At 42.0% G+C, this 288358-nt stretch overlaps 1 protein-coding gene across 4 annotated transcripts; it reads left to right on the top strand.

Moving 5' to 3' along the window:
- Positions 1–92776: 92776 nt before the first annotated feature.
- TLL1 (tolloid like 1) lies at positions 92777–223995 on the top strand. 4 transcript variants are annotated; one of them, XM_088660070.1, is made up of 23 exons: positions 92777–93047; positions 93298–94059; positions 155968–156078; positions 163035–163115; positions 164857–165009; positions 166950–167067; positions 174889–175067; positions 176800–176905; positions 178994–179118; positions 183320–183435; positions 191839–191941; positions 195326–195442; positions 198059–198204; positions 199843–200038; positions 202480–202605; positions 204384–204544; positions 205060–205240; positions 211653–211772; positions 216008–216133; positions 216855–216982; positions 219708–219921; positions 220434–220684; positions 221977–222237. In XM_088660070.1, exons 2-23 carry the CDS (start codon positions 93906–93908, stop codon positions 222109–222111), a joined length of 3147 nt encoding a protein of 1048 aa, XP_088516196.1. In that variant the 5' UTR covers positions 92777–93047; positions 93298–93905; the 3' UTR covers positions 222112–222237. The 4 variants fall into 4 exon arrangements, with proteins under 4 accessions (XP_088516196.1, XP_034968007.3, XP_088516182.1 ...); XM_035112116.3 differs by lacking the exon at positions 211653–211772 and having other exon boundaries at positions 221977–223995; XM_088660056.1 differs by lacking the exons at positions 92777–93047; positions 166950–167067; positions 211653–211772 and having other exon boundaries at positions 93518–94059; positions 221977–223995.
- The last annotated feature ends 64363 nt before the right edge of the window (positions 223996–288358 follow it).

Here is a 288358-nt window from a genome sequence, read left to right as displayed (position 1 = left end):
GGTTTTTGTTTTTTACTTCAGTGCCCACTGGGAAATAATAAAACCTCTCACAAACTACATAAGAAGAATTGTTCCCATTAATGATATCTACATACTTTATTTTCCCAGTCCTATTTTTTCCAGTTCTGTCCTGGTCCTCACTGGTGGATGCAATACTCGTACTCCCAGTGCAGTTTTTGAAAAAAGGCTTTAATGTAGGTACAGAAATTCGGCTGCCAGGTTGCTCACCGGAGCAAGACAATTTGAGCATTTTACACCAATCCTGGCCCGACTGCACTGGTTGCCAATTAGCTTCTGGGCCCAATTCAAAGAGTTGGTTTTGACCTTAAACAGCTTAGGACCACAGTACCTCAATTAATGTTCTACAACCTTTTGAATGTGCTTGTGGGAGGAGGGCCTTATTGTTTTGTCGTTTTTGTTTTGACTATTTATTTGGGTTTCTGTCTTGCGTTTCTATCTTGTGAATTTCCCTGAGATCTTTGGATGGGGGGGGCGGTATATAAACCTAATTAATAATAATAATAATAATAATAATCTGTTCGCAAAGCATTTAGGTTAGCAAATGTTACTGTGGTTGAAGCTCATGGTTTAGTGTAAGCTGGCATTGTCCCAACACTTGACATCTGCCCCACTCTCCTTTCAAAGACCAGGGGAGGCACAGTCGTTCGGATAGTTGATTGTCATGGGACTGGGCAAGCCAGTGGGCACAATTCTGAGCAGATTAGGTTCGCCAAGTCTGTTTCAGCCAGCGCAGTTATCTGTCCTTGGCGATAGAGACAGAGCCGCTGACTGATCTATCTCAAGGCACCTCCCTTTCTTGTAATTACATGTTCACACTTTTCATCTTCAGATCTGCTCTGTGTTTGCCCATATTTCTGTTTTCAGGTAATACCTCTCCTGTTCTTCCACTAGAACTTTTACTTGTCCCCTTATAGACTGTTTTCTTTATTAGCCTTCATTCTTCCTCTTCATTCTTTTATCTTTCCTGTGCATTGCACAGTCCATTGTTCCATATTATATCCCATGCTTCCCCATTCCTTCTTTCATATTCCTTTGCCCTTATTACCAGATTTGTTCAAAAAAGAAAAAGAAAAAGAAAAGATCCCCTGGTGGTATTTGATCACCACTGGCAGCTATCTCTGCTGTGTCACTGCCGCCTCTGTGCTGATGCTTATCCCACAGATAGTCATACAATTATACAGAGATTATTAATATAATCACCATGGCAACTGGCAAACTTACCAGAAGAGCCATTCAAAAGGATTCCGCTTCTCCCCAATTCTTCATTTGAATTAAATGCCGAATTATGCCAGAAGATTGACAGCAACTTACAAACTTAATAAGTTAAAACAAAAGGAAAATCTAAATAAAAAAACCTCTTTATACTGATTGATATCTATTCTGTATTGAAGCCTCCAAAAATAAATAAAATAGTGCCCTACCTTAACAGCATCATAAGTTTTGCCATTCTGTGTGTATGTTAGGTGTTGTTTTTTTGTGTTTTTTTTTTATAAAAAAAGACTTCATAGAAATGTAGCTGATTAGCTAGAAAATGACTCCCTGGTTGTAAAATGCAATACTATGACATGGTGTTGAACATCAATATAAAACAAGCAACTGGTCCATTTCAGGCTAGCAGATAATTTGGATTTAGTTTATTGTTTAGTGTGTGCTGCAAAAAATAAAATAAAATAAAGAACCCCCCCCCCCCGACCAAACCATGTAAATGGATTTCCTAAAATATACTTTGGGGGGGGGGGAGAGAGAGAGAGAGAGAGACTTTAAGTCCCATTAAAATAACTGGGAGTTTTGCTATTGACTTCACTGGGTTATGGATGGCATCCTATATCAGAACCTGTCAGTCTCAGCTGGACCTCCCTAACCTTTTCTGCAGCCTGCGAGTAATGAGATTGCCCTTTCCCTTCCTGACACAGTTGGATCGCTTGACTCGAGGAGCTAAGCATTTTCAACATGTCCGTATTCTCCAGAGGTGTCATTTTCTGATTAAAACAAATCAGAAAGGTTCAGACTTGACATAGCAGTAGTAAAATTCCTTTCCAGATGTTTCATTCTAATTTTTTTAAATAATAATAATAATAATGGCAATGTATATTTTCCCTCAGTCACAAAAGTTTTCTTTTTCTTTTCATCATCCGTTTCCTACACATGAAGAAGACTGAAAGCAAAGTGGCTCTGCAGTCAAGCCAAACGATCATTATTCACAGAAGGTATGTATCCCCCCCCCAATGTCTCTTGTCTCTCTTGATCCTTTGCCACTCTACTTCTGTTTCGTATCATTATTTATAACCTTCTAGCTAAAGTTCAAGGATGCAATCCAACCCCCTGTGCCGGCAGGCAGTAGGATACAGAATGGCTTCCACAAGGTCCTGTGAAAACTCCTCATCAGCTTCCTCCATACATGATGCACTGCTGATACATGATGCAACTTGGCTGAGCCATCCGGCTGTGGACAACCCAAGTCCCTCCTGTACCTTTCCATTTCACACACCTTGCCGTTCCCCCCCCCCCAGGCCTATGGGTGTCGCTCTACTCTTGACCTTGCTAGAAGTAGCCTGGGTGGGGTCCCGGGGAAAGGCAAGCAACTTAATGCTGATGATAAGACCATAGCTGTCAAGTTTTCCCTTTTCTCGCGAGGAAGCCTATTCAGCATAAGGGAATTTCCCTTTAAAAAAAGGGAGAACTTGACAGCTATGGATAAGACATGGGAGGGCCTCTGATGGAACAGGCCACGATGAGTAAAGTGCTTGGAAGAAAGCAGCAGCATGTTCAAGGCAGCTGGTGAGAGATGGACACATTATTGTTGGGTCCTTAGGAGCCCCTCTGTTCCTGGCAAGAGTGAGGTGCACCCAAAATAAACAGCCAGAAAATAAGCACACATTATGAACTTGTGCTGTTGGTTTCAGTGGGTCCCCGATGAGTATGACTAAGGCTGCCATCCTAAACCCTCTTACCTGGTAGGAAGCCCTATAAAGTCAATGGAACATGGTTAGGATGCTCTATAAGTCGGGATGCAATCCATAGTTTTAAACTCAGATAAAGGCCCAAATTCTCACTTCCATCTTACCTTTAACATTGCTCAAGATATCTCAGTCTAGGAAAATTGCCTTTTTATCTAGGAATGATCTCTTTGTATTGTCCGATAAAAGTGCTCCATATTCCTAGGAACCCATTCCATCTTTTCTATCCTGGGCATTGACCCACTTCACCAGTAATGCTGAGTTTAACCAGGGCTTAGTGCACATAATCAAATATGTGGGTTCCTGGTGTGATAATTGCAGCTGCCACACTGTTCAGGGCTAAGCCATTATTTGACTTAGCATTACATCCAAATCCAGGCTGGCGGCTTATCTTGCTCCAGATTAGGGATGGATGAGTTTGTAAATTATGGTTTCTCTCCGTTTCTCATTGTTTCACTCTTAAATTCAGTTTTCCACATTTCCGTAGCAGTTTGCAATTTTATTTTAATTTTTTTAAAAACTCACCAGAATTTGCTAGCATTTTAATGAGAATTTCTCCTAGCATACACATTGTTGATAAATCTATACATTTCTGCCAGCATTTTCCCATTATATAATGCATTTTTGTCCACTTTGTCCACTTACATGTGTACTTTTAGGTACACTTTATATGCTTTGGTATTACTAGTCTATTGTTTAATGTTGCCTTTGGTTTAATTATATTGTATTGTACACTGCTTAGATATTTTAAAAATAAATAAATGCTTCATATTTAATAGGAAAAAACTTCAGTCCAGGAACTTGTGTGTTTGCTAGTTCATGCTAAGCCATGATTTGGCTTAGTACTACCGGTATGTGTGGTCACTCAATCAGTTAACCTTTTCCTTATGATTTCCCAGATGTTTAATGCATTGCTGTGTGACAGCCAACATTGTTATTATCTTTATTTTTCATTTGAATCTGAAGTTTCAGTTATACAACCTAATTTAAGGGAAGTTTTAAACGACTTAGTTGATTAGAGAATATACTTCTGCCAAGTAAAAAATGATTCCTAAAATTTCAGATTTTCATGGAACCAATAAAGACATTTCAGAGAAGAGCCTGTTAATTTATTTGTTGTCAATTTTGAGAGCAACAGAATATTGCAAAACACATTGTACAATGGAATTGTCCAAGGCTAGGAACATTTGATCTGTAGCCAGTCTTGACGCAGCCAGTGTGACAGCGTATATGCGTCAGAGTGACCTTACTTGTACATTCCAGTTCAGAAAAATAGCAAGAAACACAAAGACACTTTGATGCATTTTAGATAAACAAATGCCATCACATTTTCAGCAAAAATATATATAATACAGTTGACCCTGACCATTTCTGTGGTTCAAGGAAACCAGGTTTTAATGGTTCCAGGCACAATGCCATCAACCATAAACCTCAGAAATGGCCTCTTTTGTAATACTGAATTCAATTTCTTTTGTACAGTTTCTTTTACCATATTTTTTAACCGAAACCATGTGCTCAACTAGTGAATACAATGCATTTCAAATGGTGATCGTTCTCAAACTTGTATCAGCATCAATAGTTCTTCCTCTCTCTCTCTTTTTCAAAAGTCTGCACTCATAGGCAGTTGGCAATTTTCAAGGCAGTTCTAAATTGTGCTTTTAACTTTAAATAACAAATATTGAGGCAATTTGGCAGTTAAAATATTTACCCTGGATTTGACTGATTCTGCGTTGCATTGCGTTGCATACTTGCATATTGTTTAAGTTGTAAATTTTCCACATATGCTGAGTTGAACCACCTGAGCTAGAGTTTCTGTGTCATCCTCTCCACTTCTCACCCGCAATGTAACATATTTGTGCAGACTTCATGGGCCACCACAACCCCAATCCAGCTAATTCTACTCCTGTATAAAACTGGCATGAGATCAGAGGTGAGCATGCTAAGCTCTGCATCCTTGTCACTGTCTTCATCACCCTCCGTGAGTTGGAGAGTGAACTTTTGAAGTGGGGGCCATAGCTGTCAAGTTTTCCCTTTTCTCGCGAGGAAGCCTATTCAGCATAAGGGAATTTCCCTTAAAAAAGGGAGAACTTGGCAGCTATGGTGGGGGCACCTGCACAAGAACAGGAGATTCCCTGCTTCAGAGAGGTTTGGTAACCAGTTTGTGGAGGACTATGGGAGTCGTGTGCTCATTCTTGCTCTCTCCACTCATGTGTTGGTTTTCCATGCAAGTAGGATACAGTGACTTTAGTATGAGGTATGTTGTCCAAGTTACTTGACTATATTTTACAGGCAGTGTGACTTAAGATTATGATTATAGTATATAAATCACTATTATAGTATATACTCAGCTATTTCATTTCCCATGTCTGCACTGCAAAATTGGTAAGGATTTGCATTGTGGGTACCAGAACAAAAGCCCAATGAAGTCAGTTAATAGACAAGGTTCTCATTTGTCAGGCTTCCTCCCCCCTTTGGCAGTAGACGAGCAGAACAAAGGAAAAGGAGTCTTCTTACCAGTTAGAAACTTTGATGACCACAGTGAGAGAACAAATAATCCCTTCCTAGGGATGACGGCACTCCCAATTAAGGGTTCCACCCACTTCCTCCCTAGTCACCCATGTCACTACTGTGTCTTGTAACCTGATCAAGTAACCACTGTGCTTCATGTGCTGCCACCTTATTAGCTCTTCTTGACCTTGGGCTGAGCAGATGGATGCTTTCCAGAGACAATGAATCTGTTAACTCTCTCTCTCCAAGTGCATCTTCTGCTAGCTGTTCCCCATCCAGTATTTCCCAGCTTCTGCCTTCTGAACTATGTTCCTCTGCAAACCCTTGTTCCAAATCTATACTGTCCTCCTGCTCCTGGGAAGATTGACGATCCTGAGCAGGGGGAGGGGGGGCCTCCCACCATTCCTCCTCAGTGCAGCCCTCCTCAGCATGGCCCCTGACACCATGGGATGCTACTCTAGTGCAGCACAGCAGCAAAATGAGCCCATACATTACACTAAACCATATGTCCTATGTGCATTATATACAAACCTAGCCACTGTGTTTTCGCTTAGTACTGCTGTTTTATAGAGTTGTTATGTTAGAGATCCAAACGTGAAGGATTGGCAAACTCCTTTTTTCAAAAGATTGCTCATAAAACTATAACATTTATTGTGCTGTTATAGCAATGCATTGCTTTGTCAAATGCCATATCAAAATTACATTAATGACTCAACAGACACATGAAACAGGCAGTGAAGTGGGTGCATATGAATCTGGATGGGTTAAAAAAGTATAGCAGATACAGGATGGAAATGCAGGTTGATTTTTTCCTCTTTGGGGACCCCAGTTAGCAGGCGAACACAACTTGAACTCTTCCCACCTGGCTCCTTTCTTCCTAGAGCAAAAATGTAGTTTGATTTTTTGACTGCCACACTTTTTGAGCAGGATTCAATAGCAAACCAACCAATTCAGTCTGTGCATTCCAATATTATTTGGATTTCTATTTTTTTAAAAAAAAGATTTTGCAGAATAGACTTCCCAAGCAAATAAATATAACTGCCCAGTTTTTAGTTACAGGTAGGTAGCTGTGTTGGTCTGCCGTAGTTGAAACAAAATAAAAAACAAAAACAAAATAAAAAATTCCTTCCAGTAGCACCTTAGAGACCAACTAAGTTTGTCATTGGTATGAGCTTTCATGTGAATGCACACTTCTTCAGATACATTTATTCAGTATCTAAAGAAGTGTGCATGCACACGAAAGCTCATACCAATAACAAACTAGTTGGTCTCTAAGGTGCTACTGGAAGGAATTTTTTTACCCAATTTTTGGCATGGATGTAGCATTGCTCCTCATTTATTAAAGAGTATTTGAAGTAGTTCATAGCATCTCTAGTGTGCGGAAAGAAGAGACCACAATATAGAAAACAGAATGGATATCATTAGAATTGTAGCAAAACTCTGGTTTCTTCTCCTTTCAGAAACGTCAACTGTGAAACTGTTTAAAAATGAGAATAATCCTGATGATGAGCTGCTCAACACCAAAACTCTATTTGTTTGCAGCAAAATAAAGGGTATCTTTGAATTGTTTCTTCACATGCATTTCTAATTTTCCATCCATTCTTAGAATAACACCAGATCAATATGCATCCAGTGCCCTTGATTGTGCCTCAAAAGGCACAAGCTAATGATGCCGACAGCTATTGAAAAGCTTTCCATTTGGCCCAATGTTGGATAAATTATCCTGGAGAAAATTGTAGAACCTTTTCCAGTAATGCTATTACTGTAATGCAAGACATGCCATCAGCAATATATCTCAGTACTTAATAATACATTATAGGATTTGTTTAAAAAGGGTGGAGATAATGGAGGAGCAATCTTTTTAACTACTGAAAAAAGTATTCCTGATATTTGTTTTGTACTTTCTTCAATTTTTCCTCTCAAAGAAAAGTTAAATTGGTGTTTTTTTTTGGGTGAGGGGGAAGAAAGACTGTCTTTTCTGTGTAGCATTTTAAGAAAAGAGATAGATGCAGAATATCATTTTACTCTTTTGGGAATGTTAAATAACAACTGATCCTTCTGAAATAGTTATGCTAAAGTAGGCTAAGAAACAGTGCTTTGGGTGAGATGGGATGGGAGATACAAAGTATAATAGACATTCCGGCTGCAGTCCTATACAGCAACTGTACCTGGTAGTAATTCTATTGAATTGAGTGGGGCTTGCTTGTCATTAACTTAAACAAAAAAAGGCAGATTTCCAATTATATGTAGGCATCTCATCAGCCTTCCCTTGTGGCTCGTTTGACCATTGTCAATAAACCCTGAATGAGATACAGTACAGTGGTCTGGTCTAGCAGAAATTTTAGGTTCTCTGAAGCAAGTGACTTCTGTTATGCTGATAACTTTTGTTGACAATCTACACTTTTTCTTGGGTTGCTGTATAATTTCTCTACCATTAACTTTTACTAAAAGTTAACCATCAGACTTTATAGGATAATTATTAGTTGGCAGTTTGCTAAAGTACATATGAGATGCTAGCACACTGACTCCAGCAACAAATAATAAAACTAATGTTATTTTAACAACAGCAGTAAGTGCAGCGCTATGCCGTTTTGACACCATATCCTCAGGGCATCAGCTTATCTAGCAAAACCATCGGATAACACTTTGTTTTATCAAGGAAGGTGTGGGCTTAAAGCGAGGTGTAGGCAAATGAATGATCCGTCTGTTACAACAACACGGTTAGAGGAAAGCAGTCATTTTTTTTTTTTTACCAACCAGTTTGAATTAATATATTAAACTACTTTTCTTCTTGGTCTTGAGGTGGTGAAAACACTGTTTAGAAAGTATACCATTTCAACCATTTGTATGAGTCATTCACTTCAGGGCTTATGACAAAAGGCGAACCTGAGAGCTGGTAAACACAAGAAACTCAATGTGGAAATGCCCCTATGAAATAACTTCCTGGTGGTGGGTGAGCCCATTTGGCCATCTTTTAAATATATATATATCACACTTACTAAGTAATTGCTATAATCAAGAGCAACAGCCAGTACTGATCATACTCACTGGATTGATTTCAATTCCAGATATGGGACAAATAAGTGAATGTAATGAACGTCTGTTTTCATCTTTGATGTTATTCTCCAATATCTCTAGTGGAAAAGGGCAGGTTATCCACAGAAATGGTCAGGGTGAAGTATTATGCTAAGCCAGACATCCCCAGACTACGGCCCGAGAGCCGGATATGGCCTGAAGGCCTCTTTTATCCGGCCCACAACACACACACCCCGCTGCCTGCTGCCGCCGCCTGATATTAGCAGCACAGCGCGGCGCGGCTGCCCACTTCCGGGTGAGAAAGGCGCCGGAAATAGCTTGCGCGCATGCGCAAGCATCATTTCTGGAGTACTCCCAGGTCGGAGGAGGCCCGTGCAGATGTGCACACGCTATTTCCGGTGCTCCTCCAACCCGGAAGTGCGCTGGAAATAGCGTGTGCACACGCGTATGGGCGTGCGCTCCCCCACCCTCTGGCCCGCCGTGCGATCAACGCTGCGGGCACCGGCCCGGAGCCGGGTAAGTTTGGGGATCCCTGTGCTAAGCCAAGGACAGGGAACCTGTGGCCCTCTGGATATCCGTGGAGACAACGTTTCTACATTGAATTCTACAATTCTATGATTCTATGCGACATTTTCAAGGCACAAGCAATGCATACATTGGCCCTGAAGTGATCCCTTGGTTTCATGGCTTCGGATCATTCATACGTTGCAGTTTTAGTGGATACATATGACAAATTTTGCATATACCCACAATGTAATGTGGCATGTTGATTTAATACAGTATACACCACAAAACATGCTGCAGGGAAAGGGACATATTCAGTTGCCAAGAATTGTTTGTAATATGAAGGAATTTTAGTGCCAATACTACATTTCAGCAGTTTCTCTCCTCTCCCCCTCCCCATCTTCCTCCCCCCTCCTCTAAATTTATTTTAATATTTTCTAGACTATTATAGATACATCATGACATTGTTCTTTGAATAGCGCTTGCACTTAACTATGTGTGTATATTGTGAACTTGTAATGTCTCCCTAATTTGTCAGTCATTAATATCCTTCTATTTGAACAGTCATTAGAGCTGAGTACACAATAAACTAGCGTTTGGATTTTTATGCTCTTTTACGTCTTCCCATCTTTGAACAGCTTGCTCACTCACACACACACACACACACACACAACTCATCAGGGCAGAGTTGTGAGTCAGTAAGAAGGGTGAAAATATTGGACAATACAGTGGTCCACGCCTATGGGAGCTGTTGCAGTGAGGAGATAATAAGGGAGGAAATGGGTCAAGGAGCATGGGATGGTCATGACTTCTGTCCTGGAAGAGGAAGGAAGAAACAAGGGAGAGTGCAGTTTGACAGAGGAGGAGGAATGAGAACTGGGCAAGCCACGTGACCAGTCCCCAGTCCTCCTAACCTGAGAAAGACAATGAAATTGCTTCAAAAGTGCCTGCGAAAATGTAGGAAAGAGAAACAAATAAGAAGGGGACTCAGTATAGAAAGAGGGAAGAAAATGAGACTACAGTACAGTGAAGGGAATCCTCTGTATAATGAATATTTACTCATTATTTGTTTAAAAAGAAAATTATCCAGTTCTTCAGTAAAAAAAAGGCACCCAGCCCAGCCCACAAATCATTTAAAAAAGGAAGAGACACTCCCTGCTCTCAGGCTTAAAATATAAAAATACATGACACCAAAGGAGAATGGATTGGGAGGGAGGAGGAAATAAGCAAACTCCGGTCCAAGTTCTTAAGTGCAAATCATTCTAATGACTAACCAAGTTGGACAGTAAAAAAGGCACCCATATTGCTGATCTCACAGGTGTGCTGAGAGAGTGGCCCTGCATCCCTTTTATCCTGTGCTACAGCCTGATACAGTGACTGATCCCATGTGAAAGTTGATGGAGGGAGGAGTCTGGCTTCCATCAAAGCTACTGGTGCTGCCACATCCCTCCCTCCCTCCCTCCCTCCCTCCCTCCCTCCCTCCCTCCCTCTAATACAGCCTGCTGTAATTGCAGGACTTTTTTTCAGTCAGAACTCACCAGAACTCAGTTCCCAGGTAGGCTCCATTGCCATTATAAGAGAACGAAGGAGGTGTTCATGGTGAGTTCTGGCACCTCTTTTTCTAGAAAGAATAGCACTGTGTAATTGGATAAATAAGATTGCTTTGGACCCATTAAAAACAATCCAGGTGGTATGTCTCCCTCAGAGGCCACTTGCAAAATATATCCCTCTGCCTCTCACCCACCTCCTCCTGCCACCCCCTTTGCCCAATAAAGAGCAGCGATTGGAAACTACTACAATACTAGCATTTCAAGCTAGTAACACTCATGGATAGCTAAGTCAGCACGGACAAAGGTCTGTGAATATGTTAGAGTTGCAGTGTTGTAAAACTAGTGTTATTCATCTTGGGTTGTTTTCTTCTGCAACATACTCCCTAATCTGTAGTATAGAAGGAAACAGAAAGCTAAGGAGTCTGTATTCAGAGTTTGTCTCAGACACTGGAAGAGTGAGTCATATGCAACTAAGTCTTGCAGGAAAAGTCTTGACACATCAGACTGGGATTGGAAAATAAATATTTGATTACAAACCCCAGCAATATTTATTTATTTTTTTGGGGGGAAAAACAACCCGAGTAATGTTAAAGGTCAGAAGTTAATGTTTGTTTTTTCCAGGTAAAAATTTAGTTGCGGAAATGTTGAGACGTGTTCTGTGAATAACAGAGCTTTAGATTGCATCAAATTATAGTTTCAATGCACTACAGAGATTTATGAAAAGTTTTGCAAAGTGTCACTGGCCTGAAAGTGTTTGAAGAGAAAGGCAGACAGAGTGAAGGCCGCACTCAATAACATACAATTATATTGGATAGGTAGCTCGCCCTTGAGTGCTGCCTCTTGTCTTCTGCTGTCTTGCCTACATCAAACAGCTAGTTGCCTCTAGAAACTCGCAAACAAGGTATAATGAATGAACACAATTCCTTTTTGTGACTGCATGCCCAGGCACATAAGGCCCTCAGAACGGTGAGGGGTCAACCATAGAAATAAAACGTGGGACATTTTGAATTGGGTTGAAAATCAGCCACAGCTTTATTGATTACAGGTTTAAGACGGTTTTGGCGAAGGCATTGGGTATATATCCATCACAAAGCAGCCCGATTGCAAATAAAACAAAAGTAAAACAAAAAACAAATCAGCCCGATTGCTGGTTGATAAGCAAGTGGGGGTTGACCCAGGGTTTGGGGGTCGTCCCTGACATTCCCCAGGTGATACAATCCCACCACAGCCACCATTGGAAAGGGTGCTATGGCCCATCAGCTCCCACATGGACTACTGGACAGACATCCCTTTCTGGAATCCTTTAACAGAATGTCAGCTAAGGCTCCAACCTAATGCCTTATCTGCCAAAGTTGTGACATATTCCCCCCCCCCAACATGAAAGCTGTGTTATGTATAAAGATGCTTTTGTCTCTGCCTTGTACTGTACACTTAAGTTCAAGTCATTCCGGTTACTAAACATGTTTGTGAGGTATGCTAACTTTGCTAGTCAATCTGTGTGGGCTAAATAATCTGCAACTCAAGCTTTTAGTTCAAAAGAAATGCATGTACTCTTTCTCTTAACTCAAATAGTCTTTGCAGCACATGACCCCAGAGGCAACAATTACCTGTGTGAGGTGGAGGTTGTCACAGTTGATTTCTGAACATAAGATATCAAACACTAATTGGAATATATAATTTATTTATTTTTTAAAAAATTGTCCAGTAGCACCTTAGAGACCAACTAAGTTTTTTCTTGGTATAAGCTTTCGTGTGCATGCACACTTCTTCAGGTATCTGAAGAAGTGTGCATGCACATGAAAGCTTATACCAATAATTTTTTAAACATTTTTTATATATTTTGACTGCATCAGACCAACACAGCTACCTACCTGAATCTAAAACACTAATTGGCTTTGAGAATAAAAAAAAGAGCTATCATTTTGTCCATCCCTTTTGCTGTGTTAGATAAGCACTTCATGGAATACTTCAGCTAGCTCTAGCCAAAGGCAGCACCTGTGCATCAGGTGAGCTGTAATAGTCACTCAAAACAAATCCCTGTATGAGCACCTTGCGGTGAACTGTTGCCGTATCTTCCGCTAGCCACCAGAGAGTAGTGTGGTTACAAATGTCAACATTGCATTATACTTGTTGACATCCATCTATCTCATAAGACAATGGAGCACGCTTCTGGGGGGTGAAGTCGAAGTGCACCATTAGGAGCACTGAAGTGACCTCCCCAGGGCTTTAAAAGCGAATGCAATACGTGTGGCACCAGCTGGGCTGCAGGAGTTGCCAGAAGGAGGCGTACGAGGCTGACAAAAGAAAAAAGTTGTAAGAGGTAGTCATCATGCCAGTTAAGGATTACATGCAATAATTATTTTGGGTTTACTTATAAAACTTGCAACCCACTTCATAACCTGCTTCTGGATCATGAGCCACTGGCTTGGAAATGCTGATTCAGAGGACAAACCTTTGTATTGTGGAGGCTACCTGTCTAATTCAGACACCTGGAAGTACACCTTCGAGAATTTTGTTGATGATGATGAGTGCAGTGTAAGACTTGTCCCCTTTCTAACCGCTTACATATTTGTTTTAAAGACAAGTAGAATACCCAAAGAGGGCCCCTTTCTCTCTACTTCAGAGGTGGCGGACCTTTGTGGCTCTACTGGCCAGATCCTTATCTGGATCAGCCTCAAGGACCAAATTTCAAAGGTGGATGGGACCACCTTCCTGTCAATCATCTAACAACACAATGACATTGGGTGAAAGGTCCTTGGAATTCACAAAGTCATGGTTTGGGAAAAATGGCCACCACTCCTCTATACTCATTTCTATATTCAAAGACTCCTAAAGGTTTGGTGGCATAAGACTGTCCTTTGTAAAAACTAGCATGGCCTGCTCATCTGTGTGTTTAATAATTCTGTGTTGAATTATGAATGTTACATGGCCCAGGCAAAAATTGGGACAGAAGTAAGGCTTATGAACACCCAGATATAGCAAAATATGGCTAGCAGACAGGATTTTCACATATTAAGTGGTTTGGGTACACACAGCTTGGACTCTTTTCATGCCTAAACACTGCCGTCCTGGCAAGCTGAGATCTGAACTTGTCTCTGTTAAACATCTGTGCTTGAATTACCAGTGTTGTGTTCCTTTGACCTGGTTTATTTGAACTGTGCTGGAAGTAAGCATTGCAACCACTAAATCTAACTTCAGGGTGTGAACTGTTGCTGGGTGATGATAGCAAATTGGATAATGAGCTCTCCAAGGGGCCATGAGAGCACCGGAGATCCCATGTTCTCAAAGGAAAAAAAACAACAACCCAAAACTCTTCAAATCAGATTGGAAGGGAAAACAGAGAGCAGGGTGTACATTGTGTTTTCGGGCAGCTCTTTTTGTTTTTTTGTTTTTAATGACTCAATGTGTATCTAAATGATCAGTTCAGAACTGTCAGGATAGTTCTGGGAGAAGTAATGGGATAGTAATGGGAGAAGGAGTGAGGCAGAATAGCCTTCTTTCTGGGATGGGAGCTATGCTGTTTTCATCTCTTCACCCCTTGCTTTCATCAGCTGTCCTAACCACTTGCTTTTTATCTTTAGCTGTGTACACATATTTGAAGCACACTTTTTCACAGTGCTCTTCTGTACACCTTTGTGCAGTTTGCACACCTTTGTGCAATAACCTCATCTAAAGCAGCAGCTACTACCCATGTTTTCAAACCAGTGTTTTTGTCACAGACTCTATCTATCTATCTATCTATCTATCTATCTATCTATCTATCATCTATCATCTATCTATCATCCACACACACACACACACACACACACACACACACACACACACACAGTCTTTTGAAAGAGAAGGGCTGGAAATTGGTGTGTTTATGTATTGATGTACAAAAGTTATATATTGGTATACAGAGGGGGCTGAGTTAGTGCTTCCTGTCTTGCCTATTTCATTCATAGACAAGTTAAACATGGCAAGGAAGAGTGGCAACATCTGTAGATCTGCCCCCACAGGAGATAAGCTGAGAAAGCTCTCTCTGTGTATTCAGCAAGTGCACGAGATGTGCCCTTTGGGGCCTAATCAGATTATAACCGTTCCAGCAGAATGCACTTTAGAAAGACAAAAAGTGTAAGACAGAGATGATATCATGTATACAGCACCTCCAAAAGGCGCCAGCATCCAGCATTGAATGCACATTATCATGCAGCGTGTATGCGTCCTAGGTCTTTTCCCTTGCTGGTCTCACTGTTCCGCCCCCCCCCCCATTCTCAGTCCAAGGGAGTTCTTCTCAACAGACACTCCCTACCTGTTTCTCCACCCACCATTCCGTCATGCTCCCCTGATGCTATTCATCCTCCCATTCATTTTTCTTTTACGCTGCTATTATCATTATTTCCTGTTGGATGCCATTCCTAATGGATTGCTCTATGGGGAGAAGGATAGAGGACGAGGAGAAGGTGGATCTTATTTTCATAATGAACGCATGCTAATAAGACTTAAGATGTAGGGGAGAAGGTCACTCTGGGATTCATTCAACAACATTTGTAACCCTGGCATTGATCCCAGAGCACCAGCAGCAAACTGAATAAAATAAACATCGGATTGCTGAATGGGGCTTTCTGAGGAAATTCACATGTGTTTCTGTGTTCCATAGTAAATATTTATGGATCTGTTCTTAGTTAATATTATTGACTCAGACTTAGGAGGAAAAAGGAGACTCAACCCGCACAAAAATTCAGAAGCTTTCCTAAACTATTAGATTATCCCATCTAATGCTCAATAATATCACTTCCCTGTGTATATATTTCTGGAGAAACACCAAGGAGTGTTTGATGTGCTTTCATTAATCCTTGTACATATAATATTACTCATATAAGAAGGGAATATAATTTAACTAACGCCATATTGTAGTCAAACGTCAGAGTTAAAAAAGCAAACAAACGGACCCAACCCTGTAGGGCCTTGGCCAATCATCTTTTGCTGGAGACATGCAACAAAGGATTGGCTGCTGAAGCCATATATTAATTTCCCACAAACGCACAGGCACCCTTGATCTTTGTCCCATTTTCTGTCTACTTATAAGGAGTACATTGGACAAGCCACCCTCACAGGATGCTAACTGTGTGAAGGGGAGAAGTGGGGTGGCATTCACTGGCCTCGCCACCCACAGATTGGAGGTGGTGGGGGATCTGAAACAGGGAGCCTGCTCTATGTAGGATCCCCACATAGTTTAGAAATCTGCATGATCAGGTGCAGAACACTGTAGAACAGCTTCTCTGCATCAGGATTCCCACCCTACATAGGGTGTGCTGATGCGGGTGGGGCAGACACAGTCCCAGCAGACCCAGAACCCGCATGTGGTTCTAGTTGCATCTGAAGGGAGCACTGTGTAGGGAAGTTTTAAATGCATGATTGTGTTTTAAATATTTTGTTGCGAGCTGCCCACAGTGGCTGAGGCTACCCAATATAAATATATATAAATAATAAAAGTATAAATAATAAATATAAATAAAGTATAAATAATAAGTATAAATAATAAAAAGTACAGTTAGTATTATCTTTATAGGCTGCCAATTTTGTTTCCAGGCTTGGTTTAAATGTGCTGGTATTGGCCTTCAAAGTTGCAAATCGGGGGTGGAAAACCTGTGTCCCTCCAGATGTTGCTTGACTACAGCTTCCATCATACCTGACCATTGGACATAGTGGCTGAGGCTGATGGGAGTTGTAGGCCCCAGTGTTGGAAGGGCTGCAGGTTCCCCAGTCCTGCTTTAAGTGGCTTTGTTGCTCAGAGGTCTGCACTGGTGGCCAATCTGCTACTGGTTCAACATTTTGTTTGCTATGAGTATGTAAAGCCCACAACAACTTTGGAGCAGTTTACCTATGAGATTGCCTTACCCAGTACTTATCTTCTAGAAAAACAGGTGCCGGTACTACGTGCCCTTGAGTACACCCAGAAGAAAATAAGGACTGGCCTTACCCTGTATGTGCCCATTCGACTGCTTTAATTGGTGGAATGGGCACATAATACCCAAACTGCATCTGTAAGAGCTTAATCATTTAGTGTGGCAGCACCAACACTCCTTTCCTATTGATATCAGGCAAGTACATTCAAGCGACATGGGTGGTGCTGTGGGTTAAACCACAGAGCCTAGGGCTTGCCGATCAGAAGGTCGGTGGTTCGAATCCCTGCGATGGGGTGAGCTCACTTTGCTCGGTCCCAGCTCCTGCCAACCTAGCAGTTCGAAAGCACGTCAAAGTGCAAGTAGATAAATAGGTGCTGCTCCGGTGATAAACGGCATTTTCGTGCGCTGCTCTGGTTCGCCAGAAGTGGCTTTGTCATGCTGGCCACATAACCTAGAAGCTGTACGCCGGCTCCCTCGGCCAATAACGTGAGATGAGCGCCGCAACCCCAGAGTCATTCACGACTGGACCTAATGATCAGGGGTACCTTTACCTTTACCCTTTACTCAGATGTTTAGGAAGTTTGTATGAGTTTTAATCTGTTTTAGTCTAATCTATTGCAGTTTCAACCTTATGCATGATTTAAATTATGGCTGTAATTGTTATAGTGATATTTTTTATGATTTTAGCTTTTATTGTAAACTGTTTTTAAATCCAGCCCCCCCCCTGTGCAATTTTATGAAATAAAATCAATCAATCAATCAATAATCAATCAATCTGAAGGAGATGTGAAGATCTTGGCTTTCACACGGAGGGGTGCATGTGGATGAGAATCTTCTAGTTATTTGGAATATTGAGGAGAAGGAGAGACAGCTGTCTCTTCCTCCATGTCAGGGACTGGCTAGATGAGGGGAAATGGTGGGAGGCTACAGTGGGGAACCCCCCCAGGGAAGCATCAGATGGGAAGGCCCAGAGCCAGGAGAATGGTGGTGGGATGTTGGAGAAAGGTCAGAGCATGAAGGGGGTGCAGGCGGGTTGGAGGCTGAGCAAGCAACAGGTTTAAGTGAGCCTGAGGCAGCTGAGGTAAGGTTACCAGACGTCCCCGTTTCCCGGGGACAGTCCCCAGATTACACATCAATCCCCATGCAAAATCCATTGAAGTTGAAAAGTCCCCTGATTCATTGAAAAAAATCTGGTAATCTTAAGAGGAGGAGTAGGAGACTGAGGCTGTGGGATTCCCAGCCACCTGCCAGTTCCACTGTTTCCTTCTCCCTTCCTCCTCTGTCCCCAAGAATGAGGAGGGTGTTACCTGTAGCATAACAAAAGGCACAGAGAGCCCCTCCTCAAAGGGAGTTTGAGACGGTTGAGAAGGCAGCTACCTGGGGAGGAGCCTTGGGAGGAAGTGGGAGGCTCAGATCCTCAGTTTGTGAGGCAGGACAGAGAATGACATCTCGGTTTGCCTTGTCCTGTGGTCTTAAAAAGAAGAAGAAGCCTAAGTGATGCCCCCAACCACACACCAAGTCAACCTTCTTAACAGAAGCATCTCGAAAGCACTAGTTTTTTGTTTGATACAGCAGCACCTTCCTTTGCTAGGGGTTAGCTAGGTGCCCAGATGAAAAAGAGGATGTGGCTCATGCATATTCCTGCAGAAGAGGTGCAGCTTGTCAGTCTCTCCCCCCCAAAAAACCCACCATTTTAAATTAGCTGATGAGGTTTCAGCCCGCATTGGCTCTCCTGTTTCCAGGGGGAACATTTTGAGAATTCCCCAATCATTTGCATTCAATGCCAAGACACCAGTGGAAAGGCAACTCTGCCTCCAGACATGGAGCTTTTATAATAGTAAATTTAGGGAAAGGTGGCAAGCCTACTGCTGTCAGTACTGCTTCTCCTAGACCCAAGTGTGTGTGTGTGTGTGTGTGTGTGTGTTTGCAGGGGGAGCTCAGAAAATCTAACTCATTGAGACAAATCTGACCAACTGCAATCTCCCGGGTGTAATGAGTCGTCATGCAGAAGTTAAAGCCTAAATTGTTCTAAAAATCTGCAAATCCTTATTTAACAGAAATAGCCCCTGCCTTCTGGGAGTTCCACTCTCCCTGCCTGCAATGACAGGCCTCAGACATCTATCACTGGGGGGCAGGGAGAGGGGAAGGGTCAGTGACGAATGGTAACTGACGGTAGTTGAATAAGGTGAAGAGGGAAGCACGCTTCCTTATTTTGACAAGCATAGAAATCATGAGCTCAAAAATGGCCAAGCTTTGCCTTTCCCGAGTCATTTTTTCACATTATTGCTCTTCCCAATTGTACTATTAAACTGTTTTCCTGATTATAATGCTAGTGCTTCTATACCTGATTCTAACGTTCCTTTAACTCTGTATTACCTGTTGCATTATGGATCTGTGACTTTTAAAATTGAAAAATGTCACATTAACTTTTAAATGGCGCGAAATAACTATATGCTGGAACACTACCACTAATTTTATCATGTGAAATTGCATCACAAAGCTCCCATTATTTTCTGGTTTAAAAGGGTTGCAAAAGGATGTGTGCGTTTTTTGGAAACAATTAGCCTGGAAATTAGTGCTAAACATCCGCTACATTCCATTAGTTTTATGCTGTGTGAAAGATCACATGAAATTTGGAAATTATCAAGTAAGGAAATGTTGGATAAACAGAATAAAGTATTGTCTGAATGCAGCCATATACAAAAAGGCACTGCATCTAAGAAGCTTCTTTCTAGGGCCTGCCAGCTGCACAGTGGGAACTTGATCTTTATGAAATTGCATATTTGTTAAAGTGTAAACCACTTAGAGGATTTTACAATCCAGAGGTATATAAATGTTGACAAGTAAATTATATATTGAGAACTACATTCTCTCCAGGCAGATACATTAAAATATTAACATTTTGGTCTTCTTACAGTCTTATGAATAGTGACGCGGGTGGCGCTGTGGGTTAAACCACAGAGCCTAGGGCTTCCCAATCAGAAGGTTGGCGGTTCGAATCCCTGCGACGGGGTGAGCTCCCGTTGCTTGTTCCCAGCTCCTACCAACCTAGCAGTTCGAAAGCACGTCAAAGTGCAAGTAGATAAATAGGTTTACAGCGGGAAGGTAAACAGCGTTTCCGTGTGCTGCTCTGGTTCTCCAGAAGCGGCTTAGTCATGCTGGCCACATGACCTGGAAGCTGTACGCTGGCTCCCTTGGCCAATAACGCGAGATGAGCGCCGCAACCCCAGAGTCGGTCACGACTGGACCTAATGGTCAGGGGTCCCTTTACCTTTACAGTCTTATGTAAAGATGCAAGTTATGCATTGTGTTTTCATTTTAATGTTCTGAAAAGCCCGGTGATCTTCAGAAGAAGGGTGGTATACAAATAAATAATAAATAATAAACTGTTTGCATACCAAAAGAGCCCAAAGTGATTTCACTTAGACACATATAAATCACACGAGAGATGCTCACCCCAATTATGCGTAAACAGGTAGCCAACATTTTACATGTGCCCGATTGGTGCACCTAAGGCGTCTGAAAAGGGGCAGGAGCAAAATGGGGTGGGCTTATGCACACTCCACCGATGTACGCAGGGGTCAGGAACGGAACCCCAATGCAAAATAGTCACCACCTGTATATTTTTATGTTACAAAGATATATATATCCCTTCTGGAAAGGTTGTTGTGTTTGTATGCATTACACACACACACACACACACACACACACACACACACACATAAACCCACACCCACCAATGCCTTCATATGGCAAACAATTAATGAAATCAAACAAGCAAACAAACAAAATGAGTTCTAGCACCTATGATTTGATATCTTCTCTTCCCCCCCTTTTGAAATTTAAACTTTGCTTTCCACGAATAAGAAATCCCACTGTGGTTTTTAAGGAGTTAAACTGAAAAGTAGGAGAGTTTGGTCTAGGCCTCCCTTGCATTGTAGTCAGTTCACTCCTCTCAATCCCCATCTGAAAGCAATTGAATAATTGCATAATGGGTTTAGGCTCTCAGCCGTTGAAATAATGCCATTATGAGTAACAGACGGAACGTCCAGGACGAGAGGACAACTTCTAACCCTGTTGAAACGTCCACATTTCTTTGACATTTATTTTCAGTTGAAAAGCCAAGTGTATGTACATGTTGAAAGAAGATCAAGTAAGGTAGAAAGAAAAATGTCATTAATGAGAGAGGCTGTTGCAAAACATTAGCAATCCTTTATGTCATTTTGAAATTCTCTTTGTCTTATCTCACAATCACTGGACTTTGAACAGTCTAAGCAAAGTTTAGGAAGGTACTGTTTTCTTGAAAACACTACAAGTTAGGGCCGCTGCTTCTCAGTGCTATTTTTCTCAGAAAAGAGTTGCCAGAACTCACTATTAACACCTCCCTTGCTCTTAAAATGGCAGTGCCACCCACCTGAGAGATGCCAGAACTGAGTTCTGGTGGATTCCAGCTGAAGAAAAGCCCTGCTACTTCTAGTTTTCCCCCACCAATACCCTTCAGTCACTATATATGGTCATATATATGTCATATTTCAGTGAACAAAGGGCTGCTGTAACAGTGTGTGACATAGCTACAGATTTTATAAAAGGGGCAGATCAGGTACAATTGCTTCAGAAACTCGCGTAACATCTGAGTAGACAGTTGGGGCCTAGAGGAGCAACGGATAATGTGTCTGTTCCTGGATCCTTGAAACATCAAGGACAATGTCAAGACGTAGAGATTCGACTTGCTGTGCCAGCAGGAGGATCACTCGTAGAGGCTCTGCCGGAGGGAGGAGCAAGAGATGCAAGTCAGGTGCAGATATGCCAATTAAAAAAAGGAAAGGTAAATTTCATCTTTGACACGCAATTACATTCCATTAGGTGGGGATCTTATAGTTGTGCTTCAAGCCCTAAAACACCTCCCCAGTAGAAATATAGACAAAGTGACAGAATTGAATTTAAAGGTTATTGGGCAAATTTTGGCCACAACTTTATTGAAAAATTACACATGTGTGACTGGTATTGGCTTAGGCATTGGTATTAAACTATATCTGGCCCCTGACCCAAAGCAGGGAGCCAGGAAGGGTAAACAACCATCAGAGGGAGCTCCATCAATGCGTATTGACTGGGCATCACCCCTGGGGTCCCCAGCTTCTGGTATGGCCCTCACCCCTCTGTTGGGTTTCGGACAAGACCCAGACCCCCGGATTCCTTTAACGGAATACCCTTTAATTGGAGGGGCAGGCGATGGCGACCTTCCCTCGGCGACCTCCCCTCCCCCATATTCCCTTAACCAATGCCTAACTGCCATACCTTACAAAGTTGTGACGATTGCTAAGGAGTAGGCAAAAACCAAGTGGCCACAGCCAATCTGCCACAATGGAAAAAATTCCTACTCGGCCCCTGTTCCAAAACAGACGACCAACCAAAGTCCAAAGCAAGGCCATATATGAGCTAATAATGGGTGGACGGGTGGGTGTTTGGCAGCGCGAAGCAAGATGACTCCCCACGTCATGCTGCCATAAGTATAAACCCCCAACCCCAAATTTGTCAAGCAGCCATTTGCTAATGCCTTTGGCATATTGTGGCTCTACCGGCCCAGACCAGTTGGGGAATAATGTTCTGTGAAGAGGATCCACCTTGCCAATCTTTTGAATAGAATCCAACACCAATTTAATTTGACTGAGTGTTGTGCAGTATTTTTCGAAGAACCATACTTGGTTTAATCATTGGATTTTGTTTTTATGTTTCAGGGTATGTCCGCGTCTGTGCAGTATACTATTACTGGAAAGGAAGAAAATAATTGCCAGTGATTCCCTTTCCATTGCTTAGAAATTCCATCTTCTGCATTGGTGAATCACAACTAGGCATCTCTCATAACATGGAAACCCATCAGATAAGTCATCAATGAGCCAAGGAATGACCACAGGATTCAGGAGTGCTCCTATTACACGAGCAGTGCTAGGCCTCTCTGTCTGTCAGTAAACTCATTAACAAAAACCGTTGTCTTTGGTGTCATCCTAAATATTCCATCACTTTGATCTCTGATGTTTCATGCCACATTTTTTTTGTTTTAATGGATCTATTAAAAATGATGGTGAGATTTGCTGAAGAGGAAAAGCAGAGTAATCAAATTGTGCAAGCCATCTAAGCAAGCAAGATTAGACGACCACAAATCTACATTCCCCATATGCATCACTTTGGAGGCAAAACAAAAGGAGGGGTGAGGTGAAACATACGCAATTATTTCCTGACCTCATAAGATTACAGTCTAAAGACCTGCACACTTTTTCCTTGATGCTCATATAAATCACATTGGATGTGATTCAAGGGATAAACACCGGTGTGATGGACAGAAAGGGGGGTGGAATGGAAGCCCTTCCATGTAGAACACCTATGTCAAACAAAAGAAAGTTGGAGGTCCAACAGCTCACCCATCTGGATGCCCAGATTTTTTTTTTAATCAAAATATCTTGTAAGTTGGAGGAGAAGTGAGCAGAACTAAGATCAGTGCTTTTCTTTTTAAAACATTGCCTGCAGTCCAAGTCAAATGTGACCCCCTACTATGTGTTGCCTCTCAGAATCTATTCCCCAGAGTCACTGCTGCTCCCCTAAGTCCCTCAACCGTGCCCTACACAAGCCTCTAAAATCCAAAAATGTAGTTCTAATACTGACTTGTGATGTGGACCCTGCATATCCTATTTCCATGCCTTGTCCTGATATTTATTTACCTATTCAAGTTATTTATTGGTTGCTTTTGAGACACATTTATTAATGCACACATTTCTGCAAGCGTTTCACCCTAATACAATGCATTTTATATGTTACTTCCCCTAATACGTGCATTGTAATGCACACACTACGCCAGCATGAACATTTGGGTAGACATTTTTTGGTTGAGAAATTGCATCTACAGAAGCACCATCCCTATTATCAAAGTACAGTATTTGAAGGATGGGAAATAAACATCACTCCCTATAAACATGTTTTTTAAAATAATAATAATAGGTGGGGGTACAATATTTTACATTTGTCATTAAAGATTGTTTTCATTTCTCTGTTTTCAAACTTTGCAGAACCAGCACCTACCTTTCACCCAAACATGCATCTGGGGACACATTTCTTAACCTTTTACCATATATTTGCATGTGGGTAGTGCTCCTGTTGTGACACACACACACCCCACCGCCCTGAGGTTCATCTGTTACTCCATTTTATGCAACAAGTTACAAGACCTTTTGATTTGCCTGAGCCTATTTAAAGTTTTTAGCCAACTTTCCTCCCGTTCCTCAGTTTTTTTTATTGTTTCTGATTGCTCCTGTCTGGTTTTATTTCATTTCTTACATTACGTGGGAAATGGCTTTATATTGGGGCGCATATTTGAAAACCATGCGTATGTAAATGTTGAGGTGCAACCCTGCTTGCCTGCCAGCCCTTTCTTTTGCCCTGTCTGAGATGAGCATACTGTTACACGGCAGTAAGGGTCACACACTGTGTTACATCACAAAGGGGGGCATGACATCACGAGCCTTTGTGAGGTGCTGCGCTTGGCTTGATAAATAGGCAGAGACGCCCCCAGCAAATCACCAGCTCTGAAAGGCCCATCAAGGACAGGTGGTGCTCCAGCTGCCAAGAGCTCGGAAAGACAAGATCACCATCAGAATGGCCAGCTTCAGACGCAGCCGGAGCCAGAGCCTAACCCGCCGTAGGAGGCGAAAGGCCAGCCAAGCGAGTGGATCTGGAAGGAGGCGGGGAAGGCGACGTGGAAGGAGGAGAGGTAAGAAAAAAACCCCAAACCCTACACCATACCCATTTAGGACATTTAACGTTATCACTATATACCACAGCTCCAACGAGTTACATTAAATAACTGGTGCTTGTTGTGTTTATTTCCAGGAAAGGGGAAAGGTCGTCGCAGAAGAGGGAGAAGAAGAAGACACTAAGTGCCTCCCTTTCCTGAGTCCTTTGCCCTTGATTCCAGGTCATTCACCTCAGCAAAGCCTCCAATGAAAAACAAAGCCAAACGAAACCACCCCTTGAAACAAGAACAAAAAAACCGAAAGAATGTCCACGAACCAGGGAGCCTGAAACAATTTGAAACTTGCCACCTGTCAATAAATGCTGACATTTCATTTTTTGAGTCTGTTCTTTTTGTGGGAAAAGTTGTACACAGCAAAGCAAAATTACAGGTGTTGATGTTACAGTAATGTTCTTAGAAAACAGCAGTGGGCAACTCAGGTTTTTCCATCCTGGGTGATCTGAAAGCTGTCAGCTTTCCTCCCAGCACACATTTCAAATTCCAATGGTATAAATACCGAGGAAGGGGGTGGGAGGTTTATCTTGTCATTTTCTTATTTACAAATATAATAGCACTTGGAAATAACTCAAAAACACCATCACATCAGTTACTTAACCTCTCAGGGCACACATTCAAGGTGTAAGATGTACAGAAAACTAAAGCAACAACAAGACAAACCCAGAGGTGATGGGCAATGTGAATAGCATTCAGAAGCAACCCATAGGCTTAAAAATGGAGGTTGTGTTAATTAGTGTAGCTTCACTAATCCATGTATAGTTAGACTTTTTTAAAAAAAAAATAACTAAAAAATATCCCAAATGTAAATAATCTTGGAAGCAATCATTTCCCAAATTGTCAAACAATTCCACACATTCATCTACTTTGAGAAATCAGCTTTGTCTAATAAAAATGGCCAAACATGGTTTAACACCCCACATCCTTTTCTTGGTGGCTGTTATGTAAGTGATAACACATTTCAAGTTATCTCCAATACATACTCATGGTGCCAATAGGATTTCCTTTGCTGACAGAACATCTACCTCAAGGTGAAGCTTAAAAATGTTTGAACCTTCAGGCTAGAACATAAGTCTTATGAATATTCTTTGATTCAAATCTCAAGCTTCAGTATTACAATGCTATGGATTATTATGTTTGCTGAAAAGGAAAGAATAGAGTTTGAGACTACCTATTTCAGTTAAAGTGAAAATTGATGCTCTTAGCCACTATCCTACAGCAGACTGCATGATACAGCTATCTTAGCAAGCAAAGCATTAAAGCAAGGAACATGTGGCCCTCCATATATATATTTTTTGAACTATAACTCCCATCATCTCTGACCACTCGTCATGTTAGCTGGAGCTAGAGTTAGAGCCGAACAGCACCTCTACATTAAATAAACACCTCTCCAAGGCTCTAGACAGGGTTGTTCCAGTCCTACCTGGAGATTCCAGGAATTAGATCATTTGGTTGGAAAGTGTGTGATCTACAATTGAGCTGGGGTCCTTCCCCCAAGAGATTGCCTTGGCTCATTTTTTTAATCCTCCAAAGCATGGATTGGCGGGTTGCCTTAACTAATCATAAGAAGACAACCTAGAATATATACTGTATGAATAAAAACATTTCTGAGCTACAAGTCTGTTCCATGTTAGTCCTAAGGTACTCACTTGTAAAACTGCATTATATTAGAGCAATGTAGATGGAATTTGTAAGACTACAAAATGTAACAGGTATGGTAACGTTTAAACTGAGTTCCACAAGTAAAGTTTATGAACATTTATTTTTTGTGTTGGCAAAGTTTTCTTTCTACACAAATGGTCAGATCAGTGAGAGATCTTATGCTCGCAACATATATTCACCAATCACTGCATGCTTTTTGATGATTGGTCAGGACATCTCATACTTTTAAATTAAAACATTTTGTTCCCCAATCAGTGAACATAATTTGGATGTATGCAGAAGTTTTAGTGGGCAGCTGTAGAAAATAAGGATGAATTAATCTGTCAATGTTGGTTTTTGTTCATTTCTTATGTTTCCAGTTCTAAGTTCAATTCTCCACATGTCCACATCAGTTTGTGAAATTTTTCTTAAACCGCTCTCATAAAAAATTCACCAGCATTTTAGAGAAAATGTCTCCTAATATACACACATGTATATGCACTTTTCTTTAATAGACACTTTTTTGCAATGTCCCTTAGTATAATTCAGTTTTACATGTTATTTTCAATTAGTATATGGATTTCTGTACCAAGTTTTTTGGCTGAAGAACTGCATTGCAAAATTTGGAGAAGTGATCATTTCAAAATATGCTTGTGCTTTGATTCACACATTGTGAAGTGTGTGTTTGATAAGTTCACTTTTAAATGAGAACACCATTGAATTTCTCTCTCATCCCTAGAAAGTAGCATGTAATAAGGCATGCAGATCCTTTTGGGGATCAAGGCAGGGGCGTAGGAAGATGGGGCGGTGGGGGCAGGCCGCCCCGAGCAGTGCGATCCCAGGGGCACCATCTCGGCTGCCCGCCCTGCCCCCAAAGCACGTGCCCTGCCCCAAAACGCACACCCTGCCCCTGCGCACGGTGTGCCCTGCCCCCAAAATATGCACCCCCGCCCCGCCCCCAGAACGCGTGCCACGTCCCTGGGGGCAGCGCGCCTGCTCTCCGCCCCCGGTGGCAGAGCATGAAGCTCCGACGCTGGATCAAGGAATGGTATCAAAGACATTGAAAAAGATTCTTAAATATACCTTTCCCAAAAAACCTGAAGCTTTTCTATTAGGACTTATAGGACAGGAGATTGTGAAAGAAGATCAAGTATTATTTATGTATGCGACAACTGCGCCTAGGACTTTGTTAGCCCAAAAATGGAAAACTCAGGAGTTACCGACGATTGAAGAGTGGCAGACAAAAATGATGGACTATGCGGAACTAGCAAGACTGACTAGCAGGATCCGAAACCAGGGAGAGTCAAAGTTCCAAAAGGACTGGAGTAAATTTGTGGATTATATGGAGAAGAACTGTAGAAGTTTAAAGACACTTGCAGGACTGAAATAAATCCTACAAATTGACTTTAGATAGAAGGAATAAGGAAACTGCAAGACAGGAATGGACAAAAAAACCAACTGGGGGGAGGGAGGGAAGTCAAAGCTTGGTAATAATTAGAAGAAAAATTCTGTGTTTATTATGTTTATGTGATGTTGTGTTTGTTGTTGTTTGTTTTGTTATTGTTTAAATGTGTTTAATTGGAAAATTTAATAAAATGTCTTTAATAAAAAAAAGGAATGGTATCAAAGACAGGTGAGTGAATGCTGAAACTGCCTTGCTGGGTAAAATTGGCCACATATACAAACCTGGTTATTGGCTGGCTGCATGCAGAGGTCATCCATTGTATTACATCACAGTTGGGTAACGTGTCATTGGCCATTGTCTTCTGGCTATAAAAAAGCCAGTGATGGCCATCTCCAGCCTTAAGCTCTCAAAGGCCCATCAAGAGCAGGTGGTGCTCCAGCTGCAAAGAGCTTGAAAGACAAAAGACACCATCTGAAATGGCAAGATTCAGACGCAGCCGGAGCAGAAGCCTCAGTCGCCGTCGCCGGAGGAGGCGACATGGTGGCAAAGGTGGAAAGAAACGCGGACGGCGTGGCAGGAGAGGGAAAGGTAGGGGGTTGTTAAGTACACACTTGGAAAAAATATGTAATCATGGCTTTGTAATAATGGCTGCTTGGTACCATAACTGAGGCATAGGAAGTGACAGTGTCTTATTTTCTGTGTCTGTCTAGGTAAAAAGGGAGGTCACAGGAGGAGGAGGAGGAGACATAAGAAGGCGTAAAAAGTCCCTCTTCATCGTCTCTGGCAATCCCTGATTCCCCGCACTACTTGCCTCTGGAGCATCTGCAAAACAAAAAGACACAAACCTTCTCAGAAACACCCAGGATGACTTCCCCACCACCAAGGAGGCTGAAACAATTTGAACAAACCACCTGTCAATAAACATTGGACATTTTATTTGCCTCTTTGTTTCATTCATTAGGGCACAGAGGTCCAGTGGGGGGCAGTAGGTCTGCAATGCTCCCAAATACTGAATAAACAGGGTTGTATCCTAAGGCCACAGTTCTACACCCACTTGGGAGTAAGCTCCCATTGAACACTGTGGAATGTGACTACTGATTGGACACACATAGGATCAGCTTCTTTAATACTTTAATACCTCAAGGAATGGGCAAACTCACAACTGTCTAAACTTTGGTACACTTCACCCCCTGAAAAAATTATCTTTAATAGAATGCAGGTAATACTTTTAAACTTTAGCACTGCCAATATCCTATGGAGCACAGGGGAGGTCGCCACAGCAGTTGAGACTGATGTGGGTGGAATCTACACACATATAAAAAACACTAAAAATGCCTTTAAAAAACTGGAAAAAAAACATTGAATTTGCCATAGCTCACTGTCACAATCTAGTGTCACATTTGTATATTGTATTTTACAACACACTTAAAGCATTTTATTTGCAGCTATATATAGCTGAGTCTGTGGACTGTTGACTGGTAGGGCTGAGCTATGGCATAGAGGGGTTCCATTTGTATCCTGCATTCTGAAATGGAGTGATTTCAAGTTATTGAAGGAAGAGGCAGCAAGATAAAAAAATAAAATCGCAATCTCGGAGAAAGGACACAATGCTAATGAACAGCCAGAAGAACATGGAAGTCTCATCGAAAAAGAAAGTTCACTTTTATTTTCATCATTGTCTTTGGATTTTGTCACTGGTGTATATTACATAAGGTGGTGGTGACGGTGGGAAATAAAAACACAACCTGGGTGGCACTAGAACAAATGTGCACATATTGGGGGACCAGGACATTTAAAATATGCATCTTGTCCATCAGTTGCTTCAGACATCTTGTAAAGACATGTTTTTACCCAAACTTTCCCTCACCCATAAGATCAGTCTTCATTTCTCCAAGTTCCCCTAAATTCTTGCTTTTATATGCTTCTAGGCCACTGTTTTACTGGTTTTTGTGTTGTAATTTTGTTTTAATGGCATTGTTTTAGTGCTTTAGACATTTCTTTTTTTAAAAAAAATGTGGTTTGTAAATGTTTTTAAATATGGGAGACAATTCACATAGTAAGCCCCCCCCTAGATAAAGAAATTCACTTTGCTGAGGTTTCTGGAGTTTTGGTACAATATGAATTAAAATTGGTAAATATATCTGGTATCTGGCTACACTGTGTTTTCTTAAAACTCCGATTTCTTACCACTGTATGTTAAAACATTTTTATCCTGCTTCCTATACAAGATACCCCAAGCATAATATTTTAGCTGAACCCCCACTGCATTGGGATAATACCAGGACATTGTATTAACATGACTTTTTCTGCTGTTGTGTGTAGCAAAAGCCATTACAAAGCAAGACACACATAAAACAAAATACATTACAATTAAAACTGGGTATTGGGTGAAATAAATATTTGCTCCACTGAAGAAATAAACTTGTCATTCCCACAAACCTTTCTCTAGGTGCAACTCTAAAGGCAAAACATCAGGAAAGGAGGGGCGGGAAGTCAAGAAGAAATTTTATGTTGTGAAAGAAATTGTATAGGACAATAAATGTTTTGGAATATTTTTGGAGATTTAATAACAAATGACACAAGGGCAAAACAAGCTACCTTTTCAGAAATGTTAAGGTGACCTGCTCCCTAATAAAAAATTATTCAGGTACCCCATTGATCTGTCACCTGAGATATTTAAATATTTGGGCAAGGCTGTTCATAAGTCCTCATAAATTGGGAAAACAAGTAAATACAGTAGTTGGGTAAATCGTCAGGCATATATGCCTGCATGGGCACTCTCTCTCTTCAGGGGGAATCTGACAATCAGTGGATCCCCCTTTTTCTAATACTGGCACATAAAAGACAGAAAAATTTTCCGCCATGGTTTCACACGTAGTTTTCATATAAAATTCGTTCTGTATTCTGTCACTCATGGGATGGCATTTTAAACAAAATCTCAACATTATTTTTACATCATCACCTTAGTGTACAATTCACATAAATTCATCTTAAATAGAAAAAATGTGGAGTTTTCCCACTTATAAATGTTTCAAGGACTCCATACCTGAGCGTCTCAACTACCTTTTGTGTTAATATCCTTTCAAAACTCCAAAATACAGGTGTAAAGTTCCCTATTTAATGTCAGCTATTAAAATAAGTTATTCTATTCTTTCTATGATTTTCCTGGTGGCGGACAAAAACATATGGAAGGGGCAATATGAGGATTTCAAACCTTTGTGGGTTTTAATATAATATTTAGGATTTCCCCCAGAGGTTTTTGCGAAATCTGCTGAGTTAATGACTCTTTAAGTCAATGATAGTGCTACTGTAATTTCCCTTATATGGTCAATCATGTGGACAGAATACAGATTTCCATATAAGGGTTTGTCCATTGTATTTCATCACAACTGAGTTGACCTGATACATCATCAGCCTTTGTTAGACTTGGTCACTAGTTTCCAGGGGAGGGGCCGTGGAAAGTCAAGTGGTGCCACTACAGTTCACAACCTCTGAAAGGCCCATCAAGGCGGGTGGTGCTCCAGTTGCTAAGAGCTCAAAGGGGAAGCACATTAACAGACATGGGAAAATTCAGACCAATCAGGAGCATGACCCGTTGCCACCGCAGAAAGCCACAAAAGAGGCGTCTTGGAGGTGGATCTGGAGGAAAAAGGAGACAGCCTGGGAAAACAAAGAGAGGTGAAGACTTTTGTGCATCACTTAAACTAGAGGGGTGCTACAGTTTTGTAACAAATGTGGCAGGTGGCAGCCTCCACTCATAAAAATGTGATTTACTGTACTTCTGAAGGAGCATTATTGGGATCAGGTTATTAAGCGTGTTAAGTATTGATGGTGTTTTCTGTCTCTTTTCCAGGTCCCAGGTCCCATGGTCTCAAGAGGCAGAGGAAGAGGAGACACGACTAAATTCCCTATTCATGGTCTTCTCTGTTCTTGATTTGAAAAGCTGACCTTTCTAAAACTTCCACCAAACATGAAATTGAAGCTGATTTCCCATCAAGAGACCCAGGATGTCATCCCAGGAATCAAGGAACAGAAAAACATTTGAGCAAGGCCGCCTGTCAATAAATGCTAGCATTTAATTCCTGTTTCATGTCTTATTCAACTATAGGAGGGTGATGGCGTGATCGAAAGATATTTACACAACTGTTGGTTTTTGACATTTACACTAATAGGTCAACATTCAGTTATCACTTCATGTGCAAATAAAAATGCTCATGTTCTCTTGTATGTTCTGCTCACATAGAAATATATCTACCATATGGCAGCATACTGCAACTTAAGCATTAGTGATCATGATGCGCCATATATTTTACACTGCAACTTATCTGGGGACTATCTGGACAATAAGTAAATAAGTGAATGTGACAAGTATCAGAGGATTTTGGGATGAACTTTCTTTCCTTTTCAATATTGACTGTTCACTATAAAACAGCACCTTTTCTCCATTGCTTGCTTCCCCTAACAGTCTCTGAGGAATATGAACATTCCTTTTGGGTGAATCTCAGAACACTGAGACGTTACTAGGATAACCAACTGCCACTGGCTATTTCCCAACAAAAGAAGACAGCAGCACAAGAGAGAGAAACCTTACACTGCAATTCCCATCTCAAAGCCACATTTCTGATCATATATCTATATCTATATCTATATATCTATATCTATATCTATCTATCTATCTATCTATCTATCTATCTATTGGTTCCATTGCAACTAAAATGCAACTAAAATGCCACAATGGGAGGCAGCCGCAATAAATTTCAATAAAGAATATAATTTTTTTTTTTTTAAGGGAGGCAGCCGCTGACAAATCAGCAAAATGAGTTTTGTTCTCGGATTTTGCAGTAGTTGTGAATCAGCAGCTCCAGAAGACAACTGCAAACAAGGGTACAGTCACTTAGAGCTGACCCAAGATACTTTGTGACTTGAAGTGAAGGTCAAGTTGGTGCCTCGCCCTGTTCCATGTACAAAATCCAACCAGAATGAAATTGTACTTTGACCCTGGGGGCAGGTCAGCATTCTCCATGGCTCCCGAAGATAGCAGACTATCTTGGTGGGTTATGTGGCCATACAGCTGTGTCGTAACAACATAAGAATCGGCTCAATCAGGTCAGAAGTTCTGCCTTATGTTCTTATAGCTGTTGTCCAGATCTGTTGTTTGTTGGGAGAGGAGGGACTTGGGGACATTATGGGTGGGACAGGTGTATGCCCCTGTCTCCACAGCTGCTTTGAGCCGCCAGATGTTCTTTTGAAAGCCTGAAGGTATTTTCTATCTACCCTCCTGTTCTCCAGTATTTTATTTTGGAGCCAATTTGAAATCAGTGCAAGTGCATTTTCTTACACGGGGGATTTTCTCATATCAGCCTCCTTATTTTCTTCACAAGTTCATCTCTTTCCTGCTTCATTTGTTTCTGGCTAGCATTCCTGCCTTCCTGCCTTATTCTATGCAGCTCTTCATGCATGGAGTAACTCTCACTGCCCATGCACAAATAATACTTTGCATGAATAAATGTCTTTTGGGTCTTACCTTTTGAAATATTTGCATTACAATAATTCATAAACACCCACCTCCCAGCAAATTATAAAACATACCATTCCTCTTGTAAATCAAACCAGCCAATTGGTCCATTTCTGCTAATTGAAGACATTTTCATAGCCTTTCTCATCCAGCTGGAATCAGAAACTCTTTCCACTTCTTAAGCCCAAACGACTCTGGCTGCAATCAGCAAGATCTAACCAAAGACTCTTGTTCTTCAGATACTTCTGCCTTGATTCAGTTGAAAATAACCAACATAGTAACTCTCACTTTAATTGTGCGTGAGTACTTTTATTCCTTCTAAAAATTTGTTGTTCAGTGATCAGTTCAGGCCATCTGAATTAAATTACAGGCACTAATTTGGTTACATACTTTAAAACTTTTGCAACTGTCTTCTCCAACTGTTAACAAAGCAAGTTATATTCTGTGACACCATTTTAATTACTAAAATGAAGTGCAGATGGCCTGGGCTTCAATAGTGGCTGGTAGGTGGTGTAGAAGTCTGGAGGAAGCAGAAGCTCCAGTCACCACCAGCCCCATCCATTTACAATTAGGGTTGGAGGAGAAATTTGATTTCATAGAATCATAGAGTTGGAAAGAGACCACAAGGGCCATCCAGTCCAACCCCCTGCCAAGAAGGAAACACCATCAAAGCATTCTTGACATATGCCTGTCAGTGTCAAGCCTCTGCTTAAAGACCTCCAAAGAAGGAGACTCCACCACACTCCTTGGTAGCAAATTCCACTGCCGAACAGCTCTTACTGTCAGGAAGTTCTTCCTAATGTTTAGGTGGAATCTTCTTTCTTGTCAAACAGTGTAACCAAACTGCAGGAGGCAGTGCAAGACAGGAGTGCACGCCAGGCACTCCTGTCTTGCACTGCCTCCCGCAGTTTGGCGTGCCTGGCGTGCTCTGGTCTATGGGGTCACGAAGAGTCGGACACGACTAAACGACTAAACAATCTTTCTTGTAGTTTGAATCCATTGCTCCTTGTCCGCTTCTCTGGAGCAGCAGAAAACAACCTTTCTCCCTCCTCTATATGACATCCTTTTATATATTTGAACATGGCTATCATATCACCCCTTAACCTTCTCTTCTCCAGGCTAAACATACCCAGCTCCCTAAGCCGTTCCTCATAAGGCATCGTTTCCAGGCCTTTGACCATTTTGGTTGCCCTCCTCTGGACACATTCCAGCTTGTCAGTATCCTTCTTGAAGTGTGGTGCCCAGAACTGGACACAGTACTCCAGGTGAGGTCTGACCAGAGCAGAATACAGTGGTACTATTACTTCCCTTGATCTAGATGCTATACTCCTATTGATGCAGCCCAGAATTGCATTGGCTTTTTTAGCTGCTGCATCACACACACATTTCACACACACCCTTTCAATAATAGGTTTACAAATGCCAGCCATCCTCCAGGTCAGGCTTTTGTATCACATGTTAAGGTGAATTTACCCAATTCACAGTTTCTGGAACAACCTGAGAACAGAAACACAGCCATCCTTCCAAAATGGCGCTTCTCTGAATTTTTCAATGCACTTCTCAAACGATGCGTACAGATATACATTTGATGGCGTAAAGTGAGCATAAAAATGGATTGGTGAGAACTACATGCAAAAATGGGTATATTGGGGGAAACTGTATACAAAAACGTATGTATTAGGAGCAACACACTCTAAAATGCTGATGGAGTCCAGACTCCAGAAACAACGGAGGAAAACTTTCATGTATCCAACAGAGGAGAAAAAGAACACTATTGAGATACATACAGTCTATGGACTTGGTTACATCAACATGGGTAATAGTAGACCAAATGTGCAAATGACTAACTGGGCATTCTAATTAAAAAGTGATGCTAGAAGGATCAGATTAGGTAAGGAAACCAAGTGAGGCATGTGGCATTCATTGAGAGGTTTCAGTGTCATAAACAACAAGAAAAATTAAGACTGGCCACTAGCATACATGTATGTAAATCAAGGTTGAGAGATGTCTGTGGCCCTTCAGATGTTGTGAACATGAACTCCCGTAAGCCCCAGTCAGCATAGCCAGTGGTTGGTGCTGATGGGAGGTGGAGTCCAACTAAGTCTGGAGGACCAGAAGTTCCCCAAGCCTAATGTAAAGAAATGATCAAGCTGCAGATTTGTATATGTCAAAAAGGAACACCTGCTCTCATTTCTGAAGTCGGGATTTGTTTGTGCTCTAAAATTATCTGGGTACATTTTATTTACACAAGTTTTGAACTCGGAGTGCTTTGTGCTTTTCAGAAGCTCCGGGTTATTTTCAAACAGACAGTTTGTACAGATTAAAATGAATTTATCAGCCCGATGAATTATGAATAAATCACTGCTCCCTTGCACTAACCAACAATGGCAGCTTGTCATCTCTTAGTATAAATGAAAAAAATCCAGAATATTGAAGGCAGAGGGAGAAAAGGAACGTTCTGTTTTTTAAAAAATGCTTAACAATTAAAAGTAGAAAACTGTGTCCTGTTTTTGAAAGGATATCCCTTGTGCTGACAGTCTTCCATGGCTTGATCTTGTTGGTGTCAAGTCAAGAGAGAGGCAGACAGGCCAAAGAAAACTCTGCGGAGATTGTATTTTAAGCAGGTCACCAAGTTTTTTGATTAAAAGAAAAGCTGTGAAACTAATCCAGATGAGATACCGAATCTTTGTTTATGTTCCATAAAGATAAAACTAAAATCTAACTCTCAGCAATAAGAAAAAGCCAGGAAGGTAAAAACTTCTATATATATATATATATATATATATATATATATATATATATATATAGGTTTTTTGTGTGACAGCTCCCCCCCCCTTTTTTTCTTTTTGACAGTTGCCCGTGGAAAGCTGACGGAAGTGATCCTAACCTTGAGGTAAACTCCCTGGCCAGGATAGGATTGCTTCTAAAGCCCTTTGTCTTGTTGGGGCACCATGCTGTGCCAGCAAGATTAGAAAAATGTGCTGGTGAGGTAATAACTATGCGCCCATGGGAGGTCTGGACTCTGCTCGCCTAAGGGGGAGCATGAAATGGTACTGGGGGGCCTGAGGGGGAAGGTTAAGCCAGAATTCTGTGCTCTCTCAGGGTTCAGCCCTACACCTGATAGTGGTGGATTACATTTGGCTACTAAAATAGGTGGTATTAGTGAAAACTGGATTCAAAGGAAGTCCCAGACAACTGCTGTGTCCTTCCCATAGGGGTCACGACCCCTAGGGGCCATGGATGCTTCGGCCCCCATAATAAAATATTTGAGGGGGCCAGGCCCATGCAAAGTTGATGGGCATTCCCATTCAAATGGGGTGTGTGCGCATTGCGTCATGTGATCGATTATGCGGGGCGGGTCTTACCTGGACCCCCACAATATTTTATTCAAATTGGCACCCGTGCTCCTTACTCTCTATTCACACTGGCGAAATAGAGAATTGCATCCTGACCAGCTCTGCAGCCAGTTATAACACACCTGGAAAGGTATATAGTGTCAACCTCACTATTGATTTTGGGGCATCTTTTAAAGACTTTTATGCCCCTAGGCCTACGCAGCTGCTTTAAGTTAATGATTAGCCAATCATTTTAGTGATTATTTTGTATGGTTCTTATGGTGTTGCATGTCTTACGTTATATCTTGCTGTATACTGCCTTACGGTTTTATATGAATTAGTGATATAGACAGATTTTGTAAACAAACAAACAAATGCCTTGGCCTGGGAAGTGTGCAGGGTCAGCCAGTGACATTTTCTGAGGTGAAGGACAAAATGGTGTCCTCTACTTCTACCATGTACAGAAGTTGTTCAACAGGTAGTTCAACAGGTAGTCCACACCAGAACAAAATGTGGACCCCCCCCCCCTAGTTCAGTGATGTCTGGGACCTTTCTCAGTTTATATGTGTGATTTTCCAAATTTGAAATTTCCAACCATGGGGGGGGCACATTTAAATGGGAGTAAGTCTAGGATAATGTTGAGATGGGAAAGGGCCTCATATGGACCTGTCTACATGAATGGGGAAACAGGCCACAATCACACATTTGTGCCAAGCCACGGTTTGTCTTAGTGTGATGTATAAGCCAGGCCAAAGTTTCTGTAACATGAGTAGTGGTCCCCAAAAACTGCTTTACATTTTCTTTGATTTTTTAAATTATCATTGCAGGAGCAAATTCACCGATCGGTTTAGAGATAACGCCAAACACAGCTGGAAAGAATTCCCTGCTCAATTGGCTTCAGATGAACTCCAAACAGGAGGACTGCAAGCAAGCAGACTTGTGGGTAACACTCTGTCTACCAGGAAACTATAATTTTATGAGAGGAAGCAGTTTCCTTTTGGCTTAGTGTCAAATGACTTGTTCCATTCAAGATGCTAATGATGGCGCTTCCAAGGAAGAGTGTCGCCTGCCTGCCCTCCACCACAACACACCCATTCCTAAAATTCCAGTACTAAGGGCACTTAAATTGATCTAAGATACGTAAGCCACACATACGGCACACAAAGGGCAGATCTGAGACTTGTGCAGGACCTAGTGCAATCAAGAAGGAGGAGCTTCCCAGTGTAGACATCTAGGCTGAAGGCTGGGCAGCCTCTCACCTCCTTTGGTTTGGAGTTATGTGAGGGTGGTGTGTGTGTGTGTGTGTGTGTGTGTGTGTGTGTGTGTGTGTGTACAGAGGCTAATATGGTGGTGTGGCTGATTGCTTGCTGCCTGGCAGGTTACCAGTGGGAAGTGTTGGCTGTGTCTGTGGGTGGTCCTCCTGAGCAGAGCAGCCAGCTTGGGGAAGAGCTGCGAAAGGTACAAAGTAGCTTATGGGAGCCTCCCCTTGATCCTCACTTGTCAGTGCAATTGGCAAGACGAGAGATAAGCATAGCTGCCAAGTTTTCCCTTTTCTCTCGAGGAAGCCTATTCAGCATAAGGGAAAATCCCTTAAAAAAGGGATAACTTGGCAGCTATGGAGATAAGGAGACTGTGAGCCCAGCAGGAGCAGACTTAAGGAGCGTATCTCCCTAAGAGCACCTCTGAATAAACATCTCTGCAAGTCTCCCTCTGCTTTATGTTAAATGATATGCTGATTGCTTCTGTATACTTACCAACCATTACAGAAAAATATTTGGCAGGGCACCTGAGACTGGAATTATGTGTAAGATTTTCTAGCGTTCACATTGGCCTAGTTCTCTGGTAAACTGCTTTCTGGTCTGTACCAGGTCAGGCGGCATGCTTGGAGCTCAAGTGACACTGTGTGTGTGTGTGTGTGTGTGTGTGCGTGTGCGTGTGCGTGTGAGCACACACACACACACACACACACACACACACACACACACACTGTCACACTGCACCTAGCAAATGTGTGAGGAGGCAATGAGAACAGGCCTAGTTCAGTCAGCACCACTTGTTTTTCTCTTCAACCTCCATAGATTGGAGGGTGCTTGATGGTTTGTTCACGTTCACACATTACTCTGAACACAAGCACAAGCTGTCTCTTCATAGGTACAAGTGTTAGTGTGGAAAAGTGTATACTTGTTGATTTCTATAGCTCAGCTACTGCGTACAAAGACTGTACTCTGATTGAATGCTGTGTGTGAGTAACTGTATGAGTGTACAGATCTACAACTTGTTTACACAGATGCCTTGATTGTACTCTCATGGAATGTAACATGTGAACACCCCTTATGTGAAGCAGGGAACCTCCTGTATGCACCTTTTTGAATCTTTTTCCAGAGAGATTTTGGAAATAGCCACTTTCTGCCACTCTTATTTTCTAGCCCTGTTCAAGCATGAAACCCCCATGCAGTTTCAATTGTGTGCAGGAGAGAACGAGAGTGCATTCTCTAGCCCCTCCCTCTCTGTTGGATCCACCTGGTCCCACTTCTCACCTCCTTAGATCTCTATACAATTTAGATCGTGCAGAGTTCTAAATCTCTCACTCTCTCCCGTTCTGCAAATTGCTGGATACTGAAATGGCTTTTACTCTTAAGTGAACAAATTTTGGGGATTTCAAAAGCAATTGTGTACTGATTCGTTTCCACAGCCTTGCCTGCCAAGTTAAAAAAAAACCCCAAAAAGTATGAATAGAATTGCGAGGAAAGGGCGTTGTTGAATTGCAATTATTAGGTTATGGTGGTTATTATTGCAATTATTAGGTTATGGTGGTTCGGGCTGGTAAGCATCTTCATAAAAAGAAGCTATGGGCAATTAAAGAATTGCAAAATCGAAAAAAATCCTTCAGTAGCACCTTGGTCTTTAATGTCTGATGTTAATTATTTTCCGCAAGAGTTAAATGATAACTAATCAGAGGCAGCTGCAGGAGAGCTATGAGATTCAGGTGAGGGACACATGGCTTGTCAATCCGAGCAGGTATATAAGAGGACGACCTGGCCTGCGGCCTGCTCAGGCCTATGTAAAACAGGGGTCAGCAAGGTTTATCTTGCCTGGGCCAGATCTTTCCCACGGAGATCCCTCCGCGGGCTAGATTGCACATGCGCCTGCAATTTCCGGTGCCGCAGAAACGAGTCCCTACGCTGCGCTGCACCAGTTTAGCGCAGCGCGCAAGTCGGCAGCTTGGTTCGGGGGCAGCTCGTAGGCTGGTCAAATGACCTCATGCATGCACTGTGTCCAAAATGTCCGCAGCGCCACAAGTCACTTCTATGCACTTCCGGAAGTGTGTAGAAGCGACTTCTGGCGCCGCTCTGCCCATTTCCAAAATGTCTGCAGCGCATCACTTTCTCCATTTCTTTTGTAGTATTTCATTAGATGCCAAAAGTCCTGTGCCACCTCAGCAGTTGACATAAAATGCCATATGAAGCCTAGGGATCTATCTATGAAAGTGCATGCGCTGATGTGCATCAGTGTTCACCCTGCTCTTTCCTGGCACAGTACAGAACAAATATGTCTTGCTAAGGAAGACTTTTTGTAGCACATTCTCTCTTGAACAAGATTATGATGATATTACCCTGTTTATAAGCAGAGTCAATAGCTAGCAAATTAAGATACTTGAATCATCAGTAGAAAAGCAACTATGTACCCAAATGTGCATATTTACTGTGCTCCAACTGAGGCCGCATGGATAGCTATAAGGATTCACTGTGTGCAGAATTCCTGGTTCAAGAAAGGCTCGTCCAGCAACCACAGCCTGGGTGTGCGCAACACTCAGATTACTGGCAATAACACAAACAATAGATTCAGAGGTAGGAGGGTAGAATGTGGGGAGGGGAGATTGGATTAAAGTTATTTTCCTCCACCCAAACAATGGATTTATGTTACCCATAATCTGTCTTGCACTGCTAGGCATGGTTGTTGCTCAGGCATATGGTTGTAGTGGGACCATTGTTTATCTCTCTGTTAAATAAAGCAGCCCCAAATTCCAGTAACTGTAAGCAATAAATGGCTACATTCATTCTACATGTCTTATCTGGCCAGCTAAGTTGTGAACAGATGATCATGAGACAGTAAGACTAGAAATTATGACTTTTTAGTTCAATCAGTCTTTGACAGAGACCTATTTTGATTTAATAAATGATTGCTGTGAGGCTATATAAACTAGATATTTTGATGATTATGATGATACAGGGGGAATGTGACATAGTGTGCAGAGAACACCAGCTTGGAATGCTCCACACACAGTTTGGCAAGGCTTTCAAAAGGGATTTATTTAAATTAAAAATTAAATTGTGTTGGCATGCTTTCAGATATTAGACAACATTTGAATGTACTTGGCTTCCATGTCAGTGCACTATACTAGGCGGTCTTTAAATATGCTTATTCTATTCTACACATTAAAACCAAGACAGATATTGTTAAAAAATATTTCAGCAGTTGTTCTTAATAGTTCTTCCAGTCATTTTAGAAAGCAGCACACAGAAAGAGAAAGTTGCCATTCTTATTTCCATTATTATTATTATTATTATTATTATTATTGAAAACATTATCTTTGCAATCCATGAGTGAAGATTAAGCAGCGAGAGGACTGACCCTGATCTTCTCTGTATGTTCGTTGCTTAAAGGACATTGGCAGGAAATGGTCAGCCTGAGGACACAATGAAAGGAAACAAACGCAGCAGAAAAAGTTTCACTGATAACATGTGATCGGAGCTGGTGAGCAGCTTCAGTCGGTCATCCAGCTATTCAGGCCAAAGTCTCAAAAGCACAGTGCTGACTCCAACAAGAATGTGTCAGAAAAGCATGTGCAGAGCTGGTGAATGACACCTGACACGGCAGGTGGGCGGGGAGGGAGGGGAAATGCTTTTTGCAAATTACCATATTGTGCAATGCGCTTCTTGTTTAATCAGTCAATGTCCATTTGAGCATGCTTCTTTTGGAATGAATTGAAAGGTGGCCGTGTGTCAAGAGTAATAATATATGCTCTATGAAAGATGGAATCAGAGACACAGTGGGTGCTCAGTTAGCAAAAACAACCATTCATTCCATCTCTTTGTATCTTAGCAATTGAAAATGCACTATGCTAGGAATCAGTTGCTTGCTTGAAGATATCCACACAAACTTTTCACCCTGTATGAGGTGTCCAGTTCTTGTAAGGCTTGCTGAGCGAATCAGAAGAGGTATTAGAATAGAATAAGCAATATTCTCAGTAGCGTGCTCAACCTGGGTCCTTTTCTACAGTAGAGGCCTCACAGAGAGAGGGCGGGAGGGGGAGAGAGAGATAGGAAGAGAGCGCATGATTGTATAGGGACCTCCAGACTAAGCATGAGGAAACTAAGTGGCTTTCTGGATGTTCTTTGACTCCCATCAGCCCCAGCCAGCAGCAAATGGTCAGAGATGATGGAAGTTGCAGTTCAAGGACATCGGAAAGGCCACACGCCTGCTGTCCGACTTGTGGTTCAACAGACAGAAGTGCGCCACCACCTATGACCTGCTCGCTTGAGAAATGTAAGTCCCATAGTTCTTCTAGTGGTATTTTCTTAGCATAAGCAGAAAAGGCCAACATTAAAGTATTTATGCCCCTGTCTTTAGCTGAAGAGACCCCTACAAACATCAGTTGTGGTCTAAGAGCGCATAAAAGACTCGCACTAGATCCCAGGTAAAGCATTGAAAAGCATTCGTGACTTGTATAATTACTATATAAAGAGCCATGTCAGGATATATGTACACAAATCAGGGAGCCAAAATATAAAGACTTTAAACAATGGGAACCAAAGAAGCTAAAGGACAGCACGAAACTTCAAATTTTTCATAACAGACAAGGCCCATAAGGGATAGGGAAAGGGACCTGTGTTACAATTTTTACCTGGCACAGATAAACGATGCTTTGCTAATGGGTATCTGGTACGCCACAGACTAATAGAATGCTCAATGAAATAGATCCAACATCTCATCCAGCTTCCTATTCTGAGGCATGTTCATACATTACATTCAACTGGGTTAGGGGAGAAATTCAATTCAATTCGTATTTAAAGGTGAACTTATTAATTTGCATTTTACAAAACAACACACAAACTGAAAGAAGCAAAATACTGTGCTGCTCTGAAGTTTGCAATGCACTTCTCCAGCCAAAAATAAATAAATAAATCATACAGTGTGGCTGTAAATTCATATATTAGTGAAAATAACACACAAACCCCCATTGTATTAGGGGAAAATGCTTTTCAAAAATGTATATATCAGGATAAATTCCATACGAGAATGTGTAAGGAAATTTGCACTAAAATGCCGATGAACGAAGCTTTAAAAAATGGATTGCAAATTGATGAGGAGAACCTCAGATTGGAAAAATGAGAAATTGTGAGAAGGCAAAATTGACTCCAACATATTCACTCAAACCTACATTCAAAGAATGTACAATGTGTGCCTATGCACACAGTAGATGAGCTGTACAAATTAACAGGTGTAATAATAATAATAATAATACCCCACCCAGCCACTCTGGGCAGCTTACAGCACACATAAAAACATAGTAAAACGTCAAACTTTAAAAACTTCCCAATACACAGCTGCCTTCAGATGTCTTCTAAAAGTTGTGCAGTTCTTTATCTCCTTGATATCTGATGGGAGGGCGTCCTTAAGAGACATTACATGAGTAAGGGTCCAACAAATAGTTTTCTCTCTCTCGTTGAGAGGGAGGGCGTCACTGCAGTAATGATGTGAAATCACTACATATTATTCTTTTGAAGAGCTCTAACTTTTTCTGTTTTTTTCCACCTTTCAAAATGCTGCCAGGGACAACATGCTTTCTAGTTAATACGTAATAAAAAGTACAATGCCTTTCATATAACCATCCAGGAAAAACAGGATTTTGGACAGTTAATTTCAGACAGGCTTCAGTGGCTTTTCCAGCTGGCAACGGCATCAGTATCAAAATGCCTGGCAGAGCTATCACTCTTCAGATGTGATGGTACCTTCAAATCATGGTTCCTTCAAATTATGAAGGAATGAGAGACAACACAGAGAAGTCAATACAGTACTTGATTGCATCCTTCTCATGGTTTGAAAGCTGGATTTCAAATATTCGCACCAAAATGATTTCTGTATCTTGATCACAGTTCTGGCGCTGTTCTTTTTGACTGCCAAACACTCAGGACTCCTCTGTCCTAAAATATTGGAATCATGGAAGGCTGAGCTTCACTTTCAAATATAAACTTAATGGGGCTTTGCCATCATCCTACATAGGGGGTACTACAAAGCAATGGGCAGTTGCTAGGATCCTCCCAAACTAAAGTAATGAATCTGGTCACTGCATTAGTGGATCTAAAATTTACTTTTCCCTGTGTGGTTGTGGCTGGGGTGTGTGTTTATTTGAAAGAAGCCTGCATTTGCAAACCGCCACCTAAATACATTATGAGTAAAGAAGAAAAAGTCCTTCCAGCAGCACCTTAGAGACAATCTAAGTTTGTCATTAGGGACACAGGTGGCTCTGTGGGTGCCAATCAGAAGGTCGACGGTTCAAATACCTGTGATGGGGTGAGCTCCTGTTGCTCGGTCCCAGCTCCTGCCCATCTAGCAGTTTGAAAGCACGTCAAAGTGCAAGTAGATAAGTAGGTACTGCTACAGCGGGAAGGTAAATGGCGTTTCTGTGTGCTGCTCTGGTTCGCCAGAAGCGGCTTAGTCATGCTGGCCACATGACCTGGAAGCTGTACACCGGCTCCCTCGGCCAATAACACAAGATGAGCGCCACAACCCCAGAGTTAGTCACAACTGGACCTAATGGTCAGGGGTCCCTTTACCTTTACCCAAGTTTGTCATTGGTATGAGCTTTCATGTGCATGCACACGAAAGCTCATACCAATTATAAACTTAGTCTCTAAGGTGCTACTGGAAGGAATTTTTTAAATTTTGTTTCGACTATGGTAGACCAACATGGCTACTATGAGTAAAGAGTTTTGCAAAATTTTGGCAAGGTCTGAAGGGTAAAAAGGAAAACCTGGCTTTGGAATTGCGTAGCACAGGCGTAGCTAATGAGAAGCCCTACAGAGGCTGTTTGACTCCAGCTCCCATCAGCCCCAGTCAGCATGGCCAGCAGCTAGGAATGCCAGGAGCTGGAGTCCACCAACATCTGCAGCACCGCATATTGGCTACCTTTGGCTTAGCAAAATAAAAAGAAGGAAACGACACGAAAAGCAATGGAAATACTTCATTTTGGCTGTCAGACTTTGCAACGAGAAGTGGATTTCCAAAACTGGGTCGACATTGGAGATGAACCTCAACGTTTATGTGCTAAGTGTGATAACTCTCAACATATCGAAAGCCAGTTGCTTCTGCTTGGAGGCCAGCATGGGAGACTGTAGCTGTATAAGGGCACTTCACATCTCCTGGCAACCATGTTGTTAAGGGCAGATTACCTTTGTATTAAATTATGAAAGGAGAAAGAGTGAGAAAGCATATTTTAAAAATGTAATTATAAATGAACAGAGGACAGCACTGTCATATTGCACTTTCCTTGTGTACATTGGGTTTTTTTTAGGCTAGGGAGTGCTTCTGACATTACAAAGTGAAATAACAAATTCCCTCTTTTATTGTTTATTGAAAAGAGTCTTGCCTTTCTTTCCCCCTCTGGAACGATACTCCCATGTTCCTTTACTTCAAACATTAACAAGGACACCATGGGCGTAGCCACGATTTTTGTTATGGGGGCAGGTCTTTTGTTTGGGGAGGGGGGCAGAACCTCAGTTAGCTATGTATTTTTCTTGATTTTTCTTGATTTAGGGGGGCAGCTGCCCCTCCCTGCCCCCCATGGCTATGTCCATGAAGGACACTGCATTGACCCACTTGTGGATGGGCTGTAGCTCAGTGGCAGAGCATCGATCTGCATGCTAGAAGGTCCTAGGGAAGAGGTGGTGCCCTGCACCACCTTTATATTTTGAAGAAGATCCATAGCTCAGTGGTAGGGCATTGGCTTTGCATGCAGAAGATCCCAGGAGGTTCAATCCTTACTATATCCAGGTAGGATTGGGAATGTCCTCAGCCTGAATCCTGAAGATTTGGTGCCAGTCCATGTGGACAATACTGAACTAGATTCACCAGTGGGCCTGACTCAGTTTAATGCAGTTTCCTATGTTCCTCTCGAAAGGATTTCTAGGAGACGCTCCACTGTGTTGAAAGATGGGCTTAGTCATCTAGGACATGTTTCATAGGCCTCTAAACATTCCATCTGTGTTCATTGAAAGTTTGTTGGGTGGGCAAGCTGCCTCTTCTGAGCACATGTTGAAGCAAAAACCTCCTTGGCTTTCAGCCTAGTATTCCCATTTACTCCAAAACCTATGAGTTGCAACTGAGTAACAGGCTACTTTTCGGTGAAGAATGAAGGGAAAGAGCTTCCAGGTCGAGTGTGACTTCGCCAGCCCAGCTTCCTTCTGGAATATTTGTTTCCCGTTAGGAATGCTGTGCTGTGGCACTGAAATTCACTCTTTCTCTTCCCCCCTCTGTTGTAATTTTGGCTTTAAAAAAAAATAATGCAGAAAATAATATACATTTCAAGGGAGTTAACTTTGGTCCCCACCCTTTTTCTGCCAAGTCGACCAACCATTGGTAGTTTAGTTGGACTGATAAGTCAGTGGGAAAAGAATGAAAAAGCTTTGAATTCCAAGCTTTGAGACATTTAAACACTGATTTATCAGTACTTCATGTAATGGATGAAGCCATACTGGACAAGGTGAGTGAGGAAATAAGTAGTGGTGGGTGAACTTCCTTTCTTACAGAATTGACTTTGTCAGTATGAGCTTTTTTAGAACATGTCGTGTGCGCGCACCTTTTCATCTTGCCGTCTTGCCTCTCTTCCCAAAACAACAATACCCAGGAACAAAAACCAAATCGAACATTTGTATGAAACAGACAGAAGTGACTCAAATACAGTAGACATTTGCCAAAGAAAAGGCTTTAGTTGGGTGGTCTGGACATGTCAATAACAGCAATCAGTGAATGTTCCACTGAGAAGAATATGAAAGAAATTCTGCAAGCGCACTTACTGGCATTGTAGTTCATATTTCATTTCACAACAATCAGTGAGATTATCGGTGAGGTTAAGGGGTTTAAACTTTTTCACATATGCCTACAAAGCAGCTGGCTTTGGGTGCCGATTGGCAGCATGCCAACTGCACATGCGCAGAATTGCATTCTGCTTTCTTTCCTGACGAAGAAACCTTGTAATTAAAAACATTTGCAGCATTGTTACAAATTAGTGCTAGAAATAGTTATGAGCATACTTCATTTGCACTACAATTCTATACCCACGCACCAGGAATAAGCCCTATTGAATTTAACAGGACTCCTGATTAATATGTAAGATTGCTGTGCTAATACTTAAATTAGATGTTCAAGTTTAAGCTACAGGTTTAACGAACAATGGGTTGGATCCAGTGCAGACCTTTTGTAAGTGGATTCCCACATAAGTGATTCTCCTCCCTGATATGATTCTCCTCCCTGATATCTCATCCTTCCCCTCCCATGCTATTCCACAGAATCCCTCAGCTAGAGCAGAGGGCTACAGAGAGAAGTGGCACCAGAAACTACCACCTCCCCCTGCCCATCCTTCCATGAGTAGATCTTTGGCCCGTCAGTAGATCTAGCGCAAGTGTGTTTGATATAAAAACTTCTAGTATGATAGACAATCAATGGCGGTCAAAAGGCATTGCATTTCTTTCTCTTCTAAAATTTTACATCTGAAATTCAAACAAGATTTTCCTTTAATTTTTTAAGTTACAGCCACTGTCTGAGTTTTTATGGGGTATGAGATCTTACTCAGCCCTCAGTGGAATAGAAGCAGACATTGACTTTATAACTTTTTACAAATGTTTAAAATTCCGTTGTCTTCCATACAAATCCCCCAAAACTAGTCAATTTCAAAGAAAGAGGAAGAGACACCGTCTTCCTATGAGCAAAGGTTTGGATCAGAGGACTTCCTTTTGCTTTCTGACTATTGTCCTCCTATTTCATTCCTTTTTGTCATGAAAACAACATCTTCCTAGATACTTCTTTAGACAGAAAGGAAACATGTTGGAAACATTATTAATGTGACCTAACATAAACTCCTTATTTAAACAGAAAGTCCAAATAAGATTTTACCATAGGGGAGAATTTTCTGATTTAATGTGTTTTTACAAGCACTTGAGAGGAAGAAAAAATAAAAATGATCAAGTAAACAAGATAAAAAGGCTGAGCTTTGGGACATTATCTAAAGGCAGCAAGCAATGTAGAAGACATGTTTGGAAAAATTATCAGAGTTATGTTTTCTTTCTTTATTGGGGGAGGAGGAATGCAGGGAAAAAGAAAAAGAAAAAGCACAACCCAGTAAAATATACAGCCAGAATGAACAATAGTTTGGGACTTGAAAGCAAAAGAAAATGAGATACAAAAATATATAACTATGTTCCATATGGTAAAATTCAGGTAGCATATTACTACAGCTCCCCTTCACTCAAAACGGATGCTATCTCAAACAATTTACAGTAAATAGGCCATTTATAGATTAGGGCTAATTCAAACCAGAATCCCCAAAATTATGTGTTACGGAGAAGTTAAACAAATGACATATATATTTGTGTATGTATGTATTAAAAGCAGTGTCTACTGTAGATTCTACTTAAGAGTTTTCCATCACCTTGCACCAGGAGTCCCAGGATTCTCCTGCCCCATATCTTTTTTTATATAGTTAAATATAATTAAATTAAAAAAGGGGAGGAGATAATGTATACTGTAAATAGTTTATTAAGGATGTAATCTGTCAGTATTCCAGAACACCTTCATTTGCATGATTTGCAAAGCATTGCCATTCATATACATATAAGCACTTGGCTGTTAATTATACTTGTGGAATAGATTTATTCATATTATAGAACGCAATCCTGTTGAGATGTCTGTTCTATAATGTTTATGGATTACTTCCACAAATATAATCCTATACACAAAAAGTGTAATATATGATGGAGGGATTTTTTTTTAGAAGTTCCAATCCCAAAGAGTCCATAGGAGATGCTGTCTTGTGCATGTTGGCCAGATGACAAGCCACACACGTGTGGAAATGATTAATTAGCAAGGGGACATGGGAATCTGATATTGCCCCCATTGGTAGAGACATGTTATGGAAAGGCCTGGGAGTTCTTAATTACAGAGGTAATAGCGCCACCCGCCTGCCCCAGTGGCCGAGGGTCATGGAAAAATGAAGAGATTTTCTCAGGTATACCTTTATTTCACACATTGGTGGCAGTCCCTACAAAAAGAATTAGAAGACCCACATCTAGAAGCATCTGCTGTTCAAATTCTCACTTCTAAATAAACCAGTCATCAAGAGAGTGCTTGTTCAATTGCTTTACAAGGTGGAGGAAGTACATTGCTCAGCCAGAATGATTTTTGCTTTTGCATTTATTTATTTTTTGCCATGGTGGGAACAAAGAGGCAGATACCAATAAATGGGATTTAAACAGGCAGCAGTAAATGGGATTCAAACAGGCTTCATTGAAGGGACACAGCATATATCAGGGGTCGGCAAACTTTTTCAGCAGGGGGCCAGTCCACTGTCCCTAAGACCTTGTGTGGGGCCGGACTATATTTTGAAGAAGAAAAGAAGAAGAACGAATTCCTATGCCCCGTAAATAACCCAGAGATGCATTTTAAATAAAAGCACACATTGTGCTCATGTAAAAACACGCTGATTCCCAGACCATCCGCGGGCCGGATTTAGGAGGCGATTGGGCCAGATCCGGCCCCCGGGTCTTAGTTTGTCTACCCATGGCATATATGCATGGGCGTATGAGCATGAGCACATGGTTCTGACATTGACACTGATTCACAAAGCTTGACATTCTCTTAAGAACATTGCAGTGAAAACTGCTTATTCAAGTATGTTATCCATGCTAGCTCTATTCATTTAAACTGAGTCCAGATTAAGACCCCAGTCCTGTAGTTTACTTAGCTGGGAACAGCACCGTTAAACTAAACAAGATTTGAATGGGATCGCACTGTCAGTCCGCTGAACTTAGTTCCCATTGGAATGAGTGGGACGAGCTATTCATGCCTTAAGTCACATTGGTTTCAGTATAAACTAGATTCGACTAACGGGCTGCAGGTCTAACCCTATTTACGTGTAACCTAGCCACAATGGCTATGTTCTGCCTCTATTGTCAGAGCCAACTTGCCTCTGAATACCAGTTGCTGGGAACCACAGGCAGGGGAAATGCTATTGCAGTCAGGTTCTGCTTGTGACAGCTATGTGAACAGCATGGGGGGCTGGATGGAACCTATTCTATTTTTTTTTTTACCATTCCAATCACTTCTGGAGCGGATCTGGAAATCATTGGGGATTTTGTGTGTGTGTGCGTGTGTGCGTGCTTGAAGAGAAAAAGCCTTCCACTCAAAGAGCCGCTGCTCTTGTTGTGCTTTCTTTATCCAAGGTTGGACAACCTGCTTGGAAACTTGAGCTTCCCCCATTTATCTGACTCTTGCACATGTCAGCTTTATTTACATGTGTTATGGTTATAGCTGCCAAGCAGTGTAATTTTAATCATCCTTTAAACTTGACAGAGAGCAGAAACATTATTCATTCAAATATTCAGATAGAATATTGTTTCATATAAATAAATAGTGTACAGATTCAGGAGGAATATATGGCTAACATATCCTTGAATGCAACAAAACAAAACAAAAAGTTGTGTGTTTATTGTAAATTCTTGATTTTGATCTCTGGCTTTAGCCATTGCTTTGGGGAAAAAACACCATACTATCAGAAGTTTCAGTGCAAAGTTGTGTTACAGAAAATGGAACTATATTGGCCACTTTCAGGCCACGGGAAAAGCGAAATGCTAATTATTTGACCTTTCCTTTGACAAAACAGAAAGGGTACGTTTTATTCAGAGTTAACAAATTGTTGTTGCTGTTTTAGTTTTTGTTGTGATCATTTCATTGTCATTGTCGTCTTCATCTTCTTATGCCTCACTCTTCCTCTCACGAGAGACCAGGATGACTAACCATGAAAATGCAGCTTTAAAAATGAAAGTGGAAAATGCCGTCCCCACTTTATTGGATAATTTTTATTATGGGTGTAGAAACAGACCTGTTCCTTTAAAGGTATACTGGTGTTTCAAGCTTTTAAATGATTTCATTTGCTGTTGGTGAAGCTGTCTCACAGTCAGATATGATTGGTTGGCATAGTGATGTCTCCTAAAAAGGAAAAGGGACCCCTGACCATTAGGTCCAGTCGTGACCGACTCTGGGGTTGCGCGCTCATCTCGCATTATTGGCCGAGGGAGCCGGCGTATAGTTTCCAGGTCATGTGGCCAGCATGACAAAGCCACTTCTGGCGAACCAGAGCAGCACACGGAAACGCCGTTTACCTTCCCGCTGTAGCGGTTCCTATTTATCTACTTGCATTTTGATGTGCTTTCGAACTGCTAGGTTGGCAGGAGAGTGATGTCTCCTAGATCGGTCCAAAAGCCTCAAATAGTTCGGACCACCCTTATGACTAATCCAGTAAAGGTTGTCCTCATTCGCAATTGTCCGTTTGCCCTCAGGGATGTGCCTAAACGGCAGGTGTTGGGGAAACAATGGCACTTAATAGGCTCAAAAAAGTTTGTTATTGAGGCAATATGGAAAATTGTCAGTTATCTTTTCTCCCTGATGTAAAAAGTATCCTAAACAAATTCAGAAGGGTAGAGTACTGACATAAAGTCATAATTAAATACCAGAATCTATATTCAGAAAAAAACAAAAAAATAGAGTTCTGAAAGTAGCATAATGTTAACAACACTTACGTTACATAAATATATGCTTGATCTAAACTGCATTAATTTTTTTCTTAAGTAGCAGTCTGAAACAGCAGCAAACATTTCAATCCACCTGCCACTGCGCGGTTTACAGTGTATTTGGATTTACTAATAGGAAGAGCAGCTTTTCATTTTCTGGATCAAAACCAAATTATGTGTTTGCAAAAAAGATTTTCCCCATGAGAAATGATGAACTAATACCATATATATTACAGTCACTTTCAATGATACCTATCCTCAATTACAGTGCAGCAGAGTACAAACACATGTAAGTCTGTCAAAATAAAACAGGCATAGAAATCCATCACATTGCTCTTTATAATCTCACAGAAATGAACATCCCTGCTTGCTTATACAATAAGTAAAGCACACAAGATTACTGAGATGCATCACAGCGTAAAGGGTGATATATTTTATTTCAATGGGTTGGAGTTGTGCCTGCCCAAATGTCTGCCATAGGGCTTGCATAGGCAGCTCTCTGTGTGGAACTGTGAGCCAACAATATGTGTAGAATTACACAAAGCAGAGCTTGGATTTGTTGGGTATTACTATATCGTTGCAGAGCTCGCACAGACTGTTCAGAAGCAATCAGTTGCAAGCAGGCAGGATGAAGCAGGAACAAAATGCTACCGACTAGTAACTTGGTTTACTACAGAGATTTATTATTTACAGCAGGTACACAAGTTACTATAGTCAGGAGCAGACACGGATCTTAAACTCTCTTGAACAAACTCCAAACAGTAACAACCACTACTCCAACCAACATCCACAGGAGAGTGATGAGTCATCATGCCTTTATAGGTGGACTTCAGCCAATAGCATAGCTGCTTCCAGGGACCATATCTCTAGGCAGAATAACTCCCTCTGCTCAGTCTTTCAGGCCTCCAGCCAACTTGTTAATTGCTTCTGTGGGAAGCTGCAACATCAAAGAGTAAAATCCCAACAGAATTGAGCATTGAATTTAAAGTCCCCCAGCCCCATTTTCCTCCCCAATCCCACCATCATGTTGCCACATAATCTACCAATGATCAAGACAGTACAATCTGAGTCTATTCAGATAGGGTATAAGAACCAGGATAGAGCAGGAACCAACAAAGTTGGTAGGAACTGATTGGACCAGCAAAACATTTCTCAGCAAAATTATTTTATTCCAAGGCTAGGCACAAATTAAGCAATAGGCACTTCTGTTCATAAAAAATAATATTCAGCAAACACCCAGCTGAAAACATCCAGGCAGTTGAAACTATTCTTTATGAAAATGTGGTGGTTTTTTTACCCAGTGATGTCATAATCCTATGTGAGTGGGCCTGTGCATCATAGAAACAACTAATACATGGGGGGGGGGGGAGGCCTACAGCAAATGGGTGAATGTGTGCAAAATCAGGGTGATTTTTGTAAAGAAATAAAAGAAGGCTTTTTATAATGATGGAAGTCTTAGCAATGATGGGGAAGAGGAGCTTCATACATACGAGATTTGCCCAGGCTCACTCTGGGGGAAGTCTTGTCTCTTTTTAATAAGAACTTGATCCCTTTTTCTTTTTTAAAAAAAAGAAAGCAAGCAGCCGGTGGCAGAATAATTTCTTTGCCTGAAAGAAGTCTTTGCCCCCAAGGTTCTTATGAATGTCTTCACCCCACTCAAGATTGGGGGGGGGGGTTCCCTCACCACTTCTCACATGCCATAGCTGTCAAGTTCTTCCTTTTTTTTAAGGGAAATCCCCTCATGCTGAATAGGCTTCCTCGCAAGAAAAGGGAAAACTTGACAGCTATGTCACATGCACACACCCAGCTCTGATGAATATGCTGGGAAAGTTTCTATGGAACATACGACATAGCCCAACCTCTAGACCTTGAGCATGTTGGTGGTTTCTGCATCATTTTTGAGATGCAGCAGCCATAAATGTGCATAGTGTTTTAAATGTGATTTTTCACCATAGACTTGTATACAGGCATTTTGATAGCAACAATTTCATTTGTGATCCCTTTCCTAGCGATCCTTAGCTTGAACTTCATCTTTTCCACAGCTGCTGCTGCTGCACATTGAGTCTGTGTTTCATTGATTTCACTGCCATGACCTCAATATCTCTTTCCTAGTAAGTCACCGCTAGCTTCGTGGTTTGTTTCCCTTGATGTGCATCACTTTACACTGAAGTAGGGATGAAATTTTGTGAAAATCTCTATATTGAGCCCATCCACGTATATTTTCTTCTTCCCATCTTGTTCCATGATCATGAGAGAGATTTTCCTGACAAGTTTTGCTAAAAGGATGATTAATTCTTGCATATAATGGGCATTATAATACTACAACATAATATTATACACATGTACACCATATTTCTTATGGTAACCAGCACATAAACAAATACAACACTGGATATAATGGTATAAAAATACTTATGTATCGATGCTGATAGAATTATGCTGCACGAATATAGTACAGTATGGGGCTTGACTCTTTTCTATGCATTGTATATATAATGTTTTAACTCACCCTGGGACCTTGGGATGAAGGGTAGGTTAATAATAATAATATTCTACACATTTTTGCATCTTAAGTAGTCAGACCAGCAAAACTAGCAATGCACAATCAAGTTGGACCTACTGTAAGTGAAAGTTCAACACGAGAGGCTGTGTGATGTGAGCAAAGCTTGATTGGTTCAGAAACATCAAATTCTGTCTCTTTATCTCTTTAAAACTGATTCCTCCTCTGTCCTTTTTGGTTTCCATTTCCAACAGCATCTGCTATTTTGTTGCCTGCTCACCCAGTTGGGAGAGAACCTTTCAAAGTTATTTGCAATTTATTTTCAATGCCTTGAATAATTTGGAATCATCTGAAAACTTGGCCACTTCACTGCTCTGCTCTTATAATCTACCGTACTAGTGTTGGTACACAAAGCTAGGAAGGGAGGTACTAGATATGAACAGTCAAGAGAGGAGTAGAGGTTGGATAGCCACCTGTCATGGATGCTTTAGCTGAGATTCCTGCATTGCAGGGGGTTGGACTAGATGACCCTTGGGTCCCTCCCAACTCTTAAGATTCTATGATTTTATGAGTAAGTGCTATGAGGCCTGAGCTGCGTACTATTTCTAGGAGACAATTGCAAAAACAAGCTAGAGAAAACTTGCTGCCATTGTATTTTTTAAAGAGCAACTGTTTGATGTAAGGCAAGGCGGCCAGGGACTTGGTCCTCTGCTGTAGAGAGGAACCCAGTGGGTAGAGTCCCGCTTGCTTAATGGGAAGGGGAAGACTAGTTGAAGTTGAACTGTGGGTCTGATCCCAGGCAGCAGAGACCTTTGTCCATCCTGCGAGGATGACACAGCTTCATGTGGTCCAAAGTCATCCAAAACAAAAAACAAAAGGTTGAAGGAAAACAAGGTGGGAAAGAGGACCCCACAACAGAAAACAGTCCACTGGAAAGAGAGGGACTACTTAAGGACTTTCATCATATTGAGGCTGGAAGGCCCTTCTCTCGGATCTTCCTTGAGCTTTCCTTTCGTGAGCTTTGCCATTGCGTCCTGGCCCAGACTTGCAACAGTGTCTGTGGGAAGGGTAGAGAGAAGTGCCTTCCCCTTGGCCATGGCTTGAGCCCTCCGGACTCTCATCCATTCAGCTCTTCCTTCTTCTGCTCCTGCTCCTCCCTCTGCAGTGATTTCTGGTGTTTCTCCTTCTGCTCTTGTAGCTGATGCTGCTGGTGTCTTGCTAATTCTTCTCCTGTCAGGGGAAAGGGAAGATCCATCAAAGAAAGAGATACTCACCATTCGGACATCACATCCACACCCCATATTGAAAACATTCACCACACATTTTCAAGCACATAGTTTTCCCCTCATCCACTAACTCTGTAATTTCCTCTCACAGAGCTTTAATTCCAAGCTTCCTTACCAAATTACGGCTCTCGGGATTCTTTGGGGGGGGGGGTCAAGTGCTTTAAATGTGTGGTGAATTTTGCTTTCTGTGTATCATGTGGGTGAGACCACTGCTTTTTTCTCCCCTGGGCCTTCCCCTTCCCTCTGCCCCATGAAAGGTTTCTCGGAAGAAGGTAAAGGTAAAGGGACCCCCGACCATTAGGTCCAGTCGTGACCGACTCTGGGGTTGCGGCGCTCATCTCGCGTTATTGGCCGAGGGAGCCGGCGTACAGCTTCCAGGTCATGTGGCCAGCATGACAAAGCCGCTTCTGGCAAACCAGAGCAGCACATGGAAACGCCGTTTACCTTCCCGCTGTAGCGGTTCCTATTTATCTACTTGCATTTTGACGTGCTTTCGAACTGCTAGGTTGGCAGGAGCTGGGACCGAGCAACGGGAGCTCACCCCGTTGCAGGGATTCGAACCGCCAACCTTCTGATCGGCAAGCCCTAGGCTCAGTGGTTTAACCACAGTGCCACCTGCGTCCCTTTACAAGAAGACACAACTTACGCAAGCTTCAGACAGCAGTTGCTCAGTAATCTCAAGAGCAGCTTTACCACAAAAATCTTCAATCTCAAACACATCCTTTCTGCTGTCGGAAAGCAGCCCTCCTCAAAATACCCAAAGCAGAGGGAAAATAATGCCTGCCCGCTTCTCGGCTCGTCAGGTCAGGCAGCCATTTTCCAGGCAGATCCTCATAAGTGTCCCAGGCAGGGGAGTGGGTGGACAGAGCAGGTGGACAAACTCGTGCCCCCCTCCCCTGGTTCTTTCCAAAGGCAGTCTCCCCCCCTTGCAGCAATGCCTCTCCCTTGCACCATCTCCTTATAAGGGTCCCAGACAGTGGGGCGGATTGGGAAGAGTAGGAGTGAAAGCTCAGCCCTGAGGGTTTCAAAACATAGGCTCTCCTTTGGAAACTTGGCTTTGGCATGAGCATGGAGAGTAGGGCTTTGCCAAGATGCCCCTGCTCTTTAGGAGAACAGGCAGCATATCTACGCTAGTATCAGATCCTGGATTTAGCACTGACGTGCTGATTCAGTAGCTCAGCACTCGTTAACAATTCTGGAGCAGAAATCTCTCTGGAGGCTGAAGCACCATGTGAGATGTGGCCAGTTCCTTAGTTTTTGAGGGCCATCTGACATATATACAGGACTTTTTTTTTCAGCTGGAACTCACCAGAACTCAGTTCCGGCACCTCTCAGGTGGGCGCCATCAGCGGCAGAGCTTCATGCTCTGGCACTAGGGGGCGGAAAGCAGGCGGGGTGGGGCTGGTGCGCGTCCTGGGGTGGGGCACACCACCTGCAGGGGCGTGGCACACATCCTGGGGGTGGGGCATGCTGCCTGCAGGGGCGTGGCGCCCAGCGCTGGCGGGGCAGCAGCTGCAATGGCACCCTACCGGGATCGCGCTGCTGGGGTCGGTGCGCTCCCCCCCACTCCTCTTCCTCCACCAGTGGGTGCCATTGCCATTCGAAGAGAACAAGGGAGGTGTTCATGGTGAGCCCTGGCACCTCTTTCTCTAGAAAAATAGCACTGCATATCTAGTGAGTAGAACGTACACACTGTTACTTGTAGAGTGCAGCATGAGTGTTCTGCATTTTCCATGAATAGATAGGCTGGGAGGATCCAATTTGTTTTTTAAAATTCCAGAGTAGGATAATTTGATCATTTAGCAGCTGCTCTCATGAACTCATTTCTTTACTCTTGTTCTTCCTACATTAACAGCAAATAATGATTTTAGGGCGCAATCCCATACACATTTACCTGAGAGTCAGTCTCATTGAACTCAACAGAACTTATTTCTGAATAGACATGTATAGGATGGTGTTGTTAGAATCCTAAGTGTTATTCATACATAATGTTCAAACCATAATGCCATCTTATTACCTAGGATGCAAAGCATTGTCTTTGCTTGATTTGGCTTTGTGACATCATTATGTAGTTAAATCTGATTGGTCACAGGGTGGTGTTATCATAATGCCTGTGTGACCCAGTTGACTGGGATTGCTTCAGAAAGAAGCACATGTTTATTTGGTTATGCTTATTTGTTTGCGTGTGAATGCAATCCTATGCACGCTTATCAGTTGCTTTTTACTTCTGAGTGGGTAATTAGGTGCATCCCTACTTGAGAGTAAATCCCATTGGACCCAGTGGGACTTTCATCTGAGTAAACATGTATTGGACTGGGCTGTATGACTGCAATCCTACACATGGTGACCCTGGAATCAGCCCCATTGACTTATTTTACCATAAATATGCTTAGCCTCAAGATGAGATATCTACATTTCTGCAGGAAATGTTAAATATTCCACTCAGTGGATTATATAATGTATTATGCAGCAAGAGGAAAATTAAGGATCAATGTTATCATTTCCCACAGATTTATAAGGATTTAAAAGTAATAGCTCTTTTAGAGCTGGACTGGACCAACAGGTCAAAGGGAAAGGTTACCACTTATTAGAAACCTCACATTGATTCTGCACAAGTTTTTATATGTGCTGTTATGAATAATGTATATGTTACTATAGCTGAGAGCCACATCTTCTCATAAGTGAAAATAAATACACTTGTGAAATATGTTTAAAACATGGACATACTCAAGTCTAAGTGAAGCCTCAGTGGCATGAAATGCCAAAGGCATCCAACAAAACATTTTGTTTCAGGCAAGAGAACAGAATCATAGAAGAGTTGGAAGGTACCCCAAATATCATCTTTCGCTCAACGTGGGACTCGAACCCACAGCCCTGAGATTAAGAGTCTCATGCTCTACTGACTGAGAAATCTGAGCTAAACTGGAGAGAAAGTTCAGCTATACAAACCCGAGAGATGAATAGAAACTGGGAGGGAAAAAGCATGAAAAGGTTCTTGTACAAAGAGTGTGTGTGTGGAGTCAACAGGGCAAGTCCAGCTTTGCTAAGTGGCCATGTCATTTACAGTACCGCACTCTAACCCAGGGTTGTCAACCTTTTTATGCATACTGCCCACTAATGCATCTTTCTTGATAGTAAAATTTCCTTACCACCCACCAGTGCTCGATAGGAGGAGGATTCAGCTTGTGCCGTAGAACCCCCTACCGCCCACCTAGAATCCTGAAATACCCATTAGTGGGCGGGAGGGACCAGGCTGACAACCCCTGCTTTAACCAACTGAACTAACCCTATAACCAAATACTCCACAGTGTTCATGTATTAAACCCTGAAGTAATGGATAGTGCTTTTTGAAATTTAACTCTAATGTGGTATGAATTCGGATTCTATTATTTTAAACCCTCCCTCAAAGTTCTGATTTTTAAATTATGTGGTGTGTTTTTGCATTCACTGTGGAATTATTGCTGGCTCGAGACATACTTGTTAGGGGAATTGACACAGTTTCATTGGTTGTGATGTCACTTCTTTTAAAAATTTGTAAAAGGAATGAGCAGAATTTCTAAATAGATCTTCTGGCATGGAAATTAAAAAAACAACAACACTTATTTGTAAACTGTGAAATAAATTGTGAAAAGTACTTAAAAGGCTTTCCATTTCAATCCTGTATATACACACTGTGAATAATGGAAAATCAAGATGAAAGACAACCCATTATGTCATAACATTTTATCCAATTTTAAATACCCTCAAGCACCTTGTGTGAGTAGTCTCAGTTCAGAAAAACATTTTAAGACCAATATATAAACCCCTCGCAAATACTTTGCAGTGGAAACTCTGACAGATTGCCATGTCCTCACCAATGAACTTTTCTCTGTGTACCACATACTAGTTACACCCATTGGCCGGAGCCATTACTGGCTTATTGCTGAAATTTCAGGCTGATAGAAGAAGGTGCCAATCATAACACAATGGAGTGAAGGGGGAACACAGGAGGAAGGACTTCGTTTCATATACACATGGGCCATTGTTACAATGACCACACTGGGAAACTTTCAGAAAACAACACAAGAGAGCTTAAATCTCTTTGAAATCAATGGAAATGAAATCTATCCTGCGCACGTGGTCACCATTTATTTCAGTTACTGTACACCTATCATGCAGACACACTCATCTTTGTCTTCCTTTACACATAACCCATACATTTGCAGATGGATTAATATATTCCTTACGTGAACTCCTCTTTGCACTGTGTGATGTGTTACAAAATTCTTCCTGCTCGATGTTGTGATCAGGAATGAATGACAAATCCAAAATATTATGCCTTCAACCATTTTGCAAATGCTCCTATAGGTGCCTATACTTGGCAGTGGTTGGCATTTCCTATATCTCAACTATGGTACTATAAAATTGTTTTTATATGTCCTTTAGGTTTGCGCTTTTAGCTCACTTCATTTGCCTGCTCATCTTCACCATAGCTCAGCAAATTAGGGGTCACTTGACTGTGAGAAGACAGTGCAAAAGATGACAGAGGTGAAGTTTGAACAAAGCTGCATATCCAACATTGTATATACTGGAAGACATGTTGGAAAACCAGAGCGTTGCCAGAATCCATGGTGAAGTGAGTTGCAAATCCTCATTTTCACATGAGGCATTAGGGGAATGTGAATGTGTGTTTCTTGTAGCCTTCCTTGCTTACATGGCTGGCACATTTCATTATGTTTAACGGGGCCATTAAACCAAACATACAGAACGATACAACAGAAAACAAAGAGAGTGAAACCAAAGTGCATGTTCATGAGTTTACTGACAAGCAGGCAGGTCTTGCATTGCTGCTGTAATAGGCGGGCTCCTGAATCTTGAAGTCATCCCTCAGCTCATTGGTGGCTCCTTATCATGGAAGATGTCTGGTGGTGAGGTCACTGGTGCCAAACATGGATTTTCTGAACAGGACAGTTGGGGAAGCACTAGAAATTACTTTTTCCCTCCTTTCCAGTAGTAGTATGTGGCACAGACCCGTACGTAACCTTGTCCAAAACAAAACAAAAACCCATTACTCTTTTTGTTTTTAAAGCTTTTTATTGAGTCTTACTATTTAACAATCAATCAAACAATATAATGTGACAATTATCATATAAAGGAGAGGGTTAGGGTTAGGGTCTTCCCTCAGCTTCCCCCTCTGGTTCTTTAAATATTTACTACTTCTACTTAATTGTTATCTTACTTTTGTGATCTTATACCTAAATGCTCTTTAAAAAACAACAACCCATTACCTTGTAAAGCCTAGTTCTTTCATATGGAGAGAGTAACCTACTTTTATCCTCCAATCATTTATTTGGATCAGGCATCCCCAAACTTTGGCCCTCCAGATGTTTTGGACTACAATTCCCATCATCCCTGACCACCGGTCCTGTTAGCTATGGATCATGGGAGTTTTGTAGGCCAAAGCATCTGGAGGGCCGCACTTTGGGGATGCCTGATTTGCCAAACCTTAGATGCCCAGCCATAATAGTATAAAACATAGTAAATGTTCCGTTTACCTTTCTTCTTCTTTAGTGGCTTATCATAGAGAACCCTGCACCTTTTGTTCCTTCTGCTTGGAGGAACTTTTCGTTGAGGCTCCTTGTTGCAACAAGAAGAAGATGAGCTTCTGCGTCTTGACATCTTACTCGTTCTTTCAAGATTCCAGGAGCAGAGACATTATCTCTTGGCTTGTACAGCCAAGATAATTGCTCTGGTGTTTTGCGAGTTTCTGAAGCAATTGTGCTTGAGCTCCTCCTTTTATAACAGCTGTAACAATATCACATAGTGACCCTTTGTCTGCTGAAATGTCATCATATATAGTAACTGCCAGGTACTGATGGGGAAACAATTGTAACTAGCCTTATTTTGTAGTTTTTCAATGAAACAGCATTTCATCAATTTTTGTTTTGACTGTTCAGAGTCCAGTAATTATTAAATAAGGCAAAGATCAGTGGAATTAGGATGGCAAGCTAAAATCTTAAATTTTGACAGATGGTGTTGGAGAGTTTGTATTTAAGAGGCAAATACATTATTTTTCAAGGACAAAGATACTTGTGAGCCTATCAGCATCTGATTTCTTGAATGGTCAATTGAATGGCAAATTCAAAAAGAGTGTTGTGAATATGGTTGTTCTACTTTATTTACTAAGATGTATTCCATATTCTGTTCCATAAATTTCATACAAAACATACTCATTCATACTGAAAACAGTGGCACTGCTGTTTATAATGTTATATAGTTACAGAACCTATATCTGTGGCATTTACAGGTAGGCAATAGACTGTAACAGTAAATTACTTCACTTGTTATGAAAATCCATTCCTCTCCCACTCTTTCTCAGTGATCGAGATTATTTTTGAAATTAGGACCAGAGATTAAGCTACCTGGGATTTCTTTTATGTTATCTGTGAAAAATCTGCTTTGGGAATTCCTGAAATACTGGATATCAATTCAACTGATGATGCTACAACTGAAATACATTTTCATTTTTGAATCACTACTTGATTTTTGAAACATTTCATAGTTCTATTATTTCATAAATTTCATTTTAGAAACCCTCAACGTGGTTATATCCTCTTGCCTGAGAGTAAGCCCCATTGAATTCAGTAGAATTTCTAAGTACACACATGTAGCATTGCATTTTTGGACTGCAATCTTAGACACATGCAGTGAAATATAGAGTGCAATCCTCCTAAGTATGTTCCTTGGAAGTAATTCTCAATGAATTCATTGTGACTTACCCTCCTGTATGTGGGTTTAGAATTGCAGTCTGTCCCCCAAACTACTGTTTCTTCACAGGCTCATGCATTCTATCATACACCCCACTCCTTAACCTGGGTGTGTGTATTCCCATCCAAATAGCCTTTCTTATTCAAAACACTTGAGTGATCTCAGATGACTTCCTAATAAAACAAAGGGGGCAACTACTCTCCACCTTCTTCACCCCACTCTTAAGGAATATTAAACGTTTTGTTAAATTCCAGACTGCGATCAAACTTGGTTAAGGCAAAACTCATACAGTATTAATAAGAACTTAAGAAGTGTCATGCAGAATCAGACCAGAGGTCAATCTAATCTAGCATTCTGTCCCCAGTGGGCAGTCAGATGCTTACAGGAAGCCCACAAAGAGGACACAAGAACAATGACACCATCCCATTCATGTTCCCCAGAAATTGGTATTTAGGAGCACACTGTCTCTGATACTGGAAGGCGCGTATAACCATAATGACTAGAAGCCATTGTTAGCCTTATCCTCCATGACTTGGTCACTAATCTCCTTTCAAAGCCACCCACATTGGTGGTCATTACCATCTTGTAGTAGAAAATTCCATATTTAAACTATGTGTTGTGCAAAGAAGTGCTTCCTTTTGTCCATCTGGAATTTCCCACCCTTCGGTTTAAGTGATCAACACCCATGTTCTAATCTGAGATGGAGGGAATCTCTCTGTCCAGTTTCTCCACACACAATGCATAATTTTATTATCCTGTCACCCCATTCTTTGCCCATTTTTATAAACTCAGAAACCCCAGACACAGTAGTCTTTCCTCATGGAAAAGTTTGATCCAGCACCCTTTTCTGCACCTTTCTCAACATCTCTTTGAATAGTCCCACCTGCAGTAATCCAACACAACCTCACGATAGTATGGTTCATAAAAAGACAAAAAAGAAGCCCAAGTGCCATTCAAATGGTTTATTGAGTGCAGTGCCTGCTTCCAGCAGCCTGGTGCTTCATCCTGGTTTCTGGCACGGTCCTTTTCCTTTGTTTGCAGCAGTTGCCTCACTACAGAAAGTACCTTAGGCTAGGCTGCAGCTGAGGCTTTCCGGTAATGGGACTGGCGTCTGCCTGTAGACAAAAAGAGGGAAAATAAAAACAAATGTGGACAACGGGATCGAACAAAGCTCCAGATTATCTTTATTTCTCCCCATAAAAGACTCGTGCCACCACACCATTAGTTCATTTCCTTTCATAATGATGATATTGTTGCTCCTCAAGTAGTGCCAGCTCAAGAATTGTGGGACTTGCTATGGCTTACAATGTGCCCAATAGAAAACCTCAGCAAGTGATGTGTTGTGGGCTGAATCACATGACCATTCACCAGCTAATGAAGAAGAGATCTATGATGGGTCTCATTTTCTTACATATGGACTCCCCTGCCCTGTCACATCGTGCCAGATCTGGAACTGAGCACCTCTGTTTCCTCCTCAGATGATTAATCCTTAGAGGTTTAGCAAGGTCGTATAAAATACCTTTGAAATGTTACATTGTGAGCAGTTTCAGGGAGGATATCAGTAGAGGCGTAATGGGTATGGGGAGAGAAACTTCATCATGGCAGTCAAAAGCCTGCTCTTGGCAAAACCTAAGCCCTATTGGGTATTCAGTCTCCTCACATGTAAGAAGATATGTCAGGACAAGTGCTGTGTTTGCTTGTGTGTGTGTGTGTGTGTGTGTGTGTGTGTGTGTGTGTGTAGCCCTCAAAGAAGTAGGAAGCCTCTCTACTCATGGAGCCACCCCACACAATTTAAAACTCTGAGTGTGCAGTAGGGAAGCTTGGATGCTCAAATAGAATTAATTTGTGTCCTTCCCATGTGTTTCTTAATGGATACTTTTCATTCATATATATATATATATATATATATATATATATATATATATATATATATATCAAGGACCTGTGATTGCTAATGACCTGTCATAACTAAAGTAGCTGGTTAATTTCAAAGGAGAGAAATTCAACTAACTTAGTTGAATTTCTTCTTTTTATTATATAGTGCTTTGTGCATAACATAAGAAAAGGGTCTCTAAGGTGGATTTTTTTGGGGTGTGTGTGTGTGGCGGCAGATGAATAAAACAAATAAATGGCGTGCTTCTGAGAAATAATTGTGTTTAATGCAAAGTGGCCTAATTGCTTCCTCACTCTCAACAGCTACCTCTGGAGATTTTTAATCCTCAATGTCAATCTTACTGGATGCTTCAGAAAAGTCCAGTTAAGTAATGTTTTAAAAACCTGCTCTCTGCTGCTTCCGGATTCTTCGAGCAGCCTGTTTCCTGGAACGGCGTTGTCTCCTAAGGCGAATCGTTCTTCGCCTATTTCTGCTCTGTTTTTGCCGTGGAATCATGTCTTTTCAGGTTTTCAGCCTTAGGCAGAGCTGCGAATTCAGTTGGTCATCCTCTGTTATGGCGGTTGATGTCACTCTGGCCAAGCAAATAAAATTAATTTCAACAGGCCCTGGGTGGGTGGTCATTCTGCCTTTATAGTATTACTACAATGAATCACAATATATCACATTTTGATCATTGACATGTTCCAGGTAAAATACAGGTAATGGAACCAAGAACTCCCAATTAGCTGCTGTGCTGTAAAGAGTGCCCTATAATTTGGTATCAGTGATATCCATCGCAGGATTCAAACCATTTCCCATTAAGTACAGAAATACAATCCAAACTACCTGACACAGCAGGAAATGGAGGTTGTTTAATGCTTTCTCACTGCATCATTGTTCCGATATTCATTTTCTTTCTATTTGAAGCATTTATAAACCACTTAATAATAAGAAAAATATCTAAGCAGTGATACAAATTACCTATACAAACTGTTATTTACAGGGGAGGGGGAGGGGGGAGGCACATAGGAAGCTGTTTTGCCTGGAAAACAAATGATTACATTCAACTAAAGTCCTAAAAAAGTAGACCCACTGAATTTAATAAACCTAAGTAATGTTGCTTAACTTCAGCTGGTCTACTCTGAGTAGGACTAGCACTGAATGCCAATCAAACAAAATGGCAGGACAGCTGATCATAGCTTTCTCAGTGTCTGTTTTGACCCTCAGATATCTTTCAAAGATATTTGATACTTAAAGCAAGATGTTATTTGATACAGCTTACCTGGACAACAGGTACTGCACAAATGATAACTGAATTGTTGTGTGAGCATCCTGGTGACCGGTTATGCCAGGAAACCAGTGACATCACAAACGATGTACATTGTGACTTCGGTAACCCAGATACAAACCAATTATCCTAAAGAGAGATTTTTACTTTTTATTTTTTGCGTGGGTGAAATGTGCTGTTACAACTGAGTTATTTTAGCGTTTCTAGACTGTATCTATACCACCCTATACCCGAAGGTCTCAGGGCAGTTCACATAAAATATCAAATACATAAAATCAAAACAAAACCAACAACCCAATAAAAAAACCCTAAAGAGCCAGCATTTTTAAAAAGGGTATTGGATGTCAATCAAGTCAGCCAAAGGCCTGATTGAAAAGGAACATTTTTGCGCAGCACCTACAGGTGTATAGTGGAGGCACCAGACAAACCACCCTGGGGAGAGCATTCCACAGACAAGGAGCCACTGCAGAGAAGGCCTGTTCTCATGTTTCCACCCTCCTGACCTCTCGCGGAATGTAAACTGCCACAATGAAACAAGGCTCTAACAATTTAGGTGACAACTCACAACTGCACATAAAAACCCAACTATGTAAAGATACCCTAAATGACACCTGTGGAAGGTAAATATCAAAATCCAAACTCCTTCAGTCAGCATTGAATGCTTTTCTAATGGCTGTCACAATGGGAGATAAACAGAGAGATGGAATATGAAGCCGGTGAAACCACTTTCCAGAGCATGGGTGCCACAGCAAAAAAGAGATTGTCCTCTGCTCTGTAGCAGGTAGGACTCGGGGCAACATCTCCCCTGCAGACTGGAGGAAATGAAATAAAGCTATGGAAGAAGACACCCTTAAAAATCCGAGAGCATAGTGAACCTGTGGCCATTCAGATGTTGTTGGACTCCCCTCATGCTTAACCTTTAGTGATGCTACATGGGGCTGTTGGGAGCTGGGGTCCAGCAGCATCTAGCCCAGGGGTGTCAAACTCAAATTCATCGGGGGCCGCATCAGCAGTTTGGTCACCCTCAAAGGGCCGGTTGTGTCTGTAGGACTATGTGTCCACTCTTTATTATCATAAATTATTGTCACTGCATTCAATTATTACTGTTTTTTGTAATAATGTAAGCTCATTCCCGCCCCCACGTGGATCACATTCCTGCGTCGTGGCGCGTGTGTGGGAGGGGATGTAAACGAGGGAAATTTGAACAAAAGGTGGGGATCGACGGCTTCCGGGGGGGGGGGGCTCAACTAAACCTTCGGCAGGAAGGAGAAAGCCACTGCTGGGATTAAAAACCTGCAGATGGAAAGAGGGCTTCCCTCTCCCGCCCTGCACACACCCAAACCCCGCTAGGCAGGATGCCACACGCTGCAACCCACCCCATGCTTTGGAGAGGGGCAGGAACATGCGGTGCAGCGCCAACTCCCTACTTTGCTTTTGCATCCTCCCTCCTCAGCGCCAGAGTCCCTTCCCCTCGCGCTGAGGGAGGGCAGCGGATTTCCCGAGGAGGAAGGCGGCGGCAGCCCCAGCAGACGTGCATCTTCGCCTCAGAGCTGCTCTTCCCCCCACCCGCGCTGTTGTCGTCTTCGCCACCGCCTCTCCCTACCGGGACTGCAGGCAGAGGAGGCTTGAAAACCTCCCCCCCAAAAAAAATTCCCCTCCCACCTACTCAAACCGCGAGGTGACTCCATCTGGAGCCCTACATCACAAGGGGCTGAGAGGAGGCGGCGGCAGAGCGGGAAGAGCAGGAACCCGTGCCGTCGCCGCCTCCCTCCCGGCCGCCCCCCAGGGAGCAGCTCCGCCGGAACTGAGAAGCCAAAGGGCGGTTCGGGGGTGGGGGGCAGAGCAAAAGCCAGGCACCCTCCCAAGTGTCTATGAGGAGAAAACGGGGGAAGAGGGAAGAGAAACCCGGCTCCATCAAGAGAGCGACTGTTGCGCTTCACCTACTTCCCCCTCAGGCTCACTCCACGTCCCTTTCGCCCGCTCGCCCGCCCACCTCCCGGATGCAGCCGAGGAGAGGAAGGGAAGCGGCGGGCAGCGGCTCCCCAGTGCCGCCTCACTCGCTCTCGGAGACAACAGCAAAGCCCGCCAAAAAAAAAACTAGCGCTGCTCCGTCCCGGCACCAACTTTGCCGGCGGCGCCTGTAGGGCTTTCCTACCTCCTCGGCGGGCTTCCTCCTCCTCCTCCTGTATCTCACTTCCCCATCTGGCCGCTGTGCCACCGCCTCCCTCAGCCTCATTCGAAATTGAAATTCCCTGGCGAAGGCCGTCAGCGCGGCTCCAGCGCCCCGGCCTCTGCCTGCAGCCCCGCCCCCGGTTTTGACCCTCGGCCAATCACAGGCTCCAGAACTACTGTCAGTGGGCATCGTCGGCGGCAGCTACGCGGGCCACATGACGAGGTCTGGCGGGCCGGATTAGGCCCCCGGGCCTTGTGTTTGACACCTGTGATCTAGCCTATTCTTATAAGTAGCCTGTGTGATTGAGCCAAAAGTACGAATAATATTTTCCCTATAGTGCTCTTTTGCTGGAAGGCAAGCTTCTGAATTGCCTTTGAAGGCCACCTAGTGCTTTTTTTTAAAGGGGGTACTCAAGGGTACGCAGTACCGGAATCTGAGGCCACCCCAAATAGTAGTGCATATACAAGCTTAGCTAAGCATGAAAAACCGATGCCAATTCCCTACTGGAGAACAACAGGAGCAATTGACTCACAATCCTAAACTAAGAAGAGGCATCCCCTAGCTGCTGCTACCACCTGAGAATTCGGCAGCAGAGCAGGAGAACCCCAGAATTGCATACCTTGTCCTTTATGCAGATCATACCATTCAGTACAGGTAATGCCAACAGCTTGCCAGATCTAGACTGGCCTAGCATCTTAACCTCCATCTTGTCTAGATTAAACTTCAGCTCCTGTGGATTAAAGTTCAGCTATATTCAGCCCATAACAAGGCATTCATTCAAGGCATGAAGGACACGCCTCACAGCCTTCTAGATCTGTTGAAAATGAAAATAGGACTTGTATCATCAGCTTATTGATGACAGTACCACACTCCAAAGTGATGGCTGATATTTTCCAGAAGTAGGGCCAAGTGGGTGAGAGAGCAGGAAGGGAAGAGGCTAACATATTGGACAATTTTCTGGTAAACTACTGACAGACGATATAAAAGGAAGGGGGTATGCAAAAACCTCCCCAAAAACAAATGAAGGATTCTTCGTGGTAAAAGCCAGCTTTCTGTGGTTGGCTCCCACTCACACACACACACCCCACACACTTCCTGTTAACAATTCAGTTCAGGTCTGTATGTCAAAGATTCTTGTAATGTCACATCGCCAAGGTGCTGATGTAAGAGATCAGGCCTGCTCTTTGCTTCTGACCTTTGCTGTCCAAACAGGTGAGGTGTTTCATCCAAGCCAGGAGGATTATAAAGAATATGTAGTCTACACAGCTGGTTTATATTGTGAAACAGCATATTCTCTTGGGGCAGGTGTGTGTGTGTGTGTGATTTTTCTGTAAGCGCTTCCCATGCTTGAAGTTGTTCCATATAGCAGCAAACCAGGAGTTCAGGAAGTTGTTTTCTAAGTATGATTTAGAACTCCTCCAGATGACCTGTTTTATTAAGAATTCGTCCTGATTTGCTTGCTCAAGCTAATGCTGTGGTAAGTCTTTCTTGAAACAAAATTCTGATTGGTTCATAAACTTTTTATTAAGTTCCTTTTTCTGAGCTGCTCCCACTCAGGATATCCACTTATGGCAACCTAGCAATTCACCCACCAACTTCATTGAGGAGTTGTCACCTATCCCCCAGTTAAGAAATCACATATGAGAAACCACAGGAATGAAATTTTAGCATTTTATTGACAGATGGCATTGTTCAAATTGTTGCAGGCTCCTTGAATCTCAGGAAGTGATCCTGGGTATTCTCATGAAAGATTGCTGTGTTCATTTTGTTAGACAAAGGTTTTGGTGAGTCAGATGGTTGAAATCAAGGGCACAGAACACCATGAAGATGAAAAGAGTTTAGTGTCTTCTTCGCCCTTTCTTGCGACCGCGACCTTTACCGGAAAAGAACAAAGACCACCACCAGTTATTGAATGTAACCAAGTTGAACTGTAGTAAATAGCGATAAAATAAATTTACTCCCTACCAAATGTGTTTGAAGGGTCACAGCCCAAGAGCGCAATCTTATGTGAATATACATAGGAGTCATATGGCATAGAAGTCTTAAATTTAAGCATCTTACCTTTTCTTTTGCCCTGGCGTCTTTTTCTTCTCTTTCCACAGCCACCCGCATGGCTGGCCTTTTGCCGCATTTGACGGAGGCGGGTCAGGCTATCGCTCCGGCTGCGTTTGATTCGGGCCATTTGATGTTTCTTTCTTCTCTCAAGCTCTTAGCAGTGGTGGCATAACCTGCACTTGGGAGCCTGAGGTTCAGGGTGGCGGGCTTTGCCTTTTTATAAGCAGCTTCAAAGCCACAACAAATGATGATCCTGCTTAACGCATCTGTGATGAAATACAGTGGGCAGGAGCCTTGCGTGGTAAGGCTGCTATGCCTTGATTTGTTCATTTAAAACAATTTTAACTCAGCTTCCAAAGCTGGAGAAGAACCTCTAAAGCCAATACAATGGCAATGATATCAAAGGGTGGAAGGGTTAAACATCCCATAAAATCCGGAGTCAAGCAGCTAACCACAAAAGTGTCATTGAAAAACACAACAGACCAGAAATTGATTTTGAACAACTTCAGAATCAAGTAGCAAGAGGGTCACAATTAGAGCCCAAAGAGCTGAGAAGGAAGGTGTTAACACTCCGGTAAAAGACCTTAAGAGAGGGACTAAGGTCAGACGCCCCAAGCAGAGCCACCGAGAAGGATGCTTCCCTGTTCCAGGGATACATGCTTCAGATATGAGTAGAACAGGCAAGAGAGTGTGCACGGGTTATGTTAATGAGCCGGTGGACTTACGTAGGAGGAGGTCCTAAAGCACAGAAGGCTTCAAAGGTCATAACCAGCACTTGAAATTGGGCCCAGAAGCAAAGCATAAGCCAGTGAAGGGGAGTCACATGTTCCCAATGTCCAACTCCAGGTAATCTGCCCACCTCTTCTGAATCACCTGAAATTTCCCAATGTTCCCAATTCAAGGACTGAGTGAATCCAGACATGAAGTCACCAAGGCATATGATATACTTGGAGGGAAGGTAACACCCCACATCATATCCCAATACTATTTTTTTCAAATCTAGCAGAAAAAAGAGTTTTCACCTTTTATAAATGATGGCTTCGTGAAATATAGAATATGAGTTTGCTTCTCCCCGTGGAATTAATTTTGCTAGGCTTCTTAGTTGGCTTACTAACATAAGTAGCTTTCTTCAGAAAGCATTACTTGTCTCACAAACTTTAAGCCTTGTTACATCAAAAGCTAATGGCTGGCAGTGCTCCTGTAAATAGTGCACATGTAGAGTCTTCCATGATTTAACAAGAGGCTCATCCAATGCCATTATGCAAAGATGGAGGAACTGGTGATATTTCTTGAACTAAGACTGGAGATGAACTTTAAGGGCATAGGGTGATAGGAATCGGTCTAAATTTCTCCCCTTCTAATAGGGTGTGTCCACACAGAGTGCACTAGCTTCCTTTCACACACCCACACACCCCATGCATGGCATGATTACCACGATTAATATTCTGTGCAGAAATGAAATGTTTTTTATCAGTTATGCCGGTGAAGTCTGCAAAGAATGGGCCTGCACTGTGAATTTTCACTGCTTGTAGTACTCATTTGTATGCAAAGCGAGACACCCTACCTTGAAATGCTTACTTGAGTGGCAATTAAAAATCAGACATATTTTGCCCTGCTGATAAGCATGTTTTCCCATTCATCACACCAGGCTGCTGCATACTCAGAACCTGAGTACTTAAACTTCTGTGGTTGCTTTCCTGAATTTTAGTCTATGGGGGTCCACTAACAGTGATTCCCACAAAGTCCACTGGGCAGCGATATGAGGGATTAGACCAGGCACCCCCAAACTGCAGCCCTCCAGATGTTTTGGCCTACAACTCCCATTGATCCCTAGCTAAGAGGACCAGTGGTCAGGGATGATGGGAATTGTAGTCCAAAACATCTGGAGGGCCAAAGTTTGGGGGTGCCTGGGTTAGACGGTCCTTGAGGGATCCTGGACCCAAAACCTCAAGGCCTTGTAAGTTAACACAAGAACCTTGAACCTGGCTGTGTGTGTTGGCATTGCCAGGCAATTAGAGCAGGTGTAACTCACATTTTCTGGTTATGCCCTAAAATAAACATATTTTGGGAAAAGGTGATTATCTTTTAGCCAGAGGGCCAGATCTAAAAGTGGCCAACCCTCTGTGGATCACACTGGGCAGTCAGTTACCTGAGATCATATGATTTCAGGCACAGGAAAGGTAAAGCCACAGCTGTAAAGAAACATTTGGAGAGTGTGCTGTTTGCATTTGGCAGCTTTCTCTGCTGTGCTATTTTCAGGAGGGATCAGATCAGAAGGATCGGGAGCTCCTGTATCTGGTCCCTGCCAAAAGCAGCAAAGTGCCAGATTCAAGAAGTGCCAAAGGTACAGCCGTGGATGCAAATGAACCATCAGAAGTGCTCCTGACTACTCAGGACACAGAAAAAGAACAAGTGGAAGTTTGCCAAAAGCAGTGGCCCAAGGTAAGTCGTCAAATTCAAACAGTGCAAAATTCTAGCTGTGGCTGAATTTGTCATTATTTCCAGATGTAGCTTTATGAGTCTTGCATCTGACATCAGGTGATGGTCTGGTGAGCGTGGCTTGGCCTATCACAGACATCGAAGAAATGAACGGTTAGAGGCTTCCATTGGATTTCTCGGTGATCTTGTTTGGAAGTACGAAAGATAAAACCTTGAGGAATGACTAGTGTTTATTATCAGCTGCAACAACCAGTGTTAGTAATAATTGGAAGAAAAGGGGAAACACCAAAATGTTTCAATGGTTATATTAAGCACATGGGTTATATTCAGCATAACAAAAAAAGGTGGTTTTGTTATGGTACAGAAGAACACACTACATTTTTGAAGAACTGAATTTCTTGTGTTCTGGAAAGTGAAACTTCATGCTAGAATGCCAGGCTTATGAGGTGTTGGGTGCAATTTAAGTACAATAAGATGAGTGGGCTGAGAGAATGAATGCATGAGGTAAGGCGATGATGAACCAATAAATTATTATTATTATTATTATTATTATTATTATTATTATTATTATACATGTTGAAGTTTGTTATTAGATGCTGAATTGTGTTATGTGTTTGTTTTAAAGTTAGCTTATTAGCCTGTCCCATATATGGTGATTTCTTAAGACACAGAGGTTGCCATATCAACTATATGAGCTCATCACCACCAGATGCTATAAGTAAAAGTGCAGCAGGTAGCATCATTTCACAAATTCCAGTACCATCTTCGGAGACAGATTGTGCTGGCTTCGTGGAATGACATGCTCCTATTGATCCTCTACTAGACTTTTAACATCACCCAAACCCCAGAAAAATGACGCGATGTGGCTGCAGGCCTCCCTATCGCAGAAGACGTAAAAGAGGGGGGTTGGGAAGTCAGAGAGGAGGAAGAAGGGCAAAGAAAGGGAGACGAGGTAAAGAGATAATCCACATGGCATTGTTAACAAATGACCCCCCCCCAAAGCAATTCTTTGTGGTCTAGGGAAACATGTATTAGAATGAGGGCAGAGCGGCCAGTTTTGGATCCTGTCAATGCCTTGCTTGAGTGCATGTTGTAGATGTTTAAAAAGAAGTGTTTTCAGGTGGGGGGAGAAACTCATACAATATTTTGCACTTTTGTTTCCGCAGTGTCGGTCGCGCACACAGTGTACTACTACAGGAAAGTCAGATAGAGCGCTGAAGCCCTTCCTTTCTACCATGCAGCATTTTCAGAAATGTCAGGCAACACCACCAAGATTTCCGCCTCATGAATGAGCCACAGTTCCAGCAAAGCCAGACCGGCTGATGTTCTGAGATGCTGATGCCCTCCAAAGAGGAGCAATGTGTCATTAAACCTGAAGCTGCAACATCTTTCCTGACTGGCCTGGTTCCTTTGCTCTTCTTGATGAATCTTTTTTTTGGTGGGGGTGGGGCAGCACAGAGGGGAATTGGAAAGAACGTCAATTTCAAAATGACTAATCCTTGGGGAAAGGGTCTGCTGTGGTTTTTCAAATAGCCTCCCAAAATTTGATGTCTGTGTTTATGGTAACTGGTTAAAAATTACTGAGAGCAGACCTACTGAAATTAATGGATCTGCTCTTGAGTATAACTACCATCGAATGCAACTCTACGTATTAATGTTTTAATAAGATCTCTATTTTTGTAATGGCAACTGGTATACATGATGGCTCGTCTAGAGCAGTGCTCCCCAACCTTTTTATCGCCGCGGACCAGTCGACGTTTGATAATTTTACCGCGGCCCGCTGAGGGGGGGGGCGTTGATTGTTTATATTTTATTTAGATTGTTTTGATTTAATAATTTTAATTTAATTGTATTTAAATGTTCCTTGGGCGGCCCAGAATCAATTGATCCACGGACCGGGACCGGTCCGTGGCACGGGGGTTGAAGACCACTGGTCTAGACTATTAAACTTGAGAAGGGTCAGCTCAGTATGCGAAAACAGAAGGAACACATGGCATCTTCTCTTTTACCTGTATATTATTTAATTATGAACAATAGGAATAACTCTTGGTACTGAAAATATGACTGAATGTGACACTGGGCACCCAACAAGCAACCTCCCCCCCCCCCCCGGCCATAGCCGCTGAAGTGGCAGCTTAAATTTACAAGGCCCTGAGGTCCAGTGTTGGTGACCAAATGTCTCAAGAAAATGCCCTAGCGCTGTGATTTCATTAAGCTATTGTGTGTGACACAATGGGAGGTCGTCTGACTCTCTACCTGAACGAGGGTCAAAATGATCATAATTTTTCTGCTGAAAATAATCACCTTTGGTAGGCAACTTCGGTAGATATTCTCCACAAGAAAATTGTGTGTGGTCGGATAGGATAGTAAATGGACTACACCATAGATTTGTAGTCCCCTGTGGCTAGTTTTGCACAAAATAAAAATTAAAAATTAAAATCACATCTGGTTTGATCCCTGGCCCTTTCTTGGTATTGTCTCCATGCTGCTTTATTGTTGTAACACAAATTAATCTATTATCATTGAACTTGGTTTGCAGAGCAATGAAATGCTCTCTCAGTCTGGGCCGACAATGCTGGTCTACATAGACCAATGGGTAAGGTACTGCTGTGGCGGGAAGGTAAATGGTGTTTCCATGCGCTCTGGTTTCTGTCACGGTGTTCCATTGTGCCAGAAGCAGTTTAGTCATGCTAGCCACATGATGCGGAAAGCTGTCTGTGGACAAACGCCTGCTCCCTCAGCCTGAAAGCGAGATGAGCGCCACAACCCCAGAGTCGCCTTTAACTGGACTTAACCGTCCAGGGCTCCTTTACCATTTTACCTTTTACCCTTTACATAGACCAATGTCTGACTTTGGTTTTAGGCACTTTTCTATGCTTATGGATTCAGGAGGGGGAAATGCACTTCATTACCTGCCTTTTCAGTTTTATTTTGTATAGGCTTGGCTATAAATATTCACTTGTCGTCGTCCCCTACAGCCCAAGGGCAAGTCTGCGGTGCAGCCGCAGAGTTCGAGAAAGCTCAGCATTCTCTTGTACCATTAATAGTCCCGAGTACTTTAGACACAACCTAAAAATAAATCCATACAGATCTCAAAATGTTACAGATACTACATTTGTCAGTGAGAGAGGAGAGGAAGAAAGGTTTTTTAAAAAGCACCATCATTTCAAATGAATTGAGATTTTCCCCAAACCAGCCATCATTTTAAGATGGTTTTTTTTTTGGGGGGGGGAGGGATATCCGTGTACTCAGCGTCACAGTGACATCAAAGTCAAACGTGAATTAAAAGAGCTCACTTGAATATATTGGTTTACAGGCAGAATGGATTCTCCTTACCTTTACAACTACAGAATAAAGGATAACTCCAATGCAATCTTAGATCAGCACTGTGATGGATGCTTCAAATGCCTTGCTAGGAGTCTTGCTTCATTCTTTTTATTTACTCCCCACTCTCACCTATGAGATATAGTCAGGACAGGGTCTATCCTTGTTTCTTTGTAACCTCACAATGACCTTTGTTACATTCGGCTGCTTTATACAGTGCTACCCAATGACCTTCATGGGATCTGGAGCTTTGTGTCCTAGATCCACACCATTCTGTCCACTGCATGTCATTGCCTCTCAGTGCATAGACCTCATTAATGCAGTTGCATCCCCCTCACCACAACAAATGCTGCACTGAATAATTCTAGGCATGAATCATGAATCTGCCTTCAAGCTGTTAAGTTCAAATGTGGTCTATTACAAATCTTGCCTGGTGCTACGAAGGACATTTAATATATAATAATAATAATAATAATAATAATAATAATAATAATAATAATAATCTCTCTCTCTCTCTCTCTCTCTCTCTCTCTCTCTATATATATATATATATATATGTAAAAGGGGCATATTTGTAGGTCTCCACTTCTCACCGAAACCGCTTGACCAATTGCGTTCGAATTTGGACACGTCACATGTGATTACGCGAGGAACCACATACCGTTTCCTTAGACAGATGTCACACCTGTGCCACGTAAATTAGGAAAAACGCACTGTTTCATACCTCAATACTCAGAAAGCCAGGGATGCTGGAAGCACAGGAGAGGTTGCAAAACAGTGCCCTCTAGTGGTGGCTACACTGGTACTGCACCTAGGAAAGCTTACCTCTCCACAGCATCTCGGCTCGGCTTTGCAGACTGGGCCAAGTGGGGGCCCGCCTGGGTGGGGGATGGGGGAGGAGGGGGCAGGATAGGTCATGGGTCGGGACAGGGTGTGGCCAGCCCCAGGGATAAGCCAGGGGTGGGGGGAGGGGGCAGCATAACTCATGGGTCGGGACAGGGTGGGGACAAGCACAGGGATGAGCCAGGGGGAGGAGGGAGTGGGATAGCTCATGGGTCGGGACAGGGTGGGGGGAGTCGCAGGGATGAGCCTGTGTAAACAGAACACGCGTAAAACATTTCAAAAAAATGAAGGGGGACTATGAAGGTGAGGGGAGTCTGAAGGGGGACTCTGAGAGTCCATTTAACAGACTGATCCACAGCAACGCGTGACTAGGCCAGCTAGTAGTAGTAGTAGTAGTAATAATAATAATAATAAAATAATAATGGGAAAGGACCCCTGGACGATTAAGTCCAGTCGAAGGTGACTATGGGGTTGCGGCGCCCATCTCGCTTTCAGGCTGAGGGAGCCGGCATTTGTTCACAGACAGCTTTTCCGGGTCATGTGGCCAGAACACCATGCTTCTGGTGCAACAGAACACCATGATGGAAGCCAGAGTGCACAGAAATGCCGTTTACCTTCCCGCCACAGTGGTACCTATTTATCTCCACATTTCATGTACTATCACCTAGTTTGGAAAAGAGGAGACTGAGTGGAGATAAGATAGCCATCTTCAAATATCTAAAGGGCTGTCACGTGGAAGATGGAGCAAGCTTGTTTTCTCCTGCTCCAGAGGGTAGGGCTTGGTCTAATTCAAGTTACAAGAAAGAATGTGGCCAAACACCCAGCAAGAACTTTCTGATAGTAAGAGCTGTTTGACAGTGGGATGGACTCCTTCAAGTGGTTATGGACTCTCCTTCCTTGCAGGTTTTTAAGCAGAGGTAGGATCCCTTATTGCAGGGGGTTAGACTAGATGACCCTCATGATCCCTTCCAACTCTACCAATTCTTTTATTCTATGTTACACAAGGAATTGGATAGCCGTAATGTACCCTGTATGCAAAGTCTGGCCTCTTCTTTGAATTGAACTGCACTGAAATAGAAATACAGCAATATATCCGGCCACATACATATCCCAACAAAGAGCTTCTCAAGAAAGGTTTATACAACAGGGAGTGTAGGCAGTTACCAGTCACTTAGGGGAGAAATAGTAGGCTTTTGTCTGAAAATCACTACCTATGCAGCTTAGACATAACAGGGAAGGGTCATATTAAACAGGTGGAAGGAGATAATTGTAGGCTTGGTAGGTAAGCTAAGCAGCTGTCATCAAACCTTCCATAGTTCTATAACACAAACAGCTAAGCTGTCAGAAGGCCAAGTCATAAGCACTCAGTTTTCTATTTCATGGAGGGGATGGATGGAGAACAAGCAGGGGTCAAGTTCTATGAAGCAGCCATCAAAGATCAGAATGACCAGCAACCAGTAGTCTAATCCAAGGCAGACAGGAGGTCAAGTTCCAAAGGAGAAGGGAACAACAATGAGAGTGATTTAGAGCAAAATACGTGTGACAAATCCAACTGAGGACAGGCCAGAGAACATTCCACAACACAACCCTTAGTGATGATGCTAAGTAGTGACCAGGAAATCTTTCTTCTCCACCATCATTGCATTTGCCGAGTGATGGCCCATGGAGCATTTATGAATGATGAAGAGCACAGCAGGACAACCCTGAAAAGCCTGTTGTGATTAGTTTTCAATCCACTTTGCATTTGCCCCTGTCCAGTTGTGGACAGCGCTGGCTTAAAATACCTTACATTATCTTTTGTCCCACCTTATCAGTTCTTTATGGGTGACTTTCAGCTTGTTCAGCCTGAGGATGTGGACAGGATTCTTGGGATGGCTGTGGCTGATCATGTGCTTGCTTGAGCATTGCTGTTCCTGGCTGATTACGTACCCATCCCACAGAGCTGGTACAAAATGATACCATGGCCAATGGTATCAAAAGCCTCCAAGAAATCAAGATGCATATTATAGTCACACATTCCCTGTCCTGCTCTCAATACAGGTCAACCAACAGGGTGACCAAGGCTGATTCATTGCCAAAAATCTACTTGGTTTTTGCAAATGTTCTCTGAACCTTCTTGTGCTAAGCTAACAGTGAGTGTGTTTAACATTTTATTTTTGGTGAGTAAGTCTCCTTCTCCTAAGCCTGAATCTTATAAAAAAGCACAACTCATTTCATACTGTTACTTTCAATATGACCATTACATATTGTAAATAGTAACCATGTGTATAAAAATAATCAGGGTTATGTGTCTTCTAGGCAAGCATCTTTTGACATTGTTTGTTATGAAGGGGATGTTTTAGTTGTTTCCTCTTTTCCCTACTGATTTACTTTCATTTTCAGATTATCCCTATCCCCTCCCTTTCCCTCTCAGTTACTGGAAATGATGATTTCCCTCTCTTTAACATGATGAATTATTTCTATGCATGCCTGAAACTTGAAGTCCTAACTCATGGAAATCAATATGTTAGAACCTCAAAGTATGGCTGTTTCTTCTTAAGATTACTGATGAACACAGAGAAATGATTTCCCACATATCATTTACTGTGAATATTTCAAAACACTATTCATCCCAATAATTGCAATGCAAAAAAAACCACCCTATTAGTAAAAATTAGAGAATGCTTATCAGTGACATAACTTGTTGATGGGAAAGTGAAATCCAATGTCTTGTTTTGACCTGAAAAAAATATGCATTGCTTAGCATTTCACTGTGTGTCTGAGAACTCACTGAAAAGTCTACAGGAAGGTCTAAGAAGAGCAAGTCTGAACAGGGAGGGGTGCTGCTGCTGTGCTGGCAATCTCTGTTGCTCACTAGGGGTCGCAGGATGTCAAAAAATCAATCAGCCAGAATGAAGCTGCCAAACCCATACATGAACCATTTGCGAACTCAAGAATACTTCCTCAATAAAGCACATGCATTGAGACAACAACTCTCATAAATATTACACCCATTCATTCATGTTTTAATGCCAGCATCTTATTATGAAAAGGAAAGACCACACTCCATAATTCCCTCACACTGAAAGTGAACTATAATTCACTTTCCTTGAGAAAAATCAGGTGGTCTTTGATGAACTTCTAAGATCGCATGAGAGATGAAGAGTAGATGTTGATTATGATTCAGAGGTCTGTGCATAAAGGCTTAGGACTGATTCATGACTCACTACTTTCCTATGTTTATGCACCAGATAAAAAAAGCTACATCAATGAAACCAGAGATTTCAAAGAATACTCTTCCATTTACTATTAATTAACTAAAATGCATTCACATGGAGAAATTTGCAAAGAAGGTATCGTATTACATTTTTCAGAAACCTTCCTCAATTGCACATCATATAATTAAAATCAGGCTTATTTGTAAGTGTATAGCAAGCAAAAGGGAAAATATTGGCATTTAGAAAATATTGGCATTTAGAAACTAAAAAGCCACCACTGAGAGGTATCTAGATGAATCTTTGTTGACTGTTTGCCTACGTGTTTCACTTTTACTAATGTACTTATGAGACAATTCAGGCATTCATAAATGGTTTAAATGACTGTGTGAGGTGGAGAGAGTTTGCATGAGTGCATTAGCACTCTCCCCTGTCCCTGTCACCTTTCATGAGTTGAAGGACAACTGACTGAAACATGGAGCCCTCTGCATTTGTGGGAAGCTCCATGTACACTCTAGAAGTCTGATTTCCCTGGTTTCTTTTTCTTTTATTAAATTAAAACATTCAAAAGTTGCAATACAGCTTTGTCCACAGAATGATCACTCCAATCCTCAATCCCAGATCACTGTCATGTTGGCTCGCCAAATATCCTCAATTAGGAACCAAACTAACGATCTGGTTGGCTAGACATTTCCCCGGTTTTTCTAAAGTGCACTGGGAATCTCTCCAAGTGCAGGAGACTTCAAGCAGTTGCCCTCCAAGTCATAGAGGCTGATGAGAACCTGACAAGGGACACTTGTGCCTGCTCTCTATCCTCTGTATACTCATTTAAGCCTTAAATGAGCTTCTGAATAGGGCTAGTGCTACAATGAAATCAAATATTTTAAATGAGCTATGTGACAGCAGCTAGGCACTGTTATCTGCAGACACAGGGAGGATCGAGACAAAGGATGAACTATGTGAATACTAAATTTAAAAAATCCTTCCAGTAGCACCTTAGAGACCAACTAAGTTTGTCATAGTTATGAGCTTTCGTGTGCATGCACACTTCTTCAGATACATTGAAACAGAAGTCACCAGACTCTTATGTATAGTCAGAGGGTGAGGGTGGGGGTATTACTCAGAAGGGTGGTGGGAATGGGTGATTGGCTGATAGGAGTGGTGAACCTGTAGATGACTGTTAACGACTGTTAACAACTGTAATTGGTCTTGCAGGGAAAAGCAAGGGCTGAGGTGCTAAAGAAAGCTTGATCATGTACAATGAGATAAGAATCCAGTGTCCCTATTCAGACCAGGTCTCTCCATGGTTTTAAGCTTGGTAATGAGCTGCAATCAGCAACTTCTCTTTCCAGTCTGTTTCTGATTTTTTTCTGCAATAAAACATCTTGTATAGAATGTCCTGGGAGACTGAAGTGTTCTCCTACTGGTTTTTCTGTCTTGTGATTCCTGATGTCAGATTTATGTCCATTTATCCTACTACTGGATATATGCTACTGGAAGGAATTTTTTATTTTGTTTTGACTGCGTCAGACCAACACGGCTACCTACCTGTAACTAGTACTATGCGAATACTGTTTGTTTTTTGCGCCATGTCTCTCCGTCTTCCAACCTTGGAACCAGGCTACCTAAATACGTGACCACTGAGTTTTCAACACCATGGTCAGAGGTGCCAAGTTGCCCCAGGGTTGAGGGGGCCTAGCGTGTGGCGCACAGTTTGCTGCCTGGATGGTGTTGTGTTGTCTGGAAGAGGTCAAGCGCTCTGGAAGAGCTGCCCACTGAAGCTGAGCTATGTTCAGCTCTGTGCCTGGCCTCCTCAGCCCCCTCAACACTGAGAAGGTTCAGCCCCCTTCCAACAAATATTGAGGGACCAAGGACACCTTGGCCCGCTAGAGTTGGTGCACCAGGTCATGGTTTTGTGCTCAGCCCAGCCTTGCAGGGACTCCGCATTATCCTTTTTGTAAAAAGCAATAATATGATGGAAGCAAAAATCCTCACTTGGTCATTTCCTCAGAGAGCCAACACTGAGAATGTAGGTTGCTGTTCTGCAAAATATGCAGTCAGAAGATAATTAATTAGTCCACATCTTGTCTGCATTGGAATCAAAGGGAATGGAAATACAAAGAATTGCACAAAAGTGCAAGGTGGGAAGAAATGGAAATAATAATAAGAATGTAAAAAGAGCCCTGGTGGATTAGACAAAAGGCCCATTAGTCCAGCATCCTGTTCTCACAGCAGCCAACTAGATGCCTATGGGAAGCAGGACCTGAGCACAACAACACTTGCTCCACTTGTTATTACCAGGAACTGGTATTCAGAGAACTACAGTATTGCCTCTGACAGTGGAGGCAGAGAACAGCCATTGATATCCTCATCCTCCATGAAATCCCATAAGGGTGACCTTAGTTAGGTCTTGTGACATGTTACTCATGTGAAGCTGGTGTGACACAATTACTGGGAGACAGAGTTCTACTCCTGGCCCTGCCCAGCCAGCAGACATTGAGACTGGCTCTGCCTATAAACACATCCATTCATGGGATTGGTTGTCTGAAGAGAAGATGCTTTGAACCCTGTTCCTCATAGAATCATAGAATTGTAAAGTTGGAAGGGACCACGAGGGGCATTAGCCCTGCAAGGGAGGAATCTTTCACCCAACCTGAGTCTCAAACCCACGACCTTGAGAGTCTCATGCTTTACCTACAGAGCTATCCCGCGGGTCTCAGAAAACGTAGCTATAAAAATTGGTCTAGCATACCAGACAGTAACTAGTGTTCTATTTGTGAGTCATTAAAACAACAACAAAGGCTAGAATTGAAAATAATGTGAAGCTTACTTGTGTTTGCTGGAGAAGGACTATAGCTCTGCTTTGCAAACAGAAAGTCCAGGTAGGGCTGGGAGAAGTCTGGAATCCATAGCTGCCAAGTTTTCCCTTTTCTCGCGAGGAAGCCTATTCAGCATAAGGGAAAATCCCTGTAAAAAAGGGATAACTTGGCAGCTATGCTGGAATCCTAGGTAGTCACTGCTGGTCAGTATAGATGACACAGAGCTGAGTGGATCACTGGTCTGGTTCAGTACAGGACAGTTCCTAACAGTCCCAGTCAGCATGACCAATAGTCAGGGGTGAGGGGAGTTGCAGTTTAGTAACATCTGGTCTCCATCTGTGCAGAACCAAGAGAACTTTCATTTTGGAAATTTTTAAAAAAGCAGCATTGGGAACTAAGAGAAGCAGAGGAAACATATGGGCCCAGAAGCAGGGAGTTGCAGAGAGCAGGGAGTGCATACAAAAATGAAGGGGAAGGAAACACACTCATACTGTAAGTATGAGTCCTATCCAAGAGAATACTGTTAAACTAGACCATGAGTGCTGTATTGGCAGATATATTTTGCGACTATTTCCTAAAGATCAGTCCAATTATCCTCCAAATTTATCCATGGTGTTTAGACTGAGAATAAATACATCACAAGTTGTTGGTTGTGGAGAGAACATATGACACTTTCATGTGCTCACCACAATGACTCACAGCACTTAGAAGCAGCATCCTTAGCACCTTTTTAGACCCAAGAGTAGAATTATTTCTGACATTCTCATCATGATGCATTTAGCTTCTGCCAACTGTGTAGGATTTGGGCTTTCACATTAGATTCTAATCTTCCTTTGGTGATGAGATGATGTCCCTTCCATTTCTGTCTGGTAAAGAGCTGCCAGCAACTCATGCCATTCACCGTGATAAAAACAGTATCCATGGATACATGAGTTGACTTTGAGCTGGATGGATCGGACATGAAGCAAGGTTTTTCCTCCTTTAAACGCTAACAAGTAAAGACAAGAATTTTAAAAAATAATGATGCGCTTCTATAAAGAATATATTTTTCTGCCATATGGTCAAGATAAATAAAGAACATTTTTTTGTATCGGTAAGACCTCACAAAATGACAAAATCCGCACATTGGAATTATGCCCTTTGGTGCAAATTCTCAGCTGTAAATGCTAAATATGTTGAGAGATGCGTGACTGTGGCACTTATGGTGGTAGTAACAACCAGTAGCTGCTGAAGGAGTGTGTGGGTTGCATGCTCTCCTGGCTTCCCAACACTGTTCACTGCTTTTGCTTCCTGGAAGAGGAGAGGCAAGGCAGTGGGGAGCTTGGCAGTGTGCAGGGTTGGCTGCAGCGGCATTGGACTGGATCTGCTGAGCTACCTGCTGCCTTGCTCTTCCTGCTCCTGGTCAGCAAGAGCATTGTGTGGTGTTGGGAAGCCAGGAGAGCAATGCAGCCCCACTCATGGCACTCTGCTGGCCACTACTGGTAACAAACGACAGAATGGATTCTAACTAGGACCAAAGGTCTGTCTAATCCACCACGCATTTATAAGATGATTCGGTCAAGTGCCTTTGGAAAACTCATATGCAGATCATGAAGGCAAAAGCCTCCCTTGCTACATGGGAGCATTTACCTCATCTATTATACATTTTGAGAAGTTGTTTGTTCGCTTTGCATTTGGACACCTCTTTTGATATCTTAACCAAATTTTGTATGCTAGTTCCTGAGATCAAGGAGCAGAGTCTCTCTCCCTCTCCCTCTCCCACTGTGCGTGTCTATGTTTAGACACCATTTTGAATCAAAATGGCAGACTAAAACTTTCCAACCTGCACTGGTTTTTTGGGTTTCTTAGAATTCTCAAGCCATGCTGAGGACAGCACACATTTCACACCGATTATTTCCAGAAACATTACAGTCTTCTTGATTCCTGCAAAAGAGTCCTGAATCTCTGTCAGTCCCAGGAGATCTGACGCTGACAGCCCACACCCCCTCTCCAAACTTCGCACCACACGTATTCATAGAAGCAGCCTCGGGGAATCCACCCTGTCAATGCTATTCAACATAAATAAGGCTTGAAGAATGTCTCCTAGTAAAGCAATGCAATCTTCTGCTTGCTATAAATCAATGATTCTGAAACTTTTTTGAGTCATGGACTCCTGTGAGACTTTGGTGAAAGCTATGGACCCTCCTTCCCCTCGCCTCAATGCACATAAAATACATACACACAAATTTTTGCCAATTTATTATTATTATTATTATGGCACTGGGGGAAAATATGTCCATCCATGGACTTTGTAGGAGTCTGTGGACCACAGGTTAAGAACCCTTGCTATAAATCAGTATTCTTTATGACAAATATTGTCTTGGGATCTTTTGATGAAGAGGAGTATAAATATATATATAGCAGCAGCAACAACAACTGTTGTAATCTGTCTGTCTTGAGAGACAACAGAGTGCACCTCCAGGGGAGAAGTCAAACCACTGCATTGCAGCACCTAAGTGACCTCCCTGAGGCACAAGCCTGGGCAGTGTGTAGGGAGGTCCTGGGCTGCCCAGCCGACATGACCCATATAAAAGGATGTCATATAAAGGAGGGAGAAAGGTTGTTTTCTGCTGCTCCAGAGAAGCGGACACGGAGCAATGGATTCAAACTACAAGAAAGAAAATTCCACCTAAACATTAGGAAGAACTTCCTGACAGTAAGAGCTGTTCGGCAGTGGAATTTGCTGCCAAGGAGTGTGGTGGAGTCTCCTTCTTTGGAGGTCTTTAAGCAGAGGCTTGACAGCCATCTGTCAGGAATGCTTTGATGGTGTTTCCTGCTTGGCAGGGGGTTGGACTGGATGGCCCTTGTGGTCTCTTCCAACTCTATGATTCTATGATTCTATGATTCTATGACCCCCTTCTCAGTCTCGCTGATGTGGTCCAAAGGAAAGCAGAGCAATACGTTTGGCACCAGCTTGCCTGCAGAAGTTGCCAGAAGGAGGCATACAAGGCACCATCCAACCATCTTAGGGATTCCCGAAGACATCCCTCAATGCAGTGGAGGTTTAGGATCGGAGTTTTCCTTCTCTGAGATGGGCTACCTTCCCAGGTTGATGAGCCCCATATGGCCCCCACTTCCCTCTACAGCACGTGCAGAAACCAACTTCTTAACCACTGGACCCACTATTGGTTTCATCCGCTCAATTCGCTACAGCCTGTCTTCTCGTGTGGGGGTGGTCCCTAGCTCACTGAGGATTTGGGACCAATCGGCTACCCTCGCCTAGTTTAGCCGGCCAGTCGAAGCCATTTCCGGGGGTATGGCTGCTGTCACATGCTGGCAGCTTCTAGGAGTCACAGGTGAGAGCTGAGTATGTAATAACTCTCCATTTCTAATTTCTGAAGCATCTGTTCCCAGCCCATTCATGGAAACTGGTGCTATTTATAATAGCTTAATTATGGTAGTAAAACATAATTCCATGGGCTTCAGGGGGAATAAAAGATCTCAAAGTAGCACTTCAGAATATCACATTTTGTGACACATTACTTTTTTATTTACATCTCGCCTTTCTGCAAGAGGGTACCCAAGGCAGCATTTTATTGATTTGGGTGTGCATGCTAATGCAAGGACTTTTGTGTGTTACTGCATACATTGACAGGCCAATGGCAAATGTCAGAGCAATGTCACATAGCATGATGTGATGCTGGCATTGCTATGGCATTATGCTAAAGTCACTGGCAGACACATTGGCACAAATATTTCAGATTAGTTTGTCAGGGACAAACATATTACCCAGTAATAACTTGTTTGCGAATTGTAGTGACAACCCTCTTTTAAAGTACTACTTTGACTAGGGCTGTAAAAGCAGGCAATGGAAAGATTAGAACTTCACTACCGCAGATATAATGTAGTTTTGGTCTATGAGAGAAATAGCTGATATAACCCCAGAGTCCACATTCTACCCACCCCAATAGCTGAGAGGGAAAGGGTTCATGGAAATATTAGCTTTCTGCCCACTGGCATTAATATGGGTGCTGCTGTTTTCTTCTTAAGTATGGTCAATATCTCTAATCCATGGATCCACTGGGTAATTATGCATTGAAACAATCATGCTTTCAGTTGAACTTTTGAGGCTCCTTCATCAGAGATCATCCTTCTTCCATTAGCAGACAAGTTGCTTCCCAAACTCAGGGGGAACTTCATGGGTGGTCTTCAATGCAACAAGAAGTGTGACAAAAAAGAAAAGAAAAGAAAACGAGAGACCCAAACAGGGAAAGGATGCTTTGAAAGTGCCTCTATGTGCAAGACATCCTTGGGTCCCTAACTATGGAAGGCTGATGACCAGAGCATACCTCACTTTATTTGGAAAGTTCACTTATGATCTCTCCCACTCAATAAATTCTATTAATGGGGACTTAACTTTGGGTTTATTTGTGTTCTTAATGGTAAGAAAAAGAAAAAAAGAAAAAGAAAAAAGGAAGGCATGTTAGTGATCAAGTTACTGTGTTTAAAACTAGCCACTGTTGTTAAACTCTTTTAATCCATTTAGCAAATATTTAGTTTTGAAGATTGGATGCTGTCGTTTCAATCTGGCAATCAGGCTCCTCTTTCTAAGGCAGAAGACACAAATGAAACCAATATCTTTCCACAGAGATCAGGGTTTATGCACCCTGTTTATTAAGTAGAAGATGGCAACATCTTGGTAGGAAGTAATGTGAATGTATAATTAACAGCATGATCTGACCTCTTTAACTTTGAATGAGGCTTCCCCAATTAAATTTTCCTGGCCCTCATTTTAAATAGGTATTCACAGCTGTGGACATTTGATTTATTCCTTGATGAGAGGCAGGGATGCTGACCAGCACTAGAAAACAACCGTTTTTAATTTAGATGTCTGTGCTAGATTCTAACCATTGCATCTTTTTAATCATACGTTTTAGTGATCATTTTTCTTTGCCTTTGCATTATTAAAAAAGTCTATTAAAGGATTGCGAGAGGGACTATCTGCGCATGGGAACAATATTTCTCATTTGTTTATATTGTTTCAGACAAGGCATAAAATTTTCATGGGGACCAGAGGAACTGTTGGGTGCCCAACTCCCATACACCCTCAGCTGGAAGTAGGAAGCCTAAGGGCACATCTGCGCCTTCTGCTGAGGCTACTTCATCCCAGCAGGGATCGGGAGACAGTGTGGTGCATGAGAAATTGTAGCAGCACCAGCGGGAACGTAAGGAGTGCAGCAGACAGCCATTACAGTGGTATCTTGGTTTAAGAACAGCTTAGTTTATGAACAACATGGATTAAGAACACTGCAAACCCGGAAGTAGGTGTTTTGGGTGGTGAACTTTGCCTTGGAAGCAGAACATGTTCCGCTTCCTGTTGAGCGTGCTCCATTTGTAAATTGAGTCCCCCGCTGCTATGGGAAAGCACGCCTTGGTTTCAGAATGCTTTGGTTTAAGAACGGACTTCCAGAACGGATTAAGTTCGTAAACCAAGGTACCACTGTATTCCTATACTTCTGCAAGGTTTACAGCAGGCATCCCCAAACTGCGGCCCTCCAGATGTTTTGGCCTACAACTCCCATGATCCCTAGCTAACAGGACCAGTGGTCGGGGAAGATGGGAATTGTAGTCCAAAACATCTGGAGGGCTGAAGTTTGGGGATGCCTGGTTTACAGTGATAATGCATGTACCTCTGTTGCTTTTATCTGCATTGCTAACAAAGTGGCTAATGAAGGCAGCATTGCAGATTTAGGAACAGACTCGGTATAGTATGGGCTGGTATCGTTACCTGCACTTCTTGTCATTTCTTACCATTTTGTGTCCCTTTAGGAATCAGCCTTTTGCGAATCTGGTGACCTCCAGATGTGTTGGACTAAAACTCCCATTAACCTCAGCTGGCGGAGCCATGCTGGCTGTGGCGGATGGGAGTTGTAGTCCGTAACATCTGGAAGGAACCAGGTTGGTGAAGGAAGGTTGGTCTTTCTTTGTCCCTCGTCACCCAGGAGTGCTTTGTTCTTTTCTCATGCTTCGGTTTTAGCTGCTCTATGGATTGAAAGCACATGGCTTCCCCCGAGGAATCCTGGGAACTGTAGTTTGTTAAGGGTGCCAGGAACTGTAGCTCTGTGAGATCCGTAGAATTCTTTGAAGTTTATGTAAAGCTTTAAAGGTGCTTTAAATATATGGTGTGAGTGTGGAATTTCTTTTTGGAATTAGTAGGGTAGTGGCGGGATCCAGACTTTAGATGTAATGTTATACACACTGAAGAGCTCTTGCATACCCACCCACCCCTTGGTACCTGTGTCTGTTACATGATGAAATAGCCAGTTTCTTTCTTCAAAGGGAGTGAGGTCTTGGTGAAAGAAGGAGCTGGTTATTATAAAATCAGATTCATGTATTTTTTTTATTTGGGGGGGGGGTATAAACAAGAATAATGTTATACAAGCAAGTATACCGAGTTTTCTCATGTCATTTGTATATCACAAAAATAGCATAATAAATGTGGGAAAATATCTACAACATATGTTTCATTATTAGTGGTTGATTTTTTTTAAAAAAGGTAGAGGGCTCAGATTGCATAGAAAGTAGGAGGTGACAAAGGCAGAAATGAGAGGGACTGAAAAAAATGTATATCCATGCAAATGAAAGGAATAGCCCAGGAAGGCTCAGGCTACCACTTTCACACTGAGAAAGCCATAAAAGGAAATGCTAATTGGGACAGATGAGGTGTGAACTGCTCGAGCTAACCTCTGGTATTTTCTTGGACAAATCAGGGCAAAATTGGCCTTGTAAACAGAGGACTGAAATGACTGGATGTGAATCTGAGCACAGATGAGGATGATATTGCATCCTTCCTCCAATTAAGCATTTATAAGAGAACAATTCCGAAAACACCTATGGCTAAGTTCAGTTTTGCCAGGTGAGAGGCAACTGTAACACAAAGTAAGACAATGGATCAAAAAATAAGCTGCTGAGCCGGAGGATTCACAGGCATCTTTTTTAAAGTTCCGGCTGGACATCAGTTTTAAAGGTAGGATTCTTCTGCTTCTTTTAAGTCTTTTTTTTTTTGTGTGTGTGTGAAGGACAATACGGACTGTGTTCCTGCTACCCAGTGCCTCAACCCCCAGGAACATCCTCATCAGTGAGCAGGCAGGAACTGCGCCTGTCTGCATGTTGCACATTCAAAAGGCCAGGAACACAATGCCTTGTACCCAAACAGACCACTGATCGATCTGACTCAGTATTCTAGTCTACATGGACTGGCTGTGCTATTCAGAGTTTCAGCTGGGGGTATTCCTAATCCTACCTGGAGATGCTGGGGACTGAACCAGAGACTTTATGCATGCAGAGCAAGCATGGGCGTAGCCAAGGAGGGACAGCTGCCCCCCCAATCAACAAAAATACATAGCTTACTGAGGTTCTGTGCCCCCCCCCAACAGAAGTCCCATCCCACCCAGAAAAATCCTGGCTACTCCCATGAGAGCAGGCGTTCTCCCACCAAGCTATTGGGAGTCTGCCGTCTTGGGTGTGGAGTTGGAAAAGGGACAGAGACTGGACTTGCTCCTTTTGAGAATCCAAAGCAATGGCTTTGGTGTCCCCTCCCAGAGCAGCAGGATCTATTGGAGTGGTGAAATGGACTGTTAATAATCCCGTGAGCCTTTCATTTTATGCTCAACCTGTAGATCTGTTTTTTTAATCTCTTCAGTGCTGGGAGAAGAAGGCTACAGAGAAAGAAAATGAAATATTTGATGCATACCACAAATTATTTCTTTGATTGCTTTGGGGATTTTTTTTTATACCACCCCCACATATTCAGCAGCAATGCAAACATTTAGATGGCTATGTAAATGTAATGAAGATGGGTTTTCCCCTTTTGTTGCCAGGTTGTTGTTGTTTTCCCCCCAAGGGGGGAGCGGTGTGTGTATCCTTCCAGTTATGCAGTCTGTCTCACTGTCTTTGTGTCTGTTACTTGGAAATGGCTGTAGGACAGACTTTGGATGTCTGTGTTGACAGATGGATCCTCAGCATTATATAGAGCAGGTTGGTAGTAGACATTTATGTGTGAAGCAAGAAATAATATATATATATATATATATATATATATATATATATATATATATACTCCTTGTCAGTATAGCATCCTGCACTGAATCATGGGATTGCTCCGCTTTTCATGTATTTACTAAGAAATGGAAACTGGATGTGCAGATTTTGTTTGTTTGTTTGTTTAAGGCATAAGAAGAATATTATTCTACGCTCCTTCTACAAGTGATTCTTCCTTGACTTAGTTGGGCAGCCTTTCCATTGTAGGCCAGCACTGTTGACCTGCTTCTGTATAGCAGCTAGAGCTGTGTCTGAGTCTTTATCTTTGTTAGGGTTCTTCAAGGCCAGCTGTCCTCAAGTCCGCTGGCAGTCAGCACCGCTCTGCTCTGCTGCCACTGGAGAAGCTGAGGTCAGGGGCAGATTGCCGTCTAGAGGCTAAGGGGTGACGTCAGTGAGTAACTTGCTGGGATGGTTAATCTCCTGCTGGAAGGATAGAGTTTAATAATGAACTTACTAGGGAAACCAGCACGCACACACTTGAGACTGCATACTGCATGCTTTCCTTTGGGGAGCGTGACTGGGACTAACCAGTAATCAATACCCTCCTTGCCTGCATGTATGATTCCAATATGTATATTTTATAAATCCCGGACAAGATCTGTTGTACACTTGTGATCTGCAGCAACTGAAAAACCAGCTACTAATTCTGAGGTAGGTATGCTTCTGCATAGAGCTAATGATGGAAAATGGGATTTTGTGGTGAGGATTGCCTTCATTTCAGAACTAAGCAAGTAACAGGCGAGATTTCTCTCCGTGTGTGCCGGATTAATCCCTTCCTTGTTTTCACAAACATCCAAAGGAGTAAGCCTTGGGAGTGCATCTTCATATTTTTATGTTTGATGTTATATTATGTTTTTATGTGTGTTGGAAGCTGCCCAGGGTGGCTGGGGAGACCCAGCCAGATGGGCAGGGCATAAATAATAAAATTATTATAACTATTATTATTAGATAAGGCATTCCACTTGATACTGCATTATACACTAGAAGCTCTTGGATAACAGTGGATTTCTAATACCTCTGTGATTCTAGTCTGGGAAATTCTGTAGATATTTGTGAAAGTAATCAAAAGCCCACGGATACTGTGGTAGAACAGTAGAGTACATGCTTTGTACACAGGTTAAATCTCCCATGTCTCCAAGTAAGACTGGGAATGTTCCCTCGGTAAATACTGGAGAGCTTCTGTGGTCTAACTTGATACATGTAACACAGCTTCCTTTGCTCCCAACATATCAAAATTGGTAGCTGAATCACTTTAACGAAGGTTTTAGCCAATTTTGGGTAAACGATATCTAAGTGAAGACTAGCTATGGGACAAATTACGAGGCTTCTTTAGTTGTGCACCATAAACTGAAGTGCACCATTGTGGTGGTCCTTTTCTTTCCTGTTTTTCTGCCTTTAACCACAGAAGTAACTCCTACGAGGGCAATACAATCTTTTAAAAATATACAAGTTTTGGAGGCAAAAGGCCATTCCGTGAGCAAGCTCAGCTAAGGAGGGCAATGGAAGGGTTTCCCAATAAGAGCAGCATGCGAGTGGCAGGCCTGCATGTTCCACCACCCCCATTTACGAACCAAGGCTGTTCATGCCTACTGGGAAGTTTAATCAATGCTCCGGACAAAGCCCTCTTTCCCTCTCTCTCAGCCTTTCCAGGTTTTTTTTTAATCATCACATCTACCGGTACCAGGCTCCTATTGTGCCTGGGTATCTTCTTTTCCAAACATCCCACCATCCTTCCAGGGCCCTGTAGTCAGCAGCAATTCTGACTGTAGATGTGATGATGAAGCAGTTTCATTGTAGATGTGATGATGAAGCTCGCACATACTTTAACCTCTGGAAGGAAACTCTGTGCCTGGAGATTCCCGGAAGGCAGCATCCCAAGTCTTGATCCGAAAGGCCTTTAGAGCTGCCTGTTTCTTTTCTTTGCTGCCCTCCTGGGAAGGGAAGCCAGGGTCAGTCTGCATGGCATTTGTTACCATCTTGTTGCTCTGTTTGTTGTTGGTGTTGTTTGTGTGTTTTGGTTGACCGGAAGCACCCTGTGTAGCAAGTCCACTTGTAGGGAGATGAGGCCCCGTATTCCGTTCCATCTTTCACCCAGAAGGGGAATAATTCCGAGAAGCTATTAAGATAGAGAGGAGCCTTTGGAGAGCTCTGTTGTATAACAAAGCCAAGAGCAACTTCACAGCGGCCCTTTCAAATGCCTGTTAAATGTGACACCACAATGTCAGCATCAGCGAAACCTGCCAGTTAACTTGTGCCTCTTCCCTCCTCTCCGCCTTCCGAGGAGACTTGTAAAAAAAGAAGGAAAGGCGGGAAGTGTGTTGCTTGTTTTCTGCCTCATTTCTACAGTAAAACTCTCACCTTTTGACAGATTTACACAACTCCGATTTGTCTCTTTGGCGATCCACCCCCTCCGCCCCAGACTCAACGGTGTCATTCCTATCTGGATGTGTTGGTTAGGGTTGATGTTTGTATTGATTTCATATACCTGTGTGTGTGTGTATATATATATATATATATATATATATATATATATATATATATATATATATATATATATATATATATATATATATAATATCCATTTAGGAGAGCTATGCCTTTTCTTCTCCTAGGCTTGGATCTGAGACTTGCCTCGGGGGAAAGAAGAAAAATCCACCTCTCTCTCTCTCGCACTGACTCCGTTTTCCAACTGAACGCCCCGTTTCCAAGGGAAGGAGCCGTAGCTGCGACGGAAACTTTGCTGCGGGAAGAAACAAAAAAACCCTCTCTTAACCTTTCGCATCCGCTGGAAAGCCAGAGCCGAGCTGTCTGCAAAAATAGATAAATAAATAAATAAATTTCTACTGCGCTGTCGGTGCACAACCTGCTTTTCCTTATTTATTTATTTATTTATGTTAATTTGCCTTAACGTATGTGCATACTTTTTTTTTAAAATGTACAGCTGAAACGGCTTTCGTTGGCTGAACTTTGCAGATCAATGGTCCTCTTATACCCTTTTATTTAAACAAACTGTGCTGGGGAAAAAGAGAGAGAAACTTTGCTTCCTTCCCCCTCGCCTTTGCATGCTGGCAGCGGAAAGTGAGCGGCAGCAGCAGCAGCTCTCCTCCTCGAGCGAGCGCGGAAGGCGCTGCACTTCTCCTTCATCGCAGTTCTTGTCGCTGCCGCCGCCGCGCACGCTTCCCTTCTGCCCGCGCCCGGATGCCGGCGACCCCTGGACGGAGCATGGCCTCGCTCTGATCGCCGCCGCCGCCCTCCGCCCTCCCGCCCCGCCAAGCCCTGCTATGCCTCGCTTCTCCGGGCAGACAGCAGCTCTATGGCGAGGGAGGCGCCCCGGGCAGTCGCGCGTGGTGTTTCCCTAAGGCCGTCGAGGGAGCCGAGCAGCAGCAGCAGCAGCAGCCCGGATCCTGACCCGGATTGTATGAATAAGTAAGCAGGATGCTGGCGGCCAGGACGAGAATTAAGAGGAGTGGAGGGAAGAGGAGGAGTGGGGTAGGGGTGGGGGTGGAGGGAAGCCCAGAGAACAACACAAAAGGGGGGGGGAGAAGCCTTGGCACTTTTCCTGGCTCCCTCCAGTGCAAGCGCTTTGCCATCACTGCAGGGCTACGGTGGTGGGAACAGACTTGTGACCCCCCCCCCTTTCTCTCTTCTTCTTCTTCCCTCTCTCTCCTCTCGGCAGCTCGCCGATGTGCAGCCCGACTCCGCCGCCCAGTAGCAGGCGAGCAGGGAGCAGCGACGGGATCCGGAGCGGCGCGACGCGATCGGCGGACCCGAGGATCCCCCGCGCTTGCCTCCGCCGCTGGACAGCCCAGGCGACGAGAGCCCCCGCGCGCAGCCCCGCGCCGCTGCTGTCGCTGCTGCCGCGGCGGCGGCTGTGGCGGGAGAATTTGCAAGAACAGCGGCGGAGGCGGCGGCAGCAGCAGCAGCAGCGAGGAGGAGAAGGAGAACCCGGGAAAGTTTGCTTGGCCTTTGACAGAGGCGAGGAGGGCAGTCAGACGTGGTGAGAGAAGCGGACAAGCGAGCGAGCGCCTCTACGCAGGGGCTCGGCCGAACAGAGAAGCCTTTCCCAGCGCGCGTGTTTTCCATCGCGAGTGGGGAAGCGCCAGATCCGGATCGGACACCCCCAGAGAGGAGCGCGGACGGCGGAGAGCGTCCTTAGCCAAGCAAGCCCCAAACACACACACACACACCACTCTCACACACACAAATACACGCTCCCCCCCTTCCTGACACTCGGCGGCGCCTTCGCTCTCTCTCTCCCCGTCTGGGCTGGGGAGGAGCGTGACCATGCTGGCTTGGAGGGTGGCTCTGTGGCTGGCTGGCGTGACCCTGTGCGGCAAGCTCGCCCGCGGCTCCGGGATCGACTACGACGAATTCGCTTACGAGCTCGACGGAGGGGACGAGGCGGAAGCGATCGATTATAAGGATCCCTGCAAAGCCGGTGAGTTAAGGGGACCTCGTTGGGCTCGCCGCCCAGCCCCCGGTGCTTTCCCGTGCGCTCTTTCCCAAAGTAGGGGCTGTCTGGCTTCCCTTGTTTGGGGAGTTGTGTGTCTGTGTGTGTGCGTGGAGGGGGAGAGAGGAGAGGAGCGGGGGCAGGTCACCTGCTTCCTCCTCCTCCTCCGGATCGGCGTGGGACACTCCAAACAGGCATGGCCAAGAGGAAGCGTGAGAAGCCGGGGCAGGCGCAGTGGGGTTCGCGCTCGTCTTCCTTTTTCTTTGCAATAATGCCGCTGGGGGTAGATTTCGAAGAACCTGCTTTCCTCGGGCTTGCAAGCCTGCTATGTCCCCACGAGTGCATACACTTTTCCTTTGCAGCTGTGCCTGGAATACAAACCTGCTTTCCAGGCACATCAACCACAACAGAGAGAAATCTGGAGTTTGTTTCCCGTGCCGCTTGATGACGGCAGGAATCCCAACTTTCTCCGGGATGATTTCATCCTCTCGATTTCATCCTCTCTCTCTCTCTCTCTCTCTCTCTCTCTCTCTCTCTCTCTCTCTCTCTCTCTCTCTCTCTCTCTCTCTCTCTCTCTCTCGTCTTTCCCCAAATCCCCTTCTCTCCAGATTGAGGCGCTAGTCAAAACAGGTTTCTTCTGCTTGGGGCTACAGAGGAGAGAGAGGATGGGGGAGGGGGGACTGGTAGGGAGCAGAGCAGTCCTATGGCCCTTTCAAGATTTTTAATTCTGAAATGAGAAGGTCAAGGTTGTCTGGAAATCACTCTTCCACCCTCTGCCCCCACTTCATCTCATAGCTTTGCAGCACCAGTTTAATGGGCAATGTAAGGTAATCTGTGAACACATTGTTATTTGGATTGGATCCTGCCTGAACCATGCTCAGAGCAGACCCTCGGAAATCAAAGGGATTTAAGCTAGTCATTATTATTAACACAAGTCTCATTGATTTCAATGGGTTTTCCAACTTGATTTCAGTGGGTCTAAGCATAGCTAAGTCTGGATCCAACACCTCTGTTAGTACATCTCATGCGCCAAGATTGAGAACTTGTGCTGAAATGGGGTCCTGAGGAGCCAGACTCAGTGAACCCTGACTCAGACTGACATACAGCGGTGGGGGTGGGGGCAGAGCTGGACTAGATGACACATGGGATCCCTTCCAGCTATACATGATGGGCATTGCTGGGGTACTGCCACCAACTGCAGAATGGCCAATGGTCAGGAATGACAGAAGCTGGAGGGCCACACAGGTTCTCCATACCTCATGTAGAGGCTGCTACTTATTTTGAATCAATACTTGCTTGGCGAGGGATAGAATCAACTCAGTTGACCTGAGAATTAAATTGTTTCCACTACAGTACATAATCCAACAGCTCTGCAATATGCAGCTGCCCTAGTCTATGCATCTTTACTCAAAACAAACTCCTATACTGAAGCCCGTAACTTCCAGGCAGAGCTTTAGATCATTTTCCACACCTAGCAAGTGTTCCATGTTCTCTCTGTGTGAACATTTGTTAACTTCTTGGTTTTAGAACACAGGAAATGAAGTTGATTGTTCATAATCTTTCCCATGTGGTTTCTGCATTCATACTATATAGACAAAATGTAATCCTAGTTTGAACAAAGATAGATGGTAAAAAATGTCTCTGTCCAGAGCTCTCCTTCCTTTATTTACAGCACAAGGCGATCATTGGATCACCTATGGCAGACACTTCTTCTGAGGGTAGAAAACCCATTCTCTTGCAGGCTTTGCTGAGTCAGTGATTTTCTTAATGGGAATGAGAGGAGGGGGTGTTTGGGATTGCTGGCCCGTAATCATCCTCTGGAACCGGCAGGTGTTATGGCTTCAGCGAAAATGCATGGAGAGAGAGGGTAGCAACAGTAGTAGTAGCAGCAGCAGCAGATTCGGTCTTTAGCTTCCTGTTTAGTGTACTGGTGATGGGAGGATACTGCCCTTAGGGTCAGAGATGGGGGAAAAAGTGCCCTTGAGGTCAGGGATGGGGAACATGTGGCTTTCCAGACGGTGCTCCCATCAACCCCGGCCACTGGGCATGCTGGCTGTGGCTGATGGGATATCTTCAGGGTACAAGTTCCCTATCCCTGCTCTAGGTAAGCCCTTCTTTTGCGTTAAGGAAGAATCCATTCTGCATGGGAAGTGACTTTCCCATGGCAATATCTTACTTCTCCAGACTTTATCACCTCCAGCTGCAAAACAGATAGGAGCTTTCCAGTGCAGTGGAGTTTGGGATCAAGTCCAAGGTGCCAATTCAGTTATAGCATAATTCCTCCACAGAGGAAAACACTTAAGAGGCATGCATGTGGAAGACATTATAGTGGAAGACAAAACACAGGTGGATCTTGTGGGAAATACTCAGGAGTAGTAACTGGAAAGACTCAAGTCTCCTGTTCATGTATCATTGCTGGGTATTCTCTGGAACCCCCCCCCCAACATTCCACATACCTTGGTTTACAACCATAACCCATTCTGGAGGTCTGTTTGTAAACCAAAACAGGTTGTAACCCAAGGTGAGCTTTCACCAATGGGGCCTCCAAAAAAATTCATTCGTAATAATAAAAAAGGTTGTAATCCAAAAAAAAGTTTGCAAACAAGGACACGCACTTCGGGGTTGATGTGTTTTATATCTGAAACGTATGCAAACCAGACTGTTTGTAAACCAAGGTACCACTGTATCACTGTATGAAAAGTGTTACATCAGAGTTGATCCCACAAAAATATATTTTCACAGCAGAAGCCGGTGGAGGTTTACTCTTAAGTAAGTCCTGCTGAATTCAGTTGTGCTTTCCCCAGAGAAAGTGTGTATAGGTTTGCAGCCTGAATCGGACAGTTCACTGGACAGTCACTGAATGGCAGATCTAAAGAGATTAAGGGCACTCTGGATTAGGAAACATGGCAAATTTTGCCTTTCAGATCATGGAACAAGTTTTTTTGAGTCTCCTAAAGTCACCTTGACTGACAGTTAATTTTTGATCCAGGCAAATCAGCAGCAGTGGGTAGGATCAGAACTATGCCACTGGACTTTATTTTTTAAATAACCAAAACTGATTTTAAAAGGATTTTTTTAAAAAAAACAACCCTGCAAAAAGTATGCTATAAAAGTTCCTACCAAGGCTGGTCAATAAATCATCACTGACATAGCAACTTAAGTGTCACTGACTGGAATAAGAAAGAGGAAAGATCAGTTCAGGGCAGATGATTTTACCACCTTTGGACAAGCAAAGTGGATCAGATTCCAACATATGGGCGGTGGCGATGCTCATTCCTCCAACCAAGCTTTTAAATATTTCTCATTTGGGCCAGAAACCCAATATTCAAATGCTTGGCTGGAGTGCGTGGAAGAGCCTTATGCCTCCCACGTGAATTTCTTCCATGCTTAAGGTGAAACCCCTGGATCTATGCCAGTGTTTCTCAACCTTTTTTGGGCCAAGGCACACTTGTTCCATGAAAAAAATCACGAGGCACACCACCATTTAAAAAGTTAAAATTTTTAACTCTGTGCCGCCCTATATTGACTATATAATTATGACTGTAAGAAACACTTGCCAATTGCTGTGTTGGTTGCAATCTCCTGTAATAAGGCTTCACAAGCCGCTGATTTCTCTGCCAGCACAATCCTTTGCTGAGCAAGTTTCAGGTTGAGCTCATCCAGCCAGGTTCTTTAAGTTTGTCTAAAACCACCCTCCCGTGGTGGTGGCTGTTGAGAGCTGCGCTCGCCCCGCGTCGTGACCCGGCCGGCTTCCTTTCTGGTGGGTTAGTGTTGAGTATTGGCGGCCGCCAGGCACGTGACAATGCAAATCGCCCTTCTCGTCGCCGCACGTCGCGGCACACCAGTCAGCGTCTTGCGGCACACTAGTGTGCCGCGGAACAGCGGTTGAGAAACGCTGATCTATGCAACTGTCTCCCCTTGAGGCAAGGAACTCTAAACTGAATTGCATCTAAGAGACGCTCGTCTCACATGTTGGATGAATATGTAAGGCCACGCCCACTAGCCCTGCTTCTGGCTTCTGCTCAATGAACAAAGGTAAGGAGGCCAATTTTGCATGTGTAGCTTGCATGTATGAAGGATCCTCCCTTCAGACTTTCTGTCTGTACATGGGGATGCCAGGAGGCAGAGCTAGTTGGTGCTGATGGGGCTGGTCAGTGCAGCCCTGCTCAAGCGCAGGTGCAGTGTGCGAGAGAGACTTCTGCATAGGGCAATATCAATCTGTGGTTCTTTCAGAAAGCTTTTAATAGTATTAATTGTGTGCTGTATGTTATAGGGGTAGGTAGTAAATCTTAGCAAAGTTTGCTTCCACCCTGTGAATAATGCTTTATATTATTAATTCTGGTGCTTGGGTTTGTGAAGTGTTATCTGGTCAACAGTTATGACGAAATTGAATGTGCCTTAGATAACCTCAAATTCAGTTTTCATTACAGATGAGTTAATATGTAAAAGTTCTCTCTAAATGGAAGACCTGCTTTTCCAGATTTCCATGAAACATCAGCACGATCGCATGTTAGATTTAAAGGCTATTTAAGGGGCTTGAGTGAGTTCATATTGGATCCATTGGATCCCACTCAGTGACTTTCCTGGCATTGGGGGTTATGGTTTTTGAGTCATGGCTTTTGAGCTCACAATGACATATTTTTGTAGTGTGTGTGTATGCCAAATTCATTTTGAAAGAGTACTATAAACAACATTGGTCCATGTGCTGCAGCTGGAGAGTAAAACAAGTGCTTGAGCTTTGTGGTCACTTCTTTTGCATTACTTACTTTGTTCCATGAGACTTAGTTCAGCCAAAGTCAGCGTTCCTTTTGGCCACAATCCTCAATTATTTATTCTTTCCCCAAAGGATGGGATCAAGTGGCTTGAGGTTGGAGGAGTGATGGGTGCACTCCAGAGTAAGCGATTTGAGTAATGGCTGTGTTACTTGGTTGCTTTTAGTCATAATTATTGCGGAGTATGTGTTGACAGTGCCAGATAGGCTCCCTATCGCATGATTCCTTTTCTAATCGTAGAAATATGTATCACCTTGGTATAAATTGCTAAACATTCTTTGCTTGTAGATGAGGAATGTACAACAGCAGAAGTCAAATGAATTTGCATCTGCTCAGCTCACACACAAAAATTAGAGACATTTTGAGCAGAGCTATTTCAAGCTTCTGAGCTCTCCAGTTTTATCTGTTTACTTAGAAGTAAACCCTGCTGAATTCAGCGTGGCTCATTCCCAGCTAGGTATTCCAGCTATTGAACTTTCGGAGGCTGCCCCTGACTGGATTTGCTCAGACATAAGTCCTATTGATGTTGATAGGGCTTACTTCCAAGTTTTGCAGCCAGGTTTGTAGGCTAAGGCTCTGGCAGTTACCTGGCTATGCTCACGTACCTGGTAATAAGTCCCATGGAGCACTGCAGCACTTCTGAATCAATTTGTGCGGGATTGCATTGCCGGTGTTAAATGGGAAAAAATTAATTTGTGCCATATTTTCGTAAGATTTTGAAATAGTTCACACAATGAAATGCTTAAGGTTCTGGTCAATCCCAAGACGCTTACTCTAAAATGTTAGTGGCATGGATATTCTAGAGTAAACAGGAAAGGAAAAGAATGGAAACATATTGGTGATGTCAGATGTTATCTCTATCTCTATCTTTATCTCTATCTCTATCTTTATCTCTATATCTCTATCTATCTATCTGATGCTGAGAACGAATGCATTTGATTTAATATTTCATGCAGAATAAACAGTTTATATAAACAAATATATATTATTTATGATACTGAGAACTTTAAGCGATGCCCTTGCTTCGAGCTGAGTTGTTTACAGATGCCTTTGGTGGAGACACAGAAAGAAAAACACTCAGCCGGGGAGAGATGTGAATTGTGCACTCTGCAACCATTGATATGATCTTGGCTTCCACGGGAGCTGCCTATCCCCTTCACTTTGAGGATACCGTGTGTGTGAAGATGGATTGACCCATTTCCAGGCTTACATTTCTGGCTACCACAACAAATGGCCTCCCTTCCATACAGAGAGTGGTTTCAAATCCCTACAACTTTTGGCCTTACCTTATGTCCTGGCTCACTAGGTTCAGGAAGGCTGATCACTGTGCTCAGAGTTCAGTGCTATTTTTTCTAGAAAAAGAGGTGCCAGAACTCACCATGAATGCCTCCCTTGTTCTCTTATAATGGCAATGGCGCCCACCTGAGAGCTGCCAGAACTGAGTTCCAGTGAGTTCCGGCTGAAAAAAGCTCTGCCAGAGTTTTGAGGGAGAGGAGCAACATGACCCGTTTTTAGATTTTTTCTAGAAATCAGAATGTTGAAGTATGCGAGTGGCAAAGTTTAGTTTTCTTTGAACTGTGGGGCTATTTTGAGATGAAGCAGAATTCCACATTTTCTGGCTTTCGGGTAGTGGGGCTGACTGGGACTCAGATGACTTGAGTCGGGTGTGTATGGCAAAAGAAACTGGCCTTTCTACAGCATTATAGAGGCCCCAGAGAGCCAAGCGGATGTCTTCAAACTAGGTGTACTGGTGAAATGCAAGAGTTACACAGCTTTAGCTTTCTGGGCAAGGAAGTGACCAAGGACATAGCAAGCCCAACTAGACATAGATGGCTCTTTCTGCCCTATCTGTGTTGCAACTATAGCAACTATCATGCTCTTATTTTTAGCTTTCTTTTATGGTTATACCCCCCCATCCTTTGTGAGGAAAGTTAGTCACACTGTCTACATTTACACTTCATTTTGTCTCAACCTCCCATCTGTTCAGTAGTTCTTCAACTGTTGCTCTGAGCAAATTTCCTTGCTGGCTGTGGCAAGCAACCCCATTCGCTTGTTCTTGTCATTTTCTTTGCTTGTGGCGTCCGGTTTCTTAAGGCTCACCGCCTCACATCTGCCACAGCCTTTCTGTCGGGTTAAGCTCTTCCACTGCTTAACCGCTGGCCTTTGTGGCACCCTTTGCTTGTCTCCTGTACATGTGCTTCCTCCCATGTTGCAGAATATGAGGAGTGTGGAGAGCTAGTTTGCTCGTCCTGTCTCAAGGCATAAGGGTTCTCCCAACCCTGCAAAGCTTCTCAGAAATAAGATGGGGGTAGGGAGGGGGAAGAACTGGGTCAGGTGAAATGAAGATTGAAAATGACTTCGCTAGAGAGACAGAGGGTATAATGGGCAGGACTTTGGGGCAGTGGTACCAAGCGAGAGAGCAAGCACAGAGGAGCAAAACTGATTTGCTTCAACCAGTGTTTTGATTCACCAGCATCATGGTCTGTTAGTTGGAAATATGCCTTTTGCAGCACAGCTGAAGAATATGCTGTGAACCCTGGGCCTTGATGAAGTCAGTCTTCAGCTTGAGGTTCATGGTAGGTAATAACTTCATCCATTTATTACAAGTGGGCAATGTGCAGCCTCTAGGTCAGGAGCAGGGCTCCCTTTTCACCCCTAGGGCAACATTTCCTTCTGTGTAACTGTCCAAGGGCCACGTACCAATAGTGAGCAATGCCAGAGGCAAAAGAGGGCAGAGCAATCTATGTAATTTTTACTTTTGTACAGTAAGCCAGTTTCTCTCGCATCCCCACTCTCTATCCTCCTCCAGCAAGTCAAGTCAGAGGCACTATAAGAGTTCAAGGACATATTCCATACAGGCAAAAACACTTGAGGAGGATCGTGTGAAACAGAGCTGCTGAGGGGTGTGGCTTGGAAGAATCCCAAGGGCCTGAGGGAGAGGCATGGAGGCCACATTTGGCCACCGGGCTTCAGATTCCCACCCCCAATCTGCAGGGTATATGCAACAATTTTGTTTTTGTTTTAATCCTGGAAACTCTGTATATACACATATAAAAAATGTAACTTTTGAGTCATTATGGTATGAGAGAGGAAAGTGAATATGTTGTTGGCATCAGTCTGTCTTGAGAAACAATGGGGTGCGCCTCTAGGGATGCAGACAAACCACTGGAGAATCACAGTGCCTGCTGTGGCTGCAGAGACCACTAACCCCTAACTGCTGCCTTCCACGTTGTTTTTGCTGCATTAGCAGCACCAAAGTGACCTCTCCGGGGTGCAAGCCTTGGCAGTGTATATGGAGGTCCTGGGCTGCCCAGACGACAACCCGCCCCCCTTGGCGGAACAAAACTTTTGGCACCAGCTTGGATGCAGGAGTTTCCAGAAGGAGGCATGCAAGCCACCATCCAACCATCTTAGGGTCTCCACTCTGGATTTGTGTAGGGTTTAGCCCAGGCACCCCCAAACTTCGGCCCTCCAGATGTTTTGGACTACAATTCCCATCTTCCCCGACCACTGGTCCTGTTAGCTAGGGATCATGGGAGTTGTAGGCCAAAACATCTGGAGGGCCGCAGTTTGGGGATGCCTGGTTTAGCCTTTCCTTAGCCTTTTCTTTCCCCAAAGATTTTGTGGTTTAAAAAAGCAAGTGGTATAGTTTTCAGTATCTGGCAGATTATTGCATGCCTTCATTGTCTCATTCAGCCTCACAAAATTAATTCTGAAGAAGAAAGCCTCTGTTTCTGCTGCTGGACAGATGGCAGTCTGAGAAGGTCCGCTTGACAAAGGCCAAGCAGTGAGTTGGGATATTCAACCCCAAAGGCTCAGATTCAGCACTCTGTCTGCTGGGCAGCACTAGCTTCTACAGACATTAGAATGTGAGTCTGTGGTTTTTTTCGTTCAATATTTAAAAGTAGAGATTGTAATGATTCAAAGAGGAAGAGATCAATTTTGGTCTAAAATAGCTCCTGGGCTCTTGTTTTATCGAAGTATGGGAAAGATGATGCCTGAGGGGAGGCACTCTTGGTAATTAGCCACCTGCTCTGCATACTTAGCATTGCTAAGGTGATGTTTGCCTGAGAAGAGGACCAATAAATGAATAGGTGATTGATCTTAGGCTGTTTTTATTGGCAAGAACACACATTATATTTGTCATGGAATTTCATAGAATCATAAAATTGTAGAGGGTCCAACCCCCTGCAATGCAGGAATCTCAACTCTGCTTAAAAACCTCCAAGGAAGGAGAATCCACCACCTTCTGGAGGAATTCGTTCCACTGTCAAACAGCTGTTACCATCAGAAAATGCTTCAGAAGTTTAGTCAGAATCTCATTTCATGTAACTTGAAGTACAAGACATCCTTTTCACACGTACCACTGGCAATCCAGGTGTCCCCATTTTATATTTGTGCAGCTGGTTCTTCCTGCCTAAGTGCAGAACCTTACATTTGTCCATATTGAAATTCATTTTGTTAGTTTGGGTCCAGTTCTCCAATCCATTAAGTTCTTCTTGAATCCTGGTTCATGTATTCTGCAGCATTGGCTACCCCTCCCAGTTTGGTATCATATGCAAATTTGATGAGCAGCCCCTCATTTCCTTCATGCAAGTCATTTTTAAAAGACTTCAAGCAACAACGGGCCCAGGACAAGAATCACTTGTTAGTTTTTTCCATGATGATGAGGAACCATTGGTGAGCACTCTTTGGATTTGGGCAGTCAACCAGCTACAAATCCACCTAACAGTTGCCTCACCCAGCCCACATTTTACCAGCTTCTCCACAATAATACCATGGGGGACTATGCCAAAAGCTTTACTGAAATCAAGATACCCTACATTCACAGCATTCCCCTAATCTACCAAGCTTGTAACTCTATCCAAAAAAGAAAATGAGATTCATCTGGCATGAGGTATATTTGAGAAACACATGTTGTGTCTTAGTAATTATAAAATCCTTTTCTCTCAGTTTCTCTCAGTCCATACTTAACCTGAAGCGTACTTAACCTGAAGCGAACTTTCCCATTGAAAGTAATGGATAGTGGATTAATCCGTTCCAGACGGGTCCGCGGAGTATTTAAACTGAAAATACTCAAACCGGGGTGTACTTAAACCGAGGTATGACTGTATTGAAGTCAAGTTCAGCAGTTGGCATTTACCTGGGTCTTCTCCCCCCCCCCCATTTTTAAAGGTGGGGACATCATTTGCCCACCTCCAGTCCACAGGGATCTCACTTGTTCTCCAAAAATTCTCAAATATTATAGACAGTCTCTGAAATTATATCTGCAAGCTACTTTAGTACCCTTGGTTTATTTTGCAGGGCAGCTTTGAGTTGCTCTCTGAAGCAGTTAGCTATGTAAATGAACTCTTATTTATACTTTGTGTTACAACGGTTGCATAAATGTTAGATAGCAGTTGCAAAACTCTTGAATGGAAACTTTTTCCATAGCGAAGCCCACACTTCTCATGAGCTGACATATTTACTGGCTAGTCAGAAAGAGGGTTTCCATATATTTGAATAAACATGGTGGGATTCTGACATCTAATGGACCAATTGACCTCATTCTGTGAACTCCACATATAATTCTGAAAACAGTGATGTGACAAGCATAATTCCTTGACCTATTTCAGCCTGGCTTCTGGCCTGGATAAAGAACAGAAAGGATATTAGTTGCCCTGGTGAACAATCTTTGCCTAGAGATAGAGGCCAGAAGCTTTAGGAGCCTGGGAGTTACCTGCTATTGGTGCTGTGCATGTTAACGCTGGGAGAGCAGGCATAGCATTGAGTTCTGCTTGTGAACCTGATGCTACTATAGGAGGATCAAGGTCATTAATTAGGTACATCTGATATGCTGACTTCCCACATAACCAGGACCTTGTAACAGATACCCATGCTTTTGCAGCCTCGCGAGCGCTAACTATTGTAATGTACCCTATGGAGGGATGCCCCGGGCAGCAGTGCACATTACTGCAGCCAACCCTCTGGAAGTTGCTGCCACTGGAGCAATCTAGGAATGAGGGAGGGAGGCCTTTACCTCTGCTACCTTTGCCCGCTATTGCTATTGTGCTGTCATTGCAACTAGAGAGTGATGGATTAGCAGGGAGAATTGCAGGGAAGCTGAAGGGGAGGTATCTGAACCCAGTCTGAATCATAACACCGGACCACAGAAATTGGCCATTGGTCCATCTGACTCAGTATTGACTATAATGCCTTGCGGTGGCTTTCCAGGGTAATCAGATACTGTAAGAGTCTTTCCCAGCATTTTTCTGAAGATGCCATAGAATGAATCTGGAAGCTTTTACATCCAAAGCTTGTGTTCTACCATTTCCCTGTGCATCAGGACCGTAACAGTTTTCAAATTCGGGATTCAGCTAAGAAAAAGAAGTATATTTTCTAATTTTGAATTGAATGGAGGGAAGCTTGTCTAGCTCTATCCTTCACTTTTATTGCAGGAAGTTTGGAGGAAAAAACCATCCAAAAGGCTTTCAAAGCTGTCCCATCCAGTGTGAAAAATGGGAATTATTGAAATACTCCACACTTTCCAGTTCATGGAGATTGGTAATTTATTATGTACAGTACTGTAGTTATAATTAATTTGGGAGAATTCTTTTCTTGTTTTTCCTGTTTGGACCTATTATAAGAACGCAAACATTCTGCTAATAATACATTACAAGTAGTTCATACATAAATCCGAGTCTGCACATTTTGTACAACAATGCCATGCAGCCAACCTTTCGTTATGACCAACACCATACCCTCAAATAAATGATGAGCGGAATTTTGCATATACCTCTTACATAATATCAGTGTTTATTTCAGCATTTTGCATACACAAGCCAGTTTTATTTGGTTTCATGAAAGATAGTTTTAGAACAACTCAGTGGGTGTGAGAACATGATGGTGATGAATATCTGAGGTGAATTGCCCAATTTCACCATCTGGCAAAATTTGCTTTTCTGCATTTATATAAATAAACGGCCCGTTCTGTAATTTTATCCCACGTATTGAAAGTGTAATTTCCCCCCCTTTCTAATGTTTGAAAAATGTAGCCTATAATTATTGGAGTTAATGAGTAACCAAATATTGCACTATAGATGAATATTTCCTGAGTCAGCAATAAGCTATAACTATTATTATTATTTTTAAAAATACTTTATATTAGAGACCAGGACCTGGTAGAGAGTTAGGCATGTTTAAGTTTGTTAGGCATGTTTAATGCTTGAGGAGGCACCTGTGATACTTCCACTGGCTGCTGAATCACATACTATTGAATCTATTGTTTACCAGCCTTCCCCAACTCGGTGCCCTCCAAGTGTTTTGTATTACAACTCTGATCACCCCATCCAGCATGACCAATGGTAAAGGATGTTGGGAGCTGTAGTCTAGCAAATCTGGAGGATGCAAGGTTGTGGAAGACTGTTACATATGGTCCTCAAATGACCTTGGCAGATAAATTGCACTCTTCTCATTTGGCGGTACAGAATCAACTGACATCGCCACTATCTCATAACCTGTCAACCTCCACTCTCAACCTCCACTCTCCAACAAATCACTCTCTTGCCGAGTGATTCTTACCGAAAGAGTTTTGACAGACGTATCGTCGACATTCGCTACCTGAAACTTTGTGTTTTCAGCATGAGAGCCAAATAGTTGCTGTGATGACATAGAATGCGTTTACACCAGGCATCCCCAAACTTCGGTCCTCCAGATGTTTTGGACTACAATTCCCATCTTCCCTGACCACTGGTCCTGTTAGCTAGGGATCATGGGAGTTGTAGGCCAAAACATCTGGAGGGCCGCAGTTTGGGGATGCCTGGTTTACACCAATGTGTTTTGCCATGCTTTCAAGTACAGAAGGAAAAAGTGAGTGTGTTAAGGGACATCTCTGTGATCACAGCTTGCCAGAGAAGCATGCCTGTGATCAGAGGGATGACTGCTGTCTTACATGACTGCATGGGAAAATTTGGTAGAGACTAGGCTCCAATTGAAACTTTTGTGTATGGCTCATTTGTATTCCTGTTCCAAATAAATAAATAAATGTACGTGTGACTAAGTATTGATGGAAATATCAGCATTCATAGTTCATTGCTAAAAATAATAATGGAAACTTACACATATGGTCTTGTGAATCAGGAGTCACTCCTGCTGGTGGAAAAGCAATTCAGTTTCTTGTAGGAGTGTCAACTATCATTCCAAAGAAGCCATAATTTAAATTACTGTAGTTGTGTTTGCATGATTAGAGATCTGTCTTTCCATATATTTTTAATTGTTGAAATCACAGGTGGAAACCGTTACAATAGTCCTGCTAGCATTTAGACACATGTTACTTGAAAGTAATACAAAGAAGTAAGTATTAATAAGAATAGCTTATCTAGAATCAGACACTCATAATATATTATTATTATTAATTAAATTTCTGTACTGCCCTTCATCCGAGGATCACAGATACCCACCATAGAAACAAACAAAAACAACAATCCTGCCCCTTACAGTTTAAAAGGCCATAGATTGTTTAATGGACCAAAGATCTGGGAGAAGAGAAATGTTTTTTCTTGGCACCTAAAGGTATGTAATGAAGGCACCAGGCAAGCCTCCCTGAAGAGAGCATTCCACAAGTGGGGAGCCACCACAGAAAAGGCCCTTTCTCATGTTGTTGCCCACTGGACCTCTTGTGGAGGAGGCACACAAAGAAGGGCCTCAGATGAAGATTGCAGGTCCAGGTTGGTTCATATGGGGAGAGGCAGTCCTTGAGGTATTGCAGGTCTGTGCCATGTGGCGCTGTGGTTAAACCACTGAGCCTAGGGCTTGCTGATCAGAAGGTCAGCGGTTCGAATCCCTGTGACGGGGTGAGCTCCCATTGCTTGGTCCCAGCTCCTGCCAACCTAGCAGTTCGAAAGCACGTCAAAATGCAAGTAGATAAATAGGAACTGCTACAGCGGGAAGGTAAACGGCGTTTCCATGTGCTGCTCTGGTTTGCCAGAAGCGGCTTTGTCATGCTGGCCACATGACCTGGAAGCTATACGCCGGCTCCCTCGGCCAATAATGCGAGATGAGCGCGCAACCCCAGAGTCGGTCACGACTGGACCTAATGGTCAGGGGTCCCTTTACCTTTACCTTTAGGCAACACCAGCCCTTTGAATTTGGCTGGGAAACAAATTGGCAGCCAGTGCAGTCGAGCCAGGATCAGTGTTATATGCTCAAGCTGTCTTGCCTTAGTGACCAACTGAATTCCGTACCAGTTTCTGAACAGTCGTGCAGTAGGTTACCAGAGCATAGACAACAGACATGTCATTCTCTTATATTCTTTAAAGTCAAGAATTTTCTGATCAGTGATAAATAGGAATAGGAATAAACTTATTTGTCCTGATTCCCCCCTGAAGGGTATATGGATTGTCATAGCTTTGTCCTCTTCTTATAGTTTAAGTGAGAGAGCTGAAAATGTAAATTCCATGATTTATTTTTTTTTAAGAAGGAAAAACAAAGCTGATAGTCATATTCATCTTGGAGTAATGTATTTAGCAGTTCCTCTTGATATAAACCCAGTTGTAGAATCAGTTGTGATTATTGTATTCAGCTTATGATTTATGGAATGTGAGTGATCTGGAGGCATTGAAACAGCAGATAGTGTGTTGTATCATCCCAGAGGGATGATAAAGACAATGGGTGATCAAAATGCCTTTCTGTGACTCAGACATCTAGAGAAGACAAACTGTCAAAGGATTTGGGTGCAATTTGCCTCATCAGCACTTTAAACTGGACTTCAGCAGTGAATCATTCTGCCTGAAATAAAGAGCTCTTGGTCTCCAGAAGGTTTGTGGGTGTTAGAGATTTTGGAAGAACAGCAGGACTTCAGAGAAAATCTGAGTATCCCAAGGAACACAGCTTTCTTTTTTATCTCTTGTTATTGTTTTTAGGTCACAGTGAATCGTTTCATCTGTTGCATACTCTTAGCAAAGTGTGCCTGTTTGCGCTTGCCTTATTGTATAATGGTGGTGGGTTGTTGTCACGTAAGATTTACAGATACAAACATATTCTCACTCCAGGTGTATTGTTTGCCCTGCCCCTAAGGCTAAGTCATGGCTAAGTTGGGTGTGCTGGTTTTTTTTCTTCATTTTATTGTATCTATTAGCAAATTGGAAATGAATGACAAGGACCGTATGTTTTCAAATTATTATTCTAAACAAGTGACCATGTTCTGTCTCAAATTGTACTTTGGGAGAGATGGTGCTGCTTCTTACTGCTTATTCATCGTGCAATTGCTTGGTGAGCAAATTCATCTCCGCTGGGAAATGAAAGTTACACGGCTATTTTCTTTGTTATGCCTTCCCCCATTTCTTTTTAAGTTTGTTTTTTTGTTTTGTATGTTTGCATGTTCTCTAGTTTTTCCCTCCATCTCTTTTTATTTTGGTGATGTGCTGATGGTTTGCCCCCTAGTTCAGGAAGATTAACTGTATGCATCGTTCTCTCAAATATTTCTTTACAAGAAAGTTGTTTTATTCTATAAGGACTATGTGTGTATGCGTGTTTTTAAACCTTTGGAGTATTGTACTATGAAAAATGTTAAATCTTGGGTAGTTGAAAAAAGTAGTTAAATCTATTTAACCAGACAGAGGGCCTTCTCGGTAGTGGCGCCTGCCCTGTGGAACGCCCTCCCAGCAGATGTCAAGGCAATAAGTAACAATTTTACTTTTAGAAGACAACTGAAGGCGGCCCTGTTTAGGGAAGTTTTTAATGTTTGATACTGTACTGTTTTTAATATTCGGTTGGAAGCCGCCCAGAGTGGTTGGGGAATAAATAATATATTATTATTATTATTATTATTATTATTTGAAGCAAAGGTCTCCCTCTGCAAAAGTCTCTCAGTACAAGCTGCAATAAATTATTCAAATGCCATGTTTGGAGTTCTTTATTCTGCTGGAGCATTGAATGCATTCATAATAACTGTAAAATATGTAACAAAAACTTCCTAAATTTGCTGTAAAAATACATTAGAATTTTGTGGCAGGTAACCTGTTTATTCAGCCCAGATTTTATAAACTATATAATTTGGGAACAGATAAGGGTTTTATTTGCATTAGTGCAAATGTTAACACTGATTCAGCTGCACGCAGGAATGTAACTCTGTAGGACTGATAAGATAAGGGGAAGGCTTATAATCCCAAATAGTCAAAACATTGGAAAGGTCCAGAGTTATTTAGTGGGCTTTGCTTATATACAAAAAGGTGGACTTGCATTTGACTTGTTGAGCTTGAGGATCAAGGAAGATTAAAGCAGTGGTAAATCTGAAGGCAGCCCTGTTTAGGGAGGCTTTTAATGTTTAATTGTTTTATTTCATTTTTCTGTTGTAAGCCGCCCAGAGTGGCTGGGGAAGCCCAGCCAGATGGGCGGGGTATAAATAAATTATTATTATTATTATTATTATTATTATTATTATTATTATTATTATTATTAATGGGGCCTCAAGGGTAGATCAGGTCTTCTATTTGGCCCACAGAGCAAAGTTAGTGCAAAGTGATGCACACTGGGATAACATGTCCCAGCTTGATATGTGCAGTGATAAGCTGTGAACCAGCAGGGCAATTGCTAGCAACTTTCCCCTGGTGAACATGAATTCGTCTCCAACTCCAGAATGTCTGAGCTCACCCTGGTGGGTCACTGCCCTTCCTCTGTGGGCATACCCAAAGAAAGGATGCAGATTCATCAATGTGTGTGAGATAGACTGTATTTGTAGATGTCTCATGTGCAGGGGGTGGAGAGAATCATGCCTATATGACTTATTAGGAAGTATTAGCATATACCCTCCAACATTTCTCCGATGAAAATAGGGATGTCCCATTCCATAAGGATAATTTCACTATTTATACCCCACACATCTTACTGGGTTGCCCTGGCTACTCTGGGCAGCTTCTAACATATATAAAACCATAATAAAACATTTTTTAAAAAACCCTTCCCGATACAGGAGTGCCTTCGGATGGCTTGGGAGTTGGATAACTTCATACCCTCCAACATTTATCCAATGAAAATAGGGACATCCTAAGGAAAAGTGGGGACGTGGATGGCGCTGTGGGTTAAACCACTGAGCCTAGGGCTTGCCGATCAGAAGGTCAGCGGTTCGAATCCCCGTGATGGGGTGAGCTCCCGTTGCTCGGTCCCAGCTCCTGCCAACGTAGCAGTTCGAAAGCACGTCAAAGTGCAAGTAGATAAATAGGTACTGCTCCAGCGGGAAGGTAAACGGTGTTTCCGTGTGCTGCTCTGGTTCGCCAGCTCCCTCGACCAATAACGCGAGATGAGCGCTACAACCACAGAGTCGGTCACGACTGGACCTAATGATCAGGCGTCCCTTTACCTTTACCTTTAAGGAAAAGTGGGACATTCTGGGATCAAATCAGAAACCAGGACGACTTCTCTAAATCAGGGATGTCCCTGGAAAATAGAGACACTTGGAGGTTCTGTTAGCATCATCATCATCATCATCATCATCATCATCATTTTAAAACATGCCCTTCACCCATATTGTTGAATAGAGTAACACACTTAATTACAGACAGTGTCTTCATTCTGTTGTATAAATCCCATTAGAGCTTTATCTTTGGACAGGCAGTTTTATAGAGAGACTGTCAGGCCTTGTAGTACAGCACACAGAGATATCAGGACAGTTAATAAATAAATCAAACATATGAAGTGCATTAACGTGACTGTGTTCATTGTGTTGGTTTTTTTCCCCCAAATCTGGTAGTATAAATGAAAAATGAGTACTTGGTGCCACTATATGCTGTCAATAAAATCATGCTGACATGTTCACCAAAAATTTCATTGCTGTATAAAATACTTTTTAAAACTTAAGTACTTTTAAAAATAAGTTTCCAAATTGGCCTTGCAGTCAGTTTGCACATTACTGAAGAGCTGCTTTGAAAAACAAGATTGTGTGTAATAAATAGTTGTGTACTTTACCAATATATGTAGCACAAGGTATCTTTATGTTAGAGAAAAATTTATATTGAAATAGAGGAGGCACTTTAAAAAGAGCTCAACGCTATGTTACTTGTGATTAGCTGGGCAAATGTTATGCCATGCATAGGAAAACATGGAAATTCTTCATGACTCATATTCTGCATATACTATCATCCTACATCAGACATAGATAGCTGTGCCTGCTTTTATCCTCAAATACTTGCCATGATATGTACATGACATAAAGAAAGGGTAGGATTTGCCGATTAAAGTAGATGTGATTTTGCATTTTTGATACTTAGCAATCAAATATGAATAATTAACATGTGCCAAATTAAGTGCACATATATTTAGAAGGTTCAGTAGGAGTGGCATGGGCGTAGCCAGGATTTCTGTTATGGCCTTTTCTTAGGAGGAACACAACCTCAGTTTGCTATGTATTTTTATTGATTTTTCTTGATGGGGGGCAGCTGCCCCCCCTTGGCTATGCCCATGAGTAGTGCCTAGGAAAGGCTAGGGCAATGCTTGTGGAGGTTTCACACTAGATAGGGTGTTTTCTGTACTTCTGCTTAAGAAATATTCAGGGCTTGTCTGACCTAGGTGGGAGCTCTCTAAAGCACACTGAACTGAAGCAGCAAACTCCCAAACGATCCAAGATGCTTTGGACATGGAACAAAACACAGAGACAGCATTTCTGCCCCAAATGAAACCTTTCTCCACAGTCCTGCCTTATATGAAAAGCACCAAGGTGTGTGTGTGTGAGAGAGAGAAAGCTCTTTTGTGACTGACAGGTCTAGCTTCTAATCAAGGATTGATTCCACTCTAATCACAGTGCTCTGAGAAGGGATGGTGACATATCACCTAACTCTGTACTTTCTTCTAGTTCTACCAGTGGTGCTTGCTTGGAAGAAGCTGGGAATATCTGCTCACCTGGGGCTCTGGGGGAGTGGCATTTGCTGCACGGCCTGGCCGGTTCTGGGGGAAATCATCTTCCTGCATGGCCAGAGAGGGGGTGGCCACTTGGTGCCGACCGTGCCAGACCCACCACCCAAGGCGAGCTTCATCCACAAGCCAACTGGGGCAGGGCTACTGGGGCTGTGCCCTGCCCACACCAGGCATATTTAGGAGGGCGACCTTGCCACTCACCCAGCCAGACTGCGTAGGGGCCTGCTCAGCGGGGTAGCGGGCACGTTGGCATAAGGACCTTGCTATGGTTTATGTGTTCAGGGCCAGGGAGAAATTATCTCCAGAAAGCATATTGGCTGGCTTCAGGCTTCTGTCTGCGTCAAAGCAACTTTGGCGGATAACGCGTTGGGTTCCCCACTAAAGGGGTCCAGGAGGGTGGCTCTGTCCAGGAGTCCACACAGGGACCAATGGGCCAATGGATCTCTCCCAATGGCGGCCTGTGAAGGATGTGTGTGTCAGCTGATCCATGTTGGGGTTGACTCCCCACTGGGTTCCTATCTGGTAGCAGGTGGGCTGCCTGATGCTGGATTCATGCCCAAGGCCTTAACCAAACCTACTCTTATCTGTAATTAATAAAGTTGTGGCCTAATTCAACCCAATATCATTTCCTCGGTCTTCCCCACACCGGCCGCAGACATCATGCATCTGTGGCAGCAATAGGGATATATGTGTGGGAATGTTCAGCAATGTGGATGTGGATGAGGAGATATTGTTTAATATATCCTATCCCAGCTTGTGTTAACAAGCTCCAAACTTAGCAGAGTTTTCAATCCCCTTTAATGCACAGCAAAAACGGTTGCTCAGGCTTGCTGAAGCCTATAGAATAATATATATGTTTCCTGGTATTTTTCCCTTTATCCCTCTTAAAAGAAAATACACGACACAATGCTCTTTAAAAGATAGAAAGAGTTTACTTATAGTACATCCTGAGTTAACAGCATAATCTCAGAAAGGCAGGCTTGCTTAGAGAAAGTAATATATACATGTGAAGTCTACTTATATGAAGTCAGACTCCATTTGCTCTCTCTCTTGGCTGGAAGAGAGAGAGAGACTTGGAAGCCAAGAGAGACTCTAACACTAAGATGTTGCTTCTCTGAAGACGAGATCCAAAGAAAGTGAAATGGCCGCAGGCCAGTGACTTTTAACTGGCCAGGTAACGCCCATCTCAATTACATGTAGAGGAAGCCCATCCCAGATCAGTGGCAGGAAGTTTGCTGCTGACCTGGTCAGGTGTCCCTCCATGTGGTCACTCTAGGAACTATTGAGACTTGACTGCTCCTGCTTTACATCCCACAATATGAATGTCCCTCAATCCATCCTGACATTCATTTGCAGTCATGTTCATTTCATATTTCATTTTCTGTTCCTCTGCAGTTGGCTTATGTGGCACAACTCTATTTTAAAGGTTTATTTTTCCTCTGCTAGGCTCGCAGTCCTGGTCCTGAATGGAGTTTTGGAATAGTGGGAAATTAAACCAGCATGATTTATCCTGGAGTAATTTCACTTGGGTTTCCTTATTCTGTCCAATGTACATTTTGATATGTTGGATATGTCTGCCATTTTGTCAAGAGATCCACTGGAGATGGGCGAATCTCTGTATTTCCCCTCTTTGACACTTTTTGTATGTTTTAAGTCATAATCCCATTCCAACTCATCTCTACATTAATGTGTGATTTAATTAAAAAACATAAAAAGTAGAAGTTTGAAAATATTGCATTCTTCAGGCATTTCTAGATGTGATGGTTATTTCCCTGTGGTGCAATCCTACAGCAAAGAGGAATATGCACGCAATCATTTCTGTGAGCCAACTCCATGGGTGGTGCTTTCCACCTCATTGGCACTGAAAAGAGAGATGTCAGCTGAGCAGAATTTCTCTGGATATTTAGAAGTAATAAGATTTCCCTCAAATATTTAGAAGGGAACATCTCTTCAGTAGTTTAACATTTTACATCATAACCAGTGATTTTATGCAAAGCACTTGCAACTGGCAACTATGTTAGCCTGGGATTTCAGGTAGTACCGTAGCTGTACAGAAGTTATGGAGTTATGGGCACGCCCAGTGACAAAGTTTAGCAAAGAAATGGAAGCTACTTAAGGTGAGGAAATATTACTGATGCCGTTAAGCTGGGAATGTGAAATGTTGCATATGAATCCATAAAATGAAAATAAATATTCTGCTTGTTTCTATGAATGCCTACTCAGAAGTAAGTCCTGTTAAGTTTAATGGGACTTACTCCTAGGACAAGGGTGTTTGGATTGCACCCTTTCTTTTACAAGTAGTTGTTGCAACACCAGTTGGAGTGAACTACTAATTTCAAGCCCTCTGGCATTCATATATGTTTGGTACTCAGGAACAGAAGGATGCGAAGGGAACATAGAAGACTTAGTGCGAGAGAGCTAGCATAAACACTACAGCATCAGGGTACTTCAGTAGTAGGGTTGCCATATTTCAAATGGTGAAGTTTTTGGCAATGTTGTTGAACTTTCCTTGACCGATTTTTAGGGGGGAAATCGCCCGGACACTGCTGCCGGCTGCAGTATTCTGGATATGTCCTGCAAGATCCGGATGTATGGCAACCCTATTCAATAGCAACTGCAGGCCTGCAAAGAAAACTTCCTGGAGCAGAGAGTTCTGGCTCACACATAATTCTACACCAATCTGTGGCTTCTTAGTATGAATAAGCAAATGTACAGGAAGATTGCAGGTGCTTAGTTTCTCCCTGGTTCTTTTGCTGCTGCACTGAGCTGAACGAAACTGTGATTTGGCTTAGTGTGTCAGCAGAACCTGACCTCATGGTTTAGCTCACTTTAGAAAAAAAATCACAAATGCTAACCAAGGTGTTTGAGGTATTAGAATGCCATCTTCTACTTCCACAAAATGCTTTCTTCTGTGTATGTGTGTAATATATATGCATAGGTGACTACACTTCCTGTTCACTGTAAATATGTACAGCTTTCCTCTTGCTTGCTTCAGATTCCTCCATCTTCGGCAGAATAGGCCAGTAAAAAACAACAACAACTGATTTATGTCTGGAAATATGCACACCAAATCAAGAATAATAAAGTTGATAGGCTTGTTTCAATCTGGAGAAACCTTTAGTTCTGTGAAAGTCTGTGGAGGTATGCAAAAATGATGTTTTAGAAGCAGAAGCCATCAGAGGAGTTTTCATAATCTCATTTTTATGAAAGAAGAATAGAAATGGTAGTATTTTCATATGCTTTGGTGATACAGAAAGCCTTACAAGATGGAAATCCATGGCAGTAAATATTAGAGTACAATCCTATGCGTGTGAATTCAGAAGTTGGTTCAGTGGACACAGAATTGCAGCTTTAAGCGATGGAATAGATGCAAAAGAGCAGTATGACTGGATGATTCTAGGCCACCTGCTAGCTTCTGAAGATAAGAAAACCCAAACCCTAGGGTTGAAAATGTTAAAGGCAAAAGATTCCCAGAATAACAGGTGACATTTGAAAAGAAAAGAGCTGCTGTTTGACCTATAATAGCATATGATGTGTTCTGCTTGGTTATGTTGTAAATTTGTTCTGAGGTGGATACCATTTTTGGATTTTGTGCTTGGCCTTGTTCTGTAGCGCAGTAAACAGGAGGTTAGCAGAATATATTTCTCACGCCATTTAGCAACCAACATTCATACTTAATGACACAACAGGGTGATGTCACCCTTCAGATAAATTCTTGGTCATTTGATGGCTGTTGGTGGGCTTTCTTTGCCGTCAGACTAATTAATCAGTCATCAGGACTCTGGATGTGGAAAGCAGAAGAATGTAAAGCCCTTTTTGCCATAATTGAAGTTTCTCTTTCCTGCACTGAACATATAATTTTAAAGGGCCATCTTTAACTTCTATTGCACGTACCAAAATCTTAAAGAGGCAGTGGAAGGCAAGAAAAAGTTTCGACTGTAAAAAGCTGAGTCACCGTTAACAAGTTGGTTGGTGCTATAAATGGCTTGCCCTTTCTGAATAGCACTTATGGAGCACAATAGGGCAGGGAAAGACATTTATTGTACCCAAAGACATTCTTTTTCTGCTTCCAACAACATGCCAATAGGGTTTCTACACTAGAGACCATTTCTAAGAAATAAGGGGGACTTTAAGGTGATGGTAGCAATTTGGAAAGAACTCTCTTGCAAAACATAAACATATTTTATTAATAAATTATGCAATGAAAAAGAAACGTTTTTAAAATGTTAGTGTTGTGACGTGGGGTTTGTGATTTCAGCTCTCTTGACATAACATGCTGGAGACAGTTCTCTAGTAACAGCTCTTTATTAAAGTGAACAAGACTGAAGACTGAGGAGAGGAAAGCTACATTTATAGGGACAGGGGACTAGCTAGGAAGGGATACATTTTGGAGGGAACAATATCAAGCAATCACAGTGCTGCCTTTTGGAGGAAACCAATAAGACAGAGGATCCAAATACAGCAGCTTAAATGAACCAATAGTAGCTGTACCCTCTGGAACCAAAAGGCAGTTACTTTATCCTAATGCAAATACAGACAATAATAATACAGATATAAAATCCTTTGACTCAATACACAACACCCCTCCCCCCCTAGTGAGCACAGCAGACGTAATCCCTCAGGTACTGTGGGGTCCTACAACTTCTACCTGATCTCCTGACAACAGGTGTTGCAGGTTCTGGATTGGGTGTTACCTGTGGTGGAGGGGCTGCTATAGGGTTTTCATCAGGAACAGATGGAGTCCCAGACATCTCAGGGTCCCCGACCTGTACCTCGTCATCATGAGGACTAGCAGACCCTGGTTCATTTGCTGAAGCCCCTGGTGACTGTACCTCTGGACCATTTTCACTCTGGTCTTGCAGCTGTGCGTCATTAGCCAGGGATGAATTATCTGACTCCTCCCTGCTGAGCGCCCGGCGCCTCAGCTGATCTATATGTCTCTTCCAAACTTGCCCATTTTCCAAGGTCACATAATAGGACACAGGTCCACTAGCCCGGGTGATCACACCGGCCACCCACCGCGGACCTCGTGAATAGTTCCTCACCCAGACCAGATCTTCAGGGGCGAGATACCTTGTTGTGTCAGTCTCAGCCTGGGGGGTTGCTCTTGAATTACGGTTTGGCATTTTATCTGGGTGGACATAATCCAGCACCGTTACCAGTCTTCTACCTAAGAGCAGCTCGGCTGGCGACTTGCCCGTCGCAGTACACGGCGTCGCATGCTGCAAAAATAACATTCGCGCAATGCGAGCCGACCAGTTACCCTCCATTAAGCGCGCAATGGATTCTTTGGCTGTTCTTACCATGCGCTCAGCCTGCCCATTGGAGGATGGGTGAAAGGGCGCGGATGTGACCCCTCTTATAAAGTTATCAGCCAAGAATGCCCTGAATTCTTGGGATACAAAAGCTGCCCCATTATCTGATACAATGGTCTCAGGTAACCCGTGGGTAGCAAACAGCTGCCTCAACACCTTGATTACGGCAGCTGATGCCATGCTAGGGACCATCGCCACTTCTAACCATTTGGAATATGCATCAACGATAACCAAAAAGACCTTCCCTTGGAATGGCCCAGCAAAATCTATGTGCAGCCGGCTCCAGGGAGTCCTGGACTGCTCCCACCAGTGGACTGGTGCTCTGGCCACTTCTGGCCGCACCTCTTGGCATGCCTTGCATGTTCGTACCCATTGTTCTATGTTCTGGTCCATTCCAGGCCACCACACATAACATCGGGCTAGCGACTTCATCCTGACCATTCCCGGGTGTCCCATGTGAAGCGTCTCAAGAACCCTGTTTCTCAGTGGTGCTGGGATGATCACCCTATCTCCCCATAGGAGACAACCCTTATGCATGGACAATTCGTGCTGCCTTGTCGCATAAGGCCTGAATTTTTCTTCATGCGGACCACCTGGCCACCCCCTCCCCACCCAAGTGAGCACACGGGAGAGAACAGCATCTTTCCTAGTTTTCTCAGCTATATCCGTAGCTGTTACAGGAGCCCCCGGAAGTGTTTCTAGCATCATAATGTGCTCCGCCGGAGCAGGATCCTCATTGCTCCCGCCAGGAAGGGGCAATCGACTCAGCGCATCAGCATGGCACAACTGTTTCCCCGGCACATGGGTCAAGGTGTACTGGAACCCATTCAGGAATATTGACCAACGCAACATTCTGGGGGAGAGAATTTGTGGCGTTTGTTTGTTTGGGTTGAACAACCCTAACAGTGGTTTGTGGTCCGTTTCAATGGAGAAATGGCGACCGTACAAATAATCATAGAACCTTTTGATTCCGGACACAATAGCCAGTGCCTCTTTATCAATTTGAGCATAGTTGCGCTCTGTGGGCGACAACGTACGGGAATAGAAAGAGATGGGCTTTTCCGACCCATCCGGTTCCCTATGACTCAGCACAGCCCCCAGACCGTATTGAGAGGCATCACATGCCAGGACCAGCGGCTTTGACTCATCATAATGAGCAAGGACGCTCCTGCTACTCAGCATTCCTCGCAAGGAGTCAAAAGCCTTCTGCTGCTCCCGCCCCCATCGCCACACATTCTTTTTCTGCAATAGTCTATGTAATGGTTCAGCTACCGAAGCTTTCTGGGGTAAGAACGAATGATAAAAGTTAATAAGTCCCAGGAATGACTGCAACTCCGTCTTGTTCTGTGGTCGTGGTGCCTCGATGATGGCCTTAATCTTAGCATCTGTGGGGTGGATGCCTGATGCATCAATTTTAAACCCCAAGAAATCCACAGTTGGCACCCCAAAACTGCATTTTTCTTTTTTCAGTTGCAACCCCACCTCCTTGAACTTGAGCAACACTGCACGGACACGCGCAACCAGTTCCTGTGGGTCTTTTCCAGCAATCAAAACATCATCAAAAAATGGCAAGACCCCCGGCAGACCTCTTAACAGGCGTTCCATGAGCCCTTGAAAAATCCCTGGGGCCACACAAACTCCGAACTGTAATCTGTTAACTCTGAACGCCCCTTTATGTGTGACAATAGTCTGTGCTTCCGCTGATTGTGGGGTTACTGGCAGCTGTTGGTAAGCTTGTGCCAGGTCAATTTTGGCGAACACCTTGCCCCCAGCCAGTTTAGCCAACAGATGTGATACGACTGGAATGGGGTATGAGTTTCCCCTGAGTGCCTTATTGATAGTACATTTGTAATCTGCACATATCCTGACTTCCCCATTTGCTTTAAGGGGTGTGACGATTGGAGTCTCCCACTTAGCAGAGTCCACGGGTGAGAGAACTCCCTGCTTGACCAATTTATCCAGCTCTGCCTCGATCTTGGGTTGCAGTGCAAATGGCACTCGCCTTGGTTTGAGTCGGATTGGGGCCACACCGGGGTCCAACTCGAAGTCAACTGGGGGCCCTTTATAACAACCCAGTTTTCCATTAAAGAGACCAGCAAATTCCTTGCATAATGCCTCGCTCATCTCAGGGCAGGTTTGGATTGAATTAAGCCCTGAGATACTCAGTCCCAGGGCGGGGAACCAGTCAGTGCCCAGGAGACTGGGGCGACTGCCCTTCGCAATCACCAGTTTGAGTACAGCCTGTTTGTCCCGGAACTGTACTCTCACGGCACACATTCCCATAACATGGATGCGGCCTGCTGAGTACGACTGCAAGGTTGCCGGGAAGGGCTCCAGAGGGGGCAACTTACCCCTGGGGAAGAATGTCTTCGCGGTCTGGTCCGACACGATGGTGAATGCAGATCCGGAGTCCACCTCCATGTCGCACTGCTGACCCTCAATCTTCACCTTGACGTGTGCCTTGCCTTGCGCTGGAAACTGCACGGCCCTCCCGTTGATCTCCGTTACGTAGTGGCAGTCCTTTAGAAAACGAGTTGCTGTGGGCGGTCTGCGATGCTCCAGTCTAGGTGCTCCTGTTGCTCCCGACGCCGCCGATCTACAGACCCTGGCGATGTGACCCGTCTTTCCGCACGTCCGGCACATAGCATCCCTGAAACGACAACTCTTCCGCTCATGGTTTCCGCCACAACCTGGGCAACTGCCTCGGCGATCTTTGTGCACTGTGCAGGCCTGACGCACCAACTCGACCCCACGGACTGGGCTCTGGCTCGGAGTAGCCTCTAGCTCGTCCATGGCATGCGCAACTTCTATCTGTGGCTTAGTGGCCTTGCGACTGGCATCAAGCTCCTCTCTTTCATAATTCTCCGTGGCGGTGGCCTCCTTCAAGGCTGAAGCAAGGGTAACCTCTTCTTTAGCCATGATGCGTCTTCTGGCTTTCTTGCTGCTCAGACCACCAATAAACCGATCCAGGAGAGTCTCTTCCAGATTTTGGAAGCCGCAGTGCTGAGCGAGCTTCCGGAGTTCAGCCAGAAATGTGGATACAGACTCCCCAGCATGCTGCTGCCTCTTATGGAACTCCATCCGCCGGGCCATCTTGGTCTCAGTAGGCGCCAAGTGGCTTGTTAGGCAGGCAAGAATATCTTTGAGAGATGTCTCACTCAGCTTCGCTGGAGCAAGTAATGCCTTGGCCAGCTTGAAGGTCTCGGGCCCACAGTAGCTCAGGAATGTGGCCCTTCTTTTGCTGGCGTCGGTGATCCCTTGAGCCACTGCAAAGAACTCGAAGCGTTCGACGTAGTCTTCCCAGGTGTGGGGCTCTGATGGCTGGAAGGGCTCCAATACCCTTGGACTCTCCATTGTCCTAGCGGGCAGGGTCGTCTTCTCAGCTGGCCAGTGAGTCTTGTTCTCAGCTGCAATCCGGACTCTGAGGCAGGGTTGTGTTTAACCGCTCCTCAGCATTCCGGATCCCACCTTCGTCGCCAGTTGTTGTGACGTGGGGTTTGTGATTTCAGCTCTCTTGACATAACATGCTGGAGACAGTTCTCTAGTAACAGCTCTTTATTAAAGTGAACAAGACTGAAGACTGAGGAGAGGAAAGCTACATTTATAGGGACAGGGGACTAGCTAGGAAGGGATACATTTTGGAGGGAACAATATCAAGCAATCACAGTGCTGCCTTTTGGAGGAAACCAATAAGACAGAGGATCCAAATACAGCAGCTTAAATGAACCAATAGTAGCTGTACCCTCTGGAACCAAAAGGCAGTTACTTTATCCTAATGCAAATACAGACAATAATAATACAGATATAAAATCCTTTGACTCAATACACAACAGTTAGTGAAACTTAACATGCAATTAAAAGCAACCCATTCAGAGCAAGAATCATATGTGAAGTGTTTATAGTGGTTGCAAGGATTGAGTGAGCTCTTTCTTCTAAGGAGACAAGGAAAACACAGCACCATCATTTCCACGCAGAAGCTGGAAGGCACCTGTTAACGAGCCAATGACTGAGACCTAGACTTTAATGAATTGTGCTTTCCCTTCAAAATATTGTAAAAAGAAAAGCCAAGAAGCTTTTCTAATTTGTGGGAAAACAGCAATGGAACTAGAGGGAGCATTGTATCCCTTTATTTATTTTGTTTAAAGACACATGCAAAGAAAAGCCATGGACTTGAACTCTCATTTTCAGATTTTGGATTTAGTGGTATAGCTTAGGTGCTGATGCCCAGCACTAGTTTAAGGGGCCCCCAATAACTACTCAGAAAGTTGTAGGCTGCTGCTGGCCACTGTGGGATCTTTTATTCCTGTTTTTAAAACATGGCTGGCCATGCATGTACATGATTGTGAGTGATAATTTTATTATTTCTACTTCAAAAACCTTACTTTTTCTGCAACAAAATGATGATTATTCTCAAGTAAATGTGTTTAGAACCTGGCCACTAGAAGCAAACTCCATTTTATTCCTATATTTGTGATGCTGCTATGATGTGAAGTTGCACATGCTCAGAGTATTTATTTTTCTCGAGCATATTAGGAATGTCGAGCAGTGTGGTCAGGGAAGGACAGAAATTCTTAACTGTGTGCTTCACAACTAAATTAATGAACATGCCTTTCTAAAGCGCCATTCCGGGAAGATGTCCTGGATGTAAAATAACTTTGGGGGGGGGGGTTGTGAAGATTTGTTTTTATCTTCCTTTTCAAAAATCTAAACAGAAAACCTCAGCTTGCTAGCTGAGGGATACCTGTCTTTCCATGTATGCTTAGTTTCAAAATCTGTACACAAATGCTGAAAATTCTGTTCATTCTTAACAAATGAGAGATGCACATTTAAAAGGTAAAGGTAAAGGACCCCGGATGGTTAAGTCCAGTTGAAGGTGACTATGGGGTTGTGGCGCTCAACTCGCTTTAAAGCCAAGGGAGATGGCGTTTGTCCACTGACAGCTTTCTGGGTCATATGCATAGCTGCCAAGTTATCCCTTTTTTTAAGGGATTTTCCCTTATGCTGAATAGGCTTCCTCGCGAGAAAAGGGAAAACTTGGCAGCTATGGTCATATGGCCGCCATGACTAAACTGCTGCTGGCACAACGGAACACTGTCCGTGACGGAAACCAGAGTGCACAGAAACGCCGTTTACCTTCCCACCGCAGCGGTATCTACTTGCACTGGTGTGCTTTTGAACTGCTAGGTTGGCAGGAGCTGGGACAGAGCAATGGGAGCTCACCCCGTCACGGGGATTTGAACTGCCAACCTTACAATAGGCAAGGCCAAGAGGCTCAGTGGTTGAGACCACAGCTGAAAAGCTGATCTACGTATCCCTTTCTCCACATACTTCATGTGCAGATAACATTCATGATCCTGATCTCGTGGAGAGTTCTGCAACATGGTTGGATGTTCCTGGCGATGGGTACTGTTGTGAAAACTCTCCATGTGGATCGGTGTGTGTGTGTGTGTGTGTGTGTGTGTGTGTGTGTGTGTGTGTGTGCGTGCTCATAGGAAGCCAAGCAAGCCATTAGAGCAGCAGTGATGCATGAATTCTCCCTGGTTTGATTTGGAAACCAGTTATTTTCAAAAAAGTTCTAAATAGGTTGTTGGAGCCCAGTTCTGAAATTTGAAAGCCCTGTTATGCTGCTGCTGACATCACTGGGAGCACAATAGAATCTAATTTCCTTCGAAAACCCTCCAAATGGCCCACCTTTGAGACCTTATGCAATCCCTGTTCCTTCTTTCCCTTCATCCCAGAGTTGGTGGTGTTCCTTTCACTTAGAACGCTGCCGAGCATGTTCATCGTCCTTTGAGAGCATCAATAAGCACGTAAATGTAATATATCATGTGCTTGAACTGGTAAAGCTTTTGACAAGCTTGCTCCTCGCCATGATAGACTGGATGCACCAGATACAGTGGAGGTAGCAACCCAATAACATAACAGGAGGGGACAACATTGCAGGGAGGCCTGCCAAAAACCAGGGCTGGGCTTTCAGAGACTGAAAGTAGTCCAAGCGCAGATATACGTGACTTTTTCCATGTAGAATAAATCACAGAGTGGAATTTCAGGATGGTTTTAAGAGTGGAAGGGGTGGGGAGCAAAAAATAGTTTGCATCTTGCTTTCATTAAAAAAAAAACCAGGTAAGGTCCATCTGCAGTAGTTAAACACACAAAATCACAATCAATTATGTTATTAAGTGAAAGGCAATTAGAGTGCTTCAACACAGATTCATAGCTATCTTGAACAATCCTAGGCAGGTTTACTGAATTCAGTCGCACTGAATTCAACTGGACCGACTTTCTGGTAAGTGTGCTGAGACTTGCAAGTACTACTGAAATTCGTCTTGGTGCAGAAATGCTGATCACCTCGTTGTTGCAATACATCATATTCAGCATTGTTGAATTTGCCTTACACACAATTGCTGGAAGTAATATGATGTATTGAATATGAAGAAAAGGTGTATGTTAAATAGGTGCCTTAAAGGGGAGTGTGATTGTACCCTTTTTACTCCTACTGGACGTGCCTAATAGCATGGATGGGTTTTTAATGAGTCCCTGTTGATTTGAATCACATGTAATGCATGTCTGATGTGTATTTCCTGCACTATTAACGTCAGAAAATCTTTGACGTAGCACATTCCCTGTGTTGTTTGACTGTCCTTCAAAACATGGGTGGGTGCAATTCTCACACAAGGAATGTTGCAACTGATGACTGACCAGAATATGTCATGACCTTGCTATCTCCCTTGTCATCTGCAGCTTTGTCCTCAACTCATGAGGGTTGTGGTTTTAATTATTTTTTCTTGTATATACATTACACGACTGATTACACAACCCCACAAATGGGTTGCGTAATCATATGACGTTCAATCACCAAGATGGGGATTAAGACAGAAAATGAAAAGGATGTTTATTGAGAAGCAGATTTTGGCATGATGGCTAATGTCCTATTGCAGAATTTCCCCAAAATATTCTTTTAAAGGGTGGAAGACCTAGGATAACTGCAGGAAGAGAACCACACCTATACATCTCTAGTGGCAATACAATGCTAGATTTGCTCCCAGTAAGAGTGCCTGATAGATGTGACCAAACACACAGTAAGCAAGGCAAACCTACTGCGTTTTCACCAGGATTAGGATATTTAAGTGTCAGTTTGGATTGTAGATTATAGAATGTCATAAAAATGAAAATTCCAATATTATTACAAAGCAAGTATAAATTTAGACAGTTGGACAGAATGCATTTTGTCTATCATTAAAAGGAGCTGTGACAAGGTAAAAAAAACACCAGTTCAGTATGTTTATGGATGTGTTATACTACACTGAGATGATTTTTTGGGGCAGCTTCTTCTGTTATTCACACATACTAAAATGTGTTCCATTTGGCTAGGTTAAGGTAAAGGGACCCCTGATCATTAGGTCCAGTCACGGATGACTCTGCGGTTGCGGCGCTCATCTCACTTTACTGGCCGAGGGAGCCGGCATACAGCTTCCGGGTCATGTGGCCAGCATGACTAACCTGCTTCTGGCAAAGCAGAGCAGCACACGGAAACGCCGTTAACCTTCCCGCCAGAGTGGTACCTATTTATCTACTTGCACTTTGAGGTGCTATCGAACTGCTAGGTTGGCAGGAGCAGGGACCGAGCAATGGGAGCTCACTCCGTTGTGGGGATTCGAATCGCCGGCCTTCTGATTGGCAAGCCCTAGGCTCTGTGGTTTAGACACAGCGCCACTCGCGTCCATTTGGCTAGAGATTGATCATTCTTAAATGTTTACTTTTACTGAGCTGCCTCTTTTCTTTTCTAATTTGGACTGTATATTTGCACCAAAGATTTAACCCACAGGAAAGGGCAAAGTGCTCCCCCAAAAACATTTTACACCTGAAATATTTTTTATTGTTCTCAGAGCTGTTCAATATGTTTCCATTGAACTACATACAGTGGTGCCTCGCTTAACGAATGCCCTGCTTAATGAAATTTCCGCTTAACGAAAGGATTTTTTGAGCGGAGGTTGCCTCGCTAGATGAATTCGTTTTATGAAAAATTCATCTAGCGAATCGCGGTTTCCCATAGGAATGCATTGAAATTCAATTAATGCGTTCCTATGGGAAAAAAAAAATTCTAAAAAATTCAATGCATTCCTATGGGATTCGCTAGACGAATTTTTCGTTATAAGAAAAGACCCGTGGAATGAATTAAATTTGTCTAGCGAGGCACCACTGTACTTGTTTGTCCTTGTTTCTGTCACTGGAAATGTATTGTAACTATGATCCTACCTGGCATGTTATGATTTTTTTAAAAAAAAAAATATTGATGCAACAACAACAAAAAGAAAGCATAGTTGCAAAACTACACACAATAATAGCAATGAACACAAAATTTTCTTACCAAAGAATAAAACATAGATTGGTCTTAACATTAGACCTGACCTCCCGTCTATTCCTTATTTCAATTTCATATTACTTATTGCCAATACACACTTTTATCATCATTTAACATTTTCTCAATATATATTAGCTCTTAAATCTAACTTGCAATTATTACTAAAGTTCCTCGAATGCTGCAACAGAGTTTAAACTACTGTAATTATATTTCAGATATTCTTTGAAAACCTCCCATTTTGAAACAAATTCCAGTTTTGGTTTATTCTTTATTTTTTCTGATAGACCATCTAATTCAGCATATTCTGTCAGCTTTTGGACCCGTTCATGTATAGAGGGGATTTCAATACTCTTTTATTTCTGGCATGTTATGATTTGACTAAAACAATTTCCAGTGTGTTTTTTTTAACCGTAGGTCTCCTTAAGAGAGGGATATTAAAGCCATGCTTTCTCATGAAAACGTTTACAGTATTTTATATTTTGTTTATTTTATATTTTTATTTCAACAATACATCTAGAAATATGTATGTTATGTGCATGCTTTAAACTAAAAAGCTAAAATACAACAATATTTAGTCTCCTTACATTTCTGTGTTTCAAATCTTCAGTGTACAATGTTTTATACATTTTAGTTATGGATGAATCAGACCAGTTCCACTCCATGTCACACTTGTTCACCCACAAGATTGTTCTGGCCACTTTTTGCTGGAAGGTAACAAACCTACATTTCCCCAATGACAGGAAAATGCACTGGGAAGTTTGCAATACCTTGATTCAAGTTGTATAACCTCCCCACAAACAAATCAAAACGAATGGCTGCTAAGTAGCTGATGCCTGTGAACTTCGCAAAATTTGTGCAAACAAATGAGGATGAATGCTCTCTAAACAGGTCATCTGGAAGCAACCAGTAATATAAACAGGTTTTCATTGTAAAAAAGGCAGTGTACTTAATAGCAATTAACTCCTTGAAGTGGTCGTTTTATTACAGATTTCAAGCTCTTCATCCTCATAAATAACGTTTCTTATATCCTGTATATGGATGAGCCTGCCATGCCACCACGCTGTTTTTAAAATGTCCACAGCTAGCTGTGACATTTTCTGTTAACTATATACTTTGAACTGTATGGAACATGGGTGTCAAACACAAGGCCCGGGGGCCAAATCCGGCCCGCCAGACCTCGTCATGTGGCCCGCCGAGCGCCCCAGCCAGCGGGACCCAGCAGTGGGACCTTGCTGCTGAAGCACCGCACCAACAAAGTGCCGACAAACAGCTGGGGCCGGGGAAATGCTTTTTGCCCCTGGGTCCCTTCGCACTCTTTTCTGGCGCTGAATCAAGGCGGCGACCCCCCCTTCCCTTTCTTTCTTCCTCTCTCTCGTTCTTATTCTTTCTTTCCCTCTCCTTCCTTCCTTCTTTATCTCTGTCTTCTCTCCCTCTTTCTTTTTCTTTCCTTCTTAATTCCTTCTTTCCTACTCTTCTTTCTCTCACCTCTTTCCTTCCTCTCTCCCTCCTGCTCCCTCTTTTCTTTCTTTCTTTCTTTCTTTCTTTCTTTCTTACTTCCTTCCTTTCTTCCTTCCGTCCATCCCAACTTTCTTCCTCTCCCTCATTCTTATTCTTTCTTTCCCTCTACTTCCTTCCATCTTTCTCCCTTTCCGTCTTCTCTCCCTCTTTCTTTTTCTTTCCTTCTTTATTCTCTTCCTTATTCCCTACTCTTCTTTCTCTCCCCTCTTTCCTTCCTTCCTCTCTCCCTCCCACTCCCCCTTCCTTCCTTCCTTCCTTCCTTCCTTCCTTCCTTCCTTCCTTCCTTCCTTCCTTCCTCCCCTCCCCTCCCCTCCCCTCTCCTCCCTCTCCCTCTCCTCAGAAACATAGGATGCTGCTTTATACTTCTGGCCCTTAAACCCTGGAACCAGGAGAGCAGCTCCAGTGAGTCAACCTCAGCCAGTCCCTTGGTGAAGGGTGGTGGCTCACTGGCAGAACATCTGTCCTGCATGCAGAAGGACCCCAGCATCTCAAGGTACTAGTAGCTCTGCAAAGGTCCTGCATGAAACCCTAGCGAGCCTCCACCACCCAGTACAGTTACCAAAAATCATTTTTCAATAAATTGTACAATAATTGTACATTTGAATATCTACTTGCCATTATTCTTACTATGTTTCTGCTTTCAGAGCTAGTTATTACTTACATTATTACAAAAAAACAGTAATAATTGAATGCAGTGACAATAATTTATGATAATAAAGAATGGACACATAGTCCTACAGATACAACCGGCCCTTTGAGGGTGACCAAACTGCTGATGCGGCCCCCGATGAATTTGAGTTTGACACCCCTGGTATGGAACATCCTCTCTCGTGGCCTCTCTTTGATATGTGAGATTAAATCCCACTGACATGGCGAGCTTTGCTCTTGTCAGTTTTCCCTGACAAATGTCTATGACATGTTTCTCAACTCTGTTCTCTCCCACAGCTGTGGCCTCTGTTTGAAGCACTTGTCTGCTAATTGTCTTGGCAATAGGGGCCCCATTGACAGTTATCTTTACGGGGCTGTTTTATCCTTAATGTATGTGCCTAAGTCCCTGTTGACGTTAATTGGACTTAATCACACATATCAAAGGGATAATAAACCACTTATAAGAGTCTACAGCCACCACTTGGGAAATTCACCTAATTACCATTAGTTCGGCAACAGGATTGCTTCAAAATATGTTTCTTATTGCCCTGCGATGAAACACACTGCCCACTTTGCTAATTCGAAACACTTTGGTTCCACTTTAGTGTGCCTGAGAAAGGGGTCCTGTTTCTTTGATTTGGTTTGAGTTCCTGCAATCAAAGTGAATCTCTTCCTGTTTTAAATCCCTGTCTTGTTGGCTCTGTAGTGCGAAGGATCACAGAATGGTTCTTCCGAGTCTTACACTGCAATCCTACGCATGTTTACCCAGAAGTAAATTCTACTATGTTTAACTGAGCTTTTTTCCTAGCAAGTATGTTTAATGAATGATGCCTGAGGCTGAAATCCTATACATACACGCATGCTGGGGAGTAACGGCTATCGAAAACAATAATTACTTTTGAACAGACATACTTTCAACCCTAGTATATAGTTTCTAAAATGAAAGGTTCCGGAAGCTGTCTGAATGTCACAGTCGTCTACCCTCATCCCAGCTCTATATGTTGCTGTTGCTCAGGCTGCTTCGTAAATTACATTTTTTACAAGTACTATATAAACATAATGGGCAGGCTCCAGTTACAATTAAGCAACTTTTAATCCTGATTGCTTTTAACTGGAAAACTAAGAATTTGCTTAAAGTCTTTCCACTGAAATCAGTGGGATTTAAGACTACTGTATGTCATTTGGTTGGATGATATTTGTGTACCCCTAAAATTGAGATTTAGTGTGGTGCAGTGGTCCGAGTGTTAGACCAGGACCCAGGAGAATTTGAATCCAATTCTCATTCAGCCATGAAGCTCCCTAGATGACACTGGGCAAGCTACTAGTCAACCTACCTCAAAAATTTGGGGGTCGGAAGAGAGAGATAATGGTCTGATAAGAGAGAGATAAAGGTCTGATAAAATGTAATTATTAAATAATAATAATAATAATAATGATTTATAATAATGTGAAAATCTGTGTTTCTAGTTTCATGGATCAGATTAGGGCTCTTTGTCCTGCATTTGAAGTTGGCTAATAGATGCAGTATCAGTTAGTGTTGAGGGTAAGACAATGTTCTTTAGCATTACTTTCCTTGCCTTAGGATTCGGACTTTGCACTATGAATAGTTTCTGGCTTGAGCCCTGGTTCAAATTAAGGCATGTTATGGACTAGCTTTATTTGCAGTTTCTTGTTACTCATTCTTTTTCTGTGTGGTTTAAAATTCTGCTACATTAGTTTTCCCACAATACTGTTAGTGTGTGTTTTAAAGGCAGGTGTTGTGGTGGAACATAGCCATAGTAGCATTTACTTAATTAATAATGTTAAACTTCCTTATCTCTCAAGATGGTGCTTAAAGTGCTTTCTCCAGACCAAAAATGAGTCTGAAATATGGTTACTTCATGTTTTGGCACCTTATTAGGACAAGCCTGACCAGATGTTTGGAAAGTTTGCACAAGTTTTAATTTGTTTTAACTTTCCGTATGCTTTAAATTGTGCATATTAGAATTTTTTTAAATGATAACTGTATTGTTTTATATTTTTTGTAAACTGATTTGAAGTTTTTTCTAAAATCAAGCAGCATATAAATGTTTATCAAACACTAGAAGTTTTGACTGGAAGGATTAGCTAAGTGCAACCTCATTGTTCTAAATAAAAGATATAATAGGATTAGGTGTTTCAGTTCCTGTTTTTACACCTAATTGAGGCATGTTGTTTTAGAAGTAACATATATTAAATGAAAAATTGCATATCACACACTGAGGTACTCTTATTTGAAGGTCAGTAGTTTTTATTCCTGGAAAACGTATCAGTAAAATATTGACAAGCTGGAATGTGTGCAGAGGAAGGTGACCAAGATTATCAGTGGTCTGCAAACCAATCCTTATGAAGAATGGTTGAGGGAGTTGGGTATGTTTGGCCTGGAAAAGGGGAGACTGAGAGGAGTCACTTGGAAGTATGGAGCAAGCTTGTTTTGTCCTGTTCTGTAATCCAAACCAAACCATGGATTCAAGTTCCAAGAAAGACGATTCTGACTAAACACCAGGAAGAACTTTCTGACAATAAGAGCTGTTCAATAGTGGAATGGACTCCCTTGGGAGGTTGTGGACTCTCCTTCCTTGGAGGTTTTTAAGCAGAGGTTGGATGGACATCTGTCATGGATGCTTTAATTGAGATTCCTGCAGTGCAGGGGGTTGAACCGTCTAACTTTACAATTTTACAACTCTATGATTCTTTCCCCACCTTGTCATTCTCATCAAAGTCCTCAGGGAAGGCCATGACATCTTTCTTTCCACATGATTACAGCCCTACCAATTTTAGCCTTACAACAACCCTGTGAAATAGACTGAAAAACGGCAACTTCCTCAATGTCACCCAGTGAGCTTCCTAGCTAAGTAGACATTCGAATCCTGGTCTCCCCAATTTGAGCCCAAGTATACCACACTAACTCTGCATCTGGATTTGTGGAAGGTGTCTATGGAGTTGTACACCATGCTGCTCTTTGGATAGCTGAAATCGTTGCCTCTTTATCCTAGAATTCCAGTCAGTGCAACTGGGGGCCTTGAAGAAGTGGCTTGTTGGTTAGGTGGCCTAGTTAGTTGCACATTCATCCCATTGCTGTGGAATCCACTCCTCCTGTAGGCCCCTTGAGAAGTGGATGGCTACAACATGATTAGGCCTCTAACACTTGGTGAAAACATACCTTTTCCCTCAGGCAGTTTGATCTGCTGCTGTTTACTTGAAATGGTGTTATGCTGAACTTTATTTCATGGGAATCGTATGGCTTATCTTATCTTATTTTATTTTGGTTTTAGTTACTATGTGGGAAACCACCCTGTGGTTATTTAGTGATGAGGGGTGGTTTTAAGTTTTGTGAATTAATTAAATAAATGGCCCTCTTGTTTCAAGCTAGACTCTGACTGTTCCACTGTACTAGCATTTTCCCTCCAAGAGCTGGCAACCCTAACGAAATGCCATAGAACAGATGTCCCCTCTGAACTTATTCCATCTATTTAATAAATTCCCATACTAGAGTGCTTATGTGCTGGCACACTTAAGGAATGGGCTGTTAGTCAAGTATTTAAATCAATTAGCTGTTGAAGGAACTAAATATACAGTCTGAAAAGACTGGAACTACAAAACCTATTCAGGCAAAAATGATGGTTAAGGCCAGTACATGCATTGATAGGTAGCAGACAGAAGAAATTTTGCAAATGCAGAGCAATTGCTAATCCTTATTGTCAATTCAGATTGTATTACTTTCATGTTCTTAGTCCATTTACTCTAATATAAAGCCTTTTTATAAATTTTGAAGAGCCACTTTAGGTGAGAGATTTTCAGATCTTGTACAAACAGAAGAATGTTGCAGTGCCAGCAGTTGAATACTATGTGGAATTCAGTAAAGAAAGCGTGTGAGGAGGACCGTACTTAATTGTATTCAGGACCATATAGCATCAGAGTGTCATTGCACCTGCATTTAATCCCACCCCCTTAATTTCAAATTAAAATCTTATTTCAATTTAATTTGTTAAACATTCCCTTGTATTTATGTATAGTATTAGCAACATGAAATCTGATACATTTTTGCAAATGTTGTACATCATCCAGACATGAATTATGCAGAATAGCAAACCTTCGCAACTCTGCAACGTTTCCATGCATCAAATCAGGGAGTTTCACATGTCCCCACACATTTGGAGATGCTAAATGTAATAAAATTAACTAGCATGTAATACTTCCACATCACTGAATAAAAAAACAAACTACAGACACCAAATGGCAGTTTAGCTGAAGCATGCATCTTCAACAAATCAATTACTTGGGGTGGGAGTGATCATCGGACTTTATCAAATGGAAGACTTTCTGCCTTATGAGTGATAATACCATTAATACCGTGTCCCTGAAAATGCATTTTGTGCAATTATGTATTATGCGTTGATAGGAAGGGCAGATTCAGTTTGGTGATGTCTTGCAACAGAATTCAGGGATTATGAATGGAATCAGAACTTTGGATCGGTGTAACTAATTGTTTTCTGGGTATGGAAGATGCATGTGGAAAAGACAAATGATTTAGTTCCTTCTCAGGCTAGCATGACCCATCAGGTTGAATGAACCTAATCCAGGCATAGGCAAACTCCGGCCCTCCAGATGTTTGGGACTACAATTCCCATCATCCCTGACCACTGGTCCTGTTAACTAGGGACGATGGGAATTGTAGTCCCAAACTTCTGGAGGGCCGGAGTTTGCCTATGCCTGATTAATAATCATCCTGGTCATGTGGTTCTTTCATAACTTACCTAGATTGAAGATTGATGATTGAAAATGAGGAAGCTTTCACAGTAATGTATGCTGAATTTCGTCTCATTTTGCCAGTGCCACAAGGATTGTCAAGCCAAATTCAGGATACCTGTAGCCTTGAGTCTAGAGCCCTGAAAAAATCACACTTGAAGTCAAATGCCACATTGAATAGTATTGGAAACAGTGGACAAGCCATTGAAATATATTGTGTTTATCCTCTTTGGTTGATATACTGACAGGTATATGTGGGATTGTATAATTAATCAGCGCTGTTGTTGTTTAGTCGTTTAGTCGTGTCCGACTCTTCGTGACCCCATGGACCATAGCACACCAGGCACTCCTGTCTTGCACTGCCTCCCGCAGTTTGGTCAAACTCATGTTCGTAGCTTCGAGAACACTGTCCAACCATCTCGTCCTCTGTCGTCCCCTTCTCCTAGTGCCCTCAATTTTTCCCAACATCAGGGTATTTCCCAAGGATTCTTCTCTTCTCATGAGGCGGCCAAAGTATTGGAGCCTCAGCTTCATGATCTGCCTCAGCTTCACGATCAGCGCTATGGTTAACAAATTTGCACTTTTTAGCTAACAAACACACAAGCTAAAACAAGGCACAACCACAAAAAGCCTCATAGATTTTAACAGAGAGGTGCAGAAAAGGACATGCCTCAAAACCTAAAGTCTACTCCAGGTTAAAAAAAAATAAAAATCTAACTTTCTTTCATTTCAGCTTTCATCTAAGAAGTGTGGGATTTTCTTACCAGAAGACAATTTTACCCACAACTTTGCCATTTGGAATGCTTTGTCAGTATTCAGGTGAATAGGAGAAGAAGAATAGATCATGCCCTTAAACACTCAGGCATTGTGTAAGCAACTGTGTTAAATTCATCTGCACATTAACTATGCAGGAGGTTTTTTTGTAAAAGGGAATGCTAGTTTTATAAGTGTGCATAAACAAACAAACAAACAAAAAAAGAATTTTAGTGGACAAATGTTCAAAGTAACGTTTTCTTCCAACCAAAATATTACCATTTTTTATCACTGCTAGGTGTTCCTGTTTATGTTATTGTTAGGAAAGGCACGATGTGAGTATTTGGCTGTTCACTTATCTGATATAATCTGTTCTCTTCAAGAGCAAAATGCACATTGCCAACCTTTTGTTATCTAATTTCCCGACTGCAGTACAGTATTGAGTCCTGCCAAACTTGCTTACATATTAGAAGTGCTCACTATTGCCTTAGTTATCTCTTCCTGGTAGCCTGCATCCTGCCACTTAGCTGGAAGTCTCTCTCACAAACAAACACCCCACATACACACACACTCATTCATGCTTCCTACTTACAATTTTTAAAAAACTGGAGTCACGTGCAGAAACAATAAACTAGCACATGCAGGGGAAAATCAGACATATCCTCAATGTTGGGCTTCCCCCTCCAAAATCATATTTCTTAGTGTTAAAAAATATCTAATAAAATAGAAGAATCTGCGAAAATGCGGGGAAAGTGTTAGATTCTTAGTTGCTGGTGTTGTTTTTCTAAAGTCAGGTCTTTAGATATTGGCCATACGAAGAGCTGAAGAAACCTTTTGAATTTATTAGTATCAGCATCAGTTTGTTTTAGCACCTATAGAAGTATGTATCTGGGGTTTAGCTGGTCCTGATGTTGTGGAATGGTTATACTCTGAGTCAGGGGACCGCAAAAATTTTCAGCAGGGGGCTGGTCCACTGTCCCTCAGACCTTGTGGGGCGCCGGACTATATTTTGGGGGGAAAAGGGAATAAAAAGAACGAATTCCTATGTCCCACAAATAACCCAGAGGTGCATTTTAAATAAAAGCACACATACTACTTATGTAAAAACCCACTGATTTCCGGACCGTCCACAGGCAGATAGGGCCGGATCCGGCCCCTGGGCCTTAGTTTGCCTACCCATGCTCTGAGTAGTGACTAAGAGTTGAAACAGGTAAGTTGTGCTTGGGGGGAGGGGAATCCTAGAAGAGAATAGATGTCCATAATTCAGCATCTCCGTAGTTGGGAAAACACTAATGTGTCCTGAGCAACTTTATGGGCTTGTTCCTTCCACCTCAGTACTAGGAAATTATCTGCGTGCACCATGGAATTGTGCAGCTGGAATGTTATTGGCCTTTGTAGTGAATGGGTTGGCTGTTGCTTGGTCAAAGTTTCATGTACACAGCAGAGCTCTGTGGACTTTTGGGCCACAGCCAGATTATTTGTTTTGGTGAGGTTTTTAAATTTAATAACCTGATAGCTATGTCTATTTTTTGCAGCTGAGTTTGTACAACAAAATAAGAAATTGTTGCTTTACTTATAGCTTGCCTCCAGATGTTTTAGCTCATACTGAATTTGTCTTTATTTGTTGTTTCCTGAGAATTATTGCTGTATATTTAAAAAAATCTGAAATTAATACAGTATAGCAAATTATACAAGTGAAAACATTGTCTATTATCATGAAATGTCTAAATGAAGATGAAGATTAGCATTCTATATGCTTAAGCACACTTAAAACAAAATCTTGGTTTTATGGAGGTTAAATAAATTTGATTTGATCTTTGATTGATCCAGAAGCCTGGGGCCTCTAAATCTAGGGGGCCTCGCCAGCCTGCCTGCCCATTCCCCAGCGCCACAGATAGTCTTCCCTGTTCCAAAATTGCAAACCAAAGACTTCATACACCCCCGGGCCTTAGTTTGCCTACCCCTGTTCTAGTTGGTTAATTGGTTTGGCAACTTCCATGCACATGACGTGTGATGCTAATTATTGTCCCAAAGAGGTGAAGACATAAGTGCTGGCGTGCTCTGGTTCATGGGGTCATGAAGAGTCGGACATGTCTAAACGACTAAACAACAATCAGAGGCAACTACAGTTGCAAATGGCAACAAAATGTGTGTGAAAGGAAGAGGAGCAGGTTTGCTGAAGTGTGTTGCAGGTAGAAATACTGTTTGTAATGAAGTGAAAGCAGTAGTTTACTTTCTCGAATTAATAAATAAGAAAGTTTTGAGAATTTAAATTCTAGAGTAAAATTGATTACTTCATTGAGAAGGAGATCATAACAAAAACACTGGGGCCTAATTTGAATAGTAGAGTGCCTGATATCTGGTGGGCAATCTCATCCTTTATTTCCAAACTGTGGCTGCAAGCCCAAATCACCTGTCAGGAGAGTTATGACATTCAGGTGAGATGCCTTGTGATTCCCAGCAGGAGTATAAGAGGCCTTCGCCCAGGCCCCCGCGATCTACCAGGATCAGCTGGGGATCTACCAGTAGATCATGATCTACTGGTTGGACATCCCTGTTATAGAGTATTAAAATGTGCCATTTTCCATATAAAATATCACTATACAACATTCATATATCAACAAATGTTGCTGCCATAAGACAGGTAGTGATTCATAATTGTTTAAACTGTTTCCCCACCATATTCCCCTTCATTCCTCTCTGGTGTTATGATAGCGGATTGCATGCAGTAGTAACGAAGGGGGCTAAGTATCAGAGAAAAATTGGCATAATGTGCATCTAAAGAATATCTAGCTCCAAAGGCATTTCTGTAATGTAGGAGTGGTGTGAATCCGACTGCTAAAAGAGCAGAAAGAGGAGATGCTTTTAAAAAGTATGTTTGGTGGAAGATTACGAGGATAAAATAAGGTTGCCTAATGTGCACTTTAATCTTGTATCTTTTTACAATATTTAAGGGGTATTGCTGGCATCCATCTGTCTCAAGAGACAATGGAGTGTTCTTTCAGGATTAAAGTCAAAACACTGTGTTTTGTTAGCAAAGTGTGCAAGCCTGAGCAGTGTATATGAGGGTCCTGACTCCATTGCCTACCCTCAGCTGGTTTCGCCGTCCAGTTGAAGCTGTTTCCCAGGGCATGGCCGCTGTTGCTTCTAGGAGCCATGGGTGAGAGCTGAGTGCGCAGTGGGGACCAATGGTGGACAAACTATACCAGAAGATGTATCGGAACATCATGATTTATTGCTGCTGCAGCAAGAAAACACTAGACCGATGGCCTTTTTATTTATTTTTAAGAAAGAGGTGTACCAAGGGCAGTTTGTACAACCTTAGATTTCATTTAGATAGACTTGTTTGGACATCTTTTATTAAAAAAAGGTTTGGGGTGGATAAACTTTGAAAACAAAAGCCAAAAGATTAGATTGTACCAGTTAATCATTGGGATCAGCAGTTTCTGAGCTTCAATAAATCGTAGTGATGGAAAGGAGCCAAATAAAGCAATGCGCTGCCTTAAGACGGGATATCCTACAGAAAAGCTTGGCTGACAAAGTCTTGGAAACCTTCAGCAAAGGTGATGCCTCCTCAAATCGTCAAAGCATTATTGCCAGCATACACTTATAACTAGGAAGTTTAAAAGCATTCTGTCACACTGGTTTCAGTGGGTAGAGGGTGAGAGTATTATTATTATTGTTGTTGTTTATTTTTGCACACCCTGTTTCTCTATCGTTTTTCTTTAGAAAAAAAGCATTTTCAGTTACCCTATCCTTTCCAGAAGATTTATCTCATTCATCACTGTTATTTGTAGCTCCGGTCTGAATCCTTTGCATCTTCTTAAGCTCTGGTTCCCAGAACTGAATACATTGTTCTTAAATTTACATTGATATGCAGACTTACACGGCAGGAGCATTCATTTCAACGGGACTGGCTTCTGAGTAAACATGCTATGGCACGGATTGCAGATGTTTTATCACAACTTCCTTTCTTTTTGAAGGTTTCATAACTTTACCAAAAATCATGCTCAACCCCCCATCCCCCACTTCTAACTGGGCAGAGGCAATCAGAGCTGTGTGCTTCCCTTATTCTCTTCCTTTGACGATGCCATAAGGATTTCTCTCCGGTTGCACCCACCCCCCTTGAGGCAAATCAAGACTTTTTTTGTGCATTTTTGTGCAGTGATGCATTAAATATATCAGTGAGCATTGCTGTATGCTCCTGGTCATCTTAATTGATTATGATAATACCAGATGACCCTAAAAACAGTCTCTGCTAATGCAGACATACCAAAGATGCCATTCTTGAAAAGCTCCATTAACTTTATGGGAAAACTACTTTTGACAGAGCCAGTTAGGAAGACTGCTAAAACAGGTGAACAGATTAGATTAGACACGATGTGTTTTCCGAAGGATGAAAACCAGGTAATATTTTTCACCTGATTTTGCTTTGTAAAGAAATTATTCACAGCTCAGACCTTGTTTAGTAAGGTTTTCCTTCTTTATTTATTGGATGCAATCTTTTCACTTAATAAGAATCCTGTTTAGGAAAAAAAAGGCTTTAATATGTTTTCTTGCCAGTTTTCCTTCCAAATAATAATAATAATCATAATAATAATTTATTATTTATACCCTGCCCATCTGGCTGGGTTACAAAGACAAATACCCTGTCTTTGTAAAAGAGTGTTCATGTATAGCAGGAGTTTGCAAATAGCTCCCCTGAGATAATGGGATTTTTTTTTTTTTAAAAAAAAAGTGAAATAAACCTGCCATGACATTATCGTGCTGATGGAAAACAAACTCGTGGAAATTACCATTCAGGTGTATTCATGGAATAATATTCCTTAGTGTTTGAATTTCCACTTTCCTTTTCCTGTACATGATGGTGTGGCCAGGGGTGAGGAGAAGAATTATTGCCCTGCTCATTTAGCTTGTCTATAGCAGCCTCCAGCTCCTCTTCCTTGCCTTAGGCTTTCTTCTACGGTTCTCTTCCAGACTGGAGAAGGGTCAGCAAGCGCTCACAGGAACTTGCACATGTTCAGGAAGCCTTTCTCTTTTTCCTGAGGAACATTCTCTTCTGCTCTGTGCCACATTGCAAACTGCTTTTTCCGTTCCCGGAGCAGCCTGTGAAATAGTATAAAGAAGCTGTTGAATGGAGGAGCGAGATGAGAGAAGCACACTATTAATGAATGCATGCTTCTCTGGGTTGCAGCCAATGTCTCTTGCTCCCTTCCTCTTATTTGCCTTCTTGCATCCTCTACTCCATGAACACTCCCAAGACTGTGCTGTTCCCAAAGTTATTCCTCCCAGTTCCATCTTCCTATGTGATGTTCCTTATTAATTTCTTCAGTTTCCACAGCCTTCAAATAATAGCAGTTTTTATTCCCACCCATTTGATCAGAATTTACTGCTATATTTTTTTTTACAATACAGCACCATCGTTAAAGACAGCCCAAAGCTCTATGAATCTACATATTCTCCGGGTCACTCTGTACATCTGACATGCCACTTTAACATTTAGGCACTGTTTAATTTATTCTACATTACTGAAAAAAAACACAGAGAATCTGGCATCCCAAATCAGTAGAACCCTTTTATTAATTTCTTGCATTTATACATGCATTTAAAAATCATTTGACACACACTTCTTAATATATTATTAGTTCTCTAGGCAGCATAAATCTTAGACCTGCCAGAAATGTGAGCAGTAGCTAGCAATTTGGAAAGCCTTCAATTCTCTTAGAAATGCTGCTAGGTTTATCTCTTAAGTATAATGTTGCCTGATTAGCACTGATAAGTTAAATTCTTGTTACCAAGTTGCCAAGATAGAATTCACTTCCTTTCAACATTTACCCAAGGAGTTTTAGCATTAACTGAATCTGTCTTTCTGTAAATTTGGCTTTCCTCTTCCTGAATTAACACACATGCTGTTTACTGATGGTAACATGACATGAAACACTGCTATCGGTTAAATACCTTCAGCAAACACTTTGGAACAATACATATGCCCTTTTCACAAGGTATCAGTTTTAACTTAATGAATTAAGGTGATGCTATCCACCCACACAGGTACAATCCAGACTAATCTGTTTTTCTTAATTATATTGTTACTGAACCCCTCCCTCGAAATAATATAAGTGAACATTTTTTAAAAAACCTAAACCTGAAGTAGACAAAAAATTGCAATACGTTCATCTGGAACCATGACAGGACACTGTCATCAGTTAAGATAGACCTCCATAGAGTTAACAGTCATATAAAAAGATCTGAATCCACTTGAGAAACACTATTCTAAAGAATTATTGTTTATCCATTATTGTACATTTTTAAAGTCAACACTACTCTTGAGCTACTCCTGTTCAGTGCAATGCAGGGTCCCAAACTAAGGCCCGGGGGCCGGATGCGGCCCAATCGCCTTCTAAATCCGGCCCGCGGACGGTCCTGGAATCAGCATTTTTTACATTAGTAGAATGTGTCCTTTTATTTAAAATGCATCTCTGGGTTATTTGTGGGGCATAGGAATTCGTTCATATTTTTCTTCAAAATATAGTCCGCCCCCCCCCAAGTTCTGAGGGACAGTGGACCGGCCCCCTGCTGAAAAAGTTTGCTGACCCCTGGTGTAATGGCTTGATCGAAAGAATTTGTTGGTGGATTATGTATTCACATTTTTTCTTAATACATTGAACTGCTATGCCATGATAGGAAGATCCCCCTTTCCCAAGGAACATATCTGTTTACTGAAAAGCAAGTTATATGTTGTTTTATGTGGGAAAAGAAAAAGCAGAGGCAAAGTCACATGATTAAAGCCAGAATCTCTTCATCATCGCAAACTCCTGTTGACAGAGGTCTTGGCCCACATCTGTTATTCTTGTAAGGTGGTTTAAGTCTACTGCTAGTATGTTTTAAAAATGTCTTCTTTTTCACTTCTTCAATAATTTACCAAAAAGAAACACTTTCTCCTCACAATAACGCATCACATATTTCACAGTCGTGAAGTCGGAAAGCTGAGGGGAACTTCGGCGAGTGTGTGAAAATTCTGTGGCACAGTGAGCTGTGGCAAGGACAACTGTCATATAGCATCTATAGGGCAACTTAAGAGGTTGAAAGGAACCTTGAAAAGTGAGCATTCTTGGAAGGCAGATGGGAGTAATGTCCCACAAGCTCTGAGGGACAGTGGACCAACCCCCTGCTGAAAAAGTTTGCTGACGCCTGACCTACAGGGTTGTATGGATAATTTCTGGTGGCGTAAGAGGCACCATTGTTTAGCAGCTCCTGTGGATCACACTGATGTCCTTGGAAATGTTAATTGCAAGCTGTTGTTCTTTGTTTTTCCTGAGTAGCCATGAAGCGCATCTTCTCTCCTTATGATCTTTTTATCACATTGGAAACATAATATCTCTCCCAAACTCCCTATTCCAGCCTATCCCATCTTTTCTCTCCCACCCAGTGCCAGAACTCTAGAGAGTTTTCAACCTGGAGACTGTCACTGCCAGTAAAAAACAGCTCTTTATAAACTAGGTGGTCTGGAAACCTTGCGGGAGGCAAATATACAGCAAATTACTGGCTTCATAGAAGCCCCAGTAACTTTTCATAAAAGCTCCAGTAACTTTCCATACGAATCCAAACAAATAAAGCTCTATATGAGAATTATTTGCCAGTGAGCAATTCATAGAGAAATAAAATACATGAATTTTAGGTTTTGTTTTGGGGTGGGTTTTTTGTTTTTGTTTTTACTTTTACAGTCAGATTTAATACTGTACATGCATTTTTCTGAATTGCCACTGTCCTCCTTCAGCAGAGCAGGATTTCCCCTTTCCCTTTTTGGAAGCCTTTGAAAGATATCACATCTATATATACTGTTTCTGATTGTTCTTTTTTTAGAGGCGCAGAAAAGCAGTGCCCCCAATACAAAGATCTAATGTTACATTAGCAAAAGTGTTTTCTGTTATATTATTTATACACTTATAAATTCTTTAGGCACTGCAGCATTCTGTGGAATGGGTTGCAGGAAGGAAGATGGGACAAGGTGGCATCATGTTCAGACCATAATAAGGAGGAGGGGAATATGAAAAGCATCTGGTAAAAAGTTGCACAAGGCATCATATGCTAATATTGGGTTGTATAGCAGACCCCCCCTCCTGCCAACCTAGCAGTTCGAAAGCACGTCAAAATGCAAGTAGATAAATAGGAACCGCTACAGCGGGAAGGTAAACAGCGTTTCCATGTGCTGCTCTGGTTTGCCAGAAGCGGCTTTGTCATGCTGGCCACATGACCTGGAAGCTATACGCCGGCTCCCTCGGCCAATAATGCGAGATGAGCGCGCAACCCCAGAGTCGGTCACGACAGGACCTAATGGTCAGGGGTCCCTTTACCTTTTTTTATAGCAGACCCACCGAAATGAATGTGCATTGATTTCAATGGATGTACCCCGAGTGTAGAATTAGCCAGATACAACCCATTGGTTTTTGTTTAGACAGGGGTCAGCAAACTTTTTCAGCAGGTCCACTGTCCCTCAGACCTTGCGGGGGGGGGCGGACTATGTGTTGGTGGGAAAAAATGAATGAATTCCTGTGCCCCACAAATAACCCAGAGATGCATTTTAAATAAAAGCACACATTCTACTCATGTAAAAACACACTGATTCCCGGACTGTCTGCGGGCCAGATTTAGAAGGCGATTGGGCTGAGTCGGGCCCCGGGTTTTCGTTTGCCTACCCATGGTTTAGGAGAACTCTGAATAGCCTCTTAATTTATTAGAATTCTTAATTAGTAATTTCAAGGCTATGTTTTCCCCCAACTTCTTAGATCTAGGGATGAAACTACACCAAATGAGCCCCACTTAAAGACAAGTTCCATTTGAATTTGGAGCAGTCGGTTCTCACAGAGTACATCCATTGAGGAATAATCCCAGCTATGATACCCCACCCTTGTTTTTGTGTTTTACTGGAGGGTGTTGCCAGTTTGCTGTATCTAAACCTGCAGCAGGGTGTTGGGATTTTTGTTGAAAAGTAAGGAAGAAACGGCTGGGCTTCTTCCTTGCATAGGACAGCAGTAGACCTCTTTTTAACGAACCCTCACTAGAGCTATGCAAGCATGGCAGACTTTGCGACAGGTGATCTCAGCAGTATGGAACATACCAATACCATCACAGAGGTTTTAATATTTCATTTTTGTTACCGTTTAAACCGACTTTTTAAAGGGGGGGGGTATTTTATTTTCCTGTAAATTGCTTTTGGGGCTCTTGTTAGGGCCAAAAGGTGATATTAAATGCTTTACCATGTAAAATAAAGATATGGAAACTATATTGGAGTAAATTTAGGTAAAGGTAAAGGGACCCCTGACCATTAGGTCCAGTCGTGACCGACTCTGAGGTTGCGCGCTCATCTCGCATTATTGGCTGAGGGAGCCAGCGTATAGCTTCCAGGTCATGTGGCCAGCATGACAAAGCCGTTTCTGGTGAACCAGAGCAGCACATGGAAATGCCGTTTACCTTCCCGCTGTAGCGGTTCCTATTTATCTACTTGCATTTTGACATGCTTTCAAACTGCTAGGTTGGCAGGAGCTGGGACCAAGCAACGGGAGCTCACCCCGTCACAGGGATTCGAACCGCCGACCTTCTGATCAGCAAGCCCTAGGCTCAGTGGTTTAACCACAGCGCCACCTGGGAGTAAATTTAAGCACAACCAAATGAGACGTCCTTTCTTCTGGTCAGCCTGCATAGGATCATACTGCTTGATTACTGGTAGTAAATTGTCTCTATTCTAGCATGATTCTAACCCTGTGGTGGAATTTGGCAGTTTCTTTGCTATATTTGTGTGTGCTGTTTTCCATGTGTGCTGTCAGTAATACGTGTAAGTTTTGGCTGGGCTCAACCTCCCATTTACTGTGCACTGGGTTTCCAATGCTGGGTTTTGCATCCATGTTCACACAACAGCATGTTATTTAAAATGCATATGTATTCTGTACTTTGATACTACTGTTTGATGTGTTGTTTCTCAAACCAGCTTTACACCCCTTGGAGTCCTTAAGCCGTTCCTAATTTGTCTCTAGGCAAAGTGTGAACACCTTTTCATGGGGTAAATACATCCCCAACCCCGTCAATGTCCTTGGTGTGTACACAAACAGAAACTAATCTGCCACTATTGTAGCTGTGCTGATGTGAGCAGCTGGGGGTGGGGACACACTAAAAAACCCAGCTGTACTGTGCTCTAAGGTGGTAATGTGAACACGCCCTTAGAATTAGGAGGGTTGACTGTACATGTGTTGCTTTAGCTAACCTTGTAATAGATAGTTTGCCTGTAGTGTATATTAAAATTATATGTTTTACAGCAGGCATCCCCAAACTGTGGCCCTCCAGATGTTTTGGCCTACAACTCCCATGATCCCTAGCTAACAGGACCAGTGGTCAGGGATGGTGGGAATTGTAGTCCAAAACATCTGGAGGGCCAAAGTTTGGGGATGCCTGTTTTATAGCAAGGGTGAAAGTGCAAAAGGTGCCTATGGTTGCAACCTGCTCACTAAAAAGGATGTTGCTTAGGGACACTTGGTATTTCTGCAATAATCTTATCACGATTTTGGTTCAGAAGTCTATGCAGCTACTGAGCAAAGGTCATCAGCCCATTGTACCTATTGAATGCTTTTTGCAACTTGATGGCAATTTGTACAGCTGGTCATCTCTGTGGTTATCTTTGTTAACTGTATTATAGCTTGGGCCACCTGAGAAACTAGAAACTGGTTTGATAAAAATAGGCAACTTAGCTTGGGAGTTTCAGTTATTATGAACAACAATTCATGTTTCATGTTTGTACCTGCTTGGCATTCATAGTTGGGAGTTGTATGAAAGGAAAAATCAATAAGATAATTTTAACAAAGTCCCTGCCCTGTTAATATGATATGTTGTTCTAAAAACACGTAAGAGGCAAATGTCAATTTACAAATGGAAAGTGATTCGGTTATCAGGAGAAAATTATATTTTTGTGCTTCTGTGATGGAATTAATAACAATGAGGCAAAGAAAAATCAATAGACTATTAAGTTATATTTCACAATAAACAATTACATAATTCTAGGGGGTATTTCTCATGTTTCTGATGTACATCTCATTTTTCCCAGGACAAGCAGAAAATCAGTACCTCTAGGCTTGTATGAACCTAGTGAACTTTCCCCCCAAACTTTTTAAAATCAGCTGACATATATGCAGTATTACAAAATATTTTTAAGCTCCCTTCTCTTTTAATAACAGGTAGCAATAGAGAGCAATTTTAAAGATAAAATGAGGTCAAGACAGCCATACAGAAATAGAGAAGTGCTAAGGGCTAATTTAAGATCTTCTGTGGGTTTAAAAAAGAAAACCACTAGGGAAAATGTATATCCACATATGCATCTCCCATGTAACATCTAGCTTGTGTAGATGGCCCAATGGGTGGGGCTCAAGCAACATCTTTCAACCTATGGGTCATGAGCCACAAGTGGGTTGTGAAGCCTGTGATAAGCAATCACAAAGTAATTATTGATTGTAGAAGATCAAACCTATCCATTCTGAAGGAAATCAGCCCTCAGTGCTCACTGGAAGGACAGATCCTGAAGCTGAGGCTCTAATACTTTGGCCACCTCATGAGAAGAGAAGACTCCCTGGAAAAGACTCTGATGTTGAGAAAGATTGAGGGCACAAGGAGAAGGGCATGACAGAGGACGAGATGGTTGGACAGTGTTCTCGAAGCTACGAACATGAGTCTGACCAAACTGCGGGAGGCAGTGGAAGACAGGAGTGCCTGGTGTGATCTGGTCCATGGGGTCACAAAGAGTTGGACATGACTAAATGACTAAACAACAACAACAATCCTTAATGATGAATACCTCTTACACCTTTTTGTTTTGCTGTCTTATTATAATGCCATGTTGACATTTGTAACCAAACACCAGGAAGGCTGAATCTTGGGAACTCCTCTCTGGGGCAGATCCAGCGACGGTTCGCCCCAAGCTGCTCATACAGGCAGTTGTTTTAGTGACTATTTCACCTCACCTGCAATGCACAGGAGCTGCCTTTGGTTGGGCTAGATGAAGTACTTCATGACGTATTTACCAATGCTGTGAAAATTGTAACCTTTCTCAATACCAGTTCGCTCAGTGCATGTGTTTCTGAAATCTTATGTTTGGAGATGGATTCCAAACATGTACGCTTACAATTAACACAGATGATTGTTGGCTGTCAAGGGACCGTGTGCTGCAGAGACTCTTTGAGTTACAGAAGTACATGTGTTTCTTTTGATCAACAAGTCCTGACTTGCAAATAATTTAGCCAAGACAATTGGCTAGCAAAGTTAGCATACCACACTGACATGTTTTGTAATCTGAATGACTTGAACTTAAGCCTACAAGGTTGAGACAAAACGATCTTTGTACATGCCACAAGTTTCATGAGAAAAATTGAGTTCTGGGCAGTTTGGGTTTGGCAGAGGACAATGGATTCTTTTACATGCTTGATAGAATTTCTTGTTTCACTTGATGATAAAGAAAGTGAGATTAAAACTAACATTAAGCAAACAATCACGAGCCATTTGAAATTGCCGCATGGAAAATGTATCTGCTGAAGAAACGGGAGTAGGTGCAAAACCCACTTGCAACTGATGCTGCAAAATTGTCTTTGTGAAAAAAGAACTACTGATTGGAACTGTCTTGTGATAGGGTCTTCAAAGATAATTTTTTGGAAGTGAGGTTATCTGAATGCTAGATTCATGTTACCACTGAATATCTTGAGCTGGTGATGAAGCAGTATCTGTGCTGCTGCCATTTGGTGGCACCGTATTTTTTCGCCTATAGGATGCCCCTGTGTATTAAACCCCCTCCCTCTATTTTAGGGGACTCAATTTTAGGAAAATGAGGGGAGATGGCCCAAAGTTGTTGAGCCTCTCTGCCTACACAGCTGGGTGCAGGAAACACTTCCTAGATTGTTCCCCGTGCGCAGCGGCATTGGGGGAATTTGCTCTCCTGCCAGCCATTACGCTCCGATGCCACCGTGCGCGGGAAACAATCCAGGGAGCACCTGCTGCATGCATTATCATTGGGGGAAGCTGTGCTCCGGGAGTGCAACCTACCCCGATGCTGCCGCGCATGGAAAACGACCCAGAGAGCACACGCCACATGCAGCGGCATCAGGGGGGGAAGTTGCACTCCCACCAACGAGCTGGCTGGCGGTGCGCCACTTCTCCCCCCCTACCACTATTGGACGACCCCAGTTTTTTGATGTAATTTTTGAGTCAAAAAACCTTGTCCAATACACAGAAAAATACGGTATATATCTTTGCGAGACAGGTTTTTCAGCAGTGGCTGCTACAAAGAAGCAGGGTATGTATACAGAAGCAGGGTATGTACCACTAATGATCTGAGACTGCCTGACAACCATCAAACCCCATACTGCCTAAAAAATGCGGGCCCAGCTATCCTACTTATAGTTGCCAAAATAGTAAAGGTAAAGGGACCCCTGACCATTAGGTCCAGTCGTGACCGACTCTGGGGTTGCGCGCTCATCTCGCATTATTGGCCGAGGGAGCCGGCGTATAGCTTCCAGGTCATGTGGCCAGCATGACAAAGCCGCTTCTGGCAAACCAGAGCAGCACATGGAAATGCCGTTTACCTTCCCGCTGTAGCGGTTCCTATTTATCTACTTGCATTTTGACGTGCTTTCGAACTGCTAGGTTGGCAGGAGCTGGGACCAAGCAACGGGAGCTCACCCCATCACAGGGATTCGAACCGCCGACCTTCTGATCAGCAAGCTCTAGGCTCAGTGGTTTAACCACAGCGCCACCTGGGTCCCCAAATAGACTTCATGGTTAATAAAGTTTCTCTTTCTTTCATTGTTTGTTGCATCTAACACTGCTTTTGTAACCTTACGTTTTTAGAATAATTTTTATAGCTTATGAAGTGATATCCTGCAGTCAAATGGTTGATGTACTTACATTCTCATAAACGAAACTGTGAATAGCTTTGTAAGTACTATAAGTATTTCAACAAATTCCACATTAATTGGTGCATTAAGTCATGTTTTGCTTGGCTATCTCAAGTAATTGCTATAAAATAGGCAAACTTACAGTTAAAAGGCATGAAACTGACAGCCACCAAAGACCTGAGGTCCAAAAATTATGTGACAATAAATTTATATACTAGGTAAATTTGCACTTGTGGGTTGCCATACCAAAAAGGTTGGGAACCACTGGGCTAGTGGAGTCATTGACCATTTTAGGAAACCCACCTACTGTATTTTTCCGTGTGTAAGACACCCCCATGTATAAGATGACTTCTTTTTTTAAAAAAAAAACCAAAATTAAGAAATTAAGTTGTTTAGCTTTTTTGGGGGGAATGGGGGAGGTCACTTCCACCAATCTCTCACCTGCCTGCCTGCCACTGCTGATCGCTTGCCACAGCCACTGCCGGTTGCACACCTCGCCGCAGCCGCCAATCGCCTGCCCACCTCACCACAGCTGCCAATCACCTGCCCAATTGCCACAGCCACAGCCTATATAACCAGCAGGCCTTGCCGCAGCCACAATCACCCACCCAATCGCCCCTGCCAATCTTCTGCTTGCTGCTGCCATTCATTGCACGTCCCCCCCCTCTGAGTTCACTATCCATGTAGAAGACCCAATTTTTGCCTATTTTTTTTTAAATAGCAAAAAGCATCGTCTTATACACGGAAAAATACGGTATCTTCATCAGAAGCCCTTTTGCAGATCCCTCTGCTATCTCAGGAAGCAAGTGGTGTCCAAGGATGGGTTTTTTCTGTCATATTTCATCTATGGAACACTCTCTCCCTGTAAGCTTGCCAAGAGGCAACTGTGTTCTCCTTTCAGTGCTTAAGTGAATACATTTTTAGTGTTTCTGCTAGTTTTTATCTGCTTCTGTTGCTCATCTTTGCTGCTTTATTTTATGCATGTTTATCAACACTTGATTATTTTATGATCCTAAATTTCCCTCTGTGTGGAAATCTCTAGTAAAGGGTGAAAGATTAATGCAAACTGAACGGAAAACAGAGTACAGCTTATTAAATTTTAGGTTACTGCTTTTATTGGTGAAATTCACCTATATCATATAGAAAGAAAATCTGCCTCAATTATCATAGGAGGGGTGTAAGAATAGGAAATGAAGAATCCCCCAGGCTCACAGCTGCAGTCCATTAAATCCCCATTCTGATGTTCACAAAAAAAGGATGTCTGTCAAGAATTTAGTATGAAGTACTCTTTTTGTCTCATATATCCTTTAAATCTCAGATTAATGGAGTTAAAGCATCTCACTTCAGACTGAATGTCACATCCTTGCATAGTATTCTATGTTACGAAGCAGATTAGAAAACCCAGTGCTCAGTGAACAAAGGGCACCCACCTATGTGACAATGAGCTCACTTTAATGCAAAATGCAGAAACATTTGCTTAAAAGGATAAATATATTAAAATCAGATTTTAACAAATTTGCTTCCCATAATGAATGGGTAAGTCTGATTTGCTCATCTGTGGGCCAGGCTGGTAGTTAATTAATAATTGTACTTCTTGCTCCTCACATTATTATTTTAATTTCATTCCAGAGCATAAGGAAGGGGAGGTTTAACCTTACCCTTCTGTCTCTAGCAACAAGCCTGATGAAAATCCACCCTCTAATGTACTGAAATTAGCATGTGGGGACAATCTCCCATTGATGTATAAGGGTGCCCTTTCTTTTCTAATGTTATATAATGCCTTGATGTCAGACAGGGGCTTTATGTACATTTGTAGATTTACAGGTGATACATTAACTGTGTTATAGAAACATACACTATTAATATATGAAAACAGGAAATACTTTTACACATAGTAGCTATTGGCTTCACAGCCAACTTGGTTGATTTATTCAAGTTAGGGGTTTGTTGTTGCTTTTTACTGAAATTGTATAAAATGCCTGCAACTTGAATGAGCGCTTAAGTATGAAGCATCTGCTATGTCTGTTTCCTAGTTCTAGCAGCTGTTTCACGTAGGTGGCAACTTAAACACAATGGTTTATTTCTGCTGCAGCTTTTGGTCATTCTTTTGCTCACAGCTTGTTGTTAAAGCCATGAAATGGGTTTTTGTTTTGCTTTGTTTGTTTCTGTGTGCAAGGAGCAATCATAAACCAGTGAAATTTTTCTGCCTATATCTTTGCCCAGAGGTCACCTAGCAAGGTTACCAGCTCACTGGTAGCAATCATAGATTGAATTCTGGTGATTAACAGAATTAGGAACTTCCATTTGGGTAAATGGGCGTCGGATTTTAGCTCAAGGTAGCCAAACACTGTTAGATCTTTTCCCGCCCCTTTTACATTGGGGAGATTGGTTTGATTTTATACCTTGGTCTCCCTTCCAAAGGATCCCAGGAAGGAAGGATCTCTCCCTCTTATTGACAAGAAGAGTTATGGGGGGCAGGATCCCATGGTTAAGGCATCTCTTCCCTCCCCAATGATTCATAAAGATTATTGCCTTTCCTAGAGCAATACAGTGGTCAAGGAAGCCACACTGGAATGGCTATTATTGCTCATAGTTTTGGAAAATGCCACAGCATTAAAGCAGGGAGAGCATAGATTGTGTATTGGTATGAATGTGGTGCGGAATGGGACAGTGTTTCCAGCTTGTACAGTATTACCATGTTGGTGCTTGATGGGACTTTTGACAGGTTATACCAGGCACAATGTTGTTGTCTTTGACAGATGCAATTTGAGATCACCTGTGCCAGGTCATCAAGAACTAACTTTGCAACTCTGGGCTACCTCCAAAATGAGGAGGAAAAATACTTATTGTTTGCCAATCGTCTCGTTCAATGAAACCTTCTGCTCCATTATATCAGGCAGGCAACAGAAAGAGGATGTTAGTTGAGTACCTGGCTAGGTTGCATAGGGTTTCGTGGGGCCCTAGTTTGCACACCTGTCTTATTCATGGACATCTGTGTTAGCTTTCCAGGTTCTTGGCAGTTTAAAAATGCTCTTTCAAACAGAAGCATTTCAGTGAACCCCGTTGAAGGTGGTCCTTTAATGCAGCAGTTGCCTTTTGGGAGACCTGAGCTTCCTCAGTTGTTCTAGAAGAGGAGTTATGTGTCTCTTAAATATTGTATCCACTCAGAAACTGCTGAAATTCTTTGTGTTCATAATATGAGGTAGGTCAAAGTTTTATTTTTTCCACAAATTATGATTTTATCAGTATATCCTAGACTAAATTGTGAACTTGACATGATCCAACACACACAAAAGGTATTGGCCATTTCCCATAATTAAAAAAATAATCATTTAAAAGGCCATTTATTTTCAGACCGACTTCTGATATGTAAGAACTCTGGTGATGTCTGAATGTTTTAAGTTAGCAATCATACGGTGCCAGGCATCTGCTTTTTTCTTTCTTTAAAGGTGAACTGGGTTTGAATAGCATGCATGGCTAAAAGCTAGTATTTGAGAATGGCAGTACTTTGTATCACAAAAATACTATGTTAATGGATTTTACCATGAATTACTCTTTTGAAAGGAAGATTACATATGAGGTGGTGAATCTTGTAATTTTCTGAACTAAAGATAGCATGGACTCAACTTCAGTTTATTATAAGCTGTATTAATAGTCTTTGCCAATATACAGAGCTCAGCTTACTGAACACTGTCCTAGAAGACCTTTATTATGAAATCATAAATTTCCTGGCCTAAGTTAAACTTCCAAGCATTTATCCGTAGTTAGTAGATATGTAAGCATTTACAATTTTGGTGCAAAAGTCCCATAATTATTGTGACTTCTAGGGCACTTCTCATCTCAGTGACTTCTCATCTTAATTATCTTCTGTTTACACCATGCCATTTTCCTATCAGAAAAGACTATTCTACCTTAATACTGACATAAGATTAGTCTTCCAGTTTCAATTAATATACTCATACCCTTTAACATTTCTCCATTGAAAATAGAGATGTCTCATTCTATACAGATAACTTTACTACAGTGGTGCCTCGCAAGACGAAATTAATTCGTGCCACGAGTCGCTTCGTCTAGCGATAATTTCGTCTTGCAAAGTGTGGGTTGCCGCAGCAAAACAAAACAAAACAAAACAAAAAACCCGCCGAAAAACTTCATCTGCGGCCATTGAAAACTTCATCTTGCGAGTCACCAAAACCATCACAAGATGCTTTTGTCTAGTGAGTTTTTTGTTGCGCGAGGCATTCGTCTTGTGAGGTACCACTGTATATTTATAACCCCCACATCTTACTGGGTTGCCCCAGCCACCCTGGGCAGCTTTTTATTATATATAAAAACAAAATAAAACATTAAACATTTTTAAAAAGCTTCCCTATACAGGATTGCCTTCAGACAGCTCGGGAGTCAAATAACTCCAAAGCCGCCAACATTTCTCCTATGAAAATAGGGACATCCTAAGGAAAAGTGGAACATTCCAAGATCAAATCAGAAATCGGGATGGCTTCTCTAAATCAGGGATGTCCCTGGAAAATAGGGACACTTGGAGGGTCTGTGAACTGCTTGCTTTACTGCTCACACTTTAGCATGTTAAACCTGTTATATGTCTTCTTGTGTTCAAAAAAGGCCTGAAAGACTGTTCAGTTATTAATTAGACCTGCTATATAGAGGCTTTCAGTTATGCTATGCCCCTTCCTCCGTACTTCTTCTTAAATAGTTTTCATAAATGAGGCCCAATCGCCCTTGAGCCTCTCATTCTGGCAAATGGCATTTCCGTTTACAAAAGCACAAGCTACAGCCTGATCTTTAAGAGGGAAGGGCAAAGGGAGACAAGTAAACCTGGCCACCCAGCCCCACTTTCTTCTTAACTTAATCGCCACCATCTTGTGGAGTTTTCCACTCTTCCTACCGCTGCCCCCACCCCCACCCTCGCCCTGGCTGCCTTCACTAACAGCCTTTTAAGATGAGGAACTGAATCTGAATTAGGAAAATAATAATAACGAGAGGTTTGTTTTAAGCTAGAATTTGGGCAAAGCCTTCAAGAGTGTGTGTCTGGTAGAGAGGGTTGGTTGTGGAATCACAGTTAGAGGAGGCTCACTGCACCACAGAGAGGGACAGAAAGTCTGAGGGGGAAATGAGGCGATGTTGAACTTTATATTTAAAACAGAATAGCTGTTACCTGTGCTCTTTTCTGGGGGTACACATACCCCTAAGCATTTGTAATTTTGAATCTTTGTACTTTTGTCCATTTACTGTATTTATTTTCCCCGATTTGAAGTATAAAATGGTGATTTTCTTGAGTCAAAATGAGAGAACCCCTAAACACTTTTTTAAAGAAAGAAAGCGCTGGCTGTTACAGAACTTTAAATAGACAGTTATGTTAGATCAGGATGTTGTAATGTTGTATGAAGGGATTCCTACTGTTCTCCATAAGTCAAACAGATGATGGTACTACCGGTAGGTGTTTTGAGGAAAGTCTGTGCTCAGTAGAGTATCTTAGTGATCACTTGGACTTAGGCCTCTGTGAGGAACCCTTGGTTCATTAACATGTAACCCTGAAATTTTGGATCCCCTCCAAAATTTCGGGGTTACACGTTAATGGAGCTCCTTGTCTTTAGGTTTCATTTTCTCCTTAACTACCAAACTGAACTTTTAACCTCCTGTGCAGTAAGGAGAAATGTTCCTATTGAAATATCTAGAAGGGGTCAAAATGTGTGTATGGCATCGACCACATAGCTGGAATGTATGTGTGTATGCAAGGAAGATAAAACTGAGAAAGCTTAAAAGTGAATGACTCCCTAACTGTGAAAACGTTAGGAGAAAATATGAAATTATTTTTTATATCTCAGTACCCCTGCAGTGTAGGTATTCTGGCACTTTCCCCAAAGAGCAAAGAAAATAGAGAAAAGCAATTCGCTCTCCCTGGGGAGCGGGCAAGACTGGGCACGTGCTTGATCTCTTAATTTCAAACGTACTCACTACAAATGAAAATAGTTAAATTACTGTAGATTTGCTTTCACCTCCAAGTCAGTATTATCTGGCTTCTTGCCCTTTCTGTGCTTTTAGCTATTTTAGAATATCAAGTTTTTATACTTCGTGGAATATGTCAATCAAACTGGGATGCCGAACTGTATCTCATTTCAAGAATGTAAGTGAGGCTGGAGACATATTTAGCATGATTTGTTCTTCTTAGTTGCCTTCCTCTATGAAATAAGGGATGATGGGCAAATGTTTCAGACATTCCTAAACAAGAGCAAACATAATTATCAGCAAAGGAAAGGAAGTCTAACCCAGCAAAGCCAGTTCTTATTATAATTACTTGATGAGAGAGATTGATAAACAGCAAGATTGTAGGTAAATCAAAACTATTCTGCTTTATGTAATGCAAATGTTTAAAAGTTTTAATTTGCCTACAGTCCTGCTGTTTATCGATCTTACTCATCAAGTAATAAAAAGTTATATATTCTATTGTTTTCCGCATTTTTATTGCTGTACACGTGCACTTTTTTGCGATGGGGAAGTTTGAGTTTTAGAAAGTTAAAAGCTTTTTCAGTATGCTTGATGAGGACATTAAGTTACAAAATGTTTCTTAAAAGTTGGGGTGCTGTTGGGCTGAATCTAGACATGTATAAATAACACTGTGAAAATGCTTTAAAAAAACACGTTTAAAAATATATATGGAATTTTCCATTAGCTCACCATCACCATCTAGTGTCACTTTTGTGTACTTAAAACACACTTAAAATGTTATATTTGCAGCTGTATAACCGAGTCCTTGGTCTGTTGCTAAGTTCCCAATATGGCACCTGTGGGCATCATTGCATCCCCAGACATTTATCTGATGCTAGTCAAAGCTCCCAGTCCCTCCCATTACTTTTTTTTTTACTGGTGTTTTTATTGTCTGCTTGAGAAGGTTTCTTCTTTGTGGGGTACTGCCAGCTTTTTCTGTGCTTTATTTGTTTTTGGGGTGCAGATGTTTTGCCTGTGGTTGGTTGTTCTAAGCACCACTAGTTTCTATGAAAAGTGTATTTTGAGATGTCCACTGTAGTTTCTTAGACTTCTAAAGTACTCCCAGGGCCAAAATGTTGTTTGTGGCACTGGTGTATCGAGTTTTCAAGATGTGAGAAAGTTGAGTCTGAAGGGCACACTCTTTGGGAGGTGTTCCTGAATTACTTTGCTCAAGAGGTAAAATGCATTATACTAGTAGTTACAGTTATAAAGCAACATTGGGAGTGAAAATAAGAAAGGGTGGACTTCGCAAGAAATTTTTCAAAAAGGACGGAGTGACAAGAAAACAGCATGATTGTGTCAGCTATGAAATTTACTGAGTGTGTGAGGAAATGTACAGCAATACTTCACTCAGCTCCAGCTTATTTTGCCTGCTGGTGGACTCTGAATTTCACCATGGTTCTCAAAAAGTCCTCTGTTAAAGAATTCACTTCTTCTTACCTCGTTGGCAAGTGGTTTTAGGCATGATTTGATTTGAGAGGTGAATCATTAACCCATACTCTTAATGAGTTTCTTTAAAAAGAAACAGTTTCTCCCTAAGTGGAGAAAACAAACAAAAACAAAGCACCCAAAATCTTTTTTGAAAATGTCAGCTTTGTGATTAAACTAATTAATTAAAATACTTCCTTTCCCCCTCTGTCACAACCTCTTCAACCTATTACTTATGTTTAATATTAAAAAGACTTTTCAATAACACACACAAACACGTGTGTGTGTGTGTGTGTGTGTGTGTGTGTGCATGTAATACTATTTATATATGTACATGTTTCCCAGATATTTATTTATAGGTCATACAATCCAAAACAGAACTAAATTCACATAAGACAATTGATTTAAATGGGCTACAGTATACTTAATTCTGTGCTGGAATATGGCCATAGTGTTTAGACAATGTTTGTGCAATTCTGCTCTTAATATATTTAAAGTAAGCTCTCTTTTTGTATTTAAAGCTGTCTTTTGGGGAGATATTGCCTTAGATGATGAAGACTTAAAAATGTTTCATATTGACAGAACAATTGATCTTACGGAACATTCAAATGAAAGACTTGGACACAATACAGGTAAGTTGCTAAATATTTTGGTTTATTAGAATGTAACCAGTGTTCCGTCATGAGCACTTGCTCATGATTTGTTTTCTTATGGAGCAAAAATTCCCATATGAATAAAGATATTTATTCAAAACATTTATGCCCCACCTTCATGTTGCCTATAGCAATTGCCTACAATCAACACAACTATAACCACAGTATGGTATTGTAAAGCACAATTCAAAATGAGAGATTGAGAAAGAATCAGTTTGAGAGATCACAATGATAAAGTCAGACAAGCACATAAGCTTGTTGATATAAAATACTGTTTACCCATCATGGAAATGTCATCAGGGGTGGGGCAGGTTGATCTCTTGCAGAAGGAACTTGTAGAATCTAAGTGCTGTGGAGACGGCTATCCTGTTGCATACCTGCTAACTGAATTTCTGGTAGTGACCTCTTCCTCCTGTGACTTGAGGGTGTGAGGAAGCCAATGAAGGTAGGAATGATCCTTTAGGTATTCTGGTCCCCCCCCCCACAAAAACCTAGTATTTAAAGAAAATAACCTGCACTTTGACAGTGTTGTCACTGTAACAATTCATTCAGATTAGCTGGCGGCGCCAAGTAACTTTCCATCACACAAACATTTGATGTACTGTAAATGGTTAAACCTTTACCTGACCATGGGCCTGTTTGTTTTGTTAATTCTGTGCTCCCTGGATCACTGGACGTCTGTGGTAGATCACTGGTAGATCATTGGCTCTCCCCAAAGAAACTGAACTGTGGCTCCCCTAAAAAAAGCTCAACATTTTACTTCCTCCCTGAAAAAGCTCAACAACTTTGACCTGAACCCCCAAAAAGGGGGTAGATCACTGCCAGTTTTTAACTCTGTGAGTAGATCACAGTCTCTTGGGAGTTGGCTACCCCTGCCCTAGAGCTACAAAGACTAGGAATAAATCAGCAGTTCTCCCAATGCAGTGATATAAAAAGTAGAGTTTTCCAAGGTTCAGTATCAGGACCTGATCTTTTTAATTTCTTCATAAATGACTGGAAGTTAGGGGTGAGCAATAAGGTAACCAAGTTTGCTGGACTCACCAAAGGTCATACAAAATATTCTCCTTCTGAGTGTGTTGTCCAGGGACATTGAGTGGAGACAAAAATGACCTTAAATACCATGCCTACCATGTGCATAAGGACCAGGGAAAACATCATAGATACCTACGGGGCTTTCCATGGGAAGAAATGCTGAGAACAGTTTGTTAATGCATGGTACAGCTGTGTAAATATCCAGCTTACGTTAACAAGCCTGGGAAGTACAGTGTGATGACGAGGAAACTGCAGGCCATCCTTATTAGTGAGTGTCGACTGTAATGGAGAGGATCTGATCAATGCTGCACCCCAGATCTATGCAGAGGGAAGCAGAGAGCAGCTTGGATGAAATTCACATCCTCATTCCACTTTCCCATGACCTGCCAATGAAGTCTGTTTGGTGTGTGTGAAAGAGAAACCAATTCTATTTCAAGCCAAACCCATACATGATATTTGACGAGGATATATGCACTATGGGCAGGAGAATATATTTCTGTGTTTCTGCTTTGGAGGAGCTGTTGGATGCAGCATACCTTCTTGAATCAGCCTGACAGTCTTTTAAGCACCAGTAATAACCTCTACATATGGATCAATTTCCTTGGATAGAAACAGTGAAGGAAAATAATCTCAACTACGGTTCCATTCTACTTACCTGTTTCTAACTAAGGTGGAGTTCAAATTTTAAATGTTTAAACCACTGAGCTTAGGGCTTGCCAATCAGAAGGTTGGCAGTTTGAATCCCCGTGACGGGGTGAGCTCCCGTTGTTCGGTCCCAGCTCCTGCCAACCTAACAGTTTGAAAGCACATCAAAGTGCAAGTAGATAAATAGATACTGCTCCAGTGGGAAGGTAAATGGCGTTTCTGTGCGCTGCTCTGGTTCGCCAGAAGCGGCTTAGTCATGCTGGCCACATGACCCGGAAGCTGTACGCCAGCTCCCTCGGCCAGTAAAGCGAGATGAGCGCCGCAACTCCAGAGTCATTCGCGACTGGACCTAATGGTCAGGGGTCCCTTTACCCTTTACTTAATAACCTCTGCATATGGATCAATTTCCTTGGATAGAAACAGTGAAGGAAAATAATCTCAACTACAGTTCCATTTTACTTAACTGTTTATAACTTAGATTGAGCTCAAATTTTAAATGTTAAAACTATTGACTTGAATTAAATGAAAGAAATGAAAATGGATGGGCAAAACTGGAAGCTTATTTTCTGTGGTGGTGTCCTGCAGATGATAACCTAGAGCCGGGGAGGACCAGAGAAGCTCAACAGATGAGCAGGACCACGGATAGCTCCCTGTGGAGCTGTGTTCTGGCCAGATATAGCACACCCAAGCCAGGGCGGCACTCCAGACAGGATTTGGAAAGAAATTGCAGTCTTAAGTAGTCATGCTGCACCTGTTGGTAGTTATTCCTCTGCCCCTCTAAAGAATGGCCAGTAAAGAGGCTGCACACCCTATTATTCAGGTGCTGGCTGTAGTGGAGGAGGTGACCCTCCTGCTGCTCTTAGAGATGGCATGGAGGCCAAAAGGGGTCTTCTTGCACTGTCAAGCATTCATAGTAGGACTTCTCAGATTGGGGAGAGTAAGGCAGAGTTACCACCTTGTACAAGCAAAGACTGCTTGCTCTTGGGGCTCTTTTCTTGTGGGAACTGCTGGTAGGATGAAATCTTTTGTCACACTTTCTGGGGATGATTCTACCCCCAATCTTCCCAGTCCTTGATGTCCTGTGCCCCTCCTTGAATAATGGGTGAGATAAATGGATTGACAAATTGGTAAAAACTGGTAAGAGATTGTGGGTTGTTGTTTTTGGGTTAGGTACTTTTCTCTTTTTCTCTTTCTCTATTTTCCTTTCACATCTGTGTCAGCAGTAGCACTTCTTTCAGAGACCACCAGCTGCAAGTTGCTGTCTCCCATCCCCTGAATGTAATGTTGACCAAAGCATGGATGCCACCGTCTCCCATGCCTTTGAACGATAGGGACATTCTGGGGGGAAATGTCAGCCAATGAGAGCAGATTTTACTCACTCACTCACTCACTCACTCACTTGCCAGCTTACATGCTATCCCTCCCTTCCTTCAAAGGAGCCCAGGGTAGCAAACACATTAAAACTAAAACAATGCAATTGAAACATTTAAAAACAACCTTCTAAAAGCAACCATCTGCTCTCAAATAATAACATCTGAGTTACCAGGGACAAGCCTTTCAGCCATCAAACACCTGGGATTTGGCATTGGGGGTAAGTTTGCTGTTCGCCCCTGAAATTTGTCCCATACCTGAAAAGCAGCGCTGTGATTTCCTGTTAAAACCAATTCAGCCTCAAGTTTTCCCCCTCCTTTGCAAGCTTTTTCTTTTACATTGTGGCTGGCTGGACAGTTCTGTGTCACAACTGCTGTGTACGCAATGTTCTTCCCTGCCATACAGCCTTGAAACAAGTTACCTTTCATCCAAAGAGAATGCGTAGGAGCAGTGCAACAAAGCACAGTCTTCACCTTACGATCTGAAAGTGTTTTTGTGCAGTTCATAATAGATAGAGATTTGTTTCATCAGTTAAGTAAATGCGAGAATGAATTTTTAATAGAAGAAAATGCCCCGAGACAAATTCTTTAGAACTTCCATAATTATATCTCTGATTTATTAACATGAAATCTGCGTACAGCATGAGACCAATTATAAAGCACTAATCTGTGCTAACATGTTTACATCGTTAGGGGTGGAGTCTAATTTAAAGAAAATACATCCATTTACTTCTCTGGGAAACATTTCCAACTGCTGCTGTGATGTCTTGTTATACTAACAACCATGTGACTGTTGACTCAGGGCAGGGCTTTGGGTCCCATTTAGAAGTAAGACCCAAAATGCAGCAGGTCACCTGCATATTCTTGCATTGGAGGGGATCACACTTGATGATCCTCAGGGTCACTTCCAGATCTATAAATCTATTATCTATGATTTGTATTTTGAAGTAAGTGCAGTAGTACATATAAGCATATAAAGAGGATGTAAGGCATGCTCTGGTCCATGGGGTCACGAAGAGTCGGACACGACTAAACAACAACAACAACAACAAAGACTATTCAAAGTAACAATAACAACAACAACAACAACTTGTACCCCACTGATCTGGCTGGGTTTCCCCAGCCACTCTGGGCGGCTTCCAACAGGAGATTGAAAATACATTAAAACATCAGTCATTAAAAAACTTCCCTAAACAGGGCTCCCTTCAGAGGTCTTCTAAATGTCATATAGTTGTTTCTTTCTTTGACATCTGATGGGAGGGTGTTCCACAGGGCGGGTGCCACTACCGAGAAGGCCCTCTGCCTGGTTCCCTGTAACTTTGCTGCTTGCAGTGAGGGAACCGCCAGAAGGCCCTTGGCGCTGGACCTCAGTGTCCGGGCAGAACGAAGTAAGTGAAGTAGTGCATTTTCATAGCTAAAGAGAGCCCACCTCCATCCCCCATCAAGACCAGTTGTAGTATAAAATTACGTAACTATTCTGCTTGTCCCAGTTGCGATTCACCTGGAAGATGCTGCTGGTGGGGAGAAAGCACTTCATTGTCTTCTCCTCCGGCCAAATGAGTTGCCAAATGACCAGGATTAAATGGCCTGACCTGCTCTTCTGTCTTTAACAGCATCAGAGATCAGAAAGTTAAGCTTTCTACAGCATGGGAGAGAAATGTTATCACCTCAGAATACCTGCAACCTGCTGTTCAAAGTATAGCTAGAATTGCCAGTTCAATCCCTTTCCCCAGTCCATGGGCATTTTTTAAAAAAGTAATTTTTAGAGTTCTGCCTTCTGGTCAATTAAAAATAATAATAATGAATGTACTATTTTTACACTTTCTCGTCATTTTTTTGCTTATCTTTTCTTTAAATTACCTGTTTGTTCTAAGTAGTAGAATCTTTTGATCTTTTTAAAGATCTGGATTTAAATGTTAATAGATTCAGTTAATTCCATCCACCCTCACCACAACAAGTACCATAGTTTTAATTAGCTTTGAACTGTTTCACAGCTTAATTTTGCTGACAGATAAACACAGCAAGGTGAATCACTTCTCAGCCTTGAAAATAAGTGATTGTTTTGTTTAACCTGCATTCTTGCTTTTGATTCACACACATCTGAAAAACCATTATATTTTTTACAATATATAACACCTCTCAGATTAATATTCTTCATGTCTTGCTTGGGAAAACACTGCCAGAAAAAGCAGAATATTATTCTTTAGGCAAAGTTATGTTATTTCAGGAAATGCTACTTTCTATTACCATGGCAGAGTGTAAAAAAGGGAAAATATTTAGAATCACGGAGTTTTTCATTCTAATTCTTTAAGTAGAAGTATTATATATTTTTAAATATGAACAATAGTGCAGTTTATCTGTAGATTAATGTAACATTTCTTATAGAATCAAATTTTCATTTTTGGAATCTGAAGGTATGGGACTATTAATAAATTTGAACAATGAACAACAAATGAAAATTATTGTTTTTATGGCAGCAGTACTACTTGCTTGGGAGCAAGCCCCATTGAACTCTATGAAACTTACATCTGAGTAGACCTGTATGGAATTCCACTGTTGGCTAAGAATACTTCTCTTTTCTGTGTAGTTATTCACTCTCTTTCATTGTGTTTGCTTTTTCATAAATAAAATATTACATCAATGGGCAGTAAATGTTGGTGTGCTGTCTAGTACACACTGGTGCTATAAAATATCTCATTCAGAAAGAATGTCTTAAAGTATTGTCTCATTCCCTTAAAATCTAAGCAAAAATTTGAGAAATTTTTCTTAAGGGCCGCTGCAGCTATGTGACAGTGTAAGGCAAATAATTACACAGATTATTGAGCAACCATGCAACAAGCTTGCCTTATATGGCCCTGTACTTTGTAATATGTCTTTGAAGATTGCCATTTGGGAAGCTTGCATGGAAACTGTATGTCAAAAGAATTCAGAGAATTGCTGAAAAGGCTAACCTATGTTTCATTGTACCACTTTAAGCCTTTTAAAAAGTCATTCCAGTTCTTCTGTAACAAGCTGGAATTATGGTTCTTTAGTATTAGATACAGTATATATATTTTTAACAAATATCAATAATGGGGATTTTATGAAGTCACCCAAGAGCCCTCTATGCAATGAAGTTGCTGGTCAAACATTTACCACTTGAAGACAATTGCAGACAGACCGTTCAGAGGCAAAAGAAGTCAAACATAAATGCTATCAGAAGAGATCTGATTGTCGTGGCATGGTGAATATTGAGATAAAGGATCTGCTATTACTGTAATTCGTTTTTAGGACTCCTCTATCCATCAGTTCCTCAGCTATTACTACTAGAGTTACTGGAGTATCTGAAAACTTAGCATCCTTATATGCCTTCCACTCCTAGTAAAAACCAGACGTATGTCAATAACTTTAAGTGTATCATGGTTTGACATCACACTCTATTGTGAATGGAATCCACTGTGAATTGAATGATCTTGTATTTTTTAAATCATATGTTTTATCTGTCTCCTCAATATTCTTGGAGACCTGTGCTTTATCCAAGTCTGTAGAATTGCATATCTCTGAAATAAGAATAAAGTTTGCCATTCATAGTACTGAGGCTGTCAAGGCCCTGAGGGGGATTGGCAAATTGTAGTTAGATGATGTAACTGTTGTAAATTGTTGAAATGCCAAAGTTATGTTGGCTGGCATTTTGGAATGCACGCTAAAAAAACCAAAAACCCTTATGACAACAAATTTGTTTTTGTTTCATTCTCATTAGAATGTTAATGGCCAGAAGAATGTTAAAGACACATTTCTTTAGCATCTCCTCACATTCAGGAAAATTCTTTCCCCCCACCTCAGTTTTCTGTAAACTCGTGTGCTCAATGTATGTGTGTGGTTTCTCATTGAATTTTCTTCTTTTAAAAGGTGGTTTTGGAGAGCGTGCAGTGTCAAAAAAAAGTGATGCCCTGTTTCAGCTTATAGACAGCATAAGAAGATTTGGCTCAGGTATTGTACTATTCCAGTCGGTAGATGTCCAGATTTTACAATGCCACTGAGTGCTGTAAGGTTTGTCTCCATCGCAATCTACAGAGGTGTGCACATTTTGATTTGCTAGCTCTTGCACGGGATCAGTGGAGGCACACAAATTGCAAGAGGGGAGTTCTCTATTGTGAGTACAGATGGAGGTTCTCTATTGAGATCAATGGACAAGATCCGGCGGATTAGGTAATTCTATGTATGCTGTGAGTAAAAGAGACCCTAAAAACAAATAAATTATTAGGCTGAACTGCTTAAGTGTAGTTTATGAGAAATGGGAAAGTGACTAAATTTATCCCAAATGGGATAAATGGGAAAGTGACTAAATTTATCCCAAAGTTCAAGTTTGACAGATCCTGTTTTATATTTAATTTCTGGAATCTAAATATGGAAGGCAAATCAAAATTACAATTTCCGCTTGGTGCCTCTCAGTATATGACTTACTGTTCATTCACTGGGAAATGCAATAATATAGGTTGATGATATGGTCACTGATAGGGTACATTAGTATAATGACTGAGATAAATTTGCATCTGCCATTGAGAGAAAAAGTGGTGGGGTGTCAAGGCTCAGAGAATACTATCCCTACCCCCAGTGGCAGCCAAAGAAAAGTCCTTACCACATAATTTATTCAGTATTCACAGAGAGAGAGAAAGGGGTGTAGTCTCTATGCAATGATGGTGTTGCTCCAAGTAAAGTCCCACCCCCCTTCGTCTCCCCTAATCTATGTTATAATCTGAGCCTTCTGCCGCTGAGCTCTCTGTTATACTACTCTCAACGCCCATCTGGTCCTGGGAGAAGGGGGGTCAGGAATGCTTTCCAAAGACATTGAGTCTGTCAGCTGTCTCTCTCCCCCCTCCTCCTCCTTGCTATTCCTCTTCCAATATTTCCCAGCTTCTGCCCTCTGCAGCCTTTGAACTATGCCCTTCTGCAAACCACTGCTTTAAATCTATACTGTCCTCCTGGTCTCAGGAAGCATCAGGAGAAGGGGGGGCAGTCCCCACCATTCCTTCTCAGTCCAGCCCCTGACATGGAGGGAAGTAGTTGCAGAAGGAGTGAGGTGTCTACAGGAGAAGAGTTAGAATCCTCTTTCTGCCTACCGCCATCTCTCTTGCAAATTGCCCCCTGCAACAGAGAAGTGGCGCCCAGGGTTTGGAAAAGTGACTTGGCTGTGTAACATCATGCAGCCTTGCTAGTCTAATTTGCCTGCTTCTTTTTAATGTTTAAGCGCTTTTTATATAACAACATGTACGAATCCTCATAAATAAAGATTCAGTTATACAACTGTGTCTGACTAACCACTGCATTAAGGCAGAGTTTCATAGGACTGGCAACAGGATGATCCTGAGTGCCAGTTCAAGGAAGCTGTTCTGCTGTCTCAGGACTTGAACCCAGTTCCAAGTCTGGTACTATGGCACCAGCATTCCTGTTTTCCAGGGATTTTTCCAGCAGGTGCAAACAAGGACACATGACAACGAAGACATGAGTTGCATGGTTGCATGAATTTGGCATCACTGCATGATAAACAGCTCCATAGTATTGAGCTGTTAGTTCATTTCATTTTAAGCATTGTTAATTCATGTTTGTCCATTGCATTGAAAGTCTGGGTATATATTTATAGGGGGGAAATCATTTTATCTTTGAATCAGATATTTTCATTAATGAAATTTTAAGCATATTGTTCCATTTTCTATTATAAATATCATTGCAGGTTTCCAGCAAAATAATATAACAAAGGGAAGAGCAGCTCTAACATTCTCAGGGAGCTATGAGAAGAAAAGGTTTCCACGAGCAGCTACATCACGCACAGAACGGATATGGCCAGGGGGTGTCATTCCATACGTTATAGGAGGAAATTTCACTGGTAAGAAAGACAAAAGATGCACTTTTATCCTTGAAGGAATTGACCCTTAGAATTAGTAGAATTTTTTAAAATGAAACAGAGGTCTTGAAATGGATTCTCTCTTTCTTGTTTTCTAGGTGTCCTGGCTGTAGATTACAATTACAAACACTGAAATAAATGCATATTTTCTAGTACAATTGTTCTTTATACAATTGTAGCACCTTTAAAGCTTTCTATACAAATACTTTAATTCATAAAAATTAAATGTAACTTGAAAATGCTGTGAATCACGTAGCACTCAAGTGACGAAGGTGCAGTGTGTGGTAGCAAACTAACTCAACTTTTCCTTTTATCATAATATCTTGAGATTCAGGTCAACTTAAATACACGTACAGTTTAGCTTATACAAAAATGTTGCAGTTCCTGTGCTCAATGACTCCAAGATGCTTCTTTTCCACTGAAATAAATTCAATGTACATTTCACATGGTGGGGTAAAAGAAATAGAGATACATCACAATTAAATATCAGGAGAGCTTTCTAAAATACTTTAAAGCATGTGTAACATGATAAAAACAACACACGGGTTCTTATCCAGCAAGGGATATGCTCACAGAAACCTGCATCAACATGCATTTGCCCTCCAGGTGGATAGGAGCATGTGATGGTGGAGGGAGATAGGGGGAGAGAGGAATAAAGGCAATTTTCTTGCCAAAAAAAGTATACTGGAACACAGATATATCCGATTATCTATCTCTGCTTCCCAATTAAAATGAATAGTCTTTCTTGGTCAGAGATTTCTAATTTAAATGATATGGAATGGGAGCTAATTGTTTAGAATGAGTGATCCAGTCTTCCTCCGGAATTCTTGTATGCCAAAGGCAATGTACATCAGATTTACAAATGGCTCAGTAAACCTCTTCTGCTGCTTGCCTTGCACTGTAAAATTGGGGGGGGGGGGGTTCAGGGCGTTGCTATTATTTACCACAAATTATTTTGATTTTGTTCTGTGAACTGCCTTGAGACTTCCAGGTATATGGCGGTATATAAATTCTAATTCTAATAATTAATACAAATTAATAATAATAATAATAATAATAATAATAATAATAATAATACCACCTTTGTGGAGAGTGAGTTCCACAACTTAGGGGCTTGCATAGACAATATGTTATCAAATGTTTGACAAGATGTGGGTGATGAACTGTGCATTTGCATTTCTGGGTCACAGGATGTTCAAACCTGGGGTGAAGGGTTGATCTGACAGTTCACCCATTTCTTTCTGAACACAGGGTTGTATCTACTGGTGGCTTTGTGCTAAAGGAAACACTTCCACTCATGTAACTTAATGCACCACATTTTTATCAATCCCTCCCACCAGTTGCAGTCCTCTATGCCATATCCTGTGCTGTTCTGAAGGATCCCCTCAAGCGTAGCTTTTGAATAGGATAGGATCACAAGAAAATCACTTCTGCTAGCACAAAGCCACTGTTGGATATAACTTAGAAGTAATGAAAAAGCATAGTATTATGAATTCACCTTGTGGGATTTGTGTGCATATTGGGGTACATTTTGGAAAATGTTGCCCTTGCTGTGCGAAGTTTATACTATTTGCCCATCACTGTTTTCATTGCTTATTTCCCAAAACCCGCATTCAGTATTAGTTCGCACTAAAAACACTCTTGCTTGTTTCAAGTGCAAGTGTTGTTGTTGTTTAGTCGTTTAGTCGTGTCCGACTCTTCGTGACCCCATGGACCATAGCACGCCAGGCACTCCTGCCTTGCACTGCCTCCCGCAGTTTGGTCAAACTCATGTTCGTAGCTTCGAGAACACTGTCCAACTGTCAAGTGCAAGTGTTCCCCCCCAAAAAACAATCAAATTTACTTGAATGCTGTTGGCGTGAAACAGGATAATTTACCCCCCTAAAATCATTTGTATATTTCATTGCAAACATTGATTCCAGGCAGTCAACGAGCAATGTTCAAGCAGGCAATGCGGCACTGGGAAAAATATACCTGCGTTACATTCATTGAGCGAAGTGACGAAGAAAGTTACATTGTGTTTACATACAGGCCTTGTGGGTAAGTTGGTGCAAAAGTATGCTTCATGTACTAATTTGCTTAGAAGCACACAACTGGAACAGATGAGAAGATTGCCCATCCTATTGTTGCAAGGCACACAGATCTACATACTCTGCCTTGATCACAATACGCCAGTTGAGATGGTGCACTGCAGAATGTTACGTGTAGAGCAAATTGCTTCAGATGACTCAAGCAAGTGAGATGACCTATATGTTTCATGGGAAAGCCAAATCCTTTCAAAAAGTATGCGTACGTGCATGTGTGTATTTTAAATGTAAAAGATATTTACAATGACCCCCTCTTTGTGTTTTGAATATTAATCTGCAGCATCGCCTTCTTTGCAAATGTGCATGTGGTACATGAGAAGAGTTTTATTACTATTTCTCTGAAGCCAAATATAAAAAATATAATGTAAACTCAAGTCCCATGTTTGAGGTTTTCCAAGTATGCAAATGCTCCACATGTATGTGGAGCTTCCATGTGTAGAATGACTTTACCATTCATTGCAACACTTGAAATAGTTTCCCACATGTATCCTATTGTATGTACAAAGCTACCTCATAATTTAAAGCAATTGAAGTTGCTAGGTTGTTTGAGGGGACGCGGGTGGCGCTGTGGGTTAAACCACAGAGCCTAGGGCTTGTCTATCAGAAGGTTGGCGGTTCGAATCCCCACGACGGGGTGAGCTCCTGTTGCTCAGTCCCAGCTCCTGCCAACCTAGCAGTTTGAAAGCACATCAAAGTGCAAGTAGATAAATAGGTACTGCTACAGCGGGAAGGTAAATGGCGTTTCCGTGCATTGCTCTGGTTCACCAGAAGTGGCTTTGTCATGCTGGCCACATGACCTGGAAGCTGTACATTGGCTCCCTCAGCCAATAATGCGAGATGAGCGCCGCAACCCCAGAGTCGGTCACAACTGGACCTAATGGTCAGAGGTCCCTTTACCTTTACCTATGTTGTTTGAAAGTTTTATAGACACCAACTGGTGAACACACAAAGCCTTGAATAAGGCTCACGGCATTCATTTGATGTATGTAATCAGCTTTCCGTAACTAAATATGCCTTTATAGGGGGTGGGGAAATCAGTTAGTGAATCTGAGGCACATTTACCAGTATTGTAAGCATGCATACGCTTTGAAGTTAATTCTGCTGCAAATGAAACTTTGTCATCCCCCATGTGGTCTATGCTTAGCTCTCCTACATGTTTTTGTAGGAAATCTTTAAACCTTGTCAAAGTCAGCGCTGTTGTTGTATTATACATATTGCAGCATGTAATGCTGGTTACAAAAGAATGGATGTGTGATGGCACTCTGTGTTGTAATGGGCATTTGTGTCAAAACTAGTTCAAGACTGCGATACTCATAGTTGTTATTAGGGCAACTACCCTGCAATGTACACCACATGTGTATTAGATATCCTGCTCGCTGCAAGGATATAAAGAGCTAGCCCCTTGTGACCCTATCTGGTGGGCATACCCAGTGGGATTTTAGTTTTTCTCTCCCATTTGAATGGCAAACCTTGTGCCATATCACAACGACCTTGAACCCCTCCTTGCTTTCAGGAGGTTTGCCATGTAACATGCAGGGCTGGCTGTTTGAAAAAGCTCTTTGCTTTGCAGAACTAGTTGCATAGTTCTTAGCATCCAGGTTCCTTGTTCAGTGGAATTTAAGATATGGTGCACTCTGAGTCCTCTCCAAGGTAAACAGGATTTCTAGTGCCACCTTTGAATCATTTTGATTTAGAAGTTGAAACCATGTGTGTTACATTAATAGTCTCCGCCTATCAATGATAATTACTTAGAGTAACCTCTTTGACAGAGGAACAGGGGAACTGTGATCTGTGATCCTGTTGTTTCTTCTCGATCTCTCAGTGATCTGGGACTATCATCTGGGACTATCTTTTTGTGTTGGGGGGCCACTGTTTTATAGTGGTTGTACTACTACTTGTGGGGCCAAGTTCAGTGAGTTGCATTGGGTGACTATGAATCATAGCCGGCTTAGTTTTACTCAGAGTTGACCCAATGAAATTCATTGACCTAAATTAGTCATGTCATTAATTTCAACAGGTCTCCTCTGACTGTGACTAATATTAGATATAACCCTATGTGCCTGCCACCTGGCAATTATGTTGCATGATGCCTCAGGGCACTATTTTGTCTCCAGTGTTTCAACATCTATATGGAACAATTGAGAGCAGTTATTAGGAGATTTGGGTTGCAGTGTCATCAGTTAATACTTACAAACCCTTCAAAGGTCAGATTCATGTGCTTTCCCATACAGTAGCAAGAAAACACAGGCAGCAAAACTTAGTTTCAAAAAGTGGTAAAATGTTTCTAAATTATTTGTATAGAAACACAAAGATGACTTGCTAAAGCCACAAGGTCTGGGCTTACAGCGATTATCTCAGACGTCCTTTCTGGTTGGATTCACATGGTGGAAGAGAGAGGAAAAGGTTTTTGGTAAACTTTCATCCCCAGGTGAGGGTGTGTGACTTAGCTAAGTCTGACAGAACTGTGTACTCTATGGTCTTAACCCTTCATCCATTAAGTAGAGCTAAGCATGCTGGTTGTATGAGACTGATATTTATCCCACATATTTGTCACTAGAGGCTCAAATAACCTTGATGGAGGGAGTTCCTTTAACCAACTCCAGGTGATGTTTTTATCAGGACAAGGATACCCTAGCCACTGTGGTTCATGTGTTGGTAACCTCACGCCTGGATTATTGTAATGTGTTTGAGATTAGTTTGGAAGCTGTAGCTAGTACAGAATCTGTCAGCAGTGCTTGTTCATGCACATGCTGTATCTGTTCTAAAAGTGCTGCACTATCTGCCTGTTAGGTACAGAGCCATTTTCAAAGTTTTGTTGAAATAACTCAGGACCACGATACCTGAATGATCACCTCCCCCTGCTGAGAGCCTGGGGGCCCTGCTCCTGCCTCAATCCACCTGGCCCAGGGCGGGGCCTGACAGGTTTTATAAGGACTGGTGCTGCTGCTCAGCGGAGAGGGCTTTTAAATTGTTTTTTTATCCTTTAAAATTCTTTTTTTCTTTTTTTAAGTGTAAGGGCATTTTGTGGGATGTGCCTGGGAGGAAAGGAGTGGGGGAGAGCAGTGGGAGGCCCAATTACAGTGGTTCTGGGTAGGAGGAGGTATGGTGTGGGAAGAGGGGGAGGCCGGGTAAGGGGTACCTGACACAGGCTGTTAGTGACTGTGCCATTTGCCAGCCCCTCCAGTCTGCAACTGCTGCTGTTGAATGCCAGGTCGGCCCAGGATAAAATCTCCCTCATCCATGATCTGATTATAGTGTACAGTGATTTTGACAGCAAAGTCTGTATTTCACAAACGATCTTAAGACTTACTTATTCAAAACAAAGTTAGTTCTGAATTTTCATATGCAGAGTAATAGTTCTGCTTTCTGGCTTAAAGGCAAACCGCAAACTGTCATTAACAACATGACTAGCTAGATGATCTCATAAACTGACTTTTGCATTGTGAATTAGAATATATTGATTGATCATTATATGAATCAGTTCATATGTTAGCTTGCTGCTCTCATTGTATAAGATGCTTTAGACTATCACACCTTTTACAGTGCAGCTGCCTAAATAAACACTAAGCACTTGACCTGGTTCTGTTTCCAAATCCCTCTAATCAGCTTAAAGCCCATCTTTAGGCTTTTAACTCTCAGGAGCATGAAAAAAAAAATATTATTCAAACAGCAAGTTTAATGTCATCTTTAGAATGTTTCGCGCTCTCTCAGACTGTCAGTTATTGCACTTTACTTGCCATTATTGATCAGCTAGAATGATTAAATGGAATTGGAGATTCGTAAATAGTTAGTGCCTTTAACTACTGTCTGGTGCAATAAAGATTAATGAAATCAAGATCTGGAAAGTCAGGCTTTTGGCACAGTTTGCAGAGGATTGCTGGGCTGTGTGCCAAGCACACCTAGCAGAAGTGGCCACAATTGTGATACAGACCACGGTGTTCTTTTCGAGCATCACTCTTTTGTAGCCCTAACCCTTTGACTCAGTACTGTTGTCTTAGTGGTAGTCTAGGCACTTAATTGGATGAATCAGATATGTTCTTGGCAGGCCAAGCAGTGAGTCCCAATGACCCTGTTGTAGTCTATAGTAAGGCGGTTATTTTAAGACTGCTGATGATTGCTGCTTTCTTTTGAAGTACAACTAATTGTCGGCATGAAACACCTAAAATGCACTAAGTGTGATGAGCATTAAGAAACTGCTGTGGACAGCTGATTTTGAAAATATTCTAATACTTAGTTCTTTTTCAGTAATGTAACTGCATATGTACATAGCAAGCTGCCTTATACTGAGTCAGACCATTGATCTATCCAGCTCACCATTGGCTACACTAGCTAGAAGCAGCTCTCTGTGGTTTCAGGCAACAAGTCTTTGCCAGCCCTACCCTTACTTGTTTTCTCCTGCCTTGGCAGCTCAGTTGGTTAAAGCGTGGTGCTAATAACACCAATGTTGCAGGTTAACCAGCTTTTTATGAATTAAGATCTGCAGGGCTATTAAAGGTAAAGAGACCCCTGAGCATTAGGTCCAGTCGCAGACGACTCTGGGGTTGTGGTGCTCATCTTGCATTATTGGCCGAGGGAGCCAGCGTACAGCTTCCAGGTCATGTGGCCAGCATGACTAAGCCGCTTCTGGCGAACCAGAGCAGCGCACGGAAACACCGTTTACCTTCCCGCTTGGAGCGGTACCTGTTTATCTACTTGCACTTTGACGTGCTTTCGAACTGCTAGGTTGGCAGGAGCTACCAAATGTATTCACTAGTGATCTACAGAGAGCAGCAAGACGCTTGTGGGGGAGCAGGTGGGGATACTGGGGCAGAAGAGATGGGAAGAAGAGATTATATGCAGCACAGACTTAGAATGATTAACTTTTGTTTTTCACAAAGAAAAAGGGAAAAAATAATTTTCCTAAGAAGTGGTGCTTATTACTAAAATACTTTACACCCCCCCTACTCCAACATGACGTACATGACCTTAAAAAGCAGTGGATTGCTGAAATGGGTCAGAAGCTGATCATAAGTAACTATCTTCAGAGGATTTAAATCCTCTGTCTTAAACAGAGCGCTCTATTTCACTAACCCATTAGCTTTAAAACAGTATTGTTTTGCAAAGTGGGTTTTCATAAAGCTTGTCTTAATGCAGACCTATGCTTACTCTGGGCTAAAAAAAATTCAGTTTATACATAAAGGATCCTGCTTGTGTAATAAATTATAGAAACACGTAATGTATTTTTAAAATACTATTTATTAAATTTTTCACTTTAACAATCCAATCAAACCATATTAAATATTCCAAATTATACATATTATTCAATAATCAAACAGTCCAAATATTATGCCAAATTAAAGAAATTTTTTTGGAGGTATCTTCCCATGTTCTGAGGTTGGGAGGGTCTGATCATCTCATACTTCTACTGCTTTCATAATTTTCGTGATAGTTCCCATAAACCATTCCAGTGTTAATCCTCATTACTTTTCACGGCCTCTGAGTTTATGAAACGAGCGAGATAAAACAAAACAATATAGTCGTGTGGAATTTACATAATTTCCATACATAATATATGTATTTAATTCATTCAATTTAAGCTGCAAGTCAAACTGTATTTTTATTTATTAAAAAAGGTCCATTGACACCAAGAGGACTTTGAATTGACTGAATCATTGTATTTAAGACAAAATTATATTCTATAGCAGTTTGTAGGTGAGCTCAGGCAAGGGCATTTCCTAGGCATCTTTCAAAAATCATGTGAACTAGTACCCTCTTTCAGAACATTTTATCCAAAGCGTGATTTTAATGGAATCTTTTTGCTACATAATCCAGCTATCACATTTTTTGCTGATGTTCTAAGTTTTATTTCTGTGATGTTTAGCATTAGTTTGCTCCAAGCCAATATAGAACATTGTCATTCAACATTCGTGTGAGCATTGCCACATCAATATGATTCCCAGTCAGGAGAATACTTGAAGGAAGAATTTAAGGGAAAAATACATGTGTAGATACTTAACCATTGTGATTTTATTGTGGAGGAGTTCAGAAGCAAAGAAAATTAGGGAGTGTGCACTAGGAGGCTACAGGCCAGCAGCTCAACCACTGTAAGATTGTTCTATACACTGCAGCGTTCAGAGAATGTGGTATGGGCATGACTTCCTGGGGCCCAAAGTTATTCCATGGGATTGCTATTCTTTTTAACTGAGTCCAAACTTAAGCAAGCCCTGTGCTTGCAGTGGCCACAACAGATGATGTGGTTTCTTCTTCTCCTCCTCCTCCTCCTCCTCCTCCTCCTCCTCCTCCTCCTCCTCCTCCTCCTCCTCCTCCTCCTCCTCCTCCTTCTTCTTCTTCTTCTTCTTCTTCTTCTTCTTCTTCTTCTTCTTCTTCTTTGGATGAGGGTTCTGAATTGGGTCACTCTCAGCAGGAGGGATCAGGTTTGGATCTGGTAGATCCATGGACTGCTTTGTTCTGCCTTCCACCAGTTGAAGGCCCTATGGTTTATGCCACTGGTGGGAACACTTTCTGTGGGGACCTCCGGAGCACCCACAACCAGCAGAAGTTGGCAGATGACCACCTCTGCCATATCTTAAACCCCTCCAGCAGCAAAGATCAGGGGATTAGGACTCCACCCCTTCAACCTCAACATGTATTTGAAGACACATTTCTTAATTTTGTTTTATTTGTAGCATTGCTGTTGTAGCCCACCACCCATTAGTGAGCCAGATGAAGTCCATTGCTTTAAAAGTTGTATTCTGCTGAGTCACATTCATAGCAGATCCACTGAAATCAATGAACAAGTGAGTCATAAGTCCATTAGATTCAGTGGGTTTACTCTTGAGTTGGACTTAATTGGATACAACCCTGCTTATATCCCCTGTGGTAAATAATTGTTTCAGTCTCATTAGTCATGTGTATGTGCTCCTAAATTGCTTAGAGGCTTTATCAAGTGTTATACAAAATACTGTATAAGTAAAGAAGAAGAAAATGAGCTAAATCTACTACCATCCAGAACTCCCAGGGCCATTTATGCTTTTAAAAAAGATATTTGGCAAAAGGTGCATCTAAACATTATATATGATACCTGGAAGTTCAAGAGGAATTTAAGCTGGTGAATTGGCACAGGAAGAAATGATTAGCCCCTCTCCCAGAGTGCCACAAAGACAAAAAAATTTATCCAGGTTACCAACAATGCTAGTTACTATTAAAGCTTTTAAAGTGCCACCAGAATCTCCTGTCATCATGTCTGGTTTGTCTAGTCTGTGTTAGAACAGACTAGGAAAAATAATAATTAATGGGTTCCTTTCTATAAATATGTTTTATATCACAGTTTGGAATACTCCACAACTTGAAAGCATATTTAATGATTTTCAAATCACTAGGTGTTAAAAATATTTAAATGTATCTGCAGCCCCACATTAAACTGATAAAGAATTTGAGGGGGAAGTGACGTTGCACCGTTTTTTCCTCAGAAATGCTTTCCTTTGTCAGTCTTTTACTTTTGCTGGCAATGGAATTCATTTTGGCTGACCCTCCTCAAGGACGATATTATATTAAGCGTTCTTACTGTAAAAACAAATGCTTCTTATACCCCCACCCCTATCTTTGAGAAGAAAATTGTACAATTAAACATTTACTGTTTTTATAAAAAAGAGAGAGAGAGCCAAAGTTTCATCTTCTTGCCAAACCACAGAAAAACTAATGATTTTCAGAAGATTAAAATGCAAATCGCAGTACCTTTCTGGGAACGAGCAATATTCACATAAGTATTCATCTGTGTTCTTCTTCTAAATTACAGGTGCTGTTCTTATGTAGGCCGAAGGGGTAATGGCCCTCAGGCAATTTCTATTGGCAAGAACTGTGATAAATTTGGAATTGTTGTTCATGAGCTGGGACATGTGATAGGATTTTGGCATGAACACACAAGACCAGACAGAGATGATCATGTAACCATCATCAGAGAAAACATCCAGCCAGGTGAGACCATTTTTAGTGTGCTTTCTTCTATTTTAGTGTAGTGTCTTGTATTTTAAAATGCTGCCCAATTTTATTTGCTTGAGGTTCGTACACATTGGTTTAACTGGACAGTGCTAAAACAGCAAAATTCAGTCCTGCTATTCAGAGTGGGTGTTTATATGAGACATTTGCATTATGCAAGGTACTTTGTGTTAAAACAGAGAATAGTTAGTAAAAGCAATTGATAGCTTATGCAGTCTCCATAGCCTCAAGCTGCCTCCTTGGCAGTTTACCCTTGTTTGAAGAAGCTGTTGTTGTTGTTAATTGGTTATATTGAAGGTATGTGCCCCTAGACATCTTTGCAGATGATCTGTTGCTCTCTAACATTTGAGTAAGTGAACCACATCTTTAAACCCTGTAAGACAGACTTCCTCAACCTCAGCTCTCCAGATGTTTTGAGACTACAATTCCCATCATCCCTGACCACTGGTCCTGCTAGCTAGGGATTATGGGGGCTGTAGACCAAAAACATCTGGAGGGCTGAGGTTGAGGAAGCCTGCTGTAAGAAACTAGCTGAATGTCCTGGGTGCATAGAGAGAAATGTCTCCCTATATTTGGAAATAAAGAATAGGAGCAGCCAGTAGAATGTGGAAAAGGGTTGGTTGTGAGGAGAAACTATGTGATGGTTGAAATTGTGTTCATACATGGTAGCGCAAGGCTCCAATGAAGACGATAAAGCCATTTGAAAATTAAAAATATGCTGCACATAATAAATAATAATGTGTGTAAGAATGGGTTACAAAATCAGTTCCACATTATGTTAACAGCATCAAAAAACCTTGATTTTTATGTTCCCACAGCAACAGTCAGAGTAGAAACATGACATTAAGAATATATAATGAATGAGTCAGATAAGGACAGAAAGTAGTCCCAGAATATTTGTCTCCATTTGGCTTCCTTCCTATTCAGCATAGCACGTAGCACAGTAAGATGAGGTTTAATAGGACTGTTAAAAGAATAAATTGATTCATGAGGAAAAATTGAATATTTAAGAATGATTACATTAAGAATGAATCAAAAAGCTGTTGATAGTTGTGCAGAAACTTTTGGCTTCATCAGTATTGAGTTTCTCTGCCTGAATGAGGAATGGCTAAGGCGACCTTGACATATAAATGTAATATTTGTTCCTGAGGGGCATAGCATCAAAACCTTTAAAGATATTATACCACCAGTACTCTGCAATAGTTGTAAGATGTGAAAACTCACCTTTGGATCACATTTTTTCCCCTGGACGTGGTCACTGTTGCGGCAGGAGTTGGTCAATGTTGCCCAGAAACACCATTCAGTGCTCCAAACAAATGGATAGAAGAAAAGTTAGGAGAGAGGGTAAAACTTGATTTGCCCCTCCTCTCCTGCCTCCCCTTCTCTCTGCCTAATGTGTCCAGTTATGGAGTAGCTGGATGTGCTTGCAAAAGATACTAAAATGCTTTGTATTGGGCCAGAAAAATAAAACACTCTACGAAAGTCCTGAGGCGGTTCCAAAGTCTCAAGATTAGCCCATTCCATCTCAGACCACTTTGGGTTGTCTTGAATTCTGAGGAGGTCTATATATCTCCAAAGTGGATATATTCACTCATGCATTGTCAGAGCAGCAGTGCTGTATGTAAGTAGAAGGGCTGGGACTTCTGTTTTCTTCTGTTTTTCTCTTTCTTTTTAGGAAAGGCTTACATGAGATCTTGCTTATGAATTATAGGTCAGGAGTACAACTTTTTGAAGATGGAGCCTGGAGAAGTGAATTCTCTGGGGGAGCCATATGATTTTGATAGCATTATGCACTATGCCAGGAACACCTTCTCAAGGTTGGAGTCTCAGGTTATACCTTTTGACTTTTAATTCCATTCTTCTTTGTGTATATATTTTATAGATGTAGTTTTGATTTAGTAGAAATTGGAGTTCTTGGTAAAGTCCAGAAATAAACAGTAAATTGCAAGAACTCAGGCCAGAAGAAAAATGGATTTCAAATAAATCTTCACATGGTTTTATTTGTGTAATGAGGAGTTCAAATAGGAGTCAATCCCAGTATTGAAGGCAAAGAAAGATAAATTCCAGTAAAAATCAGGACAAGGCCCTGTTTCGACAATTCTTCGTCAGCTGGAATATTGAGAAATTAGAAATGAATCTTAGAATAATTCTCCTTGTAACAAAAATTCATTCAGATCTCTAAACATAAAGTTTTATCATATGTAAAAGACAGAGAATATGTTTAAATGAACATAACAGGTATATCTTTTAATAACTAACCTTACATCAAAATTGCATTCTGTTTTCTAAATAAAGAGTTAAATTGTTTATAATGTACAAATATAGCTTGTCTGTGTTTTAAATGATAAAACATCTTAAAATAATTATCCTTATATCAGGAATACATGTAATTTTCTAAAGACGAAGTTATATTACTTATAATAAACAGAGGTAGCTTACCAAAGATTCACAGGTCAGTGTGTACCAAGACTGTTGTTTAGAGATCTGAACGAATTTTTGTTACAATGAGAATTTTTGTTCAATACTTGGATTGACTCCTATTTGAACTCCTCATTACACAAATAAAACCTTGTGAAGATTTATTTGAAATCCATTTTTCTTCTGGCCTGAGTTCTTGCAATTTACTGTAGTTTTGATTCAGGCAATTGACCAAAGAGGTTTATCATGTTGTAGCTCCTCAAGCTAACAGTTGTGAAAATGGTTCTCTTAGATGTGTCTGATTATTTTATAAGTATGTTCTCATAATGATGATTGATAGACTTTTCTTACACTTGTCTTACAGTAACCCCCACTTTAAAAGAAAAAGAAAAGAAAACTGCTCCCTTGCTCTCAGAGTTTTCTTGTTCATAGTAGACAATGGGGAACTTCCTGTGCTAGGTTGCTAGATCATAGCCATTACCCTCAAAAGGAACAAGTCCTATTTTGACGCTAGGAGGGAGCAAAATAGAATAAGGCTTCTCAGAACACAAAGCGTAAAGGTGCCAAGGTGAAAAAAGGTTATTCTAGGCTACTATATAAAACATTTTGTGGAATATTCCCAGCCATTATATATCCGAAATTCTGTTACTCGTGGAGATTAGATCTTTTCTTAATTGTGAGTGACATTAATTTGATCATTTTTAGATTACTGTGATGGGAAATGAAACCTTTAGAAAGCACTCATGGTGCTTGGTAACAGAATGAATCAATCTGACATTGTTCTTTTATGCATGTCTTTTGAATGTGGTTTCCTCCTCCCCGTCCAGACATGCAGGCTTTTTATGTATTGATTTTTTCCCCATAATAAATTCCACCACAGTTCAAAAGATTGCGTCCACTGTTGACTATGATTATAAAAGTAAGAGTTTTCTGATAGACCTATGACCCTTTTCAAAGATTGCATTGGCAAATAAATGCCTAGAATAAAGTATGCTAGCATGGTGAACAGCACCTGATCGAAGCAGTCTATAAGCATAATCTACTTTGCATATATATATTCAAGCAGTTGTGGAAATGATTGGGAACAAGAAAATGACTATGGTTCCTCAAAAGCAAAAACAGCATTTGAAGCAGATTTCATTGTACTAATTATATGAAAACTAACAGTTTAGTGTGGGATATGTTGCTCTTGATGTTGATTTAATTTCATTGCATGGTATCAATTGATGTTCGGAATTGTTGACAGTTTGCTAAGGAACTGGGACTTGAGCAGAACAGTTTCCTAAACTGTTGTTGCATGGTTGTCAACAACAAACCAATTTAATCAAACAAGCCACTCTCGAGTTTTCCATTATGCCTGCTATTTTTTTAAAAAAACATCTAATTTGGCCAAGAACATCACAATATACATTAGTAAAAGTTAGATTTTGATAGCTTTGTTTGATATGAAACCTGATTGGGTTTCTCGTTTTTAAAATTATTTTTAGGGGCATGTTTCTGGACACCATTCTTCCTTCCCGTGATGATAATGGAATCCGACCGGCCATTGGTCAGCGCACGAGATTAAGTAAAGGAGATATTGCACAAGCAAGAAAGCTGTACAGATGTCCAGGTACTGCACTATAAAACATATGCCCGATAAAGCATGCTTTCCTGCAGAGTTCATGAGCACAAACGGATAGTTTTGAATAATCGGTTTCTATTCAGGCACTTAACGCATAATTGGAAGCTGAGATCGTAAGCATTTTAAAGTGTGGTAGCTCTGGGACATTAGGCACTAAGGTATGAATGGCCTGAATCTGAAATTACTGACTCATATGGCATTTTTGTGCTTGCCTACCGTAGCTGTTCACTTGCTGGATATGGAAGTGGGGAAAACATGATTCATTCTCTCAGTTCTTATTTAAGATATTGTACTTTAAGCCTGGAGCTATGTTTAGATGAATGATGGGGTTTGTTTAACATATCTCAGCAGCGGAATCCAGATGCCCTGCAAAACAATTGCACTGAACAGCTCTTTGTGCAGGAATTCTTTATACAATAACCATCATGCTTGGTCTGGACCTCTTGCTGCAGAGAGTCTTGATAGTACCTTGGTCACTTGGTCTGAAACTTTATTTCTTTGGCCACTCTCCCTCTCTTGCAGATCAGTTAACTAGCTCCTAGATCAGGCATAGGCAAACTTGGCCCTCCAGATGTTTTGAGACTACAACTCCCATCATCCCTGACCACTGATCTGGTTAGCTAGGGATGATGGGAGTTGTAGTCCCAAAACATCTGGAGGCGCCGAGTTTGCCTATGCGTGTCCTAGATCCATGAAGCCTTAACAGCATCTTCTCACAATCTCCCCTCCTAAAAATGTGATTGGTCAACGTTCACTCTTGTCCATGTGTAACTTCTCTTTCCTGCCCACAGCCCTTGCCTGTGCAACACAGAGCATGTCTTGTGTGATGCTAATCTCTCACACCTGCTAGTTCCTGTCTGTTCAGAGGAACCAATTAGAGAGAGGGGGAAGAAGATAGGCATACCCCAGCTTCAGCTTCAGGAGCATTTTTTTTTTTGCACCACTCAGTAGTTCTAATTATTATAAACAATTCACAAGGCATATGTGTGATAAAGAAACAACTCATGGTAGAAGAACTGGCATCTAACCAGGCAATACAGGAAACATAAAGCTATGTTAAACTTCATAAAGTTTCTTAATCTCCCCCTCCCTCCCTCCCTGTAAGTAAGTAAGTAATAAGGTTTTTGTGACATGAAAAATGCTGAAGTTAGTCCTTAGGAATTGTGAATAAGGCACTGTAACCCCCTTCACTATATTTAAAAAGAAATGTAAATTTAAAAAATAGCAAAGGGGCTACAGTGCCTTATTCACATTTTCTAAGGACTAACTTCAGCATAATGAAACCCATTATCAACAGGTTGTAACATATAATTAAAGTTTGTTAACAGCAAGCCATCTTATAAGCTTACAAAAAATTGTGTACGTTGCAAATTTTGGCGGTACCAAATGAACTGAAATCCTTCGAATTGTCATGTGTTGGAATTTTAACTAATAACATTAGGAACTACAGACGCGCTGTAATGAACTTCACTTTTCAACTAGGACCATCAAAGTCTTGCCTAACCAAAAGCAGAATATGAAATTCGTCAAGGGTAGCATTTAATTTGTGACAAATGGCATCATGGTCTTTTCTGAGCAAGCTATGTTTTAGATCAGTTAGCTACAAATGACAGGGCTTGTGGGGTGGTGCAGGTCTTCTTGAATTAATGCCAATAAGACATTAACATTGAACACTTGGAATATCTGGGGTCAATGCCCCTTATTTTTGACATGGCTATAAGCTAAAGAAATGAAGGGAATGTAGGCAATGGGATAGCTAGTAAAGCCAATAAGAAAAATATTTCCATATATTAATGGACGCCTGGGTTGGGAAGCTTCCCAGTGCTTTGACAGAAAATCTCAGGCCCTGAAACTTTTCTTTCCCTTCCTGTGCTCCATCAGCTCTGTGGGGCTGGGAGAACCCCAAATCTATCCCCTGTGGGGGTAGAGGAGAGAGATTGTTCCCTTTGGCAAGCATAAATGCTTTTGCTGATGGAACAATCTTAATAGTGCTACACGGTTTTCCTCCTCCAATATATTAATCTCTACAGTTTAGTGGAGTTACCAACAGTTGCGGTGTTAAAAATAAACTGGTGTGGTAATTTGATGTGGTACTGAATACATTACTTAATATGTAGCTATACTTTGATTAGATGTCACGTGATATGTGCTTTGTGGAGAGACGGAGAGGAAAAGGTTTTAGGCTAAGCCAGGGCTTGTCTTTATTCCTCAACATATACTTTAAATCCCGTGTTGTCATGTACTGCCTCATTCAACCTTAAATAAGATTTAGCATTATTGAACATTATTGTCTGTCTTTATACAAAATCTTGTGGTTTCCCCCCCTCCCATATGTTTAAAGATTCTGCAAATCATTTATATTTAATTTGACTTTTGATTACACTTGTAATCTTGCCAGCTGGCAGCTCTTAGACTGTCATTTACTGTTGATCTGATGTTCAGACAGACAGATTTCTGTTTGTAGCCAATCGCGATTACAGCATAACTCACAAAAACAAATGAGGCAATCCAAGAGTAAGTTAAACATCAGATATGCAAGTTGTCAAAAGTTGAAATAGTTAAGTTCCCCAAATCATTTAGATTTTTTAAAAAATCCCTTTGACAGTCAACTATGTTTTGGGTCAAAAAGTAGCCTGTAACTTTTTTGCTCTTAGTGTATATAAAGCTATCTATAGGAATGGAGTTGTCTACATTATCCAGCAACCATCTAATTTTGAAATCATCTGACTGACCTTATAGAACATTCTTAAATGAATAGAGGTATCTACAACCATTTTTTTTGCCTGCTAAAATAATTTACCAGTCAGATATACTGTGAGCATAGTTCAAAAAACGAGGCTGAGTAAACACCAGGAGGTGGGCTGAGGAGGTTTATTCACACAGATACCCAGCCCTTTTGTGGTCAGATTTAATTTTAATATACCAGTCAGAGGTCTGAGAATATTTCATAACTTCCAAGTCCATTTTGGCATCTTCAGCAAACATTACATCTTGGGTCTTATGGTCAGAATTGTCCTGAGGTGACATTACAGGGGAAATTAAATAACTTTACACCAAACAGTAACAACATTGTACCCAGCCTTCTCTCGTCTGCAGGTCTAAACTCACAGTTTTGTTAAATGTTCTTGCATTAGTCAGAGATTTTTCCAGTGCAGAACCATGAATTTATGAATGTGTGCTTTTAAGGAAGGGAGATCTACTTAAGTTCTAAGCAGTGTACCAGTTGTACAATGTGGGACATTAGGTAGTGCACTAATGTTGTTGTTGTTGTTGTTGTTACCACCACCACCACCACCGCCAATTCAGCCATCACAGTTTGCTGCATCATATAACAAGATATGGATAAATGATGATGCTTGTAGCCCTCAGTGAATAGCAGGTGGCATTTTAATGTCCTCAAAATGGATGTGACAGAGTATTTTAGCAAAATCTGACCTTACTCTTACTAATGGCAAGGTAACGAGCTTCAAAGAGCCGTCCTTCAGCCCATGCTACCAAGTCAACAGGAGAAACAAGTTGTTGCTTTTAAAGTTATAAAGATAAATGGCAGATTAGCTGGAGTGAAAAGTGAATGAACTTTAATGGCAGATAAATACTTCAGTTTCTACTGAAATTCACTGGGAAGGGAAAAATTAGTCAGAACCTCATTCTGCCCTGGAACAGTATGATAGACAGCTAAGTAGGAAATAGAGTAAAAGAATAAGGTATAGCAATAAAATAAATGTCATTGGTTGTTATATTTGCTATGCTTTATTATCAGTATTGTTACAAGAAATTTATACACATCTTTTAAAAATAAATTCTAGTTTAATATGAATATATCCTCATCTAACATGTCATAAAATACATGAACAATTCTAGTTAATGTTCAGCATCATGACAGTTGTTCCACTTATTTTTTTGTTGTGTGGAAACATAAGGTTGTTTTTACCATTTACTTGCCTGATGGTCAGCAGTGACATTTAAAGGTCTGCTGCAATTTTTTTATTTTAATTTAAAGTAAGGGGAAAGGACATGGAAATAATATTTTGGACAGGACAAAATGTCCTTGTCAGATTGTTTCAAAAATGTTGCTTTGTATAAAGCATCTCCCGCCTCTGCTGTTAATTATTCACAGTAAAGAAGAAACACAATGTCTTTGCACTTTGTCAGGCAACCCTCAGCTGCTATAATATCTAATTTCTTTCAGCGTGTGGAGAAACACTGCAAGAGTCTACAGGCAACTTCTCCTCTCCCGGGTTTCCAAATGGCTATCCTTCGTACACACACTGCATATGGAGAATTTCAGTGACGCCTGGAGAGAAGGTACTTTGCAATTATTCCCAAGGGTTGGCGCTTTGCTCAAGCCAAACATTTTTGTTGTTGTTGTTTGTTCATGTTTCTCCTGATCTTGTGGGGTTTTTATTTTATTTTTAAGCTTCATATTTATTTATTCACTCATTCGTGACATTTGTCTAATGCCCCGTAACATGACACTCTCCAGGCGGCTTTCCATGAAGAAGGATGAAAACAATTTTAAAATAAAAGATAAAACCCTGAAACCAAAGGCAACAAAAATGCTGCAAATCCACTCTCTCTCTCGCAGCCCAACTCAGCTCAATCCTACACAGATACAACCACAGTGAAAATGCTTTGGTTTAAAACTCTGCTGCAACGAGTGTGTGGTTTTAAGAGTAGTTAATGAGACAAAGCCTTTGAACTGTACAGTAGTCAATTTATTCGACTTTGGCTTTAGTTAGCAGTTCAGATCCATTTTTGTTTGAAGCCCCATCTGAGTGCTCGGGCCTAATCTTCAGGGGTTTCATACTGGGAAAGCCCATCCAAATTGGTACCTGTGGTGGCGGGAATCTTTTTCAGATTGAGAGCTGCACTCCCTCACAGTTATCCTCTGGTGGTGGTGGTGGAGAAGATGCATGGTGGCACTGGGTGGGGCTAGACAGGGGTGGAGGAAGGGGGTGCGGTGGGGGCAGTCTGCCCCGAGCCACGCGTCTCTCCTGTGAGTGGTGATAATAATAATAATAATAATAATAATAATAATAATAATAATAATTTATTATTTATACCCCGCCCATCTGGCTGGGTCTCCCAAGCCACTCTGGGCGGCTTCCAACAGAAAAATAGAACACAGTAATCTATTAAACATTAAAAGCCTCCCTGAACAGGGCAGCCTTCAGATGTCTTCTAAAAGTCTGGTAGTTGTTTTCCTTTTTGACATCTGTTGGGAGGGCGTTCCACAGGGCGGGTGCCACTACCGAGAAGGCCCTCTGCCTATTTCCCTTCAACTTGGCTTCTCGCAATGAGGGAACCGACAGAAGGCCCTCGGTGCTGGACCTCAGTGTCCGGGCAGAATGATGGAGGTGGAGACGCTCCTTCAGGTATACTGGACCGAGGCCATTTAGGGCTTTAAAGGTCAGCAACAACACTTTGAATTGTGCTCGGAAACGTACTGGGAGCCAATGTAGATCTTTCAAGACTGGTGTTATGTGGTCTCGGCGGCTGCTCCCAGTCACCAGTCTAGCTGCCGCATTCTGGATTAGTTGTAGTTTCCGAGTCACCTTCAAAGGTAGCCCCATGTAGAGCGCAATGCAGTAGTCCAAGCGGGAGATAACTAGAGCATGCACCACTCTTGCTAGACAGTCTGCAGGCAGGTAGGGTCTCAGCCTGCGTACCAGATGGAGCTGATAGACAGCTGCCCTGGACACAGCATTGACCTGCGCCTCCATGGACAGCTGTGAGTCCATAATGACTCCCAGGCTGTGCACCTGGTCCTTCAGGGGCACAGTTACCCCATTCAGAACCAGGGAATCCTCCACACCTGCCCGCCTCCTGTCCCCCACAAACAGTACTTCCGTCTTGTCAGGATTCAACCTCAATCTGTTAGCCGCCATCCATCCTCCAACCGCCTCCAGGCACTCACACAGGACCTTCACTTCCTTCACTGTCTTCACTGGTTCTGATTTGAAAGAGAGGTAGAGCTGGGTATCATCCGCATACCGATGAACACCCAGCCCAAACCCCCTGATGATCTCTCCCAGCGGCTGCATGTAGATGTGAAAAAGCATGGGGGAGAGGATGGAATCCTGAGGCACCCCACAAGTGAGAGCCCCCCCCACTTTCTGAACACGGCCCAGGAGGAAGGAGCGGAACCACTGTATAACAGTGGCCCCAGCTCCCAACCCCTCTAGACGGTCCAGAGGGATGTTATGGTCGATGGTGTCAAAAGCCGCTGAGAGATCCACCAGGACTAGGAAACTGCTCTCACTTTTGTCCCTAGCCCGCCGGAGATCATCAACCAGTGCGACCAGGGCAGTTTCAGTCCCATGATGAGGCCTGGAATCCTGACTGGAAGGGATCCAAATGGTCCGCTTCTTCCAGGCATGCTTGGAGTTGTTCAGGAACCACTCGCTCAATCACCTTGCCCAAGAATGGAAGATTTGAGACTGGGCGATAGTTGGCCATATTGGCCGGATCTAAAGATGGTTTTTTAAGAAGTGGTTTAATGACCGCCTCTTTCAGTGGGTCTGGGAATACCCCCTCATAGAGGGAAGCATTTATTACCCCGTGGAGCCCATCGCCCAGCCCTTCCCGGCTCGCTTTTATTAGCCAGGATGGGCAAGGGTCAAGGAGACAGGTGGTTGGTTTCACTCGTCCAAGCAGCCTGTCCACATCCTCGGAGGTATCAGATTGAAATTGATCCCATGAAACGTGACAGTGACATGGTGGCTTGGGCACCCATAGGTTTTGCGCTGCCCCAAATGGTCCACCCGCTGCCTCCCCCTCAGCTGTAGGGAGGCTGAGTGGGAGGAGACAGACAGACTCTTCAGAGGCCCCATGGAGCGTCCTGCCCCGCGGGCAGCTGGCTCCGCCCCTGGGTGCAGGGACCCATGCCGTCCCACGCACCTGATCAGCTTCTTCTGCCACTGGGGCTAGAGCAGGCACCCTCAAACTTTTGCCCTCCAGATGTTTTGGCCTACAATTCCCATCATCCCTGACCACTGGTCCTGTTAGCTAGGGATCATGGGAGTTGTAGGCCAAAACATCTGGAGCGCCGCAGTTTGGGGATGCCTGGGCTAGAGGCAAAAGTGCATGGAGCAATGGATGCAGTTCTTAACCTTTGTATAGTAGGCTACATTTTACCAGGAAAAACCAGAGGTTTCCCTCACATGTGCACTCTATCCAGGCAAGCGCAAGGATTTATTTCTGTTCAAGGACATATTCCAAGTAAAAAGGACACATTCCAAGTATATTTGGTTTTTAGGATATTTCTTACTAATCACAAAACTCTTTAATTTAATTATTTTTAAAAAAATAAATAGATTGTTGGCCCCAAAGATGCAAAACAGCAAACAAAATGCCCAGCAGCCTTTGAAAAGCGTAGCTGTATGACATGCTCTACACTACTAAACCATAAAACAAATATTTTGCATTCTGCACTATCCACAGCTTTCAAATATTGAGACTCGAGCTCTCATGGAGATGCAAAAAACTGCAAGTTAATTTATTGAAGGTTGCATTCTTCACTTTGAAAGTATAGTAATTGCAAAATGGCATAGCTGTTTTCACTGTCATTTTTATATAAATAATTTGATTCACTTCAAATTTTCTTAGTTTTTCTAGGTACGTTTTTGTTAAAATGGTTCTGAATATATATAATGTTTTATTTCCCCTTTCCATAATATATTGTGGGCTTTCCTGTTCCAGCAGTGAAAATGTGTGATTCATTATTCTGCATGAGACAGCACTGCTACTACTGGATTTGCTTACGTTACCATTAATTTCTCAGTTGTGCTGACAAATGTTCATTGATTGTTTATCTCTGGAGACTTGCAGCCATCCTGTCCTCCTGAACTGTTGATCTGCCTTGTCTCCAGTTCTTCTTCTGTGTCCGCTGAGTTGCAAAATTGAAGTTAAATGTTTTTTTGTAGACCACAATTAATGTAATGTTGCATAAGAAAAATAGAACATTCGTAACTAAAGTCTTCAGTATATTGTGCCCATTATACTACATCTTCATTTATTTCTCTCTTTGGAGTGACCACATTACTTTGCCAGCTTGCCTTATGTCATAAATGTCACAAATAGTGTTTCAGTGAACTTGTCTGACTTTTACAATCTCAGAGAGGCATAGTACAATAAGGCTGCAACTTACTCGGATTTAACTCATATGCATTCAGCTTTACGTGCTTGGCATTTTTTTAAAAAAGGGGTGGTGGTGGAAAGGGGACGGGTGTCCAGGAAATAAGACTATAAGCCTTGCATTAGTTGTGGGCTTGCTGTAGTTTGAAAGAAGTCTTGAAATATAGCAAATATGAACGCTATAATGTGTTTCCTTCAGTTAAAGTAATTTAGGCTACTATGAATTGGTGCTTGCATTTAAAGGAAGCAAAGTTAGTACAGTGGTACCTCGGTTTAAGTACACAATTGGTTCCGGAAGTCTGTACTTAACCTGAAGCGTACTTAACCTGAAGCGACCTTTCCCATTGAAAGTAATGGAAAGTGGATTAATCCATTCCAGACGAGTCCGCTAGTACTTAACCTGAAGCGTACTTAACCTGAAGTGACCTTTCCCATTGAAAGTAATGGAAAGTGGATTAATCTGTTCCAGACGGGTCCGTGGAGTGCTCAACCTGAAGCGTACTTAACCCGAAGTATGAGTGTAATTGGTTCTGGAAGTCCGTACTTAACCTGAAGCGTACTTAACCTGAAGTGACCTTTCCCATTGAAAGTAATGGAAAGTGGATTAATCTGTTCCAGACGGGTCCGTGGAGTGCTCAACCTGAAGCATACTTAACCCGAAGTATGAGTGTAATTGGTTCTGGAAGTCCGTACTTAACCTGAAGCGTACTTAACCTGAAGCGAACTTTCCCATTGAAAGTAATGGAAAGTGGATTAATCCGTTCCAGACAGGTCCGCGGAGTACTTAAACTGAAAATACTCAAACCGAGGCGTACTTAAACCGAGGCATGACTGTATTGCTGATTTAGGAACACCAGAATATAGGTTCTGAAATAATTAGTTCTACACTCAAAGACTGAAGCCTGGCACATAAGCCATCATTGCATATTTCCTGCTTACAATAAAAATAACTATGACTCAGAATTTCTACGGCTTTATGTTCACGACAGGATTAAACTAACATTTTCCAAGTATATCAGTTTTTAGTGAAAGTGTCATGTCAGCAGCCCAACAAAACGCTCAGCATGCTAAAATCTATTGATTCCAATGGGCTTGAACATGCTTAACTCGCTGTTGGATTGTGGCAGAGGCTGACAATCCTGCTACTTAAATCCTACTTATTTCAGCTTAATAAACGGGCTGAACTGGATTGCAGCCCACTTATTTCCTTCAACATTTGGATTCTAGGCCTAGAGAAAAGGTCTTGGGAGTAAAGCACATGAATATCAATGGTCTACTCATTAGTAAAATGGGGGGGGGGGAGATTAGGAAAAGATGCCCATTGACACAGTTGTAGCCGCAGGCACCTAAACTGTTGGGCTTGAGGAACACATTGCTAAAGACATGACCAACAGAAACGTCTCTGAATATGTTAGTAGCAGGAATGACAAGGGAGTCAAGGGAATGTTAAAAGGAGGGTAAGGATATTGCAGAGAAGCAGGGAACTTGATTCCCTCAAACTCCCTCAGCAAGAGGGCAATAATGTAGTAACTGTGGCTCTCAGTGTAACTTTTCTTCCCTACAGTTTTGTTTAGGTAACTGTTACAAACCCATGATGCATATTTTGTGACCAAAATATTTTGAATGTATACAAGCTTATTTCCATTGTTGCAAGGGTTTCCAGTATAAAATCAAAATGTTTGCAAAAGTTCAATACAATGCTATTTAATTGGGTTGTGTGTGTATATCTGAAGTGCAGTCAGAAACCAGTTAATGATATTTTAGGCTCCTTGTCCGCATAGCAGTGTTATATTTCCCCCGTTACAACTTGAGGAAAGGATAGATTCTCACACAGATACAGAAAACACGTACAGCTGGCAAAGTAGCTGCCGAAGGAGAGTATACAGTTGCAGTATGAAATTGGATTTACTGCACAGTAGCAATGGTTCTTTTACAGCAAATGCTCAAAATCTGATCTGTCCCGTGTTAAAGCAAAACTGCTCTACCCAAACTACTGGCAAAGCTTATTTGACTCTGCTGCTTTAGGCTGTGGTCAGTTGAAGCAGCAATTCCTGAATCATCCGTTCAGTTAATGACATGTGATTTCAGAAGTGTTTGCTATTTAAAATTCTCCTCTGATTTGTAATGGGAAGCTTCTATTGCTTCCTAATGTTTCAAGGCTCTCCCACCCGGTTGAAATGATTCAGACTGGATTCATTACATTCAGTTCAGCTGGCACCTTGAAACATATTTGCCAATCATTGACATATTATTTATCAAAATTTGAACATATGCAAAATAGCTTCTTCTTCTTCTTCTTCTTCTTCTTCTTCTTCTTCTTCTTCTTCTTCTTCTTCTTCTTCTTCTTCTTCTTCTTCTTCTTCTTCTTCTTCTTACCGCACAAGGCTTTTCAAAGGTTGTCTTCTGTGCTGATTGCTGTGTAATTCTTACACCAGATGCTCAATGTAAATTCATTTTTTTTATTGGTTAAAGGCGGTAAGTAAGTAGCAGCTGCTGTTACGTCTGCCTATTGAAGTGGCCCGGCATATGCTGTCAGGACGTAGTAGGGATGTACCTCTATAAATGAGTACATAGTATGCGAATTCTGTGGTAAAGTGAAATGTTCTTGTGCCAACTGCTATTTTAGCAGTTCTGGTGCCACTGTCTAAAAATATGTGTTATTAATGGATGCAATCTGTTATGTTTATCATGACTAACAAGATGAAAGGTCCAGCTTCTCATTATGGCGGGGTGGGGTCTTAGTCAATAAATTAACAGTTTCTTCCTCTGCAGGGATGTCACTGTAGGGACAGTGCAGGATGAGGCTCTCTCGCAGACTCCTATATCCTGCATTTCAGATCACATACTCCATCTGACCCTGTTTCTTCCATAACAAAGGCTTCCCCTCTAATTTCAAATGCCCCATAAAGTTAACTTACAGTAGTTCAAGCCCATTGGTCAGATTGTAACTGATGAGATGGTATATTCTGCATGTCTCTAGTCGCTAAAATTGAAAGTGGAATAGATCCACATGATATCTATAGTTCCCTGCTCTCCACCTTCACAGATCTGGTACATAGTCATGCTTAAAGCTTGTATTCCAATGTTTAGCAAAAGTTTTAAAATTCAGGATCCCTATTATAAATTTACTGTCATCGTGTTGGCTCCTTCAATAAATTAATTATTGGTTGCACAGGTGAGCTTATAGAGATTCTTGAGCACAGTAAGTGGAGCATTAAGGAAATTTTAGACTAGGGCTCACCAACCTTTTTGAACCCATGGGCAGATTTACAAACTGGAGAAGCTGTCGCCACACCACAACCTGGTCTATGCTTCTTTTAAATCTAATTTCAGTAGGAGGAGGGGCAGGGGGATGCCCAGGTTGCTAGCAAAGGCCTCTGTGGCCACATGTGCATAGCTGCCAAGTTATCCCTTTTTTTCAGGGATTTTCCATTATGCTGAATAGGCTTCCTCGCGAGAAAAGGGAAAACTTGGCAGCTATGCATGTGTGCCCACAAGCAATCTCTGTTGTAGGCCCTGGACTCAATGAACTTACCAGGAGAAGGGGATTTCAGATAGTGACATACTATAATTTCAGTTGTGGACACATAATTAGCTTTTCTTTTGAGTCCAACACCCCTGCCTGCTACCACCACTCCCATGCTTTTACAAATGTGTCTACATTATTTATATGCTATGGCAAATGATCACACACAAAAACTGTTCACTCTGGGCATAGACAGTTTCATATTTACAGCTCATTTAAATCATATTGCCATCATGATTACAGGAATGAAAGTGACTGTTTCTGTAGCCCTGATGCTAAACGCATTTACAGGAGGATAAGCACAGTTCCGTTGCCGAAAAGGATAATTTATATTTCAATGTCAAAATAATAAAACAAACACCTGAAATCATGCACATGGCTGTCTGGTTGCCCCCTGACTATAAAATGTTTTTAAAATATGAGGAAAGATTGCTACGGTAACCAGGAAGAACCTCAGTTGGCCCTAGTGCCCCATCACCAACTCCCTTCATTTCCCTGCTGATCATTTGGGGGAGGCTTTGGGCTGGGTAGGGGCTGAATTTGAATCCTGAGCCCCAACCCTAGCTGCACCATTGAGCACAGTTTCGTTTAGCATGCTGATGCGGGCAAGGATTTGTTGATTTAGGCACCAACCCAACATTGACATTATGAGAGGACTGCTCTGGCTATTGTCACCCCAATAAATCATGTACACAGGGAACCCTTGGAAATTAATGTGGATCACTAAAAATCCTCTGTTAGGGAGCTCTTGGTTGATGGGGCAAGGAAGTCACTCCCTGTCTAAATATTTGCGTTTGCTATTCCAAGTCAGGATAGAATGTCCTCCCCACAGTTTCAGAATCTAGGCCCTAAGGAGCTAAGCCCTTAAATGCTTATTAGATAGAGGATTATCTTAGTTACAAAGAAAATCAGGGGAAATAGTGATACTATTCAGATGTTAACATTTCTGACATTTATGGTCAGCATAGGAATATATTTATTCTGGTTTAGAGCAGAAACCAAACACACATGTGACATACTGTACTTCTCTCTTTTTCATATTTCAGATTGTTTTAAACTTCACTACAATGGACCTCTATAAGAGCAGCCTCTGCTGGTATGACTATATTGAAGTAAGAGATGGCTACTGGAAAAAATCACCTCTGCTTGGTATGAAACCTCTGTTATGATCAATTCTGAATAACTGGTACATAGAAACAGTAGCTAAATTTTTAAAAAAAGTGATCTGGAATTAGCTTATTAGTTGGGAGTATCCATCATACGATATTTGTAGCACAAGCCACGAGAGAGCTGTGTGACTTTTGTCATTGCAAAGTGTGAGAGAAATATAACTTTCCCCCTCAATTATTACCTGCTCTAGGGAGCCCTGTATAATTGGTTCCATATGCTAGTGAGTTTGAGGTAGAAGAAAGGGATGTATTTCTTTTGCACATTACAGGTTGCACTTTGGCTTAGGGTTACCAGATGCCTTCATTTCCCGGGGACAGTCCCCGGATTTGCAAATAAGTCCCCAGACAAATTCCATCCCCGGAATGTCCCCGGATTTCATCTAATGTCCCCAGGAAACGCAGCAGTGGCAGTCTCAGCAGCCCGGAGCAGTTGGCTCTGGCTGGCTTCAGGAGCTGCTTGGAAGTCCCCATATGGTGGTGGTGCAGGGGCTCTAAGATGCAGCTTCCGGGCTGCCTCCACCTTCCCTGACCCCAGCAACTAAGCTGTGAAGGGAGGCTTCATGCTGCCTATCGGAGCAGCCTCCCAACTCCTACTTACGTGCAAGCAGGAGCGGGGCGGGGATCTCTCAGCTGTGAAGGGAGGCTTCACGCTGCCTATCAGAGCTTGCAGGAGGGGGCAGGGACAACAAGAAGCCTCCCTTCCCAGCTGAGGGATCCCCACCCCCTCCTGCTTGCACACAAGTAGGAATGGGATTGGGGCTGCTCCGATGGGAAGGGAGGCATTGCACTGCCCGAGCCTCGCCGCCGCCGCCGCCCTCGGCCCTCCTTCTCCGTTTTCCATGCCTGACCCACTGCACACGGCTTCCCCACCACCACCGAAGAACCAACAACTCAGGGGCTGCCCAGGCTCATGGAGAAAGGAGATTGAAGCCTCAGAGGAAGGGGAAATGTACCAGTTGAGGTCAAGGCGGCGGCCGCTCCCTGCCACTGCCATCGCTGCAGCATCAGCGTCCCGAATGTGTAGTATGTATGTATTTATGTATTTAAAGTGTCCCCAGATTCATTGAAAAAATATGGTAACCTTACTTTGGGTACACCCAGTAAACATGCACTACAGCAAGCAATTCTTGTAAAATGTGAAGCAGTAAACAGTGACAAATCCAGAGTAGAAGAGCACTATCTAAGCATGCATGGTAGTGAACAACCAGCTTTTGAAACTCCTTCATCATCAGGCGACACAGATGCCCCTGCTGTGTTTTGATCATAGCTGTCAAGTTTTCCCTTTTCTCGCGAGGAAGCCTATTCAGCATAAGGGAATTTCCCTTAAAAAAAGGGAGAACTTGACAGCTATGGTTTTGATTGTTCGCTTCTTGCAGTCAGATGTCACTTATTGTTGCAAGGTTTAATTTCCTGGTGGAAAGCTTTAAGTTTAAGCAGATCTGGGTAATAATATCTGTAATAGGTCTGTATTCAAGTGTCTGCTGCTCTCCCACCTGCTTATTCACCTGCATTATTTCTACTTCACAAAGATGTAATGTCAATAGTTTCAGGTGTCTCTTCTGGACATTCTGCTTTGCCCTGATTTTGTTCTTACTGTTTTGATTGATACCCAGTGGTGCCTCACTTAACGAATGCCCTGCTTAATGAAATTTCCGCGTAACGAAAGGATTTTTCGAGCGGAGGTTGCCTCGCTAGACGAATTCGTTTTACGAAAAATTCGTCTAGCAAATCGCAGTTTCCCATAGGAATGCATTGAAATTCAATTAATGCATTCCTATGGGCAAAAAAATATATATATCAAAAAAAATTCAATGCATTCCTATGGGATTCGCTAGACGAATTTGTCGTTATAAGAAAAGACCCGTGGAACGAATTAAATTCGTCTAGCGAGGCACCACTGTATGTGTAAACTGCTTTGAGGTCATTTGTGACACTAAGAGGTATACAAAAGATTTAAATACATAAATTTTAGAATTCCCACAGGACATTTAAGAAATCAGTTATTGCCTTAGGATATCTGACACCCCATGACCCATGGTAACACACACACACCCAACATTATTCAGGAGTTTCCACATCCATAGTAGGGTGTGATCTGTGTAATATAATAAGGAGTTTTCTCTGCTGTCACTACAAAAATAAAAGAGGAGTAAGAAGAGTGGAAGCTGGAGGAGGGACTAAAGGATCAGGAAAGGAAGAAGGAAGAAGCCGAATATTTTTAAAAAGGAAGGAAAAGGTGACTCACATAGTAGACTTAAACAAAAAATTCCTAGTAAGGAAAGAGCTTTTGTACCAAACCCAAATAACAATTGCATTCTTAAAGCACATTGTAGACCTGATTAAATGTTTGTTATCGCTACTGTTTTCTAGCTAGTTTTCAAGTTTACAGAAGACTTTCAAAAATAATGGTAACTTTTTGTTAATACTTAATGGTCTGTAAATCCTATCTGTGCATCAAAGGGGCTAACCTCAACCACTACTGTTATTGTATAGTTATGTATACAGGAGGCCAAACTATACATAACGTACCACCCCCCCATGTTTGTTTGTTTATTTTATTAAATAATTTTACCCTGCTCATCAGCCACAAAGGCTGAGCTGGCTTAGCAATGGGCATTATGTGTATTTTAATGAACTAAACAGAGTGAAAGATTACGAGTCCTGGGGGGGCATTGAAAATGTGTGTGAGAGCTTAACAGTGCTTAGTTTATTTTCTTTAGTTGCTATTTTGTACATGCTGTTAATGTTGTTTTATGGATTATAAATGCCGTATTGATTTGTTAATCATATAATATGACTATTGCTGTAATTGTGAGGTTTTTTTTTAATTTTTCAGTTGCTGTTTCGTTGGCAGAGTTTTGTAGACTGTAATGGTTTTATTGGTGATCTGTTTATTATTTTAGGTGATTTATGCTGTATTTGCGGTGTTCTATTAACATTTTATTATATTATTGTTATTTATTGTTTGTAAGCAGCTTTGAGAAAACCGGCATAGAAATACAATAAAGCAAATAGAATCAATCAGTGGTGGTACTCCACCTTCTGTGCTGTGTCTACTTCCCCACATGCCCTGCTCCTCTGCCCCCCCCCCCACTGCCATTCCCTGCATTTGGGCTATGATACTAGAAACAAACTGGGGTGAAACAGGTGGGGAGAGGTTGTGGGGAGGAGGGGAAGCAGCAGTCAGTGTTTTCAATTGTACCCCAACTCTCCAACTGTACTTTACACATAAGTGGGGCAGAATGTCTGTCCAAGGAATCTGCCTCCATTAAGTGTAGTTTGGCCCTGACATTAATTACGTTAAATTGCAGGATTTGGCCTGGAGAGGGAGACCTTAAAATGTCTTTTCTTACTGTTCTTTTAGGCAGATTCTGCGGTGACAAACTCCCAGATGTCCTCACCTCCAGTGACAGCAGAATGTGGATAGAGTTCCGTGGCAGCAGTACCTGGGTAGGGAAAGGTTTTTCAGCCACTTACGAAGGTGAGTCTCTCTTGTAATCAAGTTAACTAAAGTTTATTCCTTTGAAACTATATGAGCTTTAAAGTGTTGTAATGATTTAAACTTGATCAAATAAGTGGTTAAATTGGCTGCATGTATCTTCCTGCAAAAGGTTTTTAAATCATCATCATCATTTTATTTTTTATCAAAAGCTACTTTGAGAAGCTATGAGTTTGAGCAGAGGAATGACAGTGGGTGGGTTCTGCTGAATCCTTGCCCTTCTTAACTGCTTTTCTGCTCTAATTGTCCTTCTGGAATTTTGGGGTATTGGCTAGGAACCTAAGATATTTGGGGCACCAGCCTGCAGAGAAACTGCATATGTATAGTTACAAATGGAATTTATAGGTCACAGAAGGCAAGTCAACTAATTTCCAAATCACCCCAGGTAAATTACTCAGTTGGTTTACATGCCACCACAGATCACCCCTAAAATTAGTTCCTCTTCTATAAATTTTCTCCTAATTTTTAAACATACTTTTCTCCAAATAAATTCAATTAATACCTATTCAATACTCTGAAATCAATTCTAGGTAAAGTCGTATTAAATGATTTGTTAATTTGCTTACCCCAAGGATATTCTATCCAGTCACCCAGTTCCATTTCCCCCGGAATCATCACCCAAAAACATTTACGACACTCACAAAAAGATCTGGGACTTGTAACCTAGCAACACCTCTGCTGCAACTGTTTTTCTACCTCCAGGAGAGAAAAATGCAGGAGAGTTAAGCATGCTTTTGTGCAGTATACAATGAATAATGAATGCTTGATCATTGAAATGATCTACTTGATCATTTCATATTGGTGTAGTTCTCTAATGTATGTACATAGTCTTTCAGGAAAGGCGAGAGCCTCAATATTCTTTTTCTTTAGCTATAGCGGTCTAGGATCCCCAAATTCTGATCCTGAAGGTGCTTCTTATGTAGTTGGATATTATGATTGTTCCCTTGCATAACTGTAATTTATTTTAATGTTCTTTATGTGCCCAAACCTCTCATAAGCCTGGGCCTCTTCTGAACAGTAGTAATGACATTTTTCAATTCTTAATCAACATATAAACTATGGCAGCTGACCAAGTTCTGCATGCTAAGGACTTCCTTTCCTCTGAGAAGGGAATGTTCCATGCAAAGCACAGATATTTCCCATTGTGGGTGCCAAGCATTTCCCTCTTATAGATGACAAAGGGAAGTTCAGGCATTAGTGGGGTTTTGGTCCAGACACTGAAGCTGCTGGGTCATGTCCTATGGCTGCAGTCCAACCTGAAGTTTATGCATACTGTGTGTAACAACTAGGGTTGCCAGACTCATTAGTGGACAGGACTTCTATGCCTTTAATTGCCCTGCTCTCTTTTGAGTCTGGCAACCCTAGTAACAACAGTAAAATTACAATATGAAGTAAAACAGCAGAGACAGATTAGGGTGGACATAAAAGAAATACAACAATCTTGTACCTGAAGGAGCATCACCACCCCATCATTCAGCCCAGATGCTGAAGTCCAGCTCCAAGGGCCTTCTAATGGTTCCCTCACTGCGAGGCTACAGGGAACCAGGCAGAGGACCTTCTCAGTAGTCCCACACACCCTTCCTATCAGATGTCAATGAGAAAAATAACTATGCAACTTTTAGAAGACATTAGCTGAGGCTGCACAGGCCCTGGATGGGTTGGATAAAGGCCAACAATTTAATGCTGAGTTTCTGTAGGTTGGTGGTTCCTAGGTCTGGGAATTGATTGTCCTGGATGGAGTTGCAATCCCTCTGAAATAACAGGTTTGAGGCTAGGTTGCTCACTGATCCAACATTGTTGCTGGAGGCCCAAGTAGACTCAATGGCAAAGAGTGTCTTTTATGGCTTTGGTTGGTTTGTGGGCTGTGGCTGTTCCTGAACAAGGAGTAGTTAAATGGTCTGTCTGAGACTACCCTTGAAGCTGGTTTGGAAGTTGTAGCTAGTGCAGAATGTAGCAGCAAGAATGCTGAGTAGTTCAGCTCCCTGCTTTCATATTACAATAATTCCAAAAGAATTGCATTGGCTGCCAATCTGTTACTAAGCCAAGGTGGTAGTAGTGATTTACAAAAGAACTTGGGACCTATATATTTGAAGGAGTGCCTCTTCCCATACCATTCCACTTGTGAGCTAAGAACAGCAGCTGAAGCTCTCCTAACTGTTCTGTATCCAAAGCAAATATGTTATGTGGCAATTAGGAAAAGGGCATATTCTCTAGTGATGACCCAATGATAAATGCTCTCCCCCTTGAAATTTGATGAGCTTCCGGTACTAATTAATGGGTGGTTTTTAGCAGTCTTATGAGGAGGTTAATTGGCTTGGACAGACTTTGATACTGTTATTGCTATAGACACTGCTGTGTGTGTGGTTTTTTTTAAATTAAAAAAGCTTATTTATTTACCCCCAAAATCAGTTTTTGCTGTGGTATTATCTCTTCTTATTATCGGTTTATTTGCTGAGACCCTTTGGTTTTCATTTATATTATTGTACCTCTAACAGGCATTGCTAAGCAATGAAGTGTGGGTTAGTTTTTTCAGTATTAATAATAATAAAAAAATAAATGAAAATGTGCTCCGCCTGATTATTCTTATGTATTCTTCAGCAATTTGTGGAGGTGAAATACACAAGAATGAAGGCCAGATCCAGTCTCCTAATTATCCTGATGACTACAGACCAATGAAGGAATGTGTGTGGAAAATAACAGTGTCAGAGAACTACAATGTTGGATTAACATTTCAGGCCTTTGAGGTAAAGCCTTTTAACTGATCGGAGCAAACCATCTGTGGATAAATGACAGTGACATTTAAGGGAATCCTCATTAAGCCAATGAAGAAACAAAGCATTCTCTATATAATGTAACCCCTATAGTTAATATTTCCTTTCACTGAGACTTTCCCCATTGCATAAATTTCAAGAAGATTAAAGGGATTTTATGTTATCTGTGGTATTTAAATTGGAATTTTTTTTTAAAAAAACTGACAATAGTTTCTTTTGACAAATGACTAATCCTGTTCCACAAGGCTGCATTAGGAATCTATTAAATAATAGGCCTATTATTTCTTTCCTAAATGTATTTCTTTTCTTTTTGAAAAAAATTAAACAAATGAATGTTGTTGTTATCCAGAGATAAATATTAGTGTTCCTCCCGCCCAATTGTTACAAATTATCCTAGACCTGTGAATTTTATTTTTGACCCTTACACAGAATAACTCTGTGTGTCATTTGCTGCTATATGCTATATACTGCTGAATAAGCCTGTAACTCTAATTGTGAACTATATATCATGTTTTGGGTCAGGAAAATATTTTTTGTAGAATGATTTGAATACTCTCCTAGGGTTCAATTATATATATATATCACATCACATAAATGTAATGTATTCAAACAGGATTTCATAAGGCTAGTCATTAATACTTTATGCATGGGGTTGAGATTTACAGCTGGTGTGTGTGATATTTGCATTCCAGTTTGGAATAACCTTTTTGCATTTTTCTATTATATAAGCTTGCTCCGTTATCCTCACAGCAGATGTTTAAAACAATGGGAGCTTAGAGAATGGAAATCTCAAGGGATCAGAGCATTGGTAGCCAACTTCATGACAATAATCGGGCCTGAAAGCTGAGGCCAAAGTTATGACTTTTCCACTGAGCTACCGGAACCCTCCATGCATAGCTCAGGAGTAGGGTGCCGACTTTACAAGTTTACTGGCATGAGTTGAGCTCCCAACATCTTCAGATAAAGGATCTTAGGCAGGTTGGTTGAGTAAGTCTCTTGCTTGAAAGGCTACTGCCTATCAAGTAGGACAAAGCTGGCATGATGGACCAGTATCATATGTTCATTGTTTCATTGTCCATCACTAGGTCAAAGAGCTATGCTGTCCTTGACGTATGTATATGGATACTGCTAGGTAGCCAGTGCTGCTTCAGATCGTTATTCAACCCACCAGAATATTTGAGATAACCAGAAGCAACCGTAGTATATTCAAATGAGTGAAACCCTTCCTTAATCGCTCAGCCCCCAAGACTCATTTCTTTTCCTTCACCTGACTTAGCTGTGCACCTGCTTCAGGTTCATCCCACACCTCTGACTCTTATACCAATTTAACTCTTGATTTGAACACGCCCTTCATTTCATTTTACAAATTAGCTTCATTTGTACAATGTGTATTGCTGCAAAACCTCATGTGCTTTTGCACTGGCCAATGCTATATCGCAATCCCTTGGAATTGAAAAAACAAAACAAAACCCTACATAATTATCAGGTTTACAGTGAAACTCAGTGATATGCTGAACCCCCAAAGTAAGGTTTTTTAAAATGTGTTTTACATTGAGTAGCAGAAAAAGGACCAGCTATAATATCGGTCATGGTATTGCTTTGTATTTGCAGATTGAGAGACATGACAACTGTGCCTATGATTACTTAGAAGTCCGAGATGGAACCAGTGAAAGCAGTCCTTTGATTGGCCATTTTTGTGGCTATGATAAACCTGAAGACATCAGATCTACCTCTAATACCCTGTGGATGAAGTTTGTTTCTGATGGAACAGTCAACAAAGCAGGGTTTGCTGCTAACTTTTTTAAAGGTACCAGTTTTGGAAAGTGAGAATCTAGTTGCACTTGACAGTGCAATTCAGAAAAAGATGCCAATTTTCAGTGTGTTAAAATTTACATATCTTGTTTTACCCACAGGAAACATACAACACTCGTTTTATATGAACTCTACTGTTTGTGTGCTAAATTCAAGGGACTACTGCTTATTTTTTGGTCTGGAATATCCAAAGCAGTAGCACTTTTGTCTGTATTTAGCTTCCTATTCTTTCATTGTTTGGTAGTCTTAGCATCTTTAAGACTTGAGAGCCACTGCTGAGTGCCAATGAGCCTTAATAGTTGTGACTTTGGAACCTGCTTCCCAGTACTGTGCAGCAGATCTGAGAACTTGTCACTTTTCGATGTATCAGCTTTCACAGAGGCTTTTAATGCTTCATCTTGTTTAATGCCGGCTTTTCATTTTATCCGGTCACTCTGCAGCTTTATTGTATCTTTATTTTATTTGTGATGGTGCTTTAAGAACCTTTTAATGAGAAGGGGGCTAAGATTTGTTCCCGAAAAATAACAGCAAACCTCTCTACAGACCTTGATAAGTAATCAGAATTTTATACTGCTTAGTGTGTGCCCTCTCCTATAGCCATGCATGTTCTCTACACATATAAACATTACCAAACCACAGAGGTATACATTTTACACATTTATTCAATATCAACTGTTTTTTCTTTTCTTTTATGAAAATAATGCAACACATAAAGCGTAAGACATACCATGATTCTGTATCAAATACTTAACTACTGAGTCACAAAATCAAACAGAGACAGGAAATCATGTCTCAGGTATATGCTTTTATTATCTATTTTAAATGGATGATTCGGAACCCACTGTTACCGAAATCAAGAGAACTAGTGATGAAAGAAGTGATGACTGAAATGTTCATAAGTATGTCATGCTGCTTGTAGAGATAATACTGTATTCTACATTTCCCTCTTTCTCTCTGTTGCATCTTGTTTCCTTTAATATCAGTAGAATAAAAATGTGGGATTTGAGGATTCGGTTAATCTGGGTTTGAGTATAAAATTCAAGATAATGTATAAATTCATTCTGTTGGAGATAAAGTGCCCTTTGAGTGACCCTGCTGGATTTTCAGCCTTTTCCTCTTAGTATTTTACACAACCTTTAAATTCCTGTGGCCTAAATTCTTGCATATCAGCAACACAATTCTTAGGCCATGAACCTTCTACACACAGGTGTAGAGTACAATACCTGTGTGCAAAAGGATGCCCCACCTCAGGCCCCACACCATGCTGTACAGAGATGGGATGTCAACACATGCTTCTCATCAAAAGAGTGTGGGAACATTGTGGATAGTAGGAGAGGATATATTGATTAAATATTATCCTTCCTCACTCAAGCTATATAGCAGGAAGCTAGTTGGTAGATTCGTTTCAATCTCTTTACTTAAGCAATCCAATGTGGCTTGTCCAGATTGGATTTGATCCTGGCAAATCCCCTTTGTTCCCTCTTAAAAAGAATAAAGACACAGCAGTCTTTTTTAAAAGCAATGATAAGAAGTTTACTTACATTCAGTTCACAGTAGGTTCCCTGAAGGCAGGCTTTAGCTCGTAGTTACAGAAAAGAGAGGGGGTTCATCCCATGTAGGAAAATGAGCCCATGTGCTGCTGGCTGAGAGCTAGCACACAGCAAAAGTATTGGGATGGAATAAAATGGAGGAGGAGGGAAGATGGCCGTGTGACCATCTCTTTTATGGGGTCTCCCAGGGTCATGCCCATCTACCTGGTCACACGCAGGGAGAGGATGCTTCAGACCAGGTGTGACAGGATGTCCTCCTGGCTGGAGTAACATACTCCTGGGTGTCCACTCTGGGCAAACAGGAAGTGTTGTACTTGACTGCATATGTTACATCCCACAAAGAGATGCAGGTCACCCTCTATATTTAGTCAAGGAATGTAAGATCAGTGCTTGTGCCCCTGGACCAAAAGGAGAGGAGAAGTCTAGGCAGGGATCTGGGAGGCAAACACAGACCTCTTATTTCCCAAAGCAGCCTGGAATACTGAGTGCCTGCATCTCCACGCTGAAGGGAGAAACTGCCTTCTGGAGATCCCTCCACAAATGGCTACAGTGTCTGTGCAAAGAAGGATCATGCACTTATAATAAATCTAAAGCTAGAAACTTAATACAATCTGAATTATAGGGAAATAATCCGAAGAGCTGTCACTGTGTTTTCTTTATAGCCAAGACACAAAGAAGGCAATGATTTTATTTTAACGCTGATGTGAATTTGAATCTGTTTTAGTATTTTAACTTCCCGTATGTTTTGCTGTGTTGCAATTGTTTTCCTGATTTTACGGTTTTATCTTTTTGCAAACCACTCTGAGGTTTTTCTGTCCATCAAGCGGTGTATAAATTCTATGAAATGGATAAGTAAATGCAATTCTGTCCTTCCATTTCTTCACAGAGGAAGATGAATGTGCCAAACCTGACAATGGTGGATGTGAACAACGGTGTGTGAATACACTGGGCAGCTATCAGTGTGCTTGTGATCCAGGTTATGAGCTTGGGCCTGACAAGAAGAGCTGTGAAGGTAAGGCTGCTCAGTGTTCCAAAGATTCTGTAGATTTATTACATTATAGGCTTACTCAGGCCCAGATTTAGGAACTTGGATATGCCAAAACTCATTCGTGCACCAAGAGTCTATCTCAAGACTGACTCTTGTGCATGTGTCTTTATAAACCACATAACAGATACATGTCAAAACAATGATAGGTAGTATGGTGGCTTTACAAAATCTGCCATAATTGCATGTGGTGATCATTTAGGAGCTCAACATATTCTATGTGAATGTGAATTCGGGTATGTGGTTTCAGACAGGAAAGCCTTTTTAAGTACAATAAGCCCGCAACTTACGTGCGTAACTTTAATTTACTCGCATTCAGCTTTACGCACTTAGCAAACAAATTAAAAGTAAATAAAAAGGGGTCAAAATGGGGGTGGGCTTCTGGGAAAAAATACTTTGGCAGTCCCACCCACCATTGAACCCAATGTGTTTTGACTATACAGTCATACCTTGAATCTCAAACGCCTTGGCTCCCAAACAAATTGGCTCCCGAACGATCGAAACCTGGAAGTGAGTGTTCCAGTTTTCAAACGTTCTTTTGGAAGCTGAACATCTGGCATGGCTTCTGATTGGCTGCAGGAGCTTCCTACAGCCAATCTGAAGCCACACTTTGGCTTCTGAATGTTTTGGAAGTTGAACGGACTTCCAGAACCGATTCTGTTCAACAGGGCTGTCTTAAGCATACCTTGCGCCCTGGTGCAGTGGTGCGACGGATCCCTCCGGCGCCCCTGCCCCGCCCCATTTCCCAGCGTGGCGGGCGGGCGCAGCGTGGCTGCCGCCTGGAGGGCTGGAGCCCTGCACAACCCAGCTTGGCCGTAGGGCCTGAAGCCGCTGAACAGCTGAGAGGCGCGCCTGGGGCAGCCTCTGCCGTGCCTCTCAGCGGGCGCAGCGGGCGCAGCAACGCCCCTGGTGGCCTGGCGCCCTGGTGCCCCGCTCCACCGGACCCGGGCCTAGAGACGGCCCTGCTGTTCAACAACCAAGGCACGATTGTATGCGATTTCGGCTTTAGGCGCAATTCCTGGAACCTGAGCCCCACCTAAGTTGCAGGCTTACTGTATGTATGTCTGCAAATATGCATTTGAAATATGTGGAATCTCTAGGTTTAATGTTCATACACTAAAATGGACGTTCAAGAACTGAAAGTCATGAGACAGACATAACTGTGCTGGTATACAATATGAACTGTGTATGGAAATTTAATATGTTATTACTGTGCACGTTATATGTACTGATGGATCTCAACATCAGTTGAAGAACATTCTAATAAAAGCTTGCTTCTTTTCTCTGTGGACTGATTTTCACAGTACCCCCATATTTCAAATGGTAAAGCATTGGGAGTCAGCTTCTTCTTCAACATATAAAATATAGGCATTGATTTACACAAAATGCACTCATGCATATGTGATTTATTAGTATGCAAGTATGCCTTGCTACAAAATCAGTCTATTTTAAAAAATGGGAGGAGGCTGGATCGTGGTGACAGAGCAGATTCGCATACATATTTCACACAAGATGTGCTGTATGTTGTGAAGAACAAACATGTATGAGAGCCCAATCTTGCTTCCACATTTTGCCAAATGCAGTATATCGATGCCAGGTGGCAGTATGAACTGGCTTTGAATTGTGAGGGTCTCTGGTTTGGTCTGTCTGATCCATATTGCCATATGAGCAATCAGTCCATCTCCCAAAATGTGGTTTCTTGGGTCTGTAAATAAGTAATAGGATTTCTTTCTCTTTTGTTCCAGCGGCTTGCGGAGGACTTTTGACAAAGTTGAATGGGACTATAACAACACCAGGATGGCCCAAAGAATATCCTCCTAATAAAAACTGTGTGTGGCAGGTGGTTGCTCCCACCCAATATAGAATCTCAGTGAAGTTTGAGTTTTTTGAATTGGAAGGAAATGAAGTAAGTTAACTGAAGACAGATACTAATGCCTGATTACATAATCAATAGTGGTAGAATTGTTAAGTTCTAAGCATACATATGTCCTACAAATATGGTACCATATTGCATGGAGTGAAAAATGGCCATTGTAATCCTTTTTTCCCATTGCCTGGGAATATTCCTGGGGGAAAAACCCTTACACTCTCAAACAGCTTAACTAGACTAGGATCCTGGGTTAGTAGTTAGTTAAAGGAAATATTAAATATTATCACAATATGACAATCTCTAGCACTTGGGCAAGCGAATGTCCAATACACCTCCAATACGATGTTAACTCTGGTCTCTTCACCCCAGAGGCCTCCAGTAAAACTATTCATGGTGGGTAAAATACAGTGTTGTGTGAGCAAACTTCAGGAAAAAAAGCAGCAAATTGTTGTAAAGTCTGTCTATTTTTATCTATATCCAAGGTTATAGATAAAATATAAACACAAAATATGGCTTATTATTTGACTAATACTGGATCTTTCATTTCTCAGGTGTGTAAATATGATTATGTAGAAATCCGTAGTGGCCTTTCTTCTGATTCCAAACTGCATGGCAAATTTTGTGGTACAGAAGTGCCTGAAGTTATCACATCACAATATAACAACATGAGAATCGAGTTCAGGTCGGATAACACAGTCTCAAAAAAGGGTTTCAAGGCTCACTTCTTTTCAGGTATTAAAACAAACACCTTGGGTGCAGTCTCTATGAATTCTGTGTTGTTTATGGTGTCTGCAATCTAGGGAAAAATTTTGCTTGCACTTTTTGGTCATTGATGCTGATGAATGAACATTCTCTTAACATGTTTAGTTTTAATTTTCTACTCAACAAAACAAATATAATATTAATTGTAAGATTTAGACAGCCATAATGATAATGAAGAGGAAGATTATGAAAGGGAAACATACATGACCAGATTCTGAATATCTCATTTATGGTCCTAGTAATGCTAGCTTTCTTTTAGAAAGAATATGAATGGTATCTATTTGAATCTGCCTGCAAAAAGAATGGACGTCAGAGCAGTTTTAAGGGGGCGAGTAGGGGTCTTCAGGAAAGGCGAGGAAGGGAGTGTCATTGCTTGAATAGATTTCCTCTTAGTGCAACATTGGGTATCACATTATAAATGGATCTTTGATTTAGTATCACTTTGGTACTCATTTTAAATACCCTTTCCTGTTTTCTAAAGTTTCTCCACCTAGGAAAGGTAGAGAAGCATAACATAAAAGGAGCACTTACCCAAACAGATACCATTTTTTACATGAAATTTCAGAGAAAGAGAAAATCTCCCTCTAATAATTTTAGGTATGGGAAATTTTTATGGCTAAATTGACATTTCCAAATACTTTGTCCTGGTTGCACATTCTGGAAGAGGTTAATGTGGCTTATGCATATGATACCACAAGTCAAATTTCATAAAAAGTCTGAGCTCTACTAAGGGCTAAGTGGAAGTTGAAGAGGCAAGCAAAAGGGTTTGATGATGTTAATATTTGTGGCACCTAGGAAACAGGAAAGATTTCCCCTTTATCAAGACAGAAGCCTTATGACCCCTGACATGAAGTCCCAATACACTAAAACAAACTTGTGTATTTGGGTCAAACACATTTATTTTACATTTTAAGTAAATAAACCATCCTTAATACAACAACCCTGAAATAAGTAGATTCCGAAAACTGCAATCCGAATCCCTGGCTGGCCATGGTGAGGCTTAGCAGAGTGCCATAGCCCCAGCTACATCCATTGACTCACCCCAGCCAGGCTGGAGGAGGAAGAATGTCTGTTTGCTACATCGGCTCCCAGTCTGGTGCAGCGAAGAGGTGTTGCCATCATGTGCCAGTCCAACTCCTTCCTTTCCTGCACCCAGCATACTTCATTACAGGGGTTTCTGCTGACATGCAGTAGATACCACCAATAGGTTGTGTCTACCATTTGGGCAGCTGCATTGTGGCTCTTCTTATCAGTAGAGCTACTTTGCCAACAGAACCAGGCAAGGCTGAGTGGAGGACCATTTCTACCTCATCCAAAACCCCTCCAACCTGGTGGATTGGAATAGTGGCGGTGTATTGTTCTGTAAATCACATTCTAAGGGTCAAGTCCTTCAGTCATAGAATGTAGTTCAGCTTTTCCATTTTAGCTAGCTTTTGGAACAGCCTGCAGGAGTGTGCTCCAACCAGAGTTAAGCTGCTTGAAATCCAATTGATTTCAGTATGTGCTTAAATCCCACACTCTGAAGGCAATGCAGCTTAAAATCACTTTGGTTGAATAACACCCTATTGCAATAATCAGGATGTCTGGGCTAGATTGTACACTGTATCAATGATTATGGTTTGGGTCCTATATCTTAAAGTCATGCACTTTCAATTGATGGACAGTAATCTTCCTGTTTCTTTTGTTTTAAATTTTAAAACATTTCTGCACAAAATGATTGCCTGTTCCAAAGTGATGTTTGTATGTTACCCTAAAGACTCTGACCACAGATTACAGGGAAGATCCACTGTGGAAACTTCTTTGTGGGGCTCTTAAGCAGCACCCATCTATATCATTGGAACGAGCAGGGGAATATCTCAGTGGATTGTGCTCCTTAAGAATGCAATACTTAATTAACTGCAACAGTTTCCCCCTTGTAGTTTTGATGAAATGTTATCTAGCATAAGTGTAAGTAAAGGTGTTTTCACTCTGGTCGGCTTCGCTAATAGCTGGATAATTTAGTGCAGCCTGTGTGTTGTTACGTACTTAGAAATTCAAGAAAGCAGATAAGTAATCTGACAGAAGTTATAATTTGTAAAGACAAGAAGGTTAAAGGACTGCAGACCTGAAGGGCGGGTTTCTTAAAATAATTATGATTGTTTAGAAATGTTAGCAGACCAGGAAAGAAAATCTCAGACTCAGATTAATATGTGCTTTGTTTCATGGAGACTTATAAAGAACTTTGTTTACTTACAGTTAAATGTTTATATTCAGTGTTGTTCTGATTTATTGTGTAGTGTAGGTGGTCAAAAGGGTTATTGCATTTCTGTAGCATGCCATTTTGGATTCCCATCATCGAGCCATAAAAGCAAAGCAGAATTTAATACCTACGTATACATCTAAGCCAGGGATTGCTAAATTCCCCAGAACATTCAAGAATCCACCAGATTCTATCAGTCTCTGGGAGCAGATCACTACCAGTTCAAACTTCACTGGGGAGTGGTCCATCCATGTCAACGTGATGACAATCAACCCCTGCCCTCACCACTATATGCTGTGCAATCCTCTATGTTGTGTTCCTGGCACAATGAATTGAGACAGCCTCAAGGGTGTCATGGTGGACATGAAGTCCAGAGCTGGCCCAGCCAAAGCAGAATTGGCATGCACATCAAAGTCCTCCAAGATTAATATTCTGTGGTTCTCCAAAACCACCTCTGCCAGCTCAGTGAGGGAGGTGGTTGGCAATGGAGTGGGTGGTACACTAACAAGATCTCCTGTCCCTACAACCCAATATCAAATGCAAACCCTCGATCCAGCTACTAGATTTTGGACTGGTTTCCTGGTGAAATTTGCAGTTTTTTCTATGGATTACTGCCACACATCCCTTCCCTCCAACCTCATCTGGTGCTTCACAAAAGAAGAAAACCCAAGCAGCCAAAGCTGAGTAAGGACAGGCTCCCCTAGCAAACTTCATCCATGATCAGATTTCTTTTACAGTGGTTGGATGTGGCCTTAAATAATGGCACCACCAGATGCGAGGACAGGTCAACATAGCTACTCAAATCTCTGTTGAGGGAGGGCTGAGCAGGAGCAAGACATCAAGTGTCTCTTACCCCCTCCTGTGATGATAATATTGCTTACCCACCATTCCATACTTCCCCTTCCCCTAAACTCATCTTAGAAACCTCACAAGTAAATGAGAGATTCATAGATGAACTAACATGATGGTTCTGTGTTTCCTAGCTATACACAGAAATGTCTGTACAGTCGTACCGTGGTTGTCCTGAACACCCCAAACCCGGAAGTAAGTGTTCCGGTTTGCAAAAGTTTTTCGGAAGCCGAATGTCTGATGTGGCTTCCGCTTGACTGCAGGAAGCTGCTGCAGCTAATCAGAAGTCGCGCCTTGGTTGTCGAATGGTTTGGGGACTCAAACAGACTCCCGGAACGGATTAAGTTTGACAACCAAGGTACCACTGTATATGTATTTTCTGCAAAACACAGAAAATAGGCTCATCTGATGAAATTTAGCTTATTATTTTAATTCAACGAATTGTTTGGATTCTTTTATGATGGCTTTATACCCCGAATGCTCACAGTGAGTTAAATTTTGAATGTCCTTTCAGAAAATACCTGTTCATTTCTGAAGTTCAAACAATATTCAGCCTTGCAGGCTGAAATCCCAAAGTAATTGGGGAGTAAGCCCCACTGGGACTGTCAACCCCTCCATGTATCCCTGGTGTCCTGGTACTCCAGATCCCCTGCAAAGCAATTCCAAAGCATGTAGTAGTCAGGGCAGGCAGGTGGTGCTTGTGTTTGGGGTGGGGGCTTGGCATTTTCCTCACACCCCAGAGTGACCAGAACACCTGGGCACTGCGGGGCTATTTGGAAGGCTGGGCTGACCACTGCATGGGATTGTTCATGGCTATTACTGGCCATCCACATAAGGAACAGGGGTGTTGTTGAGGCATCCCCTGGGGGACCCTCCTCCTAGTCTGATGTTGTTTTCTGTCTCCATGGCTGCAACTCCTTGTGAGTGGATGCTGCTTTTCTTGACTCTCTAGATCAGTGTTTCTCAACCAGTGTGCCTTCAGATGTTTTGGGACTACAACTCCCATCATTCCTGACCACTGGTCTTGCTAGCTAGGGATGATGGGAGTTGTAGTCCCAAAACATCTGGAGGCACACTGGTTGAGAAACACTGCTCTAGACTGCAGCTGCCACATTACTGCTGAAAAAAGAAGCCTGAAAGAGATATGTTAGCATAAACACATTGTTTGTTTCCATTCCTGGGGTGTTTGGTCTCTGTTAGACAAGTGCTCAAAGTGTCCGGTTTGGGTGGAGCGGATTCCCCAAGCGCAAATTGCCTGAGCCCCTCTCCTGAGTGGGCTACACCTTATTGCAGGAAGGCTGAAGTGAAGTGAACTGAGGCTGGCAGATGTGCAACTTATATCCTGCTGTGCAATTGGCCGGGAGTTATACCAAATCCTGAGTTGTCTATCCTGGCAGTGTGGCCAGGGCTGCCGGCTGAGCCTGCTCCTGAGGATCATGTCCCCTCCACTGACGTCCATTGTGTGTTTGGAGTTACAGGTCATGTGACCAAGATAAACAGGCTTGGGAGCCAATGTAAGTCCGCCCCGCCCCCAGCATGCCTCCAGGATTGGGGAACCCCCTGAGCTAGAGATCTGCTGTATGCTAAGCTGCTCAGTTCAGCAGATCTGATCACTCCCTAAGGATTGCCCCCTAAGCCAAGAGCTTCAGGGAAAACTGATTTTTTTTTTGAGGGAGGAATTTTCTAGAAAAAACTGTGGGTAGGCATTCTGGAAGGAATTTCCAGGCATAGAGACAAAAATGAGATAATGGGTGGAGCCACCGAGGAGAGTAGGAGACGCTGATGCAGCTGAGGGCAGCGGGACTGTTCAAGTGATTACTGAATCTCAAAAACAATTTAACCTAAATAATTAGTAGCGTTGATAGCATAATCTAATCCTGTACGCCAGACGCTGTTGGAAATAGCATTTCCTGGACATCAACGCTGAATGGAGAGCTGAATAACTGCTACTATAGTATGAATATAGCTAAACACTCCCACTGAAATAACACCATTGGTAATCTTTTCTTGGCTACATGCAGAACCTTCTGGGCCAAAAACACGCTATGAGAAATGTACAGATGGTATATTCGGGATACTAATTTAAAACACTGACATCTTTTGAAAAATATCTAACAGTATGTACAAAGATGACTTTGTGCTTACAAGAGGCAGTGAAAGTCCATATGGCAATTTGTTAGACGTCAGGATGATTATCAGGCCACTGAAGTCAAGTTCTGAATTAACTATTATTGTGACTATTGTAGTGTATGTGCTAATGGTGATGAAATAAAAATCTTATGAATCGTAAAGAATAAAAAAATATTTAATTTGGAAAGGTGAATTATATGAAAACATACCCATCTGGTTGGATTTCTACAGCTCAGTTAGGAAACAGAATCATGGGATCAATATTTTTTTAAAAAAATTAGAACAAAGAAGATGGCAGCATTGGCCTGGGACTATAGCACTAGGGGTGGGGATTTAACCCTTTCCAATTTCCATTTTCCTGATTTAAACTCTTCTACCAGAAGCTATTATTTGCCCATAGGGGGGTGGGGAGTTCCCTCCGTATTTTCCCTTTCAAGGTGAGTAGCAGCTCTAGGTGTATTTATACAGAGCAAATAGCTCAGATCGAAGCGTTGAACCCCTCTACCCAATTAACATGTCATCAATAAAATCCTCCCAAGACCTTCAAACTTCAGAATAACCCACAGAAAATCCTAATCATAGATCCCCTGCATTGCAGTCTAGTTTGACCCTGAGCGACAGCTTCAAAGTCCAGAGTCTGCGAAAGTTTTAATAGGGAAAAATATACTAGGAAACCAAATCTAGAGGATCATTGGATACATAAGAGGAAATACTAACATATGATAGACTGCAGTGGGTTCAGAGCAGAGCAAACACAGAATTCTACTTCACCCCCCCCCCAAAAAGAAACTTTTATAAATAAATAGAAGTATTATAAGTTTAATTGTTTAAAATAGCAACAACAGCAAAATCTTATCAATTAGATTGTTTAATTCCATGCTGAAAGACATTGTTTAACCGCTTAAGTTTCAGTGTTCCAGTGAAGTTTGTTCTTTGTATGATAAGTTTTTTTTAATTGGTTTTGTTCCATTCTGAAAATGAATTCATTTCATTATCCTATATGACTGTATATTGGCAGAGGAGGTGGGATTGTAGAATAGCGATGATCATGTTACTATAAACAGATTAAAAGTTATAATGAAACTGCCCTTGAGCAGATTGATGTTTGAAGAATCACTCAAGTCACTCATTTTTGGTGCCATCCTGGTACATTTTTTCCTACAGACAAGAGAGCTGCCTGCAAGGAGAAAGTTTTTGTTTTTGAATCATGCAAGGACTTGATAGAGGTTGTCCCTTCAGGCCAAGTACGTATAATTCACAGACTGGCCTCTGAGGGTCTCAGAGGTATGACCTTATGTCTTGTGAATGGTTAAAATCTAACATATTGCTGAGAATGGATCTTTCCCTTTTATAATTACTGACAGAAAGAAATACACAAAGGATCCATTCAAAACTGGGAGACAGATTTCCATCTCTTGAGCACAACAAATGGTTTGCATTTAGTCAGCAAAACATTTGTTTCTCTAACTAATCACTAATTTTTTTCCCCTTCTAAGATTTTCAATTTGGAATGTACATGATGGAAAGTCTACACTGGCTTATGTAAAATGTAGATAAGACTTTTGCTGCACCATTCACTAACAGTGCCAAACTATTGTATTCTGCTGAAGTTTCACTTTCTGTCCTGTGATCATTATACAACACCGGTAGAGAGGGAACAAAAGATTCGTTTCAATAAAGCAGATATACCTTGAGCAAAACAGCTTTTGACTGAATATACACAAACATGACTTTTCCATTTCAGGTATTTTGATTGAGCAGAGAGGGCTTTGATAGCCTCTGCGAAATTAGAGCTCTTTATTCATGGACCTGCTATTTGTAATAAGAACTTTTGAGCTTACTTTCTATACATTTGACTGGTTTGTTAGACAACTGCTTGTTAAGGAGAAGAAATGTTAGACAGGTCACCATTCCCTGATCAGTTCTCTGTTTGCCTTTCCCATTACCTTTTGCAGGAGAAAGTTTGTCACAGGTTTGCTTTCTAAAGAGATAAAAAGCAAGCTTTCTCAGACTAAATAGGTATACCTGTATTTTTGCTCTAGGGTTCAGGATGAACTTCAACAGTCTTAAGTTGGAATCTTTCCACCAATTAATGCTCATTTGTTTTGGCTGGAGTCCAATGTCTGCATGTAGGGGGCTCTTCGGATGCTGGCTTTCCTGATCCCTGCATGATCACAAATGTAAACGGCACATTTCTATCTCATTAAATTGCAGCCTAGCATTTAGATTAGTTAACATTTTCAGAACCCCGCAAGTCAGTAGCCTGCTGGCAGACCACATTTGTATTGGGCCGGCAGAAACTTCGCATAGAACTTGGTCCCTTCTCTTTGTGTTTTTGTAGGGTGAGACAAAGCTTGTGTCGTTAGCTTATAGAAGGGACTCTTCGCCAGGAAGTGAAAATCCTGTGTAGTTTTTACAAAGGCTTTCCCACATGGTGAAACACACACAGAGAAAATATCTGCAGGAAAAGGAGTACTAGAGAAAGTTATTTCCAATAACTGATGATGTGTGAAATCCCTCCAAGCTTCTTGAAGAGGATTCTGTGTGGGTCATACATTTCAGCATGTAGGATGTTGGAGTGCTGGACAATACAGCTATTTTGTTCCTTTGGATTACTGTACGCAAGTTTCAGTTAAAGAAGAGGGACAAAGAACACAGGGCAAATAAAAAGCTGTTGCCAGAAACTGATGGTAAAAGGCAGTTTGTGAATGTGCAGTGATTTTGGCTGTACAGTACCAGCTATGACATAAAATAACTGCATGCTGTTCTTGTTCAGACAATAACACTTCCTTTACTGTGTCCTAATGAAGGGGGGGGCTTTGCCTCCCTAAATTTGCATTTCTGTAACAGCATTGTAGTGCTATATCCAGCCCCTATTAGCCATACGACCCCAGTATGCATTGCACCTAAAACAAAACACACACACTCTTTTCAATACATAGCTTAATACCCAGTCACAGTCACTGCAATCCTATGCATAGTTTACTTAGGAGTAAGCTCAGTGGGGCTCACTTCACATTGCATAGGTTTAATTTCAGAAGTGGTTCTGCCAGTGGCATTCAGTTGCAAAGCTACCTTCCTGGCAGGTATGTTGCTGCCACTTGTTGGAATGGAGAGGGGGTGAGGTGTGAGGGAGTCAAGGCTGTGTGGGCACACACTGGCAGCAGTGCCAGAATGGCTTTGCCAGTGTGACACTGCATGGTCCTGAGCTCCCTGCCACCTCTCCCTCTTGGTACGTAGCTGCAATGACGCTGCCCAGAAGTTAGCATTTGTGGCTTTGCCCCACCAGCCGAGCTGCTTTTGTTCCATCTGTAAAACACATTGAACTTTAACAAAATACCTTCAGCCAGCTGAAATGCAGTCCTCTTGCTTTCAACCAGAAATGCCAGCCATCTCGCAAATAAGTGTCACAATTTACATGGCTGGCATGAAGTAGGAGCCCCAACCGAGTAAAAAGAAAGAGGTGCCCACTCTCAGCTTGATGAGCTTCTTCATTCTCTGCATGAATCTGTTCCTCTATACAGTACTAATCTGCAGCTAATGAACTTGAAAGCCTTGTTATCGCCACATGGCAAGGAAGGCCTGCTGGTAACTTTAGCACTCCAGTAGAAGACATTGTCATTCCTGCTCTGAGAAAAGTCCTGGAGCTCTGCTTCTTTTCATTCTGCCTCCGCTGTGCCACTGTCCTCCAGTCTCTGATATAACCATCAACAACTCTTGATTATTTTAGCTTTGCTGAAAAGAGAGGGCCTTACAAACATCTAGTGTGGTGTGTCATTTTGAATATGTTTCAGAAATAAGTCTTGCCAGTTTTGATTTAATGGATCAGCCCCACCTAAAATAATAACAGCTGAATGGGGGCAGCAGATGCCTCTGTCTTGCTGGAATGACTGCCTGTTAATCTAGTTTGGCTTTTCTCCTTGCAAATGAATTTTTATGCTGTTTAGTTCAGCTCACATTACCCCCACCCCCACCCTGCTTTACGCCTAACACACTAAAAGCTTTTTTAGAGGATTACTGTCTCAGCAAACAGAGTACTACTGCCTGCCATGTTGCAGATTTTCCTGCAATACATAACATCTATTTCTTTAATGTACTGTTTAAATATGTTTTGCTTTTTAAGGTGTTATGCCATGTCCAGATTCCTTGCGATCAAAGTGCCTTTGTCACTGTCTCGAGAGGGAAAAACTGTAATAAATCACAATGTATTATTAAGAAGTACCAGCATGTGCTGAGCTTGCAATCTTGTTCAGCCTAATTTTATTTCGCCTCCCTTTTGGTACTGCTGCCAAAATGCCACTGGTATAAATCCAATACTTTTGTTTTGTTTTGTTTTTGCGTGCATCTAAATAGTACTGATTAGAACTGGACAAGTCGTGACCCATGAAGCCAAACGCAGCCCTTCAGAGGACTAATCAGCAATGTTTTTGCTTCCTGTTTGGGACTGTAAAGCAAGGGGAGGTTTTGTCGAGCACCCAGCATAAACTCAGATGATAATAATAATAATAATAATAATAATAATAATAATAATAATATATTTATTGTCAATGTACAACCTGTGTACAATGAAATTAACCTGCTGCCACACCTTCTGGAGAAACATTGTTGGAACAAAGAAAATTAGTTATAATTTAAAATTATAGACATGGGTCCATTCCCCCCCTCAGAGAGTCTTTTCTCTTTTGTACCACCCCCCCCCAAATGGGTTGGGTCAGGATGAAATGAGAGAAATAAAATAGAGCAGGGGTGGCCAACTCCCAAGAGACTGTGATCTACTCACAGAGTTAAAAACTGGCAATGATCTACCCCCTTTTGGGGGGGTTCGGGTCAAAGCTGTTGAGTTTTTTCAGGGAGGAGGTAAAATGCTGAGCTTTTTTTTAGGGGTGCCACAGTTGTTCAGCTTCTTTGGGGGGAGCCAGTGATCTACCGCAGACGTCCAGTAATCTACCGGTAGATCACGATCTACCTGTTGGACATGCCTGAAATAGAGTATGGGGATCAGAAATAAGAAATTCTAGATGTTCACAGAGCAGGGTGTTTACTGAGACGGCACCATCTTCCCCCAAATGCCTCACTTGGGTGTAGTGTCATTCAAAAGGCATTGTGGTGGAAATTATGGTGACCTTCATTGAACCCTCTCTTCTTTGTAAAGCCATAGTCCCTTGTTTATTTCTAGAATTTATTTTGCTTCCCCTCAGGATGGGGGGGGGGACTTTCCCAATGCCTCCCCAGTTTTGTGGCCTGAAGGTGGAGCTGTAAGAGCGGGGAGGCATTTTGGGCTTTGCACTAAAAATTAAATACGGGCAGTGGATTGTTGGCCTGGGTGTTAATGGTTTGCTTGAGAATGGCCATCGCACTAAGTTGCAGGTTGAGCAATGAATGGGCATACGGAGGAGGTTAAAACGAGTGCCTTGGTTTTTCCCTTTTCTGGACTTAAGCGTAACTAAACCGTTCTGTACCTTATTCTGGAAACTGGAGGAGATATTCCACTCACAACGAATGTCCTGTGTATTTTGTAGATAAGGATGAATGTTCTAAAGACAATGGTGGCTGCCAGCATGAATGCATCAACACTGTAGGAAGCTATGTATGTCAATGTCGCAATGGATTTGTGCTACATGAAAACAAACACGACTGCAAGGAAGGTAAGAAGCAGTAGTATATGAAAGAGCTGCTTACTTTGAAAGGTTTGTTGTGTTACTTTTACTAGTAATAATACTTATGCTTCCTGTCTCGATTAATAAGGACCTTTTACAGTGCATTATGAAATTGTGGCTTTTTGATAGATATACTGCCACATTGCGCTACATTTTAACATGGCAAAAAAGAACTGTATACTGGGGTTATCACCCCAAATTTTGCCATGTGAGATTACAGCACAAACATCCCATGGTTTTCGGGGGGTTGCAAACAAGTCCCACCCCCGGAAAAATATAACACAGAAATATGCTCTAAATTTCCAGTAGTTTCCACCAGATTTCCAGAAGCTGCTTTTACACACTGTAAAAGATCACATAAATTGTGGCTGATATCTCTTAAGGAAACATCAGGAAAACATGTTCTGCCTGAATGCTGCCCAAGTCATTTGGGCATTTGTACCCATTATGGAAAAGTTCTGTATAATTTGTAGTGGACACTGCCATAAACACAAAGTCAAACACTGAACTACAACTATGGATTATTGTCTGTTAGACTAAATAATTAGTTTGCCAATGGTGATGGTGGTGACCATGAAATTAGGAGGATTACTAGCCCTGGATTAACTTCCAGACAATTTTGTCATTGCCATGAAATGATGCCTTTCTGTTTACATGGTATACATGTTCATTCAGACTCACTCAGTCTTTCTGTCAATTATTAATGCAGCCGAGTGTGAACAAAAGATCCATAGTCCCAATGGAATTATCACGAGCCCTAACTGGCCTGACAAGTATCCAAGCAGGAAGGAATGCACATGGGAAATCAGCGCCACTCCTGGTCACAGAATCAAAATAGTAAGTAGCATCTGTATTAAGAGCAAAAGCCCCTTGCAGTTCACTTGTAGATGATTGCAATGTTGTTTTAAGATTAAGATGAGTCATGGTTGAAGGCAGATGGTTAAATATACAAGGCCAGGGTTGAAAAGCTTCCTTCACACCATAATGGGGAACCTGTGGACCTTGGGATCTTGCTAGACTCCAACTTCTATCAATCGCAGACAACACATACCACAGCTGGTTGTTGACTCTGGGCCTGCTGGCTCTGGAGTCCTGGAGTCTGTACTCTGAATAGTGGCACCAGGGACCTAGAAGGTGCAGGGCTTGTCAGTCCAAGCCCTGCACAGTCTCATCAGGGCTGGCCTTAAGGCAATTGGAACAGGGCAATCTAGATGGATTTTATTTATATCTCTGCAGACTTTGGCTGTAAACTGGGGCCCCATAAAAATTCAAGTGGGGCCCCAGAGTTTCAAATTGGGCACCACTGGCTGGCCCTGAGTCTTAAAGTTGCTGGGCCTGAGTTGTCCTGCCCTCGCATGAAGTCTTGGGTTTGCAATTTTGGCAGAGGGGAGACTGCCCACTGGGGGGTGGGGGGGCAGGGGAGGCCCCCTAGATTTAGAGGCCCTAGGCTTCAGTCTACTTAGCCTATACACAAATCAGGCACTGATTACCAATACTTTGGGATGATGAGAGTTATGATTGTGAAATATCCCCATTATGGTCTCCTTTAGAAAGAGTATGAAAGTTTTGTTACACCAAGGTCACGGATATGATCTTCATATGGGCCACCTGCATATTTCTGCATTGCAGGGGGTTGGACTCAATTACCCTCAGAGTTCCTTCCAACTCTATGATTCTATGAAACATTTTTTAGGGATTATTTTCTACAAGTACTATACTCATGCACTGCATGCGTAATTTAGACAAGAGACGATCGTCTTCTCATTACCATTCAGGTGATGCACAGTGCAATATAGCACCTTTTAGATTAAAATGCAGCCTAGCTCTCAGTTTGAATGGAATGAGTTCTGTTTTTAACCAGCTTCTTGCGGAGCTTTTCTGTATCCAAATAGCACAATACTTGGTCATATGAGAATAGTCTGGTTGAGCAAAATTTATGAGTAGCAACTGGGATAGCTGTACAGCTGTTTATGGTGCATCTGCAGTTCCCTTCTATTACAGATGCCTAATCTTCCTAAAAAATTAAAAGCCAGGAAAGTATCGGTGTTTCAGTTTGCAGTGCTTTGTGATTATTCTGACTGTTTTCTCTCCACTGCCAAAACATCGGCACTTGAGCTACATGAAGTTCCTCAAGGGCAGCTGTTAACATAAACTGGCATCTCATTGTACTTTGGATGGCTTCCACTGGGGATTCAGTAGATTAGAGCTGCTTTATTGTCCCAGACACAACTCGACAGCAGTTCTGTTTGCTCTCCACTTGACTTTCGTTTGGTTTCGTCGCTTTTAAATATTGCCTCTTAATACATTGCCTTGCTGTACTAGAAAGTTCCTCAGATGCTGCTGCTCCCTGCCTGATGGGACTGGGAGGAAAGCGAAGAAAAAGATGCAGGAAAGCCCATGCCAGGCATGCATCAGAACACTATGAGAGGAATCCTTCTTTCTTTCTAAAACTGTTGTGAAATGGCCTTTTCATAAAGAGTTTTCAGGTTGCAACCCTAAACACACTCAGAGTAAGCCCCATTGGTCACAGTGGGGCTTACATCCAATAAACATGTACAGCAGGCACCCCCCTCATGTCGGCCCTCTAGATGTTTTGGACTACAATTTCCATCTTCCCCAACGACTGGTCCTGTTAGCTAGGGATCATGGGAGTTGTAGGCCAAAACATCTGGAGGGCCACAGTTTGGGGGTGCCTGATGTACAGGATTGCCCTGAACGAGTCTCTTCTTTAACATTTAATTTCGTACATGAGGTTTTTTTAAAACAACAACAACAGGCTAACTTCTGCTGTGATGGTACAATTGCATTCAATGAGAACCTTCTGACCATGGAAGACTTTTGATCTGGTGGAGGAATCCCTTTGGCAATCCAGGAAAGGAGACATTTTGTGAAGATTCCGTACTGGCTTTTCAGCTCCCTCTACCCCCACCCATCTGCTCAAGATGGTTGAGGGACTCTCTGGAAGGAGAAATGGGCAAAAATTGCTCCTTCCTATCCTTTTAGGAAAGGCTACCACGACCACGGGGACACAGGTGGCGCTGTGGGTTAAACCACAGAGCCTAGGGCTTGCTGATCAGAAGGTCGTCGGTTCGAATCCCTGCGACGGGGTGAGCTCCCATTGCTCGGTCCCAGCTCCTGCCAACCTAGCAGTTCGAAAGCACGTCAAAGTGCAAGTAGATAAATAGGTACCGCTACAGTGGGAACGTAAACGCCGTTTCCGTGTGCTGCTCTGATTCGCCAGAAGCGGCTTTGTCATGCTGGCCAGATGACCTGCAAGCTGTACGCCGGCTCCCTCGGCCAATAACGCGAGTTGAGCACCGCAACCCCAGAGTCGGTCACCAACTGGACCTAATGGTCAGGGGTCCCTTTACCTTTACCATGGCCATGGGAGAGTCTGGATCCAACCCACTTTCTTTGTTAGTTCATTATTACACTACTTATAAAAGTTGCATGACATTAAAAATCCAAAATGCCCAGAGTAGCAAAACTATAGCATGGACCTGACCTCAGCTTCACATTCAGAACACACCTGAAGTAATGGATCAATACTTTAACTTTTCAGGTTTTTAATGAGTTTGAAATTGAGCAACATCAAGAATGTGCCTACGACCATTTGGAAGTTTTTGATGGGGAAACAGAGAAGTCACCAATTCTTGGACGTTTGTGTGGAAGTAAGATACCAGATCCACTTGTTGCTACTGGAAATAAAATGTTCCTTAGGTTTGTCTCTGATGCATCAGTACAGAGAAAAGGCTTCCAAGCTACTCACACTACAGGTATAAAAATAAATCCTGCTCCTTTCGTTTATAAATGTTTCCAGCTGTTCGGGGGCAAATATTAATCTGGGCTACATTTCCATTAACTAGAAAGGGGAGCAAATATTAGTTACATGTTCCTAATACAACATTATTGCCTATGCTTCTAATGTCCTCTGTCTTTTTATTATTGATGGAACAAAAACTGGTAGTATTGACCAATGTGCTTTTTAATGAATATGAAATATGGGGCTTCAACACTGGAAGCACATTGCATCCTTCAGACACTCAAAAATCTGTTAGAAAAAGCAGCTGCCAACATCTTGATGTCTGTTATTTTTCCCCAGGTCAAATATTATTTCTAGTTCCTTGTTATTTCAATTCCTTGGTTTATACTGGCCCCTAGTGGTGGTTCTAGTATCATTCTTAGCACCATGATAATTCAGAAACACAGGGTGGGAAATTATGGGTGGTTCCTTTTAAAACAAAATTGATATAAATAAATATATATATGTATTTCTTCCTTTTTGCAGAGTGTGGGGGTCGACTGAAAGCTGAGAGCAAAGCAAGAGATCTCTACTCTCATGCTCAGTTTGGTGACAACAACTATCCAGTTCAAGCGGATTGTGAATGGCTAATAGTAACAGACCGTGGTTATCGAATAGAGTTAACTTTTCAGACTTTTGAGGTGGAGGAAGAAGCAGACTGTGGTTATGACTACCTAGAGCTCTTTGACGGTCATGATACAACTTCTCTGAGGCTTGGTCGGTTTTGTGGATCAGGGGTATGTAATCTTGAAGTTATTCCAATGATCAAGACTCTTCCAAATTTAAATAAATAAAATGACTCTCCATGGATGTGAAATATAGATGCTAATGCCCAAGTAACCTTTTGATGTCTTTTTCTATGCAGAAATAGAAACACATCCCTATACACCTCATCACAACCTGCTCTTTTTTTAAAAAAACTCCCCTGAGTTTAAAAGCAGGTTGCGGTGCTGTGATAGGGTTCCCTATTTGAGATAAAAAGAAGTATCAAAGCCCCACTGCTTCTGCTTAGCAAAGTGTATGTAAAGGGACGTATTGTACTTCTGCCAATGTTTTGGCCTTTATAACCTATATGTTCATTGAAGTTAACAACATTAAGTAATGCCTCTTTTGACAAGGCTGCTTTTCTTCTTCAAGGTGAGAAAAGAAAACCCAGAATTTTAGAAATTCATTCTGCTTTCATCACTGAATGCTAAAAGCAAGACATGATATAAAAGCCACTTTTGTGTTTCCTTGGTGAAAGCCATCTAGTTCATTTAATATTTAATCAATACTAAATTCATTATATTTCCCTGATCTTGCTTTTAAAGAACTTTTCTGAGAGATGAATCTAAACAGTTTCAGAAGGTTCTGTGCATGGGTTTTCCACCTCAAGAGAAACTTAGGAGGAACTTTTCAATGTGAGTTAGTTTATTTCAAGTAGAGAACTCTTCCAAGGGGGAACTAAACACTTCAAATAAAGTTTTGGTTGGGTGTAATGGAAAGGAGAGTGTAGTATGTGCCTTATGGGTAGCACAACCTGAACTTTGAAATTATAGTTATCTCTCAGCATGGTCCTCAGTCAAGATGGAGCAAGTATCACTATCAGAGTATGCTAAGCAGAGAGTGTCTGCTTAATTCTTTTCCCCTTTCAGCTCAAAGTTGCCCTTCCCAAGTTGCTTTTACCACAAAGAGGAGAGTAATTCTGAGCTGAAAAATGACAGGTGTAAGAGTACAGCAGCCACACACCCATTACTTTCCCAATCATATGTAGCCTGGTTCCAGGGTGCATTAGTTTTAAGCAGCAACAACAACACAAATGAAAGAATTAAGCTCTGTTTGGTGTGTAGTTTGAGCCTCAGAAGCAAGTGTGCTCTCAAAGCACTACTCCAGGGGTCCCCAAACTCCATTCAGTGTTGATAGCAGAACAAATATCAGCAGACTGTGGCCTCTTCTAGAGAAAGGAAGACCATACTGTTAATTGTTGCAACATGCTTAAATGTGTTCATGGTAACCTTGGCAACCCCCTTTTCCCCTCCTTTCTCTGCAGCCGCAAGAAGAGATTTATTCAGCAGGTGATTCTATTTTACTTCATTTTCACACGGATGATACAATCAACAAGAAAGGATTCCATATACGATACAAAAGCATAAAACATCAAGACATTGTTCACACCAAAAAATAACAGAAGATCCATTAGGCCACAAAATGAGACAGAAAGAGTGACTGTTGCGGAGAGAGGGGTGGGTGGGTTTTGTTTCGTTTTGTGTTTTTTTATATATATAAAGACTGACATTCTTAGTAAACAAACATTTTTACACCATGCGTCCAAACTGAAGGAAACCTGAAACATCTCACTGCTAAATATATTCCTGTTCTAGAGGAACAGACATTATGGCGATGACGTGTGGTCTCAGGCGTGGAGCCAGCGGAGGGGCGCTGCATGCTTCCAAGGAGACTATAAGAGCTTTGCTCACAGCTTGACAAATGTCATAGTTGCCTGCATACTCAACCAGTTAAGATACAGGGGAAATGACCCTGCAGACTCTTGACAAGTGACTGGTGTCCAGGAAGGGAGCTGGAAATGCCTACCTTCTGCAGGTCATGCACTCAAAAAAACAAACGTTGTCCTTATATTTTTCTTATTTTAATCGCTTTGGTGATATATCCAAGATACAGTGAATGCAAAGAAAAGTCAGGAAAAAAAGGGGGAGGGAGATCTTCTGAGATTATTATGCACTCGTAATTCATCTGTCCCACCAACGCATTAATGTCATGAAAACTGGAAAACTACATCTGCGAAATCGTTGAAACTTTAGAGTTGATCATAGCAACATATTGGAATGTCTGAAGCGTTATACATTCATCAACATTATGGGAACATCCAGACTTTGGACGTTGTCATTTACTGAGAACATTGAGTTTATTATTGCTGAAGGACTCCATACCTGCTGACCTCTTAAATTTTACACTAAGTACTCATGAGACTGAGTCTTTTACAAGCCTGCTGCGGACCTTTATTCAATAAACAACAGAAGTAACCAGGACCAGGATAATCCGAAAAACCAGTTAATGGATTTCGTTTTGGTCATAATGAGCTGCTGCTCAGCATTTCCTTGCAAATGTTTGTGAATGGTTTCATTTTATTTTTTGATTTTAAACCAGTCAATATTAAAAAGTTGGTTTCCAAAAACGAATTTCTCAGCAATTGGGGACAAAAGGGGGTGGGTGGGTGTTTTCTGGAAATAAGACTTTTGTGATGGCAAAGATAATTTCTATGGTGCTATTCCATGAACATATTATTAAAAAAATAACCACAACGCAAGATGTTTTAGATCTTTTGAGCCAACAATCTGCAGATCCTGAATGTCTCACTATGCCTGGCTGCATCTTAAGAAGAACAGACTTTCTTAGCATGTGAAAAAGATAATTGCAACGGCAGCACTAGCCCTGTGGAACAACAACTACTACTATTGCCTTAGAATTCTTGCACATGATCATACAGATCTTTCTGTAGATACATCCGATTTGATAAAGAACTTGACAATTTGAACATTTCACGTGTGTGTTCACAAAAGTGATCCACGAGCAAATTCCCATCTGCAGAGCAAGATCATCAGTTGTAAATACAGTGGACTTCCTATTGATGTAGAAATAAGTACTTTTAGGGGAAACTATTGTATGTGCTTTAGGCCATACATGGCTTTAGTCACAATGTATATGCATCATGTAAGTATGTATGAATGAATGCTTTAAAAAGAGTGAGATGTGTTGTGTACGGATGGACAGGTAAATTGTATTTCATGTGCCAAGTTCTACCAGAATTCGGATTGACTGTAGCAACTTCCTTTAAAGGTTTCATAAGCAGGACTTCAATAAAGAATCCAAGAGCTAATGAAATGTTACGTTTCATTTAAAAGAACTATTTTGGTATTATTTGATGCTGGTTGCTACACCAGTTAGTTTTTGTTTCCTTACCACAATCATACACTGGCATTAATAAATGTGTTGTTGTTGTTTTTTTAAAAAATAATAATATTAAAATAAAACTAAGCATGTGCAGGTCTCATTGTTTGTATGTTGTTTCTGTATCGTTCCTTTCTTCCTCCAAATGACATAAATGTCAAGGGTGCTTCCTAGCCAAAGGAATGTACACAGCAGAGAGTTTATCATCAAAGATAACACAGTCACTTCTACACCTCTGGATATCTATGCACACGAGTCTAGAATCTAGGCAGCTGTTCCCAGGTCTGTGTTCTATAGAGCCATTGCAGAAAGAGAAGACCATTCCCTTTCCCCCCATTTATAAACCTTTCCCCGACGGGCTGTGCACCTTTGTGGAAGCTTCCTCTACTCATCCCTTTTCAATCCCCTCCTGGTTCTGGGAGACAGAGGTGCAGGTTTTCTGGTTGGAAAAGACCTGTGGCAGGGTCTTCTTGGTGGTGGTTCCCTGGTTGTGGAACGTCCTCCTGAGTTAGGTGCCTTAGTTTCCCCATTTAACCTTTAGGAGAAATTTCTTGTTGACCTAGGCATTTGATGGCCAAATGTCCTCTGGAAACTCTGAGAGTAGATTATTGTTTTTAGGAGCTTTTGACTGTTTTTAGAAGGTTGTTTTAATTAGTACATGCAGTTCCTTTCGTCTTTATTCATATGAGTGGAACGCATCAGTAGCTATCAGGTATAAGGGTAGTTGAACTTATCATCAAAAATGTTCTGAGCAGGCTGTGAGCATGATTTTTACCATGTCAATTATCTCAAGAGTCTACAAATTACCCATCGCTCCATCTTGACCACAGGTTATGTTTGTCATGATCCACTTAAGTAAAATTTCACACGAAACCTATTTCTCGTTTTTTGATGGCACTCTTTCCCCATAGGAAATAATATGACACCTTCTCTGCAGTTGCACTCAATCCTCCAAAGGGCAGCGATGGCTGGAGGCAAAGGAATTTACTACAAAAATGACGCTCAGCTGCAGCACATTACACACAAGTTATATTGGGCTTTGCTGCTTCTCTTGTACTTAGAATTTTTAACTTTATTCTTATTTCCAAATGTTTGTTGTTGTTTGAACAATGCCCCTGCCTTTGTCTCCAGTGGGAGGGAAAGTGAATTATTCCAGTTCCAAGGCTGGCGGATGTATTCCCCCATGGGGGGGGGGGTTGGCGTGTCAAGAGATTGAGGAAACTATGGCTCCTTCAGGTCCATGCCTCCCCCTGCTCTGCCCTTCTCAACCTTTAGTGGTGTCAGAAGTCCAAAGTTGGTGATTATGAACATACAGTCATTGAACTACATTTTGTTAAAACCTATGCTTAATTCTCATCCTCAAAAATGTTTATTATTTTGCTCATTAAATGTTGGTTATATTGTAAGGTCTGTAATGCATTAAAAGAGATGGTGTGGGGGTGTAAGAAACTGATGTTAACATTCCATAAGGTGACTGGTTTAATTAATCAACCGGCATATTTTGGATATACACTGAGAAATCTAAAAGTACTTCATGCATTTTGTTCTAGTTAACTATGATCAGACCACAAATTAAGGAATTCAGTAGCACTGCCATAAAGAGGGGCTGATAGTGGATGGTACTCAGAATTCAGGCAACACCTAAAGCAGGCACCCCCAAACTTCGGTCCTCCAGATGTTTTGGACTACAATTTCCATCTTCCCCGACCACTGGTCCTGTTAGCTAGGGATCATGGGAGTTGTAGGCCAAAACATCTGGAGGGCTGCAGTTTGGGGATGCCTGACCTAAAGGCACCTTTATCCTAACCAGCAATGGAGTCCACTTCATCATTTGGTGTCTGTTGCCTAAGACTTAACTGCAATTGTGCACCAGTAGAAAAATGGCCCGTGATCTTCAGGCTGGTTTTGAATTGTAGACAGGAAATATGATTTTGAGGTCATGCTTAATCTTAAATATTTCTTCATCGGTGCTTTAACAAATATTCACCACCATTTGAAACAGGGGGAATTCAAGAACTCTCCACATGTCCAGCCTAAAATATGAGATAAAGTTTTCTTTAGGAATCCAGTCTTGAGAGTTTTTTTTGAAAGAGATGAAAATATCACAAAGTTTACATTCATTATATTAGTTTTGGACCAATAAATTATAGGCACCTCTGAACGAGAAAGTTCTCATTGTCTAGCAAAATGCTTTACAAGGATCTGGAGAGTATTAAAAGTGGGGGGAAATGTAAGAATGTTAAGAAATATCTACTTGGAATGGCTGACAGCTCCAAAGTATGGATCAAAATCAGACATGGTCAAATCATGGCAAAATGGACAAATAAACCTGTTTCTTAAATTTGTGGCTGTAGACCACAGAGTATTCTCCCTCCCTCGCTCGCTCCCCACCCCTCATTCCAGATGTAAGACTCTTTTGAAACACTGCATCTGTGTTTTTTGGGTTGTTGTTGCTGTTTTTAACCCAGACCTTTCTTCAGTGCTGATATTCCACAGTCATTACCTGCGTTATAAAAGTTTGATTATGTATTTTCAAGACTATATAAAGGTTTTGGGGTGCTTCATAACATACATACAGCATCTTTCATTTAAACTGATATGGTACAGCTGACTGCAATGGAGCAAAGGTGTGACACTAACCACACTGACTTAAAAATAATTTATGTTGGAAATGACTTATAGTCATGCTTACAGGTTCTGGTACTAATCTGCTCAACTGCAGCTGTTCTGAATCAAGTGATTTTTTTATTTATTTTTTAAGCTGGGCAAGTGCCAGGTTTCAAACCCTTTGCATATGCTGAACATAGGGTTTGTGCAACATCAAGGGCAAATTTGGGGCATGCTATGAGGGAACTACAGGGGGGAATCAATGAGATCAGCAAAAAAAAAAACCAAAACAAAACCCTTTTAATAGTTAAAGGTCGGAGTGTTTTGTGTGGTGCTGCTTGACTCCTGTAAAAGTTTCCAGGTAAGACCTGCTGCTCCCCGTGACAAATTGCTGTTGCCTCTGTCTTTGCCATTTTCTTCCTCACAACTTGACAGGAAGCAAAGAATAACACAAGTCAATTGACAACATTTTATTTAAATCCCTAAAGGATTCTAAAGTTCTCAGTGTCCCATGCCACAACCAAGTGCAGTTTTATGAAGCGCTTCCAGACAGGCTGCTTATTTGCCCGAAATGTGGTTGCTATCACACACTTTCTGTAGAGTGCAATAGACCCATTACCTTTCTAACCACACAAAAAACACATTTGGGAAACTGATGGGAAAATAGCAGTGGGTAGTGCAGAATAACACCCACTAGTTGCATAAGCACTACATGAGCATATCAGGATGAATGCTGAATAAACAGCTGGAGTTGTATAACCTCTGCACATTTTGTGGGAAAATGTTGGTGTGAATGCTGAATAAACAGCTGGTCTGGAAAGTCCCTGTGACACTTAGGGCACTTCTCGGCTGCCTCTATTTTGGGGTGGGATTCAGTCACATACTAGTAAATTCAGGTTGTGCAATTGAAGCCAATTTGGAGCTCTTGCAAAACAAACCCACTCCCCCTCCTCCAAATCTGACTTTTTGTGATAAGTAGAAATGCTTTCGAAAGTGTGGAATAATGCTTGCTTGGCTCAGCACCATATAACCTCCCCACAAATTTTATACAAACCAAATAAACTGAATGCTCCATAAACAGGCCATCTGAAGCAAATTTAAGCACCATGATTTCATTGAGTTTCATTTAAACACCTTTTAAGCTGGATTCTGACCCAGGACTTTGCCATCTGCATTATCAGAAGACAATTGTTTTTTTTTTAAAAAAATTTTTTTTAATAAAATGTCTGCCCCAAAGGTAAATGTGGCCTCCTTTTTTCTTTCTTTAGGAAATCTCATTTGCAAGAAGTAAAAATGCTCTTGTCCAAATGTTAACTGTTCCTTGTGAAGGATATCATTTTCCTGCTTCCTTCGGATGTGCTTTCTCATTGAAATGCCAGAGATAAACTTGCTGGAGAATTTCCCCCATAAGGCTGCTTTTCTCTTTCTCTTACTGCTGTTTTCTATTTCCCCGTGGAGGGGAGGAAATCAGTTTTCATAGGGCCAAACAATAGCTATACTTGGATTGTGTGTGCCTGAAGCCTGACAGGGTCTTTTCTTTTAAAATTCACATTGGGGCAGCAGGATTGACAGGAGAGTAGCAGCACTAAGAACGGGCTGGGGGAAAGGAGGTGGTGTTAGCTCTTTGCTCATATAACATCCACTCTAAATCGCTCCCCCCTCAAGCAGCTTTCCCTTCAAAGGTTTCAAATATATACTTTTGAAACACTAATAGGGAGGGAAGTCATTGGGTGGGGGGAACTGGGGTAGGGAAAGGTTTAAATCCCTCCTGCCATTTCTCCAAAATCAATAGTACCTTCCCAAGTGGCACTTATAATCAGGAGAGTCATCAGCCTGAAATTATACTCTTTTAACAGTGAGAGCAGAAACGGACCTCTATACCTTGTTGCCTTATCCCAGATCTTTGACATTGAAGATCCATGCTAGGTTACTGTATTTATATATAATTTTTAATTAAATTTTCTGTTTTACAATTTAGAATATGCATTTAAACAAACTTAAAATATCAAAAACTTCCCTTCTTCTCTTTCGATGGTTCATTTGGCATAATGTAAATCCCTGCATATTTTATATAAACTAAACCATTCGGTATTCCATTATTACGTCCGTCAAAACTTTTTAAAAATTGTTTTTATTTGATTTTACAAATATAAATTTATAACAGAACCAAATACATTTCCATATAAAGAGATTTCTCTGAGTCTCGAGACCTCCCTCTATCCCCTCCCTGTGTCCTAGTGTCAATGTTTTCGACTGCTTATTATATCATAATCTATTTTTTATATCTATCCATATTATCCATAGTATTTGTTACATTACAAGTGAGATTAAAATCCTGCTAATGTTTTCATCTGCTTACAGTGGTCTCCTAAATAAATTATATATTTTTTCCATTCTTTCTTAAAGTTTTTGTCCTCTTGGTTCCTGAGCTTTCCGGTCAGTTTTGCCATTTTGGCGTAGTCCAACAGCTTGGTTTGCCATTCCTTGCTGGTAGGGACTCTTTCTTCTTCCCACCTCTAGGCCAATAATATCTGTGTGGCTGTTGTCACATACATAAAAAGTCTTTTCTGCTCCTTTGGAGCATCCACCAAAACTTATTTACACTGTTGAATTTATCTTAATGCTGCCAACGTTTTCAGTATGCTAGGTTACAGTCTATATGCTTTGAAATAAGTAGCAAGTCAAGAGATGTGTTCACATTTCATCTACAATGTTAATCTGTGCCTAAAAACAAGTTTGCCTAAAACTGATGCTAACCACTGATTTTATTCATAATTTTAAGATAGAGTTTATATTTTATGTAAACCATTCACAGGTTTCGATGATTAAGCAGTACAGTGGTACCTCGGGTTACAGACGCTTCAGGTTACAGTAGCCTTGCCCGATATATTTATCAGTCCTGATAGCACTTCACAGTCTGGTTCATACAGCTTTTGAAGTAGTTCAGAACTTTCCTTGTTGAGATAGGCTGCCTATAATTCTGAAGAGCTCTGGCCTTAGCCTGTGTGCTTGAAAAGCTTTTAGGAAGCCATAAAACGTATGTCCGTAATCCTATAGCAGATTTGTAATTAACGGAGAGTACTTCAGCAACAGATCAGAAGAGATGTGTCTGTGCTGTCAAAACAAAGCTGCTCACTACTTTCAGACTGATTCCAAGAAGGTTGCTTTATTTGAAACACATACTGTAGTTCTAACCATTCTTTTTCATACTAGCCATCTGCTGCTTCATCACTCTATGAATTAATGGGGGCAAATTGCCTGCAATATCCACATTTGACCCCAACATTGTTGGATGAGTGCCAGTAAACAGAGTTTGAATCCTGTGAAGATGGAGGTTCTGTGGGTAGGCAGTTCCCATTTCCAGAAGATAAGCCAATTTTTCTGTTCTGGGTGGGGTTGCACTCCCTCTAAAGGATCAGGTACATTACTTGGAGGTACACCTGGATACATCTTTGCCATTGGCCTTTTACCAGCTTTTACCAAAGGCTGTACCTGGACTGGGGTAAACAGGTCAATGTAGTGCAAGCACTGGTAACCCCCCCAACTGGATTACTGTAATACGCTCTGTGTGGGGCTGTCCATAAGCTCCAGCTAGTGCAGAATGCAGCAGCCGGACTGTTGGTGGGGGCAGATGACCAACAGCATGTGGCACCTCGGCTAAAACATTTGTACTGCCTGTCCATCTGCTACCAGGTTCTAGGCAATAATCTTGCTTGCATCACTAAGTGGGATGTTGATCAGATGAGAACAGGAATAAAGTGAAGTGAGAAGAGCAGCTGCTACGTCGTTCATGGTCACAAAGCTGTTCAAACAAGCACGTGGAATATTCAGGTTGCAACCTGATAAATCTCAGATCTACTTCTGAGTCTCCCACCACAAATCCAAAGTGAAGAGGCCAGGGTTAATGGGTGGTGGTGATCTCATCTGGTTTTTAAAAATCCCCATGGTGAGGCTACATCTCCAAGGAGAGTCCAAAACAACTGGAAGGCACTAGATTAGTGAAGGCTGCATTAAGGTTTTTTCATCCTGTCTTTATGGCGACAGACAGCTATCAAGGCTGGTTACAACAATAATAAAACTATCACAATTAAAAAACAAACCACGATAAAAATCATAAATTAACAATCAATAAAACATCAATTCTTAACCTACTGCTTCTCATTTTTATCAAGTGATCCAGAATTCTGATATTATGAAGGAAACCTCTACTATCCACTTTCCCCCTATCATACATAGTGTTCTAACCTTGTCATGTCTCTCTTTAGTTATTTCCTCCTCAATTAAACAAAGCCCTAAACACTTTAGCTTTTCCAAGATGCTTAACATTCACGCACCCACACCTGACAATTTCAGTTGTTCTTCTTGGTACATTTCCCAGTACTATGATATCCTTTATGAGATGGTGCATCCGCAGTATTCCAGGCGTCACTGCAACCAGGTCTGGTGAAGAAAGATGGTCCTCCTCCATTCTATGTAGAACAGCCAACCATACTGAGAGCTGAATATTTATTCAATCCTTGTGATGGGTCACAGGGTCCTCTATTGCACCCCAAGGCAGCAGCTTATTCTGGGGCACAGGGGAGGCCACAGGTCTCAAACAGCAGCATCCACTCTCTCATTCCTCAGCATCTGCTGCCTAATGGTGGGGACAACCCTAGCGGCACTATAGTGTCATGGGCCAGGAGTCAGCTTCACCAGCCGAACAGCAGCCTGAAGGGGGAGAAGGCAGCGTGACTCCACCTACAGCTGACCAGTCTTCAAGGGCACAGAGGAGGAGGCACTGATGAGAATTATCTGGCTTCAGCCTTCTTAAGCAGAGCTTCCAGCAGCAGTCAGATGCTGGTAACAACGCTTGTAGTTTCTGGTTCTACCTTGATGGTTCCTGCTTGTCTTGACCCCATGACCACCGGATTCCCTGACCCCTGGACTGTCTGACCACATGGATGGCTATTCATCTGACCCTAGGACGGGCCTGACTTTGGATGCTGCCTCTGCCTCAGCATCTCTTCTGGTTGTCTGGCTTCCCACTCCACAAAACTCTGCACGTTGCTACTCAGCAATGAGACTACGACACATAGATTTCGATAAAGACATGACAATACCAGTAATTGCATTTTCAATCTCTAAGAATTTCCAATGTTGAGTTTGCCTTCCCACCACTATTGCTGTGTACTGAGTTGACTTTTCCAGCGGATGCTCCACCATGACTCCAAGGTGATTCACCCATTTAGCCATCCTTAATGTATATGTGCAGGTGGGATTCCTCTCTCCGCCTCTACATTAATCACTTTGCATATTCCATCTCTTTTGTCATTTAGCTGTCCACTCCTTCAGAATAGCACTTTTCTCGGCTTCTTCACTGTCTGTTTTGGAGTCCACCATTCCTGAGTAGCATGGTTCTAGATTAGGGTAGCTGACACAATGTCCTTTCTATATAATTGGACTCCAACTCCCATCCGCCAGCATGGCCAGTGGCTAGGCATTGGCTCATCCATTCTAGATATTTTAGAAAGAAAGAAAGAAAGAAAGAAAGAAAGAAAGAAAGAAAGAAAGAAAGAGTACTGATCCCCACAACCTAAGTGCTTATGTCATGGCTGTTTTGCTTATCCTAACAGACAGCACTAGTTGATTTCCCAGTGGCCTGGTTGGCTTGATGCTTATGTACTTTTCCGCACTGACTGGTGGAGTATGAAATGTTTGCTAAATCACTCCATAGATTCAGCACTGGGCTATGCTTGAAAGCAGTCTGAGGTGGCTTGGGGGGAAACGCCAGACAAATTAAGGAGCTCTAATGCATCTTGGAGTGGCATACTGAGAATAAAAGTAGTGAGCATTGCATCCAAACTAAGTTAATCAAACTTATTCCCAGAAGTTTCATGAAAGCTGTTAAAATGACTTCAGCTGAAGTTTCTTAACAACTGAGGCCACTCTCTGGTGAACACGAGCACAGAGCATCCTTAATAAGGCGTCCCAAATTTCATGACAAAATGAGGCCTGGTTCACATCTGTTGGTGTTAAATGCCCTGATAAGTCACCCACTTAAGAATTTTTGTGTGTTTCCTGTGGGAATCTTTTTTTAAAGCATACTGTGAGTGTCACAGCACTCCTTTGGCCTAATTCAGCTGGGCTCTTTTTATGCACTTACAGTTTAGGAGCCTTCCAGGTTGTGACCATAGAATTCTATCCTGTACAGCTCCTGTCTGTCCCTGATTCATTTAGTGAAGCTCATGCACGATCAGCAATGGATGGATTATGCCTGAAAAGTAAGAATACAAGTCTTTTAAAAATTATTCTTTTGTGCTCATGCACGATCAGCAATGGATGGATTATGCCTGAAAAGTAAGAATACAAGTCTTTTTAAAATTATTCTTTTGTGCGGAGGCACTAATAAATTTGCTGTGGGGAGCATTTGAGCAGAGCCCATGGTACATTCTAAAAGAGCAACAGGCAACAAAAGGGGGTGTATTTTGGAAAATGTGCTTGAAGCGCAGTGGTATGGTTGCATTTTTCATCTCGGCACTGACCTTCCTGACATAATTTAAAAATAAATGGAGCAAAGCAAATTACCAGGGAAGCCAGGCGTGTTCTTGGTTTGGCAACCCTGAAGCACTTGTTTATTCTACGGTGCTTTAGGGAAGGAAGCCCCCAAGGCTTTGTAATACCCATAACATCTGGAACAGGTAGGAACGGCTGACCTTCCTATGTAGCAGTTCCTCTAATGTTCTGGCAAACATGAGATTTTCCAGGGTTATTGAAGCAGATAATGATTTATGTATTCCTTTAAAGCACATTTCAGTGAGTTCTGAATAGAGTTCCATAGACTTTCAAGAGTGATTATGGTTATTTTATTTGTGAAGATGGCCAGCTGTGAGGAGGAAGCCGTGGTGGAGCCAGAGTGATGAAGCTGAACTCTACAACCATATGCATATGTACAATGGCACATTTTTTTTCAGCTGCTCCAGTCATGCAAACCACCTCTGGGAAGCATCAACTTGCAATATGGTCATGCCAATATAGTCCACGCATTACTTTTTCCACAGGGTTGTTCTGAATGGATGGCTCTGAAACATGCAAACTGCCTCGTTCTTAGTGGCTCGTCTACAATTGTGCTCCTTGTCCTGGTTTGAAGACATTTCCAAATTAAAACAAACAAACTGCAGGCCCTAGTGCTTTGGGAAGTGAGAGAGAGCTCAACTGAGGGAGCTCATGGAGTGTCCAAGCATCAGCATATTGTCCTTTGAGTTTCTCTGGAGATGTTGGAATGCCTTGTCTTCTGTGGGTGTCACTTTTGTTAGCTCTTCCCCTGAATAGCTTAGGCTCAAAATACACCAGGCACATTTGCAGTGAAACCCACAGGAATTTGTTTTCACTTCACTTATAGAGAGCAATGTACATAACCATAGAAAAGGATGGTGGAATCCATGACCACCCCTTTTATCAACTTTGGGCCTGTAGAGAGAACTTGTAGGCCAACAGCTGAGCCCCGAGGAAGCCATTTTACATAGGCATTATCACCCTTTACTGCCTCTTAGGAATGGCCCTAAGACATTGGGGGGAGGGGGGGAGGCACCCCAGAGAGCTGATTTTGGATATCATGAAAGGGCAGTGCCTTATAAACTTCCTGCATTTATTATTGCTGTAGTTTTACTGCTAGGGAGGGTGAGAGAGAGAGACACTTGTTGGATTTTCTAGCTTTGGTGCCAAAATAACTTGACTGAGGTGAAACAGGAAGTGAAACAGGAAGTGCTGCCCTGGCCTGCTGCTTTCACTGCCACCTATGGCAGAGAACTGGTGCCAGCTTCAGCACCAAATTATTGGAACATCTTGCCAATTTCCAGCGAGAACTCTTGTGCTCCGCAAGATTTCACTGGAAATCAGCACTGATGTTGACACCACTTCGCGGGGGCAGGCGGGGCACCTGAGGGAGCAGTGCTTCAGGGATTTCTGCCACCTGAGGTGGTGGTTTTACCCCGCCTAATGACTGGGCCAATCCTGGGCCTCTGGTGCTATGTGCTTTGGGTGGGAGGGGGTGTCATTTGTTGCCCTGCCTGAGGCAGGAAAATGTATTGGCCTATCCTGCTGCTTGGCTGAGCTTGTTGCTTGGCCAAGGAAAAAACTGGCTGCCTGCATACATATGGGTGGCCCCATGGAGACCCCACAGAGACTCCCTCTGCCTGCTCAGGAGAGGATATGTGTGACTTCCATTTTGTTTTTTCTCATGCCTGCCCCTTCCTTGCCTCTTATTGTTCTCATGAGCATGTCTTTTAAACTCCAGGCTGTGCCTCATGAAATTACTCTGCTGTCCTTTCTTCAGATAAACCTCCTTGGCAGGTGGCAGTTTTCACCTGAAGGCTGCAAGATGATTAGTTGTGGTGATAAAATCACAGCAATACAGATCTATGTTGCAGTAGAACAGACCTGGCAGGACAAACTTGGGCTGAAGATGTTTCATGAGGTGTTCAAGTAGACCAGAACATATTTATTACCTATTTCGCTGGCTGTTACCACCATAACTACCGGTACAGTTGGCACTGTTGCCAGGGAAGATAAATCTATATCAGGGATGAGGAACTTGTACCCTTGTCCCATATCTTATAGGACTCCCATCAGCCTCTGCTAGGATGACCAAATAGGGAAGGACTATGGGAATTGTAATCCATCAACATTGGGATGGGGGCACAGATTCTCCTCCTCTTAACTAGGCTCCAACTGTGGTAGTTAATACTACAGAATTAGCACAGTGGTTGAAACCTAGGGACCAATGAACTGGATAACTTGCACATCTGTCTCTCTCTGGCCTGCATTGGTCTACTACCACTCCTGTGTTATTATAATTCTTCTCCTTAAAAAAGAGAAGATTTTGTTCTCATTCTCCATGGACAGCATATAATTTCTTCAGCAAATTTGTTTTGAACAAGCTAAACTAGATTACTTCATGATCCCATATTCCTGCTCTCAACAACAACTTTTTATTTTTTGCACATGCATTATTGGGGTGCAGGGTACATTTGTGAAAATTTCAGAATTATCGCCGAGGGGGGAGAAGGAATTAGACGCCTGAAGCTACCATTCTAGGCTGTGATTCAAATGAAACAGTTATCTATTTTTAAATGGATATTTTGCACACCATTAGCCCAGACCATTAGCCTAGAAGGTGTAATAATGCTGAATTGATCCAAGTTGGATCATGTACAAATGCAGTTTACTCTGCATGACCACCAGTTTAATTTTGATTAATCTCTTACTAAAGCATTTCTGTGTACACTGTTCCATTTGCTTCACACAGGCTGCCTGCATACCAAATGCATGTGGGTAGCTTGACAACTTGGCTCAGAGAACAGAGAGTCATATGGTTAAACTTTCTGTTGGTGAATCCACAAATAAGTTTTACAGGTAGTGGAACTTAACATAATTTCATAAAACTGTTTGGAGTTGGGAGACAGAGCATCTTGCCTAAAGCAACTGCCATAATCGCCATTGCTTAGACCCCTCACAATACTAAAATTTGGGGTAATCCAATGAATCTGAATGTTGGAAAATTCAGGGCAGATAAAAGGAAGTAAAGTGGAACGCTGGTTCTCAAACGGCTTAGTTGACGAACAAATCCATTCCCAAACGTCGAAAACCCGGAAGTAAGTGTTACGGTTTTTGAATGCTTTTCAGAAGCTGAACGTCCGATGTGGCTGTCAGCTATGGTTTCCAGGATACCTGTGCCAATCGGAAACCACGCCTTGGTTTTCAAACATTTCAGAAGTTGAATGGACTTCCAGAACGAATTACGTTCAAGAACCAAGGTACCACTGCACTTCTTTGCACAGAGCAAGGTATGAAATTTGCACCCGCATGGTGTAGTGATAGACATCAACTGGGATGGCTTTAAAAGAAGATTAGAGAAATTCATGGAGGACAAGGCTGCTAGCCACAATGATTGTGCTGCATCTACACTGTGTGCCCCTGAATGCCAGTTACTGGGAATCACAAACTGGGAGAAGGCTGTTGTGCCCAGGTCCTGCCGTGAGGCTTCTCATAGGCATCAACTTGGCCACTATGAGGAGGATGCTGAAGCAGAAGGGCTGTTGGCCTGATCCAGCATTGCTTTTCTTATGTCTTAAAATTCATGTTTCCAGACAGATCACAGGATGTAGGGCTGTCCATGACACCTTTTCCCATAATGATTCTGCAAAAAACGTTTTTCCGTATTTTGCTGAATTCCTTAGATGCATGAAGGAAAACTCAAGTGCTAAATAGAAACAACACAGGGTTTGTTAGGCCTTTTTTTCTCAGCATGAATGCTTATGAACCAGAAAGAATAGTCAAGGTATGGCTGTAATAAGCCTTTGAAATCTATTCGTTACACAATAATGGAAGGACTGAGTTCAGGAGCTTTCATGCTTCTTAATCAAAGAAAAAGAACCAGGAAGGGGATGATGGAAAAATAGAAGAGACAGCATCATTAAACATGAACCTACCACCAGTAGGATTTTTTCTTTGCTCAGAAGAATCCTTATCTATCAGTGAAACCCTTGTAGTGACACAGTTGTAATCCTGCTACCTCATAGAGGTAGGCATGTTGAAATAAATGGACTGAAATTAGCCACAATTGTTGTTGCTTGGTCGCTTAGTCATGTCTGACTCTTCGTGACCCCATGGACCAGAGCACGCCAGGCACTCCTGTCTTCCACTGCCTCCCGCAGTTTGGTCAAATTCATGTTCGTAGCTTTGAGAACACTGTCCAACCATCTCGTCCTCTGTCGTCCCCTTCTCCTTGTGCCCTCCATCTTTCCCGACATCAGGGTCTTTTCCAGGGAGTCTTCTCTTCTCATGAGGTGGCCAAAGTATTGGAGCCTCAGCTTCAGGATCTGTCCTTCCAGTGAACATTCAGGGCTGATTTCCTTCAGAATGGATAGGTTTGGTCTTCTTGCAGTCCATGGGGCTCTCAAGAGTCTCCTCCAGCATCATAATTCAAAAGCATCAATTATTTGGTGATCAGCCTTCTATATGGTCCAGCTCTCACTTCCATACATCACTATTGGGAAAACCATAGCTTTAACATTTCCACATCAGTTTTTTTTTTAAAAAAATCCTAATGAAACATACAGGTTTTCAAGTAAGTGTTATCATTTAAAGTGTTGCCATTAAATAGGAACACCAATTGAAGCGAAGGAAATGAGTACCTAGCTCCTGCATGAGTATTTTGCTAATTCTCTCACTTCATCCAGGCTAATCTGTCATAATCTTGAAAGTCTCTTTGTCACCTAATTCATTTTGTCCAGATCACAGAGAGTATGACAATTTCAGTGGTGCTCTGGCTGATGATGTCATCACTCCTACCCACGAAAAACAGTCCTGGAACAGTGCTTCCCTATATTACCCCTCCACTGATAAAAAGGAGAGCTTTTTCTTTCTATTACGGTAACTAAAGCTTCATCTTTACCTGCTGATTTTTACCTGCCATGCAGCTTTTAATAGCTCTCTCTCTCTCTTCATGAAAAGGTGTTCCCCTTTAGATGAGCAGGATTGTGCTGTCCAAAACTGTGTGCAGGATCACAGCCATTGCAATCCCTGCATATACATTATATATTCCTGTTCATAACATCTGCAAGTTTTCTGATCTAAGATTTATTGCGGCAGCCCAAAGTGATCAACATTTCCTAAGTCGTCATTCCACACTAGATGTCACTGTTGTTCTTTTAAAGAAAAGCAGCCCAGGGAATGCTCTTACATGTTTTGCGTGCTGAAAAAAAATCACTTCACAACAAGATACTTCGGGGAGCATTTCATTGTAATGATTTTTTCTTTATTTAAAATGTTTATTGTGCTTGGATGAAAAATAAAAGCTTTGGACAAGGTAGATCTATCAATAGTTTCTTCTCTAGCCCTTGAATCCGTGAGCGGTTGGAAAGCTAATGCATTAGTAAATTCAGAATACAGTAGTGTATAGAAGAAACCTTTGCAGCAGTGAACAAATCTGCTAATGGAAGGAACTAGGAACATTGGGTCAAACTCTGTAGTTTGTAGAAGCATAAAAAGTGCTGTGTTGAAAAGAACTCAACAATGCTATTAATGTACCTATTCAAATATGCTGGTCGAGAACCGTAACAATAAACTAAATTACCTATTCAAAATCTTGCAAAGTAGCACCAGAACTCCCCCACGACTTAAAACAGTCTGTTCTGTGCATGGTGTGTGCGTGCATTTTATTTTAAGAGGAGAGTCATCTAGTTGAAGAAGTCCTCCATTTGGAGCTGTTCAGTCCAGGGCTGGCTTAAAGATCTAGAACCATAACAAGGGAGAGCAGAGGCACTTGAAATTAACACCTGGACAGGTGCAAACACCACCTGGATAGTCCTTCCCCCTATGGTGATATGTGTTGCATTTCTGTTTAAATTAGAGTAATCATTGATAAATTTGAATCTATACGTTTAAATTAGCACAGCAGTTTTTTATCCAAATCTTTGCCTTTGCCACATGAGGCTAATGTTTGTAGACCAGAGCTGATCCCACGAAGAACAAGCATGACAACATTGAGTATTGCTTTTCATGCTTAAAATGAGCACCTGATGATCTTGACTTTTAGACTTTTTCTTCCATTTTAAAACATAGATGGAAAACTGCATTCTTGGAGAGAGAAGTGGTGAGCTCCCTGACATATGATTCCTAAGTATTATTCTGCTATAGCAATTATCCTGAACAATAACCAGCTGCAGTGAATTAATTGCAACTTTCTTCAAGTAAAAACTGTGAATAGCAGATTATTGCACTTAAGGCAGGCATTTTGCCTATTACTCTTAGCTGAGTGTTTGGGCTAAAGCTGGGGGATAGGGAATACTTTTAACCAGGCACCCTATTTGCTTCTTGCATGAATGTTTGCTTCAGCAGAATTAAGGAGGATTCCAAATTAATGCACTGGCCACAACAGCACCTAAATATATATATATATTTTAAATGCAGATTCAGGCACAAGAAGAAGATAAATGCATATATTTTTTTAAAAAAAACTCCCCCACCTACTTTTTTCTAGTCTATTTCAATGAAAAAAGTCTTAGTAGTAGATTCCAAACTCAACAGCTGTGCAATATCTTTATTAATGGTAAAGGGACCCCTGACCATTAGGTCCAGTCGTGACCGACTCTGGGGTTGCGCGCTCATCTCGCATTATTGGCCGAGGAAGCCGGCGTATAGCTTCCAGGTCATGTGGCCAGCATGACAAAGCTGCTTCTGGCAAACCAGAGCAGCACATGGAAACGCCGTTTACCTTCCCGCTGTAGCGGTTCCTATTTATCTACTTGCATTTTGACGTGCTTTCGAACTGCTAGGTTGGCAGAAGCTGGGACCAAGCAACAGGAGCTCACCCCGTCACAGGGATTCGAACCGCCGACCTTCTGATCAGCAAGCCCTAGGCTCTGTGGTTTAACCACAGCGCCACCTGGGTCCAAACTCAACAGCTGTGCAATATCTTTTTTAGGAGCAACCAAAATGTCACCAAATAGTGAGCAAGTTTTTCAGCCGCTAGAACTCTTGATAAGGTCTAGAGGTCACAAGCAATTCAAAAGCTTGGTGACTATTTTGTGATAAATTTATTGTTTGATTGGTCCTAATAATGGAACCACTCAACTGTGGTTAGACCAGGCACCCCCAAACTTCGGCCCTCCAGATGTTTTGGACTACAATTCCCATCTTCCCTGACCACTGGTCCTGTTAGCTAGGGATCGTGGGAGTTGTAGGCCAAAACATCTGGAGGGCCGAAGTTTGGGGATGCCTGGGTTAGACGGACTTAACTGCCATGGAGTTTTTATAAAGCTTTTACCAAGGAAATGAAGAGGAAATTAGCAAACTGCTTGGAAGGCGGGCCACTGAGATATGTCAAACTAGACAATGAGGGGAGAAGTGTGTCATTTTGGCTAGCTTAGACTTGATAAGATTCTGAATCGATTTCAAGTGTCTGAAGCTGTTTCTGAATCATGCCAAATACAATTTAGTTTTGTGTGCAAGAGAGCATTCCTACTGGTATGAAAAGTGGGCCTTAAAAAATAAAATACAGCCAACTTTGCAACCTTATTTTATGGTCTTTTTGCAATATGTCTTGGAGACCCAGAGATGTGAGGTCAGGTGTGTCTAGTGTGGTCCTGGAGCAGCACAGTTCACTCTACCATCTTGAGATTCCAGCACCTTGTTCTGCTCTGTGCAGAGACCAGGCTTAACTCATGCAACCCAATTCTCTTACCAGCATTGGTTGAGCAGGTGGGTATGAGTATAATCTCTTCCAAAGAGGCTCTTCCTTAATACACGAGAGTGAAGCAGAGAAGTCAGCCTGAAAGCACAGGAGCTGGTTCAGTGGATGGGATATTTACATGTGAACCGCATGTAAGATGCTGCCAGCTCCATGGAGGAAGAAAAGAGACAAAGACATAGCTGACTACTTCATATTATATAAGCTGGGGAGGAACATGAATAATAAGCTCATACTGTTATGAATTTGTGGGTGTCAGACTCCTCTTAATCCCTGGATCAAGTAAGTGTTAGAATTTAACCAAGGCTTGGGGTGCTAAACTGGTGTGCCAGACTGTGTGCCTATCTCTGGACTCAAAAGCTAGTTAAACCTGTGATGTGATTGCCTGAAATGATGGGCTATTAAGAGAACAAAGGATCAAAGGGGCTTGGTGTGAGTTGGCAAATGGATGCCCCCCCCAAAAACAGATAAAGCCAGAGTTTAAAGTAGAGGGGAGAGTTGGGAATTATGTGACCAAGGAGCAAATCAGAAAGCTGGAAAGCCAGAGAGGCAGATAAATGGTTGAGCTCTGTTTGAATCTAAAACTGTGGCTATGTGAGAAGCAAAACCCTGTTGGAGTGTTGATGCTGTGAACCCCTCCCTAATAGGCTCAGGTGTAAATGAACCTTATATCATAAAGACACCACTGTCTCTGCTGTGCCTGATTCCAAAAGGAAACCCGGAGCCTGGGTAACACCTAGACCCCCTGGAATCTCGTAGGTTTGGAGGTTGGGGTAGCATGTGACAACATATTACTAGTGAGAGGAAGTAAATATAGATCATTCTTTTTCTGTTATCTGAATAAACTAGCCTGTATGGCTAATAAATCCCTTATATGATTCTTTAAAATTCATAAAAACAAGTAGCTGGCTTGAAAATGCTGCAATCTATTTTTATATGCACTCTCATGCTGATAATTTCTCTGGCTTGCTATTTATTGTGTTTTTATAACTGCCTGTCTCCATTATTTAACATCATTTAAAGTTGTTGTCATGAAATTCTGACACAACAAGATACATTCCTTCAGTCAAACACTTGATTTTTTTAAAGGATTTCTTTTCATTAAAGAAACAGGAATAACTCTAATCTCATTTACAAGTTGAGGAGCACGAAGATTCAAAATTGTTGTTTTTAACAGATTAAGTGTCCCTTATTTTTATACATTTTCAGTCTATCCTCCTACCCAAAGGGTATAATATAGACATAAAACCTCCACTTATCACACCTTTTACAACGTGTATTTTCCTATGATAACAGGGTCCATTATTCTGTGATGCTTGAATATCTCTTCCAAGTGCATTTATTAACACATTTTGAATTCCACTAAAAGGGTATAGCTTAAAGAAATACTATATACTCATAAGATATTAAATAAGATCCACAAGACTGGACTCGGCTACTATTTTTCTGTTTTTAATTTTTAGTTATGATATTGTTTCACTGTTTTATGTTTGTTCCCAAAATGCTTTGAAATAAAATAAATAGTAAAGATGGCATGCTGCTTATCCAATATACTGGTTGAGGGTTTATAAAGGATTTTAAATGACACTTAATCCCACCATAACTGCTTTATGTTCAGTGTGTGGTTAAGATAATTAGGTGAGAAGCCCATATATTTACAGCACATCCCTCCTTCCAATGAATCCCAGGAGCTATAGTTTATCCCTCCCAAAACTACATTTCCCAGCATCCTTAACAAACTACAGTTCCCAGGATCAATGGGGGTGTGTGTTTTAAATGTATGGTGTGTACGCATCACATGGAATTCTGTCATGTGGCATATTTTCTCCTTGTTAATTGAATGATTATTGATGAACCATATTTTCACATTTATGAATCAGCTCCTCAATATTACACATATGGGTTCTGTGAAGGGAATGAAACTCAATTTGCTAAAGCAGGTTCTCTCCATAGGAGAGAGCATGGGTTGCGGCAGGGCTAACAAGACGACCCAGGGCCTTGGCGGTGGGGTCTGATATTTGGCTTTGATTGGTGGTTGAATTGTTGCTGGGGTTTTTTGCTTGTTGCAATTTGTTGATTGACAGCCCTTGCTATGTTTAAGCTGAAGGAGCAGTTTGTGCTATCTCTTTGCTGCTCGCTTCGAATCTCTCGCCCACCCTCCGCTTTCTTTAGGCCCCTTTGCTTTGACCTTGCAGTGCCTGTCTAGGGGTCGCCTGTATTCAGGGGCCTGGTAGGAATTTTGCCACTTGACTGATTGGCTGGTGTCAGGTGGTTTTTGCCTACCATACTGCAATTAGTCACAACTTGTAAGGTTGCGGTTAGTCATTGGTTCAAAGAATTGGTCGAGGGGTACGGATTTTGGCTGGGCCTGACACTCATGTGATTGCTGCTGCCATATAGAAGTATTCCGTTAAAGGAATCCCGGGCTCCACATGTTTGTCTGTTTATCCCCGCTAGGGGTCAGGACCACGCATGAGCCTCGGGGAGCATCTGGGGAGAGGACAAAGAAGGGCTTGTGGTCCCCTGCCCCGTCCTCTCTCAGGGGGTGCTTACTTACTGACTCCCCTACTAGGCTAGAGGGAGTCAGATCTGTCCCAGGCGGGAGACAGATGGCTGGGAACCAATGACTAAGCAACCACTCACATTTAATTGATTGTATTTTAATAAAAAAGTTGTGGCCAAATTTTAATGCCAAAAACCTTAACAAAAATTATGGTGTCACTGTGAGTTATTGGGGGGTCCTCTTGGTGCCTCGGCACGCAAGTGCATCTACTGCTGTATTGTACAGCAGTGAATGGCATATCGACAATAAATATATTGGGAGAAAAATAAAAAATCCCGCCCTGTCTTCCCACATAACTATATGACATGTAAATCTCTAACAAGCCAAGTCCAGATGCAACTTATACCAGTCCTGAAAGACCTTCATTGGCTCCCGGTACGTTTCTGGGCACAATTCAAAGTGTTGGTGCTGACCTTTAAAGCCCCAAACAGCCTTGGCCTGAAGGAGCGTCTCCACCCCCATAGCTCAGCCCAGACACCGAGGTCCTCCTCCGAGGGTCTTCTGCTGGTTTCCGTACTGTGAGAAGTGAGGTTACAGGGAACCAGGCAGAAGGCCTTCTTGGCAGTGACGGCCGGAAATAAACAACTATCTGACTTTAAGAAGACATCTGAAGGCAGCCCTCTTTAGGGAAGTTTTTTTAAAAAAATGTTCAATGTTTTATTATGTTTTTATATATGTTGGAAGCTGCCCAGAGTGGCTGGGAAAACCCAGTCAGATGGGTGGGATACAAAATAATAATATTAGTACCAGATATAAATGGTTCCAAGATAACTGCTTTCATCTGGAAAACTGATCAAAACGTTTTAGACATAGTTCACTTCATAGGTGACAAGGTGTGCCAAAGAGTGCATTTTGGAGACTCCCATCTAGGGGTGGCTGAATCTGTCCATTTTGCTTTCTCTCTTTTTCTTACTTTTCGGTTTTTCTGTTCATCCTCTTTCCATATCACTTTGCCTTCCATATGCCTTTATATTTTTTACTTTAAAAACAAAATCCTCATTAAAGTTTGACAGTGTTTTAGTGTGCATTTCTCCTAATACACACATTTTTTTTTGTTCATTCTGAATGTATGCACAATTGTGCACAATTTACTCCAATAGACACGTTTTTGTAAACATGCTGTGGGGTTGGAGAACTGCATTGAAAAATTCAGAGCAGTGCACATTGAACGATGTGCACTGTCTTTCAGTTCACGTATTGTTTTGAGAAATGTGGATTAGGTATGTTCATGACTGCAAACAGGTCACTTTTACATTCCTCCTCATCTTCTACTTCTCGTAATTTTGAGCACTTACAGTGCTATTTCTTTTCATTTTTTAGCTGCTAATGCTAATCTTTAGTGGTAGCCTTTGGACAGCAATGCCCTTTATGGTACATAGTTTTCCCTCCTTCAATCATGGCTTTCTCTAAATAAAATAAAATAAAATGACACTGCCATTACTGTGTTCTGACATATTTTCACAAGATCTGTGGATCTGGTTTTTATTAATGCATTCCTTTTCCATCCTCTCCAAACATTGGCTGTTGATTCTGTTAGTTACAGTCATTCTGAAGGGCCTGTTGGCACTGCCGAGAGAAAACCCCTGACAAAGGTAGTAACATTTAACTGTTCTCAGATGGGATTGGTCATTTGTGCTCCATTTTACCTTAGGCTTCCTCACCTTTTTTTATCTGTGAGAGAGAAGAGGTTCTACATTAAATGCATGTTTATTCAGCCTTTTCTCGAATGAGGAAATGGAAGGTCACTAAAGACAGCTTGTTATGCTAAGAATTAAATGTTGAGCTCTTGTTCCAACCTAGTTGAACTGGATTTTAAGCTTATTTTATATACCTGTGGATATGTTGAGTGGAAAGGGCACAAGAATTGGTAGACTAGCCTGGGTGCAAAATACCATACAAAGATATTCTTCTACCCCACTCATGCTTCCCTTTCCTCGTTCTTTTGAGAAATGAAAACCTTCTATTCCAAATTCCTTTAGATCAGCTGGGCAGATTGTGTGAATGCCATCTGTGTTTGATGCAAGTGCAGTTTAAGAGAAAAAATACCTAAGCCAAGGGTAGGCAATGTGGTGCCTTGCAGAAGATGCTGGACTCCACCTCCTGTCAGCCCCCAGAAAATGGTCATGGATGATGGGAGTTGTAGTGCACAAAAGCTGGAGGGTGCCACAATTACTCCTCCTCCTGACCAAAACAGTACTGTCCGCAGTCAGCCTAGATTAGATGGAATTCCTTCCTTTAATGCCACAAAGCATTTAACATTGATGTAACATCAACCATCTGCTAAGTATTAGACAGAACATTGAAAGTGGTTCTTTTTCTGCCAAGCAGGCTTACAATATTACTGAGGTGGGCAAATGAGGAAGGATAATTTCAGCCCTTTTTTCAAAAATACCTTCAGCTCTACACTGCTAAGTAGCACAGTTGTGTTTATATATATATATATATATATATATATATATATATATATATATATATATATATATATACCTGTATACAGTGGTCCCTTGACTTACGAAGTACTCGACTTACGAAATTTCGAGTTACGAATGAAAAAAATATGGCCACACGCTTACGTTTTTTCCGACATCCGAAAGGAAAACCATTGTGGTTTAGATGGGGTTTTCTCGACTTACGAATTTTAGATGCGGTTTACTTGACTTACAAATTTTTCCGTTTCCAATGCATTCCTATGGGAAACCACTTTTTTCGACTTACAAACTTTTCGACCTACGAATGTGCAATCGGAACAGATTGAATTCGTAAAACGAGGGACCACAGTATGTATGTGTATGTATATATATATATATATATATATATATATATATATATATATATATATACTTGAAAAATGCATATAAAGCTTTCACCTCTCACTGAGAAGAAGGAAGTCACATTTCTGGGCAAATCAATAACATATGCTGGCACATGCTGTAACTGGCATGTAATCTTGTAGTAGAAATGTTTTACTGGGATAAGGAAATGTTCCTGTTTTCTTTGCAGTTACAGAAACAACACACAGCAGGGAGATAGATTTTTCTCAAGCAGAAACTTTCTGTTCAGTAACAAAGAATGAAGTCCCAATGAAAAGCATGCCTGTCCTGGAGTCTAGCATTTCAGCAACAAGAAACAAGTGACTTCTCTGTTGATGACAACAGATTTTTCCTCAAATAGGTAAACAGATTTCCTTGCGTGGGCCTGGTGGCTCTCACCCCTTTCTCTATAAGCTGGTATATGAGGGAGGGAGAAAATGTGATGCCTCGGAAATTTGTAGTATGTAAGTGCATGTGAGTGTGTAAAAACGAAAGAGCTGAGTGTCAGTTCCACACACAAAGAGCTAAAGGGGAAAGTAGAAAATAATCTAACTTCCCAATGCCTCCTCCTGCTTTATATACTTTCCCAATGAACTTACCCTCACCACTTCATGGCAGAGGGGGCAGTGAGGAGGAGGAGGAGGAGGAGGAGGAGGAGGAGGAGGAGGAGGCAAGCCTCAGAGGAAGACCTGTGGGGAAGTATTGCACGCACAGGTACCACATTAGTGACCAGATATATACTAATAGTGACCACAGGTGTTAAATTATGATGACTGTAGCCAAAAGAGGGGTACAGAAAAACAAGAGGGATATGTCAGCACACTTAGAATCATAGAGTTGGAAGAGGCCACAAGGGCCATCCAGTCCAACCCCCTGCCAAGCAGGAAACACCATCAAAGCATTCTTGACATATGCCTGTCAAGTCTCTGCTTAAAGACCTCCAAAGGAGGAGACTCCACCACACTCCTTGGCAGCAAATTCCACTGCCGAACAGCTCTTACTGTCAGGAAGTTCTTCCTAATGTTTAGGTGGAATCTTCTTTCTTGTAGTTTGAATCCATTGCTCCATGTCCGCTTCTCTGGAGCAGCAGAAAACAACCTTTCACCCTCCTCTATATGACATCCTTTAATATATTTTAACATGGCGGGAACCTCAAGGTCTGCAGCAGGAGAAACAAAAATTTGGAAAATACACAACCATCTCAGTGAGGACTGAGGATGATCAGTGGCCATAGAATGCAGCATGTCTGTTGGGGTGGGATGAAACAGAATTCCAGGGTTTGGGGAGGAATAGGATGGAATATCTTAGAGGCCATGTGTGTTTGTCTGAAGAGCTCTCAGTTGTTATGGGTCCCACTTGAGTTTTACAAATGCTGACAGGCATTTCCAGCCATTTGGGGCAGAGAGGTACAAATGATGGGCATCTTTGGCACTCAAATACTTTACTTCTGGGCTTCCTAGGGTGCTGGCTTGTGAGTAAATTTGTAGCCCTGTAGTCATAATCCCTGTCTCTGGTAAACTTTGTCTTCAGATCCTCACATATTGTTTCCTCCAAGGACCTTGTATAACCAGGGGCATACGAAGGGGGGGCATGGCCCACCCCAGGTGCCACCTGGGGGGGGTGACAAGATGGCCCACTGCCTCCCCCCAGCTGTAGAGCAGCCAAGGGTACGTGCTGCTACTCCTGTGCCACCAGCCTTCCTTCGCTACTGCATATAACAAACCGTATCAGCTTGATTCTCAGCCTCTTAATTTCAGGCAACTGGGATGTGAGTCAGAGGTGCCAAGGAATTCAGAAGAACCTGCTCTCTTGCTTTGCCAAAACGCTTGTGCAAATCTATTCTTCTCTGCCCTGCATGGTCATGCAGTGCTTGTACCAGCCTCTGGACAGATGGATGCTCTGGATTTGATCCATAGCAAGCCCTGACCCATCTCAGCATCTGCTTGCCAGATGGTATCCCCCCCAGTAAGCTTTGTTCTCTTTATTTGGACTTTTGCTGGTGGTTAGCTTTGAGGACTGGTCTGCAAAGCTGAATTGCAGTCTGCCCTTATCAATCTGTTTTGCTGTCATTTCGACTTTGATGACAAATTCAGCTGAACAAACAGGTTGTTCCAAGGTGAGTGCGGTGGACTCTTTAACTGCCTACAAGTTCTTATCAATGGAAACATATTGGTGGCAAAGAATTACTGCAAGGCTTAGTAGGCATGACTGTCAAAATGCAATGCAAGTATATTGTACGTGTTATGCAGCTACACTCAGATGTTTGTTGCAACTTCTTTCTTAATCTGCAAGGGGCGATTTTATTAAATTCAAAGAATATCCAAGTTACACTTTTGAAAATGAACACTTTTACACATAGTTCCCAGAAATCATAACTTTTAAAAAGACATGCAAATAGGCAGGAGACCATCATTACCGGTACAATCTTAAGAAGGTACATGCTATTGAAATATGTATGAACCTGTGTTCTGAAATGTAATGTAAAACTGACTCTCATTGTCTCAGACATTTCTTGTTTGAGTTTAAGGATTTCCATGATCCATAGTTTCTTTTTGGAACTAAAGGGATTTCAGGATTATGTTTATTTAACACATTTAGATAACTCACTTTTCTTCTGTCATGGAAATCGAGGTGGCAGAAAAATGGCTCCCTGCTGATCTCCCATTCAGGGGTTGAACAGACTCATGCTTGCAGAGTTGCTGCAAATGTGTTTTCAGGCCATGTGCTGGTCTGAAATGGGAGCATTGTACAAACAGCTGGTTAATGCAGTACTGCAGGTCCATACACCTCTGTGTGCAATCTGTGTTCAGGGGCATGTGCAATGAAACGATATTTCTGAAGTAGTTGCCTTTGATCTTGAAGAATCAACCTTATTTTCAAGTATTTGAAAGTTCTCTAAATGGAAAGAATTTAATTGGAGTGGTTTATTAGCAGAGGCTGGGAGTGCAAAGCAAACAAAAAATCGGAATCAAACAAATAATGAACCCCCATTACAATTCAGAATTAAATCATATGACAATATAATGAATAATGAAGGCTAAATTGGAATAAATGTGGAAAGTGCTGTCTCCAAGTCCCGTCCCCCCCATGTATGAACTACATAGCAAGATGATTTGCAATTAACTCTATGATGAGTTGTAATCTGGTGCATAGTAATAATGATCATTTCGCTATGGATTCAGTGCTTACCCCTCACTCTGCAAGCGGTGTCATGACTTGGCAGAAGAATTGCATAGCAATCAGTTTATCCTGACAAGATTTGGGGGGGGGGATTATGAGTGAAGGATGCTGAAGAAACTTCCAGAAACTAAGTTTGCAAGATGCAAAGAGGACTTTGGAAATTGTTAGACTGCTGGGATCATTCTACTGGTTGGTGAAGAGTCTGGGAGAATGGAGGGCAGATGGGCAAAAACTGCCAAGCTGGAGATGGAATTCAGAATAAGGCAGGGAGAATTCAATGCCCTTGGCCCCTGGTGTCCTAATTTGTGGGTGGCAGAAGTAAAGAGAAAGGACTGGGACAAGTCCCCCCCGGGACTAACAGGCTATCGTACAGAATTGGGGCAGGAATGGAGAACCACCCTAAAGTTACAGTGGTCACTTCCCACCCCAGTCCAGGCACTCTTGATAGATGTTGGAGAGGGGAGTAAGCATGTGTTCCCAGTGGTGTTATGCCTCAAAGGAATGTTCCCCTCCACCCCAATGGCAGTCACAGCAATAACATACGAAGTGGGCCGAATTTAGTGTTGCCAGTGGACCAGAGTCCATATGTTATGGTGATAAAGTACCAGTCTCCATACGTTGCAGTGATAATGCATCCATGATGAATCCCGAACGGAGGGTATTTATTGTGTTTCATTCCTATCTTTCTGATGGATAATTTCTTCAGCTGCCAGAAGAACAATGTGGCAGGTTTAAGTGGATACTGCAGAATGCAGCAGAGGCCATGTAATGAATAGCTCCAAGCTAGGCTTCCATCAGATTGTACTTAATTAAAGGAAGGGACACAATTTCAGAGTAAACCAATTAAGAGCATTTTAATTAAATGCACGAACACTGCAACAGCCGCTGGTACTCAGATAGCTCTTGCTGCTTAATTTACCAACAGCTTGGAGGGATGGAGTGAGAGGGAGTAACTGTGAAGTATTGCTGTTTATAACAGAGGAAAGGAAATAATAGTTTCTGCTTCCAAGAGCAAGCTGATACTCAGACCTGTCAAGGTTTGAAAGTGGAGTAGAAGCACAGACAACTTCTTCCCCTGACCCCAAACACTCTTCCTCTGTCCTGCTGACTAAACCCTGATCTGAAAGTGTCACCCCTTGACTCCTGCTAACAATTGAACTCATTGGGAAATTTTGACATGTGCATTTATGTAAGCCATACTTCAATGATATCCAGCATTGTATATAATAAAACTGAGCTTGGAAAATAGGTTGCTAGGAGATGTGGTTTGAGACCATAGTTCAGCAGATAATCACATGCTTTGCATGCTGAAGGTCCAGGTTCGATTCGTGGCATCTCCTCTTAAAAGATTAGATGATTGGCTTCTGCCAGAGACCCTAGAAAACCAGAGGCAGTCAGAGTAGACTGTATGGTCAAATGGCATGACTGGGTATACTATAGATTCCTATGTTGGGACGGGGAAAGCAGGAAGGAGATATTTATTACATAAATAATAATATAATAATAAATTTTTATTTATACCCCACCATCCTCAGTCAAAACTGGGCTCAGGGCGGCTAACACCAATAAAATTACAATAAAACATAAAAAGCAATTAATTAAAATACAGATTAAAATAAAATATTAAAATTTAAAATGCACCCTCATTTTAAGTAGTCCATAAATCCAAGCCACACAGGGGTCAGACTAAGTCCAGCCCAAAGGCCAGGCGGAACAGCTCTGTCTTGCAGGCCCTGCGGAAAGATGACAAATCTTGCAGGGCCCTGGTCTCCTGTGAAGGAGCGCTGCACCAAGTTGGGACCAATACTGAAAAGGCCTTGGCCCTAGTGGAGGCCAATCTGGGCCACCTTATGGCTTGGGATCTCCAGAGTATTGTTGTTTGTGGACCTTAAGGTCCTCCGCGGGGCATACCAGGAGAGGCGGTCCCGTAGGTACGAGGGTCCCAAGCCGCATAGGGCTTTAAAGGTCAAAACCAGCACCTGAAACCTGATCCTGTACTCCACCGGGAGCCAGTGCAGCTGGTAAAGCACTGGATGAATGTGATCCCGCGGCCGGGACCCCGTAAGGAGCCTCACCGCGGCATTCTGCACCCGCTGGAGTTTCTGGGTCAGCTTCAAGGGCAGCCCCGCGTAGAGTGAGTTACAATAATCAAGCCTGGAGGTGACCGTCGCATGGATCACTGTGGCCAGATCAGGGCGAGAGAGGTAAGGGACCAACTGCTTGATACGGCGGAGATGGGAAAATGCCACCTTAGCTGTGGCTGCAACCTGCGCCTCCATAGAGAGGGAGGCATTGAAGGTTACACCCAGACTCTTGACAGAAGGCGCTGGCACTAATTGAACCCCTGCAAGAGATGGGAGTTGGCCCCCCAACCCCATGTCGTCCCGACCCAGCCGGAGGACCTCTGTCTTCGAAGGATTTAGCTTCAGTCGGCTCCCATGTAGCCATCCAGCCACAGCTTCCAAGCACTTGGTCAGTGTGTCCGGGACAGGGGCAGGACAGCCGTCCATCAACAGATAAATCTGGGTGTCATCAGCATATTGATGACAACCCAGCCCAAAACTCCGGACAATCTGGGCAAGGGGGCACATAAAGATATTAAAAAGCATTGGGGAAAGGATTGCGCCTTGTGGGACTCCACACACCAAGGGGTGCCACGGCGACAACTCCCTCCCTAGAGCCACCCTCTGTCCCCGACCTGATATAAAGGAACGCAGCCATTGTTGGACTGTGCCCTGAATCCCCACGTCGGCAAGGCGGTGGTCTAAAAGTTCGTGATCAACCATATCGAAGGTTGCTGACAAATCTAAAAGAATCAGCAGTCCCGACCCACCTCGATCCAGCTGTCTATGGAGATCATCTGTTAAGGCGATCAGAGCTGTCTCGGTCCCATGACCAGGGCGAAAGCCGGACTGAAATGGATCTAGAGCCGATGTTTCATCCAGAAACCTACCAAGCTGTTTGGCAACCGCTCTCTCAATTATCTTACCCAGGTACGGAAGATTTGAAACCGGGCGATAATTGGATAGATCTAAAGGATCTAGGCCCCTTTGGCTCTCCAGATGTTGCTGAACTATAACTCCCATCCTCCCTGGCTACTGACTATGTTTGCTGGGGGGGGGATGATGGGGGTTGTAGTTCAGAAACTTCTGGAGAGCCAAAGGTTCTCTACACCTTCTCTAGATTTTCAGGGGTGTACAGTACTTTGGGTTATAAATGAACACCTTTTCCCCTGGGGGTATTGTTATTAAGACTCTCCTGATGCAGGTTGAGACAAGGCAGTTGCCAGGCAGCCATAGTTAATAGAATCCCATCCACCCACCACCTATGTATATACACATACATAAATAACCTCCCCTCCCCCACTTGCTGTGCTGTATATTTAGAGATCTGTTTGCCACAGCAGGTGAAGAAGGCAGATGACAGAATAGGGAAGGAAATAGTCAGGAGCTTCCTTCATGACTCCCTTACCTTCTGCTCATTCAGAGAGAGGTCTGAAGCAGGAGGTATAAAAAAACTGTGTAAAGTGATATAAAAGGTTCAGCTCTGCACACCTGGGATTTCGTGTGTGCTGGGGTCCTGATCATATGACCAGCCAATGCCCATTCAGCTAAACGACGATAGGTGCTTCTTTGCAGACATCTATGTTCAATGTATAGAAATGGATGGTGGTGCCAATGATGATTATTGGGTGGGGCCAGGAGGCATGAGCTGCCCTATGGGTAGAGGGTAATTTCTGATGGGCCTAGATTGCAAAATTCATCGCAGAAGACTGACCATGGGTATAGACAACTTGGGCTCATCACTTGGATATAGCAAGCTAAAGGTCATTGCTAGGTATTGCTTATTATTTATTGCAGAACTTTCCAAACTTTTCATGTTGATGGCACACTTTTTAAACATGCATCATTTTTGTGACACAGTAATTCAATTTAACTAGCAAACCGGAGGTTAAACTGACCCCTTTCCAGCCCCAGGAGGAGTGTGGGGAGCGTTCATGTGACACAGCTACCCACTGCAGCTGACACACTAACATGTCATGACACACAGTTTGGAAGGTTCTGATTTATTGCATAATAAACCATGCTATTACATGAGCCAGAAGCCTATGCATAGTTTTAAAAGTAATGGTGCATGCATACTTTGGGATTTTAGATTTTGTGTTATATGTAATATTGAATAATTAACTTCACATATGCAACCGTGTGAAGAATGATGTTAATGAGATTACCTGAATAAGAATGATTTCAAATTCCAAGTGGAGGTGAAAATCTACTGTTGAAATAATTCTAAGTAGGTGTAGGTGTTGAGCTTAGTGCAAAAAGTATTATTTGCTTCAGTTGCCAACAGCATCTATTTTATTGTTAGCCTGCAGTGCACAAGCCTTCCCCAAGACAGTACCATCCAGATGCTTAGGACTGCAACTCCATCAGCCCCAGTCAGCAGGATCAATGGTGAGGGATGATGGGAGTTGTGGTCCAAAACATCTGGAGGGCACCAGATTGGGGAAGGTTGTCCTGCACCTACTTGCAGAATTTCCTCTACCTTTCCTTTAAATCGGAACCAGTGAAGACAGTGAATGCCCTGTGTGAGTGTACAGAGGCGCTTGGAGGATGGATGGCCGCTAACAGATTGAGGTTGAATCCTGACAAGACAGAAGGACTCTTCTTGGGGCACAGGGTGTGTGTGTGTGTGTGTGTGTGTGTGTGTGTGTGACTCCCTGGTTCTGAATGGGGTAACTGTGCCCCTGAAGGACCAGGTGCACAGCCTGGGAGTCATTTTGGACTCACAGCTGTCCATGGAGGCACAGGTCAATTCTGTGTCCAGGGCAGCTGTCTACCAGCTCCATCTGGTACTCAGGCTGAGACCCTACCTGCCTGCAGACTGACTTGCCAGAGTGGTGCAAGCTCTAGTTATCTCCTGCTTGGACTACTGCAATGTACTATACATGGGGCTACCTTTGAGGGTGACCCAGAAACTGCAATTAACCCAGAATGCGGCAGCTAGGCTGGTGACTGGGAGTGGCTGCCAAGACCTAAAGAATCTTCACTGACTCGCAGTACGTTTCTGAGCACAATTCAAAGTGTTGATACTGACCTTTAAAGCTCTGTGGAATGTCCTCCCATCAGATGTCAGGGAGATAAAAAAATTACACAACTTTTAGAAATCATCTGAAGGCAGCCCTGTTCAGGGAAGATTTTAATGTCTGACATTTTATTATTTTTTAATATATTTTTCTGGAAGCTGCTCAGAGTGGCCGGGGAAACGCAACCATATGGGTGGAGTATAAACAATAAAATTATTATTATTTATTATTATTCCCTGTAAGCAGTACACCTCTCAAAGTTGAAAGTGGCTACAAAACATTCATGGCAGGAAGCAGTTTCTGCTTTTTGTTTTGTTATAAATCTTAGAAGCTTCTGAAGCATAGCTATCACAATAAATAGTACCCAGTAGTCAAATAGATCTAAAGGCATTAAATAAAGGGTTTCATTTCTGGAAAAATGCTTTTGCAAGCATTCATTTGAGAAAAAGAATAAGGCGCTTAAATCTGACATACTGTGTGACATAGAAATTACCATACACAGGAGTTTCTTTAAACAAAGCAACATTTTAGAATCAAACCAATTAATGAGAATGTCAAAGTAATTGTTCTCTTATCTCTGAGCAACCAAGCACCAATTCATGTGCAAAAGTCATGGCTGTCAATCAGGGTGAATAAAACACTAACAAATAATCATGAATAATCTGTAGACTTCACCACTAGCTTAAATGCTTGGGCACAAATTGATGGTTTGCTGGGCGGTGTGCTTTCAAATCACAATTGATGTTTTAATTCCTCAATCATACTGGGTGTAAAACAAAATTAATCTCCCCAGTTCCATACCCTGCCCAAGGCTGCTGCAGATCCCAGGAATGGAAGGCGAACAGAGGATGCAGAAAACAGGAAGAAGAGCTTCATATTTTCAAAATGTATAAAATTTTGCCGAGAGGAAGTTGGATATTGGTGGTGCAAAAGTGTCTAACCAGAGACTAATCAAAGGTGGCATTTTGGGGTTACAAACTCTGGCTTATCTTTTCTCCACCAAAACAAAATAAATGAAAGTTGAAAGAAACAGCTGCACATAACACCTTATTTAATATTGATGGTAACTGAAATATGGATTTGAATGTTACTTCATCCAGGTTTGTGCATTCTGTCATTGCCACAATGTAGAATAAATATGATTTTATTCAGAGGAGAAATGAAACAAAACTAAAATGAATGAAGACAAGCTCTTGAGAAACCCTTACTGGAGTGCAAAATTTTATACAATATGAATTCTCTCTCTCTCTCTCTCTCTCTCTCTCTCTCTCTCTCTCTCTCTCTCTCACACACACACACACACACACACACACACACACACAAAGAAGGCAGAAGCAGAAACATTTTGCTTTGAGACTTAATTATCTCTGTTTTGTTAATCACTGCCATAAATGTTTCATTTTAGAGATTAACGCTGTCCTTCTGGAATCCAGAATGAACTTGTCTGAAGTGCTTTTTGATGGTTTATTAGAACTGCCATCTGATTATTACACTGAAGAAAACCTGCTTGATTAAATGCCAGTGTTTGGCTCAGTTACTCGGTTAACCACATTTGCATATTTTCATTATCTTAAATAAGTATAAATACAACTTGGCATCTGACTAAGACATACTCAGAGTAGACCCCCTAATATCAATGGATTTGTGGTTGTCATTCTGAGGATGGGACCACCCATTATGTTGAGTGAAATAACATTTTTGCATTTTATCTTATTCTCCAGCAGGAAAGAATGCAAGCTAATTCTTAAATTCCCACTATTTGACTATTGTTTGGGATGCTCCACCAATTATGGATGAGACTTTTGTCAGTCCAGTGACTCGTGGAAGATGTGGAACCACTCATAGCTTTTAGATGGGGGGGGGCGCTGAAACCTTTGCAGAGGCTGGTCAATGAGCTGAAATTAAGACACAATGAGCTGAAATTAAGACACTTTGGATACACTTTAAGACACTCTGAAGCACCCTCGTTCTTCACTACACGTTGCAGTGCCCATTATTAAACCTAGGTCATTTCTGCAAAGGATGCTTGCTCATGTTTTTGCCTTCGGTCACAGCTCTGGCTATGCTCTTGGCACCTCCAATTGTGGCTGCCTCTCCCAATTGAATTATCTGCTGGAGAGAGTAGAATAAGGACATAAAATGAACTCTGCTGAACCAGGCCAAAGGCCCATCTAATCCAGCACTCTCTTCTCACAGTGGCCAACTGTCCATGGGAAGCCCACAAGCAGAACACAAGTGCCACAACACTCCCCCCCCACCCAAGATTCCCAGCAACTGGTATTCAGAAGCACACTGTCTCCAACAGTGTGAATCTACTGATAGCCCTGTCATCCATGAGTTTGCTGGGATGTCGGTGGCACTCTGGTCTAAACCACTGAGCCTCTTGGGCTTGCTGATCATAAGGTCGGCGGTTCGAATCCCCATGACGGGGTGAGCTCCTGTTGCTCTGTTCCAGCTCCTGTCATCCTAGCAGTTTGAAAGCACACCAGTGCAAGTAGATAAATAGGTACCACTGTGGTGGGGAAGTAAACAGCATTTATGTGCACTCTGGTTTCCATCACAGTGTTCCGTTGTGAGAAGCAGTTTAAGTCATGCTGGCCACATGACCCAGGAAGCTCTCTGTGGATAAACGCCGGCTCCCTCAGCCTGAAAGCGAGATGAGCGCTGCAACCCCATAGTCGCCTTTGTCTGGATGGGTCCTTCTTCTTTTTTACCTTTTTACCACGAGTTTGCATTGTCTCTTCTCTGCCTGGTAACCTCAACAGGAAACGGGAGGTCACACCAGAGGCTCGGTGATATTTTTATTTTTCATTTTCTCATTTTACAAATGTTTTAACCAAAAAACCAAAACCATAATCAATCTGCATTTCTTTCTGCGGTTACTTATTTTATATCTTTTTGTTACTGCAATTCAAGCCTGTTTACTAATTTCCCCTTTATATTCCCTTTTAATTATTTCTTACTGCACGTGTTTATGTCAATCCTGTCAACATAGCTGTCAAGTTCTCCCTTTTTTAAAGGGAAATTCTCTTATGCTGAATAGGCTTCCTCGCGAGAAAAGGGAAAACTTGACAGCTATGCCTGCCAATGTCTATGATAAAAGCCCATTGGTTTTTAGCAAGGATAAAAGGAGAGTGTGCCTTCTTCTTTGCTGTGCTAGTTGTAACTTGCAAAAAAAAATTGGGTGGGTGGGTTGTTACGTAGTAAAGTATTCAAAAATGTGATTTTTCTCCTAGAATCAAAAGTGGCACCACCTCGTGGGTCTACTGCCTCATTGTGCTGCATGTAGAGACCAGGCCTCAGAGTGCTGACGAAATGATCAGATTGATTTGCGCTGCCCTGTTCTCGGAGGCGTTTAGAAGTAAAGTGTTCCTGAGTGGAAAGCTTTTAGCAGAACTCTCCCTAATTCAGATTCTGAGGAGTCGGCACAATCCTCTGAAAAGCTGGATTTGAATGATTAGTATGGTGATGTGGAGTATCAGCTATGAGCAGTAACTGTTCAGGGGTTCCTGTTCTAAAAGCTTCTCCGCATCCCCATTCCTTTGTTGTAATCAAGGAGCTACTTTAGAACCAGCACCCGCATTTGATTCCGTATGTACAGTACTCCAATATGATACACAGGGCTGATCAAATCAGCTGCAATCCCCGCCCCCCAACCTGGTCATCACTCTCCGAAGTTCTGCATATGCTCAAGACATAAACAGGTCTATATTGGGTTGCAGTTATTTATATCCCACTTTTAACAGTACAAATTCTTCTCAGCCAGCTTATAAATATCAATTATGCACATTTTAAAAGCGACAACAACACAATAAGCAAATAGCAGGTTGTCATGATATATCTCACAGGTTAGCTGGAATTGCCTGGGACTGCCGGATTCAACACAGGTCCCCCATCCGTGGGCTAGGCAATTGTTGCCTTGATTATATACTATTGCTGTATTCTCAGGTTCATTCTTGACTGCTCATATCCAAGGTAATCAATGCTCCTTACCAAGGATCCTTCCAAATTTGAATGCTTGTTCTGGCAATGGTTTCTCACTGTTATAAGATTAGGGGTGTGTGGGTGTTTAATGCTGATGCTGCATGTCACATGAGAGCGGCTTGGCCTGAGGCAAGTGGTATCTAGGCAACCTTTTGATTTGGAAACATGGATTATATAGAAGCTACTGGTTGGTTGATGCTGGGGTGAATTATTGGGGGGTTCCCGCCCGCATCAGTCGAGGGCCAACCAACCCGGTCGCCCGGGGGGCATGTCTTGCCCTCTTTCGCCCTGCTCCCCAGCTGCATCGGTTCACCCGCCCACCCACCCTTTAGGCTAGCTTTGACCTTGATATGGACTTCAGTTGGTCGCCTGGTTGGCCAGGGGCCTGGTAGGACTTTTTACACTTGGGCTAGCCAAGGGGTTTTATTGAGCAGAGCAATTCATTACAACTCTTGGTTTTGGCAGTTAGGCATTGGAAATTGCATTAGAGCTGAGGAGGGTAGGTAGCGCCATCACCTGCCCTGAAAATGGAGGGGTATTCCTTTAAAGGATTCCAGGGGCGTGGCCCGGTCCTAAGCCTGGGGAGGTTAGGGCCTAAGGCACGCCCCTAACAGTGATCACAGGGGGAGTTCTGGTTGATCTGCATTACTGGGCTCCTTACTGGTGGTTAACCCTTCCCTGACGTCCAACACACGGGTTGGAGTCGGATATAGACGGTTAGGGTCCAATGCCTAAGCCAATACCGCTCAACATCCATAACCAATAAAGCTGTGGCCTTTTCACCTATTAAAATCTATTTGATGTGTCTAGTGTCTTTATTCTCATGGGGAGGGAGGGACATTGCCACGCAACTAGGCATATCGGCTTTGACAGTGGAGTAAAATAATAGCCATCAGGGCTAGAAACCCTTGATAGCTTTACCCTCCATGAATTTGTCTAATTTGTCTAATCTTCTTTTAAAGTCGTTGAAGTTGGCCATCACTGCTTGTGGGAGCATGTTCTATAGTTTAACCACGTCCTGGGTAATGAAATATTTTCTTTTGTCTGTCCCGAATGTTCCAACATTCAGCTTCCCTGGGTGCCCCTGAGTTCTAGTGCAGAGGCGGGGAGAGAGAGAGAGAGAGAGAGAGAGAGAGAGAGAGAGAGAGAGAGAGAGAGAGAGAGAGAGAGAGAGAGAGGAAAGCTATTCTCTGCCCACTTTCTCCACACCAGGCTTAATTTTTTTTACATCTCCCTCTAGTCATCTTATTTCTAGACTAAGAAGCCACCAATGTTCAATGTTGTAACGTTTCCATCCCTTTGATTATTTTAGTTGGGAACGGTTGTAGCTCGGTGGCAGAGCACCTGATATGCATGCAGAGGTGCCAGATTCAATCTCTGGTAGCTTTAGGTAGGGTTGGGAACATCCCCTGTCAGAAACCATGGAGACTCACTGCCCATCAGTGAGCTAGATAGACCCATGGTCTATATATCCTTCCTATGAATACTCTTGCTATGAACAGTTGTAAGTAGAGGGAGAAGAATTTATGAATACATAGCATTGCTGTGGTTTTATCATCTGTAATTTCTGCAGGGAAGAAGCATTTGCAAGGTCAAAAGCAGATCAGACCAAGACAATGATCCTACTTCCCCAGTGCTCCCAAACAACGCCTCTCACTTCCATGATAGTGAAACGTTCAGCTGTAAAAGTGGAAAGATAGAAAGCTTTCAAATGTGGAAGATTAATTGGAAAGTTTCTGTAATAATCATGGTGCCTGGGAGGAACTTTAATGCTGATTTATGGCATATCTTGGTAAGAACTCCTGTACTCCTTGATTAGCATCATAGTATACAAGCAGAACTGGGGGAAATGGTTTGGGGACAGGATTTGGCAGTGTTTCGTGTAGAATGGCACAAGCAATGATGATTTTAATCCCAGGATATTTTGGCACGCATTGTTAAATCAATATCATTATCTTAATTTTGTTAAGATCCACCTCCTCTGGTGAACTTTGCTGCACTTTCTTCATTCTCTAATTTTGAAATTAATGTTTTTTCCTTTGTAATGATTGCAAATCGTTTCCTTCCACAACATGATGGCAAGCATTTCAGCACAGTAATTTAATATACCCATTAAAAATGAGTTAAGATGTGTTTCTTTATGGCTAGGTCTGATCTCCAGGGTAAAACTACCTAAATTAAAACTAGATGGATTTCTAGGACTATTGGATGAAACAGCTGGGAAGCATTCTTTAAAACAACAAAAAGTTTGTGATCCAACAGCTACAATTGTAAACACACATTTGGGGGTTTGAAGATTTTAGTATAAGAGCCAGTGTGGTATAGTAGTTAAGAGCGGTGGACTTGTAATCTGGTGAACTGGGTTCGCTTCCCTGCTCCTCCACATGCAGCTGCTGGGTGACCTTGGGCTAGTCACACTTCTCTGAAGTCTCTCAGCCTCTCTCACCTCACAGAGTGTTTGTTGTGGGAGAGGAAGGGAAAGGAGAATGTTAGCTGCTTTGAGACTCCTTAAAGGGAGTGAAAGGCAGGATATCAAGTCCAAACTCTTCTTCTTCTACTACTCACTATTATATTATTCTTTAGTATAGGATTGGGTGGTAATGCTCACTTTAGAATTCAGAATGTGTTGCTCTCAGATTCTTCCCACCATTTCATACCTTTTGCAAAGCAACAATAAGCCTTCCCCAACATGGCACCATCCAGATATTTTTGACTGCAACACCCATCATGCCTGGCAACAGTTTTTTACATCCATGGCGGAGGGTCACATTGCAGAAGAGCTTCGTATCAGCAGGAGGTAGTATGATGCTATTGCTATCGATATTTATCTCGATGCTTCGTGATCAGGTCTGTTCAGGCCCGGATTTTGCTTGCTCTTTGTAACCCATGCTTGTAGGAATTAATATGACTCTGTATATTCAGCATTTATTCAGTAGAAAATAGAAAACTGTCAGTAAAGTATGAGAAAAAATACACTAAGGCTGAAACTAGCTGACTGGTTATTTTTCATAGATAAGCCAAGAGCTTGGCTCACACTGTAGCTGCTAGTTCAAAGCCAAGGGAATATTTAAAGTAAAACTCTCTTTCCTCATGGATTTTGCATGCAGTTAGAGCTGCATCAGGAGCAGCTTTATCACATAGTACAAATACTACCCTTCAACATTTCTCAGATGAAAATTGGGACATTTTCATCTGAGGAATGTTGGAGGATATGTCTCCTTAAGAACCTTCCTTAAAGTGAGCGGGGAATAATTTGAGTATTATTACTGAATAGAATGTGGACTACACAGCCAAATCAATATTTTTTCAGACAGGCAGGCATATTTTAAGGTAAAGTCAGTGTAAACAACATACATGAAAATGCCTGAGGCCCTGAGTGGAGGGTTGTTGTTGTCGCTGTGCACTCCCTTTGCCCAGTCAGAGGTGACTGGTTCCACTTCACCAGATGAAGGTGGATGTAGCAGAGGAGGTGAAAGCCCTTCAGGTCCAGCAAAGACCCTTCTTCCCCTTCCCTTGGGTACAATCAGAGCTTTTTTACTAGAAAAATAGGTACTGCTACTCACCATGAAGTTGTTACAGTAAGTGCCACACTTGTTAACAACCACAAAAAAAGAGGTGCTGGTACTGAATACGCTTGTGTACCCCGTGAAAAAAAGCACTGTGTAGAACTCCATTGTGTATGATGTGAAATAGATTGGTGTACCTGTGCAGTGGTACCTTGAGTTACAAACACTCAAACACTTCGGGTTACAGACTCCGCTAACCTGAAAGTAGTACCTTGGATTAAGAACTTTACCTCAGGATGAGAACAGAAATCGCGGGCCAGTGGGAGGCCCCATTAGCTAAAGTGGTACCTCAGTTTAAGAACGGTTTCAGGTTAAGAACGGACCTCAGGAAAGGAATTAAGTTTGTTACCACTGTACCAACTCAATGTCCTTTCTCTCTTTATTTTCCATTTGTTGCAAGATATAATCTGGATGAAGGCTACTCTGATACTGATGTGTGAATGCAGAAGATCCAGCCTCAGGGTAGAAATTTGGACTAGATTATCTTTAAGCACTTTCCAACACTACACATCTATTTAAACTAGCAACCCTATTTTGTAAACAGAGTTCTGCCTCTCTACCTAATTGGAGAAAGAGGAGTTGCTTCAGACGTTATGCGTATTAATATAAGTTAACTGATCTCTTTATGTTTATTGCTCCCAATCTTTGTTTGTATTTATTATTTTAATAGCGTTAATACTTGGAGCTTCTGTTTTATTGATCATGGTGCTAAATAAACATCAAACAAGCTGTCTAACCCCCAGAGACATTTAAAGGCTTGCTCTAATTCTTAAAAAAAATCAAAAAATCAATTCTTCGGCTTTTGTTCACTTCAGTGCGAGCTAGATCTATCTTTTGGAGAAAATGTGCAATAGATGGATGCAGAAAGCAATGATGTGGCGTTGGGGGAATTTAGATAAAGGGTACACAATGAAAGGTGCATATGGCAATGTTAGAACCATAGCAGAGATGGGCAAATACGCATGGATTAGTTTATTTGAACTTCTACCTCATTCGTACAATCAGGGCCCTTGCAGCTGTATTTTGCAGCTTGTTCTTGACTCAATAATAATAGTGGATTTATTCTGCTTTATTTAGTTGTTGATGCTTCCCCAATGCTGTCACATTATTGTGGTTTGGAGTGGCTGTAGCGCAACCAAATATATTTTAATGTATTTTATATTTTATTGTATACATATTGTTGCTATTCTATCAGAGGGAATAACATGAATACTTTTACAAATAAACAAACAAATGTGGGACCACCCACGCTGAACATGTGTATCCAATTTTAGCAAGTAGCAAGACATGTATCCATGGGAAACGATTTTGTGCAAGGGCCCCAAAACTTTTGCAGGCTCAGATAAGGAAGGTATCCAATGCACTCATTCCACTAGCAGAAGGATTTATGTTTGTGCAGTGGAACTTACATTTCCTCTCCCCATGCTTACCCCAAGCTCTCCCTGCTCCAGAGGCTTGGGGGGAAACCCATAACAGATTTAGGGAGGAGAGGGGGTACGGTTTAATTGCACAAGCATACATCCTTTCACTGACCATGAGTTACCTGTGCCTCACTTGCCTGTGCTCCTTTCCCTCCAATAACACACAACCCCTTCAGTCTCTAATCCTCTCTGCTGGCAGTTTCAACCAATCAGCAATGAGAATTTTCAGGAATATTATTATTAAATAAATTTTATGTTTCATAACAGTTATATACCACTTGATCTTAAGAAGAAGGAAAACCCCCAAAGAGTTTTAATTCCATATTAAATATTAAATTTGTCCATATAATTTTGTCGTGTTTGGTTTTGCAACTCTACACATTTAATATTCTTGTAGGTGTACACTGAAAGTTTGTATTTCACAAGTGCAGCCTAATTTGTCTACGATCCATGCCTTGTTTATGTTTTACACTCAGTTTTGTTGTACACTACTCGGATATTTTATGAGAGGGCAGTGTATACTTTTGGGTATAATTGCTGGGACGGCTTTGATAACCTCTCTGTATTTGTATTCTGTTGGGGGGATAGCAAGCTGGAAGCTGGAAGTTGACCATACAGCTTTCATTTGAAAAATGAGGAAATGTTTGGCCTTTGTCTGCATCCCTTTAGCTTTGAAAATGAAATCTGTGGTGACTCTGCAGAGTACACCCAAGGTTGTCATCACTTTGCCAGAAGGCCCAAATGCTTGGAAAGCAATAGCAAATCATCAGTGTTAATGACGGGATGCTGGGAGGGAAGTCAGAAATCATTTGCCGTAATAGATTGCCCTCTCCTACACCAGCAAATCTTTGCATTAAAGGATTCCATTTTCCTTGAAAGCATATTTTTAAACGGAGACCTAATGGAGCCACTGAGCTTAATATCATTAAGGCTGGTGCTTGCAGAGACCAAATAACACAGCACGGCAAACAAATAAGAAGGTCTCCATTTCTTTGGATAATCTAAGGCAAGCAATGCTACTTGCAGTTGTTCATGATGCATTCTTCAATTCAGAACTCTGCAGGACAGTTTTATTAAGAGATGGGGTTAGAGGGATATTTTTTATTTTAGAACAAATTTGCATTCATTGGAAATTCTGGCATCACATAAGAAACTAATATTGCATGCTGTTTAAGTGTTCGGTTTCCTCTCTCCGCTCTGTCTTCTGACTACGATGAAGGATTGTTTTACAGGGAGGGAGTGTGCATTAAAAATGTTCATCTGGTCTTTTCCCCCCTAACAAAGATATATTTTAAGGCTGCAGTCCTATGCTTGTTAAGAACACTCTTCAGATCAGTGGGATTTAGAGAGGCTGACAATTGTATCCTCAGTCCAGGGATAAGTAAGATTCTAACATCCTTAGACTCCACTGGACTTTGCCATGTCCTTCAATAGAGGGAGCCAGTAAAAGCGTGCATCTCTAGTCTCAATGACAATTCTATACATGACTGCTTGAAGACTGGGGCTGAATATTATTTTAAAAAAGGTTGTTCTTTTTATCACAAATGGGTTGTTTGCAGCAAGTTCTTCTTTTCTTTTTACTTAAGAGTCATTCATAAGTTGCACTGAACACTCATATGGGTTTTCGGTATGCATGCAAGGCAAAGTCTGGATTAAATGGGGGAAATATACAGATTGGCATTTTGATGCTGACAACATTGTGCAGATGCTGAAAATAAAGCATGTGTGAGGGGCACCCATCCCCTGACGAATACTCATTTGGAAGCAGAGCATGTATACCCAGAATTATTACATTTATTTATTTATTTATTTAAATACTGCCCTTCATCTGACAATCACAGAGCGGTTTGCAATATAGAAACCACAAACATGCACACCATAGTAACAAACAACCTCTTCCTGCTGCCTTTTAAAGTCATATGGCAGGTGATTGGGTGGTGATTAGCGGGTGAAACCCCACCCGCCTGTCAAAAACAGTAGTTCTGGATCTGGCCCTGTAGCTGAAAAGGGTTCTTTATTTTTGTCTTGATGTCTACACTGAATCGAGAGGCAATGAATGCAAGTGGGAGAGAGTGTCGAAGGAACCATTAGCAGGTCAGCTCCTTCACTCAAAGTGTCTTAGTAAAATGTAGCCAGATTTTTTAGACTGTACTTGTTATTCCTAATGGGCCTGATATGGCCTTCCTGGGGCTTACGTTGTTTTGTGTACGTGCTGAAATCTGTACACACATGTAACTCATTTGACAAATTGCATGCTGACATAGTGGTTACGTTTTGTTCTGCAGAATTATGATGATGAGGAACATGAAGTGTTTTTTTTAAAAAAAAAGCAGGTTGGATTATTTTTTTGTGAAGTACTCTGTATTTATCTTTTTCAAATTCAACAATTTTTTTTAAAAATCATTGTGAATAAAACCAGTGAGCATAATGTAATTTGTGCAATGATTGTTATTCTTTTTAAAAAAAAAAATAATTACATGGTTGATCAATATTTATGAAAGCATGTAAGATTTATGTGACATTTAGTTGGATTGAAAATTCATAGTAGATTATGAATTCTTTGGCAGAGAGTATGAATATAAGATGCAGAATTTTGGTGGTGCAGTCCCGTCCCATCCCCCACTCACAATGCAGTTTGTAGATGTACTGCCTCATTAGGTAAAGGTAAAGGGACCCCTGACCGTTAGGTCCAGTCGTGACCGACTCTGGGGTTGCAGCGCTCATCTCGCGTTATTGGCCGAGGGAGCCGGCGTACAGCTTACGGGTCATGTGGCCAGCATAACTAAGCCGCTTATGGCAAGCCAGAGCAGTGCACGGAAATGCTGTTTACCTTCCCATTGGAGCGGTACCTAGAACCCAAAACATAAGGATTTCACAACTTCAGTACAGTGGAACCTTGGTTTACGCCTACCTCCATTTACGAAAACCTCCATTTAGGAACGCTGCGGACCCGGAAGTGTTTACATCTGGGTTCCACGGCATCGGATGCGCAGACGCAATCTGTGCAGCTCGCGCATGCGCAGAAGCGATCTGCGCTGTGTGTGTGTGTGTGTGTGTGTGTGTGTGCAGAAGTGCTCTATCGGTGCTTTGCACACGCGCAGAAGTGTGCCTTCAGCGAGCAAATGCCTTGGCGAGTGAACGCCTCCGTGGAACGGATTGTGTTCGCAAACCGAGGCACCACTGTACTCCTGTACTAAACCTCTTCAGCCAAGGTGACATCACTTTTGGCTGCGAATGAACCACAGTTACAGTCCAGGGTTATTTTGAAAATGATCTATAGGCAGAGGAACTGAATGAATCTGAATATCATTTCAGTGAGAAATCATTTCTGTAATAGTTCTGGACATAATAAGCCAGCCCAACATAATTTAAACTGACAGATCTATGTCAGTTCTTGATTTAAATACTACAAGAGTCATATGCCAGCATCTGAAGTGCAACATTTGTATGCCAAAGTCCTTAAATTGTACCAGTGAAGGAAACCCTCTTCCTTTCAGTGTGGCTGCACTTCAAAGAGCACTTCGTGGTTGGGACTGAATAATATTGTTACTTTGAAATGTTTCACAGGCTGTAAAAGCAACCTGCCAACTTTCTGATACTGAGAATTCGTGTCTGAAGGAGAACTGTGTGAATGGGAAAGGCTTTTGCACCTCAAGCAACGGCGACACCTTATTTAGTTGCTATCATTCTTCAAGAATATTCGTAAAGCTTGCTACTTTCACTTTCAAGTTTTCTACTTTCACTTTCAAGCCTCTGCTTCCACGTCCAAGATCTACTTTCACTTTTGTGCTTGCTGCTTCCAAATGCAATTCCTTTTTAAAAGGAAAAATACTGTCCCACCACTTCAGTAAGTATTCTTTTGTCATTGCTGTTATGGAGGGAACTCCTCCATCGTCTCCTACGAATGGGAGTACAGTCGTACCTTGGTTTTCAAACAGCTTAGTTCACAAACAACTCGGAACTTGAACGCCACAAACCCGGAATTAGGTGTTCCGGTTTGCAAACTTTGCCTCGGAAGCCGAACGTCCGGTGCAGCTTCCGCAGCTTCCAGTTAGCTGCAGGATGCTCCTGCAGCCAATCGGAAGTCGTGCCTTGGTTTCCAAATGTTTTTGAAGTCAAACAGACTTCCAGAATGCATTCTGTTCGAAAACCAAGGTACGACTGTAGTGATCCAACAACTGGAGGGCACCATGTTGGCTACCCATCTTTAGATACTTGGCAGTCTGTGGAGCAAAGTATAAGTCTGCCCTACCAGCCCAACCCTCCTCAATCTCACTTTGTAGGATCCTCCAGCCAGCACATAACTTTCACAGCTCATCAGTGAGTCATCCATGAAGATGATCATGTCTATAGGATAATTATGGACAAATCTGCCAGACAATAAGAACATGATGGATAGTCCACAATCATTCCACTGACTTAAAGACAAATTAATCATGATTAGTCATGGTAGGGCTGAGCTAATGTATGGCATAAATTGTCAGCCTAAGACATTATCCAATGTACTTGACAGGAATGCATATTAAAACCCAGTTTTACTACGACAAGGAGAAATTAACCAACAAACTATAAATTTCCCTCTGCACACTAGTTTCTTCCACCCACTCTGTCATTACACACAAATTCTCCACAAGCACCCCCTCCCTTTGTCATCTAGCAATTCAAATGAATAGACAGGCAAACATCACAAAATTGCTTCTTGCAGGGCTCATCATTATTCCGTCTACAGTATCATGAAGCTATTGAATTCTGACACTTGTATAGTTACTTACTGGAACAATGAAAATGAAGTTCCTAATATGGAAAATAAATGGTGACCCTTTATTTCGGTGTTTGTGCCAGACCATTGATTACACCTTACTGTAAAATAGACAAACTATAAAAGCTACTGAGTCATGTAATTATAGCAGAGATAGAATAAAAGAAGAACAGATCCCAGGGTTCTTATAACGCAACTATCTAGAAGATATTGTTAGCATGCTGGCTGAATTTGTTGAGATTCGTATTAATAAAATGTTTACAAAGTTCTGAGGGCAGGATCCATGGATAGATCGCTGAGGGATCTGCAGTAGATTGTTAAGGATTTCTGCCTGTTGTTAAAGTTAAGCATTTTAAAAAATAAAATAAATAAAAAGCACATACTCTGGGCATTCTAAATTATACAACTGAGATTAAAACCAGGAGTGGGTTTTTGCATTGTACGATAATGAGCTCCATGAAGTTCTGGTAGTCAAAACAAGCTCCTGGGCTCATAATTATTCAATGCTAAGAGCACTTGCTTTTACCAGGTTCCATAAGAAATTCTTGAGAATCTGATTAAAGAACAGCAACAAAGTAGATCCCGCAAGCCTATCCACCCCTGATACGTGGCATGTTGCACTCAGTAGTGAAACTCAAGGAAACAGATACTGTGGTGCTGTGTGTTGATTGTGCAGGACTGCCGACTCTTTAGATGGCCTCTCTTGATCACGGTGCAATTTGATCACATCTGTCAAATCCTGGGAGCCCACACAAATGCACTAAACAGGGCTGATAACAGAAAGAAAGAAAGAAAGAAAGAAAGAAATGTAAAAGAGGACTTTTGAATCAATTTGCATACAGAGCTCGATGAAAAGCAGACAATTCAAATAGATGCATATGAATTGTTTAGATCAGGCTATTGGAATGCAGGGTATCACGCCCAGCTTTCCTTTTACAATACTCCTAGATGGGGCCAATTCTTTCTTCACTGTTCTGATAATGATCATGATTTGCAACTGAGTAATCACAACCTTATAGATTAAAGATCAGGACTTTCCGAGTCAGTTGCTTTTGTCTGGCTTTCAGAAAGACTCAAGCCCCATCCACCCACTTTACCGAAGAACAATTTTCATTTTCCAAATGTGAGCGTGTTATATTTGATGAAATATTCAATGCATTCCAAAAATTACAGGGGTGTTTTTTTTAGGGGGTATGATGTAGCCCATTCCTACACAGAGATGAAGTCTTCTACTGGAAAATGCTTTAAAATGTTGCAATGTAACATTTTACATTCATCACAGTCAAATACTATAGCCAATGAATGCATGGAGGTGGCAGGATCACACCCACTGCTTTCCCACCTGGCATCCACAAGTTCTCTGGTACTCCTGCACAAACACGTTGTTGCAAACGCACACTGGCTCTCTTCCTGTTTGGGAACCTTGCTTTTTGAAGGATGTCAGATTCCATGTGCAGCTTGTGTGTGTGAAAAAATTGTGCTGATGGAGCCGGTGAACATGAAGAGGTCACGAGCAGGGACACCAGGCATGATCCTATTCCCTTCTGCATGGATTCCTTTTGTGTGCAATTTAATTGCTGTGAAGAGGTATGTGTGAATCTGAACTTACGATATGCTCTGTTTCTGTAGATCATGGCATGTGAGAAGACTTTCTATTTTGCTCAGGTGTGTCTTTCTTTTGTTTTTGAGAGTGTGTGTGCCATACAAACACACACTCAAAACTTTCCGCTTGGATTTTAGCTTGAATCACTAATACAACAACCTTGGATATATTTCCTCCCCTTGTTACATGGTTTATGTGGGATTCAAAAGTGAGTGGGTTGGGGTGAACTCATAATATATGACTGTTTCTGACATTCTCTGTTAAAAAAATAAGTTTGCCCAACTACTGGAAAAATCCAAAGTTTCTAATGGTCTCCAGATATTGTGTCCTTCAGAACTGTGCCTAGACAACTTGTGGAATCACATTGTCATTTTCTTCCTTAAGCTTTTTTTAATGACTTAAAACAGCATGAAAAGCAATGAAAAGCAATAAACCAACGATTCGAGATTAAATTTGTATATTTCCTATGCAAACATGCCTTCTCATCGATTGCTTAAACAATTAGAACTTTTTGCCTTGGATGCAGCTAAACAAAATCTTAAGGTAATATAACTAAAGGCATAATTCCAAGCCTTTGGCTGTGAAGCCACATGCTTTTTGTACTGTATAATTACTTCAGTTATGCACAAGGCATGAGCACATGCAAATCTGCTGAGCAAGATCCCTTAGCTGAAGGTTAAGGACATCAAACTTCCCCACTCCCTTCTTTGGAAACAAAGAGATGCTACTTCCTTCAACACTGAAAACAGATTCCAGGATACTTTGCATTATATGATTCAATTGCCTGGTTCACATGTCACATTAAACCATAGTTTAAAACAAATCATGGTCTAGTGTAGGCATCCCCAAACTTCAGCCCTCCAGATGTTTTGGACTACAATTCCCATCATCCCTGACCACTGGTCCTGTTAGCTAGGGATCATGGGAGTTGTAGGCCACAACATCTGGAGGGCCGCAGTTTGGGGATGCCTAGTCTAGTGCAAAATGAGCAGTGTGCTGGCACAGGCTGCTCAAAACTACCTGCCTACTTTCTCTTGTTGCTACTGCATCAGGGACCAAAGGTGCTGTGACTTCTGAACCAGGGTTCATGGTTTGTTTTCCCCAAACCTGGGTTACAGGTAATGGTTTGCAGTGAAACATATTACAAGCTAGCTTTGGGCAGCAGAACAAACCTGACCTTAGCTTGTTTTGTCTGTGGTGAGGCAGCAGTTGGAGCAACAGAGGAGTGGGAAGTTTTGAGCAGCATGCGCCAACACAATGCACATTCACAGTAAACGGTAGCTATGGTTTAATGGGACATGTGATCTGGGCAGCGGCAGAGCATATGCCTGGGCTGCCCAAGGTGGGGGCGCTCCCAAGGGGGCGGGGCACGGAGGGTGCCCTCTCACACGCCACAGTTCAGGGTAGGAGGGGGGAAGCTGCTGCTCACTCTCCTCCTGCTCTCCACAGCTGGGTCAGACATGACCTGGCAATGGAGCTGCCCTGCCTGGGGGCACCTTACCACGGCTGAGGAGGGTTGCTCTCTGCTGTTGGGTCAGAAGATCTACTGCCACCGAGCGCAAGGTGTGCCGCCCACTCGCCTGCCATTTTGTCATGCCCCTCAGTCCTGACGCCCGGGGCAGACAACACCCACCACACCCCAATTCCTACGCCTCTGGATCTAGGTGTATACAGCAAGATATACTCCAGCAGAATGACACCATCTATCTTCCATATATCTCTTTCTGATATAGAAGCCCTGCACACTTCTGAACATGACTCATTATTGCTAATCTGACTTTTGGAACGCTGAGAGACGGAGATAACATCTGACACTTTTAAAGCTCGCTGCAGGAAGCTGTAATTACAGCTTACGGTATTAAGAACAAATGTATCAAACAGATCATTAATTCGTTTAGCGGCAGAACTGAATTTCAGCTAGTCCTGCCTTCCAGTGTCTAGTGGAATTAGCCCATTTTAGACTCTGGACTCTCAAAGGAATCTCCTCTTTAGATGGCAACATGCATTAGTTCACTTTCTTCAGAATGGGGCAAGCCAGCCCTGCAGCATTGGGGGATCTTCCTGCATGTACTGATGAGTGGTGCCCTGGAACTCTGGATCTGTGATCGCGCCACTGCTTCCAGGACCACAGAATGTAGGGACCATTGCTTGATAGCGCCAGAGGGTGCCACAGCCACACAGTCTATAATTCTATGCCTGTTCATAAAGGGTTAATCTTAATGTCAGAGATGACACTAGCTAGTTTCCCTTTTTCTAACTTGTTTGCATTCCCTCCTTCTAATCTGCATGGTAAATTCACATTAATTTCCAGCTAAGCAAGCACAGGATTTGTTTTTCCCTTCCCCCCCCTTTTGTACAGTTACTGCTTAGGCAGTAGAAGAATGCAAATCTGTTCTGTGCTGCTTGCTCTTCCCATAATGTGAAAGCAGATGTCATTGTTACCCTGTCATACTGAGAAGCTGTGCTCAGTGGGGTTCCCACTGCTTCTGTAAGCTAATGAAAGTTGACATGTCTTTATGAGAAATTATTTATTAGAGAAGATCTCCACTGTTCCATCACGACAATGAAACACACCTGCTCTTTTTTACTACCTCCCTTTCCAATATCTATAAAATATAAGTTACATTTTTCAGTGATAAACGTTATGTTAGCATAATGGGGGAAGTCTGTCAAGTTATAGCCTTCAGGAGCAGATGAATACACCACAATCCTGTACACAGATATATGTGTAAACCCTGTTCATCATTACAGAAGAACTTACACTTGTGTAAAGCATTGATTGTTAAAGTGTGACCGAGTGATAAATATGCATGCGGGAAGGGGCTTGTGAGTCCCTTCATAACTTTGTGTAAAATCACATCTTGAGTATCTCAGCTTAGCTTTGGCAACCACTAAGTTCTAATATTGCTCACTATGGGATATAAAAACATGAAGTGTACAATGCCCAGTTCAATAGTAAACTAAACAAAAGGAGATATAGAAATGGTTTAAGCAGCTGGAAGCAGGAATGAATATGGAATGAAGGAGTGCAATAAAATACTATGAGGCAGAAAACAACATATCTTTTTCATTACTTTGGAGCTTTCTCTCCAGCTCTAGCAATCTTTAGCTTGCAAAGGAGCATCACTTTACAAATGGCAAAGACTCACGTATTTGCGTATGCATTGCAGGAAGGGGAATCAGGTAGAATGGGGCTGTGGGGTCATGCTCTCGCCCTGCCTGATGCCACATGGTGCCACCAACACTTCCACCAATGGATGGTTGCAAGGGAAAGCCCATGTGCATAGACCAGTAGGCTTCGCCTGCATGCTGGAATCCTGTATAATCATGGTTGCAGAAGACTGGTGTAAGTGGGAGAGATTACAGAGAACCTCCCACTCTCATCAGGAGCAGTTCGTCCCCAAGCAGCCAGGAAAGCGCGGGGTCTGAAGGGGCTAGTCAGGAAGCGGAGAGAGAGAGCCAGGTCTCCGGCAGCATGGGAGAGCCCCTGCTCCACAGGCGGGAAGAGAGAGAGAGAGACGGAAAGGGGGGAGAGGGAAAAGACGGAGCGCAGACCCTTTCCCCCGGCCCCGGAATTAAGGAGGAGGAGAAAGGGGAGGAGATTCACTGTTATGTTGGTCAAAGTCGCGAAAAGGGGCAGTGCCGGATTCTGAGACGGAATGAGCGGACATGAAACCGAGAGCTCACTACACTGTAAATAACGTGCACCAATAAAGACAAGTATGTGGAAAGTCGTTACTCAAGAGTAGCCGTAACAACCTCTGACAACTGGGGTCACAGCCACACCATACATTTAAGGTGCTATTATACTACTTTAGCAGCCATAGTGGGCTGTGAGAGCTATAGCTTGTTAAAGATGCTGAAAACTGTAGCACTGTGAGGTCAGCACCCTTAACAAATTACTGTATGGCCTACACACAGGGTCGGATTTAGATGAAGAGAGGCCCTAGGCTACTCCACTTGTGAGGCCCCTCCCCATCCCCCACCCTCACAACTAGAAGAAAATGGAAGAGTGTTATAAACAAAATTGAGTGAAGCCAAGGATGATGACGGGTACTTAAAATACTACAATTCACAATTTCTCCTCAAAAGGACATAATATATTATTGTTAAATACCATGGTGATTTTTTTAAAAAAAAATGCATAAAATTAACATTGAAAAACTTTTGCAATAGCTGAACTTTGTAAACCTTTTGTGGAATAAGCATTCTTTTTTTTAGGAAAATGAAGTTGTAATGTTACTCTTAAAAAAAACCACGAAGGTGGCCTGGCCAGAGCAAAGGCCTCTTTTATACCTGCTGGAATTGACAAGGCATCTCAACCTCACCTGAATCTCAGAACTTTCCGAACAGGTGATTTGGTCTGCAGCCACAGTGTGGAAATAAAGGATGAGATTGCCCACCAGATATCAGGCACTCTACGATTCGAATTAGGCCCCAGTGTTTTTGTTACGATCCCCTTCTCAATGAAGTAATCAATTTTAATCTAGAATTTAAATTCTCAAAACTTTCTTATTTGTTAATTCGAGCAAGTAAACTGCTGCTCTCACTTCATTACAAGCAGTATTTCTACCTGCAGGCAACACACTTGAGCAAACCTGCTCCTCTTCCTTTTGCAGATATAATGTTGCCATTTGCAACTGTAGCTGCCTCTGATTAGTTATCATTTAGCTCTTTGGGACAATAATTAGCATCACATGTCATGTGCATGGAAGTTGCCAAACCAATTAACCAACTAGAAGGATTACTGTTAATAGCACCAGCTATTGCTAGATACAGTAGTTTTGATGAACTGCAAAAGCATTTTTAGTTTGCTTTCTGTTGCCACCCTTGAACTTTTCTTTATTGGTGCCACTTTGTTTTCTACGATTCGCTGCAAATGAAGAAAAAGAACTTTCCTGCTTGTATATGTTGATAATATAATTTTGGTTACTGAGAACAAACAAGATTGTACAAAAACAAGATTGGGCACAGGCCTGGCCCAATAAAAAACACAACCATCTTTCAAAAGTTGCACTTCTCCAAACATTGCAATACAGTTCGTTAACCAAAAAAGTGTGCAAAACAGCACAATATTAGTGAAAATAATGTACAAAGTGCATTGTATTAGGAAAATTTGCTTGAAAACAGGGAAATATTTGTCTATGAAGTGTATGAATTTTCACTATGATTTTTTTCTTAAAAAGAGAGTTTGCAGGCTGAAGTAGAGGCAGGACAAACTGAACTGAATTCTGGGAAAATGAGAAAACCAAATGGACAGATTTGGCCATTCTTACCCTTGATTACCTAAAACAGAGTAAATAAAAATGGGAAAGTGCCTAATTAAAGCTCTGAAAAGAGAACTGCCAGGGAAGATAATTCTAGATTCATCAAAGACATTTCAGTTTAACTTGGAATATGAGTACAATATTCGACAGCTCCCCTGCCACTGGCCAGGATTTGTATATACTGTATATATGAAATTATAGGCCTTGTCACTTATAAAATGAACTTTGGTTGGAGAGCTGTTTTCAGGGGCTTAGCAATTAGTACTATGGACTTGAGTTATTCCTTTGTTGTGAAATGCAATTGAAATCATTTATTTCAAATCATTTGGGAGGCTGGCTTACTTCTGAAGTTCCAGCGAGTGACACAGTTCTGTTTTCCATCTTGCTCATCTCTTTCAAGTACATTAGCTTCAGATGTGCATCTGCCTGTGGATTATACTCACTTCATTTTCTTTTTGTACAAGCGTACACAGAATGCAAACCCCTCAAGCTTTAAATTATTTGCATTCATTTTGTGGCATACAATGTACATTAGGGACATGAAGAAATTAAAACTGTGTTTTGAAATAAATATTAATCACACTCTAAGAAATGGATCATTAACAACATATGGCTATAGACAGCATTTTTGTGCATGCACACAAACACACACACGATCACACAGCAATGAAAGTGCACTGTAATGCACACTTAAATCCCATTGAAATCACTGGGACCTAATGATGCAGAGCTCTGTGTTGGTTTGTGTCCCAGGTCTATAATATCAAATTTTGAAATAAGCATTAACCTTAGTATGGGATTACGCTATTTTTACAGTCTTCTCTCTGGTTCATGAAGGTGTTGTGTTTTTTCCCTAAGCAAAAGATTTGCTTTCTCTACTCCTGTATGAAAACCCCTTTTGTACTTCTTAATGTCCTCTTCAATACCATACCATTTTGACTTTTCAACCAACCTGTCTCTGTAACAAGATGTCTCATTTCCATCTTTCCCACATTGTTTATTTTTGTCTCAGAAATGCAAGATCAAGGCTGCCTTTTCCTCCCCTCTCCCTGCTTAGTTTGGTCATGCATAAAAGAAATGTCTCATGTGAAAATGGCAGCTTGAAGTCCTGTTATGAATCTGCCTACAACAAGGCATCAATTACAGTGTTTTTACTGCCCTATGATCCTCGGATGAAGAGAGAGATAAATTTAAGATATAAATAATAATTACATCAACAAACAAACTGTTAATAGGAGTGGTCTTCCTTTTAATGGTAAATGCAAGTCATAAAACATCATGACTGGCAACCCCCCCCAAAAACCCCCACCACTTTCCAGTGGGCACCTATAGTTTTAGTGCGAACTATGAATGGGGATGCGGGTGGCGCTGTGGTCTAAACCACAGAGCCTAGGGCTTGCCGATCAGAAGGTTGGCGGTTTGAATCCCCGAGATGGGGTGAGCTCCTGTTGTTCGGTCCCAGCTCCTGCCTACCTAGCAGTTCAAGCACATCAAGTGCAAGTAGATAAATAGGTACCACTCTGGCGTGAACGTAAATGGTGTTTCCATGTGCTGCTCTGATTCACCAGAAGCGGCTTAGTCATACTGGCCACATGACCCAGAAGCTTTCTGCAGACAAACGCCGGCTCCCTGGGCCTATAGAGTGAGATGAACGCTGGAACCCCTGAGTCGTCAGCGACTGGACCTAATGGTCAGGGGTACCTTTACCTTTATGAATGGGTAGATGTTGGTTCTTTCATTTTCTCATTTTCCCAAGCTTATATTCAGTTCTACATATTTCTGCAGCAATTTACATTAAAAAAAAATTCCTATGAGATTTTTGTCAGCATTTTAGTGCACATCCCTCCTAAGGCACACAGTTTTTCAGACACATTTCTACAAGGGATTTCGCATAACATAATGCATCGCGTTTGTTATTTTTTACCACTATATTCATTTTTATGCACGTTTCCCCACTATATATGCATTTTAATGGACACCCGAGAACTGCACCACAAAATTCAACTTGTGAAGGATGCCTGTGTTTTGGTTCTCAACTTGTTTCAGAAAGTGCAAATTACGTAAGGTTGCCTTTAAATACGCACTGGGTAGAATTTCTCCTCCATCCCTAGTTCAAATGGAAGGATTCAACGCAGAGGATGTTGACAACTACTACTCACACTGTCCGGTACAATGGACAATGTTTGTGATGTCATAAGGACTTGGGTTGGCTTTGCTGATTCATGGAACTTCTGAACAACTATGCCTTTCAGATTTAAACACGAGGGCCATTTTGTGTTTAATGTATTATCCATGGTTGCTGTGGTGCACACTGATGTTGTACCAGTATTTTTGGCATAGCAGCCAGACTTCTTTAAAAGTGCATGTACATGGACTTGAGAGCCTAAATGCAGCCTATTTAGCATACCATGTTCTCTCATCACTACAGTAGCAAGGGTTGTTTAACCATACTGGGTCATTAGCTATGTGCCCACTGGACAGCAGACAGCATATGTTTGTCCCCATGGACACATTTTAGATGTACATTTCAGTGGATAGGGGGGGTGAACCTGCTACTGCCCACTATTCATGTACTTACTGTATATGGGGAGAAATTACAAGCTATACTAGCCATGTGAGTGCATGCAGATGTTGATGAATATTTTGGGGATTTTACATAAGTGAATTCACCTTCATTCCACTCCAGGCACATCATATCTTCACTCAAATTTGTGCTGCATAACAGCTTTGTGAAATTCTGCTGCAGGGGTTTGGTACCGTCTCCATACAGTAATATTTATGTGAAATCAGTGCATAACCGCAGCCCAGGAAATGTCACATTGCACCAGCATTCTCAGGAAATTCTAAGAAAGCGCTTTCTTTATCCTCTTCCTTTTGTGGCCTCAACGGGGATTCTTCCCCTCCTCCTCTTCTGCCATTTTTCTCCTCTTCTGTCTGCGAGTTTTCCAAATGAAGGGGGGGAATGGCGAGTCCAGATCTGATTTGCTTTATACTGTCTATTGAGTCAGGCGGTACACCTGGGAATCAACTTTCCCTTTGTATAATTGCTTCACAAGCCAAAGGTAGCACAAACAAAATTGAAAGCTCAACCAAACAAAGAAAAAGTAACCCAAACAATGGCTGTCTGAGTAATGAAGGAGAACTTTGCTATAACGGGGAAACTTTTGGCTTGCCCATGAAGCAGAAAAAATATATAAGAGCTTTTCAAATATATGTGATATTTCATATCTGAAAAGGAAACAATTCTTTTATCCTCTTCTTGTGCCGTCACCCTGTGAGATGAGGCAGGCAAGTGGAAACATATCCTTGCATTCTCATCTCCAGACACCCTCCTGTTGCATCGCAAGAGACTCACCACCCCCTGTGACCACAAAGGATTATCCAGGAAGAAACCAGAGGGGGGAACATGAAGTAAATACATTTATGGAGTAAATAAGAAACCCACAATTTATGAGCTTTGAAAAGGGAAAAGACCATGGCTTGTATATTATTAAATTATTACATTTTGAGGAAGTGCTCGTCCCTGAAAATTACCCAAGGCATTGCAAGTGTCCAGATGAACAGTGCAGAAGTCTCAGCAATATAAACAAGGTCATTTTTAAATTGCTGATCACCTTTCCACACCTTTCAAGGTGGTTTACAACTCATAAAAACAATGACATATATGAAGCTAACATTGTCACCCTGGGAAAATTCAAAATATACCTAAAAACAAATGAACGACATTCATGAATGCATTTCACATACAGCAGTGTGCTATCTCTCGAAAATACAGTGCAGAGTACCCTTTGTATGTGGTTCTCCACTTGTGTGTAGCCCTTTCTGGATAAACTCATTATCCTCCTTTGAATAAACTGATATGCAATCTCTATTCATAGGCAGGCTGCCTGTGAAAACGCTTTAAAATAAATGTTAGCAAAACAATTTTAAAATGTGGACCTTCATATGCTATTTGATATTCTCTCTTCAAAACACGTTGAACCTAGAAAATTGTTACCTTTTTCTATTACCAACTAGTGTGGCTATCAAAAGTAATAAAAATGTAAATAAGCGTATAGTATTATCAACTTTCTCAGTTAAGTGGCTTGTAAACCAGCCTGATCTACAATAGATTGAATTACCAGCCGAAACCTTCAGGTCCATCACTTCAAGGTCTACCATGACAGGAAAACAAAAGGAGCCAAGTAATTCAGCCTGCCCACTCCCCTACTTTCACTGTGAAATTTAATCTGAATGTTAACCATTTCCATTTTCTTGTCTGATTAATTATTTTCATCTCCCCTTCCAAAAACAGATCGAGAAGTTTCACTAATTTATAAAAAGCCTACATTCTGCTGAGGCGAAGTACATGTACTTTTTACACTTTAATTGTGTGAAATCATTTGTAATATCCAGCACCTTGTAGTAGCAGACAACTCTAATTCTGCCCCTTAGTGCCCTTTGGGAGGGGGATGAAAATAAGACATAGTGATAGGCGCAACAGCAATGCCGGCCGCGGCAGGAGGAGGAGGAGGAGGAAAAAAATAAGACATCCCTTGAAAATAAGCCATAGTGTGTTTTTTTGAGGAAAAAATAAATATAAGACGTGTCTTATAATATGAGAAACACGGTAGCTGCCTAAGGCAAAGGACAAGATGGTGGCCCACCCATTCTGTGAAAAGAATCTGACCAGGCTGGTACCTGAATCTTACTGCAATACTGATGGTGGGGCAACATCCTTCAAGAGGGCAGCAGCAAACTTAGGGGATATACAGCAAGTTGACTGAGGGCAGCTGCTGTCTGAAGCGGCCGCTGGTCTTTTGCCTAACGGTAGAGCTGGCTCTGAATTATTATTATTTTTAACCAGTAAAAGAATATTTGAAGAATATTGGCAGTTTCTATGATACATGAATGCCTTTCTTAAGTAAAAGAATAGGTCATTCCATAAGCTATTTCCTAATATATTCATGAAGACTATTCTTCTATCACACCTTTTCAAATGCTCCAGTGTATAATTTACATAAGCAAATGTAATTTAATAATATTAATAAAGAGTAGAATTGATTTTTTAAAATAATTTAATTTTCTCTCGTTTGCTTTTAATCATTGCTGTTGCACATTTGGACAAATTCACATGCACTGTGCATTTCTTAATTTGGTGGCATTTGGAAAGTTGCGTTTGTTTGCCTCATCCATCATGTATACACAGCATAAATTCAATAGGAAATGTTCTGCAAAGTGGGAAATCTGAGAGCATCCAACCAGCCCCTGTGGAAGCAGGCAGGGAGAGCAAACTGATATCTAGTTCAGGTTTTTAAAATCCTTACCATGAGGTGGATCCATTGTTGTGGCAGTGTGGAGAAAATATACTCATGCACGAGCTGGGATGACTGGACTTATACCATATATTTAAAGCACATGGCTTCCCCCAAAGAATCCCGGGAACTGTAGTTTGTTAAGGGTGCTTGGAATTATAGCTCTCTGGGGGTTAACTACAGTTCTCAGAAGTCTTTGGGCCATAGCTGCCAAGTATCCCGTATCCGCCGGGAAAACCCCTTTTTTCTTACCGTTTCCCGGCGGTCTCCCGTTTGGTGAAAAATCCCGGTATTGTCCCTTAAATTGGCTTCTGCCCGGCGGCCATTTTTCTGGTGCCGCTTTGCCCTTCTATGGGCACCAGAAAATGGCGGCGCCAGCGCCGGAAGTCGCTTCCACGCATGACCGGAAGTTGCGTGCCGCGACTTCCGGTGGCGCTTTGCCCTTCTATGGGCATCAGAAAATGGTGCCGCTGGCGCCGGAAGTCGCTTTACGTGTTTCCGGTCATGCACGGAAGCGACTTCCGGCGCTGGCGCCGCCATTTTCTGGTGCCCATAGAAGGGCGAAGCGCCACCGGAAGTTGCGTCACGCAACTTCCGGTCATGTGCGCGCTGCCGATCCCAGATCTTTACGACCCGGACTTGGCAGCTATGCTTTGGGCGAAGCCATGTGCTTTAAATGCATGATGTAGATGTGACATATAAGACTCCTTCATGCAATTTCTCTTTTTCAAAAGAGCAGTGAAATCAGGTAAGCGCCCCCCCCATTGAAAATTGGCATGGATACACCAGCTCATATGGGGGCTGACATTGTTGGGTATCTGCCCAGAATACCAACCCTGCAGGGGACCACTGATGCTCCCCTTGAACCCGCTTTCGCTTCTCTTTATTGCCATTGCCTTATTTACTTGTCCTCTACAAGCAATGTGGAAATGTAATAGCGACCTCAACTTGCTTCATGCTCTCCCTCTGGGTCATTGTATGAATTAGGCCCAGAGAACCAGAGACAGTGATTAGGCCAGGGTGACGGTGAAGATGCTATGGGGGAACAAAGGCCCCCCACTGTGGGTGCCTTGCCAACCACCCTCCCTGCACCCAGCCCTAGTTATATCCAATACATCGCTGCAGTTATGGGGAGATTTCTCATAGGAGATTTTAAACATATGACACAAGGCCCTGTATTGTATAAACAGCTGCTTCTAACAGCTGAGAAGTAGAGGAATATAACCAAATACTACCCATTTCCCCAACAAGTTTGCAATATGAAACTTTACACATCTGCAGTTTGTATACAAGGTTATAACTCGCCAATTTGCTGCAAGGCAGAATGTGCTTCCTTTGCCCTTGCCCAAGAACATCCCCCCTCCCGACAGGTTTGGGCACAATGGAGAGGCCTCCCTTTTCAGAGAGTGATGGCATCATAGTGCTTTAAACATATGGGATGGATGTGGTTTTAATAATGCTTCTGGTGAGGGCAAAACAAATAAAGAAATAGCTAAGGAAACAAAATAATCAGACACATCAGAGCAAGACTATATTTTTCTGTTCCCCTTTTGCTTGTTGGTTACATAGAATATATTCCTTCCACATCTGAACTCACAAATTATTTAAAATGCTGACTCAAAGCTGGTTATCTTCTAGAATGTACGTAAAGCTTGCTCTAAAAACTATCTGTTACATTTTGGGTTGTTTGATCATTGCAGCTCATGAATGGTACTGCAAACAAATATGTACACTCGAACACAATCCACTTCCATCTTTTTTATTTATTTATGTTGGGATGTTTATGGAATGTTGTGTGCTTTACCTGTATCCTCATATATATATATATATATATATATATATATATATATATATATATATCCTGGAGGATTTGCTAGTAATCAACTGTTTATTATTTAAAGTCCGGAGGCAAGTTTCCATAGTGCAGGAAAGAAATGATATCTCCCTGTGGGTTATTGCTTAGCCATTATTAGAGGCTATTTTCAAAAGTTTATGATGCAGATGTGCAAGCTTGAAAGCACTCACAGCCACCATGAAATATCTGCCGACATTATAGAATTGCTAGCTTTTGTATGCTCTTTTACATCCTATATTTCAGAACAAATGCACTATTTCATATTGGCCATGTCCTGCAGCTATTGGTCTTCTTTACATTATCTCTCTACCCCCCCTTATAAGTGAGTTGGGGGTGTTGCATTAAATAGATCAAGGCTGCTTTGTGCTCCTTTTGAAAAATACCATGGTACTTTCTAGGGCATGGGATACCTACAATTAAATGCCACAGTTGTTATCACAAAGGTGGTCATGTAAATTAATGTTCATTTCTGGAGATGTTTTTCTGACTTTTCAGTGCGGTTCAAATTCAGTGGCATTCAAAAGTAAAATTTGCTCATTATTCCTCCATAAAGTATGGGCAGGTGCCATTTTGGATGCTTCAGGTTTTGGTCTTGATCGCAGGCACAGCTTTTTGAGCAGCTGCGTTTGAGGACAAAATCTAGGCTGCGTGTGTGCATTTACATAAGTCAGCCCACAATCCCATACAGTAATTGCAGTTAAAAGTTATTATTACCTGAGTAAGAAGACATAGGCCTTCAATGAATATGAAATGTCCAAGCTTGGTGACAATTAAGGATGGACGGATGTATCTGTCACTTGTGGTCCTCTCAGTTTCTCATTTTCCATTCTCCACATTTCTGCAGCAATTTGCAATTTCTGAAAGAAAAAAATATGCATGAAAATCCATCAGTTTTTCAGCGTAAATTTCTCTTAATAAGCATATTTTTGTATGCAATTTTGACAAATGTCCATATTTTTGCAATGGGTCTACCATAATCTAATGTATTTTGTATGTTATTTTCACCAATATAGACATTTTATGCACAACTTCCACCAAAACAATGTTTTTGTAAACATTGGTGGTAGGAGAACTGCACTGCAAAATTCAAAAAGCAGCAGTAGATGAGGGAAACATTGAGAAAGAATGAGCACAAAATGGGCAAAAAAACCCCTCTGTTCACTTGCTAACTGATCCACAGGGGTGCGAGGTGCAGAGACAAGGGTCAACATAGCAAATAACAGTGTCCTTTAGGACAGAACAGTTTTCTTGAAGGTGTAGCGTTTGTTTCAAACATTGAAACCGGGGAACATTTCCTGTGGCCCTAGATTACATAGATCTTGGGGCTGCAATCCTATGCATACTTACTTGGAAGTAAACCCTATTGAACTCACAACAATCCAACCCAACAGCTTCTGCTGTTGTCTGGTCCAGCATAGCTCTTCTTTATCTATCTTCAAATAGGCTTGTGCTGTAACATCACAGCCTGCGTGGTTTATTCTAGCCATAAGACTGATTTCAGAAGCTCTTCAACAATAATTAGGCTCCCTGTTCAATGGAAAATATACATCAGGGAACAATATTGCACTAGATGATTTACAGTAATAGGGGCTTCATTCTATGATTTCACGAAGGCGCTCAGATGCTGCTCCCAATTTGGTCTTTGCTTTATAAGTCATTAAAGCAATTTTAAAACCAATTCACTATCAAGAGTTTGCTGGTGTTTAATATTCTCCAAGTGGGAGGCCTGGATTGAATTCGTTTAATGGGAGTTACAATTTTAACAGTAGTGTGACAACAGGTTTGAGCATGTACAGAGGATCATTTCCCCCACAGACGACATAAAACACCATTTTAATCAGCCTATGCCTCATCCGTAATGTTATATGTCAGACACGGCCAGTGTTCAATCTTGATAAAAAGCAGTGCTCACAGGAAATGTGACATGATCAAAAGATTTTTTTTAGCAGAGTGAGAAAAAATGGTGGGATGGCCTTCCACAAGGATATTTCATACTAAGCGATTTCCTCCAAAGCAATTGGTGATGCATTACTCAGAGATCTTGAAAAAGGATAGAAAATAGTAACAGAAATGGTCGGTTGTGTCTGAGTATAAGCCGGCCGAAAAAGATGGTTAGCTTTGAATGGTGCAGTGCTGAAAAGAGTTAGTTAAACCAGAAAAGGAATATTTTTCATGGAGGTGGGGAATATAATGTGAAAAAATATAATGTGAATTGGCATTCAGTTCTCTCCATAGTGGATTGTTGTTAAATATACTAACATTTTCTCTTGCTCCCTCTTATGCCTGAAATTACTTCCTAAATATGGATGTGGCACCCTCTTTCCTCCTACAGATCTCTCATTGAACCTCAAATCTTTTATGTCAAGCCTTATCATGCTTTTGTAGAAATCCTGTCCCTGGGTTTGCTTCTGAATCTGTCAGGTGAATGTGCACAAAGCTATCAGAGTCCCCCAAGAAATACCCATTCCATTGTTTCCTCTGTCCCCCTTCCCTGGCCTGAAGGTGAAGAAACTTGCCTCTGGGCAGGTGAAGAAAGACAGAGATGGATGTGCTCCTGTGCCTCAGGAAGAGCATCTTTCCATTTCAAGGATTAAGACTGAAACATAGCCAACCCTACTGTTAGGTAGAGTGATGCTACTACCTGATGCTGCAGTTTTGGAGTGTCACTAGAGGGGAGCAAATTACAGGCTATTTAATTCATGATTATTACTGTCAGGGAAGGATAAGAATTTGTGGGATTGTCTGTTTCAGATGCATTTGCTTTTTTTCACCCTTAGCTACTATCTTCTCTTTCTCCATTCTCGCCTCTGCTTTCTTTCTCACTGTCAAAATTTAGACTGTGCAGTAATCTCCATGGGGTCAAAGCTCAACAACTTTGGCCAACCCCCCCCCCAAAACTCAACAACGTTGTCCCCCTCCCAAAAAAATCTCAACAACTTTTGTGTTCAGATTTTCACCTTTTGAAATATGGCAACCCTACTGTATTGATATTTGAGTTTGCGCAATTCTTTCTAAATGGGTCCATCTAAATTAGCACATGCAAAATCTGGGTCCTCTTTCGCCCTCTTTTGGGGTGATGCATGAGTGACAACTGAGTGGCAAATTTAGAATTCTAGCTCCTGACAGGGTCAGACTCTGGAAGCATCTTACACCAATCTCCAGGCATCTTCATTGTGTTCATATTCTTTGCCAAGTACAACCCTAGATGCTTCGTAGACTCATAAATCCCTAAACAACAAGTAAGATACCGGTAGCTGCTGCCCTGTTCCCCATTGTGCTGTTTGAGCTTGCTAAAACTTGTCTTCTCAATGCCCCTTTTAGTGTGCTATCACAATAGCTGTGGGAGACAGAGAGGAATCATTTGTAGTTTCCTACAAACTATTGAACTCATTCCCCATAACACTTACCCAAACCAAAGCATAAGCATAAACAATCATATATGTTTTATATTTGTTAGATTTTGAGGGCTGCAGTTTAGCTGATGTATATATATATATTTAACAACAGTTATGTTTTAATTGTTTTGACTGGATCTGAACTGTATGTTTTTATTGATTTTAAAATTGATTGCTTGCCCCAAAGCCTTCCAGATGGAGTGTGCTAAATATTTAAATATAGCAACAAATGTGCACATTTGTAGCACCACTCATGCTATGCTAGAATGGCAACCCCCTCTTCTTTTTTTGCTAGTTCCTCCATAAAACTAATTATTTAAAATAGGCCATGCATCAAATAACACAATTTCCTTAAGCTTATAATTTCAATATTTATAAGTTAATTTGAATCCCAAATCAAAAAGAAGAAAGATGTTCTGTGCGCAGCTGTAGAAAACAACTTATCTTTATCTTATGCATAGCTAATTGCTTGGAAAAGTTCAGCTGATTCCCTCTCCTTCTGCGTAAGTGTTGGAAAGATGAGGAATCTTAAACCTTCTCAATACCCACAAGTCAACCTCATCTCTAAGCAACAGTCTTAACATAATACGGTAGCACATGAAAAACGAAGGAAGAGGAAAAACTCGGTGGAATAGCTCACACAATGCGATATTTCAGCACGTAAGCAGTCCTGACCTTCCTTGGGTGCATCGTCTCATTGCAAAGGCGATGTGTGAGCAGGGTGATCACAAGTCTGTCTGTCAACAAGTCCCTTGATCACGGCAGCCCTTCTTCCAGCCCAAGGCTTAGAATACTTGTGAAAGTTTCATAACAAAAACCCTCCGGCATATTTGCTTAATGTGTGGATGTACACCACATCCCTCCTTAGGGAATGAATATTGTTTACTTTTCATCTACGCACTTTTGGATGAATTCTTTTTTAAAAAATTAAGTAGACATCAAGACATTAAAGGTAGGAAACAGGATCCCTATGCTGAGTCCTCCTTTCTGTCTGCCCCTGTGGTAACATCTAAGAGTACTTACTATGTGGCACAGCATCATAATGCATATATATATATATATATATATATATATATATATATATATATAAAATTAAATTTTCTGTTTTACAATTTAGAATATTCATTTAAACAGCCTTAAGGTATCAATGACTTCCCTTCTTCTCTTTCCATGGTTAATTTTACATAACATAATTCCCTGCATATTTTACATAAAGTAAACCATTCAGTATTCCATTATTACATCCATCAAAACTTATTTACACTGTTGAATTTATCTTAATGCTGCCAACGTTTTCAACACAATTTCCCCCCCCCATATATTCAATGAACATTTTCCAATCTTCTTTAAATGTATGCTCTTCTTGTTCTCTTATTCTGTATGTCAGGTCTGCAAGCTGCGCATATTCCATCAGTTTAAGTTGTCATTCTTCTATGGTTGGGACCAGGGCCGTCTCTAGGCCTGGGCTGGGTGGCGCAATGCGCCAGGGCACCTGGCCACTAGGGGTGCTGCTGTGCCCGCCAGACAGCTGATGTCTGAGCCCTATGGCTCCGCCTCCTCCTCCTCTCCTTCGGCCCGCGGGAATCCCCTCAACCGCTGCTGCCGAGCCGTTGCCGCCTGCGGGAGCGGTGGTGGCGGGAGTGGCTCCCGAGGGGACTCCTCCACATCTGGTGCCCGCCGCCCCACCACCACCACTCCTGGGGCACAGGTGGCGGCATGGCAACCACCTCCTGCTCCCCGGGTCACTGGGAGTGCAGTGAGAGAGCGCAGGCGGAGGCAGCGGTGGACCGGTCAGCCAGCCGGGGAACAAGCGGCGCACTGCGGGACCCAGAATTCACCACTCACGCTTGTTTCCTCTGGTGCGGATAGTGGCTGCTGGGCCTCGCGGCCTCCAGGCTGGGGAGGTGGCGGAAGCTGGGGAGCTGCCCGTGCCCTGGCTGGGGTGGAGAGGAGTCGGCGGCATGACCTGGGCTGGCAGCAGGACACCGCATAGCAGGTGAGAGGCAGTGGGAAGCCTGGGCTGGTAGCGCTGGGGGCCCTGAGCCAGGGTGAGAGAGAGCAGCTTGGGGAAAGGGAGGGGGTGCCGGAGGGACCTTTGTGCCACGGCGCTGGATTTGCTTAAGACGGCCCTGGTTGGGACCTTGCTCGTTTTCCATTTTGGAGCGAACAGAACACGGGGCGCAGTAGTGGCATACACAAACAGCCTTTTTTGACACCTGGGAATTTACATCCACAATGCATATATTTTAATGCCTTCACTCCCTGTCATTGGCTGCCATGTAGGCCGTGACATTCACAATATGCCTTTGCCATTGGATAGCAAATTCTTCTCGCTATTACTGCATGGAATGGCAGGGCTCTCTGTGGGAACATGGCATCCCCTAACATACAACCTAGGTCTAGGAGTGCTTGAAAGTCACACTGAGATAACACTGCTTTACATGGTACTGCTCCGAGATGTTACCAAGCATGATATGGATGGTTTTCAGCAACACTATCATGGCTTCCCTAATGTACAGGCTGATTTTGCGGGCCAACATTACCAACATATTTATTTTCAATCTGTTCAGATTGCCACCCTTTTCTATTTGTTATTTACTACTAATCATTAATCATCTTGTAATCCATTTCATGCCTTTTTGATTTATATCTTCTTGCTTTGTTTGTTTTTCCTTTAGTTTAGGGAAGAGTATTATCCCCCTCCCCTTTAGAGATAGTTTTGGGTCTGGGAGTTTTGAGTGTACATCTTCTTTAAATTAATCTCTGCAATTCCATTCCATTCCATTTATCTTACTCAGGCCTATTCATTATTATTGTGATCTTGATGTTTCCTTTCTCTTCCATCT

Source organism: Zootoca vivipara, chromosome Z1 (genome assembly GCF_965207765.1).
Source record: "Zootoca vivipara chromosome Z1, rZooViv2.hap1.1, whole genome shotgun sequence".
NCBI classification, from domain to species: Eukaryota; Metazoa; Chordata; class Lepidosauria; order Squamata; family Lacertidae; genus Zootoca; species Zootoca vivipara.
Note: the sequence above shows the minus strand (reverse complement) of the source record. Positions and strands in the feature narration are given on the sequence as shown.

What these genes read in the sequence shown, in the direction of transcription:
- TLL1 (XM_088660070.1), top strand. Translation starts at nt 93,906, where the DNA reads ATGCTGGCTTGGAGGGTGGCTCTGTGGCTGGCTGGCGTGACCCTGTGC. An exon ending in TGACAAGAAGAGCTGTGAAG is followed by an intron (nt 202,606 to 204,383) that starts GTAAGGCTGCTC and finishes CTTTTGTTCCAG; the next exon opens with CGGCTTGCGGAGGACTTTTG. An exon ending in TTGAATTGGAAGGAAATGAA is followed by an intron (nt 204,545 to 205,059) that starts GTAAGTTAACTG and finishes TTCATTTCTCAG; the next exon opens with GTGTGTAAATATGATTATGT.